The 288,358-nt window shown below is 40.9% G+C and overlaps 6 protein-coding genes, 2 long non-coding RNA genes, 1 other non-coding gene and 1 pseudogene across 12 annotated transcripts; 5 read left to right on the forward strand and 5 right to left on the reverse strand.

The window, feature by feature from the left end:
* Positions 1 to 10,792: 10,792 nt before the first annotated feature.
* LOC100772092 (zinc finger protein 345) lies at positions 10,793 to 23,574 on the reverse strand. The gene is made up of 4 exons (XM_027391985.2): positions 23,426 to 23,574; positions 15,594 to 15,720; positions 15,016 to 15,111; positions 10,793 to 14,223 (listed from the first exon to the last, which is right to left on the reverse strand). The coding sequence occupies exons 1-4, from the start codon at positions 23,426 to 23,428 to the stop codon at positions 12,041 to 12,043; spliced, it is 2,409 nt and encodes an 802-aa protein (XP_027247786.2). The 5' UTR covers positions 23,429 to 23,574; the 3' UTR covers positions 10,793 to 12,040.
* A 13,757-nt stretch (positions 23,575 to 37,331) lies between these two features.
* On the reverse strand, positions 37,332 to 62,355 carry Acad9 (acyl-CoA dehydrogenase family member 9). The gene is made up of 18 exons (XM_027391986.2): positions 62,138 to 62,355; positions 59,002 to 59,095; positions 57,013 to 57,114; positions 55,135 to 55,241; positions 54,254 to 54,354; positions 53,384 to 53,462; positions 52,323 to 52,497; positions 50,635 to 50,708; positions 48,374 to 48,449; positions 46,711 to 46,781; positions 46,370 to 46,489; positions 42,584 to 42,712; positions 41,123 to 41,202; positions 40,284 to 40,410; positions 39,979 to 40,056; positions 39,439 to 39,567; positions 38,730 to 38,802; positions 37,332 to 38,021 (listed from the first exon to the last, which is right to left on the reverse strand). The coding sequence occupies exons 1-18, from the start codon at positions 62,306 to 62,308 to the stop codon at positions 37,921 to 37,923; spliced, it is 1,887 nt and encodes a 628-aa protein (XP_027247787.1). The 5' UTR covers positions 62,309 to 62,355; the 3' UTR covers positions 37,332 to 37,920.
* Positions 62,344 to 65,822, forward strand: LOC107978289. The gene is made up of 2 exons (XR_003480444.2): positions 62,344 to 62,547; positions 64,210 to 65,822. It is a non-coding gene; the product is annotated as an uncharacterized LOC107978289 (long non-coding RNA).
* Positions 65,823 to 86,725: 20,903 nt separating this feature from the next.
* On the forward strand, positions 86,726 to 157,670 carry LOC100772381 (ankyrin repeat domain-containing protein 26-like). The gene is made up of 11 exons (XM_027391883.1): positions 86,726 to 86,843; positions 89,282 to 89,474; positions 103,018 to 103,201; positions 105,427 to 105,564; positions 110,246 to 110,319; positions 110,793 to 110,886; positions 118,774 to 119,064; positions 119,967 to 120,181; positions 120,839 to 121,067; positions 149,956 to 150,098; positions 157,505 to 157,670. The coding sequence occupies exons 1-11, from the start codon at positions 86,726 to 86,728 to the stop codon at positions 157,668 to 157,670; spliced, it is 1,845 nt and encodes a 614-aa protein (XP_027247684.1).
* A 29-nt stretch (positions 157,671 to 157,699) lies between these two features.
* On the forward strand, positions 157,700 to 212,356 carry Mccc1 (methylcrotonoyl-CoA carboxylase 1). 2 transcript variants are annotated; one of them, XM_027391989.2, is made up of 19 exons: positions 157,700 to 157,878; positions 160,508 to 160,554; positions 162,048 to 162,184; positions 165,556 to 165,651; positions 167,735 to 167,856; positions 168,351 to 168,498; positions 168,591 to 168,712; positions 174,280 to 174,391; positions 175,714 to 175,795; positions 181,372 to 181,499; positions 184,544 to 184,727; positions 185,716 to 185,825; positions 187,108 to 187,324; positions 188,873 to 188,959; positions 193,920 to 193,969; positions 205,669 to 205,806; positions 207,053 to 207,160; positions 210,516 to 210,587; positions 211,326 to 212,356. In XM_027391989.2, exons 1-19 carry the CDS (start codon positions 157,802 to 157,804, stop codon positions 211,440 to 211,442), a joined length of 2,154 nt encoding a protein of 717 aa, XP_027247790.1. In that variant the 5' UTR covers positions 157,700 to 157,801; the 3' UTR covers positions 211,443 to 212,356. The 2 variants fall into 2 exon arrangements, with proteins under 2 accessions (XP_027247790.1, XP_035307842.1); XM_035451951.1 differs by lacking the exons at positions 210,516 to 210,587; positions 211,326 to 212,356 and adding an exon at positions 209,041 to 209,152.
* On the forward strand, positions 194,599 to 195,470 carry LOC103164291 (annotated as a pseudogene).
* LOC118239586 lies at positions 208,851 to 209,618 on the reverse strand. Its single transcript, XR_004772147.1, has 2 exons — positions 209,550 to 209,618; positions 208,851 to 209,431 (listed from the first exon to the last, which is right to left on the reverse strand). It is a non-coding gene; the product is annotated as an uncharacterized LOC118239586 (long non-coding RNA).
* A 21,812-nt stretch (positions 212,357 to 234,168) lies between the features above and the next one.
* Positions 234,169 to 239,603, reverse strand: LOC113832952 (skin secretory protein xP2-like). 2 transcript variants are annotated; one of them, XR_004772146.1, is made up of 2 exons: positions 238,170 to 239,603; positions 234,169 to 236,923 (listed from the first exon to the last, which is right to left on the reverse strand). XR_004772146.1 is itself a non-coding variant. In XM_035451953.1 (2 exons), the coding sequence occupies exons 1-2, from the start codon at positions 239,416 to 239,418 to the stop codon at positions 236,847 to 236,849; spliced, it is 684 nt and encodes a 227-aa protein (XP_035307844.1). In that variant the 5' UTR covers positions 239,419 to 239,603; the 3' UTR covers positions 234,169 to 236,846. The 2 variants fall into 2 exon arrangements, 1 of the variants encoding a protein (XP_035307844.1); XM_035451953.1 differs by having other exon boundaries at positions 238,812 to 239,603.
* Dcun1d1 (defective in cullin neddylation 1 domain containing 1) lies at positions 239,081 to 273,311 on the forward strand. Of its 2 annotated transcripts, XM_027391990.2 has the most exons (7): positions 239,081 to 239,213; positions 251,124 to 251,340; positions 252,787 to 252,955; positions 255,582 to 255,712; positions 268,163 to 268,245; positions 268,483 to 268,579; positions 269,774 to 273,311. In XM_027391990.2, the coding sequence occupies exons 1-7, from the start codon at positions 239,211 to 239,213 to the stop codon at positions 269,851 to 269,853; spliced, it is 780 nt and encodes a 259-aa protein (XP_027247791.1). In that variant the 5' UTR covers positions 239,081 to 239,210; the 3' UTR covers positions 269,854 to 273,311. The 2 variants fall into 2 exon arrangements, with proteins under 2 accessions (XP_027247791.1, XP_035307843.1); XM_035451952.1 differs by lacking the exon at positions 268,483 to 268,579.
* Positions 243,642 to 243,745, reverse strand: LOC113833036. Its single transcript, XR_003480581.1, has one exon. It is a non-coding gene; the product is annotated as a U6 spliceosomal RNA (small nuclear RNA).
* Positions 273,312 to 288,358: the final 15,047 nt, after the last annotated feature.

Genomic DNA, 288,358 nt, shown 5'->3' on the forward strand with positions numbered 1-288,358 from the left:
CCCCTCATATCAAGGCTAAAGGCAACCCTTAGAAGGAAAGGGTCCCAAAATAAAACAAAGAGTCAGAGACAGCCCCTGCTCCCACTGTTAGGAGTCCCACAAGAACACCAAACTACACAACCATAACATATATACAGAGAGAGAGAGAAAGAGGGGGGGACACCTAGGTCAGACCTGTACAGTCTCTGTGAGACCTTATGAGCCCTGGTTAGTTGATTCTGTGTTCTGTATTCTTATAGTGGTCCTTGACCCTTTGGCTCCAACAACAATCCTCTTTCCCTCTTCTGCAGGATTCCCTGAGCCCCCCCTAATGTCTGGCTGTGGGTCTCTGCATCTGCTCCCATCAATTGCTGAATGAAGCCTCTCTGATAACAATTATTCTACACTCCAGTCTATAAGTATAGCAGAATATTATTAGGAATCTCACAGCTGATTCTTCAGCCTCAGCTGGCCAACATCAATTGTCCCAGCAAAGCAAAGGATTTGCTTTAGTGGTTCTGTTTTTGTTTGTTTGTTTGTTTGTTTTTTGTTTTTTGGTTTTTTTTTTGTTTTCCGGGACAGGGTTTCTCTGTGGCTTTGGAGCCTGTCTTGGAACTAGCTCTTGTAGTGTATTTGTTGGTTTTTGATACAGGGTTTCACTGTGCAACCCTGGCTGTCCTAGAACTCACTATGTAGACGAGGCTGGCCTCAAACTCACAGATCCTTCTGCCTCTGCCTCCTGAGTGCTGGGATTAAAGGCATGTGCCACCACCACCCTGCAACTTAAGTGGTTCTTAATTCAAAATATCACATGAATGGCCCTGAAAGTCTTTGCTTCCCTCAAAAACTTCACAAGCCAGGCCTTCATCATCTTCACTGTTCTCAACATTCTTACCTCCCCAAAGACACGTGGTTAGGTCTGTCACAACAATACCTCACAACCTGGTACAAATTTCTGAATTGCTATTATAAACAACATGAACAAAAGACACTTGTTTAGGGGACAGTATTTGGCTTACACTTAGATGGTTAAATTCATCATGGAAACAAGTCAGGGACAGGAATTTGTTAGCCAACTGGAGGCAGGAAAAGTAGAGACCAGCTGTTTACTGGCTTGCCTCTACTGGCTTGCTCAGCTTGTTTTCTTAAAGCACCAAGGCCAACCCAGGGTGGTACCACCCAAAGTGAGCTGGGTCCTTCCACATCAAGAACATGCCCCAGAAGTTTGCTCACAGGCCAATATGGAAGAGCCATTTTCTTAGTTGAAGTTCCCTCTTTCAAATGCTCTGGCTTGTGTCAAATTTAAAACAAACAAAAAACTAGCCAGTACACTTTTTGTTAACTTATAGTTTCATTCTTCTGTGATCAGAAGATATCAAGAATTAAGGTTCATTCATTTGTAAATTCTTGTTAACAATGTATGACATGATGTATTATTGCCTCACTAATTGTCTGTTGCTAGGGTTTTGAAACTTCTATTACTAAATTTGAGCCTATCTTTTGAGGCTGATCATGTATTTTATGAAGTTGGATACTTCACTATTGAGTGCATGGAGATACTGTTTTGATACAGGATGTTGCTATGTAGCTCAAGCTGGCCACAAATTCTTGGTTCTGCTTCAGTTTCCCAAATGCTGGAAATGTGCCACTAGGCTAGGCTGTAAATGCATATAGATTTACAACCACTGTAGATTCTTGATTGATTCCCTAGGTCATAATATGGTGACCTTTTAAAGAAATCACATTTTGAGGCACCAAAACATTTGGAAGATTTGTAGTTTAATGTGTGAATCTAAATAAATTCTCTATAGAATTATTTTCTTTTGTAAATTCCAAAGCAATGGGGACACCTGTCAATCCCAACTATGGGTTTATTTAATAAAGCAGAGGCAGCACGGGGAGGTGGTGGCACATGCTTTTAATCCCAGCACTCAGGAGGCAGAGGCAGGTGAATCTCTGCGAGTTCGAGAGCAGCCTGGTCTACGAGAGCTAGTTCACAGCCTCCAAAGCCACAGAGGAACTCTGTCTCAAAAACCCCAAAAATAAAAATAAAGCAGAGTCAAGGAAGAAATTGACATAAGGTACTTTGATACAAATCTTATTGTTCATGGAGACCTTAAGTAATAAGTAGCCTCACTTTGTTCAAGATGGTGCTGGGCAAGTATTCTCTCTAGTACAGCCGTTCTCAACCTGTGGGTCATTGCCCTTTGGCAAGCCTCTACCTCCAAAAATATTTATAATACGATTCCTAACAGTAGTAAAATTACAGTTATGAAGTTGCAACAAAAATAAGTTTATAGTTGGGGGTCACCACAGGAACTGTATTAAAAGGTCACAACTCTGGGCAGGTGGAAAACCACTGCTCTAAGAGTCTCACCTAAGCTGTAGACTTAACAAACTCCAAAGACAAACTTTGTAGGAAAATCTGCACATCCCTTGGAGATGTGTAAAGCCTGGGCTGCATGCAAAAGCAATCTCACTTGAGTCTTTAGAACATCTACAAGACAGAATTTACCTCAGATAGAGAATGTGGGACTTGCCCTTCCTAACTCTCCAACCCTAATTTTGTATGCATCCGAAAAGCACAATTTCATCTTGCTATCAGCATGACAGATAACTCAGTTATTGGACTCCAGCTGCACGGACTTGTTAGCTCTCTGATGAAAGGACAGTGGAGTCCCTCCACATACTTGGTTGCTTAGTGCTCTTTACCAAGGTTATTGAGAACAATGGAAAATTTTCACTTACTCACAATGGGTTTTGTTTTTGCTGCTGTTGCTCGGTTTTTAGATAAGGCAAATTTCACTAGAAGTTTAACTGGTTTAACTCTCAGGATACAATGTGGTTTATTGTTTTCTTTTCTTTTTTCTTTAATCTCACTTCTCTGAGGAAAGATTTAGCATAATTAAAAAGTGAGCAGCAGGTTTCCCTTAGCCAATGGGACTTGAGCTATTTCTCTACACTGGAAACCCGTAGAAGCAGGAGGCCAAGGCAACTGGGACATAAGCTTCCTTTGCCTCAGTGAGAAGTTTCGTGTTGGCCAAGTCTAGCTCTGCAAACTGGAGCAGCTCTCTGACGTGAGGATATTTGTGGATACATCCTCTGCTCTCCTCACCCTGAGCACCAAGCCCAGGGCCTGCTGTTGCCATTACCATGGTAACTTGGCTGCCTACAAAATGGGGTCAGTGGGCAGAGTGAAGGACTGTTGTATAGTGTTCAGCAGTAGTCACTGCTGGGATAAGGTCTGGTCTGGCAGCAGTACTTGGGAATTCTACAATGTGCCCCTGGCCCTTGCCACAGTCCACTTGGAGATACCTCAGGATGGCTCTCTCATCTGACAGAGATCTCTAGATGTGTGTGACACCAAATTTAGCAGGCTTAGCTTTCCCATGATGTCATCTTGCCTTGAGATCTTATTTGTCCAGGTCAGGAACAACCAGTTCAAGACTTCTCTGGAGAATTAATGCATCACTCCACTGAAGCATTGCACTGCTTCTGGCTCTCTTGCCTGTCTTTTCATGGGCAAGATGGTCCGAGGTCCAATGATCTCCAGGCTCAAGAGATCAGGTCCACTTGGAAGTCCCTCAATTCAAGCTACCACCATCCAGATTGGAATGGATTGCAATCAGATTAAATCTAGAAATTTCAGGCCTTGTCACTATAATGGAAACACAGTATTAACAATGTGTATTCCAGAGGATGGTGAGTAGACAGGAAGCTACCACTCAGCAGGGCTACACCAAGACATAAGTCTAACAGTTTTGAAAACACACAGTTTGGCAGCTTGCAGGGTCTGAAACAGTTCTACGATCCCTGAGCATGCCGATGCTGAACAGTCTCCTACCCTTCCTAGCTTAGTCACTAGTGATATAACAGGGAGCTGGCAGCCACCCCAGGGAAATAAGTGTTACTTAAAATTCTTACCACAATTCTACATGGTAAGAGTACGGCTCTTAGGTTCTTCCTATTTAAAGCAGTGGTCCAATGTCCAAAGGGAGTGAAACTGGCTGGGTGCACATCTACATGAGGTTGAGATGGAGAAGTATGGCCAGGGCTAGGTGATCATTTGGCATCTGAGACCTGCTGCTTCTAGCAGATTAATTTGGTTTGGTCACCCTCTCCATGCTCAGAGATACATAGGGGGTATGTTCCCACTGTCTTAATATGTCCCATGCTCAGAGCCACAGTGATTCTGGTGCCTAATGACACCCACCCACACGATCAGGAGACAGGTGCCTTGCATAAATAGCAGTGTTGCAGTAGTCCTTATCAGCACACACTGGTATACACAGAACCCTAAGGTAGACACTCTTAGTTAATTCTGGCTGGCATACAAGGATTCGCCTCTATACTGCCAGTCACTTTATCTACCCAGAGGAGAAAGAAGACAACTTACTGTTCCCACTTCCCACATGTGGCTACCTTGTGAAACACAGCCCTGGGAAAGTGCTGTGTCCATATCTTCCGTAAGGGAGAGTTTTGACTTTTCATTTTGATTGTGTGTTGCTTCCCCCTCACTTTTTCTCAAATCTAATCTGGCAGTTTTCTATTTTCTTTTTCCCTTCCACCATTCACTTTCAACTATTAGCTTTTCGTTTCTTTATCCTATCTTATTGTTTGCACCCCTTTTTTCTGTTGTTATTGTGAATGTAGTGTGTGTTGTTGTTCATGCTATATTTAAATATTTGCTTTGGTTTTGTACTGTCATATCTCAGGTTTTCTCCCTAATAGGTTGCCCCATGGATTGAGCCCTTATGAAAAGGCTGACTGCTAAGACTCTCATGTAACAGTGCAAAGGTATCTGTCTCAAAAAGTAAACACAAAAACACAACATGAAAAAACAAGAGAAATAACTCCACCCAAAGCCAATAATCCTTAAATATTAAATGTTAAGATAATTATGCAGATGAAATGCTTGACAAAAAATTCTAAAACCTATGGTAAGAAATGATCAATAACTTTAAAAGAAAATGAATAAAAAAGCAAATAACTTTTAAAAATTAGTCAGGACTTGGATGAGAAATTAAGCAAAGAGAAGAAATAAGATGTCCTGGGATAGTTGCAGAGAGGGAGAAATGAAGATCAAAGGGGTTGGGACCAGGCTGGTGAACTCCTCAGGAATTGCTGGCCTGAACAAGGGGGAGCACATGGACCCCAGACTGCTGTCTGAGAGGCCAGCATGGGACTGACCCAGACCCCCTGAATGTGGGTGTCAACGAGGAGGCCTTGGCACTCTATGGGGCCCCTGGTAGTGGATCAGTATTTTTCCCTGGTGTAAAAAGGGATTTTGAGAGCCCATTTTTGGCTCTCAAAGTGAAGGGATGCTCTCTTGGTCTGGACACATGAGGGAGGGCCTAGACCCAGCCCAGGATGATGCTGTGGATTTTGGAGAGCCCCATGGAGGGCCCTACCCTCTATGAGGAGCAAAAGGAGAATGGAGTGGGAGGCTGGGGGGTTGTGAGGAGGGGAGGGGAGGGAGAGGGAGAAGGGATTGACATGTGAAACAAGCTTGTTCCTAATATAAACTAATAATAATTAAAAAAAAAAGATGTCCTGGGAAAAGATCTTAGAAAGCTTAAAAGAAAATGAACTCCACAGGAAGCTTCACCAATAGACTAGAGAAAGGCAAAGAAGGACTATGAGGGACTGAGCACAAGGCTGATGAATTCTTACATTCAGAGAGTAATAAAAATGAGAGATCATGATCATACTACTCCAGACTTGTGGGACATAATTAAGACACAAAATCTATGAATCTTTTATATAGAAGAGGGAGCTGAAGACAGCCTAAAGACACAGAAAACCTATTTTATAAAGTAGCTGAAAATACCTTAAACCTAAGGAACTATATGGATATCTACTTCTCTGTGTAAATTCTAGTGAAATCCCACGAATACCAAACAGAATACTAAAAGGAGTACCAAACAGAATATTGAAAGCTCCAAGAAAGAAGCATCTAGTTACTTATGAAGGAAAACTGGTCAGAATAACAGTAGAATTCTCAGCAAAATCTCTTAAGGCCAAGGTAACAGGGAATGATGTTATTTCAAACCCTGAAAGAAAATAGCTACCAACCCACAGTAAAGCTTAAAGGGAAACTATACTTTAAAATCAGTGGAGAAATAAAACCTTCCAAGGTAACTGTAAACTAAAATAATTATATACCATTAAGCCAGTATTTCAAATAATATGTAAAGGAATCCTATACGAAGAAAATAATATATACAATACTAAGAGCTTAAGAAGGAATAAATCTTACTAAACAAATAATCAAATGATAATTAGAATAGAAACAGGATCACAATAAAGCAGCAATGTGCTATGATTAATTTGGAAGAAAATGATAAGAGTATCCCAAACAACCAAAAAAAATAGAAATTAGTATGTATCTTTCAATAACAAACCTAAATGTAAATAGTGTTAGCTCTCCAATTACAACAGAGACTGGCTTCTTGAATTAAAAAGGATCCAATTTTTGCTACCTGTATGAAATAAATTTCACTAGCAAAGACACACAGCCTGGAAAGATGGAAAATGGACCCAGAAAACAAGCTATTTGGAGTAACTATCCTAATATCTGAATAGATTTCAAAGCAAAATTAGTTGAAACTAGAAATGATTAAATACTTATAAGGGAAACAATTTATCAAGGAGATAAAACAATTGTGTACAAACACACACAGTGAATACTGGCAGGACAATTTCATAAAACAAATACTATTGGACATAAAGATCAGATAAATCCAGATACAATAGTAGATAATTTCAACACCCCACTCTCATCAATACACAAAGCACCTAGACAAAATATTAATAAAAGCTTTAAAATGTACCAAAGGTCAAAGAGCCTAGACCTAGACACACTCACACAAAGAATATTCCAATAGATGCAGAATACATATTGAATTCAGCAACCCATAAAATGTTCTCCAAAATAGTTTACAACAGACCCTAAAGCAAATCTTAACAAATAAAAAATACTGAATAACTTCTTATACTCCATCAGATCATAGTGGTATAAACCAGAAATCAACAGAAAGAGAAAATAAACCTAATATATGAAACTTAAACAATGTGCTACTGAATGATCAGTGTTTCACTGAAGAAATGGGAGGATTAAAACTTGGTAGAATAAGTTCTAAGAAAGAAACTTATAATCATGAGTATTGACATTGAAGAGACATCAAGTAAATAGTCCAATGATGCTAGCTCTAGGTTGCAGAAAACAGAACAAGCCAAACCTAACATCTACAGAAAGAAATACTAAGTTCTGATCTCAAATGAATGAAATGGGAAAAAAGAAAATCATGAAGGATCAAAATGGAAGGCTACCTGCTTGAAAAGATAAAATGGGAAAACAGCATTAGTGACACAAGTAAGAGAGAAAACTGGAAATGAATAAAATTAGAATATCAAATAAAACTGATACTACTGAAATCCAAGTTTCTATGATACTTCAAGATACTATGAAATACACAGACAATTAACAAATATATTTCAGTAGACTGAAAAATATAGCATGTTCTTCTAGACACACAGTCATTATGTGGGTAAAAGAAACTAAAGAAATCTATCATTGATAAAATGATGGAAGTAGTAGTAGCTGCCCAACAAAGAAAACCAAGGCTTCACTGCTGCATTCCACCAGAAATTTGAAGAACACGAATACCAATGTCCCTCAAAATATTCTATAAAAATAAAAATGAGAGTACTTTCAAACTCATTCCCCTGCTAAGAAAAAACTGGACAAGGAGGAAGGAAAAAGAGAACTGCAAACCAATTTCCTTCATGACAAAGCTACATGCAAAAATCCCCCCAAAATGCTTGCAAACTCAATACAAGAACACAGCAAAAAGATGATATGCCATCAACTTGGTTTCACATTAAAATGAAAAATGGTTCAGTATACACAAATCAATAGAGAAATGAGGACAAAGCTCACATGGTCATTTCAATCGATATTGGAAATTACCTCTGACACAATTCAGCACTTCTGAATGACAGAAGTCTTGAAGAAACTAGTCCTAAAGAGAAGGATCATATTTCAACACAAGAAAACTATTGCCAATATTACATTGAATAGGGAGAAACTGAAGGCACCTCCTTTAAAACCAGGAAGGAGATACATGTCCATTCTAACCACTTTTGATAAAAATAATTCCTGAAATCCTGGCCACAGCAGTAAGGGAAATGAAAGGGGTACAACCAAAGGAAATTAAATAACTGGTTGATAGAAAATATACTATCCTTAAAACACCTAAAAGACCCAGACACTTCTTACATCTGGTAATTTCTGCAAAGAAGCAAGATGCAAATCCAACACACAAAAATCACTTTCTCCACACACCACCAAACTTCATGAACTAGGAGTTAGGAAAATACCATCCATGGTATCTTCAGGAATGTGCCTAGGTGTCGGGGGGAGCTGGCAGTTAGCCAAATGCTGGGTGTGAAAGCATGAAGATCTGGATTCAAGCCCCCAGAAGCCATGTAAGAAAGTACATACGTGTAGTGTGTGCCTGAATCTCAGTAGACAGCACTTCTCTGGGGTTGCTGACAACCAACCTAGTCCCACCTGCTGAATCCCACACCAGGGGGACAAGGTGGACAGCACCGGAGGACTAACACCTAAGGTTTACATCTGGCCTCCACATGCTCACACGTATATGGACACAAACACCTAGGCTTTATAAACTTAACCAAACATGTTAAATACCTCTACAACAAAAGTGCACAAGTCAGTAAAGACAGGAAGACCTCCCATGCTCACTGTTGTGCTGAATTCATAGCAGCAAACGTGATATGCAGGTTCCATGCAATTTTCATCAAAATTCTTATGACATTCTTTATAGAAATATTTTTAAATCCTAAAACTTATATGAAAACAAAAAACAATGCTCCCAAACATAATCTTTAGTAGGAAAGGTAATGCTGGAAATAGCATTATCAAACTATACTATAGCATATCAAGCTATACTATAGCATATATCATATCAAACTATACTATAGCATATCAAGCTATACTATAGCATATCAAACTGTACTATAGCCTATCAAACTATACTATACACTCCTAATGGCAATGGAGTGGGATTGGGGAAGACGTGGGAGTAAAAACATGATCAAAACACATTTATGAAATTCTCAAAGAAAATTAAAAAGAACAGCATGGCACAAAAACAAACACACAGACTACCTTGTGGACTCATGCTAGTGACTTTGCAGGTGAAGGAAGAAAAGTCATGTGGTATCATAAGACCCCAATTTAAGGAACGGTGATTCTGTGAATTGGAAGGAACTAGAGGGGAGCACTCGTGAACTGGCATCACAAGGAAGTTCCTTGTTGGTGTTTACATCCGCCATCTGTAGCACTACACTAGACAAAAAGCGCAGCACAAAGCTCATGCAAATTATCTGTTCTCCGAACACATAATTAGTTCTCAGTGAATATTACAAATCTTACATCATTCTTTGCTTCTTTAAAATTTTCTGTAGTCACCTGCCCATAAGTGACCATTTGTAGACAGTCACTTAAAAATGTCTATTTAAGTAGGTGTTAAGTGTTCACAGCACATTGTGAGATCGTGAGCTGGAGACTTCATATTATTCGCATTACTTAACGTAAGACCTAGAATTTCGGTACTGTTTCATCATACAGGATGAAACATACAGAATTAACTGTTGCTTTTGTTTCCATACCACTCTTATTTTTAATGCAGAAAATTCAGAACTAAACACCATAATTGGGACAAAGGAAAATTCCTAAAGAAGTTCAGAGGAAATTTTACTGAGTTTGTACTTTACTTGGAGCAGCTACTAGACCTTCAGGAATCAAAAAGCAAAGTATCTGAGAGAACATTTCTGGACACAGGCTTAATGAGAAATCAAGGTGCCATCACATCAAACAGACTTCTTTTATACCTGGGAAAAGTTTGAGGCCAGGGCCTCCACCAAATGTGCTAACCCATTGTTTCTTCTTCTGAGGGGAGACTGCTGGTTGGCCTCAACTTGAGCAGGGCCTCAGAATACCTTCTGAGCACAGGATGCAGGCTTCTGGTTACTGTATTGCTACAGTGGCTACTCTTCTGTCCTTTCATTTTACTATCCTTGGGTTGGTTTTATTGTCAACTTGACACACCAAGATTCAAACAGAAAGGGTGAGTCTCAATTGATTTTGATTGTTGACTGATGTGGGAGGACCTAGTTTACTGTGGACAGTACCACCCAAGGGCAAGTAGTCCTGGCATGTTTAGGAAAGCTGGTTGAGCGGGGACCAAGGGGAGCAAGCCAGTGAGCATCTCTCTTCCACAGTTCCATCCCTGCTCCTGCTTAGCTCCTATCCTGACATCCCTTTGACAGACTGCTACCTGGAAAAGGAAGCTAAAAAATGAACCATTTCCTCCCAAGCTGCTTTTGGTTATGGTTATCTAGCACAGCAACAGAAAGCAAACTACAATTATTTTCCCTCGGAATATCACACAACAGCCAAGTTAATGTAACTTTAAATTTCTCTAAGATAATTCTATTAGAGTCTACATCTTTCAACAAGGTAAAAGCAACACAAATAAAAATAACAACTCTTCTAGAAAATACCCTTGTGGAAATGCATCAGATGTATAATACAATAAATTAATCTTTTCCAAACAAATTCAAATTTGTCAATCACCCCTTTCCTTCTTTGTACTTATCATCACATAGGAAGTTCAATTATTTATCCACTTGCTTTACACTGAAGTTTTCTAAGTTCCCAGCCATGACAGCTTTGTGTGTGTCCATGTGTGCTGTTGTTATTGTCTTGCAAAGAAGAGCTATGTGAAGAAATTTATTTATTGAGTATATTTTGCCTGTAGGTGGTCACAGGTTTCCCCGTTTGAGTACCAGAAAACTGAAATGATTTCTACAGAACCAAAAACTTCTGTGAAGGAATTCTGATTCATTCCTTTCTGACATATTGTTATCCGAAACCAAATGTGCAATCTGAACCTCTAAAACTCTGGCAGATCCTAAGTGCAGTGAGACAGTTTTCAGTGATCCTGGACTTATGTACAGAGAATGATCCAGGTCAGTGGTCATGTCTTCAAATCACAGGGAGATTATATGCACTGGGCTGAAATTGTAGGTGGTCTGCCTAACTTTCTAATTACAACAGGTGGAAAACAGTGGGGTTCTATGCCACAGAGGCTATTCTAGTCACACCAGAAAAGTCCTAGACCCTAAAGTCCAGTCACTGAAGAGATGACTCAGATAAAGACACTTGTAGAAGCCTGATGAGCCAAGCTGAGTTCCATTTCCAAAAACAAAACAAAAAAAACTATCAGGTACCTACTGACTCTCACATACATGCTGTGGAACACAACAGCCCTCCCCCAATGTAATTTAATTTTATAATAAAAGTGTGGATTCAGCATGCACCAGCTATATATTTGCAGTCGTTTTAGCAGTAGACTCAAAAGTCAAGATCCTTAGACCAATTCAATATATACTTGAAGTTTTTTCTTTTCGCTGTCTGGGCTCTATGGTTTCTCAGTTTCATGGCTGAAGAAAATAGTATACATGCGGGGTTAAAGTTGCTTATTGTAATTATCTTCATGGAAAATGACATCTTAACTGTGCTGTAGAAGAGATGGTAAACAAACTAGAGGAGACAGCTAAGCTCTATGCTACACAACTTAGAGATGGGACTGTAAGTCATAGAGAGACTCTGAATGGTACCTGCCAAAAACTACTCTAGTGTGAAGACTGATGTACAGTTTTATGAATACATTGGACAATGTATGGTTGTTTTTTTTTTTTGAGACAGGGTTTCTGTGTGTAACATATGTTTTATGTATACATTCTGGACAGTGTTTGAGAAATACACTTGAGAATGTAATTATTAACACAAAACCAGTTGACAAAATGACAAGAAAGAAAAATATTACTCAATTAAACCAGAATGTGATTCTGGGAATCCAGTAAGGTATTGCAACAGAAAGAAATATCTTTTATATAATCAAGCACATTACATGTTTTAAAAATAAATCCATCTGTGTTTGCTAACTGGCTTTGACAGAACAATAACTCACATAAATTGGAGAAACTTTGTGTCTTGGAAGCAGCTGCCTAATGAAGTGCACTGGTGTTCAGCAAGGTGGGAACTGCAGTTAAAGGTGCTGTCACATTCTTTACATTTGTACAACTTCTCTCCAGTGTGGATTCTCTGGTGTCGGTTAAAGCTTGATCTCTGAGTAAAAGCTTTGCCACAGTCTTTACAACAAAAGGGTTTGTCCCCAGTATGAACTCTCTGGTGTTGAGTAAGGCTTGATCTCTGATTAAATGCTCTGCCACAATCTTGACAATGGTAAGGTTTCTCTCCTGTGTGAATTCTCTGGTGTTGAATGAGAAGTAAGTTACGGCTGAAAGCTTTGTCACAATCTTGACATTTGTAGGGCTTCTCTCCAGTATGGATTCTCTGGTGGCGAGTAAAGCTAGACCTTTGAGTAAAAGCTTTGCCACAGTGCTTACAAAGATAGGGCTTATCTCCAGTATGAACTCTCTGGTGTTGAGTAAGGCTTGATCTCTGTTTAAAAGCTTTGCCACAATCTTTACAGTGGTAAGCCTTCTCTCCAGTATGAATTTTCTGGTGTTGAGTAAGGAAAAAAACACGATTAAAGGCTTTGCCACATTCATTACATTTATTGGGTTTCTCTCCGGTGTGACCTCTCTGGTGTAGGCTGAGGCTTGATCTTTGATTAAAAGCTTTGCCACAATCTTTGCAAGAATAGGGTTTCTCTCCAGTATGAATTCTCTGGTGTTGAGTAAGACTTGATTTTTTATTAAAAGCTTTGCCACAATCTTTACAATGGTAGGGCTTTTCACCAGTATGAATTCTCTGGTGTTGAGTAAGGAGTGAATTACGGTTGAAGGCTTTGCCACATTCTTTGCATTTGTAGGGCTTCTCTCCGGTATGAACTCTCTGGTGTAGGCTAAGGCTTGATCTTTGATGAAAAGCTTTGCCACAGTCTTTACAGTGGTAGGGCCTCTCTCCAGTATGAATCCTCTGGTGCTGAGTAACAGTTGACCTTTGATTGAAAGCTTTACCACAAAATTTACAGCAATAAGGCTTCTTCCCAGCATGAATGCTCTGGTGTTGAGTAAGGAGTGATTTATGGTAAAAGGCTTTGCCACATTCTTTACATTTGTGATGCTTGACTCCAGAATGAATTCTATGATGTTGTCTAAGGCTTGAACAATAGGTAAAGGCTTTGCCGCATTCCTTACATTTGTAGGGTTTTTCTCCAGTATGACTTCTAGTAAGGCTTGAACTTTTATTGAAAGCTGGGTTACAATCCATACCCTTGGAAATTTGATCTTGAATATGGATATACTGGTGGATGATAAGTTCTGAGTATTGATGAAAGACTGTGTCACATTTGTAACACTTATAAAAGTTCTTTGGAAAATGAGCAGACTGATGATTAGCAGGATTTGACTCATGGGTTAAGTCACTATCATTTTCATTACATTGATATACTGTCTCTCCAATATAAGTGCCCTCATGATTACTTAAGGTAGACTCCTCAGTAAAGGCCTTCCTATTTTCTTTACATATATACTGGATTTCTAAAATATCTGTATTTGAATTTTGATTAGGTAATACTGGATGTGTAAAGAACCTGCCATATTTATGGAAATTCTGTGTTTTGGCACATGAAAGACCTATTTGTTGATCATATACTAATGAATTTTTTACAATGGAGTTCTCAAATTGATCACATTTAGAAATTTTTTCTTCATTTTTAAGTTCCCCATCTACAAAAATGTTTGAATGAAAGCTTAGCCCAAAGCTACATTTGAAGTTGTTGAAGTCATTAACTGAGGAATGGATTAGGTCCCTTTGTAAATTTCCCAGATTATCTTTGAAAGAAGAGGTACATTTAAAAAGATGATTCTGATGTTTACTGACAGAAGTACATGGCTGTTCACAAGTAACTGACATTGTGTGACAGTTTTCTTGAGCCATTTCATGGTCTTGCTCTCTACTGGGGGTAAAGCTTCTCCTATTACAAGCTATCACAAACTGGTTATGGTTATGTCCATTATCATAGGTCTTCTGAACTTCACACCCCTCTATACTTTCCCGTTCTTCTCCAAAGTACACATTGTCAAGGCCACAATTCCTATGGCTTCCATTGATCAGTTCCTGGAATGAATATTTTATATTCTGCTCTGCTGAAAAGTCTTGGTCATAATGAGGAAACATAGCTGAAAAAAATCAAGACAAAACAAAAAATTATTTCACTCACTAGACTGATGTACACAACTTACAAATCTACCATCAAAAATCATGCTGAATTTAGCAAACATCAAACAGGAGAATGGAAAATCTATGTCCTTCAATACTGAACACAATGACTCTGGAAGAAAATAAGCACTCCTAGCTGGGCAGTGGTGCCACACACCTTTAATCCCAGCACTCAGGAGACAGAGGCAGGCGTATCTCTGTGAGTTCAAGATCAGCCTGGTCTACATGAGCTAGTTCCAGGACAGGCTCCAAAGTTACACAGGGAAACCTGTCAATCATTAGCAGTCAGTGTTTGGTAGAAAATTCACAGAAAACCCATTAAAATGTTTACAAAAAGCTCCAAGACAGAAACAAAACAAAATAATATATAAATGATGTCAATAGGAAACTTCTTTAGCACATAATACAGTATACTGACCAGTAGGTCCTGAGAAATGTCTCCAGATTTTCTGAGACCCCCCAAACATTATGAAAGAACTGTCACATTACACAGCTCCCCACCGGTGAAGGGGAAGGTTTCTGCTACCACTGTTAATGTACAGGAGATCCCTGCAGAAGGACTAGGCTTAGAGAACTTAAAAGGATGGTAAGCACAGTTAGGAAGTGCCTTTCAATGACAATGAGAGGACAAACAGAACTGTACTTTTGAAAAACCAATGCCACTGAACAGAGCTTTATAATACATCTTTTAGGCCTGGCTTCCTCAAGTCCCGATCTCATCTTTGTGCTCTGCTTCAGTCATTCCTACTGACCTGGGAACAAGACCATTGTCTTTTGCCTCTTTACATTCCAGGGCTCTTTCCTTTGCTCCAGACAGGTAACCAGGTATGGCTTAGACACAGCAAGACCTGGTTATTGAAAAACAGAACATGACACTTAACTTGATTTTCCTTAACACTACTAACATAATCTGGCCTAGAATTATGTTTAACATAAAAGAAGAAAAACAATAGATAAATAACAATATTCTAGAACATTATTTTTCCAAAATTACTTCCCTACAGATATATAGTAATATATTTGCAATTTACAGATTCTGAGCTCCACTTTTGTCTACTACCAAATCACAGATAAGAGGGAATAATTGTACTTTAAGATGTTTATGCTGCTTGGCTGCTATAATTACCACTAATTTTAATTTGGAATATATATTACCTGAAGAGAGAGGTGAGGATAAAGGTAAAAAAAAAACAGGAATATTTATTATCTATTTCAATAGTACTTCCCCCATTTCTCTCCTGAAAACAGAGGTTCCCAAGATATATGTAGCAGTGAAAGGAATCTGAATGTTAACGCTGAGTTAATAATTCTGTAGGGAAGTTATCCTCACCCAAGAAGATCAGGTTCCTGTAGTTTTCTAGCATCACATCCTTATACAAATTCTGCTGTTCAGAGTTCAGGCATTCCCACTCCTCTCCAGAAAAATCAATGGCCACATCCTTGAAGGTCAGCGGTTCCTGAAATAAAAATAAGTAGCACAATGATCATGTGGCCATTGATTCAGTTCTTAATTGGACCTGGGATGAGATGAGTTAGGGAGAACTACTTTTCATACAGGTGGATGATTTCAACTATTTGCTAAGACATCTTAACATAGTGGTATTTCTAATGTATATCTAACTCTCGAGTAAAGATGACATAAAACCCACAGGGTAGATACTGTACTTTTATGAAAAACTAAATATAAAGGCATCAACACAAGCATTTATATGTTAAAGTTCTATTTAATGTAAGATATTGTATGCCTACTTTTCAAGTGAAAAAGATATGCTAAGAAAGGTACTTATGATTTTTTGAAACATTGCTACCTGTTTTTTGTTTTTTTTTTTTTGGAGGGGGGGGAGTAGGGAGGCTCAGACCTGGGGCTTTACACAAGCTAGGAAACTGATCTATAACTAAGCTTCATCCCTAGCCCTAAAATCAGAGGTTCTAATTCAGTAGTTCTAAACTGGAGTAGGTTTCTGACAGTGCAGCAAACTCAGTAGAAATGTCAATATTTGTGGTCCCAAATAGAAAAAAACAAACAAAAACCCAGCAATAAGGTAGATACCAAGAGAATTCATTAATGGATTTGAACTGAAAGAGTTTTAAGGAATTTACTTTTTATTGTAATAGCAGCATGGCAACTATCCTTTCTGATCATTTAAAATACACTAAATATCACTCAACTTTTCAAACACTAATGCATACCTCCCCAACTAATCTACTAAGACCAGAAATGTTTTCCTCATTTATGATATTTTGTCAAACATCCATAAATGTTTACATGTAACTCCACCCAACACCAACTCAGTAATATATCAGGTGCATTTGTCTAAGACCTTTATTCCAGGCCTGGGATCATGGAGCAGTACACACGTGGCAATGGACATACAAGAGAATATCAGACTCACACAGGAAGAAATAAAGGTCACCAAGACCAGCTTAAACCAGTGTAACAAGCAGGTGTATATTATAATTAAAATGTAAACAAGGAGTAACTTGAAGATATTTTAAAGGTAAAATGAATAACAATATGTGTTTTCCAGAAAGTTGCTTTTATATTAGCCCATGATAAGAAATATATTTTAGGTTGGGCAGTGGTGGTGCATACCTTTAAACCCAACACTCCAGAGGCAGAGGCAGGTTTGAATCTCAGTGAGTTCCAGAACAGTCAAGGCTACACAAAGAAAGTCTGTCTTGAAAATCCAAGAAAAAAAAAGTGTTTTAATATAACATGCCAAGTATACATCTATACACCCTTGAAAACAGAAGTAAAAATTAAACAAAACTGCCTTTACAAAATATGATACTATGTTGTAATATTTTAACCATATTCTATAAGTAAATTAATCAGAATTGATTTTTGCCTCCCATTTCAAAAATATTGATGACCAACAAGATGGCTCAAGTGGGTAAAGATGTCTGCTACCAATCCTGCCAATCTGAGTTCAATACGAAGGACACACAGGAGAGAAGACTGACTCCTCTGACCATCATATATGTGTCATGGTGCATACATGCTCCACATACATACACACATGTAATTATATGTAATGCAAACTTTTAATAAAAAGCTGAGTTAGAAAAACAATACAATGGTTAGGCATTGCTTCTTCCACTTCTACTTGCTACAGTACTTAAGAATAAACACTTCTTTAATCCCAGCACTCGGGAGGCAGAGGCAGTCTGATCTCTGTGAGTTCGAGGCCAGCCTGGTCTCCAGAGCGAGTACCAGGATAGGCCACACAGCTACACAGAGAAACCCTGTCTCGAAAACAAAAACAAAAATAAATAAATAAATAAATAAAAACAAAAAAAAAAACAAAAAACAAAACAAACAAACAAACAAAAGAATAAACACTTCTCTCAAGCATTTTGGAATGGACAATGTGACAATTTCCTCTGAGACACTTTCCCATTTGAATAGCTCATGCTTACCTTCCCACACAGATCCCTGGAGTCCTATTGCAGAATTTAATCCTGCTGGCCCAGCAATTGTTTCTGCTCTTTACCACAAAACTGTCTTTAATCTGTTTAAAAACTGCATTCTAGCTGGGTGGTAGTGGCGCACGCTTGTAGTCCCAGCACTCAGGAGGCAGAGGCAAGAAGATCTCTGTGAGTTCAAGACCAGCCTGGTCTACAAGAAAAGTTCCAGGACAGCCTCCCAAGCCACAGAGAAACCCTGTCTTGGAAAAAACAAACAAACAAACAAAAAACAAAACAAACAAACAAAACTGCATTCTGAAGCCAGTAGTTCTGTAAGTTACATTCTCATGATTCATTTTTTTTGTTAATAAAATATTGATATAGTTGTTGAAGATATCTCTCCAGCATTTATTTGGTGTCTTTACTCCACCTTTTGTGTAATATTTACTCATGAAATGGTGACCATTACAATTGAGGAAAGATTCTCAATGGTGTAAATTTATCTAAATATCTGTGATCACATCCACTGCCTTTTTTAAAAAATCAGCAATTAATGTTCTGCAGCAAATTTGGGTCTTGGAATATCCTTATTTCTAAACTTAAATGCACGGTTTACAAAGTTGTAAAGATAGAGTAAAATGTGTAAATACTGTCAGGTCCAAAGCTTCCCTTCCTCCAAAATGGCAGTGCTGGTGACACTCTCCTAAGCAGGACTTTGGCCAGGTAAACATAAGGATTGTTATAGGGTAACAATCCTAGAGGTTTCTGTTCACTAGAAAGGCAGATCTCGTGTGGTTTTGTTTACCAAGAGTCTACTGCAAAAGTGCACCGGTTTGTCAGGAAGCTTCCCTACACCCTTTTGGGTGTATACCATCATGTGGAGGAAGGACACCCTTCCACTGATCCTGGGCATCTCTGACAAGTCTCTAGGTCCACTTGGGGATGCCCCAAATTGAAATTCTTGTCACCTGGACTCTTACTCCCCTAAATCTCTGCCATTCCCTCACTCTGCTCCTGGCTGCCTCCCCTCCTGCTGTTTTCTCTCAGCTCCCTCCTGGAGCTCACTCTTGAACCAAGGCTAACCTCTCTTCCCCCTCCACCAGGAATTGCTTGCTGTCTCTCTGTCCCACTCACTGGATCCTTCTGATTTGCCCAGCTTCTGGAGCCTACTCTACAGAAATCTAGCAGGTACACCAGGCAGCTAGCTTCTCTAGGCCTTCCTGAGATAATGGAACCTCCCTCTGGTGGAGTTGCTATTTGCAACACTTTTCCCTAAGCCTCTCCCACCTCCTCTTCAATCTGCTTCTGAAAGATGTGTCCTTTCTTACTGGCTCAATCTCTCATCTCTCAGCAAGGATCTTCCCACTCAGCATTAGACTCCTCACCTGCCACCTCTAGTCTCTTGCCTCCTTAGACTCAGGGATTCCATTAAAGCCTTGCTGTCTTACTGCAAATAGTTTGGCCTCAGTACAGACTAGATAATCAGCCTCAGTGGCCAGAAAATGGCCAAATTTTCAGACTGTGACAACTGCCACCACAGAAGCAAATGATCTAAAAATCCCCTTTTCTCTAAGCTTTCTCTACTCCTCTCAAAACCCTCATCCTCTAAGATTTCCCTGTCTAAGCTGCCTACTCCCTCCCTCTGATCAGTCTTAGAAAGACGCAAATGCCTCTGGGGTATAAGTATTAAAAATGTCTTTTATACTATTCTTCTTAAAAAAAAAAAAAGGTGGCTCTGGAGTTGAGTTATGGCCTCTCTCCAGACCCAAGCATGCTTATTTAAAAGCTTCCTCAAAGTCTCTGTGTCCTGGGTCAGGCCAGCCACCTGACTGTGACAGGGAGAAGGAAAGCAAACAGAATAGCCCAGGAAAAGCCACCATGTGCTTTAAAACAGCCAAAGAGTGAACTTTTCCCAATAAGGATTACTGCTGCTCATCTCACACTCCTTTTCTTGGTTTTATTTAACTTTCTGAATACTCCCTTCTCTTATATCTCTAAAACTTTTGCTGAAGTGCAAACTTTCTATATCTCTGGATTTGTAAGTTTTCTGGGTGTAGTTTTTAAAAGAATAAAGTAAATAAAAAGTAAGCTGAAAACTTGTAACAGAAACTGTTGATAGGAAAAAAATCTATATATACATATATACATACATACATATACATCTTGGATTCAACTCTTGTTTAGGAAAATAGATGTTTATAAAAAAGGAAAAAAAAGTGTGTGCCTGATGGTTCACTTTGGAATAAATAGCCACCAAATGACTGCCAGCCAATGAGACTTCATCACCATTGGTTGAGGTGACCATATAGTATAAATCAAGTAAGGCAGCATCCACAAAAATTCTTAGTCTTACTGAGCCCTCCGATTATCATTGTATCTCCTATTTTAGATTAAGGAGGCAACACCAGACCTCCAAGATATTTTGGATTAGGACAGATTTTTGCATGGTGATTTTTGTCCTGAGAATAAGAAAATAACAAATAAGAGCAAAACCATGAAAAGGCTTCTGGAATAAGACTTTAAAATATGTTTGATGATTAACGTTTATGAATTCCTAAGGTTACAAGGTCTACTCAGGTTAACAGAAAATGACTTAGGGATGAATGTCTAACTACTTATGTCCTTGCAAACTGTGTTCAACACCAGGCTTCTAAAAACTTTCTAGATAAGTAACATGTTTGATGAATTAGGTTTATGAATCCCTAAGTTCCATTCAGGCTATCAAAAACTAACCTGATGATGTATGTTTATCCTCTTTGTCTTTGCTAATATTTTAAAGCTTTAGCTTAAATCGTGATATTCTATAAAGGTACACTAATAAAAGACCAGGAAAGCAAGGTTCCCAGTTTCTCTGTGACTTATATTTATAGTTTAAAGTTTTATTTTGATGCTAAAGGATCTTCAATTAAATCTCCAATTCCAATTTTTCAGGTTGAAATTTAAAAGGAATAAAACTGTAAAATCCTAATCTTATAAAAATAATTAGGACATGCAGGTTATATATGGTCAGTTACCTCATAAATGATTGGTCTTTAATGAGCTCAGGGCATAACTTGCAGTTATAAGAAGTACAAATGTGATTCATTTACAGGGACACACTTTAGCCTCCTGAACATGTTGTCAAGGTTAAGCCTAAAACAATTAAGTTTGTGTAAAATCAGGTATGCTTAGAGAATCCAATGATAGCCCTCAAATCCCTCAGACAGATCTGCTGAAAAATGGCATTTGAGGTATTTACTGAAAAAAGCTTCCTCTAACAGCCAGAAATGCCAGCTCCTGGCCACAGCCCTAATGTCTTCTTTGAGAAGGCGGGGCAGTGAACTTCACCTGGAATATGGTTCCAATATGGCTGCCACAGTCACTGGGCAAAGAATTGTCCTTCAGCTCACCAGCCATGACAGCCCTGCCCAAACTATGGGGAAGTAGGACCCTGGAAAATCTACTGCCTCTCCTGGCCTTGCCAAAGTAGGTCAGTTCCCCAAGTACCTCCTCTTTAGCAAAGTTTCTTTGATCTTTCTGGGCGTGGTGGTCAAAGACTGATGCTGCCATGGGAGCTCTGCCCCCAACAAAGCCATCAAGATTACCACCAAGGAGTCCAGGCAGCCCATCCAGATAGCGGTAAGTCTTCGTCATTCTTAACTGATACAGAGGCCATTTGGTCTTTACTTCCTACGCAGATTTATCCTTGTCAGATATCTATGATGATGTTGGTGGTGGACCCTAGCTTTACCAGACAGTTTAGCTGACCTTAGCCAGCCCCTTCCACTAGGCTACAGGTGCCAGATCAGTCCATTCATAGCTAGAAAGTCGGTTTAACCTCACCAACTTGGCTTTACAATTACTTGGGGTACAAAAGTTATAAGTGTTACTTGCAGGTGGTACAAGTTAAAAAAAAAATAAACTTTAAAAGGTTTAAATTATCTGAGTCTCATACATAAAAAAGGTTTTCAGGCTGAGGCCAGGATTAACTACCAGCCTGAAATGGTTTCATGTGTAAAAATCAGGCCTGGCTTGTCTTAGGGCTATCAGGTCCCCTGCTGAGAAAGGCAGGCTACAGGCAGGTTTTTCCTTGCTGACAGGCTTCATGCTGAGTAAGGTAAACTCACAAAACAGGTTTCTGTGTGTAAAAAAAAAAAAAAATGCCTTTTACAATTCCTTTATTTAAAGAACTTCCTTTTCAATGACTGCTCTCAGTAGTCAACTCCCTCAGCGGGCAAAGGCACTTGCTGCCACACTGACAACTTAAATTTGATCCCTTGAATTCACATTATGGAAGGACAGAATCAATCCCTGCAAGTTGTCCTCTGACCTCACAGGCATGCACCTCTCCCACCCAGAAGATAAATAAATGATAAAGAAGCAATAATAAAAGAACAATGAAGCAAGAAAAACTAGTGGTTTTAAACAAGGTACAAACATGTCCATGAGCCCTACCACATCCCATCCCAGAAGCAAATGCAGAAGGATCAGAAAGCAGACACCTTCATTTCTGGAACGGGTTTACAGTACACACTTCCCACCATTACTTGGCAGCCTAGATTAATTCTAGCAAACTTGCACCAAAGATTTAAATAAGCAAGCAGAAGACTCCCCACATCCTAAGCACGGAATATTATCAAACAGCTTAAGGGCCTTTCAGATGAGGGTACACCAAGAGAATTTTCCTAGGCCCAAGACATCTAACGTCTCCCCTTATGGTCGACCCTCACGCCACAGGCTGCTAAGACAAACTGGGCCCAGAAAAACATACATTGGATGCTCCTAGACACCAGAGACATGGTAGCTGGTGTTAGGCATCTCTGAAACCGGGGCAAGGAAAGGGATGGAGAGTGAGATGAAGACAGACCATCACTATGTAAAACCTCCCCTTTGGAGGTTTTACCCCAAAGCATTCTGATTGGGTTCCTATGTCTAAGGAAGACAAAAGGAGAGGCATTAAGATTGTTAAAATAAAGCATCCATTTATCTTATGTGAAATATCCACAGAGGAAATCCTTTAAAAGGTGTCACCCAGTATGTGGAGGATAAAATCAAAACCAACCAAGCAAAACCTACTTGAAATGCGGCGTGGGAAACAGGCGTTAATTTTTCTTTTCTTTCTTTTTTTTTTTTTTTTTTTTTTTTTTTTAAGTTAGTGTTTGGGAATGCAGTCGGGAGACAGGAATCTTCCACCACCCAGCGGAGAAGCGAGGCTAGGGAAAGACCAGACTCCTGGATGAGGTTCTGCTTCGCGTGTATTTGGAACGCTCGGGAGGAAGGGCCGGCCACCTCACAGAACACAGCTCCTACCACTGCGGGAAACGCACACTGAGGCTGGCACACCCGCTGGCGATCCTGGTCATCGCCACACAATCCGGACTGTTGGACCGGAGCGCTGACGACTCCAGCCGGGGAGCAAGCCGCTGTCTAGCGATCTTCCGGACAGGGTGGCCTTCGCCCGGCCCGCAGTCAGGAGAGCCCACCGCCCAGCAACTCGGGGACGCGGCAGGACACCGGGGTCTCCAGCACCCGGCACAGCGGGGCCTCAACCCAGCCGACCCCAGAGCCGGCCGAGGAAGGCGGGGCCGCCATAGCCTCCCTGCAGGCGCCCGCTCCCCTCAGATCTGCACAGCCCCCGGCCTCGCCGCGCCACGCACACACTCTGCAGCTGGCTCGGCCGTACCCTCCGTCCTCCCTCACCGACCGCCAGCCACAGACGGTTCCCACCGGCTCCGCGCAGCCTCCCTCCAGTGTCTTGGCACCATGCACACTCACCATTGTGGCTCCGCGTCTGCAGCGTCTGTGTCCTCCCGTGGATGGCCCGGCACCCACCAGACCACAGGGCAAACGGATGCGGCGGGGCCGAGCCAGCGTCCACACCGGAAGAGACCCAGCCTGCGGAGGATTCCAAGATCCTGGACTTCAGAAACAAAACGAGAAAGCCCGCCCCCTCCACCCTTTCTACACGGCTGATTGGAAGGTGTCACTATCGGGCTGCTGATTGGATGACTTTCAGATCCCGCCCCATCAGGACCCAACACTGCCCTAGGAAGCTGGAATGACAGGTTCTCAGTACAGTTGTAGTAAAGATGACACTAAAGGGGACATTTGCATTTAATCTCGTATATAAGGTCGTAGTGATGTATGAGTCGTGTGTATGTACATTATTCGCAATAGAAAAGAATTTCGTGACAATTTTTCCCCTGAGCTCTGTTCCCGAATTCTAAATTTTAAAATGGGAAGCAATCCCCTGAATCAGCAATATCCAATATAAAAGGGGGGAGAAACACACAAGTGTAATATTGAATTTTCTAGTATTTATATTAAAATTAAAACAGGGAATAATGATTGTAATAAAACCCAGTATACCCAAAATATTATCATTATGTGGAATTGTTATTGTTACTGATATATATGTATACATAAATATACTGATATATACATACACACATACATTTCGGTTACTTACTAAATCATCAAAATTCATTGGGTCATCAGCAGATTTCATTTCAGGGCTGTCACATTCTTTCTCTTCAGGCTATGACCTTCCTGACCTCAATAAAGTGAGGGGCCTGAGAATCTCTTCCATTTACGTCATAGGTGAAGAAATACAATTCCCTGCCAATGTTTCTCTTAGGTCCCAGTGAATAGGGATAATAGTGTCCTAAAAGAGACTCCAACCAGGAGGGGTCCACAGGTGTGCACGGGAGGGAAGCCTGTGTCTCCTGATCCTTCCACAGACTTACTCTCTGTAGTTTAAATAGATTAAAGGCAAAATTCTTTTTTTTTCCAATTTGGCCTTGGACCTAATTGTCAGGCTGTGGACATCTGTTTTCTCCTGTGACGTGGAGTACTGTGTAAATTTAAAAACCCAACCATATGCACACATGTCTGCAAATTTTCCTGTATAATTCAACACCATCCAGCAAGAGATAAAACTTTAATTAGTGGGAAGGGAAATTAATACATACATAGCAGCTACCATTTGCTGGGTAAATTACAATTTAAATATCATCAAGTCATGCCATCATGCCTGTAAGTGTACATTAATTTTCTACCCCTGGATAACAAGCCACTCCAAAATGTATCAGTTGGTGATTGGGTTGCTCCACAATAGAGGTTCAGCTGGGCCGCTTCTGGTGCATCTGGTAAGTGATGGTTGTCAAGATGGCCCCAGAAAGGTGAGCTGGCTATCAGCCGAGGCGTCTTTACCAACCCCCTCATGATATCTCGTGTTTCCAGCAGGCTACTCTGAACTTGTTCTGATAGAAATGGAGGTGTCCTGAAAGAAAGATGAAAAGCATTCAAGACCTTTTCAGCCCGGGTATCAGACTAATATGCTTTAATAGACACAAGGTTATGTGAGCCAAAAGAGGCCAACTCAATTGCAAAGTATAGATGCAGATATCACCTTCCGATGGGAGCTACAGAAAAAACATGTTGCCTAGGTTGTGGATGCAGGGAAGAGCATCAGTATCATTGTGCCTTTTCTTATTAATGAGGTTCAACTGTTCCAAGTCAAGTAATTTGCCCAAACAAGGATGAAATTCCACAAGTCTTCCTGTCTTCTAAAGCCCAAATGCTTACTCTAGAACATGTGATCCACCCCACCTATATGGTCCTCTTAAGGCTTGAACAGTGACCTTAATCAAAAGATCAGGCTTTGTGCCCATGAACTATTCTTCATTTTGAGGGATGATCTTTTTGACAGGGTAATTCTACAGCTTCTGCAGAGGACCTAAAATAATTTGGGGGAATGTTTTTTCTTAAAAAAATGTGAGGAAAAATTTAGGAAATCAAGAACCAGCCACACATTTTTGTTTCTCATCACAAGAGAAATTTGAAGACACATATAATGTGCCCACAGGCATGAAGATTCTTTTCACTTTTTGGGGGGTCAAGCAGGTAGCCGAAGGGGCATTGGGGCCAATTTGGAAAGGACCCTACTTGATGATTATCTCCACTCCGATAGCCATCAAAGTAGCTGGCATTGTACCATGGGTCTACCACACCAAGGTCAAGAAAGCAGAAGCCACAGAAGATCATGCCAAATGGACTGTCTCAAAGACTATGGACCCATTAAAATTAAGGGTTTATTGGTCCCCAGTGCCTCCATTCCCTGCCTCTCTATCTCTGCCTGAGTCTTTTGTTTTACTCTATGGGTATGGGTATGGGTATGAGTATGGGATCAGGGTCCAACTCATACTGTCCTCAGGCCTGGACATGGGAACCAAGGAAGATACATAAAGAGGTGTTAGCTCTCGTGACTACAGACCAGCAACCCATAGCCCACTTTGACCTGCTCACTGATGCACACTTTGTCCACTTGAACTGAAGGAAAAAAATGTGTGAGCTTATCTTTTGGGATCAGAATACAGAGTTTACAATTCTGTCAAACCCTGTGACTGGAACCCCTCATTGCCAAGAACAAGGGAGTTTCCATTGCAAAGAATGAGGTTATGAAAGAGAGGCTCCCTGGAAACACAAAAATAAATACATATAAAAATATATACATAGAGAAATAAACCCCTCCCAATAAATATACAATAGGAAAACATAATTCAATGGTCATAAAATTACAGGTCTGGAAAATTCTTAAGAAAGATTCTATCCTACGGGAAAGAGAGAGAACCTGGGGAATCAGACTCTGTGCCACAGGAAGGGACCCTGTGGATAGGTTTACTATCCAGAAGAAAATGTTCCCCTCAGGTCCCCAGACTTTAGAGCCCTAACAAATATCTACCCATGCCAAAGCCCTGACCAACTCTCTCCAAAGAAACTACCTTACTCAACACATCTGGGGCCAGTTCCCTGCCTCCCAGTGACCAGGAAGCTGAGAGATCCCCATTCCTATTTTCCACTCTTGACAAAGTCCACCATGTAGTTAATCATTCCTGGCCAGAAACTGGCCAGGATTACTGGTTGTGTTTAAGCCCCCAACCCTTGTACTACACAGGGATAGGAACTAACCAGACAGTCAATCTGTAGACTGACAAAACTCACTGTGCTGGGGGCAGCCCAAATTAATGTTAGAGGACTTACAAAGGGCTGAAACTTGTCTAATATCTTAAACTTTAACTTAGGCACTCCCCTTGCTGATGCCTGCTAGTCCACCTTGTGGGATGACTTATCTTGTTTTGGTATATTTGACCACACTGTGTGAAGATGTCTCTCTGTTTAACCTCACCTGTCTAAAGCACCTTTTAATTGGTTTAATAAAGAGCTGAACAGCCAAATAGCTAGGCAGGAGAGGATAGGCAGGACTTCCAGGCAGAGATAGGAACTCTGGGAAGAATCTGGCAAGACAGATTCACCAGCAAGGTGTGGAGGAAGTCAGATGTACAGTACTGAGGAGAGGTAATGAGCCATGTGGCAGAATGCAGATTAATATAAATGGGTTAATTTAAGTTTTAAGAGCAAGTTGGGAACAAGCCTACATTAAGGCCAAGCTTTGATAATTAATAAGAAGTCTCCATGTCATTATTTGGGAGCTGATGGTCTAAATAAGACCTTTACATCACCTAGACAATAGCAATATTACTGAGCTCCTGAGACTATTTGGTGGGCATGTACTAATGATTTGACTAAATGTGCTTCTTCTGATGTTTTGCAACCTGAGAAACCCCTTTTATTCTGCCCCAGGTAGACCTATTTAATGGAAAAAGTGGAGAATATATTTTAATATGGACCCTGGACTACAGAGGGAAAAAAAGCATTGCCTGTCTTCAGCCCACTCCTGGACAGAGCAGGCATAGGTAGCTCAACAGCCATAGGCATATCAGCCTTTATCATGAGAGATGGAAACTTTAAGAAACTAAATAGACAAGGTTGGTCAGGACCCAGAGACTTAGATCAGTGGTTCTCAACCTTCCTAATACTACCACCCTTTAACACAGTTCCTCAAGTTGTGGTGACCCCAACCATAAAATTTTTTTCATTGCTACTTCGTAACTGTAATTTTGCTACTGTTATTAATACATGCTGAACACATAATATCTGTGTTTTCCAATGGTCTAAGGTGACCCCGTGAAAGGGTCATTCAATGCCAAAAGAGGTCATGACCCAGAGGTTGAGAACCACTGTTTTAGAGGATTCCATTTCTGAGTTAAAACAACTGTTAGATTCCCTTGCAGAAGTGGCCCTACAAAACAGGAGAGACTTAGACTTACTTCTCATGAAACAGGGGGATTATGTATATCTTTGGGAGAAACCTGTTGTTTCTATGCTAACAGATCAGGAGTGATTAGTGAAAATCTTGCCATAACTGGATAAGACCTCAGAAAAGATTTTATTAATTTTAACATTTTTCTTAGAAGGTTAAATTTTCATGACAAAAGTAGCTAAAGTTCTGTCAATTTTCTTTTTTATTTTTATTTAAATTAGAAACTATCTTATTTTATATATCAATCCCAGTTCCCTCTCCCCCACCATTCACCCATGCTCCCCACAAACCCCCATCCATCCCTCTTCTGCTCCATAGAAAGAGTGAGGCCTTCAATGGAGATCATTAAAAGTCTGTCACATCATTTGGGGCAGGGCATAGCCAACCCCCCTCCCCCCATGTGTCTAGGCTGAGAGAGTATCCCTAAATGGGGAATGGGCTCCCAATGTCCAGTCATGCACTGGGTATAAATGCTCTTCCATTACCAGGGGTCCCATAGACTGCCCAGGCCTCCTAACTGACACCCACATACAGGGGGCCTGGTTCTGTCCTACAATGGATACCAAGCTGTCAGTCTGAGTACATGAGCTCCCCCTTGTTCAAATCAGTTGTTTCTGTGTGTTTCCCCAGCATGGCCTTGACCCCTTTGCTCATCACTCCCCACTCTCTACAACTGGGTTCCAAGAATTTCGGTTAGTGCTTAGCTACAGGTCTCTGCTTCTGTTTCCATCAAATACTGGATGAAGGCTCTATGGTGGCATATAAGGTAACCATCAGTCTCATTATAGGGGAAGGACATTAAGATAGCCTTTCTGCTACTGCTTAGATTCTTAGTTGTGGTCATCCTAGTATATCTCTGGACATTTCCCTAGTGCCAGGTTTCTCTTTAAACCTATAATGGCTCCCTCTATTTTTGGTATCTCTTTTCTTGCTCTTCTCAATTCTTCCCCTGACTCAATCTTCCTGATCCCTCATGTCCTCCTCTCCCCTTCTCTTCTCCCCTTCTCTTTCTCCTAACTCCTTCTCCCCTCCCCCATGCTCCCAATTAGCTCAGGAGATCTTGTCCCTTTCCCCTTCTCCGGGGAACCATGTATGTCTCTCTTATTGTCCTCCTCGTTTCCTAGCTTCTCTGGAGGTGTAGATTGTAGGCTGGTAATCCTTTGTTCTATGTCTAATATCCATATATGAGTGAGTACACAGCATGTTTGTCTTTTTGTGACTGGGTTACCTCACTCAGGATGGTTTCTTCTAGTTCCATCCATTTGCCTGTGAATTTCAAGATTCCATTGTTTTTTTTCTCCCAATGAGTAATACTCCATTGTGTAAATGTACCACATTTTCTGTATCCATTCTTCAGTTGAGGGGCATGTAGGTTGCTTCCAGGTTCTGGCTATTACAAATAATACTGCTATGAACATAATTAAACAGATGTCCTTGTTTTATGAATGTGCATCCTTCGGGCATATGTCTAAGAGTGGAATTGCTGGATCTTGAGGTAGAATGATTCCCATTTTCCTGAGGAACCACCATACTGGTTTCAAAGTGGCTGTACAAGTTTGCACTCCCACCAGCAGTGGAGGAGTGTTCCCCTTTCTCCACATCCTCTCCAGCATAAGCTGTCCTTAGTGGTTTTTTATTTTTGACATTCTGACAGAAGATGGTATCTCAGAGTTGTTTTGATTTGCATTTCCCTGATGGGTAAGGATGTTGAGCACTTTCTTAAGTTGCTTTCAGCCATTTTAGATTCCTCTGTCTTTTTAATTGGATTATTTGGTGTTTTGGTGACTAGCTTCTTGAGTTTTTTGTATATTTTGGAAATCAGCCCTCTGTCACATGTGGGGTTGGTGAAGATCTTTTCCCATTCTGTGGGCTGCCATTTTGTCTTGTTGACTGTGTCCTTTGCCTTACAGAAGCTTCTCAGTTTCAGGAGGTCCCATTTATTGGTTGTCAATCTCTGTGTCTGTGCTTCTGGTATTATGTTCAGGAAGTGGTCTCCTGAATCAATTTGTTCAAAGGTACCTCCCACTTTCTCTTCTAAGAGGTTCAGTGTGGCTGGATTTATGTTGAGGGCTTTGATCCATTTGGACTTAAGTTTTGTGCATGACAATAGATGTGGATCTATCTCCTATGTTCTACATGCCAGCATTCAGTTATGCCAGCACCATTTGTTGAAGATGCTTTCTTTTTTCCATTGTATAACTTTAGCTTCTTTGTCAAAAATCAGGTATTCTTATGTATGTGGGTTAATATCAGGGTTTTCAATTTGATTCCATTGATCTACCTGTCTGTTTGTGCCAATACCAACCTGTTTGAGGTTTTATGTTTGGTTTGAGTTTTAGTAATGTTTCTTTTATGAATGTGGATGCCTTTGTATCTGGAGCATAGATATTCAGAATCAAAACTTCATCTTGATGGATTTTTCCTGTGATGAAGAGATGAACTTCTTCATCTCTTTTGATTGATTTTAGTTTGAAGTCTAATTTGTTAGATATTAGAATTGCTCTACCAGTTTGTTTCTTGGGTTCATTTGATTGGAAAATCTTTTCCCAACCCTTAATTCTGAGGTAACATCTGTCTTTGAAGCTTAGGTGTGCTTCTTATATGTAGCAGAAGAATGGATTCTGTCTTCGTATCCATTCTGCTTCGTATCAGTGTCTTTTTATAGGCGTGTTAAGACCATTAATATTAAGGGATATTAATGCCCATTGATTGTTAATTCTTGCTTATTTTGGATTTGTTGTTGATGGTGGTATTGTGTGTGGACCCCTCCCCTTTTTTTAGCTTTTGGTAAAGTAGGATTATCTATTGCGTATGTTTATGTAGGTGTAGTTAACTTACTTGGGTTGGAATTTTCTGTAGGGCTGGATTAGTGGATATGTATTGTTTAAATCTGATTTTGTTATGGAACATCTTGTCTCCATCTATAGTGATTGAAAGCTTTGCTGGTTATAGCTGTCTGGGCTGGCATCCATGGTCTCTTAGTGTTTGTAGAACATCTATCCAGGACCTTCTGGTTTTCAGAATTTCCATTGAGAAGTCGGGTGTAATTCTGATAGGTTTGCCTTTATATGTTACTTGGCCTTTGGGGAGGAAAGATTTTATTGAGCTTTCATTTCCATACTGTAGTCCATCATTGAAGGGATCCAGGACTGAAATTCACACAGGGCTGGAACCTGGGTAGTAGCTGCTTAGTGCCTTGCTTCACATGGCTTGCTCACCCTGCTTTCTTGTAGAATCCAGGACCACCAGCCCAGGGATGGCCCCACCCACAATGGGCTGGGCCCTTCCCCATCAATCACTAATTAAGAAAATGCTCTACAGGTTGGCCCACAGCTCAATCTTATGAAGGCATTTTCTCAATGAAGGTGTCCTCCTCTCTGATGGCCATATTTTGTGTCAAGTTGAAATAAATCTAGCCAGCATACCCTCACATTTCAGAATCAATCATGTTTGTCTCAAAATGTTCTCTAAGACCTCATCTCCAGGAATGTGTTGGGCCTGACACTGTGGCAAGAAGGGGGAACAGTGAAGTAACAACACTGTGTGCCTTTGAAAACTGAAGGAGGAAAAACTGAATAAAAAAATTACTGTGCCCTTGAGAATAGCTGGAAACTAAATTGTTCTCAGGACTGTATGGCATCTTCCCCCAACTTACTACTGTTAATCCCATAATATAAAAAGGCCTGCTGGAACAGCTGTTTGGAAGTCTGACCAGAGGGAAAAGTGTTTTGCCTGGGACCCTCTTCATCTATCAGGGGCTCCATCATCCAGGGGCTGGATAGTATTGGTCAAGAGGGAACCAGGTCTTTGGGTTAATAAAACTACAAGTTCTGTATGTCTCAGTGTCTGACCTGAGACCACTGCATTCTGTTATCTTAACTCCTATTCCCACGTATCCTGTTATCTCAGTGACCAGAGGTCCCCTCTTAAGGATTTATTTAGGGCAGTTTCTTTGCTTGCAGCAGCTCCCTCCGCACTTTAATGCTCTTCCACCGCTATCCAATTGGCCCCCATAATCTCATCGGGAGTGGCACTATTAGGAATTGTGGCTTTGTTGGAGTGGTATGGCCTTGTAGGAGTGTGTCACTGTGGGGATGGGCTTTGAGGTTTCTTATGCTCAAGATACCACCCAGTGTCTCAGTCGACTTCCTGTCTCACTCAAGATGTATGACTCTCAGCTACTTCCCCATACCATGTCTGCCTGCGTGCTGCCATGTTCCCTGCCATGATGATAATGGACTGAACCTCTGTAACTGTAAGCAAGCCACTTGCAGTGGTCATGGGTATCTCTTTACAGCAATAAAAAGCCTAAGATACCACCCAATTTAAATCATCCTATAAAAACTCAAATTCCCTTATGGTGGCACTGTTCTCCCTTTTCTGAGACAGCACAGCAGTTCCTGCCCCAGTAAAGCTTTTTGTCTCACTGGTCTCACTCGCCTGTAAACAGATATAAGTGGCTGGATCTCAGGATCTGTGGGTGTTTTTTGTTTGTATTTTTGTTTTTAACTTTTGGTTTCTATATCCTTAATGAACTCAATAAAAACTGAAGGCATGTCTATTGTGATTGTTCTTCACATAGAATACCATCTCATATTATAAAATAAATTCATTGCATGTCACTCTCAGAGTCCCTGGCTTGTTCTCCTAAACCATTTGCCCTTGTTAGGTGAGTGAACACCCAAGCTATGTAAAGCCTTCCTCTATCATCTCCAAATTCTCTATGAATGTTGCTCCCCCTACAGAACTCCAAATGTTGCTTCAGCCTTCTCTGCCATTCCTGAAAAATGTATCTGCAACTTTTAAGAAATGTTTGACATAGTGCTTTCCAGGCACACACAAGGCTCTGGGCATGATCTACAGCACCACTTGAAGAATCAAAACAGCAAGAGAAAAGCCAAAACCAAGGTGGGTGTGTGTGTGTGTGTCACCCGGCAGTGACTGGACTGTCTATGCTTACAGCTGCAACCAAGGGCTTTTCCAGCACTTTGGTTAGTTTGAGGGCTGTTTTGGTAGGATGCAAAACCATCCATGGAGCTTTCAGAGGACCATGGAGGGGAGGGCTGAAGGGCAGTTTTGCAAGAGACTATTCTGAATCCTTGAAAGCGTTTCTACAAACTGATTTACCCAGAATCTTTCTGAGACTATAGGATTCATTTCTGAGCTGTATGTTCTCACCTTGATTATGAAGTCCATGGGTTTTTAAGTAGCAGCAGGCCTATGTTTCCGCTAGAGTAGCAGTTCTCAACCTGTGGGTCTCCACCCCTTTAGGACCCCAAACGATCATTTCACACGGGGCCACATATCAGATAGCCTGAATATCAGATATTTACATTACAATTTGCTACATAACAGTAACAAAACTACAGTTACAAAGTAGCAATGAAAATGTTATGGATGGGGTCACTACAACACAAGGAACTGTATTAAAGGATACGCAGCACTAGGAAGGTTGAGAACCTGTGCGCTAGAGATACTAGGAAAGGGTCTTTGCTCTTGCATTTCTAAGGTTTGGTCCCTGGTGGCACAACAGCTGCAATGTCCATACATCATTTTCCCTTGTGTGCTTCTAGACTCTGAATCATCATCTTTGTAAGAACACAATGCTATGTAGATTGTTTACTACAATTTGGTACATGGGAATTCTACCTTAAGGCCTTTTTAGGAATGCTGCTTGTGTCTTTTATCCATTTGGATTCTTATGGATTGCTTTTTCCATAGTTGCCCTGTGGCCATTTGTGGAACAGACTGTGTGTGTGCTTGCATAGTAAGTGCTCTTACCCAATGAGCCATTTCCCTAGCCCCAATTTTTTTCTTTTGTTGAGAAAGAAAATGAAATCAGCAATGTGATTGTAATGACACACGGCACCATGTGCTGCACATGCAGTTATTACATCCTTTCTCAGTGATATCAGGCTCTGACATTATACCATAAAATGGATTGAGGATAATTCTTCCTCCCTCTCTACACCCTAACCATTATAAATAAAATATTAATTTTTGAAGGACTCAGATGGTACCATTAAGGAATGATCAACCATCGTTTCCAAGGAATAATCTAGGGAAAGCCAAAAGTCAGAAAAGCAACAGACATGATGGCTCAGAGGGTAAAGTTAGCTTCACAGGGTGAGGCCAAAAGCCACAACTGGAGATCAGATGGAATAAAGGAAATAAAAGACTGCACATAGGAAAGGAAAAAGTTAAAAGTATCCTTACTTGCAGTATGATTCTAGATATAAGACTATAAAGACTCCTCCCAAAACCTTGCAAGAACTGATATGCACTTTCACCAAAGTGACAAGATAGGAAATTAACATACAAACTTCAGTAGCCTTTATATACAACACTGAAAAACATACTGAGAAAGCAATCAGGGAAACAATCCTACTCATAAAAGACAGACGGAAAAAAGAAAGGAGGGAGGAAAAGAGGGAGGGAGGGTAACAGGAAGGAAGGGAAGGAGGAAGGAAGGAAGGGAAGAAGGAAGGGAGGAGGGAGGGAGGGACTACTGTTCTACTAGTAGTTAGCCAAATAAAGTTGCTCCTAAGAGCAGTAGAAACTGCAAGGTTTGTTTGTGTCTTGGGGTTTTATTGCTGGGAAGAGACACCATGACCACAGCATCTCTTATAAGAAAAACACTTAATTGTGGCTGGCTTACAGTTCAGAGGTTTAGTCCATTATCATCATGGAGGGAAGCATAGTGGTACATAGGCAGACATGTGCTGGAGAAGGAGCTGAGAGTTCTACATCTGGATTGGTAGGGAAGAAGAGATAGATACTGGGCCTAGCTTGAGCTTTTGAAACCCCAAAGCCTGCCCCCAATGATACATGTCCTCCAACAAGGCCACACCTCCTAATAGTGCCACTCCCTGGTGACCCAGCATGCAAACACATGAGTCTGTGAGGCCATTCTTACTCAACTCACTACAGCCCTCACATATGTTGGGCTTCCAGGACCAGACCACAGTGAACTGCAAAGATGTATCTGGAAAAGACTTAAAACCTCCCCTCCCTCACATCCTAGAACTCTGAGAACACTGAGACCAAAGAAACCAACACTTCCCAGTCTCTCCTCAATGCCACATTACTACACAGACCCGCCTGGAGCAAGAGCAAACTGCACCTTTCAATTCAGTGCAGCTATGCCAGCCATTCATTTCATAAGTATTCTTTTTATTTCTTTTCTGTTTTTTTCTTTATTTTTATTTTTTGAGACAGGGTTCCTCATTATAGACTGGGCTGGCCTCAAATTCACAGACATCTACCTGCCTTTGCCTCCCAAGTGTTGGGATTAAAGGTGTGTGCTACCGTACTTGAGGGCCATAAATTGTGTGTATACATGTGTGGCTGTGCACATGGGTGCAGATGCTGTGAAGGACAGAGCTATTGGATTCCCTGGAGGTACAGACAGTTACTTGGCATGAGTGCTGGGAACTGAACTTGGGTCCTCTGCAAGTATAGTGCATGCTCCCAATCACTGAGCTATCTCTCCAGTCCCACTTATTATAACCATCCACAGCCTTAACAATCGATATAATCTGTGGGCCCTAACAGAATTCCAACCTTTCCCTCCTAATTACTTCATTTTTTTTCTTTTCAAAGTGGATTTAATATTTAATCTTTATTCTTTACCTTTTATTTTGAACTATGTGAATATGTGCAAAAGAATGCAGGGGTCCAAGGAAGCTAGAGAATGTTTCCTGGATCTGGAGTTATAGATTGTTGTGATCCACCCGACATGGGTGCTGGAAATTGAATTCTGGTCCTCTCCAAGAGCAATACACACCCTTAACCACTGAATTATCTTCCCAGCCCTTAACTATTGTTTTACTCCACTCAGTTATTTACCATTCCTAATCCTACTAAAGTCTGCCATACTATCCTTGCTTGTTTATTCTCCAACAACTACTGAAGTTAAAGGGCCACTGCTATTGGATAGCATGACAATAGCACAGTGGTAACATCAAACTGCTGTGGTTGGTTTTGCAGTTAATATTCTACTCAGAGAATAAGATAGAGCATATACCAGACACTTTGAGCTCAAGATTTGTAGTATTTTCTAAACTACACAATGCAATCTCATTTGTATACTGCAAATACTTCAATTGAAAGAACATATCGGGCTGAAGAGATGGCTCAGAGGTTAAGAGCACTGACTGCTCTTCCAGAGGTCCTGAGTTCAAATCCCAGCAACCACATGGTGGCTCACAACCATGTTATGAGATCTGGTGCCCTCTTCTGGTGTGCAGATATACATGGAAGCAGCATGTTGTATACATAATAAATAAAATTTAAAAAAAGAAAGAACATATCTAATAAAGATGTAAATCAACAAAGAAGAATGTAAAAATCCCAAACAGTAACATACGAAACATGAAAACCAAGAAAATATAACTCCTCCAAAAATTATTAACCCAGCAACAGTGGCATCTAGTAAGAATAAGTCACATGAAAGCCCTGATGAGAGAGAGGGGAGTGGTGGGGGGTACTAAAGAACTTATATGAAGTGCTGGAAATGAAAGAGTAAGTCAAATAAAATTTCCTATGGAAAGTCAGCAACAGAGTTATAGGCATGGAAGGAGAAGAATTTGATTCTAAAGGCACAGAAAACATTTTTAAAGGAATCATATCATAAAATTCCCCAGAATTAGAAAGATATACCAATCTAGACACAGGAGGCATTTCAGACACCAAACAAACAAGACCAGGAAAGATGTCGCATTAAGACAAAACACTAAATGTTTTTTTAGTATGTTCAAATTGGCAAGAAACACCAAGACATATATAAAGGCGGTTCCACCAGATTAACCAACAGAAATTTTAAGAGCCAGATGATCTTGGAATGATGTTATTTTAAATACTTAAAAATAACAACTGCCAACCCAGTATTCTATATGTAGCAAAACTATGTCACAATTCAAGGAAATTTTTTAAAAATCCTTGATAAAAATAGATTGAAGGATTTTATGATCACAGTCTAGCTCTACAGAGATACTTGAAAGAATATTTCAGACTGAAGAGAAAAAGAAAATCTATGAGACCTCAGGAAAAAATAATACTAAGCAAGAGAGAATGAGGAAAAAAAGAAAAAGCCTCCAAAGTCAACCCAATGTTGAGTAACACTGATTTTTAGATTTGAGTGTTGCATGTGGAGAACCTGTGGAGCTCAGGCAGCTAGAAAGAGGAACTGCTGGGTCCTCAGCTCTCAACAGGACATCCATATCAACCCCCTCCTGAGGTCCAGAGAGAGCTGCTAAAGACAGGATGGAAACAATCTATGCACAAGAGCAAGCCTGCAAGTCAATATTCCCATGCATAACTAATTAGACTCAGTGGGTTGGGAGAAAAAAAATAAGTAGGGAGGTGAGCATGTTGGGGGTGCCAGAGGAATAAAAAGGGGGAGGTGGGAGATATGACACGAATGAAATTATCAAAGAATAAACAGCATTCTATTAAAATAAAACTAACCAACCTCTTGGAAAAATCCTAACAAAGGAAGCAAAATATCTCTACAATACAAACTTTAGAACATCCAAGACATTTTATTGTTAAGACCTCTCATGGTCATGTATTGGAAGGACATGAAGTCTAGATAGGACATGAACTGAGTGTGACATTTTACATTCTTTTCTGTAAGATGGATCCTTAGACTATAAGCCGTTTCAGTAGGTGGTATGGACTCAGCTTCCTTCTCAATGTATGGTTTAAATTTAGGAATGGCTACCCACACCTCAGTTCCGTGTGAGCCTTGTGCCACAGAGGTGAGCCGTTTCCACTGAGATCACTGATAATTGTGGCCACACATAAGAACCACCAGCAATCTGATTCTATCTTTATTTCACTCTTTCTTCAACAATTTGATCCTTCCTTCCTCCTTCCTTCCTTTTTCCCTCCTTGCCCTTCAGAAGATGGGATCTCTTTAGATGCAGGGCCTACAGGTCAAAACCTAGCTACTGCTCTTCCCTAGAGCAATAGTTGTTTACACTATTGCTTTAGTGCATACAAATGACATATAGTCCACAAGGATGACTCCAAGGTTTTAGTCTTCTGCAGATGCTGAATTATGTTAACTTGGACTAGGTGGTAGGTAAAGGGCACTGTCCCAGCCTCAGGATGTCCTGTTCAGAGGGTGGGCACAGATGTAGGCTCGCTTCTCAAGGATCTGCTGAGACACTTTCTTAATCTGATCATCCATGTTTTCTGGAGCAACTGTGAGAGGAGAAAGGCATAGGTAATCCTTTTGCAACATGGTAATACAAACACGTCCAAGGAGTATGTTTTTACCTTAGTTAGTTCCCCAATGGGACTGTACCCAAGTATAACCTTTAGACCCCCCAAGTCTTATGTGGGAAGGCCCTATTTGGTAACTGGCTCCTGGTTGTCTCACTACCTTCCACAGTATATCACAGTCTTGAAAGTCATTTTAGGGCTCCTGGGCTGGGTTCTACAGCTGCAGGCTATACATCTTCAGTAAGGGAACAGGGCTAGACTACCATGTCAAAGAAAACCTGGTTATATTTCAAAACATGGACAGGCAGTTACAAAAGAGAAAAAAAAAAAAAAAAAAAAAAACATTTCAGATAGAGAAGCTGGCCTAAAGTAACATGTTTTCCAGGGCCAAGGCATTTGGAGAAGCCATTTCACCACCTCTACAGCATTCTGCAGTTCCATAAGCCATTTTGGCTAGAGTTTATGGCTAAAGGGACAGGCATAATGACTGTCTTCTTCTTTCGGGACCTCTCCTAAACAGACACTAGCATACCATACCCTCTTAGGGATGTACTTGATCTGGCAAGGCCTCTGCTGTGAGCCCAAAGCACTTTCCTGGCAGCAAGGTTGGGAGGAAATAAAGCATCAATAGCTATCGACGATGGCTGGACCTGGGGTGCTTGCTTTCCCATAGGCCATCTCACTCACACTTGTCCAGCTGAGACAGGCTGAAGAGATTCTGGAAATAAGCTTCCACGCAGAACATGTTGGCCAACAGAACCTAGAGAACCACGGTCAGAAAGGACAGCAACTAAGAGCTCTGAAGCTGATCTTTGAACTCAAAAACACCCAGCCTACTGCCACACGAGGCATGATGACATCTGAAGCAAAAAAGCATGGCTCAGAAGTTACATATCACTCTGACCAAATGCAGGTTGACCAGGAGCAAGCTCCTCAGGATCTCTGAGACAGCTTCTGTCTCTGTGAAGTGCGCACCCATGGGCTATTCTAGAATGGCATGTGTCAAGATCCAGGTAAACAGGATTTGCTAGTGACTAACCCTGCTTCCCCCTGAGGGTGAAGAAAGTATAGTGCAGGTAATGAATGAGGGTGGGCTTGTCACTCACCTATCTGTCTCCTGTACAAAACTAAAGGCTAGGATGAGGAGCAGCACTGACATGGCCAACCATAGCACAGAAAACTCATCCATCCATCTCTGCCACTACCACTTGGGGTTGGAGACTCAGTCTCTCTTGTACAGGACTCTCCAACAGGCCACACTACCCAATGTCTCCCTTCTTCAGCTCAGGTTTCATTAAAGCACAGTGGAAAAAGGGCCTATCCCAGTAGCCACAATCCTATCAAACTCATTATGGCTTCTTTGTAATATTTCCTGTGTAGGCTGTGCAACACTTACCTCATGATCATGATTTGGGAGCCCAATCCGGATGGAGCGGCTGGCCCGTGACAACACAGCTGTCATGCCATACAGGTTGATGAGGATGTTGGCTACCCGCTTCAATACCAGCTGTTCCTCTACAATGGTCTGCAGACAGAGTGGTGACCAATGATGTTTTTCCCTTCTCTATACTTGGTCACATGTCAACGTTTAAACAGGTCTCAGAAACTTGTCTGGTGCTTAGTGTGCTCAATGTCACCTTCAGCAAGACTTCCCACAGATTAGCTCCTTGTGTTCAGCCCCAGGTAGGTGGCTCCTCCAGGTATTCCAGAGTCACCCTCTGATTGGAAGGTGTTTAGAACACTATGAATAATTCACCAAGAAGGGCCCTTCCAGGGTCAGTGCTGGCTAGCAGTTCCAGCCCCATGGAGATCAAGATTTCTGTTCTAGGCCTGGACTCACAGGTGGGCAATGGGCCCAAAGTAGTTCCATGGCTGCTGACCACGCAGTAGCATAAGTAGTGGAGGCAGTAACCCATACCCGGCAGGACCCACTTACCTTTCCAAAACGGAGTAGCAGGGTCTCAACAGTCCGACCAAAATAATACACATTTTCCTCCAGCTTGTTGGCACTGTCCTATTAGTGAAGAAGACAGACTTAGTATCTCTTCCATGATGTACACTTGATCCACCTAATAGGCGCAGTCTGGAGCTCCAGGGAGACAGGGAAGGGATAGAGTGGAGCATCTGAGTGCTCCCCACTTTCCTGGAGGATCCCAGATACTAGTCACATCCTCCTGGATTGGGAATACCTTGCAGGAAGAGGACCCAAATGTGGGAAGTACAGGTGCTGGGCATACTTACTCCAAGACTAGGGTGTACAACGCCAAGATTGCCGGTCAGTCCCAGGTCCACAGTTCGGCCCAGTGAATCCCGAAGCTTCCGACCAATTGACTCCATGACTACAGTCACATTGCCTCTTTTAAGCTCTCTGCAGGAAGTTCACAGTCTTGTGACTTAAGACCCTGCAGCTGGCTCCCACTGACCAACAGTATGACACCATGGAACTCTGTGCTTTTCTATAGCTGAGCATGTGGGTTCCATGCAGGATGGCTTTCTCCTCCTAGCAGGGAGAAGTCTGTTGTATGGCCAGCTTCCAAACAGTTAAGGAGTCTGCAAAATACTATTAGCATCCTGTGCATGGGCTCCAGCAGGGATCTGACTGCTCTGCCCTGGAATGAGGGCAGCAGAGATAGAGGGGCAGAGAAGAGAAACTAGTCTCAAACTCACCACCTATTAGTGGCACACCACTCAATTCCTTAGCTTCTGGATGTCTCAGCAATCCAGTCAACATAATAAACACTTCCAAACACCAGGGACCCTCCAGTGTGGGAAATGAGCATTAGCAAGGGAGGTGGACAATAGCATTGAATGTGCCTAGAGGACAATGTGACTCTAAAAGGCAATGAGGCCAACTTGGGCAGGTTGCCCTTCCTGCTGATTTTGGTGAGGGGCAAGCTAGAGGTGTGGGTTCCAGACCCTGTCACCACTGTGCAAATGATACTGTATTTGCATGGACCAGCTTTGCAGTAAGCCTGTGTGCAGGCTGCAGGCCCCACCCACTGTTCCAAAATTGGGCAGCCTTTTTCTCTGGCCGCTGCTGACAGGTAGGGACCAAGAACAGATGGGAAAATAGCACATACTTGATCCTTGAGGTCAGGATGCGTCCGGCGTGCTGTAGGCCTGTCAGGGCAATGAACAACCGAAGAATCTCATTGGTTCCCTGCAGCCAGAAGTGTGAAGGTCAAAGCAGCCCAGCAGTGCAGTCTGTGACTGGACAAATCCAGCCACTACTCACTGTCCACATGATAGAGGCTGCCACTGAAGCAGCTTGGGAACAAGGCACAGAGGCAGGCTTTGGCCTGGTGTTAGCGAACACACTGGAAGGGTAATAAGGCTGACTAGATGGTATGGCCTCCCACTGGGACTTTTACCTCTCATAGCCTATCCTGCATAGTCCAGATCTTTCTGTAGGTCTCAGAAGCCTTATAAGACTGAAGCCAGATCTCTCTGGGTGGGATTTGATGACCAGGACACAGAAAGTATGGAACAGATAACCCATGGCTCTCATTTAGACCAGAATCCCCAGGGAAACTATAGACAGCTGAGCAGCAATAGCTCAGGGGAATACACACACACACACACACACACACACACACACACTCTCTCTCTCTCTCTCTCTCTCTCTCTCTCTCTCTCTCTCTCTCTCTCTCTCTCTGCAGTACCCAACAGGACTACTAGGCTTCTAATACAATTCTACTATAGAACAGGAAGCTGCAGGCTACTGACCCACGCTTCACAGCCAGCACCATCCTGTAGTTGGACTGACACCAAGGAGAGAGAAGTTTTCCTGGGAGGAAAAGCTGGGCATGGAGACTCTTGTGGTATTGCCCTTAGCTCTGAACAAAGTCTGCCTCACATCAAAATTTCCCCACCCTTCTATGAATTATGGCCTCAAGAGCAAACCCTGCTGGACTATACTACCTAGCCAGGATCTTTGAGAAATCCAGGCCTCTCCCTATAGGAAGGGCCAATAGAGAGGCAACCCCAAGACAAAATTCAGACATGCCTGGCTCTTTGGGCAGCCCAGCCTTCTGCTATTAGGCTGTGGCTGACTGAAAAGGCAGAGATGTTGACTGGGACCAAAAGACCAAGGAGACCTTCCATTGGAGCTCACAGGAGTCAGCTTAACTTCAATTTACTGAGAGTGAAATCATAGCCTAGGGAGTACAGAATGGAAGCAGAGTGGGATCTGGGACTGGAACCCCTACTCTCCTACAGATTTATCCAATCCTGCCCAGCCAGAAGTAACTTGGCAAAACTACAACTGGGAAGTTATGGGCCCAGTAGAAAGGGCTTTCAGGAGTGTGACCTGAGGGGGCTGTTCGGGCTCTCCCAGTCTAAATTCCCCTCTACAAAGCAAGGGAGGGTGGGAGCACTGGTGTATGGTTAAGAGGGTCCAACCAGAGGATACAGCCTGCCCTGTATCATTGTAGGCTATTTCTGGAGACTTAGCAGCCTCTCTCAGGGCTCGGAAGGCTGGAAGAGCAGAGGGACATCACTAAGGTGGTGTACGGGGAAGCACAGTCGGCAGGGACACTCACCTCAAAGATGAGGAGGATGCGGGAATCACGCAGAAAACGCTCATAGGGGTAGTCCTTCATGTAGCCGGAGCCCCCAAGGATCTGCAGAGCCTCGCTCACACACTGCCAGGCAGCCTCAGAGCTAAATACCTGTCACAGACCCAGACAAGGTTAGAGCCTGGTGGGAGTGTTCCACAAGACATTCCCTTCAGTCTTGTAAGAGCAAGACCTAAGCTACAGGGAGCTGCTGCCCAGGATGCAGTCAGAGAATGTGCAGAAAACCTGAGCTTGGAGACGAGTGGTTCCAGGAGGAACTTTCCAGGTAGGCACAGTCAAGTCCTTTTGCCTTCTTGGACCAGTGACCAGACTGTGTTCCATCCCCAACACTTGTGTCATGTCTCTTGTGCCAACTCCTATGCTTTGTAATTCACCCAGATTTTCCCTTTAGGAAGTGTGATTACTCTTGCCATCCCCACGGACTTCCATTTTGCTCTCATGAGCACTGTCTATGGAACATCCTATGGATAGAGACACTCAGCTCTAGGGTTAGCATGTGGAAGAGGGTCAGCTCTTGGACACCAGTCAGTAGTTGGTGTCCAAGGAAAACATGAGAATGAAATGAATCCCACCCAGCACACAGCTGCCCCTGTTCCTAAGCTTAAACAGGACCACTTCAGACTCTCCAATGTCCATTTCTCTAGGCTGTCACATCTTCCAGCATCTCTCTTAAGAATTCAAGTCCAGCTGAAAGTGGGGTTGTTACTTGTATCATAGCTTTAAAAAAAGACCCTTACTCAACCCTACCTTCTAGCCCATTCCTTTAAGTCATCTGCCAATTTCTACAAACACTTTCTACCTGGGACCCCCAGTGGCCACACAGGACCTGGACTCAGAAGCACTCAGTACCAGACAACCCACAGCCTAGAGATCCTTTCCTGAGATCCAGAGAGGGCAAAAGAAACTAAGAAACAGAACTCATACCCAACAAAGACAAGACCAGATGCCTACACCTAGAATTATCTTAAATATCATAACTATAAATGCCTAGACACCAGAACAAAAATGCAAACATGTCAAGACAATGTGTCCCCTCCAGAACCCAGTAACCTTACTACAGTGGACCCTGAGAAATTCTACATAGTTGAAGCATAAGACAAGGATGTTAAAAAGGATACCAATAAACCTCAATGAAATCTGTGAAAACACAAACAGTATAATCAAATAGTGAAAACAGCTCAAGACATGAAAGTAGAAACAGAACCACTAAAGAAAACCCAAACTGAAATAAAACTGGAAATGGAAAATTTAGGAAGTCAAACAAAAACCTCAGCGGTCAGCCTTGCTAAAAGAGTATGAGACACAGAGGACAGAATATCAGGCATTGAAGATAGAAGAAATGGTCAAAGAAAATGTTAAATCTAAAAAACTCAGGCACAAAACATCCAGGAAAAGACCAAATTTACATAAAAGGAATAGAAGAAGAAACCCAGGTCTAAGGCGCAGAAAATATTTAACAAAACAGAAGAAAACTTCCCCAACCTCAAAACAAAACAAAACAAAAAAACCCAAGCAAGAAATTGCTATCTAAACACATATATATTTTACTGTGTGTGTTTTCAATAGGAATTTTACTGTTTATCTTGACTACACCTTGATATTATAAAATTAACTAACCAATAATAGGTGACATGTTATGTTAGGTACTCTAAGCTGTTTATTAGCACCTTTAGCTTTCTCAATAATTTTATGTTGGTACTTTTACTATCTCCATTTCATAGATAATAATGGAGGCTCAGAGATATTAAGTGACTTGTTCTAGGTGACATGGTTAGGGAATAGCAAATCTAGGATTTGAGTCCAGGCTCCAAAGTTTATTTCTGCTGTTTAGCATGTAATGGCCAAGCTGTGCTTTTCTCAGGTCTTCCCTGACACCAACATTTAAGCATCCATATCCTTGGAAACTGCCGTTTTAGGCCACCCAAGATGACTGATCTCTTTGGCCTCTCAGATACAGCTTTCCATGGTCAACTATTTAGTAAATAAAGCCACAATTACCCCTTTACTCCTGTTCACTGATGGTTAATAAGAAAGGTTGTTGGACAACGTGAAGAGAGGGAGAGACTTCGAAGCACTCAGCCCTACTCTTAAGGCTCAGGAATGAATGCGGAAGAGGCGGTAGAAAGATTGTAAGAGCCAGAGGTAGTCGATGATTTCAAGGAAACAGTTTCCAGAGACAATAGGACCGATACACATATAAACTCACAGGGACTACAGCAGCATGTACAAGACCTGCACAAGTTCAAGCCAGACAAAACCCCAACATGGAGAAAGGGAAGTGGGCACAAATAAGACCTAGCCAAGAAGCAACTGATTGCAGCTGGGAGAGAGAAATCAGTTTTCTTTAATGGAACATCACTGGCATAGCACCCCAACTCCACCCAAGCCCCACGCTCAGTAGGTATACAACACAAACAAGGCTCCCGGGTTAGTTCTGGGAGAAGTGGGGGTTTAAAGGAGAGAAAGAACATGAAATTGAGTGTGTAGGAAGTGAAGGAGGATTTAAAGGGATTTGAAGAGGGGGAAGTACATGATCAAAAGAGATTATATGAAATTCTCAAAAAATAAAAAAAATATTTAAAAAATTAAAAAAAAAACCAAAGCTAGAGGGTTGTGAAAATCAACTTAGAGGCTCTTGCTATTACAGTAAGTATATCAGAAAACTCCGAGAAACCAAGGGAAATAGTCCCAACTGATAGTGATGACCCAAAGTTAATGGATCTGGCAGAAAAGTGGCTGAACAAAGGAGTAGAAACACCCAATGCCACAGAGGTAAAGAAGGTGATTGCTGTATGATGTTTGCCAGGTTCTGTCTATTCATGATCCTAGATTTACTTGCTTAACCCTTAAGTATTCAACTGAAGCAGTACCACTGTTACCCAACTCTGTTATTTGACAAAATTATGACCCAGAGGTAAAGCTAGGAGAATCCTTATTGCAGAAAAGGAAGCAGTTCCTTGAGAAGGGATGGTTTGAAGAAGCCCCAGAAACAGGCATATAAACTTGGGCCTGCTGTAAACTCCAAAGGTTGTTTTAGAGCAATGTTTCTAAGAAATAGCAACACTCAGGCAAACCAGGACATGACCCAATAGCCAACTTGGTCATTTTACACACCAAAAAAAAAAAAAAAAAAAAAAAAAAAAAAAATCAAATTCTTGATGGGTGGTGGTGATGCATGTCTTTAATCCCAGCACTCGGGATGCAGAGGCAGATGGATCTGTGAGTCCAAGGTCAGCCAGGTCTACAGAGTGAGTTCCAGTACAGCCAGAGCTACACAAAGAAACCCTGTCTTGAAAAAACCAAATAAATAAATAAAAATTAAAAAAAATTAAATTCTTGTAACCAGTGACCTCTTTTTAACCTCATTAAACATGTTATAAAACCAAGTTCCAATCAAGAAGAAAGGATGTCAACTATGAAAAAAATGGCATACCTTCCCAGGAGAGTCTAGCTAATGTACATGGCTATAAAGTTTTAACATCTGTGTCTTCTCCTGGTGCTATAGACTATGATCAATCAGTAAAAACGGGCACCATCCATAGTGGGAAGCAGTGAGCTTTCCTGCAGACTCACCCTAGGGTGAGCATCACTCTCTATCACTCCTCCCAGCTTCAACCTAGGGCCCTGCTAACCCAGAAAGCTGTGTGGGCACAAATCGTAAGTCAAGTCATTCTATCAACTAAAAAGAGGAAGACGGATCAGAAAGGCTGTATCTCCCCCAAGTGCTAGCTCTAGTTGAGTTGGGATTACCTTCACCATGGCAGCCTCGATCGAGCAGTCAGGGAATCCTGGTTGGTCTAGCATCCCCGCAGTGAGGTAGGTCATACTCTCCATTACATATGCCTTCTGAGCCATTAGTGCAAACTTTTCCTGAAATGTTCAGAAAAACAAAATCAATAAACAATCTGCATGTGCATAGGCTTCAGTCTCCTAACCTCTTCTCCCAAGAAGCAAATCACATCAGAAGCCTTGCTATCTGGGGGCAATAATGCCTATTACAGTTTTCTTCCTATGTCCCTGCCCACAGGCACAGTACAGAGAACCAGCAACTGAAAACCTCTTCTCATCCCGTGAATCAAAGTCTTCAGTACCTGAATCAAACCAAATTCACTGAGATTCCTATTGAACTGCTTCCTCGTGCAGGCATATTCAGCAGTCAGTTCTAAAGAAGAACAGAGTTGTCAAAACAAACAGAAAACAAACACAAAAGAGGTTTTTGAATACTGGAAAGTTATTTCCTAAGAGCAGCATGATGACCCTTCAACACCCAGAAGGAACTATGAGAGCCTTGTCTTTGAGATGAGAAGCCCAAAAGCCAGGGTTCCCACTTTCTGGCAGCTGGTTAAAGGTGGAATTCTTGCTCCTCATGGGGCTTATAAGCAGCAGGCAGAAGTTAAGAACATGGAATGCTGAGTCAGTTGTGAGGGTATGAAGGGAAGCACTCTACCTCTGTTAACACATCGCCCAAGTCACAGAAATGCTATGACAATACAAAGAGGAGAAAGGCTGGAGGCTCTAGCATAAGCCAGGTGCACCAGGCATCAGAGAAAGATGTGGAAGTGGGCCCACAGATACTTAACCACAACATGAAGGTACCTTCATGTCAGAGCTCTGGTGGGGGCCTCAAGGTGCCTGGCTGTTGATAGTGCCGGGTTCTAAGAGCCTCAGAGGGCACTAGTGACTCTGGCTCTGCCTGCAACTTGTTTCCCAAATATGTCCTTGGGTGTAATCCACTTGCAGCTGGTCTCTAATTGTTCCTATACTCACATGTTTCTTGACTGTGAGAACTCTCACTGATGAGAGCCACAGAGCATGTTGAAAGGAGCCTGAGCCTAACAAGCAGGTTTGCCTTTAGGTCATGATGCATGGGCTTGTGTAATCCACCACCCTCTCTGGGCCTCAGTTTCTCTACTAACCAAATAGAGGGAAGAGTCCAAATGTGGGCCTACATTGTTATAAACTCTAATAGTCACAAAACACACAAGGTTGTGTTTGTTTCCAGCACTTCACAGCCAACATCTATGCCCAAAGAGCCATGGGCTCTAGTGAGATCAGAGCCAATGTTTTCTTAGTGGCTGGCTGGTGGACTGAAGTTCACTAAATAGCCATGTTTGTGCTGGATAGAGCAGCAAAGCTTTATGCTTCTGACAGAATGCCTGACTAGTAATATGGAAATATATTAGCTCTGGGGAAGGAATACATTTGGTCTAAATTAAAGGCCAGATGCTAAACTTAAGCTGTCTGTCCAACTGGCCTAGCTCAGCCTTGCCCACCCAGCAGAAACTACAGACATTCCTGGTATTCAGTTGGTGCTGCAAAAGGCTCCTGCTCCTGACTTACCTTGACTCCTGACTCCTTACTATGGAGATTAATCTTTGGTGTTAACCTGATGGCCTTAGAACCACAAGACACCTCTGGGCACTGATTGTGACAGATTTCCAGAGATGTTTAACTGGGGAGGGAAGAGCCACCTGAATATGGGCAGTATCAGCCCATAAGCTGAGGATCCAGACTGAGTAAGCGAGGAGAAAGCCATGGGAGTTCCAGCATTCATTCTTCCTCTTCCCAGCTTCACACACAATGTGGCCGACTGTTTCACATTCCAGCAGCCACAGCTAGAGATTTTCATAGCCACACCTTCCTTGCCAAGATGGAGTAGGCATGCAAACTGTGAGCCAAAATTAACCCTCCCTTCCTAAAGCTGTTTATGTATTTTGTCACAGCAATGAGTTAAGTAACTATACACACACCTACCAATCAGTTTCTTGAGCATCCCGGCCACAACACTGCCCATGCTGAATCTCCCACTGTTAAGGATGTTCATGGCTACCTGCAGGGAGGGTAGAAAAGGTCCAGAGGTGTAGGGGAAGCTGTAGCCACGCCTTCTTAGGGGCTGGCTACAGGAGTACCTGGGCAGGCTTGTGAAGGCGTGGTCAGAGTGAGTAGGGGGTCTGCGTTTCGGTTTCGTTTTCTCTTTGCTTCTTGCTGTACAGACTGCCACCGGCTGGCTGGTTCGCTCTGTAAGTAAGGCTTTTCCCTATTAAATACCCTTATATTTCCACCTGACTCCGTATTGGTAATTTCCTACTATACAGAGGCATTGAAGGAGGCGGAAGGAGCCAGCTGTACCCACATGTTTTCATAAAAGCAAAGGCAAGTGTCTACAGTATTCCAAGCCAGCATCCAGGCCAAGTTAATCACCCTGCCTGTTTTCAGGCCAGAAGCAAGCAGTTCTTAACCCTCAAACTAGGTAGCTTAGTCACTGTTGTACCTTTCTATCAACATCACTGGCCTCGCTCTGACCACACAAAAAGTCATTGCTCATACTCTAAATGCACCTGTCAGTACTCCTCGTCTGTGGGAAGGGACAGAAACCTAGACTGCGAGCAGCAAGAACTGTCCACCTTTACAGATGAAACAGCTGTGGTTCAGAGCAGTGTTCTGAACTCAGGTGTTCTGTTCTCAGGACTGACAGGAAAGCCTATATACATAGATGACTCTAGTGACTGCAGCCAGCTGCCAAACAACAGGGGCTGATGGCTTAGCCAGCACCCTGCCTGCCTCATTCCTTGCTCTTTCTTCTGATCCAGTACAGTCAACACCTGGGAGCCAGGCAGGTACACAGCTCTGGTTGACATGCTATGAACCTCATCCAGAGTCCCAGGAGTCTCCTCACCAACCAGATTGCGCAAGTGAAGAAATGGAATGAAGCCAGCTTTAATTTGAAAATGGACACCACCACAAGTGCTGGCAAAGATGTGGAACCTCGTACACTACAGGCAGTGTGGAAAGCATTCTTCAAAGAAGTGCTGGTCTCCATACATCCAGCAACCCTATTTCTACATTTATACCCAAAGGGACTGAGAATATATTTTCCAAACAAAAACTTGAAGATGAAAGTTCGCAACAGTGCTATTGACCCTAGCGCCAAAGGAACAACTCAACCTGATGAACTGATAAGATGTGGTTTCCCCACACAGTAGAACATTATCCGCCCAGACAAAGGAATGAAATATGGACTCATGCTGTGACATGGATGATGGTTTGAGAATATGATGTGAAAGCAGCCAGTCACAAAATACACTGTATGAGTCCAGTCATATCATCCACAAACCCAAAGAAGAAAAAAAGAAAACAGCAGTTGCCAAAAGATGGGCGTAGAACTGGAAGCATGGCATTTCTGGAATTAAAAGCAGTGATTGCACAACAGACAATATATTAAAAATGATAGACATGTGCATTTTAAAATGGTAAATTAAATGTCACATTAAAACATTTCTCAATAAAATGTCAATCTGGAGCTGGAGAGATGGCTCAGCAGTTAAGACCATTTGCTGCTCTTGTAGAGTACTTGGGTTCATTTTCCAGCACCCACACAGTGGCTTACAACAGCCTGTGACTCCAGTTCCAGAGGATCAGATGCCTTCTGGCCTCTCCAGGTACCAGGCACATATGCAATTCACACACACAAATGCAGACACTCACATACATACATAAAGTAGAAATAAATAAATCCAGCTGAATAGGTGGCATATGTCTTTAATCTCAGGACTAGGGAGGCAGAGGTAGGTGGATCTCTGGCCAGTGTGGTCTACATAATGAGTTCCAGGCCAATCAGAACTTTGTGGTGAGACTATCTCAGGAAAATAAATCTTTCAAATATAAACATGACTATAAGTGGAAAAGCTTAGGGCCGGGAATGATCGGTGCTCGGTTCGTGGAACTTGAATTTCTCTGGAGCCCACTAGCCTGTTCTTCACTTACTAGGGAGGGGAACTCCATTCCTCACTCAGGAAAAAGGAGGTCTCCAAGGAGAATAAAGACTCCTCATCCTAAATGAGACTCCTCCTCTAGGAGCAAAGCCATTTCTCCAGACTCTATGGGGCTGATTTCTATGCCCAAAGCCATACGAAGTCACAGATAAAGAACAGGCTAGCCTGCTAGGAGAAAGAACAGGGCAGAACACAAGACTCACATGTGAAATGGCTCAGCACTTACATTGGTCTTCAACTTACCTTAAAGCCACCTCCAACTTCTCCAAGGACATTTTCCACAGGCACTCTGGTATTTTCAAAATGGACTTCACATGCTAAGACACAGGGAATTTAAAGATCGTGACTAACAAATGCAAACCATTCTGGTCTTGTCCCAGAGGCCAGTGACTGACTAAGTCACTCATTTAGCATCTTGAAGAACAAGTGAGAAAGGCTGCATTCAAGCCTTCACAGAGCTCATTCTTTGGCTAGGAAGACAAACCATAAATGCAAGGACATGGTAGCATGGTCAGTGCTGTGATGAAATAAACAGCACAGTACAGAGAGAGATGGGGCTGTAAGGGAGGCTGTCATTCTTTTGTAAGGCAACATTTAACAACTGTTGAAACTACCAAAATAGCCAAAGACAGAAAAGCATATGGAGAACACCAGAATTTCCTCAGACCTTAAGTCTTGTTTGCTATGTTAACACAGCCACACCCCTGTACTATGGGGTAGCATCTTCCCAGCTTGGGTGGGGTGTTAGCAGATAGAATGTAGCCAACCAGATGAGTGCAGACACACAACAACCTAAACCCAATTCACCAACAGGCTTCAGGCTGAAACATTCCATGAGAACCATAAGAAATAAAATCCTGCTGCTGTAACCTAAATTCTAAGGTGTCTGACAGACAGGGCTACTGTAGCCAGGGACCACAGCAATCCTGGAAGAAACACAGGCTCCATTGGTGAGTTTGAGTGAAACCATGAGAAACAAGTTTCACAGGACAAGGCAGGGGCTGGAACAGTGGCCTTGCACAATATTCCCTGAAGCACTGCCTGCACTTTCTGCTACATAGACAACGTACCTGCTGGCATGTTGAACCAGAGAGACTCAGGATAAGGAAGGTCTGGGCTCAAGGAAGAGTCAGGCCAAGTGCTGTAAGATGGACTCAATGCTTTTCATTCCACTGCTGCTCTGGCAAAGTGTGGGGGTGGAATGCCACCAAACTGACTTCTCTCTCTGCTGGTCATATTTAAGGGTTGGCTACATGAGCTAGAGGACCTGGCCATTCTTTCAAAGGCTACTCCACTGGGTATGGGGAAGACATGCCTTTCCTTTTGACCTCATGTTCCTGGACCCTCTTTTGGGGTCCTGCATGCTGCTGGGGCGTCAGCTTCCCAGCTGTCAACAGGTAACTGACGCCATTGAAATGCTCAGCTCCAAAGACATAGGGTATACAGATGTGGGCCTTGATGTGCCAGGAACTCAGTCCCCTGCAGGAAGGTAACTCTAAAACTACACCACGAGAATAGTATAAATGCCATGGCCATACTGGGTGAACAGAGGGCAACAAACAGGACGCCAGCCTCCACTGAAGCAACGGCTGACTAGGCAATGAAAGGCAATGAAAGGGACAGTAGGAAGAGAGATGGGGTGGCCTGCCACAGGATGTTTACCCAAGACGTGCCTTGGTTGTGTGATGTCCACTACTGCCCTACGAAGGCTGAGATTCCAACTGACCTCGCTCACCTAGAATCAACAACACTGAATGCACCAAGGAGCATAGGTTGCAACTGCATTCTTAATTTGACTTTACTACAATGAAACTAACTGAAACCACAAGTAATTAAATGCCATTTCCGTTATAGTTCTTATAGTGGTCAGTGAACCTGTCTCTCAAGTCTCTCTATCAGGCTCATGAATAAGCATCAGCCACACTACTTACTGTTGGAGCCTCGAATGCCTAATTTCTCTTCAGGTTTCCCATTAGTGACTCCGCCAAAGTCTCTTTCTACGATGAATGCAGTGATTTTGTCTTTTATGGAACCATCAGAATCAACCACCTCAGTTTTTGCAAACACAGTAAAAATACTGGCTAGTCCTCCATTGGTGATCCAAACCTGAGAAAAAAAAAGATTAGACACCTATCAGCTCTATCCACCTACTTAATTTCAGGCCAGACATGAAGCAGCTCCACAGCAGGCAAGACATGGAGAATGCTCCGTATAAGACAAGCCTGTGTGGAAGAGCACAGGAGCACACTCAACTTAAGTCTCCCTAGAGAAGGGATGGAGCTCAGCCAAGGACACTAAGATGGCCTCTGAGCTCCACTCATTCCCAGACCACTGGCAGACTTAAAATAAGAAGGAGCCTTTTCATCACTGCTGCAAAAATGCAAATGTACAAACTGAATATACTGTATTTACTTATCAACCGACCAAAGCGAAAATGGGATGAGGAAGAGCGTGCTCTCCAGTCTGCAACGGATGGGAATTATTTACTTTTGAATTCAAGGAAACAACTGATCAGGGGGAAAGAGTAAGAGATGAACAGGGAAATCTCAATGCTAACCAGGGAAGAGCCATTATTATCCTTGCCCCCATTTGCTAATGTTATTTCAGGGTTCTATCTTTCAGCAATCCTTGATGAAATCACAAAAATGCCATCCAGTGATGTCAACAGAGGAAGGACTACCAAACGTGAGTGTGTAACTCCTCTAGCTGGGTACCAGAGCCATGGAAGTGCACTGCACTATACTTTGCATCTTTGAAATTTTGCAGAACCAGAATTGAAAATAAGCACACAAGAGTAGTTTTAAGGACAGAATCAAGGAAATTGTGGAGCTAGACTGCCTTGCTACAGTCCTGGCTCTGCCAGCCACTCAGCTATGCCTCCAATTGTTCTGATAAAGCAGTGGCGTACATCCAGTGCGATGAGTAGAAGATAGACACACAGAGGCAGTAAAGACTGACTAACCCAGACAGAGCAATGACATCATGGTCATACCTTGGATCCATTGAGGATGAAGTACTTCTTATCTTCACTTAATGTAGCTCTGGTCTGAATGGAGGCAGCATCACTCCCACTGCAAAGGCAGAGATGTGTGACTAAGGGAGAGTAATACTAGGAATAAGATTAGAATAATTTTGAGGGCTTAGAAATAAGACAGGCCTTTAAAATACTGAGTCAGACAAAAAAAAAAAAAAAAAGAGACATCAACTGTTCAACTTCAACTCTGATGCTTGAACAAGGAAGGTGGTCAGAGTCTGGGAGCTAAAGAGAACATTCCAGTAAAACTTATACTAATAAGATTTGTGTGGCTAACAAGCAAAAAAGTGGTAGTGGAAAGAGACTGGGCCGAAGTTTCCACACGTGAATGTAGGCTCCAAAGGGCTTATTAGTTTCTGTATGTGTTCGGGTCACAACAGGAGGAACCCTGTTCAGGATTTCAAATGAAGAGAAGCAAGAATAAACAAGGCCCCAGCCAGACTTGCATCAGAACCTGAGTCTTGCCCAGGCCTGCTTCATCCTCGCTGTGTAACTTTAGACTGGGTACAACTTCTCTGAACTTTAGCTCCTAATTTAGAAATGTGGACTCCCCGTGAGACCACCCCATGTGCTCAGAGACTCACAGAAGTTTGAATGCATCCCTGCATGTCAAGAGGCCTGTGAGCCACAAACACTGACGTAGTAGATGCTGTGGGAATGTCATCTAAGTTTTAATTGGCAGGAGATAAGATAATTATCCTATCAATAGTTGCAGATTTTCTGAAGGCTCCTGAGAAGGTAATACAAACCAGCTACTCCAAACAAGTTCCATGTCCCAGGGAGCTTGGATGGTGCCAAGTATACAGGTGACATTTTGAAGAGACACACCTGGCTGGCTCTGTTAGGCAGAAGGCTGCAATGTGTTCCCCAGATGCCAGTTTGGGCAAATACTTGGCCTTCTGTTCCTCATTGCCGACCAATATGATCCCCTAAATGAACACACAGGCCAAGTGAAGATGAGAGTGAGGTGCACTGAAGGGCAGCCCCTCTGTTGACAATATCTATTTCACTCAAGAGAAAACAGAGTGAGTTCAGAACTGGCAGCCTCAGACACTGCTTAGAAGGCCAACCCGCTGAGGAAAGGCCAAATACTTATGCACAAGGGGCAGCCACAGTGGTAGCTTTGGAATCAGCATCCAGGATTTTTATGCCTGCCTATCCCAGTGCATGCCTGGGTGACCCTGGGTCAGATACGGATCTTCTCTAAGTCTCCACATCATGATTTGCAAGCTGAGGGCCTCTCCTTTATAGGCAGGATGGTTTGGATGCTAGCATGAATATACGGGGATGCTAGAACTATACCCAGGATGGGAGTGTACAGTTTCAAAGCTGTGCTCCCCAAGTCCAACCCTATTGCTAAATAACTTCAGTCTGGACACCTAATCCTGGGCTGCAAAGCTGGATGCTGAGTTCATTTAACTGTCTTTCACCTGTATACAGCAGAACTAACCAGCTAATATGAAACCCTTGAGGACTGTGCACCTTTGAAGCTGCCCCCACCCCAACATGCTTTCAGTTCAGGGGGCAGGAAAGGTATATGTGCAGACAGGACAGCTCAGGGAAGGATCCATTTCCAAAGACAGCACTGACCTGTCTCAGGTGCAAGTGCAGCTAGGCTATCTATCAATCAAGCCCATTTATGGCATAGCAGCAGTCCCCTGTCTCCTACTTCTTCCAGAAAGCCCCAAATAGGACCTCAGACAACTGACCTTGAGGCCAATAGCCTGATGTGCTGCCAGGGTCACTGTGATAGACCCGTCCATGCTGATGATCTCCCCAAGCCGAGCATACATGGTGTTGGAGAGGCCTAGGCCACCTAAGAAAGACAGACCAGTCTAGCTGACTCTCCAAATGGGGAAAGAGATTCATTTTATTTTTCTAATTTTAATGTAATAGCAGAAACCACACACACACACAAAAATTAAAAACACAAAATGGTACAAGGAAACTATCATCTATAATCTTATCCAGAATATTTCTGTATACATATTCAGATTTCTCTGAGGCAAGGAAACATGTATGAAGTTGAGTTGTTAATATGGACGTCTACACAAACAGTAAGTCACTGAGTATGTTGCAAATCCCTTCTACCAGAAAGACATCTACGATCCAGGTGGCATGTGGTCAAGGCTCTCCTGCTATGGCAGGACAACACTTGGGATACTGTTCATTTTCTGTTGTGTAAGCCACCTTGTGCACTGCACCATGCTAAGCAACTTTCCTCCTCCACCCACAAGATATCATCGCCAATCTCCCTATGCCCACATTTCCACAGCCTTGCAAACGTTTGCCAAACATTGCCAATGTTTCTTGAAGGAAGTGTAAAACTGGTCCTCACTGGGAGTGACCACTCTAGCAATAAAAGACAAAAGGACTGAACACAACAATGAACTTACATACTTTACATTTACTCTTCAAATTCCAGAGGTGTCTATGTCCACTTTACAGAAGTGAGGCCGAAAGTTTTCAGGACAGCAACTAGCAAAGCTGTCTCGTGAGGTTAAGTATGCACAGTCCACTTGAGGGAGTAGCATTCCTACACACCCAGGGAAGTTACCACTGCAGGTGTATAAATACCTTGATGATGTCAGGCCTACATGCATTTCCATTTCCTGACCCTCCATTCCCTTACCACCCCACTCTTGCCCATCATTGTTTTGACCAAAACACTTGTTTTCTTTTTTAATTAAGTGAGGGGGCTGCTATAGTCTCATCTTCTTTCTACTCTATTATTTGGTGTGGCTGCACGTGTCGGTGACATCTGTCCCTTGGGAACTACAACCTTCATTCCCAGTATAGCCAGACGAGTTGCCTCTCTAACAGCTTCATGTAGAGGCCAAGTGAGCCACTTCTGTGAAGAAATAAAGATTGCTGATGACACAAATGTATGGGCTGGCAGCACTGGGCATTACTTTAGACATCTGCAGACAGTAAGGTTTTCATATACTTGGTAATGTGGTTGAGAAATGATAGGGTTTCAAGGAAGACACATTAGTTAACAGTTTTAAACCCTTCACTCAACCAGGTTAATATACCACGGAAGGCAATTAAGCACCGTCATTACTTCCCTTGGATTTTTCACCTGTGTCTCAGCTTGGACCAGTCCCAGACTTGGCACTACTATGTACTTACTGAGTATATTTGAGAGCCCACCTTCTGCTGTAGAAGGGAGTTTACACTTCGGTATCTGGAGACTCAACAGGTAAGGGAGTAGAAGACCAAGAATAGCTCCCATTTGCTACAGCTTGCAGTGTGAAACCTCAGTAATGGCATTACTGGTTGAGGCTGGGAAATGTGCAAAATAGCACATCTCCAAATGAGCAGCTCACAGCCAAGAAAGCTGTCCAACATAGAGAAGGGTTATCAACTGTACTCCCCACCCCCTGCCATCTCAAGAACCTTTCAGCTGCCAAACCTGGAGGCTACCCTGGCAAATGTCCACAGCAGAGGCAGGTGAAAGCCGCAGAACCACAGCTTTCTGTATCATGTGGCACTTAAGACTGTGGCAGAGTGCACTTAAAGGCCAGCATGAGAAGCACTTTCTGAAGAGCCAGATAAACAGGTGAGCAGCCATTGTTCTAACTTACCATATTCTTCTGGAACCTGTATCCCAAAAAGTCCCAGGCTCTTCAATTTCTCTAAGGTGTCAACTGGAATTTTTCCCTCCTGGTCAATTTTTCGAGAGTCCACTGAGAAAAACAAATATCTTAATTAAACAAGAAAAAAAGTAAAAAAGCTATGTTCATATAAATAGAAGTATACAGAATGGTTTCTTATAGATACCAATACCAGTGGCAGGAAATGTCAAAAATCTGAAGCTGTCTAGCCAGGACCTCTCAGCATGCGGTTGACTTTCTGCCATTAAGCACTTAAGAACTGTATTTTTAAGTCGCTGGTGCCAAGTGAGTCTTTCTGAGTTGGTGCTAGCACCAGGGTCATGTAAAACAGCAGTGTGTCATGTACTTCTATGGCACAAACTCCTGGAGGCATACTATGATGGTCATCTTATTTGTCAACCTAACTGAATTTGGAATGATTTAGGAATCAAACCTCCGGGTGTGCCTCTGAGGGAGTGTCCAAAGATGTTTAACTCAGGTGGGAAGAGCCTCGCCCATGGGCAGCATCACCCCATGGGCAGCAGTCCTGCATTATAGTAAAAGAGGAGATGAGAAGGCGAGCTGGGCAGCTCAGACCCACCTGTTCTCCTGGTTCGGGTTAGGTGTGAGAAGCAAGCAGTCACAGCAAAGATCTGCTTCTGTCACCAGACTGTCACCTCCATGAACTACAGCCTTAAAACATGAGCCAAACAACCCTTCCTCCCTAAGGTGCTTCTTATAGGCAATTCTGCTACAGGGATAAGAGAAGCAAGTAATACACACACTCAACTGGACCTTTAATTTAATTGCTGTACCTTCTCAAACATTAGGGAGTAAATACATAGCTCAGAGCAGTAATGGAAGATCAGGATAGACAGCACTGTGCAGATGGTGTCTGGGTCTAGTTCCACCCAGTATTCAGAGCCTCGATGTCTACACTATAGTCCATAGGTTCTAGGAACAACTTATTCCGTGTAACACTAACTTAGCCACTGACTCAAAATTCATACTAGGCCTTGTGAGTTGTCTCAGTGGATAAAGTGCTTTCTGTCAAGCCTTACAACATGAGTTTGATACCTGGGACTTACATGGTAGGAGAGACCCAACTTTCACAAGGTATATTCTAACCTCCACAGACATGCCATGGCATACAATGCGCACATGAATATACACACAAACACACACTAAATAAAAGAAATGCAAAACCCCATGCAAGAGTAGAAGTGAGCAATCACCAGCTCTATGTCTATAATTGTACTGTCTGTATGCATCAAGTTAATTAAAGTATACTTTGGCTATGAAATCCAACACTATCACTATTGTAAAGTGTTAAAAACATCATAATCTATACTTATGTATACACAAGTCAATAAAGAGAACTGAAGGTTCCCTAAATGTAATCTGGTCTCTCAAAAATCTCAGTCCTTCTGCTTTGCCTCTCAAGACCTAAGGATAACAGGTGGGTGCTACTATGTCCCTAAAATAAGGAAGACGACAAGGAAGCCTGGCCTTGCCACCTGGTCAACATCATAATGAAAGTCTGGCCAGTGCAGAAGGTCAGAGACAAGAACTCCAGGCTGGACATGAAGAAAACTGCTCATCAGCAACACAGTCGTCTACAGAAACTCCACAAAAGCCACCAAAAGAAGCTTCTAAAACTACATAGCTTTTGCCACAGTATGTGAACTACCTGACCTCAGCTATTTTCATCTTTTCTAGTTACTCACTTTAATTATGTTATATACAAGTTTTAGCCTGCTGCAGTGTAGAAACATTTCAAAGAGGTTCCTTACCACAGAGACTAGAGGAGTATTGAATTAGTGTCTTTTAACTAAACTGAGTGATCCCTGAAGGTCCTATTATGAGTAGAAACTATTGTAATTTAATAACCACACTAAGAGCTTCCTCTCTCTATAGGGCTTCTTATGTAAGCAATCCAATTGACCCTGGGAAGACAATGACAAAGAAAACCATACACACCTTCTTCGGTAAAGAATCTTTCCACTGGTCCAACAAACTGATTGATTTCACTAAGTTCATCTTGACTAATCTCTGGAAATGGGAAAACTCCTTTCTAAAAAGTAAAAAACAAGTATGACAAATTCAATTTCCAGGAACTTCTCATTATAGTGTTTATCAAAAGGGAAGGGGAGGGAAGGGAAGGGAAATGAGTTAGGTTACACATCTGGTCCCAGGAGGGAGGCAGAGAGAGACATGACTTCACAAGATCCTTCAGGGATGGGCTTACGTCTAAGGCTCTATTGTTATCTATTTTCTTGTACATGCAGGAGAGTTAAATCTTAATTTTCACCCTTGTTATCACTAATAAGGGTGCAGAGTGTCCTATAAACAAGTAGCTGGGGACTTCCATTTAGATGCCCTGCTATTTATTTACTAGTTTTGAGGTCAGATTCCAGCAGTACTTCCATTTTCTCACCAACAATGTGCAGGCCACGTTTCCCCAAGATTCCTTTGAGACTTGTGTGAGACAATGGCTATGAGGACTCTTCATTAAAACAGACATCAATCATTCTTTGTGTGAGCTCAAATGTTCCCAACAGTAAGAACATATTCCAATCACCATGCATGTCTTCCCTTGAGCAACTGTTTCTTAGGACATGGCTACTGGCTTCCTGTGTTGAACATTAGAGGTTCAGGATCCCAGGACAAGAATTCAACCTGACTTAGCCACACTTTACCTGTGTGACTGGATTTAACCAACTTTCATGTCCTCTGTTAGTGTGGACTCCTGTGAGTTCAAGGCTAGCCTGTTCTACATAGTGAATCTTGGGCCTGCCAGGGCTACACATCAAGCTCCCATTTCAACAACAACAAAAACACCAAACAAATACAATTGCCCCCCAAACAAAACAAAACAAACAACAAAACCAAAGCAAACAACATAAAACTTCATGAGGAGATTCTGGGGGCCAGGAGGAAAATACCCTCTAGTAATGAGAGGCAGAACTGAATGAGGCACACCATGGGACTGGAGCTTGATTTCAATCAGCATCTTCCAAGCTGGTAAAGCAACAGAACCTGTTATTCAAGTAATTCAACTGCAGAAGTCAATTATAAAAGCCAAGTGGCGAATGCCTTTAGTTCTAGCACTCAGGAGGCAGAGGCAAGCAGACCTCTGTGAGTTAGAGACCAGCCTGATCTACAAGAGCTAGTTCCAGGGCAGCCTCCAAAGCCACAGAGACACCCTGTCTCGAAAAGAACAAAAAACAAACAAACAAACAAACAAACAAACAGAAAGCCAACTGGCTGTAGGTCAGTCTGCTAATGTCACACAAACCTCACCCATTCAATCTCCCACTTGTCCCTGTGGCAGCCACTGGCATGGGTAACTGAGACACTCCCTCCCACAAGACTCTAAAGTATCACTGCCACTGTCCTGATCAAGGTCTAGAAATGCTTTGAGAACTGTGTTCCACTGATCCAGGAAGTAGCTAAAAGTGGTCAGATTCTAAATGTAACTTGAAGACAAAGAAAGATTTACTTACTATAGGATGCAATGTGGGCTATGAGAATAAGAAGAATCAAGATGTCACGGGAGAATGTGCTGAATCAGAGTTTCCATTATCTGTGGTAAACAAGCTGCTGGGAAAGGCAACAGTGGGTGGGATCCAGGGGAGACTTTTTATATACGCTTATCAAAGATGCTTATTAGACATTTTCGGGGAGATTTTGAGCAGAAAGGAAGATATAGGTCTGGAATTAAGGGAAGAACTTTAAGGTGAAAAGTAAATCTGAGTCATAGGCATAGAGGCGATATTTAAAGCCAGGACACTGATTAGTTCATCAAGAGGCTTGCTGTAGATGAAAAGAGAGGGCTATAGACAATATGAGAATGAAGGGACCAGCTCCCCATTTCGGCAGCCATGACAGTAACATGTGCTTGCCATGACCTTGTCCTAGTCTCTAGAAGTCAGACGCCTGCCTCATGGCAAGGAACCAATCAGAAGTTAGCAGGTGGCACTATGTTTACGGCTCTGGGTATGCTTTACAGACAAGTGCTCAGCAATGACACACAGAGCATAGCAACCACCCTGGGAGGGCCTAAGGGCCATAACAACCAATTGGCCAATCAACACAGGGCAAGCCCTCCAAGCATGGAAGCACACCAATCCTGAGCCTGTGCGTACCCCTAGACACGCCCCTTACGCTGCCCTACAAGATCTCTATGCAGCTGGTTCCGAGGTGTCTTTGCTAGCCATCTGCCACGGTGGGTGGGTGAAAGACCCGAGCTAACAACAACAATAAAGCCTCATGAAGTTTGCAGCAAGTTTTCGAATCCACCTGGTGATTGGGTGACCACGGTTGTGGGCTAAGACCCTGGAAGCCTGAGTTTTCCAGGGGTCTAACAAGAAGACTGTCTAAAGACAACACAACTAAAAAGAATCGAACTCAAATTCATTGAAAAGCCTTCTCACTGGGCGTTGGTGGCGCACGCCTTTAATCCCAGCACTCGGGAGGCAGAGGCAGGTAAGATCTCTGTGAATTCGAGACCAGCCTGGTCTACAAGAGCTAGTTCCAGGATAGGCTCCAAAGCCACAGAGAAACCCTGTCTCGAAAAAAAAAAAAAAAAAAAAAAAAGAAAAGAAAAGAAAAGCCTTCTCACTCTCAACGTGATGGCCTGGAGGTTGCTACAAGCTGGGTTGTGGAGCTCTGAAAGGGGAAAGGAAACTTGGAGGAAGTCGCAGAGCTGAAGGTAAGCCAGAGAAGCTGCACGGAATGAGTTGTTTAGAAATCATATCTCCCAGCCTGGACAAGGAGATGATGTCTTCGTAATAACCACTTCAAGGATTTCCCAAGTTTCCCTGACAAGGAATAGTTGGAAAGGTAGGTGTGATGGCACACGCCTCTAAATCACTACTCTGGAGACTGAGGCAGGAGAGTCACGATTTAAAGGCATGCCTGGTATACGGAGTGAGTCCAGAGGCAGTTTGGGCTAATAATACTTAAGGAGATCCTGTCTCAAAACAAAAACCTCCGCGACCCTATTAAAGCCACATTTCCCCGAGCCCAGCCTCTCCGGCGTTTGTCTTTTAAGGACTCCGGCCAAGTACCAACGAAGGTGGAAATAGGACAAGGGAGCCAGGGCTTGCCTTACCTGCTCGATGTTGCCCAGGAAGAGCTCCTTGGCAAAAGAGCAGCTCTGCAGACTGGTGTGCAGCCGGCGGTGCGTCCCCGTGAAGATCCTAGGCACTCGGGAAGCTCGCACAGCAGTCGCCGCCGCGGCCAGAGCCGCCGCGCCACGAGACAAGAACCCGCAGCCAGACATGCTGTTCTTGACACCAGGCTTTAAGTCACCGGAAGGCTCCCCGGGCTCCTGATGACGCAAATCACCCGCGTCCGATAAGCCTTCCGCAGGCGGAGTAGCCAAAGTCTCTCCCTAAGTGAGCTCGCAACCGGAAGCTAGTCCGCGCTTCTTAATAATGCACGGGCTGCGCCGCCTCATGATGTTCCGCTCTGGAGGAAACCTTAATCAAGGCTGTCAAACGGGTCGATCCGGAATATGCTGTATGTAACTTCTGAATATGTAATTCAGAAATTGTAATTTTTTTCAACCATCCGAACAGGCTAGGAGTGTGTGTGTGTGTGTGTGTGTGTGTGTGTGTGTGTGTGTGTGTGTGTTTCTTGTTACAATTTTCCCAATAAGGCAAAAATGCTTAGAAGTCAAATTGCTAAAGGACTATCTGGGCTCCCGAAAACGGGATCCCTGGAGTCTATGTGCTTATTCTCACCAGGTCCCTTCAGTAGAAGACTAATTTAGGCATATAGACTTAGAATCACAACCTTGCTTTGTTCTCATCTCACTTGATATAGTACTTAGAATATTATCAAATGAGTATAAAAAACAACAAGAGCCCCATTTTACTAACCCACCTCTACCAAATCCTTTTCAGTATGTTAGTGGAGTGATATCTTTTGTAGGAGAGATAACATAAAGCGATAATGGCATGCTGTTTCATGCCTTCCTAAGTCTACCACTCCCTCTGTCATACACCAGTTAACCTGGCCCTTGATGGCCACAATCTTCAGACATTTGCTCTCTCCACCACTCCTTGGGCAAGTCACTTCCCTTATGTCAATGGCCTTCCCTGTGAAACTATAAACACCATGGTTTTTTATGAAATGTCATGTGTTAGAGGAAGTAAGATGAGGCAGGGTCCAGCTCTCACATCAGGGTTTATTCCTATGTCTGTGATGCCTTTGTTTCTGGGCTGGTCACATCCAGTGAACCAGTGTGGCATTCATTGTTGCAAGATAACTCCTCAGAAAACAGGTGGGCTCTTAAGACCAATAGAAAGTCTTTATTTGCCAGCTACACAGGGTACTTGCCCAACTTAGGTAGCCCAGAGCCTGACTGTTCTTTGCCTTTTATGCACAGAAAGCATGTTTGACACTCTATGGTTAGCAAGAACAGTTAGCAAGAATCAAAACTATGCAAGCAAAAAACAAGACTAGTACACTTAGGGACTTTTCCAGGTCCCTGAACTACAGACTAGGTCTAGCCCATTGTGGGTGGTCCTATAATCTCTGGGTAGTCCTGGCTCCTATAAGAAAGCAGGATGAACAAGCATTGAGGAACAAGTCAGTAAGTAGCACCCTCCATAGCCTCTGCCAGCTCTAGCTTCCAGGATCCTGCGCTGTTTGAGTTCCTGTCCTGACTTCCTTCAGTGATGAACAGTGCTGTGGAAGTATAAGCCAAATAAACCCTTTCCTCTGCAACTTGCTTTTGGTCATGGTTTTTCATCACAGCAATAGAAACCCTAACTAAAGCACTCAATTCACCTATTTATTTATTTATTTAGATATTTATGTGTGGGAGAGGGAGAGGGAGAGAGAGCACATGTGTAGAGGCAGAAGACAACTTCTCAGGGATTGAAGCTCGGTCTCTAGGCCTAGTCACAAGTGACTAATCCATCTTGATAGCCCACAGACTGCCCTCTTAAAGGTTGACATCGGTGCTGACCCTCTGCTCCACTGATTTAAGATCTCCAGGTGACCTAGGAGTCCCCACGACAGTGTAATCTGCTAGTGTTGTCCAAACTCATGTTCTAGACTGGATATAACCAGGAGTCCAGTTGTACTTAACCTATCTGTGTATTGTATGAGCAATTCAAACTCAGCATGTTTTAAAATACCTAATTAGGTCCTGGGTATGTTTTTGCTTTTCAGGCAATGGTATTTACTGCGGAGCCTAGCTGATTAAACCTTAATCCTATGTCATTCTTGAGTCCTCACTTCCCAACATTATGTATTCAATACTAAAGGTTAGGGTAGGCTTTGGGGTTAGATGAGGGTTAGGATTTAGATGAGGTGTAATGTGGGAAGTACGAAGATAATACTGAAAGCAGTGCAGATGATGGAGGCCTGGCTTCTGAAGTTCAGAGGGAGGTTTAAAGGGCCATTTGCTATTTTAGATAAAGACTCATTCTGGTCTGCTGGGGCTAAAGAGTGAGTTGTGACTAACAAGAGACCAGCAAGGTACAAAGGTTTCTCTTTGTTGTCCTGGGGCAACTGATGCTGGTCAGCTGGAGCTGAGAGCCTAGTGGTGATTAAGAAGACACCATCATCACCGAAGCAGAGTCTTCTGGGAAGTGTTTCCTTAGGATCAGACACACAAGCTGTCTTGTAGAGGCCATCAAGCTTGTACCTTGTTCTGGCAACCAAACTTGATCATGTGTAAAAAATCTCAGGTGGTATTGGTTTTGAAAGCATAAAGGGGTCCTGGAGAGCAGCTGTCACTGCAAGAGGCCAGAAAAGACCATTGGTGAAGGTACACCCCGAATACCAGTTGAAGTACAAAAACTGAAGGTGTAATGGAGAGGAGTTGAGGCTTGGCACCAAAAAGAAAGCCTAGCATAGGCTATTGGTTAAAGTGCAGCCCACTTACAGTAGAAGACCCCAGAATTTTGGAGATGCCAGAACTATGGGACAACGGCCAAAAACAGCTGCAGCCATGGAGTGGAGTCAGCCCAATCCTAGAAGATAAGCTATGCATGAGGCAGAGCTGGAGAAGTGACCTGTGCACTCTGGAGGAGCTCTGAAGATCAGAAGTGGACACTAGACATTGGATACCTGGGTTGTTTACACCATTGGAGTTTGATTTTGCTTTGTTAAGGTTGTTATGGTGCCCTGGTTCTTCTCTCATGAAGTAAGAAAGTATGTAACTTATTTTCCTATTTTACAGGAGCCCATAGTTGAGAGATTTTGACTTTTAAAGACATTTTGGGTTTTTTAAGAGACTGGATATTTTGAAGAGAGCTTTTAATGCATTTGAATTTGTAAAGACTGGGTCCTTAGAACTTATTTATGTTGTATTTTATAATATTGATATTAATGTGCTACCTTGGGGACAAATGAGAAAGGAAATGTTCTAATTGAACAGTGTGTGTTTGTGTCAAGTTAATAAGAAGTCAGTTGTCCTAGCCAGTTTTAAATCACCTTAACCAGGCTAAAGTCATTTGAGAGGAGGGAACCTCAAATGAGAAAATGTCTCTATAAGATCCGGCAATAGGGAAGCCTATGGGGCATTTTCTTAACTAGTGATTGATGGTTGGGGCAGTGCTTAGCCCATTGTGGGTGGGGCCACCCCTGGGCTGATGATCCTGGGTTCTATAAGAAAGCAGGCTGAGCAAAGCATGAGAAGCAAGCCAACGAGAAGCACCTCTCCATGACCCCTGGATCAGCTCCCACCTCCAAGTTCCTGCTTGAGTTACTGTCCTGACTTCATTTGATGATTGACTCAGATGTAGAAATGTAAACAAAGTAAATCCTCTCCTCTCCAATTTGCGTTTGTTGATGGTGTTTCATTACAGCAGTAGTCTCCCTATGAAAAATGTTAATGTTAGTTAGGAATTAGGGGTTCTCATTATGATGTTAGCATAGGTGATTAGGGGTTAGTCTTTAGAGCTGTGCTTATTGCTAGGGCTTATTTAAGAATCTGTCCCTATCAAGCTATATTGTTACAATTATACAATAGCTAGTTAAAATATTTTTATTTTAGCCTCCTCCCAAGCTCTGACCCCATGTCCAAAAGATCATAAAGTTCTCCAGCCTTCTTTCCCCTAAAGCATCCCATTATCCCAGCTTTCACCACCAGCAGGAATTCCCTGGGAACACATCAGCCGAGCAGACCAGGAAAACAGGTGAGTTAACTGAAGACTTTCAACACTACCTCATCTCCAAATCCAATTCCCAAGTCTCATCCCTACCTCTGCAACAGGACATCTGCTGAAGCCTTCCTCCACCTCCACCCACATCTTCTGTGGCTCCCAAAGACCTTCCCCTCCATCCCCTCCCTCCACTTGTTTTACCCCAGCCCCCAAACCCAGCAGGCACTCCCTGATAACCTACAAGCCACTCCTGCCAGGGAAGCAGGTAGGCTGACTGCATGTCTTCACCCTGCTCTTTTCCTCCAGATCCAACCCCAAAGTGTCATCCCCAGGTATATCGCAGATCTTAGGTGACTCTTGACTCTGCCCCCATTCCAAGGAGACTAAATAAGCAGATCCTGGTGGAACACTTTGCTCTCCTCCTTCTTGTGAACTCCCTCAGAGTCCTAGCCTATCCCCATTCCTAGGTGTCAGTTCCCAATGCCCAGAAAAATGTTTTACCTAGAATCCCTAGTGGCCACATGTATCAGTTCCACAGAAAAATTCCTAGCAGACAACACACAGCCACCACACTCTTCTAAAACCCAGAGATGAAACAGAAACCAAGAAACAAAACAACCACCCAACAAAGACAAAACCAGATATCAGCACCTAGAACTATAATCATCCCCAAACCCAGATGCCTAGACACCAGTGTGAAAACAAAACCAATAACATCAGGACAGTATGTCTCCACTAGAACCCAGCAACCCTACTACAGCAGGCCCTGACTATTCCCACATAGCTGAAGCACAAGAAAAATACCTTAAGACAATCTGTGTGAAGATGATAGAGGCCTTTAAAGAGGAAATGCATAAATCTTTTAAATTCAGGAAAACACAAACAGTGGAAGAAAATAAATAAAACTGTTCAAGACCTGAAATGGAAATAGAATCAATAAAGGAAACCCAAAGAGGGAATTCTGGAAATAAAAAATTTAGGAATTCAAACAAGAATTACAAAGGCAAATTTCACTAACAGAAAACAAGAGATGGAAGAGAGAATTTCAGGAATTGAAAATTCAACAAAGGAAATGGATTCATTTGTCAATGAAAATACTAAATCTATAATGCTCCTGACACAAAACATCCAGGAAATCTGGGACGTTATGAAAAGTCAAAATCTAAGAATAATAGGAATACAGGAAGGAGAATAAACCCAGAACCACTGGCCCAGGGATGGCACTTCCCACAATGGGCTGAACACTCCTCCATCAATCACTAATTAAGAAAATACCTTACCAGACTGCCTACAACCCAATCTTATGGAGGCATTTTCATAATTGAGGTTTTCTCCTCACAAATGGTTCCAGGTTATGTCAATTTGCCATAAAACTACCCAGCACACATATGCATCAATCACTAACTACCATGAACAACAACAATAAAATAACAGGTACCAACAATTACTGGTCATTGATATCTCTCAACAACAATTGCCTCAATCCACCGATTAAAAAAAAGACAGATAAGACAGGCTTTCTAGCCGCAGCCCTTAAGACTTCAGCAACACCTCCACTCCAAACAGGGCACTAATACGATCCCTTTCTGAAGAGGAAACATGGTCCTGCGCAATGCCATGACAGATAAGTGGGACAAGGAGATCCACACGTGGGCCTGGGGCACTTTGCCCTGGGCTCCAAGGAGAAAACACAGGCCCACCCAACACCTTATGGCACCAGGCAGACAGGCACTGCTATTGTGAGCAATTGTATGGTGTGGTTTGGGGGAGAGAGGAAGGAAGAGTGGAGAAGAGGGGGTTCATGTCTTGTGGATGAGGCATATCTGAAGAGGCAAAATAGGCGAGGAGCGGCTGAGGTGGGTGCTTCATTGCTACCAAGGGCCATGGTGATGTCTGGGCCTGGGCTGCTGCCAGGGCCAATTTCTGGGTTCATGGCTCTCACGCGGTCATGGTCTGTGTTGATGTCCGTGGCTCCTGACACCATCAAAGGCTGAGAAGATAGGGCTGTACAGAGTTGGCCCCACCCCCTCACTGGCTGCAACACTAGGGAGAACTGGTCCTACCCCTCACCGGCTAGAACACTCAGGAGAGCAAGTCCTACCCCTCATCTGGGCAGCACAATAGAGCAGACCCTGTTTGCAGGAGCGTGGGCTAGCCGGCCCTGAGGGCATAAGAATGGGAGAGCAGGTCGTCCCTGCCATGCGGTGGCGTGGGTGAGGTAAAGATGCCCTCCTTCCCTCCACCTCTTGCCACCTGCAGCACGTGGGAGATCTGACCCTAATACCTCAGCAGCTGCAGCATTCCTGAGAACAGGCTCTGCGCCTCACCTGGGCAGCACAGTAGAGTTAACAAGGGCACGGGTGAGCCATCCCTGAGGACTCTAGAGAACAGCTGGTACCGCCTCCCTCATCTTAGGTGTGTCGGTGGGAGTGAGGAAAAGATGTCCTTCTCGCCCCTACTGCCTTCAGCTGGCAAGGGAGCTGACCCTGTTGGTGAAGGTGGAGGTGAGCCAGCCCCAAAGCTGTGAGCTTGGGTGGTGGGATGTCCCCACTACTAGTCTGTCAAGCGGTGGTGTAGGCAGGGGAGAAATGCCCCTCCTTACCCTTCGCCCCCAGCGGCCTGCAACAAACTAGGGAGCCCACCCTCCCCCTTAGCAGATGCATCTCTCAGTTGCACTCAGAAAAGCGGCCCTGCCCCTTGCCTGGACAGCACAGTGCTGCATAGTGTAAACTAGCCATGGCAATGCAGGAGAGCACACCCTGGTGGTGAGGAAGGGGAAGAGCTGGTGGGCTGACCAACCCTGCAACTACCCAGGCCCAGAACCAGGGCTGAGTTGGCTCCTCCCAATATCCACCGCGTCTGTGATCTGCTTGAGCTCATGAAGGGACCAGTCCTGCAAACAAAAAGCTGCAGGATCTCCAACACAGGGTAACCAAGAGGAGTCCCAGTGAGGGCCCAGCATCCATACTGTAGCAGAAACCAGGGGAACCAGACCAGTGACTCTTTGCAATGGACATTCGCGAGTAAAGATATATGGATAAAAGGGTTTCTTGTGATTCCCTGTGTCACGCTACAGCTTCCATGACTAGATTTTTCCTTTCCTTTTTCTTAAATATTATTTTTTGAGCGGGGCGGTGGGAGGAGGTTGCAAGGACAGAGGGTGAATACAAAGAGACAAGGAAATGAATGGAATTGAGATGCATGATGTGAAAGAGACAAAAAATAAGTAAAAAAAAAAAAATTTAAAGGACGCAGACTAACAGAATAGGGCAAAACCCTGATCCATGTTTTTTTTGCTACACCCAAGAAATACCCCTATATCAAGTATAGAAACTACCACACAGTAAAGGATTGCAAAAAGATATTCCAAGCAAATTGATCTAAGAAGCAAGCTAGTGTAACTAACCATTTTAATATCTAACAAAATATATTTCAAACAAAAACTTATCAGAAGAGATAGGGAAGGACACTACATATTCCAAGGGAAAACTCACCAAGATGACATTTCAATTCTTAACATGTATGTGCCAAATACATATATGTTTGTAAAAGAAACACTACTACAGCCTAAATCACATATTGACCCTCACACACTGATGGGAGACTTCAATACCCCACTCTCATCAATAGACAGAGCATCCAGATGAAAACTAAGGAAATAAATTCTGGAGGTAACAGATATTGTAAACCAAATGGACCTAACTGGTATTTACAGAGCATTTCATCCAAGCACAAAAGATACAGCTTCTTCTCTACACCTCATGGAACTTCCTCCAAAATGGACCACAAGCTTGAACGCAAAAGACATCTCAAAAGACACAGAAAATTGAAATAATACCCTGCATCCTATCAGAACACCACAGATTAGAACTGGATAGCAACAACAGAAACAACAGAAAGCTTAAAAGCTCATAAGAATAGAATGAATGACTTTAGTGAATGAGAAGTGTGCCAAAACAGAACTTAAAAACTTTCTACAAGTAAACAAAAATGAATGTGAAAAAATACCCAAACACATGGAACACTATAACAGTAGTTCTAAGAGGCAAGTTCATAGCGCTAATTGCCTACATTAAAAAATGGACATAATACCACCAGAATAGAACACCTAAAATCTCTAGAACAAAAGAAAAAGGAAAAAAGGGAAAGGAAAGAAGGAAAGAATCACACACAAAAAGAGTTGATAACAAGAAATAATCACTCAAGTCAGAAATCAATATTATAGAAAAAATACAAAGAATCAATGAAACAAAGAGTTCACTCTTTGAGAAAAATCAACGTGATTGTCAAAACCTTACCTGAATTAACTAAAAGGCAGAGAAAGAATACCCAAATTAATAAAATCAGAAGTGAAAAGGGGGACATAACAACAGACATTGAGGAAATCCAGAAAATCATAAGAACATTCTTTAAAAACCTATACTCAACCATATTAGAAAATTCAAAAGAAATGCATAATTTTCTGGATAGGAACCACTTACCAAACTTAAATCATTGTTAGATAAGCAATTTAAACATATGTATAACCCATAGTGAAATAGAAGCAGTCATTAAAAAAATCTCCCAACCACCTGATACATGAGCTGGCTTTTTGGAGCCCATTCCCTATGGTGGGGGGCCTTGCTCAGCCTCGATGGCATGTGGGTAGAGGATTTGGTTCTGCCTCAACTTAATGTAGCAGGCTTTGTTGACTTTCCATGGGCAGTCTTACCCTTTCTGACAAATGGATGGGGGGAAGTGGAAAGAGTGGGAGAGAGGGAGGGAGAGAGGGGAAACTGTGGTTGGTATGTAAAATGAATTTTAAGAATTTAAATAAAAAAGTCTCCCAACCAAAAACCAAAACCAAACAAACAAACAAAAAATACAGAACCAGATGGCTTTAGCACAGAATTCTACTAGGCTTTCAGATAAATTAATGCCACTACTCTCCAAATCATTCTATAAACTAGAAACAGAAGGGACATTGCCCAATTCATTTTACAAGGCCACATAACCCCTGATACTGAAACTACATAAAGATCTAACAGAGAAAGAGAATTACAGACCCATTTCCCTCCTGAACATAGATGTAAAATTACTCAATAAAATTTTGCAAACTGAATCAAAGAATACATCAAAAAGATCATCCACTGTGATCATGTAGGCTTCATCCCAGAGACTCAGGGACAGTTTAACATATAAACAATAGCAAATGTAATCTACCATATAAACAAACCAAAAGAAAAAAAATACACACACTATCATCTCATTAGATGAAAAAAAGCCCTTTGACAAAATCCAACACCACTTCATGACAAAAGTCTTGGAGAGATTAGGGCCATAAGAGACTTACCAAAAAATAATAAAGGCATTATGCAGCAGGCCTGTAGCCAATATCAACTTAAATGGAGAGAAACTCAAAGCAATTTCACTAGAATCAGGATCAAGACAAGGCTGTTCATTCCATAGTGTAGCAACAACGTATAAAATAGAAAAAGATTTTTTATCAATTCCACATCCAACAGGGTTTTAGTATCCAAAATATATAAAGAACTCAAGAAACTATATATCAACAAACCAAATAATCCAATTAAAATGGAGTACAGATATAAACAGAATTTTCAATAGAAGAAACTTTGTTCAATATTGGAACACTTAAACAAATTTCCAACATCCTTAGGCATCAGGGAAATGCATATCAAAACTACTTTGAGATTCCATCTTACACCTGTCAGAATGGCTAAGAACAATAACACAAGTGACACCTTATGCTGGCAAGGATATCTAGCAAGGGGAGCATTCTTCCATGGCTAGTGAGAGTGCAAACTTGCTCAACTGCTATGGAAATCAATATGGCAATTCCTCAGATAATTGGAATTGATCTACCTCAAGACCCAGCTATACAAATCTTGAGAATATACCCCAAAGACTCTTCACCCTACCACAAGGGACACTTGCCTAATTATGTTCATTGCTGCTCTATTCACAATAGCCAGAAATTAGAAAAAACCTAGATGTCCCTCAACCAAAAGTGGATATAGAAATGTGGTACATTTATACATTGGAATATTACTCAGCTGTTTAAAAAGTGACATCAAAATTTGCAGGCAAATGGATGGAACTAGAAAAGATCATCCTGAGTGAGGTAAGCCAGACCCAGAAAGATAAATTAGATATATTGCTTATATTTGATCATAAACCATTAAATACCCGATAACCAAGCTATAATCCATAGACTCAGAGAGGTTAGATATAGAGGGAGGGACTAGGAAAAACACAATGGATTTCCCTAGGAGGGGGAAATAGAATAGATTTTTATGTGGACTGGAGATTGGGGGACTGCAATGGAAAAATATGGTGAGAATGGGGAGAGAATGAAGGGAGAAACAGCTAGAATTAAGGGGCACTTGAGGGGTGGTATGAAAACCTAGTGTGGTGGCTTGAATGAAAATAGTTCCCATAGGATTATAGGGAAAGGCACTAATTGAAGGATTAGGACTTGTGGCCTCATTGGAGGAAGTATGTCACTGAGGGATAGGTTTTGAGGTTTCAAAAGCCCAACACAGGATCAGAAGCTTTTGATCTTCCTACTGCATGTGGATCAGATGTAGAACTCTCAGCTTCTCCAGCACTATGTCTGCTTGCTTGCCACCATGCTTCTTGCAGTGCTAATAAAGGACTACACCTCTAAACTGTAAGCCAGCCCCAAGTAAATGCTTTCCATTATAAGAGTTACCATGGTCATGGTGTCTCTTCACAGCAATAGAACACTGACTAAGACACCTATTATAGTAGAAACTTCCTAAAATATATGAAGGTGATCCTAATGATATCTCAAGGTAATGGGGAGACAGAGTCGTAACTGGCCATCTCTTGTAACCAAACAAAACTTCCAGTACTTGGACTGGGTGGCATCCAATTGAGTTGTTGGCCAAAGAGGTCCCATGTAAATCCCCAAACAACCAAGGCTGTTGCCGAGACAATAGGTTGCTCTCTACAAACTGACAGCAAGCCCCCATTGGTGAAGACAACAACCACACAATTCATTGAACATGCAGAGGTCAAGCAGGTGCCTTCATAGAACCTTCACCCCCTATGTTCTAGTGTCTTTGATATAGGAAGGTACTCTGTGGAATACAAAAAGAGAAACATATATACCAATGCTTTATCTATAAAACCTTTATCTACAATGCTGTCCTGCCTGCAAAATATTTAGGGCAATGGTGGCACATACTTGTGGAAATAACAAACCAATGTCTGATTTGACTTAAGGTCCACTCCATGAGATAGAACCCATGCCCAACACTGCTTGGTTGGTCAAGAACAAGAGACTAGATAGCCCAGTGACTGAAGGCAAAATCAAATAATACTGGTTTTTTTCTTCTTCTATACTCATAGCTCAGTGACTTATTCAGCCATCATCAGAGATGCTTCCTCTGGAAGCAGATGGGAACAATTACAGAGACCCAGAGCCAGACATTATGCAGAGAGAGACAGAGAGACAGAGATAGAATCCATGGGAGACTCAGTACTAAATGAAATGACTCCATAAAGCACCCCCGCCCCAGCTTAGGGAACCCCACAGAAGAGAAGATAGAACGAGTTGTAATTATTGTCTTAGTTAGGGTTTCTATTGCTGGGAAAAGACGGCGTGACCACAGCAATTTATAAATGAAAACAATTAATAAAGGTGGCTCCCTTACTGTTCAGAGGTTCAGCCCATTATCATCATGGTGGGGAGCATGGTGGTGTGCAGGCAGACATGGTGCTGGAGAAGTAGCTGAGAGTCCTTCATCTTGCAGGCAACAGGACATTGACTGAGATGTTGGACAGTATCCTGAGCATAGCAAACCTCAAAGCCCACCCCACAGTGACACACTTCCTCCAACAAGGCCATATCCATTCCCGAAAACCATACCTCCTAATAATGCCACTTCCTAAGGGACTATGGGAACCAATTACATTCAAACTACCACAATTACCAAGATGATTAAAAAAAAAAAGAACACAATCCAAGTGATTGCACGTCCAGAGGATGATTCTTCTAAAATAAGCATGGCCAAGGCTTTCCTTGCTCTCATCCTTTCTGTGGTCACTGATTGACACTATAATGTTACTCTTGCTTAAACCTTGCATTTCAGACTTGTAAGATTTAAGAAGATCTAATGGTTTTCAAACTCTCTATGACAGGAACGTTAAGCTAACTCTATGACAGGAATTCCAGCCTCCTCTTCAATCAAAGGATGAAATAGGGAATTTTGTGGTTTCCTTAAGTAGAGATTCTGCCCACTATCAGTTGAGAAGTAGTAGTAAAAGATTAATTGATCATCACTGTGTTAGACTGTCTTTCTATTGCTAACAAAATACTGGTAAAGGGTTACTCAGGGAGGAATGTGTTTGTTGTATGTGTCCTAATCACTGTGCTTCACTGAATGAAGCCAAAGCAGGAACTTATGCAGGCCATCCATCATTAATCAAGAAAGATCCCCACAGATTTGCCTACAGGCCAATCTGATCAATCTGATGAAGGCATTTTCTCTGTTGAAGTTATGTCTTCCCAAGTGATCTTGGCTTGTGTCAAGTTGATAAACTAGCAGACATAATTGACTCCTTGTCAACTTGACACATTTCATTATCAAACCATAACTTCACCTCTTTTTTTCTCCAAGATCTTTTATTAGTTTTACGTCATTTAATGCATTAGAGATAATCTCTCTCTCTCTCTCTCTCTCTCTCTCTCTCTCTCTCTCTCTCTCTCTCTCTCTGTGTGTGTGTGTGTGTGTGTGTGTGTGTGTGTGAGAGAGAGAGAGAGAGAGAGAGAGAGAGAGAGAGAGAGATCTGATCTATCTCCATTGTCTGTGCCTGTTCTGTGTCTCTGTATATGTCTGAATGTGTGCCTGTCCCTGAAAAGAGTGCTTTGCTCTGCATTTCTTGAGCAATAAATAAACAGCATGGGGACAGAATGAAAGATTCTTCATTAGAATTTTCAACAGAGGTTTTGTTTTGTTTGCTTGCTTTTAGACAGTTCTCACTATGTAACCCCAGCTGGTCTGGAACTCACCCTGTAGACCAGGCTGGTTTCTGTCAGAGCAATCCACCCACTTTCCTCTGTTGCTGGATTATCTCTGTAAACAGCACTGTGGCACCAATGAGAACGGAAGAGAGATGTCACCAGCAGACTGAAGCCAGGACTGGAAGCTTCATTTGTGAGACTAGCTTGCATTTTCATTTTATACTCTAAAAACCACAAGGTAGGGCCTTCTGTCAGGGAAGTGGGATTTTCCAGACAGAAGCACACCTGCCAGTTAGGGTGTTACTTTGTAAAGGCATAAATTAGAGTTGACAGGTTTAAGATTTTGCCATCAGGCTCCTAAAGGCAATGACTACCTTGGGGCTAGGACTCTCCAATTCCCTTGGCTCGTGTACAGAATAAGAGTTAGAGTGTTAGGGTTAAGTTAGGGTTAGGGTTGAAGTTGTGGTTGGGGTAGGGGTTATGGTTAAGACTAAGTTAGGTTAAGGTTAGAGTTTGGGTTAGGGTTAGGGTTAGGGTTAGGGTTATGATTACATTAGGGTTGGGGGTAGAGTTAAGGTAGGTTAGAGTTAGAGATAGGGTTAGTGTTAGGGTTAGAAGGTTAGAGGGTTGGAGTTAGATGGTTAGTGGTTATGGGTTTGTGGTGATTTGAAAGAAGCTGGACCCCAAAGGGAATGTCACTATTAGGAGGTGTGGCCTTTTGGAGGCAGGGTGTCACTGTGGGGGTAGGCTTTGCGGTCTTTTTCTCAAGTTTCCCTTAGTTTGACAGACAGGTGACTTCCTGATTCCCTAAAGATGTAGCAATCTCAGTTCCAGCACTACATCTGCCTGCTTGCTGTCATGCTCTCCCCGTTATGATAGTGGACAGAACCTTTGAAACTGTAAGGGAGCCACCCAATTAAATGTTTCCCTTTATAAGAGTTGCTGTGACCTTGGTGTTTCTTTTTATCCAATTAAGACAGGGCCCTAACCCATAGGTTCTAGGGGGTCTGGGTTTTATAGTGTATGGTTAAGGGGTTAGGGTCAGATTAGTATCAGAGATAGGGTTAGGGTTTGGGTTAAACATGGGTTAGGGACCTGAACAAGGGGAGCTCATGGACCCCAGACTGATAGCTGGGAAACCAGCATAGGATTAATCCAGACCCCATGAACGTGGGTGTCAGGAGGCAATGTCCTAGACCCCACATCAGACAGAGGGAGGATCTCCAAAATATATAAAGAACTCAAGAACCTAGACACAAAAATACCAAATAATCCAATTTTAAAATGGGCTGTCCCCAGGTCTCTGGAGATTCAGTGGGTGGGACATGGTACAACCATGCTGGGAAACCCATAGAAACAGCTGACCTGATCATGTGGGAGCTCACAGACCCCAGTCTGACATCTGGGGAACCTGTGTAAGACCTAACCAGGCCCCCTGAATGTGGGTGTCAGTTGGGAGGCCTGGGCAGTCTATGGGGCCTCTGGCAGTGGAACCAGTATTTATCCCTAGTGCACTAATGGGTTTTGGGAGCCCATTCCCTATGGAGGGCTACTCTCTCAGCCTAGATACATGAGGGAAACCCACAGAAACAGCTGACCTGGGCAAGTGGGAACTCACAGATTCCAGACTGACAGCTGGGGAGCCAGCATAGGACAGAACCAGGCCCCAAGAACATGGGTGTCAGGTGGGTGTCAGGTGGGGCAGCTGGTAGTGGAACTAGTATTTATCCCTAGTGCATGAACTGGCTTTTTGAAACCCATTCCCCATGGAGGGTTACTCTCTCAGCCTAGATACATGGGGGAGGGCCTAGGTCCTGCCCCAAATAACAGATTTCGATGATCCCCCATAGGAGGCCTCACCCTCCCTGGGGAGTGGATGCGGGGTGCGATGGGGAGATGGTGGGGCAAGTGAGGGTACAGGAGGGAGAGAGTACTGGGCTGGTATGTAAAATAAGATTGTTTTAAATTTAAATTAAAAAATTTAAAAAGCTTAAAATCAACAGAAAACAGAGCTCTAGTGAGTACACAACACATGGGGATTAAACAGCCCATTATTGAATGATAAGTGGGTCAAACAAGAAATGAAAAAAGAACATTTGAAGTCCTGGAATTAAATGAAAATGAAAGCACAACCACAAAATAACAAAATCACAGGGAAATTGTAAAAGCAATCCTCGGAGGAAAATGTATAGGTTTAAGTGCTTACCTTAAAAAATCAGAAAGAACACAAAAATACTTAATAATACAACCTAGGAATTTGGAAGAACAATATTAATCCCCAAAAAACTAGGTAGAGGGCAAGAAATAATAAAATCTGAACAGATATTAATAGAATAGAAATATTGATGTTAGTGCTTCTTAGAAGGTCTGGTAGATTTCTGCACTGAATGCATCTGGCCTTGAGTTTCTTGTAGTTGGGAGTTTTTTGTTTGTTTGTTTGTTTGTTTTTTGATTTTTCGAGACAGGGTTTCTCTTTGTAGCTTTGGAGCTTCTCCTGGCACTTGCTCTGTAGGCCAGGCTGGCCTCACACTCACAGAAATCCACCTGCCTCTGCCTCCCAAGTGCTAGGATTAAAGGTGTGCACCACTACTGCCCACCTGTAGTAACAAGATTTTAAGTTACTGCTTCTATCTTCCTTGTTGTTATGACAATTTAAATTATTTAATCTTCATTTTAAAGATTTGTTTATTTCTATGTATGTGAGTGTTTTGCCTGCATGTTTGAATGTGAACCATGTGTATGCAGTACCTCCAGAGGTCAGAAGAGTGCGTCAGATTCCTGGGAACTGAAGCTACAGAAGGTTGAGAGCTGTCATGTGGGTGCTGGGAAGTGAACCGGGGCCCTGCAGTGGGGATCTAGTAGATTCATTGTATCTAGGGTAAACAGTAGAATAGAACAGTTTCTCACTCTATCTAGTAACAGTAGAAAGCATTAGTGTTTGTTGAAGGTACTGAGAACTTGAAGAAATCATAGTAGAGAACAATGACTGTTTTCTGTGATTTATAGAGTTGTTTTTCTGAGGAAGTTTTCCACCCATTGCATGACTTTGGTCCCAAGACTATCTGGGCACAGTTGGAGGTCTTGAATTACTGGGCACTGCAGATGGCACACAATTAGGACTAAGGTTGCAGGGGTGTGATGATTTCCTTCAGAGAATAAATAGAATACATCAAAGGGGTGTGGTATGAGGAACTTGTTGTACCCTAAACACTGTGTACAATCTATAAGTATGAACTTCTGAATGGAGGTTTGAGGTTCAGTTCATAGAAAATGTTCCCTGCTACTGCCAAAGAGCCTAAAATTACACTCTGGGGTGACTCCTTCCTTGAAGAAGAACCTGCACAACACAGAACACCCAATAGAGTCCTTTGTGAGTATGCTCAACTGCTGAACCACTATTCTAGGCCCCACTTCATCTTGACTTAACTTTGGTAGGCTGTTTATATCTAGAAATGCATCCACTTCTTTTATGATTTTCCAGTTTGATGGAATATATATTTTTATTTTTACATGTATCCTTATGATTATCTGATTTTCCTTAGTGACTGTTGTAATGTCTCTCTTTTCATTTCTAATTTTGTTAATTCATGTCATACCTTCTTTTTGAAGAAAAGAAGTGAAATACTTGTATAGTGAAACTCTAAAACACTAAAAAAGAAATTGAAGATATCACAAGATGGAAATGCTCATGGATTGGTAAGATATTGTTAAAATAGTCATCTTACCAAAACAATCTACAGGCTCAACCAGTGTTTGATTGGATTTAAGACCTACTCCATTATATGGAACCTATATCTGACACTGGGATTGAGGCCAAGAATGTGAGCCTAGATGGATCACAAACCTACTACTGTTATATAGCTAAATGACATAGCAATAAAACTACTCAATGACATATTGCTATATGCATAGATCAGTGGATCTCCTCATCATGGAAGCGTCTTACAGAGATAATTAACAAAGAAATGCACCACTGGACAACATGCAAACAGTGAGAGGCTTTGGAGCCCTCAGCTCTAAATGGGATGTCCTTATCAAACCCTTTCTGTCTCGGTTCAGGGATCTATGTGTAAAAGATAGTGGAAAGACTGTAAGAGCCAGAGGTGGTGGACAACTCCAAGGACCAAAGCATATATGAATGCACATAAATTGTGACAGCATACATAAGGCCTGCTCAGGCTTAAGCCAGACAAAATCTCAGCACAAAGATAAGGAAGTGGGCACAAAGAGGTTATCTGCACTGATAGCTGCCGTTAGAGGGAAAATCAGTTTTCTTCATTGATGACGGTATGTCATTCACACTCCAGGACAGACCCATGTTCAAGAGTAGACAGCTAACACAAACAAGACCCTATTGGTATTGTGGGCTATTTGGGGGTTTGGTGTTTTTTAAAAGAGAGAAATAACATGAAATTGGGTATATAGGGTGGTAGGAGGTTCTGGGAGAAGTTGGAAGAGGGGAAATAATGTGATCAAATTATATTGCATGAAATTTTCAATAAATAGACTTTTCAAAAGAAAATCTTCACTGGTTTCTTATATTAGTTTTGTATCCTGCTTCTTTGCTGAAAGTGCTTAGCAGACTTAAAGTTTTTCTGTTAGACTCCTGGGGATCTTTTACCTACAGGATCATAGACTGCATGTAGACGTAATTTCACTTCCTTTTCTATTTGTCTCCTTTTAATATCATTCTCTTGCCTCACTGCTCTTTCTAAAACTTCAACATTGTATTGAATAAGAATTAAAAGAATGCACCCCTGACTTGTTCCTGATTTTAGAGAAAATAATTTAGTATTTTCTCATCTAACACATTTGCAACATATTTGCTGTATATAGTATTTATTATGATGAATCATGTTTCTTCTGTTGATATTTTCCTTAAAAGATATTGATATTTTTCAAAGTCCTTTTCTATAGCTATTCAGATGATTGTACGATTTTTATACTTGAGTGTAATTATATATTTCATTTGTTGATTTGTATATTTTGAACTATCCTTTTATCTCTGGAATGAAAGCATCTTGTTCATGGTACATGAATTTTTTTAGTGTGTTGTTGAATTTAGTTTCTGAATATTTTGTTTAATTTTTGTCATACTTTTATTTTTATCTTTGACAATTTCGTACATGTATATAGAAATACATTTCTATAATTTACCCTCAATTACCCTCTCTTACCCCACTCTCCCTGACCCTTTCTTTTTCCTGTCTGTTCTGCCTTCTACTTACAGGTCTCTTATGGGTTTGTATGCCTCACTAAGTATGAATGGGGTTGCTTACACATAAACTTACCAGTGGCTACATCACTGAGAAAAAGTGTTGCCCCTTCCCTGGGCAACCATTAACTCCAAAAGTTCCTCAGAGAGGGATGGGGCCTCATGATAGATCACTGAAAGGCCTAATTTTGTGAATCCCTTTCTTGTATAGACAGCCACGACTGCTTTGTATTCATGATTACAACAGCCGCATCATACCCAGAAAATGGTCTCTCATAGCATGTTCTCCATCCTTCAGCTCCTACAATCTTTCCACCTCAGGTGCCATGACACTGTCTGGACCTCGAGAGAAATTATTGAAAATTTTGTATTTCTTGTCATTAGGAATAATGATGTATAGTTTTCTTTTTTATTGATCTCTTTCTTATCTGATTTTAGTATCAGGGTAAAACTGGCTTTACAAAATGTATTTGGTAGTATTTCTTCCTGTTATGACTAGGTGTTGTGGGATATGTGTACACTGTATGAAGATGTATTGCTGTGATTGGTGTAATAGAAAGCTAAATAGCCAATAGCTAGGCAGGAAGGAGAGTATAGGCAGCATTTCCAGGAAGAGAGAGAACTCTGGGAGGAAGAAAGGCAAAATCTCCAGCCAGATGCAGAGGACGCAGGATAGGCAGTATGAAGATGAGGTAAACAAGCCTCATGGAAGAATGAAGACTAAAAAATAGGGGTTAATTTAAGCTATAAGAACTAGTTAGGAACAAGCCTAAGCTAGGGCCAAGTTTTCATAATTAATAAGCCATGCCATTATTTGCAGGCTAGTGGTCCTGACAAGAAAGTACTACTACAATTAATAGTAGTTTTGCTTTTTATTAGTTTATTTTTTGTTTGACACAGGCTAGAGTTACCTGAGAAGAGGAGCCTCAATTCAGAAATTGAGAAAATGCCTCCATCAGATTGTCTGCAGCCATACAAGGCCCACATAGATTCAAGCCAGATGGAGTCCCAGCACTGAGAGGGGGAAGCAGACACAGGCTCCCACTTCTAACCAAGAAGCTATCTGTAACTGACACCCACTTGTAAAGGAAAAATAACTTTTATCCAATAAAGTCTCAAGGGGTATATTAATCACATTTCATGGTGTGTCCTGTGTCCAGAAGTAGTTGGCCAACACAAAATGAACTAGATGGTGTTTTTGTCAACTTTTTGTCTCATATAACTTTGCTTGGGCTTCTTTTTTTTTGTCTTATTCATCTTTTGCTTGTTTATTTTGATTTCTGTATTTGTGGGCTTCTTTGCATGTGTGTTTCTTGTTTGTTTTAAATACAGAGAAAAAGAATATAGGGTAGGGATTGACAGCTGGGGAACCTGCATGGGATCAGACTAGACCCTCTGAATGTGGGTGGCAGTTATGTGACTTGATCTGTTGTGCTGGGGGTGGGGGTAGGGGGGTGGCAATGGCAGCAGGACCTATCCCAGGGACATGAACTAGCTTTTTGGAGCCCATTCCCTTGCTCCGCCATAACATAGCGGGGGGTGCTTGTTCCTGCCTCAACTTGGTAGGCCAGACTTGGTTGACTCCCCAAGGAAGGTCTCACCCCCTCTGAGGAGTGGATGGGAGGTGGGAAGGGGGGATGCAGGGAGTGGGAGAAGGGGCAGGAGGGGGAACATCATTTTTTAAATAAAAAAATTGGGTGGATAGGAAGATATGGATCTTGAAGAAATTGGAGGAGGGAAAACATGATCAAAATATATGAAAAAATATTTCAATTAAATTGAACCAAAAGAAACAAACATTTAGTAATAAATTTAATGAAGGAAACATTTTACTACATATCACTAATAAATTTTTGTACCACAAAAAAGAGAGACTTTGGGTTTTTAGACATATTCTGTATATTATAGAGATTAAATGTTTCAGTTAGGGTTTCTATTGCTATGATAAAACTCCATGACCAAAAAAGGGTTTATTCCAACTTACTCCTTACAGTAGCCCATCTCCCAGGAAAGTCAGGACAGGAAGTTAAGGCAGGAACCTCTAGGCAGGAGCTGAAGCAGAGGCCATGGAGGATGCTGCTCACTAGCTTGCTCAACCCTCATTCTATCCAGGGCCACCTGCCCTTGGAGGGCACAACCTCCTATGAGCTGGGACCACCCACATCAACAATCCAGAAAATGCCTCACAGGCTTAAATACAAACCTATCTTAGGAAGGCATTTTCTCAATTGTAGTTCCCTCTTCTCAAATAATTCTAACTTGTGTCAAGTAGAAAACAACAACTCTGGATTTCACTAGTATCTCTCCGGGTGTTACCCTCTTCATATCTAATTTTACTAATGGATCTTTTCCTCTGTTGGTTAGTTTGATAAAGGGTTTCTCGGTCTTGTTTATATCCTCAAAGAACCAAATCTACATTTTGCTTGACCCTTTGATATTGTTCTTTTCATTTCCATTACATTAACTTCTGCCCTGACCTTTACTATTTTCTTTCTGCTAGTTTCAGTTTTTCCTTATGTTTCTTTTGATGTTTGTTTGTTTGTTTGTTTTCTTGTTGTTTTTGATACAGCCTCTCACATAGCTCAGCTTGGCTTCAAAATCACTATGTAATCAAGGAAAAGATAGGGTTGAACACTTGGTTCTCTTGTTTATATCTTGCAAGTGTTCTCTTGTGTTTGTAAGATCTGGAACAGTGGCTGTCTCCTAATGCTGAGACCTCTAACATTCCCTCATGTTGTAGAGACCCCCAATCATAAAATTATTTTCATTGGTACTTCAAAACTGTAATTTTGCTATTATTATGAGTTGTAATATAAATATCTGCATTTTCCGATGGTCTTAGGTGACCCCTATGAAAGGGTCATCAACCACAGGTTGAAAACCACTGACCTGGAGGAACCTGGAGATTCTTTGATTTTTTTCTCAATATGGGCAATCACAGCTATGAGCTTTTCACTTAGAACTGGCTTTTCTGTATCAGCTTCTATTTTCATTATATTTAACTAATAGAATTTTAAAAGTTTCTTCCCTACTTTCTTGAAGACCTACTATTTATTCTGAATATTTATTGTTCCAGTTCGTGTTTTCAAGTTTCTGTAGATAGTCTTGTTGCTAATTTCTAGATTTATTCCATTACAATCTGCCAATAATTGGAATTATTTCAATTGGTTTGTATTTGTTAAAAATCACATTAAGAAACTAGCAAAGAACACTCATACCACTTGGCGCTAAAAAGTTAATAATCTAACAAATTCACACACAAAGCTCAAGTAAATACAGAAACAATAGTCCCAAGCAGAGAATATTTGTATTAACAAGGAAGTATTGAAGAATTTTTACAAACTTCCTATATTTAATCTCCTTGCAACACAGGATGCAGCAACTACCAAGGACCACTGGACAAAGCTTGCCTGAGACTCGCAGAAGCCTCTGCAACCAACCACATCCCCCACCTCTCAAGTCCCCCTCCCCCAGCCATCACGGGACCGTTGAACCCTCCTGGCAGGTGAACAAGGCTAGAAGCCGCTGTCAGCTCTTGTGTTTCCGGTGAGGAGATGAGAAGTATGAGCTACTATATGGTTTTGAAATGAATTCAAAGTTGTGATTTTGTAAGTGACTCTAAAATTCAGATGTATCCGTTTAACCATTGTTCAGACTCCAGGGAAAAGGGGCAGAGGGTTGTTTATGTGTAACAAAAAGTAAAGTTCGGTCAACCATAAGATCCAAAGGACCAACGGTGTCCCTAACTTGGATTGTAGGATGAGTGTTTATAGGTGTGTGAGTAAACAGCTAAAAACATCCTCATCTAGGAATTTCTTTGGGGTGAGAGGGAAAGTGAGCTTCCACAAATTGCCTATGTTTATTGTTACTTTATTTTTAAAATATTTTCAAGATTCTGTGATGAGGATACTACTCAGTGAGTAAAGTGTTTGCTTGTCAAATATAAAGACCCGAGTTTGGGTCCCCAGAACTTGTAAAGAAACGCCAGGCATGGTGACGCTGTTGTCTTCCCAGCTCTAGAAGGCTTGGACAGAAGGATCTTAGACTCAGAGGGTATTAAGTCTAGCCATGGTGCACTCCAGGTTCAAGAGACAGTGCCCTTAAAAATACAGTAGAAGGTTCAGCAGGGATCAGCGGTTCGGAGCACTTGGTGCTGTTGCCTCAGAGACCTGGGTTTGGTTCCCAGCATCCGCTTGTCGGTTCACAGCTGCCTGTAACTCCAGTTTCAGTGGAGTTACAGTTCCAGCGCTCTCTTACCATCTCCCGGCCACTAAGCATGCACGTGGTACAAAGACCCACATCCAGGCATTCACACTACGTGTAAAATTAAAAAATAGAGAGCTGGAGAGATGGTGTGGTAGTTAACAGCTCTTGTTGCTCTTCCAGGAGACAAACGTTGGGTTCTCAGCACTGATATACATGGTGGCTCACAAACATCCTTAACTCCAGTTCCAGAGAATTTGACACCTTCTGTCTCTGCAGGCACCAGGCACACATGTGATGACTACACTACATACAGATGAAACACGCATACACATACACAAAATAAATATTTTTAAGTAATTTAGGTAGGGAACAATATATAAAAACATCAGGCTGACCTCTGGCCTTCACATGTGCTCATGTATGTGTATACACCACTTACAAATGTACACGCACACACAAATATTTGCAAGATTCAGAAATTATCAGTTTTAAGGCCTGGCATTGGTGGCACATGCCTTTAATCCCAGCACTCGGGAGGCAGAGGCAGGCGGATCTCTGTGAGTTCGAGGCCAGCCTGGTCTCCAGAGCGAGTGCCAGGATAGGCTCCAAAGCTACACAGAAAAACCCTGTCTCGAAAAACCAAAAAAATAAAAATAAAAAAAGAAAGAAAAGAAATTATCAATTTTAACAAGAAATGGAGTGATCATATAGATTCATCTGCTGTTATATGACTTAGACACAGCTGGAGCTACTACATCCACAGCATATCATGAAACATATGCTGTGGAGTCAGAATGCCTGGGTTGAAATTCTCATTTAGCCACTGATCTGCAGAATGACTTGGGTAAGTGATCTGGGATTTCTCTTTTTAATTTTTTTATTGCACTGATTGATGGGAATGGGGGGGGGGCATGAGCTTGCTGCACACCACATGTGCAAAGGTCCTGGGGATTAAATTCAGGTCTTCAGGTTTGGCAGCAAGTGAGTGCATTTACCTGCCAAGCCACCTTGGTAGCCCAGGACCCCAGGAATTTTTCTAATTTATTGCTTCATGATGTAACTAATGTTATCTACCTCACAATTCTTTGAGGAGTGAAATGAATTCAACACATGCCCAATGCTTAGAATAATACATAATAATTGCACAGCCGATCCTGAAAAAGCCAACTATCAGTTTTAAAAGGTTTCCCTCACATAACACTTAAGTAATATTTTCCAAATTGAGTTTAATCCTCATAAAAGCTTATTTTATGGAAAATGACAATAACAACAAAATACCTGATTTATGTCTATTTAATAGTGAAAGTAACATTGTTTTCTTCCTGCTTAGACTGAAAGCTTGATTTAATTAGTTATATTATTAGTAATACTAGCCTTTGTCCCTTAATGTTGCTCTTTCCATTACAGGCATTTCTCCCTTGCATTGTCTTTCAATAGTTTGTAAATATTATCAATGGGGCAAATAAAGAAATCACCCATTTATGGAGTTACTTTTAAATGGTTTGTAAGCTTTATGAACAAGATAAATAACAAATGCAATTTCATGTAAAGTGATACAGGTACAGACACGATTGTGTGTTTTACAGGGTTACTATTTGTCTTAAAATGAATTTACACTTTGGGAATCCAAAAGGACAACATTGAAGGCAACAGTGTAAGCTGCTGCAACAATAAACAAAGAAATGTTTCATTAAAATATTTTATAAAGTATGAAGTCATGTGGTTTTTTTTTTTCAAATAAAGGGAAGCTTCCAGGGATGTGGAAGGGAAAGAAGAAAAGGTAGAATAAAAGACTAGAGAGTATATGAATATGATCAATATATATGTATATACATACATTATAGAAATGTCATGATTAACCCCTTCATTTTGTACTGCTAATATACACTAATATAGCAATATTAAAAGATAAATTATAAAAGATAAAGTGAAAAGAGAGAATTTTGCTATGTGAAGTCATTTAACTTTTAAAATGAGATTAAGAAACATTGTCTCATGGGTAGTTTCCTTCTGTCAAAACATCAATTCTTTTCAGAAACCCCTGTGATTCTAATTATACAAAAGGATGGACATTTGCCTCTTCTGTACTAATACGATAGGGTAAAAAGATTGTATTGAATTGGTATGACTTATTTTAAAGGTCAAATGGAAAACCCAGCTGCTATGGAAGATTTTGATGACTTAACTCAGTCATCTGAAATATCCTCATTTGGCAAGTTTCCTTGCCCTAATTATGAAGCTGTATTAAAGCTAATTGAACATCTTAGCCTGGAATGCAAAGGTAAGCCCACTGTGTGCAGAAGAGCAGTAGCTGTACACACTGCTTAGCACTGCACCCCAGAGCACTGCTGTGTCTTAATGCATGGCAGAGGCATGCTATATAATTTAAGGAGGATGGGAATCATACATAGTTAGCCAGACATTTTATTATTTCTACTGTGTTTTCCTCAGTGTGATTGGTATGCTGCGTTTTTAATGTCACGCTCCCTTGAATGTTTCCTATGATTGGATCAGGTTATCTTTGTCTCCATTTGGGAAACCTTATAATGCTTTGGAATTGTTTCTCTGCTAAACTCACCCATTCTTGAGACCATGATCTACTTCACAACCCTAATCATAGATTGTTAACGATTAAGATGCAATCATGTCAACTCTTTGCTTAAGACCCAGCAATTGCTCTAATTTCATTATACTGCTTGTCTGTCTGTCCATCCTGTGTCTTAGATGTTCTTGTAATGGAGCTCTTTGTTTCCTATATATTTAGTGACTTAGTGCAAAGTATATCATTGGAAAAGTTTTGACACATTGCTAAACGTGTTAACATATGTTAAACACATGTTTAATCACCATATCAAGATAGTAACAAATCCACCACTTAAGAACATTTTTCCCACGCTTCCTTTATAATCACTTTAAAGATCACAAAACTGTTTCCATGTTTGTACCATCTTCCATTCCCTCCCTTTACAAGTATAGATATTGTTAGCTGTTTTTAATTTTTGCCATGGATTTTAATGCATACAACACAAATTACATAGAACACAAATCAATAACAATGCTCAACATTTCTCCATGTGTTTGTTTTCATTTGTATGTTTTCTTTGGGAACATCCCCAGTCCTTTGTTAAGTAAAAATCCAGATTGCTTGTTTGTTTGATTATAGGTTTGTTGCATATGTTCTTGATATCATTCCTTCATCAGCTGTGCTTTTTGGTAGACCTGTCCCCACTCGAGTTTTTGGATTGTCTATGTATTCTATTTATAGTGTCTTTCTTAGTGCTGTTTTTTTTCTTTTGTACTGGAGAATGAGCTCAGGGCCCCTCACATTCCAGGCAAGCATTCCAACATTGAACTACATCCTTAAACTTTGTAAGATATTTTGAAAGAGCAAGAATTAAAATTTTTATAAAATCCAGTTTGTGTTTTGTTCAGTTATGGATTTTGATTTGGGGTCATATCTAATAAATCATAGAGGCTAGTCTTTGTCTAGAAGTTTGAGGTCCATTTGGAGTTTATTTTAATACCAAGTTCATTTTGTGGCTGTGTATATCATATATATATATATATATATATATATATATATATCCTGTTGTTCTTGATCAACATATTGGAAAGTCTATTCTTTCTCCCCAGGGCTCTCAATGAGTCCTTCCAAAGTCATTTGTTTTTCCTTTTAAGTGTTTAATCTGTTCCTGTAGGTTCTGTTGCTCTTCACTGTTTTATTTGGCTTTCTTTATATTAGTGTTTTGATCACTATATGTTTGTTATATTTTAAATGAACCCTGTTCTTGCTGTTTTTTTCAGGGTAATATTTATAGTCTAGATCTTTTGCATTTCCATGTAGTTTTTCGGTTGGCTGATTTTATTTGCATTTGCTTTTGTATAGTGGTAAGGATTAAATATAAGTCTTTGAAAATATTCCTTAGATCCTCAGCTATTGATGTTCATGTGAATTTTAGAATCATCTTGTTGATTAAAAATAATTGACAATTTTAATTAAAAATAAAAAAACCCACTTTGTGGTCCTGCTGATCATTAGACTGCCAAACATTAACATCTTAACAGATCTTCAAACTACTAAGCAACAGATTGCATTTATTTTCTTGAGTAACATTTTATATTTCCATGTTATTAAAATTTCCATGTCTTTGTGCAATGTGTGTGTGTGTGTAGTCCATCTAGCTTTCTATCTATCTATCTATCTATCTATCTATCTATCTATCTATCTGTCATCACTATATCTATATATGTGTGTTCATGTGTGTGGATACTTCTATATTTTATCAGTTTTGTCTGTATTTCAGATATCATGATAAAATAATATTCTCCTTGTAAAATGGCATTTTATTTTAACTAACACATAGCAAAGTATCTTTATTTATATTTATGGAGCTCAGTATAGCATTTTAATATACATGCACAATGTATAATTATCAAAACACTGCTTTTATATATCTATAACCTCAAGAATTAGTGACTTCTTTGCTGTCAGAACACTGAAAATTCTCCCTACTGGCTATTTTGAAATAGTTAATGTTAGGCATAGTTATCCTATTGTGCTATGTGGGCACAAAAGTGTCTCTTCTCATTCAACTGCTTCATGCCTCTTTATATGCTTTATATTTGTTCAGCGTAAAAATGAGTGCATGTGACAACATACGGTCTTTGATATGCAAAACATACTCATCTATATTTCCATATTGGTTTCCCCCCATTCAGATTCTGATAGTCTATTGAAAATCCAAGATACAATTCATTCATATAAAAGGCTAATACAATTTAAAAGTAGTCACTGCAAAGCACTTGAAGGAAAACTCGGAATTATGGAAAATGAAGTGACTGGACTACATAAAAAGCTCTCAGAAGCAGAACATGAAAAAATAAAGCAAGAACAAGAGCTCTACAATCTAAGGTATGACATCTCAGTGTTAAAAATGTCTGAGGGCACCCAGCCTACAATCCACAACTCCAGAAAAGCTAGGACCCTCTCCCCAAAACAGATGGAAGCAGATGCAGAAATCCATAATTTACCATTGGGCCAAGCTCCTGGAGTACAATCGAAAGTGAGGAAGGAGCGATAATGAACAAAGCAGTCAAGAGCATGATGGGGAAACCCACAGAATCAGCTGACCTGAGCTAGTGAGAGAGATCACTGACTCAGGTCTGACAAATGGGGAACCTGCATAAGACAGAACTAGACTCCCTTTATATAGGTGACAATGGTGTGACTGGGACAATATATGAGTCCACTGGCAGTGGGTCCAAGATCTAACTCTAACGCACAAACTGAATTAGTGTAGCACATTCTACATGGAGAGATACCTTGCTCAGCCTAGACACAAGGGTATGGGGGGTGGAGAGGTGCCTTGGTCCTGCCTCAACAAGTTGATGGGACAGACTTAGTAGACTTCCTAGGAGAGGTCTTACCCTCCGCAAGGAGCAGATGGGAGGAGGGAGGCAATTGGGGGAGCAGGAGGAGAGGAGGGAGGTGGAACTGGGATTGGAATGCAAAAAACAAATTAGAAGAAGTCTGAGTGTTAGGGAATAAAGCTTAGTGGTAGAGTACTTTGCTTAGCATATGTAAGGTCCTAGTTTTTATCACCATGGCTACAGCAGGGGGGACTACAGCAGGGGGGAATCAAATTTTGAGCTGGTTGTAGTAGGGTGTATAATCCCAGCACTTGGGGAGCAGAGGAAAGTCAATCTCAAATTCAAGGCCAAAGGGAAACACAGTTGAAGAAGTTGAGGAAGAGAAGAAAGACAGGAGGGAGAGGAGGAGGAAAAAAGCAAGGAGGGAGAGAGGCGGAAGAAGAAAGAAGCACCAGAGGCTCTCTTAGTCTTGTGAAATATGAAATTTTGGCATTGACACAAAAGTGAGCAATTACCTTAAAGGGAATAATAGTTTATTCTGGAGCAAAATGTAAGTAGCCATGGCCTAAAATACCAACATGGTCACAATTTTGTGGACTTTTTATAGTAAAAGAAAAGAGAACATCATAAATTAAGGTATTTTTATTTATTCTCTTCTCGTGCAACCCATCCTGACTGCAGCCTTCCTCCCTCCCCTCCTCCAGGTTCTCCCCCTCAATCTCTCCTCTCTTCCAGATCCACTGCTTCCCTGTTTCCCTTCAGAAAAGAACAGGCCTAGGCACAATAAGACTAGGCAAAACTCTCATATTAAGGATGGACAAGACAACTCACTAGGAGGAAAAGGGTCCTAAGAGCAGGAAAAAGAGTCAGGGACACCCCCACCCAATTGATATCTGCTATAGACCAAGATGCTATCTGCTAACATACTTAGCCTTTGGGTTGAAGTCTACTGTTACCTTTCAAAAAGGATCTCATCTAATAGTCAGGGATGTTCACCCAAACAGATGAACAATTTATGACTGATAAGAAAGCAGAATATATCCCATGGTGTGCAACCTCCAAGCTCTCCACAATTGCAGATTTATAAGTCAGTCAGATGTGTTTTGGGAGGGAGATTTCAGGCCATAGCTCATCTTTTGGGCAAGAATCACATTTTGTGTTAAAAGACACAAATACTGTTTTATGTTCCACTGTACTAGGAAGGCTCATTTCTAGGATCTTTTATAGATCTTTTATAGATAAGGCTAAATTAAGAGAAAGGGAATGAGAGAGAGAGAGAGAGAGAGAGAGAGAGAGAGAGACAGACAGACAGACAGAGAGAGAGAGAGAGAGAGAGAGAGAGAGAGAGGGAGGGAGGGAGAGAGGTGAGAGAAGGAGAGAGAGACAGGGAGAGAGAGAGAGAGTTAAGGCATTAAGGAAGAAATCCCTGAGTTATACCACATAATGTAGCCATGGTGATTCTGATTATTTCTTCTCTTCTTTGTTTTCATTCTTCTGTATCTAACATAGCATGTACATGTGACATAATAATACTCAAAGTTAAAACCAAGAACACAGTATGGCCCCACAAAGTAAAGACAGAAGAGAGAAACAAGAATTTTTTTGACAAGACACAGAAAACTAATTTTATGCCATCTTGACTCAATTACAACAGTGAATAATTGAGTCCATCTAAAATTTCATGTTATATTCATGACATACTTCCTAGATAAAATAGTTCATTTTCATACTCTCTTATACACTTGGCAAACAAAGAAAGGATATTTGATTTAAGAACAAAGAAAATAAAAATGCAAATTCTAATGGGGGAGACTGCATTTCAAACATATCTTCAAGTAATAAAGACAATGACTGATGTAAATATTTCTACCAGTAAACAAAAGATCTCTTTAAAATAAAAATATAGCTACAATTTATATTTCTTGGTGAACACAAAAATATTTCCCAAATTATGTTAAGAAATTAATACAAATATGAGCAAAGTACAATCACATGCATATGCATATATATTAAAATGTCAAGATGATGTAACTTTTTTTTTTTTTTTTTGGTTTTTCGAGACAGGTTTTCTCTGTGTAGCTTTGGAGCTTGCTTCAACTGAATTTTTTAAAAAAACAAAATTGTCACACCCATGTGAGGAGTAAAAACAAACACTATTATCAGAGAAAACATTAAAGATTCCTGCTTGACTCTTTTTAGAAAGATATAGAAAGTAGTTGAGTTTGTAGAGCCCATTGAAACAGTTTGTAGAGAAACAGGAATTTAAACTAACCAAAGTTACATTTTATTTAGATCAATCATATCTTTCCCCTGTATATACAGTTAATTGTACTCTATAAAATATTTTATTTGATGTTTAGTGTATTTGAAACGATTTTTAATCTTTTTCCCAAGAAATTATTTTTTATTAGTTCAAATTGGAAACAAACCTGCTTCACATGTCAATCCCTTCTCCCTCTCCCTTCCCTCCTCCCCCACATCCCCACCATCTCCACACCCCATCCACCCTCTGCTCCACAGGGAAGGTAAGGCCCTCCATGAGGGATCCCGAAAGTCTGTAATATCATCCTGGGCAGGGCCTAGGCCCTCCCCCATGTGTCCAGTCTGAGAGAGCATCCCTCCATGTGGGATGGGCTCCCAAAGTCCCTTCTTAGCCAGGGATAGATACTGATCTACTACCAGAGGCCCCATAGAGTGCTGAGGCCTCCTCATTGACATGCACGTTCAGGGTTCAATCCGGTGCTGGCCTCCCTGACATCAGTCTGGGACCCATGTGCTCCCCCTTGTTCAGGTCAGCAGTTACTGTGGGTTTCACCAGCCCGGTCTTGTCCTCTTTGCTCTTCACTCCTCTCTCTCTGCAATTGAGTTCCAGAGTTCACTTCAGTATTTAGCTGTGGGTGTCTGCCTCTGCTTCCATCAGCCACTGGATGAAGGCTCTAGGATAGCATATAAGGCAGTCATCAGTCTCATTATAGGGGAAGGGCATTTAGGGTAGCCTCTTCACTATTGTTTAGATTGTCAGTTGTTGTCATCTTTGTAGATCTCTGGAAATCTCCCTAGTTCCAGATCTCTCCTCGAACCTATAATGGCTCCCTCTGTTATGGTGTCTCTCATCCTGCTCTCTTCTGTTCTTCCCCCAGTTTGATTTTGTAGTTAAAATTTCATGAGTAGTGGCTATTTTTACTTTTAGAAAAAAACTGAACTTTGATATATAAACTATTATAATTTGAGCTGTCCAATTATTTGGTTGAAGTAGATTTCAGTTTGTGGATGTAAGTGGAAAGTTCAATCCCCAGAACTCCCATGAGGGGAGAAGAGAACTGAGCAATGTGAATTCCTCTGAATTCCACACACATGGTATAGCACATGAGCCCACATATACACAAAATAAGTAAAAATGTTTGACTTATTTAAAAGGTGCAAAAAGTAATAGTTAGTAGAAAGGTTGTTAGGGAGGTTCTGAGTTTAGCCATTTGGGGTAGTCTGTTGTGAATGTAATTGAAGATAAGACACGTAGCTTTGCTGAAGTGCTGGTGCACACATCTTTAGAAGTTGACAAGTTTGAGGTGGGAAATTAAGAGTTCATCTCTTCAAGGTGTGCAGCAAAGAGGTGGTTAGAGCAACCCTGAGCTGAACAGAACGGAGTTTTCGTGTGATGTCCCCCCCCCCAGTTGATGAAATCATCTGGTTTTAGTTCTTATTTCTCTGGTTTTCCATCCCCTAGGAGCTCACTGTGGAAACTTGGTAACCAATTCTGAAACTTTTAGTTAACATGTTTATAAAAATGTATACTGTCTCTCTTAGCAGATGGCTCATATACTAATCCATTTCATTTATTATTATTGTGGGGTACATGTGAGTATGTTTGTGTGTGCACACAGGTTTGCATGCCCCTCCCCCGTGTGTGTAGGCATGCGTTGCAACAGCTGTGGTGATCCCAGGACACCTTCAAGTAAATGTTCTCTCCTCTCATTGTAAGTTCTGTGAAACAAATTCAGTCATCAAATTTACTTGGCAAAACTTACTACCTAGTTATTCAGCTATTTTTTTTTCAATTCTAGCATAAACCATAAGTAAGTTTTATTGGCTCATCATATTCTGGGATTCACCATAATAAGATATTACAATTTCCAGGTTTAAAATTATTTTACTTTTTTTTTTTACCTAAATAGCAGGCATTTATTAGTTGAGTTTAATCTTCTTTTTCATTTTTATATACAACCCAATTGGATTAAAAATCTATGAAACCAAATGCTAGCAAAGCCACCACTCTGATATTGTGGCCTTTCTAATTTGGAAGTGTTCCTTCTTTGGGAGTAAGAAATCAACTTATAAACAAAGATGCTTCATCGTGATCTCATTTGGGAGTGTTCCAAGTTCCCATCTGTGCATTCTGTTATGGACATTAGGTTTTCTTTTGAATGGTCTGAGGAATCAGTCCCAGGACTCTAGTCTGCTCCTTGGAAAGGCTCCCTGGATGACCAAAGCTGGCTATGGTCCACTCCTTTACAGCTCCACGTGTGTGAGAAACCCTCTGTTATCTTGCTCTGGCAGAACTCTGTGCCCCCAAGCTGATTTTAAATTTTCAAAAAGTGTTTACTTTTAAAAGATAAAGTTATCTGAGATGCTCCTGAACTTTTTTCTCCCTGACTCACCACATTTCTTTTGACTTGTTCACTGGGGCTCAGCAATCTAAAACTGGTTGGTACAGCGCCTAAACATGATATTCCTTCAAATTAATATAGTATAGTATAATTGGGTGATGGTGGTGCACACCTTTAGTCCTAGCACTTGGGAGGCAGAGACAGGAGGATCTCTGAGTTCAAGACCAGCCTGGTCTACAGAGCAAGTTAACAGCCTGTCTCAAAAAAATTAATATAGTACAAAGGTAAACAATATTTCACTCAGGGCTCTAAGTCTTCGACTTTTTAGCCTCTGACAGACAGTTTCTCATCTCTATAGCTTTTAAATATGATACAACTATAGACACTTTGTGAAACTATAAAATATAACAGCAGTTTTTCTTAGTTTTTGAAAATTTCATATATGGACACAGTATTTTCTTCCTCCCTCTCCTCCCTCCAAATCCCCCCATGCCCCCACTTCTCAAATACATAGCCTCTATTCTTTATTATTGTTACACACACACACACACACACACACACACATATATATATATGTATATATATTGTTGCACACATAAACTTGCTGGGTTCCTTTATATGTGTATTTAGGGTGGACTGCTTGAGATTGGATAGTCTACCAGAGGTATCATCCCTGAAGAAAACTAATTTCCCTCCCTTAGCATCAATTAACTACTTGTAGTTCCTTATGTAAGGGTGAGGCCTGTGAGACTTCCCCTATCCATGGTATCAAGCCAACCGGTGATATTATTATGTGTGTCTTGTTTAGGCAACCCTATTATTGAGACTTCATGGGTGCAGTCTCCCTGTCATATAAAGAATATGTTATCTCACAGCAGACTTTCTGGTCCAAACATTTTTATGCCCCCTTTTCTATCATGTTCCCAGTATCTTCGTTGTAGGAGTTGTGTTGAAGATGTATCAGTTGGGGCTAGGCACCCCCACAGTTTTCTGCATTTTGACCAGTGGTGGATTTTTGTGATGGCCTCATCTGCTACAAAAAGAAGCTTTTTAAATGAAAGTTATACTTATCTGTGGATAAAAGGATAAGTATTTATAATGAAGATAGAAGTTATATTGTTTTGGAGAACATCCTGGCTAGTCTTATGTAACCTTGGTAAAAGAGAAGAGGGACCCTCAATTGAGACAATAGCTCCATAAGATCAGGCTGTAGGCATTGACTCCTCATGGGAGCCCTTACCTGTGAGGAGCAATGGACTGGAGGTGGGCTGGATGGGGATAGGTGAGAGGGTATGGGAGGAGGGGTGGAAGGGAGAACTGTGATTGGAATGTAAAATAAAATTCAAAAGAACAAATAAATAATAGACAAACAAATAAATAAATAGATCAGGCTGTAGGCAAGCCTGTGGGGGCATTTTCTTAATTAGTGATTGATGTGAGAGGGCTCGTCCCATTGTGGGAGTACACAATATCCTGCACTTGACATTGGATAAAACCCCCAATCTGCCTTCTGCCTGGCTCATCTCCACCTGAGGATGGTGTGGTATCCTCCATCATGACCCACAGAGTACTTCCCACTCCCACTGTGAAACCACCCCTGCTTTCCAAGGACCACCTGCAGAAGTGAAGAATTTCCCACAAACCTGTGAAAATCTAACCTAAAGAAAGTTTACTCTTAAGTCCAGAAGTTCTGTGTTTACCTAGCTGGTATGGAAAAACTTCTGACATTCCATTTGCACATCAGCACAGAGTAGCCTCAATACTGAACTGCAAGCATCATTCAGATGGTCAGCAACAGGAAAAGTTGTGGTAATTGCAGATAAAGATCCAAACACTCACTCAACAAAGGCAAGGCCAGGTACCCACACCAAGAAACACTAACAATGGTCTAACTCCAGAAATCTAATTCTCAACCCCCCCAAAAGAATATGAACAACAAAGACAGTATGTGTGTGTCCTCTAGAAATTAGAACTCCATTGCACTCCAATGATTTCAAAACTGCAATTACAAATATGCCCAATGCAAATTCAGTGTGTTTGTGTGTCCACAATCTCCATCTCTGTGTATTTGTTGTTGATTTATAGAAAAGCTATCAATTTGTGCGAAGTGATTCTGTATCCTGTCACATTGCTGAATTTATTTATTGTTTCTAGAAAATTTCTGGTAGAATCATTCTGATCTCTAGCATATAGTATCATATCATCTGCAATTAAGGATACTTTGGCTTCTTTCTCTGTTTTGTAACCCTTTAATTTCCTTCTCTTGCCTTATTGTTCCAGCTAGAACTTCAAGAACATTGAAAAAGAGTGGGATAGTGCACATTCCTGTCTCATTCCTGATTGCAGTTGAATTGCTTTAAACTTTTCTCCATTTAGGATGATGCTGAGTGTGTTTTTCTCATATGTAGATTTTATTATGTATGCTCCATCTAGCCCTACACTATCTAAGACTTTTATGATTAAGGGATGCTGGATGTTGTCAAAGGCTTTTTCTGCATCTCTTGAGATGGTCATGTGATTTTTGTAAAAGTCCATTTACATGGGGTTCATTATATTTATTGACCTGTGTATGTTAAAACATATTCTACTGTTCCCATGGAAGTGATCTTCCTTTTGTTCACTCTCTCTCTCTCTCTCTCTCTCTCTCTCTCTCTCTCTCTCTCTCTCTCTCTCTTTTCTTTTATTTTGTTTTTTTGAGGGTTTCTCTGTGTAGCTTTGGAGCCTATCCTGGCACTCGCGCTGGAGACCAGGCTGGTCTCAAACTCACAGAGATCCTCCTGCCTCTGCCTCCCGAATGCTGGGATTAAAGGCGTGTGCCACCAACGTCTGGCCTGAAATTTTCTTAGGTGGAAGGCTTTTTATAACTATTTCAGTCTCTTCATTTGTTCAGGACCTGTTTAGGTTGTTGACTTCTTTTTTATTTAATTTTGGTGGTTTTGATGAATGTAGAAAATAATTTCTTATAATTTTCTAGCTTCACGGAATACAGGTTTTTAAAATATTCACATATAAAATATTCTGAATTTCTTTGGTGTCTATTGTAATGTTTCCATGTTAGTTTCTGAGTGTCAATTGGGGTCTTCTCTTCCTTTTTTGGTTAGTTGGGCCAAGAGTCTGTCAGTTTTGTTTATCTTCTCAAAGAACCAGCTCTTAGATTTGTTGGTTGTTTTGTATTGCTTTTTTTCATTAATTTCAGGTCTGGTTCTTATTATTTCTTGCAATGCACTAGGTTTGGACTTTGTTTGTTCTTGTTTTTCCATCTCTTTTTGTTACACCATTAAGGTATTTATTTGTGCTCTCCCTGATTTTTCTAATGTAGGCACTTAGAGCTATAAATTTCCCTTGTATGGCTGCTTTTAAGATGTCCCCAAGGTTTACATTCCAGAAAAGACTTTGATTTCTTTTTTTAGTTTTTTCTTTGGCACATTCATTGTTTCATAATGAATGTTTTAATATACATGGGGTTGTGTATTTACTAGAGGTGTTTTGTTTTGGTTTTGTTTCCATTTTTGTTGTCAACTTTAAGATTATTGCACTGTGGAAAGATAGGACACAAGTAGTGATTTCAGTCTTTTTGAATGTGTAAATATTTGTTTTGTGTCCCAGTTTGTAGTCTGTAGTCTGTTTGATAAAAGCTTCCATGTACTGCTGGGGAGAGTGAGAATTCTTTGGTGTTTGGATAGAATATGCTGTAGATATCTGTTAAGTCCTTCTGATGTATGAAGCCAATTAATTTTGATGTTTTTCTGGGGTTTTTTTTTCTTTTTTTTTTTTGTCCAGGTAACATGTGTATTGGAGAAAGTAGGACATTGAAATCATCTACTATTAATGGATTGATGTTAATCCTCGTCTTTAATTCCAGTTGTAGATTTTTTTTTTTTTCTGAGAATGGGCACTTCATGAGTTTGGTGCATATATGTTTAGAATAGTAATGTCTTCTTGCTTATCTATTCCATTGATTTGGATAAACTTTCTGTACTCTTCAACTCTTCTTATTGGTTTCATTTGAAGTCTATTTTGTCAGGTATTAGGATAGTGATGCCTGCTTGTTTCCCAGTCCCATTTGATTGGAATACTTTGGTTCAGTCCTTTACCCCATCTTTAAAGGCAATGGCTGTCTTTAAAACTAAGATATGTTTCTTATAGGCAGCAGATAGGTGAGTTTTGTTTCTTCATCCATTCAGTCAGTCTGTGTCTTTTGATTGGAGAATTGAGGTCATTGACATTTCAAGTTATTATTGAAATGTGTGTGTATTAGTTGTGATCATGTTGATTTTTGATGGTGGTGTTTGTTTGTATTCGCAGCAGTATTTTTTGTTTTAGCAATTATGGCTTTGTATTCCTTTCCACATTGTCTCTCATATGTTCATCCTCTTCAGCCTGAAATAATGCTTCCTGTGTTTTCTTCTGGTTTGACTTGTTGGATATACATTTGTAGGGAGACACCCTAGCCCAGCCCCAGGCAACCCGGACAGGTGTGCCAGGTGTACCAGGACACGCCCGTGAGGGCGGGGTGAAGGGAAGTTGGGGGTGATGTAAAAGAAGGTTCTTAAGGGCTGCACGTGGAGACCCTGGCCCTTCTCTCTTCTGCTCCCCCAGCTACGGGCAGGCGCTGGTTTCAGCTCCCTCCCTCTCGCTTGGTGAATCTCAATAAAGAAAACCTTAACACTATTGGCTGCGGGCTGCTCACTCATCATACATTTTTATAGGCTGTTTATATTATGGAAAGTTTTCCTTTCTCTTTTATTCATGGCAGATAGTTTTGATAATATATTAGCCTCGGATTGTTGTCTTTGGTTTTTAGGACTTGGTATGCATTGCTCTAGACTCTTTTGGCTTTCGAGGTTTTCATAAAGAAATTGGCTGTATTCTGATGGATTTCATTTATGTGTGACTTGCATTTTTTTCTCTTGTAGCTTTCAATACACTTTATTTGTTCTTTAATGCTTTAACAATGGCATGCTGTGGGGATTTTCTTTCTGGTCTTGTCTATTCTGTGCTCTGAGAACTTCTTATATTCATGTGGGTGTGCCTTTTCTTAGTTTGGGGACATTTTCTTCTACAAGCTTGTTGAAGATATGGTCTATTCCATTGACTTGGGATTTTTGTCCCTCAGTTGTGCCTATTATTCAAAGGGGTTTTTTTTATGGTGCCCCATATTTCCTGTTGTGTTCCTTTTCTGTGTTTTTTTTTATTTTTTTCCTGTTTGTTTTCTATTTGATTTCAATCCTCTATTTTATCTTCCAGACTTGATATCTGTCTTCTGCTTGATTCATCCTATTTGTAGGCTTTCCTTTGAGTCTTCTAGTTTTCAATCCCATTTTCATTTCAGCTTGAGTTCTCTCCAGTGTTTCTACATCTTTACTTAATTCCATTTTCAGGTCCTGGATTGCCCTGTCATTTCTACAAGCCTTTTTATTTATTTATTTTTCTTGGGCACCATTCAGATGTTTATTCTCCTGAAACTCTTTCTTTCTCCCTGATTTCATTGAACTAATTCTTTGTGTTTTCTTTAAAATTCTTGAATTCTCTGAGGAGGTTTATAATTTTTCTTTTGATTTCTGTGTCCTGGAGTTCATCTAGGTAATTCTCATGGGCAATCATTTCTACAGAACTGGTAGATTTTGGAAAGAGGATACCAGCTTGATCTTTCATACTGTTGGTATTCCTTAAGTGAGATCTGGGAACATAGACTTCCTTTCTTAGTTTTAAGTTTGCTATAGATGGAATGGTGTTGTGGATAGAGAAGATGTTGGGGTAGGTTGGGTCTGGAGATTGGAAATGGCAGCCAGGTGGGCAGAGGAGACTGACCTGGTACACAGGATGTACTTCTTGTTCCAAGCTGGAAGTATGGAGGTAGATAGGTCTGAGTGGGAAGCTTGGGCATGACTTGGGAGAGTCCTGTTGTATGGCAGATAGGTATAGAGGATATTGGAACAAGCCTAGAGCTCCTCTGCAGTGAAAGCAGGCAAGGCCTGACTAGGCTGGTGCACTTGTTCTGAAAGCAAGGCTCAATCCAGTAGAGTGTAGAAAAGGTGTGAGTGAAGAGGTGAGGGGTACTCACCAGGATAGACTTTGGAGGAGGCTATGGGTAGTCTGAATGTGGAATGGGGTTATGAAGGCTGCATCAAGGGTATAGTAGGTAGATGATGATAGAGGGGGTCTTGGTGGAAGCCTGTATGTCAGCTGCAGTACAGAAGGAGGTGGAGGAACTAGGTCAGGTAATGGAATTGGGGACCCTGTGGAAACCCAGAGATCTCTACTACCAGGCATGGGCCATCAGATTTGGATAGGGCAATGGCTATAGGACCCAGGCTATATCTGAGAGGATGTGGAAAACAAGTATTGGGTGGTACTCATCAGGCTAGACCCTGGAAGAGAATGTGGGAAGTCTAAATATGGGGTGGGATGGTATAGGCAGCACAAATGGTTCTTGGAGTAGATCTCAATAGTCTTTTTTCTTTTTTATCTATCCTGTTGTTTTACTTCTTAAGTAATTAGTGTTTCTACTTGCTATTTATTTGTATCAGTCACTCTGTTGCTGTGACATAGAGCATCCCATAAGGGATTTCTAGTATTTATTATGGAGCTTAGCTACTTTCTTTCATTGGCATTTTTTTTTTCCGATGACAGTAATCTCTATTGGGAATGGTTTACTCCTTATCTCTTCTTGAGGACACAGGGCCTTTACCCCTGGGCTGCTTTGCTGCTCATCTTTTCTTTGTCGCAGTGCCGGGGGGGGGGGGGGGACCTGACCCAGGATAGGGATTAGTAAGACAGACTGAGACATGTGTCTGAGTGGAAAGCCAGTTCATTCCAGAGCTGGCTTCTTGGCAAGCTTTAACATTTATGTAGGCAGTGTTTTCCCATATCAGCAGCTGCTTCCAAATAACCATGCTGATGCTTATATTAATTGTAAATGCCAATTGATGGGGCGACATCCTTCTGGGTTTATGTCTCTTTTATTGGTTAATGAATAAAACACTTTTGGCCAATAGGGAACAAGATAGTCAGGACTAGGAGAGAAGGAGGAATCTAGGAAATGTAGTAGGGTTGCCATGTGATCCCGGGGGGAGAGGACACATGAGTCTGGCATTCTCGGTAAGATAGCACCTTGTAGAAATACATATATTAGTAGTTAGGGGCTAATACTTAAGATAGAGCTAGCCAATAAGAAGCCCTAAACATTGGCCAACAGCATTGTAACTCATAGAGTCTCTCTGTGTTATTTGGGGGCTTAAAAGGTGATGGGACCCAGGCAGGAATCCCATAACAGCCAATAGCTCAGGCTTGTTACTAACTAGCTCTTACATTTTAAATTAACCCATATGTCTTAGTTATGCTCTGCCACATGACAGTTCCTTTATTAATATGGCACATTCATCTCCTGCTCCCTCTGCATCTGCTGGCAACTCCTCTACTCCATGCTTCCTCAATCCCATCATTCTTACTTTGGCTTTCTTGCCTAACTGTATCTTGTTCAGCTGTTGGCCAAACAGTTTGTTTATTAAATCAATCACAATGACATATATTCACACAGTGTAAAGGAATATTCCACAGCATTCCCCCTTTTGTCTAAATAAAAAGGAAGGTTTTAACTTTAACATAGTAAGATTATATACAACAAAAACAGTTATCAAGTAAGAATTATAGTTACAATACCTAGTCTATTTGTATTTGGTAAAATTAGATTCTATTTTGTGATTCTAAAGTTTTACATCTAATTTACCTTTTATCCTAATTAAGGAAAACAATAATTATACCTATCTAGTCTTCAACTCCTTCAAAGAACCCAGAAGAGTGAAATGTTACCTAATGACAAGAACATCAGGCTGCCTGGATATGTGTGTGTGTGTGTGTGTGTGTGTGTGTGTGTGTGTGTGTGTGTGTGTGTGTGATTTGTTTTTGTGTAGAACTATACTCAGTGATTTACATTGGACAGGAAGCTTGCTGTAGAGGACAACTAACTGGGTCCAAAGCACCTCTTCCTTATGACCTACATAAAGTTGTTCAAATGAGTCATGTATTATGAGTTTTGCATTGCAAAAAGGATACCAAGACACAAATCATCTCCCCACTTTTGATGTTCTATAAGAGATAGAACACCTGATTTAGGTTCCTCTCTGATTTCTTTAAATATTGTAAGGTGGCAAGTGTGTTTCAGTCTGTAGTCAAGGTAAGTAAGTCAACTTGACCAAGGTGACAACACTGTCTGCCTTTGCTGATGTCTAACTTGATATTCTCCTTGACTAGCCTTGGGATGACCAACTGCTTGAAAAGCTGTACTCAGTTTGTGTATGTTTGAAAGTAGAGGGTGACATCAGAAGGGGCAACAATAAGTAAGAGTGCTTCAGAGGAGGGTTAAAAATCCTCTATAACAAAGACATGTCAGGATTAAAAAACATCAACATTCGACGAGCCCAGCAAAACAAACATTTTCTAACAAAATGCATTGCAAACATAAGCATTCTTAAACTGCAGATTTGCTTTAAAACAAGAAGAGGAGAAGAGAAAAAATGCTGACTGGGTTTACGAAAAAATTAAGGAGCAGCTAAGAGAAAAAGAAGCGCAATACAATAAAGAAGTTAAAGTGAAACAAAAACTTGAAATCCGTGTTAGGGAACTGGATTTGGAATTGAAGACTGTGATAAATAATCTCAATAAAGTAAGTTAATCATACATTTAAATTATGTTTTGCTTTTATTTTTATCAATTTTGCTTATCCCTTTGAATATATTGAATATGAACATACACGATCCCATGTTACTTACATATGGGGACATAATCTGAGAAATATGCTTGGCATATTGATCTGCAATCATCAAAAATGTGCACTCACACCAGTGTAGCACATCTAACTCATCATAAGGCAATGCAATCTTATCCTTATGGCATCTTTGAGTAGAATGGAAACTTTCTTGGCTCTCTTTTTATGGGTACTAGGTAGGCTTGGGTCATGCTAACTCAGTTGTGTCCAAAGCCACCCTGAGCCTATAGCTTCTAGGTTCATTGTTTCATGTCCATAAAGAATAAGGAAATGTGAACACAGCAAAATAAGGAAAATACAGGTTCACTGAGGAAAATTGAGAATGAATTCACAAGAATATGAACGGGCTCCAAAAGAGAAATACTCTTGTGTTTCTCTGACCATTTGTGTTGCCCCTTATTTGATGGGTTTTATAGAGAGATTCAATGGAGCCTGATGTATGCTCTACAGGGATTGGTCATTTTTGTGCACATAATGGGTCTGGCTAGTGAGAAGTCTATATGCCCTGTATATGATGTCTTGGCTCTACCAAAGAGCTTTTCATTCATTCAAGGAAGGTGGTCACATGTGGTACATGACTAGCTGGTGATCCACTGTGGGTCCTGCCCACACTATCAAAGGGTAGCTAGCTCCTGTCTTATTATGGGACCACTGTGTGTTCTTATGCGGTCCATGAATAACTGTATTATTTAGGCTTTAAATAAAAATAGTGTGGTAGTCATCTAGGGGAGTGGCAAGTTCATTCCCTGTAATGAACAAAGAATTGAGTGAGCATCTAGGAGAAAACAAAAGGCCAGAAAATAGAGAAAGCAAGAAAGCCAAAGCAACCCCTTGGGATGGGAGAGGCCCTAAGGCTGGGTGTGTATTAAATAGGCTCTGGATTGGATATTCTATAGGGCCTCTAAGTCCTCCCTGTCCCTTTATTGGTTATACAAAGTCCAAGTAGAAGGTGTAGTAAGGCTAACAAAATAATGTCACTCATCTAGGACATTAAATGGCTATTTTATGAAGTACTCACACCCTGAGGATCTCTGTTGGGTTAATGCAGAGCTAAGTTTACACCTTTCTTGCTTCAATATCATCTTGAAGTATCTTACTTGAGCCTGACATTCTTTTTATTTTTGGGGGAGCTTTTCTTTTTTAATTTAAATTTTTAAATTATCACTCATTTATATATCTATCCCCCCATTCCCATGTTCCCCACCAAACCCCCCAACCCATCCCCCAACTCTTCCCCAGGGACCGTGGGGCCCTCCACCAGGGACCTTCAAAGTCTGTCATATAGTTTGGGGGAGGGCCCAGGCCCTCCTTGCTGTATCTGGGCTGCAACAGTATCCCTCCATAGGGAATGGGCTTTGGGGAGGTTTTCAAGGCAGGGTTTCTCTGTGGCTTTGGAAGCTGTCCTGGAACTATCTCTTGTAGACCAGGCTGGTCTCGAACTCATAGAGATCCGCCTGCCTCTCCTCTGCCTCCTGAGAGCTGGGATTAAAGGTGTGTGCCTTTAATCCACTGCCCATCGAGACTGGCATTCTTTTTTTGTTGTTATTTATTTATTTATTTATTCATGCATTTATTTATTTATTTATTTAGAGACTGGCATTCTTGAATTCACCATGTAGCCTAAAATGACCTTGAACTCCTAATCCCTCTGCCTCTCCCCGCTGAGTTCTTGTAACACCAGCATGTGCCATAATTTCCAACTTTACAATGCATTCTGGATGGAACCCAGGGCCTCATGAAAGCACTCTACCAACTGAGCTCTAGCACAAAGTTTTTGTTTTTACTGTTGAAAAAGCTATCAGCCTGGCGTTGGTGCACGCCTTTAATCCCAGCACTCAGGAGGCAGAGGCAGGCAGATCTCTGTGAGTTCGAGGCTAGCCTGGTCTCCAGAGTGAGTGCCAGGATAGGCTCGAAGCTACACATACAAACGCTGTCTCGAAAAAACAACAACAACAAAAAAGCTATCATGCAATTAAATGTGTATTTCATGTGTGAGGCAGGCTCTTGTGGGTTTTATCTACTCTTTGAACATTTTTTTGAAGTTTGTCTCTTAATATGGTTTTAGACTTCCCCCTTCTCTTCCCAAGTGGTATAAAAATAAAACCTTCTCTAAATGTGTCTAGGCTACAGAGGAACGAAATGGCATTGAGAGGCAGCTTTTGCAAGAACAGAATGTCAGAATCTTACAGGATGAGATTCTGGCAAATCAGCTTCACAAACAAAAGGAACTAAAAATGGCACAAGAGAAAATTAGCTCTCAGGTATTTTCTTTAGTCAGTTTCAAGTCTCTGTGTATTTATTTGTGTGTACATGATTTTTAAAAACAACTAGAGGGCTCATGAAGAGTATAGAACACTTTTCAAAATCCTATGTGGATACACTTACTATACATACTTTGATGTGGGAATGCCTTTTTTTTAAAGCAAATTGAATAAAGCAATGTTAATTCAAGTCCAGTTGTCTAAAACACAGTAATGACATTCACAGTGGCTTCATCCAAATATTCATTGAAGTCCAATTTTAGACAGCATGGAGTAATGTCTTTCACAATGGCCTCATCCGAAGAAAGGGTTTTAGTATTTCCCATAAGAATTAATTTTTATATGGTCACAAAAGCCTTGCTGGTAACAATGTATCATCTGCTTTGGGACTGTGACTTCTCCCTGTTGATGTGTCAATGGAGAAATTTTCTTATTTGTTCCAACATTTGGTAAAGAGGTAAAGCACAGCCAGCAGAGATCATAGTTCAGATGTTTCTTCCTTCTTTTCCAGAAGAGAGATAGTTCTCTCCAACTCTTTATTTTAGGACAAAGAGCTTTTGGCTGCAATGACACATTGTAATGTAGATAGAGAACCATGTTACCGCTGTTTCACCCATAACAAAGGCTTTTGTTTCTATTCTGTGATTTCTGTAATGTGGCAGTTGGAGTCAAGGTGTTTGCTGTACAGTTTCTCTCACAGTGAAGCATATCCCTAACCTCAGAACTGGACATATTTATTTCATATAAATATTTCAAGATGACTCTATAGAAAGGCTATTATATCCCAGCACTTAGGAGGCAGAGGCAGGTATCTCTGTGAGTTCAAAGATAGCCTAGTCTACAGAGTGAGTTCCAGGACAAGCTCCAAAAACTATACAGAAACCCTGTCTTGAAAAACCAAACCAAACAAACAAAAGGCCATTATACCTTTCTCAAAAAGTATTTAAAATATTTGAAGAATGAGGCATTTCTTTTTCATTTTAGGCATATTTTAAAGCACAGAAATAGTAGGAACAAGTATACTACTTATATTCAAAGTAAATCAATGAGAAAATTATATAGATATGTCATTGGAATGTTAAAAAGCAACTTTAGATATAACAAACACACTAAATAGTTTATACATTTAACATACAGAATTCACTGTTTCTTAATATACACATAGAGTTTCATAACTACTTCCAGCACCACAGGCAATTTTAAAATATTTTCATTACTTTGAAAAAAAAAACATACACTTTTCTCTAGGAAACCCCTAGTAACTAGTCCCTCCCTCTTCTCCTGTTCTAGAAACCCACCAATCTGTTCCTTGTCTTTTTAATTTCACATTTCTCAGAAAATAGAGTGCCAGGTATAGTCCTTTATGTGGCTCATTTCTCTTAAAATAATGTAACTTGTGTTAATTCAAGTGTCAGCCCTTTTTCCCTTCTGTTTACTATGTATCTGTACCACTTATCCACTCACCAGCTGATAGATGTCAAGGCTCCACTTGCTGACTGTCTTTGTTACTTCTCTTTTTCTGGGAAGAGACACTATGACTGAGGCAACTTACAGAAGGAAGACTTTATTGGGGCTTACAACTTCAGAGGCCGAGTCCATGACCATCCTGTTGGGGAGCATAGCTGCAGACATGGCGCTGAAGTAGTAGCTGAGAGCTTACATTGCTGTTCACAAGAAGAAGGCAGAGAGAGGGGGGAGGAGTGAGAGGGAGAGAAGACTAACTAAGAGTAGTGTTTTGCCTAACCTTCCCAAACAGTTCTGCCAACTGGGGACCAGGCATATGAGCCATTCTCACTCAAACCAGCACACTGGTTGTTACTGAAAATGATGCCATGAATTCTCACTTATGAAGTATAATATATACATCTGCTTACTGGATTTTATTCTCAGAATTTCCTAGACTGGTTTTACCATTTCACTTCTTTTGCTCTTGCTGACTAGCTATTCTTTTTTTTTTTTTTTTTTTTTTTTTGCTTGCTTGAGAGCATAAGGTCTCACGTTGCAGCCCAGATAGATCTGAAACTCAGTATATAGGCTGAGTAGGCCTGGAACTTGTGGTGATTCTCCTGCCCCATCCTCCCCAAATGCTTGGATTCCAGGCATAAGCCACCACACAAGGCTAAATGTCTCATTGTTAAATAAATTGTAAACATGCACACTTACCAGTTGTTAGGATAAGATTAACACTTCCAATCTAAATCAGCAGACTATGCAGATGTCTGCACAGCCATATTTATTGTGGCATCCTTAAGCAGTCAACTTAAGGAGCCAACTTAGATGTCCAGTGGATAAAGGGAAATGGCATGTTACACTCTGGAATTTTATTATAACATAAAAACAACAAAATTATATATATTCATGTGGTGCATATGAATGCCATGAAAGTGGTGGGAAGACTATTTGGGGGAAATGAAGGAGTTAGCCTAACCCACAGAGAAACAGAAAGTCAGAAAAGAATGGTGTTGCCTGGGCTTAAATATTGTCAAGACATATAGTATATACAGATGAAAATGTACTTTTGAAACGCACCAATATGCATAGAGAAAATATGCTAATAAATAAAAGATAAAGAAAAAATGACATTCTTCATACCATAGCAATAATTTATTTAAGACACTGGCATAATAAGGCTCTCATTTTAAATACGTTGTGGGATTAAATATAAAATTAATAACACTTCAACATAGAAGAATTGTTTGCATTTTTCTCACTGTGGATAAAGAATAAGAGTTGCCATCATTGTTCTTTATGCAGCTGGAGCTGGGATTTATAGCTGTATAGTAATTTACCAACTAAAATGTTCTGGACACAGCTTTTCTGATATGCCATCATTCCATCATTCCATATCTTCAGTATTCATCAGAGTACATGCTAAAGCATCCCAGCATGGACAGTAACTGGGAATGAATTGATTTCAGTCCAATATTTTTAGGCCATTGGCTCTAGCCTGCCTCTGATGATCCTGCCACTTGCATACTACTTAACCCAAGAGGAAGCATTTGCATTGTGTTTCATCATGATTGCCCACCAAGGAGTCCTGAAAACAAATGAATTGTAAATAATGATAAGTGGACAAAGGCACTATTGGTCAGTGATGTTAGTGACTTCATGGGGTATTAAAAATGCATCCGGGCCTAACGTCACATTTGTTGCACTCTCTAGATAGAAAGAATGATCCAGTCCATGTCACATAGATTAATTCTTTCCCCGGCATGGCACTTACCTAGAACATCAAAATACCAATGATGGTATAATTTATACTATCAATCTAGTTAAGTTCTTCATGTATACCCTACAATTTAACCTTCCCAATTGCCCAGCAAAGTGTGTACTATTATTGTCTTCATTTTACAGAGCAGAAACAGATATGGAAAGATAAGTTACTTGGGATCACATAGCTAATAATTGTTGAATCTTGGCTTTAGACTCAGAATTAGACTTCCGTATGGATGCTGAATGCATCATTTAAATTACTACCATCATTGGAACCACTACAGTCATTTATGTACGTATGGACATTTCAGATCACACTTGAGGTAGTCTTTGGAATACAACAATTTAAATTTTCACCACAGGGAATGTATTGCTTTCCTCTACTTTATCAGTTTTGTTGTTTTCATTGTTATTGTGGCTTGAATACAAAAATGTCTCCCACAGGCTCTTGTGTTTAAATACTTGGTTTGTTGTGGTAAGTGACCTTGAGGAAGTGAGGCCTCAATGAAGGATGTGGATTACAGGGAGGTAGGTCTTGTGACATATAGGCTAGCCCTGCTTCATTTCCAGTCTCTGCTTCCTGAGTTGTAGAAACATAGCAAGCTGTGCTGCAAGTCCTTGCCACCATGCACTGAGCCCAGCTGCCATGCCTCCTCCACCATAAAACTGAGAGCAAATAAAATTCTCTTCTCTTGAGTCACTTCTTGGCAGGTTTTATATCATTGCAAGGAGGAAAGAAACTAACACTGGAAAATGGAACCCAAAAGTGGGGCTATGGCTGTAATAAACCTGATCCTTGAACTTGTTTGCTTGAAGAATATGGCAGAATGTGTTGGTCAGGGCTAAAGAAGCCTTACAATGTTGTAAATAGAGTTTCTTTTTGCAGCAGATGATGACAATCAATCCAGAGACCCACAGCCAGTCAAATGCAGAGTGTAAGGGATTATAGGTGCTCAGCTATAAATAGGGCATCTATATCATACTCCCTCCTCAAAGGTTCAGAATTCACAGCAGAAAGGGAGACTGAAAAAGAGTAAGAGCTAAGGTAAAAAGCACCTGCAGCAAAAACAGTATTTGTCAGACATGATGGAATGTATTCCTCAAACACTGAGTGAGCCAGAATGAATCCTCATTATTTCTGTAAGGTACTCTGCTATAGTGACATATATATGACAATATATAAATAAAAAATGATATTTCTTCTCAGTCCTCGTACAGGTTCAACAAGTGTTTTAAAGGACTCCTAACATCATTTAGGCTCTGTGAACCATAAGATCCTTGCATTTTGTTGTGAGAAATTCTTTTGGATCTGTTTGTCAAACTTTGGATAATTTCTCAGTTGTAACAACTGTAGCAATACACAGTCTTCAGGTGAAGAACTACTGTGTCCATTGAAATTTTAGCACAAATCCCAGAAAGGGCATATTTACACCTGATGATTAGTAGAGGACATTTTCCTTTATTTTAGTTTCAAGAAGCACTGGACCAACACCAACAAGAGCCTGCAGAATGCATTAAGAAGATGCAAGACTACATACAGAAGTATACAGCAGCATGCAAAATGGCTTGAGTATTTACAGAGCAAATAAGTAGTGTGTTTTGAGATTTATACCAGTCATGATTAGTCATGAGGTTTATTCTCAATTTACTTAAAACGCACTTGGGGGGCAGTTCAGCACCACAATAATTTTTGTACATTTTGCCTAAATATTGCATATTATCTACAAAACATAGCTAGAAAATGATATATTAATTTTACTTTTTTGTTTTGTTTTGGTTTTGGTTTTGGTTTTGGTTTTTTGAGATAGGGTTTCTCTGTGTAACAGTCCTGGCTGTCCAGGAATGTAGACCAGGCTGGCCTCCAACTCATAGAGATTTGACTGCCTCTGCCTCCAGGTTCTTTTTAATTTTTAAAAATTTAAATAATTATTATTCAAGATATTTGTTGGGAAATTATGAGATGTTTTTAAATTTGGCGTTTGAGAGTAACTATTTTAAAATGTACATTATAATAGACTTGGACTTGAAAATTGTAAGTTAAAAGCTACAGCAAGAAAGCAAGCAGAGAAAATTGAACAGTTAAAGAAAAACCTAGTAAGTGAAATTTTGGTAAGTTATTCTCTTATTTCTTGTTACAATGAAAAGAAATTTTTTCTTTGTTTTCAGAATATTTTAGGTACTAGAGCATTTTCATTAATAAATACACCTATATTCATGCCAATACTTACAATTATATTAGTAGCAAAATAGTACTCCTTGTAGAAGTTTGATGACTTCATAAAATTAATTATCTAGATAGTAAACTTTAAATAAAAATGTTGTGTGAATCTAAAGTCAGTTCATATGCCTTAAATTTTTAGCCACTCACCCATGAAGGACATGTAATGTCTTCCATGTTTTGATTATGATGAATAATGCTGCTCTTACCAGATTGTTTTGTAAATAATGTGTAAAATTTAAGTATAAAGTACAATAGGAATACATTTCTTTTATTAGTGTAGCTATGACTATTATGATTTCTGTGACACATGGTTTGAACTTGGGACCTGACAGATGCAAAGCAAGCGTTCTGAGCAGTAAGCTACACACCAAGCCTAAACTATGCATTCTAAGTATGTGGTTGAATCTCTACTAGGCTTTTAGAACAACTTTTAAAATTATAATAAAGTAATTATTTGATATAGAATTTGGATATCTATTTTAATTTAAGCCTTTCCCATAAGATTTTGATAAAAAATTTCTTGTAACTTATGTATCTCATCAGGAATGAGTACTTGGTCATTATATAAACCACTACCAGGGGGCAGTGGTTTGACCTTTGGATTCTAGAAAAGAATTTTTTATATTTATCTTGTGATCATTAACCAAAGACTTAACTGTCTAATCTTTGAAAAAATGTGTTGTTCAGTATGTCAATATAATCATATTTATTAAAAACTCTATAAAAGTTTCCTAAGCAGATCAGAATTCTGTCATTCATGGTCTCTCCTGTAAAACTTTTAAGACTGTAAATTTGCAAATAGAACCACTGAATTGGAACAATGAAGTTGTTGCCCCAGTAGGTGGTTTTTTAAAAGTCACAACTACTAGATTTTTACAATTCCATTATAAAACTACAGTTATCACAGTGTTATGGTTTGGATATGTAGTCATTTTCCCTCCTCCCTGCTCGTGTACACATGGACTTATATGCTGAAGAACTGACCACCAGCTGATGGATCCCATCACTAGATGTTAGTGGATTATGATGGCACTAATGTCATTCATGGACGGATACACTCTTGATTCGTAGCTGAGTCTAGTTGAAGAAAGTAGGTCACTGGAGGCACATCTGTCCTTGGCCTCATCATTGTTTCTCTGCTCTGTGGCTGCCATGAAGTAAGAGTTCTCTGTAACACATTCAGGCACTGTGGTTTTCTGCCTCACTTCAGGCATAAAAAGATAGGGTTAGTATTTAAGGATCACAACCTTTGAAATCATGTTCCAAAATAAATCTATGTTCTTTTCCCAGGGGCAGGGAAAACTAACCAACAGAATATCAGTACCAAGAAGCAGAGTAATTGCTGTGTTGGAAATCTAACCATGCTGTTCTTAGGCCCTGGGAATCAGTTTGTGTGAAGAATTTGGAAATGTTTGAAAAGACAGCTTATAGAATCTTTAAGATAACTGTTTTCTGGAAGCTCAGAAGACTAGAATGTGGAGAGTATAAGCAGTGTTCATGAAATTTCAAATAGGAACAAGGACTCCATTGTGGGTTAGACCAGAGGCCATTCATGTATTTTCTTGCAGAGGTTCTCATTTTGTTCACTGTCTAAGACTATATGAAGCCAAGTTTAAAATCAACTGGTGGAAGAAGAGATTTCTAGGCAGCCTGACAGCCAAGCTGTGCATCACCATTGCCAGTTGGTTTTAGCCAGTGTTTACTAAAAACTAGGAGCAAAATATGATTGGACAATTTTTAAAATTTTGTACCTTGGCCAGTTATGCCTGTATAAAGCTGAGGTTAAGAAGATACGGTATCTGCAGAGATAAACACCACTTCAAAAGAAGCCAAGGAGCAGGGTACTTGGGTACACATCTCTAATCCCAGCACTCAGGAAGCAGAGGCAGGCAGATTTCTATGAGTTAAAGGCCAACCTGCTTTACTATATAGTGACCCAAGGTTACATAGTGAGACCATCTAAAAAATAAACCAAATCCAACCCCAAAACCAACAACAGTATCAGGTATTTTCCACTAGGAGAATCAGAAAGATTTCTTGAGGGCATTTCAGGTATCAGGAAGACAACACACCAGTAAATAGGTTACGGTTATTAAAGGGTAAATTCATTTTAAAAAGACTGGAGAAGTGAAAACAACTAGATACACTTCTGACACAAGACTGCCAAAGATGATGTTTCCCAGAATTCCTTACATGATGCTCGGCTCATAGCTAAGAATTTGCTGGCAACTCAGACTTGAACTATCCAACAAAAAATTGTTGGAACTCTTGAATGTACACAAAATGCATTTTGCATTATGACAAGCATAAGAGCCTTTAGGAGCCAGAGGGAGAATATTACAGTTTGGATAAGTGGTATCTCTCCAAAACCTCATATGTTGGAGGCTTATGCTCCAGCTGATGGGTCCAGTCATTTACCAATGATTTGCTCTTAGAGGTGCTAAATTCACCAATATAATAATTCATAGCTGACCATGGTATTAAGATGTATACCTACTTCAGAAAATAAGTCACTGGAAATGCACCTTTAGCAAATGGATCTATCCCTGAAAAGAATAACACTAATGACTGAAAAATATTTTTGAGACTTCATATAAATTAGTCTAATTTTCTTACCATAGTTTAATACATATAATTAGGCAATTTATTTATTTTTTTCAACTTTTTTATTTGAATTAGAAACAGGATTGATTTACAAGACAATCCCAGTTCCCTTCTCCCACCCATCCTCCCCTACCACCGCCCCCCCAACTAAACGCCTATCTATCACATATCCTTTCTGCTCCCCCTGGATGCTGAGGCCTTCCATAGGGTGTCATCAGTGTCTATTGTATCCTTTGGGATAGGGCCTAGGCCCACCCCCCATGTGTCTTGGCTCAGGGAGTATTCCTCTATATGGAATGGGATCCCAAAGTCCACACCTATGCTAGGGATAAGTACTGAACTTCTACAGGAGGTCCTGTAGATTTCCAAGGTTTCCTCACAGAAACCCATGTTCCTGGGGTCTGGGTCAGTCCCATGCTGGTATTCCAGCTATCAGTCTGGGGAGCAAGAGTTCCCTGATGTTCAGCTGTTTCTGTGGTCTTCACCAGCCTGGTCTGGACCCCTGTGTTTTTCACTCGTCCTTCTCTGAATCTGGGTTTCAGTTCAGTTCGGTGATTAGTTGTGGGTGTCTGCTTCTAATTCCACCAGCTGCTGGATTAAGGCTATAGGATGGCATATAAGTTAGTCATCAATCTCATTATCAGGGGAGAGCATTTAAGGTAGCCTCTCCTCTGTTGTTTAGATTGTTACCTGGTGTCATCTTTGGAGATCTTCAGACATTTCCGTAGTGCCTGATTTCTCTGTAAACCAAAATGTCTCCCTCTATTATGATATTTCCATTCTTGTTGTCATCTATTCTTCCCCTGACTCAACCTTTCTGCTCCCTGATGTCCTCTGCATCCTTCCTCTTCTCCCCTTCTCATTCTCCTACCTTCCTCCCCCCTCTTCCCATGCCCCCACTTTGCTCAGCAGATCTTGACCCTTTTCCCTTCTCCAGGGGATCATGTATGTCTCTCTTAGGGTCCTCCTTGTTTATTAGCTTCTTTGTCAGTGTGGATTGTAGGCTGGTAATCCTTTACTCTGTATCTAAAATCCACATATGAGTGAATACATACCATGTTTGTCTTTTTGCGATTGAGTTACCTTGCTCAGAATGGTTTCTTCTAGTTCCATCCATTTTCCTGCAAATTTCAAGATTCCATTGTTTTTTCCCCCCACTGAGTATTACTCCATTGTGTAAGTATACCACATTTTCTCTATCTGTTCTTTGGTTGAGGAGCATCTAGGCTGCTTCCAGTTTCTGGCTATTACAAATAGTGTTGCTATGAACATGGTTGAACAAAAGTCCTTGTTGTAGGAATGTGCTTTTTTTGGGTATATGCCTAAGAGTGGAATTGCTGGATCTTGTGGTACACTGATTCCCATTTTCTTGAGGAGTCGCCATACTGATTCCCAAAGTGGCTGTACAAGTTGGCACTCCCACTAGCAGTGGAGAAGTGTTCCCCTTTCTCCACATCCTCTCCAGCATTAATTGTAATTGGTGTTTTTGATTTTGGCCAATCTGACAGTAGTAGATGGTATCTCAGAATTGTTTTGATTTGCATTTCTCTGATGGCTAAGGATGTTGAACACTTTCTTATGTGTCTTTCAGCCATTTTAGATTCCTCTATTGAGAATTGTCTATTTAGTTCTGTACCCCACTTTTTAATTGGATTGTTTGGTTTTGGAGACTAGCTTCTTGAGTTCTTTGTATATTTTGGAGATCAGCACTCTATCAGATGTGGGGTTGGTGAATATCTTTTCCCAGTCTGTGGGCTGTCGTTTTGTCTTGCTGACGGTGTCCTTTGCCTTACAGAAGCTTCTCAGTTTCAGGAGGTCCCATTTATTAATTGAGGATCTCAGTGTCTGTGCTACTGGTGTAATGTTCAGGAACCTATCTCCTGTATCAATTAATTGAAGGGTATTTCCCACTTTGTTTTCTAATAGGTTCAATGTAGCTGGATTTATGTTGAGGTCTTTGATCCATTTTGACTTCAGTTTTGTGCAAGGCGATAGGCTTGGGTCTAACTGCAGTCTTCTACATGTCTGCAACCAGTTATGCCAGCACCATTTGTTGAATGTGTTCTCTTTGTTCCATTGTATAAATTTGGATTGTTAATCAAAAATCAGGTGTTCGTAGGTGTGTAGATTAATAACAAGGTTTTCAACTCTATTCCATTGGTCTACCTGTCTATTTTTGTGCCAATACAATCCTGTTTTCAGGACTATAGCTCTGTAATAGAGCTTAAAGTTAGGGATGGTGATGCCTCCAGAAGTTCCTGTATTGTACAGGGTTGTTTTGGCTATCCTGGGTCTTTTGTTTCTCCATATAAAGTTGAGAATTGTTCTTTCAAGGTCTGTGAAGAATTGTGTTGGGATTTTGATGGGGATTGCATTGAATCTGTAGATTGCTTTTGGCAAGATTGCCATTTTTACTTTGTTGATCCTACCTGTCCAACAGCATGGGAGATCTTTCCATTTTCTGGTATCTTCTTTAATTTCTTTCTTTAGAGATTCAAAATTCTTATGGTACAGGTATTTCACGTTTTTTGGTTAGTGTTACCCCAAGGTATTTTATGTTGTTTGTGGCAATTGTAAAGGGTGATGTTTCTCTGATTTCTTTCTCCACCAATGTGCATTGGTATATAGTAGGGCTACAGATTTTTTTGAGTTAATTTTGTATCCTGCCACTTTGCTGAAGGTGTTTACTATCAGCTGTAGGAGTTCCCTGGAAGAGTTTTTCGTGTCACTAATGTAGACTATCATATCGTCTGCAAATAGTGAAAGTTTGACTTCTTCCTTTCCGATTTGTATTCCCTTGATCTCTTTTTGTTGTCTTATTGCTCTAATCTAGAACTTCAAGGACAATATTGAAGAGGTATGGAGAGAGTGGACAGCCTTGTTTTGTTCCTGATTTTAGAGGAATTGCATTGCGTTTCTCTCCATTTAATTTGATGTTGGCTGTTGGCTTGCTGTATATAGCTTTTATCATGTTGAGGTATGTTCCTGTTATCCCTGATTTCTCCAAGACCTTTATCATGAAGGGGTGTTGGATTTTGTCAAAGGCTTTTGGGGCATCTAGTGAGATGATCATGTGGGTTTTTTTCCTCACTCTGCTTATATGGTGGATTACATTGATGGATTTTTGTATGTTGAACCATCCTTGCATCCCTGGGATGAAGCCTACTTAATGACGGTGGATGATTTCTCTGATGTGTTCTTGGATTTGATTTGCCTGTATTCTATTGAGAATTTTTGCATCAATGTTCATGAGGGATATTGGTCTGTAGTTCTCTTTCTTGGTTGTGTCTTTGTGTGGCTTAGGTATCAAGGTTATTGTAGCCTGGTAAAAAGAGTTTGGCAATGTTCCTTCTCTTTCTATTGTGTAGAACAATTTGAGGAGCATTGGTATTAGCTCTTATTTGAACTTCTGGTAGAATTCTGCAGTGAATCCATCTGGTCCCAGGCTTTTTTTTGGTTGGGAGACTTTTGATGACTGCTTCTATTTCCTTAGAGTTTACAGGTCTGTTTAAGTTGCTTATCTGTTCTTGATTCAATTTTGGTAAGTGATAACTTTCCAGAAAGTTGTCCACTTCCTTTCAATTTTCAAATTTTGTGGAGTACAGGTTTTCCACAAAATATGATCTGAAGAAACCTACCAACTCATGGAAATTGAACAACATGCAATTACACCATTCCTGGGTCAAGGAAGAAAGAAATTAAAGACTTCCTAGAATTCAATGAAATTGTAGACACAACATACCCAAACTTATGGGATACTTTGAAAGCAGTACTAAGAGGAAAGTTCATAGCTCTAAGTGCTCACATGAAGAAACTAGAGAATAGCCACACCAGAGAGTTGACATCATAGCTGAAAGCTCTAGAAAAAATGGAAGCAAATTCATCCCGGAGGAGCAGACTTCAATAAAGTAGAAACAAAGAAAACAATTCAAAGAATCAGTATAACAAAAGAGTTGGTTCTTCGAGAAAATCAACAAGATAGACAAACTGTTATCCAAACTAACCAAAAGGCAGAGAGAGAACATGAAATTAACAAAATCAGAAATGAAAAGGGGGACATAACAGTCACTGAGGAAATCCAGAGAATCTTTAGGCAATTTATTAATAACGAGTTAGCTAAGAATGAGAGCAATAAGACATCCTTGTACATCAGTATCATACAGAAATCTATTAATGGATCAAAAAGTGAGAGACGGTAATAGTACCCCAAGCCTATTAGGTTTATTCAAAATAATGAAGGTTTTTCTATATACTTTAAAAGTACTGGGAATATTAACTAAAATCATTAGTACTTTGAACTGCCCACATATCTAAGGCATCCCAAGTTCCTTAAATGACAACACATCATATTCAGTAACATTTCTGTGTCATTTTGTGTCAAAAATCACCTCAAAATTCAATGTCTCAAAGCCAACATTTATTTTTTTATAATCTACATTTAGTTAGTGTAGCTAGTGCACTTAGCACTAACTTCAATGACTTGAAACTAGGCACCAAAATAATCTAAAATCTTGTTTATCCACATGTTTGGTAGAATCCGAATTTTGACAAGGTCTTTGGTTGGGTTCTCTACATTAGGATTCATTCTGTGCCTTGAGCTCCCTCACAAATACAATTTCAATCCACTGAATTAAATCACTCTTATGAACAAAATAATATGGATCATGTCTCTCGACCTTTTTAATCGCTCCTCTCTGAGAATCATTGCATCTTGGAATGTAATTCAAATATCAGCAAAGATTTGCAGGTTAGAAAAAGAATTATTGACCTTAGAATCCTTATTTATAAGATTCATTAACTAGAATACTATTTTACATGTATTATTTTCCTCCTTTTGGGAGCCAATTATTTAACACCATATGATATCCTTATGTCTTCTTTAAAAGTGAATATAGATGACACAAAGGTTTTCTTCTGAGGGGTAACTTCATGTTAATAAAAAGTGCAGAAAAATAGCATTTTTTAAAACAAAGATAGTGAATATGAAGACAATGGTTTTGTGACTTTGGTGAATTTTTCCTCCTTGACTTTCTGAGTAGCAAGCATGTTTTAAGAATCAATTAGAAATAATACTTTGTTGCAATTAAAATTGTGTCAGATTTTACTTTTTCTGTTATACCATTCTCAGCAGGCTTTTCTCAGCACCAAAGCATATGATTTTGTACCTACAGAATGATGACCTTACTGCAAAACTGGAAACTGCATCTTCCAAGTGTCTACATCTACATAAAGAAAACCAGCTGCTTCAACAGGAGTTACTATCTATGAAAACCATACAAAAGAAATGTGAAAAATTAAAGAAGCATAAAAGGAAGTTAGAGCAAGAAATAGTTAACCTCAAAGTTTATATGGAAAAGAATATGATAGAATGTGGTCAAATGGAACAGTATAAATGGGAAATTGAAGAGAAAACAAAGCAGGCCTTAGCGGAAAAATTAAAACAAGTCAACCTATTTTTGCAGGTTAATTATATACAATATGTCTTAATTGTTTTCACTGCAAACTATATTTTGGGCATTTATGCTGTATGTGTTCCTTCTTCTTTTTCTGGCAATCCTTTTTAAAGAAAAATTTAAGAAATAGTAAGAAAGGCCAGAGGTTAGGGAGGACCAGATTGAAACAGTGTCTTCTGGACACAATGAGACAACTGAACACACAAACTCACAGCAGATGTGATAGCCTGCAGAAGACCTGGACAAGATGGAGCCAGTCATCATTTAGCAAGAAGTGGGATGGGGATCATGATCTCCTCTCCTAAGGAACTGTGGACAGTCAATGGCTTCTAGGGAAGAGAGAGTAAATTTTCAGAGGGTATACCCTCTAGTAAGTCAACCATGCTTCAGTAGATAACCCCACACCCAGGGGTATAAGAACATCATAAAGTGGTACATTATTATTTTTAAGAAAAAAATCAAGAAATTAGATGTAGCAGGACTTGAAATGAGGAGAGGGGATGAACATGATAAAAATATGTTAAAATATATTCTGTGAAACTTTCAAAGAATACACATTATCCTAGAAAATTTGGAAGGCAGATGTTTTCCCTTGAAATAGTTTCATCGGTATAATTGAACTGTTTTTCTTAGAGAATCATTTGGTATTTAAAAGTAGCTGGCATAGAACACAGAAACTATAATGGTAACAAATAAATGAATGATTTCATTTTTAATTTCAATGTTTTTGTAATTTTTTATAATTTCAAGTTTAATGGAATTCATATTAATGAAAAATAATTGTAATTTAGCATCATTTTACATATTTAAAGTACATCTGTGAAATAATTTGTCAAAACTAAAGGAAACAGATGCATAACAACTGTTTGAGCTACAGTATTTTTAAATCGTTTCCTACCCATTTGCCGTAGACACAAGCAGCGTACGAAGACAAGCTAGAGAAGTTAAGGCATGAACAGAACGCTTCAGTACGAACTGAGATGGAGCTCAGAATAAGGGACCTGGAATCTGAATTCTGTAAAATGAAAAGTCAAGTAGATTGTAATCAAATAGAAATGGAAAACTATAAGCAGCTCTACCTAGAAGAGGTCAAAATTAGAAAATCATTATCAAATAAACTAAGCATGTAAGTCAGAACATCGCAGAAGATAAATTAAGCTCACTAACTTGTCGGTAGGACGGGAAAAGTAACTCTAGGAAGTAAATTTGGAGGCTGGTGCTGCTGCCCAATCAGAGTGCTGTTCTAGCACATGCAGTTCCCCTCCCCTACAAAAGTTACAAAAGAAAAGAGAATATCACCTTATAAAATAAAATCAACAAAATAAGTTATCCTCAAGGGTCCAGAGAGCTGGCTCAGTGTCTAAGAAGGCATACTGCTATTACACAGCAACCTTCTCACAAAGCAGGTTGGCGATTAAAGCCAGGCAAATTGATGTACTCATCATTTAACGGTTACCCTTTCGTGTATTTTAGTGACACCAGGAATCATATGCATAGGGCTTTTCCAGACATCTGTAGTGTTACTTGTTGAGCCATGTGTCATAGCAGACATCTCTCTCTTCTACACTGTTTGAATTGCTTGCTAGTTAGAAATTCCCCTAGAAATACATTTCTTTAGAGCAGATTAAACCCTGTGTTTAGATACAATGCATATGCTCTGACACAATTTGAGTACTAAGATGCTGCTTAATGAGGAATTTCATTAACCGTTTTGAAATGTAGATTATTTAGCATCCACTCAGGAAAATGAGGCGTGAGTAATTTGTCTTTGCACTCTTCGTAGAACAGATGAAAGGCTGGCAAAGGTGAAGACCAAACTTCTCCAGGAGAGAAAACAGAACAGAACTTCACAATACAGCACCATTGACACAAGATCTGTCCTGGAGTCCACTTGTCAGAGAGACCTTAGTAATAGATTTTTCATTCCAAGAAGTTTCTCTGGAGAAAACGTAATGGTTCCTACCTCAAACCTCTGGCACTCAATTGAGACCACAGAAAACTGCAAAACCAAGGTTGTTTTATCTTTACTTTCCTTTAGATTCCATTTCTGGTGTAGTTCTTTTTCATTTCAGATAATACTAAGTTATTTAGTTGGCTTGTGCATATTGAGTGAACATTACGATATAAGCTCATGAAAAAAGAAAACAGAAATTAGATCATTTCCAGAAGTTCAGAAGCTCTTGTTCACAAGCAGCACTCACTTGTTAACTTGAGTTTTCAGATGTAACTAAGTGGTAGATTTTGCAGCTTCTTTAAAAGATTACTAGATTACTACTTAAGAAAATGAATGTGACCGCCAAAAACTAATGGTTTGTTTTGAAATGCTTCTTTGTAAATGATTTTACTTTGTGCCTCTATATTAGTTTCAGTTTTTATCTAGTTAAGTGAAAAATACCATTTAAATTGTAATGGAATTGCATTGGCTCATAGTTTGCTTTCTATAACATGGACAAATTCACAATATTATTTTCTGATAAGCAATGTGACATCTTTTCATCTCCTATTGTCTCCATTAGTTGCTTTCTTTGCTATTTTAAATGTTTCACTATAAACATTCCACTGTCATCTTCCTTACCAGCTGAACTTTGTTTGCCCCCTTTATTCATCTCTCAAGTCCAATTTTAATGCCCATGTATTCATGAATGTGTAGTGTAGTGAATCTATCAGTGGCAAAAACTTTATGATGATACTTCTTCTGACTTCAGAGTGCACCGGGCTTGTGTATGCTGGCATGACCACTGTCATTTCATATGTGTAGCTGGCTGCTCTGTCCTTGTATTCATTCAACCCCTCTTGCTTTTACAGTCTTCATACCCCTCTGTCATGATCCCTTAGCCTTGAGAGGAGAGGGTGCAGTATAAATGTGCCATTTAGAGCTTCGCATTCTACAGGTTCTTATTCCATGAACATTGACTTGTTGTGGTTGATATGTTAATCACCATCTACAGCAAATAGAAAACTTTTCCACGAGGGTTGAGGAGATGCATTTTAATCTATGGATATAATGGTAAGTCATTAGAAGTCAGTTTAACATGTGTCCACTTACCAGAAAAAATAATAGTAGTTTCTCTCCTAGGACCCAGGACCTGTCTATCCACAAGTTCTTGGACCAATAATGGTGGTAGATATGGGTTTTATCTTGTTGAACATTACTTAAATCTAATCAGAAAGTGGTTGGTTACTCCCATAATGTTTGTGCCATGATTGCACCAATGCATAATATTTTGTCAGGCCAATTACAATTGTACATCAAAGGGTTTTACAATCAGGTAAGATGATGATTACCTTGCTCTTCTAGTAGCATACAGAGCACATACCAGCACTATGAAAGCTAGCCAGTATGAGAAAAGTTTCTAGCTCAGTACCAGCCTGATTTCTCCATGTTCTATGACTGAAGTATGTGGTTATCTTCAGCAATAGGGTCTACCATCAAGCTCTGGGGATAACCAAAATCATTATCAAAACCCATAATATTAGGTTCTTTGGAAACTTAATGACCAACAACTCATAGAGAAGTAACCCATTCCTGCGACTGGGTCTTTATTTGTTAGACTGTGGTGTCGAGTAGGGCATTATTGCCATGGTACAGAATAACTCCCCATTTTGACTCTTTTCTGTACATGTAAAGATATACTTTAGTATCTGCATTAGTAGGCTTCCATATGACTTCATTGAACCCTTTAATGTTATTTACCCTTCCCAATTTCTTTTATCCTACTCTCTGTTTCTTCACCCAAAACTAACCCCTTCTTGTTCCACAATTCCCTTTTAACCTTTTATAAACCTGCATTATATATCCCCTCTGTTGAAAGCTACTCCATGGGCCCTTAGTAATTTCCACACCTTGATGGGTATTCCAAATGAAACACATATATTGAAAGATTCAAGTTGGCATCCATAAATAAGGGGAAAAAACACATGGTGTTTGTCTTTCTGGGCCTGGGTTACCTCACTCCAGATGACTGTTCCTTTTCCATTCACTTATCTATGAATTTCATTTGAAAAAAAGTTGCCAATAAGCAAAGTCACACATTTATTTTTCTTAATAGCTGATTAATATTAATTATATAAATATACTACATTTTCATTATCCATTCATCACCCAGGCTGTTTTCATATCTTGGCTATTGTGAATAGAGTGGCAGTGAACATGGACACATGAATATCTCTGTAGTAGGATATAGAGTCCAGAGAATATATGTCCAAGAGAGGTCTAGCTGGGCTGTGTGGTAGTTCTATTTTCAGTTTTTTGAACAACCTCCACCTTAATTTCTATACCAATTGCATCAGTTTGCACTCTCCACAACAGTGAATAATTTTTCCCATTTCACTACACCCATTCCACCATTTGTTAACATTTGAGTTTGGGGTCTTAGCCATTCAATGTAATTTTAATTTGTATATCCCTTATGGCTAAGGATATTGACTATTTAAAAAGTATTCCTTGGCCATTTGTGTTTTATCTTTTAAAAAGTTAGCCTATGATTTTCTCTTTTATCTAGTCTTTGGTTTTGATGCAAGTATTATGCTTCCTTCATTGAAAAATGGATTTTTTCATTTACTCTTTTGTGAAATAATTTGAGCAATGTTGGTATTAATACCTCTCTGAAAGCACAGGGATACAGCAGGTGTGATAACATGCATGATGGCTGGAGCCATAAGCTGTGAGCTCACATCCTAAATTGTAATCAGGAAGCAGAGAGAATGAACTAGGAATGGTTAAGAGTCTTTGAAACTTCAAAGCCCACTCCCAGTGACAGGGCCACACCTCCTAAGCTTCACCAAACAATGTCATCAAATTGGGTCCAGGCATACATATGCCCAAGACTATGCGGATATTTCATTCAACCCATCGCAAGGTATAATAGTAGCACTGATATCCTGGGAGCAACATCAGTGGTCCTCTCATTGGACTTTAAGGTCCACAAAATAAGAGAGAATCCATGCCTGATAATGGAAACCTAGCCCACAACTCATGGATGATGAACTATAGTTCCTAACTACATTTTAAAACTTTATACCTTCAGATACACATAGCTCTCACTTCTTTATCAGAGAAGATTCTGTTTCCATCAGAGACCATTATAGAAACTCACAACTGTAAAATGTAGAGAACAACTGACCTCCAGCACAAATCTCAGGGATCATCACAGAGGAGACAGCAAAGATTGTAAGAGCCAGGGAAACAAGGGCATCTGTTGTGAGGCCATCTTCTCCATGAAATCTCAACAGTATGGTTGCCAAAACAAGTCCTGAAAAATGATGCCAGTTAGCATGCCAATGTGGCTACAGAAAATCTCACAAGGCCTTACCTCTAGTTGAAGAGCTATAGGTAATTAATGGCTGAGGAGAGGAAGGATCAGTGTTCTCCAGGGACAAGCCCCCTGGTAAGTAAGCCAAATCTAAGTGGTCAGCTCTAAACACACACACACACACACACACACACACACACACACACACACACACACACACACACGTGAGCGACACTAGAGGAATTTAGCAGATTTTATTTATAAATTTATGTGTAAATATATATGTAAAATAATAAAGAATAGCAGGCCATGAATTCAAGAGAAAAAGTTGGAGTGAGGAGAAAGATGGGGAAAATACATAATTTTTTTAAAATGTGTGTGGCATTCTTGGCACTTTTGAATAAATTTTGGCTTGAAGTCTACTTTATCGGCTATAATTATAGATGCTCCTATTGGTTTGGGGTTTACAGTTCTTTGGTTTACATTTTTACATATTTAGTCTTATCCTTTACTCTCAGACCGTCTTTGCCAGAAAGGTATTTTTCTTGTACACAACAGAGTTTTTGAACCAATAATACTTCGTATATAAGTTGTGGGTTAAGACCATTTACACTCAGGATTATTATTGAAAGAGGCTTTTCTGATCCCTGTAATATTATGCTTTCATAAGTTGTTTGATGGTTCAGGGTTTGGTGGTGGTGGTCAGTCCCATATTGCTATCAAGAGTTTTCTGGCTTAATATATGTGGTAATTTGAGTAAGAATGTCCCCCATAGGCTCATATATTTGAATGCTTAGTCACTAGGGAGTAGTACAATTTGAAAGGATTAGGAGATGTAACCTTGTTAGTGAAAGTGTGTCACTGGGGTTGGCATTTGAGGCTTCCAAAAGTATACACTGTACCCAGTCTCTGTCTCTGTCTCTCAGTCTCTCTCTCTCTCCCCACCCCCATGGATTAGGGTGTAGCTCTCAGATACTGCTGTAGCACCTACCTGCAAGGCACCAAGTTCCCCATGATGATAATGGACTAAACCTCTGAAACTGTAAACAAGCCCCCAATTAAGTGCTTTCTGTTATAAGATTTGCCTTGGTCATAGTGTCTCTTCACAGCAATAAGCATTAATCTATTCTTCTCATGAAATTTATCCTTTCCTGTGCTCTCAGGATCAAGACAGTCTTTTTCTCCTCTGTGTCTAAAATCCCTTTAAATATATTCTGCAGTACTGGCTTGGTAATCATGAATCGCCTTAATTTGTGTTTGTCTTTAAGTATCTTTTTTTCTGTGAATTTCCTATTCTGCTGGCTATATCGACCTTAATTAGCAATTATTTACTTGTTTATTTTATGATTAATTTAATTTGTCATTTACATAATTTTTGAAAATACATTTCATTGATGAATTTTTCAACTATGTTATTGTCTTTTCTACTTTGTTATTTTCTTTTCTACATCTTGATTTCCTTACTTCATCCCATTGCTTGCATGTTTCCTCATAGAAGTCACTAGTCATTTCTAGATGTACACTTGGAACATTAGAGACCTCTAAAACTTAAGTCTTCCAAACTTGGGGTGTGTAGAGGACTTGAAACTGAAGATTCTTATATTTTCTCACAATTAGGCTTATGTTGACCTAAAAATATCAAGTGTCAGACATCTGTCAGACCGACCTTTCTTTTATGAGCTTCTGTGCTTTCCAAAAGCCTCTGCTGACTACTCATCACTTTGGGGGTTGAGTAGGGTCTTTCATACTCTTGAGATTCCTTGATTCATATTTGCTAGGATGGTTAGTGTAGTAGCTGGTGGGAGGCAGTCGTGTCCGAGGTTGTCTCAGGATCACTAGGAGTGGGAGCATCAAGCAAAACGCTGAGATCTGTACCAAAATGCTAGTCTCGATGCTTTCAAACTCCACTCATTAAATACTGCTGTTGAGATCAGACTATTGGCTCCTTGTATAACCTCCAGGGACTTGACCTGACTAGGAGTAATTATGAAATGAAGAAAAGACAGACAAATGAATGCCCAGACAGATAGAATAGCTGGGATGGGGTGGACTTGGTTCTCTGGTGGAGAAATTTCAGCACCCTGGAAACTCAGTGTGTTTATTACATAAAGTTTCACAGAAAGGCAGAGTTATTTCAAACAGCTAAACATGAAGACATAGTTATTGCATACTTATAAACAAAGAGGCAGGGTTTATGGTATATGACTGGGTCAAGGGGATACGCTTAGGGAGTAACAGTAGGAACCATCTCTGTAGGAGAACAGTCTTCTGGCCATAATTAGCCAGGAGGAGACAACTATGGTGGACATTTTCTGCATACACTGGCAACACTCATACTAAGTCCTCCAAGGAAGGCTTTCATCCCTCTAAGCCTGTGGGTATGGAGACCTTGACATGTTAATAGCATACATTCACTCAGGACTCCCCCCATTCCCCACACAAGACAGCAGAGCTTTGATTTCACTGAAACTTCAGAGTTTTTAGTTGGACCACCCATGAACCTCAAGTTATAGGTGGCTTCAGAGGATGGGAGATCTGATGACCGCAGGCTTGACTAATGAGACTCTGTAGATACCTTCAAATGATAGGCTTGCCTCCCAACCTCAGAGGGCATGTCAGAGTGCTGCCCAGCTTCTCTCCATGACTGTCTTCTGCAACTGTATCTTACATTTTGGCTGTGATAGTTTGGCTCTGTGATTCTGTACATGTCATTGTACCCTGGTACAAGGACCCCAGGAAATTTCAGTCTTAAAAAAATTAGATTCTCCCTCAAAATGATCGCCTGCCCCAGCTCTCTGAGACCCAGTTGGGAATCACAAATCGACGTCTTCTTGACTGTTGAACAAACACATGAAAAATGATTGTCTCTTCCAAACTCAAAACTTGCAGGAAGCATGAATTTGTCATGTGCATTGGACAGCTTGTCTCTTTTCTCCAGGGCCACATAGTCTACCTTTTGAAAGAAAATTGACCTTGCACTCCCTCAAAATTGGGAGGTATGTGATCATTATTCCTTTGTCCCAGTCACCCTTTTGTTTCTCTATACTTTTCAAGTATCTTCTTTGTGATTTCCAATGCTTTGACACTCTTGTTATGTTTCTGGAATAGTCCATCCCTTGCTATTCTGAATCTTTATATTCCCTGCATCATATGGAGGTAGCTTCTAATTCATCATTTTACCTAAGTAGACTCAGTTTTTAATTTTCTAATGGCAGGAAATATAAAGTTCTAAATATAAAGTTCTTAAGGGCAAATACACCAAAGTGGAAAAAAACAGAATAAACATATACTCTTTTTATAAAGAGTAGCATTTTGGTAAGAATCACAAACTAATGTAATCAGCCTGAAAAGTGAGTTGATTTGTTTAACCTTTGTATTAAAAACACAACTTTTGAACCAGGTGGTGGTGGTGGCAGTGGCAGCAGCAGCACATGCCTTTAATTCCAATATTTGAGATATGTTAGTTGGAGGCCAGCCTGGTCTACAGAGCAAGTGCCAGGACAGGCTCCAAAGCAACACAGAGAAACCCTGTCTCTCAAAAAACTAAAGGGAAAAAAGAAACCCCCCTCCAAAACGAACAAAAACACAATTTTTCTGAAACATGGATATAAGCTAGATGAAGAGTTAAAGCTTGAATCTAATTAATCTTAATCAATAAAAAAATCTTCCTCCATCCAAAAGCTGAGATCCTGTCTCCACCCTACCTTATCACGTCCTGTCCCCACCTGGGATTCGAGGTGTGTGCCACCACTACCCAGTTTCTATGGTTAACTAGTGGCCAGCTCTGCCCTCTGATCTCCAGGCAAGCTTTACAGTCAGGACACAAACAAAATATCACACAACAAAGAGTAATGATTATACAGTAGTTATGCATGTAGTCCCTATTAATTTGGAGCACAGGGGAATTTACTTCTAGCAATGTATACCCCTAAAAGTCTTAATTAAATATAATGTTTCCCTTTTGTTTTTATAAAGATTTTAAAATTAATGAGTGAGTAGATGCATATTGTATTTACTTTTATTTAAAGACAGAGTGTCACTATGTAATCCAGTTGACCTTTGTATTACTATGAATCCCAGGTTTCATGGATTTCTCTTACATTAGCTCCCTGCAAGTAGGGATTGCAGACATCTGTTACCACAATGCTTAAAGGCCACATGTCAATGGTATATAATCTCCATCATAATTTCTCTTATTCAATTTAAATACTATAAATAATATTTGACTGATTTCAGGTGCTGCAGGAGTGGGAACAAAGTATAACTAGAGAATTAAGACAAGGTAGGTGTCAAATTTTATTCATTAAATATGGGTTAATTAACTGATTGCTGAAATAAAGTATAAATAGCTAATCCTATCTCTTTCATTGGTAGTTTCTACTTTGCTATTTGTTCTTACAAAATCAAGGGTAAGGTGTGCAAAATGCCAGCATTCTTAGTGAGAAGTATGTTTATCCATCATATATTCCTTTCCTATCACTTTAAATTCTTCAAAGCCTCTGTAACTCATTACCTGGCTCCCACTCTCTTCACTTCTTCTGTCATGTGAAACTCTCCTTAAAAACAATGGCATAACTCCAAAGCCCCTTGTGGTTACAGGCAGCTAAGGAATTCTGAGAGCAGGATAGTATTCTGCCCCAGGAAAGCACACCAATTGGTTATTCAATACCAAATGGTCAGCCCCTAGGACATAAATACAAGTAATATCATATAGGCAGAGTAGGGTGTGTGTGTGTGTGTGTGTGTGTGTGTGTGTGTGTGTGTGTGTAACAACACTTAAGGAAAAAAGTGGCCATGAATTTGAAAAGGAGTGATTAGGGGTGCGTGGGGTTGGTTTGGAGAGAGGAAAGGGAAGGGGAAAAATTATAAAATTATGTTATAATCTCAAAAACAAAAAATAATTTAGAAATAAAACTGCAATGGCATGGTGATCATCTTAATTTATGACCAAGAAACCAAGGTTTATTTACTAAAATTTAGCCAATTTTAGTAAATACAACAACAAAGAACCCACACTTCATAAAATGTCACTTGACAAGTGCCATTTCAAATCTCTCAGAATTTTCTTCCTTATTTGTTTACCTTTTATCCTCAGGGAAAGCATACATTTCCTTAACATGAACTGAAAATACCCAAGTCTACTTTATTCTCGACAGAACTTCAGACTTGTCTCTGCACAGGGGTCTGGCTCTGCCCATTTGCTCTCATGTCTAGCCAAACCAGCCTGCTCAGAATTCTACTTCCTCATCTGTTTTCACAGACTCCTCTCATTCTGCAGTACTCACTTTCTTCTTATCCTTCAGATCTCAACTCTTTCACCTTCACCAAAAAAAACAAACAGACAAAAAAAGGGCCTGTGAATCCCCTCTGTTTGTTCTAGAAGTATTCTGTTTCGTACCTGTCAGTGCATCTATGACTACGTGGAAGTTGTGAACTCACCTGTTCTTTTTTTTTTTTAAGCATTATATTGTGGAGGAATAAACTATATAACCCTCACCTGCCTTACCCGTACTTGCCACAACACCTTACTAAATGGCTCTTGAAAAACACATGAGGCCTGGGGAAAACAGATGTACTGATATTTAATCACACTGACAATTAATTGAGCATGTTACTACTGTCAAATTCTATTTAATAGTTTTTACTGTAATATTTTAATTTTCCTTTATTCTTGAGGATTTCATACAGATACACAAGAAATATAATATATACACTTCATTTCCTCCTCCATCTCCCCTAATATCTCCTCCAATATGTCCCCCTCCCATCTTCATTCTTTGTTTTACAATTCACCAACTCCTGATGGCACTGCCCATATGCGCATGAATGTGGAGCAACCCACTGGAGCTGAAGAATCCTCCTAGTGACTACATTCTCCCAAAGAATGATTCTTCCCCTTCAGCAGCCATCAACTGCTAATAGGGGTGGAGCCTAGAAACCATCAGCCCTATGTGTGCCAGATGTTGGTCTTGTGTAGGTCTTAGCTCCACCTGTGCCAGATGTTGATCTTGTGTAGATCTTGTGCAGGTGACCAATATGCTGTGAGCTCATGAGTATGATAGGCATTTCATGTTCAGAAGACAGCATTCCTCTCCATCTCTTGTTTTTATAAACTTCTTTCCACCTCCTTTTCTGTGCTATTCCCTGAGTCTTGGCTGGGGGTAACTGTCCTGTTTAGAGTTGAGCACCCACTCTTACTCTCAGCATCTCTCCATTGACTCCTGCCCATTGCAGAAAGAAGCTTCTCTGATGAATGCTTTGGCCAGCCCAGGTCTGTGGGTATAAACATAACTATTTAGAAGGTGATAGATATCATGAGCATTAGCAAAACAACAATAGTAGGTTCTGTCCTCCACCCTAAGACCTCATTAGCTGTGATACAAGGTATAGTCATCAGAGAGGAGGGAGCATCAATTGAGAAAATGACTCTATAAGACCTGGCTGTATGCAAGCCTATAGGGAATTTTCTTAATTATTGATTGATGAGGGAGGGCTCAACCCATTGTGGGTGGTGTCAATACCAGGGTGGTGGTCTGGGTTCTATAAAAAGGTGGGGGGAACAAAACGTGGGGAGCAAGCCAGTAATTACCACTCCTCCCTGGCCTCTGCATCAGTTCCTGCCTCTGGGTTTCTGCCCTGTTTGAGTTCCTTCCTTGTCTTCCTTCAATGATAAACAGTGATGTGGAAGCATAAGAAAAATAAATCCATTACTCCCCAAGTTTCTTTGGTCATGGTGTTTCATCATAGCAAAAGTAAGCCTAACTAAGACACTAACCAAAGGCTTTTGATCAGAATTACAATACCAGACAAATTTCCTCCTCTGGACAGACCTCAAATCCAATCAGAAAGCTGTTAGTTACTCCATAGCACTTATGCCAATATCACACCAGTGGGGCATAATAGATTTATCTTCATTAACACTTGTGAATTCTTCTTAATTTTGAAAAACTAATTCATTGTTGATTCAAAGTCTTTGACATTGAGATTTCTTTTTTCTTTGCAGCTACTGCTGAATCTGGACTTCAAAAAACTTCTTCTCTAGAATTTACTCATATGTGAAGTCAGAGTCTTTCTAAAGGACCTATCAGAAGAGTGTGTAGAGATTTTAATATGTGTGTGTGTGACTATTTGAAACATAACATATAATTTGATATATATATATATATATATACATATATATATAATTGGAAATGTAACATTTTACCTTTAATATATTATTTGGCTGTTCTTATGACACTTGTACTATTTTCCAATATGTGTAAAACATTAAAGAATATTTTGTATCAGAGATTAGTAGTAAAAATTAAATATTTTAAACTAATTTTTAAATAAACATTGCAAGTTAACTCATGTATCATGGAGTTTTATGCACTCAGATATCTTCAATGTTAGCTGTTACAGTGGCACACAAAGAGCCACCCTAGTGATGCTTATTTGCCAATTTTTATCAATCCATGGATATACTAATGTTTAATATCACCTTGATAAACTGGTATCATAGCCATTGCCAACACATTTTAATCCAACTGAGCAAAATTAAGGATAAAAAGACAGACATTACAGCAAACACTGTGAAAATTCAGACAGTCATAATGACATGCTTTTAAAATGCTTTTGGTGGGATAAATATGCCACCAATCCAGAGCATCTAAAAGAAATGGGGCCCCTGGGGTCTGCAGGCAGACTGAATCCATCCCTGAAGACCCAGGGACCCTGACTCTGCTGAGATCGCTGGGCTATTATGGCCCCACTGAGTGCAGAGGTGAGCTGCTTTGGTCCCTACCTTGGGCCCAACTTCTGCCTGCCCACTCTGGGAATTCCTGCCCAGGGGAATGCAGGCAGGTCGACTCGGTCCCTGAGGACCAGGCAACCCAGAGTCTGCTGGCAACTCTGCGCTAGTCCTGCTCTCGCTCACCTGGAAATTGAGTGTCTCAGACCTGCCTGTACCCACCTTGAGACCCATCAGAGTATCAAAGCCAATTGCACCCACCTGAAGAGAACCCCCTGACCCATACACACCAGGAAAGAAGGTGAAACCACCTGCACCCACTGGAAGAAGAGATGGGAAGACCACAATATAAGAACACATCCAACAATAGGAAAACCAATATGACACCACCAGAGTCTAGGAACCCTACACCAGCAAGGCATGAACATCCCAACACAGAAGAAGCAGAAGAGAGAAACATTAAAAACAATTCATGCAGATGATAGAGACCCTAAGAGAGGAAATCAGAAAATCCTTCAGAGAAATGGAAGAAAAGATGAACCAAAAGATGCAAGAAATCAAGGAAAGCCCAGAAAATACAATTAAACAGCTGAAGAAAACAGTTCAGAACCTGAAAACTGAAATAGAGACAATAAAGAAAACACAAACTGAGGGAATGCTGGGAGTGGAAAAACTGAGTAAACAATCAGGAACCACAGATACAAGCATAACCAGCAGAATACAAGAGATGGAAGACAGAATCTCAGATGCTGAAGATAAACTAGAGGAAATAAATTCATCAAGCAAAGAAAATCTTACATCCAACAAATCCTTATCACAAAATATCCAGGAAATATGGGACACCATGAAAAGACCAAACCTAAGGATAATAGGTATAGAAAAAGGTGAAGAAACCCACCTCAAAGGTGCAGAAAACAAAATCATAGAAGAAAACTTTCCCAACCTAAAGAAAGACATGCCAGTGAAAGTACAAGAAGCCTACAGTATGCCAAATAGAGTGGACCACAGAAGAAACTCCCCTTGTCACATAATAATTAAAACACCAAATGTACAGAATAAAGAAAGAATATTAACAGCAGCAAAGGAAAAAGACCAAGTAACATATAAAGGCAAACCTATCAGAATTACACCAGACTTCTCCATGAAAACTCTGAAAGCCAGAAGGACCTGGATGCATATTCTACCAACACTGAGAGAACATGGATGCCAGCTCAGACTACTATACCCAGCAAAGCTTTTGATCACTATTAATGGAGATAACAAGATATTGCACGACAAAACCACATGTAAACAATATTTAAAAACTACTCCAGCCCTACAGAAAGTACTGGAAAGAAAACTCCAACCTAAGGAAATTAACTACATTCACAAAAACATAGGCAACAGATAATCCCACTTTACCAAAACCCAAAATAAAAAGCAAGGTAAATCCACATACAGTACTACTACCAACAACAAATCAAAAACAAACAAGAATAAACACTCAATAGACCTTAATTTCCCTCAATATTAATGGTCTTAACTCACCTATAAAAAGACACAGGCTAACAGATTGGATATGAAGACAGAATCCATCCTTCTGCTGCATACAAGAAACACACCTCGAATTCAAAGACAGACATTACCTCAGAGTAAAGGGTTGGGATAAGAGATTCCAATCAAATGGACCCAAGAAATGAGCTGGGGTAGATATCCTAGTATCTAACAAGTTAGACTTCAAACTAAAATCAATCAAAAGAGATGAAGAAGGTCATTTCATATTCATCATAGGAAAAATCCATCAGGAAGAAGTCTCAATTCTAAACATCTATGCCCCAAATACAAAGACACCAACATTTATAAAAGAAACATTAAAACTCAAATTACAAATAAGACCTCACACAGTTATAGTGGGAGACTTCAACATGCCACTCTCACCACAGGACAGGACCACCAGACAGAAATTTAACAAAGAGATAAAGGAACTAACAGAAGTTTTGACCCAATTGGGATTAACAGACATCTATAGAACTTTTCATCCAAACACAAAAGAATATACCTTCTTTTCAGCATCACATGGAACCTTCTCAAAAATCAACCACATACTTGGTAACATAGAAAACCTCAACAGGTACAAAAAATTGGAATAATCCCCTGTGTCTTATCAGACTACCATGCTTTAAAGTTAGAATTCAAAAACAAAACAAATTACAAAAAACCTACCAATTCATGGAAATTGAACAACAAACAATTGCACCATTCCTGGGTCCAGGAAGAAATAAAGAAATTAAAGACTTCCTACAATTCAATGATGAAGACACAACATACCCAAACTTATGGGATTCTTTGAAAGCAGTCCTAAGAGGAAAGTTCATAGCTCTAAGTGCTCACATGAAGAAACTAGAGAATACTCACACCAGAGAGTTGGCATCACAGCTGAAAGCTCTACAACAAATGGAAGCAAATTCACCCCAGAGACGCTGAGGGCAGAAATCAATAAAGTAGAAACAAAGAAAACAATTCAAAGAATCAATGTAACAAAGAGTGAGAAAATCAGCAAGATAGACAAACCTTTATCGAAACTAACCAAAAGGCAGAGAGAGAACATGCAAATTAAAATCAGAAATGAAAAGGGGGACATAACAATAGACACTGAAGAAATCCAGAGAATCTTCAGGTCATACTTTGAAAACCTGTACTCCACAAAATTTGAATAGTAAAAGGAAATGGATAATTTTCTGGACAGATATCGCTTACCAAAATTGAATCAAGAACAGATAAGCAATTTAAACAGACCTATAACCTCTATGGAAATAAAAGCAATCATCAAAAGTTTCCCAACCAAAAACAGTCCAGGGCCAGATGGCTTCAGTGCAGAATTCTACCAGAAATTCAAAGAAGAGCTAATCCAATATTCCTCAAAGTGTTTCACACAGTAGAAGCAGAAGGTTCATTGCCAAATTCTTTTTTACCAGGCTACAATTACCTTGGTACCCAAGCCACACAAAGACACAACTAAGAAAGAGAACTACAGACCAATATCCCTCATGAACATAGATGCAAAAATACTGAATAAAATATTGGCAAACCGAATCCAAGAACATATCAGAAAAACCATCCACCATGATCAAGTATGCTTCACTCCTGGGATGCAGGGTTGGTTCAACATTCGAAAATCTGTCAATGTAATCCACCATATAAACCAACTGAAGAAGAAAAACCACATGATCATCTCACTAGATGCTGAAAAAGCCTTTGACAAAATCCAACATCTCTTCATGATAAAGGGTTCTGGAGACATCAGGAATAACAGGAACATACATACCTAAACATGGTAAAAACCATAAACAGTAAGCCAACAGCCAACATCAAACTAAATGGAGAGAAACTCAAAGCTATTCCTCTAAAATCAGGAACAAGACAAGGCTGTCCACTCTCTCCATATCTCTTTAATATTGTCCTTGAAGTTCTAGCTAGAGAAATAAGATAACAAAAGGAGATCAAGGGGATACAAATTGGAAAGGAAGAAGTCAAACTTTCACTGTTTGCAAATGATCTGATAGTCTACATAAGTGACCAGAAAAACTCTACCAGGGAACTCCTACAGCTGATAAACACTTTCAGCAATGTGGCAGGATACAAGATTAATTTAAAAAAATCTGTAGCCCTACTGTATATGGATGATAAATGTGCTGAGAAAGAAATCAGAGAAACATCACCCTTTACCCACAAACAACATAAAATACCTCAGGGTAACGCTAACCAAAAAAGTGAAGACCTGTATCATAAGAGTTTTGAGTCTTTAAAGAAAGAAATTAAAGAAGATACCAGAAAATGGAAAGATCTCCAATGTTCTTGGATAGGTAGGATCAACATAGTAAAAATGACAGTCTTGCCAAAAGGCAATCTACAGATTCAATGCAATCCCCATCAAAATCCCAACACAATTCTTCACAGAACTTGGAAAACCTATTCTCAACTTTCTATGGAAAAACATAAGACCCAGGATAGCCAAAACAACCCTGTAGAATAAATGAACTTCCAGAGGCATCACCATCCCTGATTTCAATCTCTATTTAGAGCTATAATCCTGAAAACAGCTTAGTATTGGCACAAAAATAGACAGGTTGACCAATGGAATTGAGTTGAAAACCCTGATATTAACCTGCACACCTATGAAAGCCTAATTATTGACAAAGAAGTCAAAGCTATACAATGGAAAAAAGAAAGCATCTTCAACAAATGGTGCTGGTATAACTGGATGCTGGCATGTAGAAGATTGCAGATAGATCCATGTCTATCGCCATGCACAGAACATAAGTTCAAATGGATCAAAGACCTCAACATAAACCCAGCCACACTGAACTGATTAGAAGAGAAAGTAGGAAATACCCTTGAATGAATTGGTACAGGGGACTGCTTCCTGAACATAACACCAGTAGCACAGACACTGAGATCCACATTTAATAAATGGGGCCTCCTGAAACTGAGAAGCTTTTGTAAGGCAAAGAACACAGTCAGCAAGACAAAACTGCAGCCCACATACTGGGAAAAGATATTCACCAACCCCATATCTGACAGAGGGCGGATCTCCATAATTCACGAAGAACTCAAGAAGCTAGTCTCCAAAACACCAAACAATCCAATTAAAAAAGTGGGGTACAGAACTAAATAGACAGTTCTCAATAGAGAAATTTAAAATGGCTGAAAGACACATAAGAAAGTGTTCATCATCTTTAGTCATCAGAGAAATGCAAATCACAACAACTCTGAGATACCATCTTACTCCTGTCAGAATGGCTAAAATAAAAAACACCAATGACAGTTTATGCTAGAGAGGTTGTGGAGAAAGGGGAACACTCCTCCACTGTTGGTGGGAGTGCCAACTTGTACAGCCACTTTGGAAATCAGTATGGTGATTCCTCAGGAATGTGGGAATCAGTGTACCACAAGATCCAGCAATTCCACTCTTAGGCATATACCCAAAAGAAGCACATTCCTACAACAAGGACATCTGTTCAACTATGTTCATAGCAGCATTATTTGTAATAGCCAGAATCTGCAAACAACCTAGATGTCCCTCAACTGAAGAATGGATAGAAAAAATGTGGTACATTTACACAATGGAATACTACTCAGCGGGAAAAAAAAAAGGTAATGGAATCTTGAAATTCACAGGCAAATGGATGGAACTAGAAGAAACCATTCTGAATGAGGTAACCCAGTCACAAAAAGACAGGCATTGTATGTATTCACTCATATGTGGATTTTAGACATAGAGTAGAAGATTGCCATTCTGCAGCCCAGGCTGCTGGAGAGGCTGGTAAACAAGGAGGACCCTAAGAGAGACATGCATGGTCCCCTGGAGAAGGGGAAAGGGACAAGACCTCCTGAGCAAATTGGGAGCATGGGGGGAGGGGAGAGGGAACTAGGATAATGACAAGGGGAGAAGAGTTGAGGTGAGGAGGACATGATGGTGCAGGGAGAGTGAGTTGGGTGAAGAACAGAAGAGAGAAAGATAAGAGATAATATAATAGAGGGAGACAGTAGAAGTTCAAAGAGAAATCAAGCACTAGGGAAATGTCTGGAGAGCTACAAAGATGACACCAACTAACAATCTAAGCAACAGAGGAGAGGCTACCTTAAATGTCTTCTCCTGATAACGAGATTGATGATTAATTCATATGCCATTGTATAGCCTTCATCCAGCAGCTGGTGGAAGTAGAAGCAGACACCCACAGCTAAACCTTGAACTGAACTGAAATCCTGATGCAGAGAAGGAGGGCTGATGAGCAAAGGGGTCCATACCTGGCTGGTGAAACCCACAGAAACAGCTGACCTGAACAAGGGAAAACTCTCGGTCCTCAGACTGATAGCTGGGAAACCAGCACGGGACTGATCCAGACCCCATTAATGTGGGTGTCAGTGAGGAGATTTTGGAAATCTATGGGGCCTCTTGTAGTTCATCAGTACTTATTGCTACCATAGGAATGTACTTTAGGAGCCCATCCCACATGGAGGGACACTCCCTGAGCCTAGACACAAGGAGGTTGGCCTAGGCCCTATCCCAAAGAATATGACAGACTTTGAAGAACCCCCTATGGAAGGCCTCACCCTCTCTGGGGAGCAGAAAGGGTATGGGATGGGTGGTGTTAGTTGTGGGGGGGCGGCAGGGGAGGAGGAGAGGGACTGGGATTGATATGTTAGATAATTTTCTTTCTAGTAAAAAAGGGGGGAAAGAAATGGGTCAATTTCTAGAGATATATGGGATACCAAAGTTAAATCAAGTTGAAAAGCAATAATTTAAATAGACACATAACACCCAATGGATTATCTTCCAACCAAAAAATGCCCAGGGCCTGATGGATTCAGCACAAAATTATACCACATATTCAAAATAGAATTAACAGTAGCACTCCTTAAGATATTCCATAAAGCAGAAAATTAAGAGCATTTCCAAATTCTTTTTTTATCATTTGGTATTATTCTAATACCAAACCAACCAAACACCCTATGAAACAAGAAAATTATGGACTAATATCTCCAATGAACATGGATGCAAGAGTTTTCAATAAGATTTGAGTCACCCTAGTCCCAAACCTACTAGTTAGAGACCACAAATTCCTCTCAATAGTCAGTCTTCCTGCCTTTCATATTCACCCCATCCCAGTCTGCTTGCTGCTAGGGACCATCTAGTTATCACAATTAGTAAATACCCAGTTAGGGTACCTATGCACTGTTTCTCCAGCTGCCTCCTTTCCAGTCACCTGAGTACTGTGACTGCTTGCCAGGTACCATGACCTCCTTTGGGTACTTCCCCTCTGGGATCAGCCTGATGCCAGCCCATCCACTACCAGGGACACTCGTTTCCATACTTGGCATGGACCCAGCCTACCTGTCACAGCTCCCCTCTAAGAGGTGGGACAGCCACCTCCTGTGTCTTAGCCCACACTCTACTAGACTCATCAGATACAAATCCACTCCCCACCCTGAAGCCACCACATGTGAAAAAGAGACTCAAAGCTCTGACTGCTGTCTTAACTGGGACCCTTTAATTGCAAACCCATGGCCAGTTCACATTGGCAGGAAAAAAAAATAAACTGTTTTAGGCTACTTGACCAAAGTGCACAAGGCACCAGCCTGTAACAGAGAACAGAAGACAAAAGATATAGGCTGTTACTCCAAATACCATGATAAACACAGCAAACTGATATAAACAGAGAAATCTGGTATAAATTAGACCCCTTCTGAGCACCACTGCTAGAAGAAGAACATGACTTGAACAAAACTAAAGTTATGCAAACCCCAAAACAAAAATAAAAACAAGAAAAATATATCACTTCTAAAAACACAGGTTCCATATGAAAAAGCATATCACATCTAAAAATATAGGCCCTAAAGTAATCGATAGAATGAAAATGACTTGAATGAACTTCAAGACAAAGAATTCAAAAGAATAATTATAACCATGGTCAAACAATTCAAACAAAGAGCAAAATGAAGTAAGTCAATCCAATACATGAAAATAAAGTTTGAATTTTTAATGACAATTAAAACCCGTTGGAAATCTAATACTCAATAAACCAATTAAAGACCTCAGTGGAAAGCATTACCAAGAAAATTGCTCGTATCATAAACAGAGAGTTAGCAGTAGAATTGAGGAATTGGCTCATTCTGTAAATGTCAATGTGAAACTTTTAAAACCATATGATTGGAACATGGGAGGGTCTGTAAACACCAGGAAAAGGCCAGAGACTCTCAGCCCTGCCAACTGCCTGGGTTACTGGCACAGAAAAATGGTAAGAAAAGTACCATGAAGGCATACCCAGAGAAAGAGATGCCCATCCACATGCAGGAAGCCTACAGAAAACCAATCAGACTCTACCAGAAAGAAACTCTCACAGCATGCTATATTTAAAATATTAAAACACAGGACAATGAAAAAGGAGAAAGGGAGAAAGGTCTAGTCACTTTTAATGTCAGGACTATTTAGAATAACACCTGGTTATTTGGCAGAAAACTTTCAAGCCAGAGGGGTCAGGAAGAATTCATTCCAAGTTGTGAAAGGCCTCACTATTAGTCACCCCAGACTACTTTACTCAGCAAAACTATCTCTGAAAATTGAAGGAGAAATAAAAAGTTAAGAACAGACAAGGAATTTTACACTACTAAGCCAGATCTACAGAAGGTACCAGAAGGAATACTCAGTCTGAAGAGAAGGTAAATACCCATGAGGTCACAGAAATGAAACAAACAATGCAGGAACAGGGAATCAAAGAGATATGAGAACGCACCACAAAATTACAGAAATTGACTTTTATTTTTCAACGACTATGAATGTTAATTAATGGTCTCAATTCCCTAATAAAAAGACAGATTCAAAGATCAGGTTAGAAAGCAGGATCCATTTTTTTTCTGCCTCTAAGAAACATACCCCACATCAAAGCAGATATTACCTCAGAGTAAAAGATGTAAACAAGTATCCAAAAACAAATGTAACTAAAACCAAACATACTCCAATAGCTGACAAAACAGACTTCAAACAAAATTAATCAAAAGAGATAAGTAGGGATACTTCATTCTTGTTAAAGAAAAAGAAAATCTACCAATAGGATACTATGAGGGGCAAGACCAACGCCATTTTGGGCTGGACATCATCGGGAGAAGCTGCTGTCTGGATCCTAAATTGTTAAACCCCCGGAAAACTCAGGCCTCCAGGGTCTCAGCCCAGGACCCCGGTCGCCCCAATCACCAGGCAGATTTGAAAGCTTGCTGCATGAGGCCCCCACATCCTGCTGAATCGGCCTGCCACTGAGGAAACAGATGTCTTATCATGGTCACCAGATGTCCCAATGGTCACCAGATGCTCTAACAGAAATTTCCAAATGCTTATTTAACCTCCAGGGCCAATCCACCCAGGAAGCACGCCCCCTGAACCACTCAGAAAACGCCAAGGCTTGTACTCCCCTATCTTATGGTTTTTCCTTGTATAAACCCATTCCCCTTCCGGTTCAGGATTGCTCTTCTCAGTCACTGCTGCATCGGAGTGTTGCTGGACAGTCCAAACTCAAGTTCGTTTTCTAATAAACCCCTGTGTGTTTGCATCAGTACTTAGCTCTGTGGTGGTCATGTTCCGGGGGGTCCCATGCACTGGGCATAATCCTAAACCCATACACACACAACACAAAGGCATCCCACTTCATAAAAGAAAGACTAGGAGTAGATCTAAAACCACAGAGTGATCTCAGCACAGTGCAAGTAGGTGGGTGATTTCAACACCCCATTCTCACCAGAAAACACTCCTGAGTGTTGGTGGCACTTGCCCTTAATCCCAGCACTAGGGAGGCAGAGGCAGGAGGATCTCTGTTAGTTCAAGACCAGCCTGGTATACAGAGTGAGTTCCAGGCCAACCTCCAAATCAATACAGAGAAGCCCTGTCTCAAAAAACAAAAAAAAAAAAACAAAAAACAAAAAATTCCCTATAGTCTTCAGTATTTTTTTCCCCAGTTGCTGGCACTGTTTGGGGGGAGGTTCAGTAGGGGTCAAGAGTTTCATGTCTCTCCCACATTTGTAGGATTTTTCTCAGGCATACTCTGTTTATTTGCTGTGGCCTGGGTTGGGAAGGGTTTCCAGTCTTTCTCTGCCAGCTGACTTTCTGTCATGTTATTCTCTATGCTTCTGTCTCCGGTACCTACCCCCTTGTCATATTGTTTCAGTCTTCCTCGATGACTTGAATTTCTGCTTAGGCATTAGTGGGGCTCAACCCTCTCTTATAGAATTCCAGCCTGCAGCACAGGGCACTGGCTCAGAATGGTTTCCTTATGGCCAGCTACTGTCTTCTCTGTGTGCTGAACGTCAAGAAATAATTTGGTAGGTTAAATTATAAATAGACAATTTTTATAAATAGTGTTACCAGGCAATGGCAGCACATGCCCTTAATCCCAGCCTTGTTTACAGAGTGAGTTCCAGGACGCTACACACAGAAATTCTGTCTAAATAGCCCCCTCAAAAAAAAAAAAAAAAACAAGGAAGAAAAAAAAAACAAAACCAACAACATCGACAACAAAAACATCCTACAGTGTCAAAATACAGAGAACTCCTGTAAAGAAGCTGTGTCTGCAGAGACTGTGAAGAGTGGAGTGTTAGGGCCCTGAGGCTAATGACCTTATTTTGGGCTAGCTTTAGCTCAGAGATCAGCCATTCCTAGTCCACTTCTATGTGAGAACTAACACATAGTGACTAACACAAGGGTTTTTGGAATCTATTGGTTTAGCAGAGGCACTGGCTCCCACCAACCCAAACACAAGAATGTCATCACAGAACATTTTAGGACTATATCAAAGCCTCCCCTCTGTTGTAACTCTCTCTGATGTACCCAGCAGTTCATTTCAAACTGTCTGGGTTTATGACTTTTTTTGTACTCTAAAACTATAAAACTGCTTCTATGTTAGAACATGGCACTGGAGGTAGTCTTAAATCTTTGTCCCAGGCCATGCTCACTCAACTGGCTCAAGAATAAATTGTCTCTTATCCTCTTTGAGATGAGAGCTCTGTTTTTTTTTTTTTTTTTCCATTCACAGTACTCCATGGTGACCATGCCATTTTTACTTGAATCAGGAAAGTGTAGTGGTTACATGACTCGTCAGTAGTTTTACTGTGTTAAATAAACCCCTTTCCCATATTTGTTAATCTGAGGTGCAGAATGGTATCTGAACTGTGGTTTAAACTGTACTTCTCTCAGTTGGTGTAAAATTGACTGTTTTTCATATGTATTTACTGTGAGTTCACTGAAAAGACAGACAAGGAAATGAGTCACTGTGACAGCACAGGTTTAATTTGGAGGTGGGGGACACCTGTGAAAGGGACATCTTTAGTTAAAAAAAAAAACAGAGATCTTGATGTCTGCTTATAGGCTTGGGTAATTATAGGGGAAAATGTCAGAAGGTGGACAGGAGTTGAAATGCTACCTCTTTTGTCACTAGGTTGGCCAGTGCTAGGAGTCATGAGGTAATGGGCAAATTAAAGAATGGTGGGTGATTCATAAACATTTCTAATCTGTGCTCTTCATATTTCACCATTTTTTTCTTGCATTATAGGTTTTTTTCTCCTTAGCTCATCTGAGGTTCTTTATATATTAAGGACATTATATAATTGTATTCCTTCTTTTTTCATTGCTGTGTTAAAATGCCGTGACCAAGGTAGTTTATAGAGGAAAGTGGTTACTTGGGGCTCATGGTTCCACAGGGATTAGAGTCCATCAAGGTAGAAAACCATGGCAGCAGGTGGCTGAGAGCTGAGGGTTCATAACAAGCAGGAAGCAGAGAAAGCTAAAAAAAAAATCCCCAAACCCACCCCAGTGACATACTTGTTTCAGAAAGGCCACACTTACCTCAACCTTACCTCCTCAAACTGCACTAGCTTTTGGAACCTTGTGTTCAAGGGACTGAGACTTACAGGTGACATCTCTGCCACACAACCACAATAATCATATAACTGTGAGAAAACCTAAAACATCATTCAGAGTTTGCTTTTAATTTTTCTCTACTTATTTATTTTGATGTACGAATTTTAAAACTTTTGAAACTACATCCTCACTATGTTTGCTGCCGAGCCTCCCACCGCAACTTCCTGGATAGCCAAGTGTACAGCACATGCCATCACACTGAAGGACTTAAAAATTAACAGAGAAATAAAATAAGAAGGCTTAAAAAAAAAAAAAAACTCCCACACTAAAAGCAGGATGGCCTGACTTAAAAATCTAACCAAGGCCATAATGACTCGAGTCCCAGGAATTTCCTAGCTGGCCGCAATAACTCCCTTACAAGGCCAAAAGATAGCCTAACTAAATACCAAGAACTTCCAAAGGGCCACCCTCCCATGGGGTCGTGAAGATAAGAGCAGACTATGCCACCAGTTAATGTAACAACAATTGACAAAAGAGAGCCCCTGAGAAACCAAAAGGATAGCTGCAGTTACCGGTTCATTCCATGGGATGTTGACCCAACTGGTGAGGCAGGAGACCATCTGGCCCCAAAGATAAGAGACCTTCAAAGGACTTGTGACTCCGGTTATGTACCCAAACCCCCTCTTCTCCCCAAAACCTTGTGATTTCTTCCTATAAAAGAGACCTGCCTTTGAGGAACGGGGCTTCTTTGGCCTGTCGGACTGGGAGGCCCATTTGGGCAAACATACCACAATAAACTTACCTCTTGTTTTTACATCAACTGGACTGGACATTGAGTTTTTGGGGGAAACCGTCCGATGTGTAGAGGCTCCTCAATCTGAGAATCTTTCAACACCAGCTCTCAGCATCTTTATATAGTTTAAGTTAGCTCTCTCCTTTTGTTCTGTTATGGTTCAACAATATACACCATAAAGACACAGATGACCACACTGATTAAGCCAATGAAAAAGATGAGACGTTTATTGTCCTGATCTGCAGGATGTCAACCTGGGGCAAGAGAGATATGGAAGGGGGACAAGAGATGCAGAAAGAACAGCCACAAGACAGGCTTCTGATCAAGTGGCAAACTTTATTTTTCTCAGGCTAGCTTATATAGTCAGTAGAGCAGCATATGTGGAGGGGTAGAATGGGTTTTTTGTGCAACAGGTGTTAGTGTAGGCAGGATATTAGGAAGACAAAAAGAGGATGTGTGGCACTGTAAAGAGTTCATGAGTAACAGGTCCAGGAAGGGTTGCCTAGGTGACTGGGCCTGTGGGTGGAGGACTGGTCAAGTTGTTTCTTTTCTTGAGCTGAGGTTCTAAGGAGCTGCTATGTAAAGGTTAATATACAACTGTGTGGCCAGCCAAGAATGGCCTAAGATCTCATGCCAAGCCCTGAAATTTGGCTCCCAACACTATTATCTGGCAACCAAAAGCTTACATCTCGGATTCTTTTTTTTTTTAATTTAATCTTTTCTATTTTACATACCAATCCCAGTTCCCACCCTCTCCCCTTCTCCCACTCCCTACCTTCCCTCACCACACCCCATCCACTCCTCAGGGAGGGTAAGGCTTTTCAAGGGGAGTCAACTAACGTCTGGCACAACTCTTTAAGGCAGGACCACCTCCCCCCCTCCCCCGCCCCATATCTAGGCTGAGCAAGCTATCTCTCCAAAGAGAATGGACTCCAAAAAGCCAATTCATGCACTAGGGATAAATCCTGGTCCCACTGTCAGTGGCCTCACAGACTGCCCAAGCCACACAACTATCACTCACATTCCCAGGGCCCAGTTCAGTCCCATGCAGGTTACCCAGCTGTCAGTCAGAAGTTGTGGGGGACCGAATATTTCTGTTATGGAATATTTTGGGGCCCAGTCTCTAGCTCCTGTAAACAGGGGCACCAGAAAGCTCTGGCCCACTATTGTATTGTTATTGCCAGTAAGGCTACTATTGTTTACCATGGCCTCAGGGTAGTATGCCTCTTATTTGCATCTCTATGCACCTAAGCATCTGAATAGGCCCTCACCTCGGCAGGGAGGGCAGAGGTGTGCGTGTAACTTGTGAGGACAGAAGGTTAGGAGTTAGGGGCAAGCGACCAGAGCAGAGAGAAAAAAGAGAGGTTTCCTCATGGTCATGGCAGGACGGTTAAGAAACACCAGAAAAGATGGCTAATAAAGAAGTGACTCTGGTTCTACAACATGGAACTGAGAGCTCTCTGAAGATGACAAGATGCCTGTGTTTGGTCCTTATCATCACTGGGTTGCTAGGAGCTGCCAGGTCCACACACCCCCACTCAGGTAGAACCTCATGGCTGTAGTGGGTTAAAGCTGAGACATGCTGGGTCATGACAAGAAGTCAGTGATCTCTCACTTGCTCAGGTCAGCTGTTGTGGGTATCCCCAAAATGGTCTTGACTCCTTTTCTCATATTATCCCTCCTCCCTCTCTTCGGCTGATTCTAACGGTGCTGAAGCTCAGGGGCACAGCAGTTCTTGCCTTTAAAGATCATAATTTGCATCAACTTTAGAGGGCAGTCAAATTAACCTTGAAATGCTCATTCCTGGCATTTGTTCCTGACACAACATGGTAATTATTTTTGACTTCCCTTTCTGTTGTTTTAGTTTATACTAATTATTTTGGGTAGAAATCTCAAACTCATTGCATAGAGAAGGGACCAGCCAGCACCTCCCCCCTGCCCCCGTCAGCTTTAGCAGCCATGATAGGCTGCAGAAAAGACATTTAGGCCTTTGACTCAGCACATATCTGACCTTGCTGTGTCTGCCTTAGTCTCTAGGAGGTCAGATAATGGTTGTCAACTTGGCAGCATGAGACAGTCAGATCCAATATAGACTATAGTCAGCATGTTAGCTGATAAAATAATGACTATCTACTGTTCAGGCACAAGCTCAAGGTTTTTAGGTTTATTTTGGTTGTCATCTAAGTACAAACTTAAAGGGCTTTTCATCAGGCCAACAGCACCTCTGTCCAATCCACACCTGGCTCTCTGGACAGAAGAAAAATGTACATGCTTATAGACCAAATATGTAGTTTTTGCTAGGACTCAAAGTTATAAATATGTCCCTGCTGTATGGTCCCTGGCCATATCCAGATATTTGCTTTTTCTGCACTGTGGGCTTCAGTAAATAAGTTTTAACCTCTGTTCCTAGTTTAAACATGTATTAAACAGGTTTCTGCTTCTGGCAGACATCTGAGTGTCAGTTGCTGACTACAGGCTGTTCTAAGTAGACTGCGAGCCCTAGACTTGCTGTGGATGTGAACCAGTCCAGCTGATGTGGACACCCCCTATCTCTGCAACAGAGTCTGCTAACCAGAAGCTCCTGATGGATTCCCCATTGCCTAAATTCCTTTTTTGCTTTTGACTAGCATTTCAACCTTCTGGGGTCCCTAACTTCGTCCAAAGTCAGCAGGAAGTAGTTTGGGAAAGAATTTGCCACCCATTTTCCCTGGTTAAAATGCTAAGTCAGGAGGGACTCCTTTGCATGGGGATGCCAATATCTCTCACTCCCTGATTGGAGTGTTAGAGAGACAGCAATTCCATGATTGGAATTTCCAAAAAAGAAAATGGGGGAATGAAGGGACCAGCTCCCCTTTCGGCAGTCATAACGGCCGAACACATGCTCCATGACCTTGTCCTAGACACTAGAAAGTCAGATGCCTGCCTCGTGACAAGGAACCAATCAGAAGTTAGCTGGTGGCGCTATGCTTTACGACCCTGGGTGTGCTTTACGGACAAGTGCACAGCAATGACACACAAAGCATAGCAACCACCCTGGGAGGGCCTATGGGCCATAACAACCAGTTGGCCAATCAACACAGGACAAGCCCTCCAAGCCTGGAGGCACACCAATCATGAGCCTGTGCGTACCCCTAGACACTCCCTGTACGCTGTCCTATAAGATCTCTCGGGAGGCCCTAGGAGCTGTCTTTTGCTAGCCATCCGCCATGGCGGGTGGGTGAAAGACCCATGCTAACATAGGGTTAGCTCGTTAAATTACAATAAAGCCTCGTGCAGTTTGAAGCAAGCTCTCAGATCCGCCTGGTGATTGGGATGACCTTGGTCGTGGCCTGGGACCCTGGATACCTGAGTTTTCCGGGGATCTAACATAACCTTTGTGAGGTGTGCAGCTTTCCTGGTATTGCTGACACCCGAATGTGCATTGGCTCAATAAACTCTCTTGCTTTTGCAGCTCTTGGTCTGGTTTCTGAGTCACGGGGGCTCCTGGGGACCCTGTGCCCCTTAGGGGTCTGGGGTCTTTCACAATGACATGCAGAGCATAGCAACCTCCCTGGGAGGGCCTATGGGCCATAACAACCAGTTGGCCAATCAACACAGGGCAAGCCCTCCAAGCCTGGAGGCACACCAATTGTGAGCCTGTGCGTACCCCCTAGACACTCCCCCTATGCTGCCCAAGATCTCTATCCTGTGGCTTTTTGGCATCTTTTCCAGCCATCCACCATGGTGGATGGATGAAAGGCCCGAGCTAACATGGGGTTAGTTTGTTAAACATCTGCAATAAAGCCTCATGCTGTTTGCATCAAGTTTTCGCCTCTGCCTGCTGATTGGGTCTGAGCCTGAAGTCCTGAGCTGAAATCCTGGGGGCCTGAGCCTCTGGGGTCTTTCAACATAAGAAAAAAAAATCTATTTTCAATAAAAGGAAAAAAAGGAACATTCCATGTTCTGGTGTTTTTATTTTGTTGTAGAAATATAGGTTAAAGGAAAAAGAAAATATAGAAATAGGAATGTAGAAATGTAGAAATAATAGGAAGAATTAACAAAGCAATTTACAAGATATTTTTCCTTGATTTTTGTAGTGTTCTTGAAATCAAGTGCAATTTTTCTAACCTTTCCAATAGAAATTTATGTCAAGGGCATGAGTGGATTGCCAGTCTTTCAGCATCTATGATATTGAGCTGTTCTTTGAGAGCACTGTGCCTCCTCAACTATGGCACACAGGCTCATGCAACCAGAAAGATCTATCCAGGAAGGGGAAAATATAATGAAGAACCCTGCCATATTTTTAGAAGTCACCCAAGTAGCAGAGCTGAAGAAAAATAGCTTTAATATATTCAAATCAGACTTAAAATGTTAGACAAGTAACTGTTAATTCTACTGGTGAGAATATGACCACTACCAAAAATTTTTCAGCCAAATTAGAAGCAAGCTTTATTAGATACCTGCAGAATGATGAACACTGGCCAGGTCCATGCCTGGGATTCCCAGAGATTGGCTGTGAATTACATTAATCTAGTGCTGATTGAGGCAAAATCCATAAGCCTATGTACTTCCCACCTTCATCCAATCTGGAGCAAGCATACATCCCTTGCACCTCTCACCTGTGTGTGATCAAGCACACCCTGTTTAGTTGGGGCAACCAATCTTGTTTACAAAAGTGAAAGCATGTGGTTTGCTGTTATCTTACATGAACAACAGTCCCCAGCATTCCAGGAAGTTATTGTCCTTGGGCAAGTGGGGTTTATAGGCTAGAGGTGCTTTTGTTTTACAGATCTCTTAAACACAGTTATTTAAACTTAAAACGTAGCTTTAGCTCTCACATAACAGAAAAAGGAAATCTATTTCATCTTTTGAGAGAGACTCATGTAGCCCAGGCAGGCCACAAACTCCCTTTGTGGCTTTTGCTCTGACGGGTTTCTCTGTTGAAGTTAACTCTTTCCATCATCTTCCTATGAAAAGATCCATTCATTTGTCTTCTGTGATGTATCTGGCTGACTATGCATAGCCTGAGTATTCCCCTTGAAAGGCCCGCTGCCTCTCTGTCTCCCCCCCGCCTATGCTGATGCTGGATGTTCTCTCTGGAGCAGCCGGGAGGGGCTGGAGAGTGCAGCGCGGGCGAGCTGCCGCAGAGCCGCCCTGCCCCCGCCGGCCTCCACTTCCCCCGGCTGCCGTTTTCCCTCCCAAGCCGGTTCACCCAGGCGGGGCTGCCCTGGCACCGCGCCGGGGCTGGGGCCGAGCACCCCTCGCCCCCACGCCCCCCCCCGTTGAGAAACACTCCGTCCCAAGGTCTCCGCCCCCAAGGTCAGCCACCTGGGCGCGGAGGGAGGAATCAAGTCTGTTGTACCAGACACCAGACCTTGAGAATATGCTGATCTGGAATGGCTCTGTGCCTCATTTGAACCATCAAATAGAATCCCTGCTCCTAGCTTGCGCCTTTTTCCCTATATAAGGACCCCTTTCCCTTGGCTCGGGGCGCTTGGCCTCAGAAAAGCTAAGTCGCCCCGGGTACCCGCGTCTCCAATAAAGCCTCTTGTTTTTACATCCAGTTCGTGGCCTCGCTGATTCCTGGGTGTGGGGTCTCCCTCTACGAAAGTGCCTCTTCGGGGTCTTTCATTTGGGGGCTCGTCCGGGATCGAGACCCGCCCAGGGACCACCGACCCACGTCTGGGAGGTAAGTGTTGTGCGGATCCGCTGTTTTGTCTTGTCTGGTCTGAGTCTGTCTTGTGAATTGCGCTTGCGTTTGTAGTATACAGCTGTGTACATTTGTAGGCGGATCCGAGGAGGGACTGACGGGTTCGAACTCCCGACCGCGGCTCCAGGAGACGTCCTGGTAGCGTTTGAAGCCCTCTGTGTGAGGGATTTGTATTTTGAACTTGGGAAGCCCTCAGCGTGAGGGATTTGTACTTTGAACTTAGATCTATGACTGGACATTTTCCCAGTCTCTTTGGAGAAGGCCCTCGACTTGAGGGATGTGCAATCTTTACTGGGGACGAAGAAGGAGGGCCCCCTTCTTCGACCCGCCCCCCCAATTCTTTCGACTCTCTGTTGAAACTGCGCTGCGAAAACCTGTTCTGTGTTCTGTGTTGTTTGGCCTTTGTTTTATAATTGATGTGCACAAACGCAAATGAATTACTCTTTGTTCCTCAGCTCGAGCGTATAAACTTATCTGGCCTGATCCGGACATCTAAACGGCCTTAAAGTTATTAAGAACTGTAAAAAGACTTTGATAAAATTTTGATGTTAACTGAGAAATGAAAAAAAAATATAGGAGACTTAAATAATAGAGAGGGAAAGGAAAAAGGAAACTTGTCTAAGAATGTCTAAGAGAGTCAGAGAAATGAACTAGTAGGTTATAGAGGATTAAAGCAAGTTATAGCAGAAAAGATTGTTATAAAAGGTTATAGAGGGTTAAAGCAAGTTGTTGGAGGTCACAGAAAGTTACAGAGGGTTAAAGCAAGTTGCAAAAGGTCAGAGAAAAGTTATTAAAAGTCAGAAAAAAGGTTATTATAAGTCACAGAAAAATATAAACTGTGCTATGGTTTCTCATGTCTAAAATTTTAACCATATTAAGCTAATTCTGTTTTATATATATTTGTTTTAAAATGTTCATATGACTTGACTGGTCGCCATTTTGCTAAAATTAAAAAAGGAATACTTAAACCGCCATCTTGACTAAAGATGACCGCATGGAAATTAGAGGTACCATCTTAGAAACAAGTTTTTCAATTGAGATTTACAATGTTAATGCTTCTATATATTACAGAAAGACCTTAAGGGAATTTAAATTTCTTTTTAAAACCAGTTTTTTTTAATGTTTGTTTTTATTAATATTTATACTTAAAGAGCTTCAATTTAAAATTATTTTTGAGCAAAGCCTGACAATGTAAAGTTTTTGTTTTATGAAAGATGCTGATCTATTATAAGATATTACAGTTTATATTTTAGAAATAAGTTTAGGATGTTGATAACACACACCTTTAAGCTCAGGATGTTGGTAGCACACACCTTAAGTTTAGAACATTGGTGACACATGCCTTTAATCCCACCACTCGGGAATAAGAGGCAGATAGATCTTTATGAGTTCAAGGCCTGTCTGGTCCGGCAGATCGAATTCCAGGACAGGCTCCAAAGTCACAGAAAAACCCTGCCTAAGAAAGAAGTTAAGCTACTGTTTAAGGAATATAAGGTAGCTCTATGCAGTTTTAAGTTCAGCTGTGCTGTTTCAAACATCTTACTAAGTTAAAACCAGTTACAGTCAGACTAAAAATTATTTACAGAAATAAGACCTTACCTAGCCACCTGTATACTTAATGTATGCTTAAGGCAAGTAATTAAAACAGACAAACAGACCTCTAATGCTTCAGAGATCTTCAGAATATGGCATTTAAATTGTTATCTCTAAAGTTTATAATGTCAGACAGACTGCCAGATCCTGACAATGACCCGAAGATTACAGGCACCTCAGTTCCTGCACCTGGACCAATGAGCAGATGCTCAGATATGAAACCTGCCGCCTGCCAGAACCTGGCCGAGACTGTGGACAAAGCTGCTGGACGCTGGAAAATTGATTGTACCCCTTTGCCTAGACAAAACAAGGTCAGTCTTTTCCATGTCCCTCTTCCACAGAGAGAAAATAAAACCTCTCACAATATAGGCCTGGCGAAGATTGCTGTTCTTTGAGACAGCTGCCTCCAACGGTAATGGAGAAACTTGGATTTGGCTAACTGTATATGGACCTACTTCTAACTGGCTTCTGTCACTTTTTAGTAGATTCGGATAAAATATACCCTTCTCAGATCTCTGAAATATTACTGGTTGTCAGCTTGACAGCATCAGACAGTCAGATCCACTATAGACTAGTCAGTATGTTAGCTGATAAAATAATGACTATCTACTGTTCAGGCACAAGCTCAAGGTTTTTAAGTTTATTTTGGTTGTCATCTAAGTACAAACTTAAAGGGCTTTTCATCAGGCCAAAGGCACCCCTGTCCAATCCATACCTAGCTCTCTGGACAGAAGAAAAATGTACATGCTTATAGCCCAAATCTGTAGTTTTTGCTAGGACTCAAAGTTATAAATATGTTCTTGCTGTTTGAACAGATATCCAGATATCTGCTTTTTCTGCACTGTGGGCTTCTATAAATAAGTTTTAACCTCTGTTCCTAGTTTAAATATGTCTTAAACAGGTTTCTGCTTCTGACAGACATCTGAGTACCAGTTGCTGACTTCAGACTGTTCTAAGTAGACTGCGAACCCTAGACTTGCTATGGATGTGAACTAGTCTGCTGATATGGACACCCCCTATCTCTGCAACAGTGTCTGCTAACCAGAAGCCCCTGATGGATTCCCCGTTGCCTAAATTCCTTTTTGCTTTTGACTAGCATTTCAACCTTCTGGGGTCCCTAACTTCGTCCCAAAGTCAGCAGGAAGCAGTTTGGAAAAGAATTTCGCCGTCCATTCTCCCTGGTTGAAATGCTAAGTCAAAGGGAACTTCCTTGCGTGGGGATGCCAGTACCTATCACTCCCTGATGGGGACTGGGCCCTCCTACTCCCCCTAGCATACCCCTAGGCCATATGGGCTCACACCTTTTTAAAAAAACTTATAAAGACCAGAGGGACCATCCTACCATTCCCCATTCCTACCAGATCGGGGACACTGTCTGGGTCCGGCGTCACCAGACCTCAGCGCCTACCAGTTGTGAAACTGCCATGCAGCACAAGCTCACATTGTCTGAGGTCTCAGGAAAGGGGCTATGCATAGGCAGTACTGGTTTGACCCCCTGCGTCTCTACTACCGTTCTCAATGCCACTATTGACTTTTGTATATTGACAGAACTTTGGCCCAGGGTCACATATCACCAACCTGAATATATTTATAGGGTACTAGAGAAGTCAACCCGACATAAGAGGGAGCCAATATCCTTTACCGTGGCCCTATTATTAGGAGGGATAACAGTGGGGGGCATAGCAGCCGGCATAGGGACCGGAACCATTGCCTTACAGGGAATTAATCATTTTAAGCTTCTACAACAAGCCATGCACACGGATATCCAGGTCCTAGAAGAGTCAGTCAGTGCACTCGAAAAATCCTTAACATCACTCTCTGAGGTGGTCCTGCAGAACAGACGAGGGTTAGATTTATCATTTTTACAGACCATACAGGAATAGTTAGAGACAGCATGGCCAAGCTTAGAGAAAGACCTAACCAGAGACCTTTGAATGAAAGATTTCATTCAGTCACAAGAGAAATGGGGGAATGAAAGGCCCGCTGCCTCTCTGTCTCCCCCCGCCTATGCTGATGCTGGATGTTCTCTCTGGAGCAGCCGGGAGGGGCTGGAGAGTGCAGCGCGGGCGAGCTGCCGCAGAGCCGCCCTGCCCCCGCCGGCCTCCACTTCCCCCGGCTGCCGTTTTCCCTCCCAAGCCGGTTCACCCAGGCGGGGCTGCCCTGGCACCGCGCCGGGGCTGGGGCCGAGCACCCCTCGCCCCCACGCCCCCCCCCGTTGAGAAACACTCCGTCCCAAGGTCTCCGCCCCCAAGGTCAGCCACCTGGGCGCGGAGGGAGGAATCAAGTCTGTTGTACCAGACACCAGACCTTGAGAATATGCTGATCTGGAATGGCTCTGTGCCTCATTTGAACCATCAAATAGAATCCCTGCTCCTAGCTTGCGCCTTTTTCCCTATATAAGGACCCCTTTCCCTTGGCTCGGGGCGCTTGGCCTCAGAAAAGCTAAGTCGCCCCGGGTACCCGCGTCTCCAATAAAGCCTCTTGTTTTTACATCCAGTTCGTGGCCTCGCTGATTCCTGGGTGTGGGGTCTCCCTCTACGAAAGTGCCTCTTCGGGGTCTTTCACCCTCACCCTGGTCTCCATAATTTTATCTATCAGTGCCTGATGTGTTGTGTGTCTCCAGGAATATCTTTCTTTGTTGTTGTTGTTTTGTGGTTTTTGTTTGTTTGTTTGTTTGAGACAGGGTTTATCTGTAGCTTTGGAGCCTGTCCTAGAACTCACCCTGTAGACCAGGCTGGTTTCAAACTCACAGAGATCTGCCAGCCTTTACCTCCTGAGTGCTGGGATTAAAGGCATGCACCACCACCTCCTGGTTTCTTTAGGTACATCTTTTTAAAGAAGAGTGTACATTTATCCAAAATCTCTAAGAATCTGACACTTTCAACCAAAATTTCAATTGTGTACTGTGATTTTAATTTTTTGTACTATATTGAATTTCAGAAGCACTTTGGGACTCAAAAGCCAGGATTTCTAAGTATGTGCATTCCACATTATATGCTAACTAGAGTTTTCACTTCTGTGCTGTAACTTATATGTATTCTGTGGTATTGAGATTATAGATAGTGTAGAGTACCAAACGTGTTTAATGTCTATTTTAATTAAATTATGTCAGTTAAAATATTTGGAGGCAAGGGTAAAAAAATTATACATGTATGTTCATGTGTGTGTATTTGCACACACATGAATGTGTTTTTATCTATTTAAAGCTTATTTGATGTTGACTTTGAAAAGTGAATGAGGATCCACCATTATTTCCCAGAGATCCTAACCCTATCTCTTGAATTACTGAGTTACAATGAAGAACAATGGCTAGATTTTTGTCAAACACTGATCAAGTAACTATGAACAGAATATTTTCTCTTCTTTCAAATATTAATGTGATTAACTGAATTAGTAACTTCTCAGTTACTTCTCAGTAAGCCAATATTACATTTCTACAATAAAATTTGCCTTTTTATATGTCACCGTGTGCTTTAGTAATATGTATATAGGGGTTTTCCCATTAATACACATAAGTGACATTGGGCTATCATTATGTAGATGTGGATGTGTGAAGTACATGCTATTTTTATTGATTTTGGCATCATCACCTTTATAAAAACAACTTCAATTTTTTTCCAATCCTTTTGTGTTCTAGAAAAAATTAATAGCTTTGCAATAAACTATTGTTTACCATTTATATGGAATTTTTTGCAGGAGAATGTGGGCTTTAACAGCATTTAGGTATAGAGGTGAAAATGGAGGCAGAATGGCAGGAAGAATTGCTCTTTGATCATATGGTCTAGTTCCCCTGCACTAATGGTTTGCTTAGATTTTGTCTCTTTTCCAGCATCTGTTTTAGTAAACAGCATTTTTCATAACATCTATTTGTTTAAAGTTGAGCAAAATTAGCTTCTTTGTAATCCATTGTTTTCTATATATGTGATTTTTCTACTTTTAATTAAAACATCATGTTAAGGCTGGGTGTGGTAACATACATATTCAGTCCTAGCTCTTAGGAGACTGAGGCAGGTGGATCTCTGTAAGTTCAAATCCAGCATGGTCTACAGAGTGAGTTCCAGGACAGCCAGGATATAATGAGAGACCCTGTGAAGTCAAAAAGAAAAAAAAAAAGTCAAGGGAGATTTTTCCCTCTATTCTTGCTTATTTGAGGGCCATGCTCACTTTTTGGTTTTGTTTTTTAATATATCTTACATTAATTGTAAGTACAAGATAGAACCAGTTTCTCCCCAAGCCCAGAAAACAGTGTGTGATTTATTTAAAAATTATGGGACTCTACATGACCAAAACAAAACCTGAGGAGCTATGAGCAACAAGAACTCAATAAATAGAGGGCTTTTTGTTGTTTCGTTTTATTTATTTATTTATTTATTTATTTTTTGAGACAAGGTTTCTCTGTGTAGCTTTGGCTGTCCTGGAGCTTGATGTGTAGAACGGACTGACCTCTAACTCACAGACAGCCACCTACCTCTGCCTCCCAAGTGCTGGGATTAAAGATGTGTGCCACTACTGCCAGTCCATAAATAGAGTTTTTATTACTCTGTAGGAAAAAAATGGTTACAGCCACACACAATAGCAATTGCACGGTATTCCCAGTGAAGTTTTGGAACCATTTGATGACTTTACTGATAAAGGTTTAAACTTATTTAACAAAAGATGCCCTTGTGGAGAGACACCGTAGCCATGCCTCCTAAGGTCTGGCTACAGGTGTGCCTGACCACTCCTGTTAGGGCATGGTCAAGGTGAGGTCAGGATGACGCATGATAGGTTTTTAAGGAGCTGCAAGGCACATGGGAGCCTTCTCTCTGGCCTGCCTGCCTTGCGGTCCCTGGCACGCTCTGGCTTGCATGTGGCTGGTGTTTATCTGAATAAAGATATCTTAACCTTATGGACTACGGATCATTTTGCTATATGCCCTTCCACTCATAATCATGTATCTGAATAAGGAATTCATTATGATGAATTGGAATGTGTTCTCTTGTGCTGGCCAATGGGCCTGATCTCTAGGAACCTTCTTGAAAACCTAGGCAAGCCAGTTTGTATCCTGAGCTTCTAAAAGTTCAAAACTTTCAAGACAGTATCTTACGTTTTAAAGCAGGTTCTGGCATAGTCCAGGCTGGCCTCAGACTTGCTGTGTAGGTGAGGATGACCTTGAACTCCTGATCCTCCTGCCTCCACTGGGCCCCCTTTATTTCTGATTGACTGGTTTCTTACGTGTTTTCTGAGTTCCTGATGTTACTTCCATCAGCCAAGAAGAAGACCACTACCACAGTTTAAAGTCAAATTTGAAGGGAGGACGGACTCTCTGGCCAGTTCCATCTCTGGTTTCCCAGAAAAAATGCCCAGGGCCTTGGTTTGCTGGGGAGTAAGTATTTCCATCAGATCCAATCATTCATCCTGACGTATTTCCTGACTGTGAGCCTTCTGTGATCAAACACAGAAGTGTAAGATCAAACAAACACCAGTTTCCATCATTTCAGGAACTATCTGTCCTTGGGCAAGGGGCTTGCAAGATCAGACACATTTTTGTTTCATGGATCTCTTAGGCATAGTAATTGAAACTCAAAATGTAACTAACTCTCACATTGGATTTATTACTTCAAAAGGTATTAATTCTCTGAATCCATTAATTTGTCTTTACCTTTGTTTTTCCCGCTGAATTTATGTTTACTTTTTATATTTATTTTGTTTTTTGAGGGAGGACCTCATTGTATTGCTTAGGCTGGCCTGGATCTCACTGTCTAGTCAATCCTCCGATTCACCACAATCCTTCTGCTTCTGCTTCTTCAGTTCCGGGTTTGCAAACATTTGCCACTATGCCGGGTTTCTTTTTGAAATTGTAACCCTTCATTCAATTGGCTGTTTTACTATGATTCCCCCGCCATGAACCCTGCCCCAGCTGTCTCCAATAATCATCCACAGATATTTTTACTGTGTCTAGATGTTTTGCCACTCGGTTTCGACTTCCCCTTTTTCCTGATGTTCAGTGAGAATGCTTGCTCTTTGATAGAAAGCCTCGGTGTCCTCCGCTCTCCCAGGTGGACAAGAAAGGTAGGCGAGCTGCCTCCGCCTCCAGCGCAGGGCTGATGGAACTCCGCCCCTCACAATCCACCGCCAGCAGCCCGGCACTGAGTCCAGTCAGCCAATCGGTGACTTTGACATACCCGGCTCTGTGATTGGCTATTGCGGAGACGCCCTCCAGTTCTTTGGTGCCACGGTGGCCGACAGAGGACAGGAGGCTGCAAGGCGAGGGACGCTTTCACTAGTACGCGGGGCAGCTTTTGGTGTCCGACCCGGCTGTGCGAAGATGGCTGCGGCGGCGCTGCTGGCTGTGGTAGATAGGAACCAGTTGCGGCGGGTCCCTATCCTGCTGCTGCAGCCGAGGTGACGGTGGGGGTGGCGGGTCGGTGCACGGGCGGCTTGCGGGGCGCTGGGTCACGTGAGCGGCCCTTTAAGAATCTGTGTAGTTCTGGTGGGCGCTGTTCCACTTCAGCCTGTTGGCTCTCCCCCTGGTGCCTGTGTCACTGGCTGGTTTCTGCTCTAAGGATGGGAGGGAGGGTGGCCCTCTGAGCTTGCCTGGTTTGGCGCCCAGCAAGCTACTCCTACCGAAGAGTGCACAGCTAGAGGCGTGGGCCAGGACCCCCTTCCCAAACAAAGTTCCTTTCAGCTCAGCTTCCCCATGTTGAGTGCAGTTCACAGAAGCATTCCCATTGCTGGAAAGAATTAATGAGAGCGACTTTGCAGAGGGCTGAGGAGTTTTGTCGGAAGCTGTTCACAAGTTTGAACACAGCTGTCAGATGACTGACTTGTGCCCCAGATCCTTTGGGCGATGAAGCTCCACGCTTTGGGGACAGTAACTTCTGCAGTATAGATCCCCGAGTCGTGTAGGTAGATTGCTTCACCGTTACCATCACCTTCCTCCCAGATTCTGGAAAGGCAGCCGCTTAGTACCCGCCTGAGGGCAAGACTGCCCTGGGGGCAGAAGGGTGGGCTCCCTCTTAGCGCCTCACTGCATGGTTGACTTTGGCCAAGTTACCCAATATCTTTGCTTCAGTTTCTTCTAGGAGGAGGTGATGGTGCTCATATGTAGCAGAGATAATATTAATACGATACCAGTCCTCTTTTTTTTGTTCAAATTAACTACTGTATAAAAAATTTAACCAGATAAGGTCCATATGATTTAATCAATAAACATTTTGAAGAATGGACACTTTTATCTTCAACAAACAGTGGTAGATACCTGAACTGTCAGTGACTTCTTAGACTCACCCCTATATTTTAAATAAGAAAGATGGTGAAGCTAGTGTTAATGCTGTTTTCTTTCCTTAGGTTTCCAAATATGACCATACTCATTCTCCTCTCTCCTCTCTCAAAGTCTGCTTATTGTCTCTAGAAAAATCTACGGTAGCTGTTGATCGTTTCTATAATTAAAAATCTTACCAGCATGGGATTTTTTTTTCCAGCCATGATTCCTCCAAAAAAGAATCCTTAGTATTAAGATTCTAGGCATGATTGTAGAAGCTTTCTTAATCAGTGTAATTATTCTCATGGCAGCAACTTGCTTATCTTGTTTAAATGTTTTAAGATGTAGCAAAAATAACTGTAAAAAATAGGATACAGCAATCATAACTTTGTCAAGATAGAGGATTACAGATAAAGGGTATGTCCTTCTGTCTGTATCAGTCTTTACTAGTTGAAAGGAAAATGCTTTGGGCTGTCAGTGGCCCCATTAGGAAGTTGCCATTTCATAGGCACAACTGCCTGGAAAGGCTTTAACCCTTAACTGACCCGAAGAGGTCAAAGGGAAGTCAGTGCTCCAAGCTGGAAAATGTCTCATAAAGATCGGGAAAGATGTCTTCCTCCTTGAAGATCAAGAAAGTGAGGTGGGCTAAATTGGAAAGATTTAAGACAGCACCAGTCTCCTGGGGAAGCCATCTGCAGAGCTTTCAGGCCAGAGATGTAGGTCTTCCCAATATGCTTCAAGACTGACAACATCTGATTAAGTGTGGCTCCCAGGATAGTAAGTGTCTAGTGTACCTCAAGAGACCCTTGGGAAATACCAGTTCTGATGGTTGCATAGTTATGTGCAAAGGGTATATGCATATTGTTGCAGTTGTATAATAACTAATGTATAGTGTGATCTTTGTGTTTTATGAGGGAAATAAGCTCATCAGTCTATACACAGCTATGATTTTGCTTGGAAAAATTGTATTCTTTAAAACTGAGAAGTATCTTCAAGATTGCATTTTGCAGAATGGGAGCTATAGGTTAAGCACTTGACTAGCATATTTGTAACTCTCTAAAACTCAAATTCATCTATTCATCTAAAATGTATTCCTTCCTATGTGAAGTTTTCTCATTGGGAGGGTATTAATGAAAAAAAGATTGAGAAACTCCAGTGTAGAGTGATCTGACTGTGGGCAAGCAAAGCAGTATTGAAGAGTAAGTAGCAGGTGGGGACTAAGCCATAGCCAACATTTCTTGTTTCCATTATCCTTGTTCCGCTTCCTTCCTTTAGTTTCTTTGGCTTATTGTCAAAACTGTCTTATCAGAGGTTTGCATTCAATTTGTATTTTCAAACTGTAGCTTGATTAACATATTTGATTTAATAAAGTAGAACAGATAACATCAAAATACAGAATGAGTAATCTTCCTTGACAATTCTAACAGTGTGTATACTGGGTGGTTGTTAACTTTTACTTACAGTCCAACAGAAGGCTTTTAAAAAGCTGAGGTATATGATTTTAAAGCACCTTTGCCTTTAATTGTCTCTCTGGACAAATGCCAGCTTCAGATATTAAACAGGGTAGGTGACTCATTCAAAGACCTCAACACAAAGGGAAACTGGCCAGAACTCAGCCTCCCAGGTTTTCTTTCCATGGAGAGTCTTATTAAATCACCTTACTAATGGGCTTAAAGTTAACCTTTTACTGCATCTGACTTGTTTTGAAAGAGCAGTAGCTGATCTGGTATATTCTGATTAATCATAATTGCATTTGGACTTATTTTATAGGGAATGGGCTTGGAAACAGAGAACCATGAAGTATGGAACAACCCCAGGTACTGGCAGACTTTGTTTAGCATTGCTTTAGGGTATGAGCCAAGAAATAGAAATTTTAATCTTTAATTTGTATACAATAGAATTAGCTCTCATAAACCTTCATACTTTTGCATTTTCATGATAACTTTCTTATTAATTACTAAGTCACCAATTTTGCTAATATGCAATCCTTTTGCTGTTGAGTGTGAATTTGGATGTGTAATGATGGAGAACATTTTAAGTTTTTTGTTTGTTTAAGACAGGGTCTCCATACATAGCCCTGGCTATCTGAAAACTCACTCTGTAGATCAAGCTGGCCTTGAACTCACAGAGATCCTCCTGCCTCTGCCTCCTGGAGTGCTGGATTAAAGGCATGCACCTCCACCTCTTGGCCAAAAAAACAAAACAAAACAAAAAAACCTTATGTTCTTAAAGAAAAACCTTATTTTAAACTATCAGCATTTATCTTATGTCTGATGATGGCACTGTTTATCATACTCTTTTTCTAGATCAGACAATTTTATTACCATGGTTGAAACACAAGGAAATAGTGAATCTCTTAGGCACTCAGGATGAAATATAATTCATCAGTTGACAGTGCAGGCAATAGTGTAGGAATCATTGCCCACTATACTGTATCATTTCTTTATAAAATATGATTACATAAGTGCTTATCTTATGTATGATCATACATGTGTGAACAGGGCACCATCAATATAAATGACTTTTTATGAAATACGTTTGGAAGAACTATGCCGATTGAAAAGAAGTGGACCATGTTGTTGGACATGTTTGAAACACCTGCATTGATTAGGTTTAGATTAATAAAGGTGGATTCTAGCAATCGGAAAAGAATGAAAAAACAGCAACATTTCAAGAAATAGTGCAGGAAAACTTTGAGAAGCCTCGTGGGTGACAACAGACCTCCAGGGAAAATTCAGTGATACTCTTAACTTTCCAGGAGTTTGGGAACTGAGAAAAGAGTGCTTGTGGAAAGATCTGAGAGACAGCACAATAAGCCATATTTTAGATGCTCTGATGTTAAGCTGACAAGGAGATGATCAAGTAGAAATTGACTGTACAGAACTAGAAACATTAATGGACTGGAGCCGCTGACAGTGCAGATGTCAACAATGTAGAAGGAGTGGCATTTGAACATAACAATAGGATGTTTCCACGACATAGTAAGAAGAGAAACTGAGAACCAAGTCATGTCTTCTTCACACTGCATTTCTTGGTTTAAATGTCCTAAGCTCTTCCATATAAAGATCCTACAATATGTTTTTTTTTAAAGCTTTCTGTATCTTTTACTGAATAACTTGAGTTTGCATTAATAGAGATATTATGAACTCTAGTGAATAGAAAAGAAATCCACTGTCTAATATTAAAATGGTGATTTTAGGCTAACATATGCCAGTTTTATCAAAGCAAGCCCTTAAGAGCTGACTAATAACATATTTTAATTTCTCATTTCCTAATAACACTTGTGTCTTACTTCATGGTGTCTTAACAGGAAGAGGCATTGCCAAGGTCCTCATTGCAAACAGAGGAGAAATTGCTTGCAGGGTGATACGAACAGCCAAAAGAATGGGCATACAGTCTGTGGCTGTTTACAGTGAGGCTGACAGGAACGCCATGCATGTAGATATGGTATGTTGATGTTAAAAGCTGGAAACAAAATCTTGTTAGCAATTGCATGTATTTGCTTTGTGTCCAGTTTAGTTTTTTTTTTTTTTTTTTTTTTTTTTTTTTTGTTCATTAGTGTTTTGCCATAGGAAGTTTTGGGTCTCTGTAACTGGAGTTACAAACAGTTGTGAACTGCCATGTGGTTGCTGGGAGTTGATCGTGGGTCCTCTGGAAGAGCAGCCAGTGCTCTTAACCATTGAGCCATCTCTTCAGCTCTCAGTTTAGTTCTTTATGATGACAGTTGATGCTTGCAAGTGTTAACAAGGTTTGTGTAAGTAGTAGGTTCCCACTACTCACTGAGTACATCTTGGAGACACTATTAATGTGTAACAGTGGTTAAACCAGTGTGCTTGGTCACATGCTTATTTACAGGCAAGGTACTTGATCTCATCAAAGATTGCTTAATTCCAAATCCCTGATATGCAAGGACAAAAAGATCAAGACAACTGTTGTTAGCAGTTGTCACCTTAGACAAGTCACTTGATGTTTCTGAACTTTAATTCATTAGTAAGAGCCAAGCTAAAAACACCCAACTTCTTTGAAGTTTGTGTTTTCTTTGTTGTTGTTTTTGGTTTTTCCAGACAGGGTTTCTCTGTGTAACAGCTCAGGCTGTAGATCAGGCTGGCCTTGAACTCACAGAGATCCACCTGCTTCTGCCTCCTGAGTGCTAGGATTAAAGATGTGCACCACTGCTGCCTGGCTGAAGTTTGTGTTTCAGTTATAACTAGTTCTCTCTCTTTTTTTTATAACTAGTTCTTGTCTGCTAGACATAATCCTGGCATAGATGAGGTTGGCTGTTGACTCTCTTTAGCCCCTAGAAAGACTGTATGCATTAGTTTGAGTTCCTGGACCAGCCTCAATGGCCTTTCTTTAAAACCATAGTAATCTACTCCCTCTTGTTAGAAATAAATATCCTCCTACCTTTCAGGTCTCTGAACCTTCTCTCCTTTCTCAATATCCTTTCTAGACCCCACTTACCTGTATGAATTCAACCATTAATGTTGAAGTTCTGATGTCAAGACTTGGTCTTGACCTTCCTCCTTTCTCACTACATTCTTTTATTCCAAACCATCAGACCTACCCCGTTGACTTCATGGAAAACTCCCAAATTTCTATCTGTAGCTCAGCCTTCCTTTTGAACATGTGTGTCCAGAGACACCCACTTGCCCATTTGTCAGATACCAAGCCAGTATGTCCTGACACTGAACTCTTAACTATTTCATTAATACTCTGCTTGATGTTCTTAGACACTTCCCTTCCCAGTTGACAATACCTTTGCTGATAAAAATAATGATGCAGAGAACTGGGTATGTTTAAATGACTGCCTCCCCACCCCCCCCCCACACTTTATACATGATATCCTTCCCTCATTTAGAGAGCACTAAGGGCTGCTACTTCCACTTCCCAGGCATCCCCCTCACTTCCTCTTGCCCTCTTGTACCTGCACCGTAAGTCAGGCCACTGTCTTGTCTTGGCTGGAGGGTGCCATTGCCTTCTGAGCTTTCTTCCTGTTCCCTCTTAGGATCTCTTTCTTGCATTTCTGCCAGACCAAGTTCTGAACCAAAGTTTGTTCATATAGTTTAATTGCTTTATGATCCATCAAGTTAAGAGACAGACAGCTAATATTTGGTATTGATGAAGATGGGTTGATGTGTTGATGGAGATATTTGTTAGTGAAATCCAGGTGGTGATGAACCAGGAACTTTTAATGTACACATTTGTAACCCTGTCCTGCAAACATTCTGCTAGGTCTGTGGCCCCAATATAGGGGGACACATTCACTTATAAATGCACACAGAGGGATATAAAGAGTGTTTCATCCTTTCCTTTGTCTAGCACTATGCCACTATTACCCAAATTCAAGAGAAGAGACTTGTGATTAAATTAGCTGTGATAACTCCATTCTGTATAACTGTTCTACACAGCTGCACATGTATATGCTAGCAAAGAAGCACCCCAAAAATAATTCCAGAAGACAGAATAATTCCAAATTCTATTTGTATAGAACTAAGACTATGTGGGCTTATATTTATATGAACAAATAAAAATATAGGTATGAAAAGTGTTCTGAATTGGTTTTAGTGGAAAGTGTGTCTGGAGAGGACTATAATAAAGGGTGATACCCAAGACCAATTTACCATTGTTTTATTGTCCGTGTGTAAGGATTCAGGCATTATGCTGGCCTGAACCTGTCACCTGGTAGAATGCATTCAGACAGTACCCTGGTCAGCCCAGATGCAAAGGACTCCTTTAAAAGAAAGACTTCCACCCACTTCTGCTTTCTTTCCTGCTGTCTTTTCCCACTCTCTTTCCTGCTGTTCTCCTGGGGCAGACAGGAGTTTTCCTGTCTCTCCTCTCCTCTCCTGCCCTCTCCTCTCCTCCCCTCTTCTTTTCTCCCCTCCCCCTCTCCCTTCTTCTGTCCTCTGTGTCTCTTTACCTCTTTTCTATTTCCTTCCCCCCCTCCCCTTTCTATTAAAACTTCTCACTTAAGCTGTCTGCCTGGTGTGTTTGCCCCTCTGCCTCAGTCACCTTTGTCTGCCATGGAATCTGCCAAGGTTCCGCACATGCTTTATAACACCATGTTTTTCAGAATGAATATGGACTTGGACTTGTGTTTTGTGGAGTTAAAATATAATTTTGGCTTTTTTGTTTGTTATGAGTTCAAATAGGAAAAAAAAATCCAAATATCTTTTACTTCCCAGAAGTCTCATGAAATCTGTGTTTTCACTGGTTTCTTGACCATTCACTTACTGTAACCCTACCATGTGAGCTACCCTTGGTTGCTTACACAGACAGATTCCTGTCCACCTCTGGACCTTCACGTATATGTGTTCTCTCCACGGAAGCTCTCCAATTTATTTCCTAAGCCCACTTTCTCCATCCATGCCCAGACCAAGTCCTTACCAAATCCAAGCAGCCTGCCCTAACTGCTCCTGCTAGGTCACCCTGGCCACCCTCAGACCAGGGTCAGTCTCTCTGCTACTGTTATGTCCCTGCCTTCTCCTTTAGGGCCTTCATCACAGCTTCCATTTGTGTGTGAATGCTTAATGGCTGTCTTCCCTCTGTAAGGGACACTTCCCAACTGTAAGCTGGACACACAGGCTTTTTATTAGACCAATCAAATGCCTTAGGCAGGCACAATGAAACAAATGTAACACATCTTTACATTGTTAACAAAGGCAGCAGAAACAAATGTAACACACCTTCACATAGTTAAGCTCCAAACTAAATAAATGTAACACATTTTTTCTAGTTAAGCAAATATCCCACAACTAGTAACTGAGGCTGATGTGGTCCTATATACAAGTGCAAACTAGACATTCCATCTTTAACAGGCAGATGAAGCATATTCCATCGGCCCTGCTCCATCTCAGCAGAGCTACCTGGCAATGGAGAAAATCATTCAAGTGGCCAAGAGCTCTGCAGCACAGGTAAGAACTGTGAAAAACTTTACAATGCAAAGCAAATAAATTTTGTAGTTTATGCAAAATTACTTCTTTGCAGACATTTCTCTTTTTAGCCAGTTTTTACATGTGATTATTGAGTTATCTTTGTAAACTATATACATTCCTTTTCTCCTTCTTTAGCATTTTTAATGGGTGCTCTGCACTTGAAATCTTTTGGTATGTAGGTGGAGGGAGAATCTAAACTATAAATTAGAACTAAGAGAATTGAGCTCTTCTACCTCAAAATTCAAGTGCTTGGAACATGAAATGTTTAAGATTAGGCCAGTGTTGCACAGAAACAATAAACAAATCCTTCTTCCCAGGCTATAGTTCTTTGCTGTCCCTAGTAGGGATGGTATTCTAAAGTGTGGGTGGTTCTAGTGTGGGTGACATGACTCATCAGGTAAAGGCACTTGCTGCTAAGTCTGTCAACCTGAGTTCAGTGTAAGGACAGAACTGATTCTTCTACATTGTTCTCTGACCTCCACATGCATGCCCCACAACACACACACACACACACACGCACGCACGCACGCACGCACGCACGCACGCACGCACGCACTCACGCACACTGTAACAGATGTAATAACAACTGTTTAATAACTATTGTTCTCTTTTAACCTAAAATATGTCTTTAAAAAATAAAATGTCTTAATATGCTTTTAAATTTAATTTATACCAAGCATTTTTAAAAATTCAATTAAAAATTTTAAAAAGTTCATGTAAAGGTAAAATTTTTTTTTAATATAAAGATGGATTGTTCTAGAGAGACCATAAAGTTTGTTAATTCCACTTTAAAATTTTATTTATGTGTATGTGTGTGTGCATGTGTGTGTGAGTTTATATGTGTATATGTGTGTTTGTATGTGTGTATGTTTATAAATGCGTGTGTATGTCTGTTTGAAATTTGTGTGTGTGTATGAGTTTATATGTGTATATGCGTATGTTTATAAATGTGTGTGTATGTCTGTTTGAAATTTGTGTGTGTGTGTGTGTGTATGAGTTTATATGTGTATATGCGTATGTTTATAAACGTGTGTGTATGTCTGTTTGAAATTTGCGCGCGTGTGTGTGTGTGTGTGTGTGTGTGTGTGTGTGTGTGTGTATGATGTAGGGGTTGGGAGATCATGAATGTAGAGATCAGAGAACAACTTTGTGAAGTCAGTTTTCTCCTTCCACCTTTTCATGGCTTCCAGAATCAAATTCAAGTTGTCTGGCTTTCTGCAGATACTTTACCTACTGAAAAATCTCACTACCCTATTTATTGTACTTCTAGGTATATATCAAAGAATTTATACCAGGAGCTCATACTTGTAGACCAAGAGCTTATGCTTATACACTAGGGTTCACAGTCACATTATTTATAGATGATAAAAAAGTTGAGACAACTCACATATCTGTGAACAGATGAGTGAATGAACGAATGTGGAATGTACATATAGTGAAAAATGAGCCTTGAAAATGAATGAAATTCTGGTATAAGTTGCCATATGGTTGAATTTGAAAACATGCTAAGTTAAATATAAGCCATAGACAGACAAGTATTATATAATTCCATGGATAGGGAGACATCTAGATGGGTAAATTCAGAGAAATGGAAAGAAAAATAGTGGCTACTTGGTCTTAGGGATTATGTCTAGGATGGTGATAACATTTTGGAGGTAGGTGTTGATGACAATAAGATAGTATCATTGGTACAAATCATGCTTAAATTGCTTGAACTGGTGCCTTGTAGGTTTTGTATATATTACTACAATAAAAGATGCAAAGTCAAGAGCATATCTCTGTGGTAGACAACTTGCCTAGCATATGTCATGTGTGAGGCAGCATCAAGTGGAAAAAACAAAAAACAAAAAGAAATAAAGAAATAGATTTTTCTGGTGTAAAACAGGCTTCAAAATTTCAATATGAATGTTCTAGATATCTCTTTAGGAGCATGTTCTGACAAAGACCTTGATGTCTTGTCAGCCATATCTGGAGAGGTCTCCATGGACGAGGGCACATCCCAGCACTAAAGGTTGCCAGCTGAGAGCTAGCAGTAAGTTATTGTGTGTTCTCTCCTTTATAGGCCATCCATCCAGGATATGGTTTTCTTTCAGAAAACATGGAATTTGCTGAACTTTGTAAGCAAGAAGGAATTATTTTTATAGGCCCTCCTTCATCTGCAATTAGAGATATGGGTATAAAGAGGTAAGCATTGTAAGACTAACTCAAGTAGTTTATTTTTTTACGACAGGTATTTTTAAAATTACTGTGTGTGTGTGTGTGTGTGTGTGTGTGTGTGTGTGTGTACATACATGCACACATGCAAGCATTCCCCCTTTACATGGGTTCTGAAGACCAAACTCAAGGCTTTCAGAGCAAGCACTTTACCAGCTCCATTAAAAGGTGTTCTAAATTATACTCTTTTGTTGTTACTCTTCTGGCATGTAGGAAAATTCCACTGAATTATGGAAATTATACATGTAATTAGTTTTTCTAAGGTATATATTAGCTGACTGTGATTAGAAGATGGTGGGATTAGCTACCACATGAAATAAGGGAAGTGTTTAACAATAGTTTACTGTGTGCAATGATGATATTGGTCCCAGACTGAAGTCATTCCTTTAATTGTGTAATGACTCTAAACAGTTGTCATTTATCGATATCACAGAATTGGGCATCTTGGTGTTTTTACTTTAAAGCACATCCAAGTCCATCATGGCTGCTGCTGGAGTTCCTGTTGTGGAAGGTTACCATGGAGAGGACCAGTCTGACCAGTGCCTGAAAGAACATGCTGGGAAAATTGGGTACCCTGTTATGATCAAAGCCGTGCGTGGTGGAGGAGGAAAAGTAAGATTGTGGGTACCTGTCCTTGCCATTTCTGGGTAGAGGTCTGTGTTTATGTTGTGTTCACACAATTCTTTTTTTTTTTTTTTCCTTAGGGCATGAGGATCATTAGATCAGAAAAAGAATTCCAAGAGCAGTTAGAATCAGCTCGCAGGGAAGCTAAGAAATCTTTCAATGATGATGCTATGCTGATCGAGAAGTTTGTGGACACACCAAGGTTGACTCCTGGTTTGGGTTTTTGGCTTTGTGTGTGTGTGTGTGTGTGTGTGTGTGTGTGTGTGTGTGTGTGTGTGTGATCATGTGCTAGATTCTGTGTTTTTATAGTCTGGGTAATCTTACTGTCCTAATTTTAACATCCCCATCCCCCCAGGTGTGTACTCCTACCTTCAGTTGTGCATCAAGGCACCAAGCAGTAGAATGACTGTTGCTGCCTGTGGTCGCCCAACTACTAAGTTGTAAATTTGAGTGCAGGCAATTTGACTCCAGAGTTTACATTCTAAACCACTGGACTAGGGTGCATGTTTATATACCACCATAGAGGATTCCTAGCTTTTCCTGTTTAAAAAAATAAGATAGTGATTATAAAATTTCCTGTGTCCTAGATATATGTGTGTGTGTAAATATGTATATATATATATATATATATATATATATATATATATATGTGTGTGTGTGTGTGTGTGTGTGTGTGTGTGTGTGTGTGTGTATACAACCTTTAAGTCACATTGAAAGAAAAATTCATTTGTGAAACATGCATCGAAAGGCTTTACCTTGCAAGCAAACAACTTGAAGCACTAAATTCTTCTCTTAAAAGAGAGTCCAGGAGGGACTCTCTTCAATATATCTTCTCTTTATAGAGGGCTCTGAGTTGTTTTTTGATTTTGTTTTACACCTTATAAAAGGTGGATCTGGAGGGCTGGAGGGAAATGTCTCAGCAGTCAGCAGGTAGGAGCACACTGGCTGCTCTTACAGAAGACTTAGGTTTAATTCCCAGCACCCACACGGCAGCTCACAACCATGTGTAACTCCAGTTACAGAGAATCCATGACCTCTTCTGGCTTCTGTGTGCCAGACACCAGGCATGTGTGTGGTGCATAGGCATACATACAGGCAAAACAAAAGTAAGTAAATCTTGAAAAAAATTAGTGGAAATATACCTGAGCATAACATAATAAATGAAATTTAATTGCAGTTTGGTAGTTAAAAAATAAAAAAACTCAAAACAGGTCAACAATTAGGAGAGCACAGCACATGATTCCTGTCAGTGGGAAGTAAGACAGAAGTGAAGAAGGGTCTAAGGATTTCCTTCTGTAATATCTTTCAAAAGAAAACAGAAGAATCAAAGTCAGCATCCTCTTATGTGAGAACTGCAGGAGCACTTGCTGGATACGGGAAACATTGATCATTTGTGACATGGCCTCACCGTGCAGCCCTGCTCTCATGCTGACCTGGAATGCACTATGCAGAGCCCTTGAACTCCTGATCCTCCCACCTCTGCCTCCCCAGTGCCGGGATTGCAGGTAGGCACTACTGCATCCAGGTTCATAAGTCAGTATTAGCATTTCTATTCTGTAATTTCTAGTAAAAATAATACTTGAATGCTTTAGTCATCAGTGTGTTTTTATAACCTGCTGAAAAGAGTGGTGGTACTTGCAAAGTTGATCAGAATTACTGTTTATCTGAGAGGCTGCGATAGGAAACATTTCCACAGTGTATTATTTTAGAGAGGAAAAACCAGATTCTGCCTTCATTTCTAGATGGCTTATAAACATACATAGGAAAATAACATTTTTTGGTGCTCTTGGACAATATCCTGACATTCCTGTAGTGTGCATTTCTTTCTTTTTCTAACCAGACTGCACATTGGTTGAATTGGAGCCACCAGTCAGATGCATCTCTACACTGGCTCTAGAACCTCTACATTAGCACAAGGGAAGGTCACTGAGAAGAAGATGAGAGTGACCCAGTGACTACAGAAACCACAACAGAGCCTGAGTTTTAGTGAGCTTCCCTTATACAAGTACCAAAAGAAAGGTATTTCCCTCTTCTGGGACTCAGAGAAGAGCTACATGTTCCCTCATAACCCAGAGTCCCTGCTAGAGTGTCTCCTTCCACAGAGCAATGGAAACATGAGAGTCAATGGACATGACAAACACATTCCATCTTCGTTGTGCAAATAGGTTGGATATGCAGGAAAGCAGGAGAAAACAAAAACAAAAACTGAACAACATGAAAGATAGTGACATTTAGACTCATGGAAGAATTGAAGCCACAGAGCTGACTGCCCTGAAATCTGAACAGGCCTGTGAGCACAAGTTGCAGCTGAGACCTCTATACTTGTAGCTGCTGAAGCCCCGAGACTTCGTAGGAATTTCCAGAAGGGTCTGGCGACTTAAGTATCAATCAGCTTGAAAGAGAAGCTCCCCTTGGAGTATATGAAACCAACTTCCATGGAAAATCCAAATCTACCTCATAATTTGGAGGAATGGGAGGGAAAAGTATTTTATAATAGGCCTAGAATATTCTATTCTTTTTAACAAACAAATCTTCCCAGGGAACCATGCTCAAGTCTTATATGGTGAGAGGGGCACCAGCTAGTCTGCTGTTTCACCTAAGGGGAAAAAAAGAACAAAGGAGACACTCATGAAGGTCACAGTGGAATCAAGGGCTTCGGAATAACCAATTCAATTTTAATGTTATAGTAACTTCCTGTCATGTAGCCATAATCCAAATGTATCTGTGAAAGCTAAACAGCCAGAATGACCATGAAATCTTGGTTGCAGCTCAGTGGTAAAGCATTTAGCTGCCATTTGCAAGGCTTTGGATTCAATCCCCAGGACTAAGAAAGCATTTTAAAGAGATTGGGGCCTTGTGGGTGTGCTAGGTCATGAGGGTTTTGTCCTGAGTGGAATTAGTGCCCGTCTAGAAGGGCTTCAGGGAACCAGTCTCCTTATCTCTCCACCACATGAAAACAGCAGTAAGACACCATCTATGAGGAGCAGGCTCTCTGAATCTGAAGTTGTGTCCAACTTTACTTCTCACTATGTGAGAAATAGATTTCTGCTGTCTATAAGTTTCTCAGCATAAACTATTTTGCAATAATAGCCAGAAAAGACTAGGCCATGTCTCCAGCCTCAGTGTAATGGCAGGGCATTACCTCGGAGGGGCTGAGATACAGGTGTGCTAGGGTACTTCAGTTGAAGTACTTGGGACACCCAAGGATAGTCAGGGGAGAACAACAAAAGGGAAATGAGGATATGAGAGAAAACGGAAGCCGTGGTGCCTGTGACTCCATCGTTCCTGAGTTGATCTAAGACTCAGCGAAGTTCTTCTTAACTCAGATCTATAACCTGATGCATCATGTTCAATTTCTCACAAAAAAAAAAAAAAGATTACGAGGCCAACAGAAAGCTTGCCCTGAAGAAAGAAAGTGGCTCAACCAAACAGCCAAGTCTCAGTGTAAGCACTACCAAATAGGGAATTTAAAGTAACTTATTAATTCTTTGCAGGCTTTGATCTGACAAACAGAAAATGTGGCAGAACAAATAAGAATGAGAAGCAAAGAAATATGGAAAAAGAGAGTAAGAAGAAAATGCTAAGGAGAAAGCACTGCAATAGAAGTGAGCACATTAGATGGGTTTTCAACACCTGGAAATGGGCAGCAAAGGAAAGAATTACTGATCTGAACATATGCTAGAGGATACTCCCCAGGCACAAATGTTACAAGAAAACAATTTAAAAATAAAACCCACAAGAGAAATATTTTCAAGGTTTTCTATGATACATGAATAGAGAAATGGAAGAAAAGGAAGGAGAAATAATTTGGAGTAGTTATTGTTAAAGATTTTCCAAAATTAGTGACAGTCAACAATCCACAGCAGTAGGACAAATAACCAACCACCTGGATCCATAATAAGTATCTACTCCTGTGCTTGTGAAATTTAACATGAGAGACACATAGAAGCCATGGGGGTGGAAAGCTGCTAGAGTTCCTATCTGAAATAACCCCCCAAAACCTGTGTGTGAAGGCTTAGTCTCCAGCTTGATATTCCTTGGAGAAAGAGAAGGCTGGTCTGAGACATTTCGATCCTGGAGCATGTACCCTTGGAAGAGACAATGGAACCTACCCCTTACTTCCTTTTCTTAGCTTTGAGATGTACTTGGCTCCACCATGCCTTCCACCTTGGTGAGCTTTCAAAGGCCCAGGGCAGCAGGGCCAATTAGTTATGGATTAAACCCCAGCAATCTTGATACACAAACAATGACAATACTAGCTCTCTCTTTTTAGTGTTTATTTCTTTTTTATTTAGTATTTATTTAGTATTTATCTTTAATTTTTGATATTATAACATTCCTCCATTCCCATTCCTCTCTAAACCCTCCTGTATACCCCTCATTCTCTTTCAAATTCACAGCCTTTTTCATTGTTATTGTGTGTATTTGTGTGTGTGTGTGTGTGTGTGTGTGTGTGTGTGCGCGCGCGCGCGCGCGCGCGTGTGTGTCCTGCTTGCTCTGTATAATGTTACTTGTATGTATGTTGTCAGAGCCAGCCATTAGGTATGGATAACCAATTGGTATGCTGTTCGCTGGGGAAGATTATTTCTTCCTCTCTGGGCATTCTTTTGTTGCCCATAGTTCTTTGTGTAAGCTTGGGGCCTTGTGTTCTTTCCACCATCCCTTTGGAATATTTGTTGTTCTTGTTCAGCTCATATTTAGGCAGTCATGTTGGTGAGACTTTATGGGTATAGCGTCTGACATTACTAAGAGATGCAATCTCACAGCAAACTCTTTGATCCTCTGCCCCTTACAATTGTCCCTCTCCCTCTTCTACAGTGTTCCCTGAATATTAGGTGCAGGGGTGATTTGTAGATGTGTCCATTTGGAATGGGCTCCACAAGTCTGTATTTTGGTTGGTTGTGGGTTTTTTTTTTTTTTTCATTTTTTTTTTTTTTGTAATGGTCTCCATCTGTTGTTTCAAAGAGAAGTTTACGTGATGAGAGGTGAAGACTACACTTACCTGTGGATAGATATGAAGGCAGATGTTCAGATTGTTGTTAGGGATTATGCTGGTTTAGTAAAGTGGTGCTTATAGGTTCTTCTCCAAGACCCATGACTTCACTAGCCCTGGGTAGTTAGCTAGAACCAAGTAATGTATCAGCCTCATTTGTATAGGCATTACATATGTTCACCCTCAGTATGACATGTCAGAATTTTGTGTTTTTTTCTTTAACTCAATATTAAAGTGCCTTTTGGTTTTTCATGATTTAATGTCAATACACTCTTGAAATACTAATGATCTACATTTATTTTTAATTATTTGACTTTTTAGCTACTTTATAGATGAGACACTTTGTTTTTAGTCTTCTGTTTATAAAATCTGACTGTAAAAGTAGAAGTTTTTTTTATTTTTTAAAGCTGATTATTATTGGCTTTTTACAAACTATAGTTTGTAATTAATTTTTATAAAGTATTTTATCAGTCTTTGACTTTTTTTGTGATTAATCCTTATTTTGGGTCACCTGTATTTTCACCCTTCTTACATAGCAGTCATTTCAGATACATAAATTTGTTTTCTCTAGTGTCTGTCATACAAGTAGAAACCTTCTTACTTGGACTTTGCAAGATTTTAGCTATGTTTCTAAATCTGTAACCTCAACATGGAGTCCAGAGTCATATCTTCCTCAAGAAAATGGAGGAATCTTGGTCAATAATTTGGGTTGATAAATGTGAAATCTCTGAACCCTTAATGAAGTATATTAACACATTGGTTTCTTTTTGAAATAGGCATGTGGAAGTTCAGGTGTTTGGTGATCACCATGGCAATGCAGTGTACTTGTTTGAAAGAGACTGTAGTGTGCAGAGGAGACATCAGAAGATCATTGAGGAGGCCCCAGCGGTAAGGAAACTGAAAGGACATTTCTGAGATTCTCTTGAGCATCTTATAATAAACCTTATTCAATCTTATTTTCACATCTGATCTGTAAAGCTAACATCTCCCATCCCTAGTATCTGACTCGTAATGCAATGATGAGACTTTGGTACAGAGCCGAGGACCCATGAGGGTTGGGGGATAATGTGTGTGTCAGGGTGGTTATTGTTCTGGGGCCAGACACAGGTGAGCCATGTTCCTTCTGGTGCAAGTATCTGACTAAGAGTTAGCAACTGAACAGTGATGTTAGAGCACTCAGTTTAAACTAATTAAGTAGACTAACTCCATGAATAAAGTGGAATGATCTGGTTAGTCGGACGTCTCTCTCATAGAGAAGACTTGTTTTAACCACTGTTTGAGCATGTTCCCAAACTGTATTAGTCACCTTCTTGCCCAATAGTTACCTTGTGGAGGAAATGCAGTTACTATTTGACAACTTCCCCTTAATACTGTTTCCATTCCTTAGTTTGCTCAGGTTGCTAAGAGGGTCAAAGCCAGGGCTTCCTATTTTGGGGTTTATATTTCTGTGGAGCTTACAACTGCCATTGGTGAGATATGTGTTGTGGTATTTCTGAAACATCAGGGGTCTGAGGTTTCTAGTTAACTAGTTTGTTTTTACACTATTCAAACTAGAATTTTGGTTGCAGAATGTATTATATATTTGAAGTACCTGTGGACAACTTCAGTAAAACTTAATTTTTAAGCAGTGATTAGATGTCTGATTGTAGAACATTGTTTTAAACTGCCTGTAGAAGCAAGTGGTATCAGATTCCCTAGGGTTTCCCTACAGGTTGTGATACAGGTTCTGGCAAGCAAACTCTAGCCCTCTGTTGACCCCCCTTTCCAGTTTCATAGTGATCAATTTTGTTTCATTTTGTTTTGTGTTTTTGAAACAGAGTTTCTCTGTGTAGCTTTGGAGCCTGTCCTGGAATTTGCTATGTAGACCAGGCTGGCATGGAACTCACAGAGATCCACCTGCCTCTGCCTCCCAAGTTCTGGGATTAAAGGAATGCACCACCACCGCCTGGTCAATACTGATCTTTTTTCATATATAGTTATGATGGTTGTTATGCAAATACAAGGGATAAAGATATGTAATTGTATTGAGTGATATCTGTGGTTTGGACATTACTAGCAGAAGCATTCAGCTTTGGTATATTGACAAATATTTGTTGTATTATCTTTAATATACACTATTATCTAATGTACATTTTAATTATTTTTGCATTCTGATGGAAATCTATAGAGATCAAGTACTAATGGAAATTATTTTTAATGTCTTCTTGTAGCCTGGTATTAATCCTGAAGTAAGAAGAAAGCTGGGGGAGGCCGCAGTCAGGGCTGCTCAGGCTGTCAAGTATGTGGGAGCTGGTATGTTAAAATTTTCTTGCAAAAATTATATTTGTTTCATGAGATAAGAGGGGCATAGATGTTTTTACTGTAACTACAGTAAGAAATACACTCTTAAGGAACAAGCATTTCCTAATCAGTACTTTGCCTAATCAGATATGTGGATGTTTGATACTCCTATTCTATTTCAAAATAAAATGAATAAATTGTTTTTCTCTTTTAAAATCACTAATTTATTTTTAGAGCATAGTTTTTGTTTTTGTTTGTTTACAGAGCTAAGAATTGAAGCCAGGGCCTCACATATGCCAGGAAATAGCTTACCCATGGAGATACATCCCGAAGTCTTTCAGAGCAGTTTTCAGATCACAGCAAAACTGAACAGAAAGCTGGAGTTAGCATCCCTGGACCAGAGTCATATCTTGTGTGAATCTGCAGGGCTCACATCATACCCTAATCTGTGTTATTTACTCTAGTCCATAGTTTAGAGCAGTGGTTCTCAACCTTTCCACTGCAGTGACCCTTTAGTACAGTTCCTCATGTCGTGGTGGCCCCAACCATAAAATTATTTTGTTGCTACTTCATAACTGTAATTTTACTCTTGTTCTAAACCATAATGTAAATATCTGATGTGTAGGATATCTGATATGTGACCTCTGTGAAAGGGCATTCCAACCCCAAAGGGGTCATGACCCACAGGTTGAGAACAGCTAGTTTCAGGCTTATCCTTAGTATTATATGTGCTATGAGTTTTGACAAATGTGTAATGATATGTACTCTTGCATTGATAGTATGATACACAATAGTTTCACTGACACAAACATCTTCTCTGTTCTTCCTCAGCCCTAAACACTGGCAGCCATCAATCTTTATACTGCCTTTGTGGTTTACCTGAGTAAGAATTTAAATAGTTGAAACATACAGTGTGAAACCTTTTCACTTAGTAGTCTATATTTAACTTTCCCCCATGTCATCTCACAGTTTGATATTCATTTCTTATTGTTCTAAATAGTACTCCATGTCTGTATAACTTATCCATTCATAAGCTTGGTTGCTTCCAACTTTTGGCAATTACAGATAAAGTTACTTTAAATATCCACACACAGAATTTGGTGTGGACATTACTTTTCATTTCATTTGTATAAACACAAAGAATTGTAATTGTTAGATCAAGTGGTATGAAGGTTTATTCTGAAAGAAACTGTCAAACTGTCTTCCAAAATGTACCATGTTTACATTCCCATCAACAATGAATAGTCCCTGCTCCAAATCCCCTGCAGCATTTTGTGTTGTCAGTTATACTGATCAGTTTTTGTTTTCATGTCACAAACTAGAGTCACCTGGAAAAAGGGAACCCCAGCAGAGGAATTGCCTCCATCAGATTGTCCTAAGCACATGTCTATGGGACATTTTCTTGATTAATGATTGACATAGGATTGCCCAGCCCCCTGGGTGATACCACCCCAGAGCAGGCCATCGTGGATTATTTAAAAAAGCAAGGAGGTCAGTTGGAAATCAGAAGTAAACATTTTCAGCCTTAGCTGAGCAAATCTTTAATGACCTCTGGAGAGAGCACAGCCCCTTTGTTACTTGTTCTTTTCTTGAGTTTTGCTCACCTGCCAATCAAAGGGTGTGTTTTGTGAGGAGATCCAGCTATTAATCACTCTGTGTTGCCCCACTGCTTTTGGTTTTCTATTCATTTTAAGGCAGAGCTGACACCTCTGGCACCTTCTTTGATGGTGTGGTGGTTTGAGTGAGAATGTCCCCCATAGGCTCAGATGTTTGGTTACTTGGTCCCCAGTTGGTGGTACTGTTTGGTTAGAAAATGTGGCCTTGCTGGAGGAAGTATGTCACTGAGGGCAGGCTTTCAAGTTTCAAAGCCTTGTGCCATTCCAAGTGCACGCTCTGTTTCACACTTGTGGTTCTGGATGTGACCCTTCATCTTCCTGATCCAGCCATCATACTTGCCATCTTCACCCTCTGGAACCATAAGCCCAGATAAGCCCTTTTTTTCTGTAAAGTGCCTTGGTCATGGTGTTTGTCACAGCAACAGAAAAGTACTTAGTACAGATGGAGTGGGGGAGAGCATGCTATGATGGTATTAAGTCAGTCACCCACTGACTAGATCTCACTAGAGCTCTTACCCCTCTGATATTCCAAAACGTAGCTCCCATTTTTATCCTGCAGCCACGTGCCCTCTTTCCCAACCTTTGTTCCTTACAATGCAGACCAGCTTTCCCCAGCACAGAGCCGTCAGATCCTTCCCTCTTCTCAAACTAGCTCTGAAGGCTCATGCCCAGCATGTGTGCATAACCTAAGCTGTGGGTTCCTTGATACAGAAAAATGTTAGGACCTTTGACCCTTAAGCCAATAAGCTCAGACAAGGTATTCTCAAGACAGCCCTAGTGATAGTGCATTGCGGAATTTCCTTTCTCAGGCTGTTCTAGGTCTCAAGTGTACATCGGCTGCCTTTCCTCCCAGTGCTGGGGCATGCTAACTGTGCCTTCTTGGCCAGTCCTTCATTTGTCACCTTTGCCATAGCCTCAGATGCATTGTGGCATGCGTATTTGCCTGAAGTGCCTTTCCTCAGCCTTTGCTCTCCGAAGCTTCTGGGTTTTGTCAACTGTTCACAACAAAACTTCAGTACCTTCCCAGAGTCACATCTCCAAGAAAACTGCTCCCTGGTTGTTTTGATTCTATTCCTTGAGAAGTGGGTGATTATGCACTTCTCATTTCTGTTTCTTAAGATTGTTAAGGAGTTATCTGTAGCCCAGAACATGGCCATTCTAAGTGACGAATCATTGCAAGCTTGAGAATGTATTCTATTGTTATAGTCCATAGATAACAATAACATCTAGTTGACTGATGGTGCAGTTGAGTTAAGTATATCCTTACTAATTATCTGCTTGCCTAATCTGATAAAATATTACCATTTTTCGACTATTGTGACAAATTCATCTATTTCTCCTTGTTCTCAGTTTTTGCCACATGTGTTTTGATATTGTTACATATTTTTGAAGAATTATCATATTTATATTTTTGTCTTTATATATGCATATATACATATATATGCATATATATGTATACATGATATATATATATATATATATATATATATATTATTATTATTTTGAGACATTTTGTAACAGTCCTGGCTGTACTGGAACTGGCTCTGTAGACCAGGCTGGCCTCAAACTCACAGAGATCTGCCTGCCTCTGCCTCCTGAGTGCTGGGATTAAAGGCATGCACCATCACTGTCTGGCTCGCCTTTATATTATTATTCATCCATGATAACATTCTTTCCTCTAGAGTGTGTGTGATCTGTCTGAAGTAGCCAATCCTTTTTTCTTTATTATTTGTATGAAGTTTCTTTCTTTTATACTTTTCCTTTAAATCAGTTAAATCTTCACATTAAAAAGGAGTTTCTTATAGACAATATAACGTTGGGCCTTTTATTTTTTATCTTTTACAGACTTTCTTTTATTTGGTATGAAACTATTGACATTTAAATGTCTTCCATGCTGGCCATTGTTTTCCATTTAATCCCTTTGTCCAATCTTACTTTTGTCTTTTACTCATTTTCTTCCATTCATGTTTTTTTCCCCTGCTCAGTTCTATTACTTTCATGGTTTTAATTGAGCATTTTATGATTCCCATTTTTTTCCTTAACATCACTTAGTAGCCCTAAGATTCATAATAATATGCATTCAAATAATCCTAGCCTACTATCAAGTGACAGTCTTGGGATAGTGAGATGCACTTGTCATCCAGGGCTGACCATCTGAGCTCAATCCCCAGAATCCATAGTGGAAGGAGAGAACTGACTCCCAGAAGTTGTCCTCTGATCGCCACATGTGTGCCATGTATGTATCATAGACACACACAGTGATAGACACACTATAAATAAAGTTTTCAAACTTTTAAAAAGTGTTATTTCATGTCATAAACATGGCCACTTATAATAACAATTAGATATCTCTAATATCTCCTTTTTGTCCCTTCTTTATTGCTGCCATGCTCTTCGTTTCTATGTAAGCACATAGAAGACATACATAATCATGTTTACTGTTTCTGTTATTTAAACTGTTTGTTAAATCAACTATCACGCAATTAAAACAAATTAATTAGGACTTCATTCTATTTTAGCCTATTTATTTTCTGATGGTATTCCTTTATATTTCTTACAAGTCTGGTACATGATTGTATTCATTTGACAAATATCAGCTCACCTATACTTAAAATAATTAAAGTATTATATAAAATTAAATCTAATAAAACTGAACAATGTTTGCCATATCCAGTACTACTAAAAAATATACTAGAGGAAGTATTTCAGATCTTAATAGACTACCAATAGACTTGGATTGGCATGCAGCTTAGATACTAAACAGCTGAAAAGTCTTTCAGTGTGTCCCTATCAAGGACTTTCGTAACACACAAAAATAAAAGATCCAGAGACAGATATTAGAGTTCAAGCTCTAAGCTGAAGATCAGAGAAGCAAAGCAGCCAAGCCAGTAGATCTCATCTCTACCCAGGTGAAATGGCAATCCTATCTCCACAAATCCTCAGATGCAAAAGGCTCTCAGATCTTGTCTTCTCCTCCTTATATTCCTTTCTGTGCCCTGCCATATCCTCCTGTCTCCACCTTCCTGGTTCTGGGATTAAAGGCGTGTGATCCTAGGTGCTGAGATCACTTTTGTGTGAGCTGTTTCTTTTAGGACTGGATCAATTTTGTGTACTCAGTGTGACCTTGAACTAACAGAGATTCGTCTACCTCTTAATCCTGAGTCTTGGGATTAAAGGTGTGTAGCACCACTGTTTAGCTTCAGTAGTGTGGCTGCTTTGCTCTTTTGATCTCCAGTGGCTTTAGTAAATCATAAACAATATATTACCACAGACTTTTCTTATTTGGAGTGGGGAACAATACTTAGGGCCCAGTGTATCTGAGGTAAAAGATCTACCATGCAGCCCATCCTCACAAGGACTTTAAGAGGGTGCCACAGGGATCGGGGGAAGAGTCAGTCTTTGTCCAGAGCTCAGGTTAAGTGGGACTTCATGGTATGAGGTTCTAGGCTAGGGAAGCTGGGACAGTAGCTCAGAGTTCAAACATTTTCTTATTTTCTATAGCAGATAAGACTGGTACATAATTTGGGCTCAACATTTGCTCAGAATTCCAAAGATATGTTCCATTACTACATTTCATACAGTTCTCTATTTTAAACTGAGACTCATTTGCTGTGCAAAATAGGGCCTTTTCTTCACGAAATACAAATCATATACCATAAATGAGATATGCAGTGGTAAAACTCAATGTGCTACATCATAGAAAATCTTTTTAATGAATTTTTTAAAATTATATTTTTACTTTTCTATGTGCATGGGTGTTTTGCCTGTGTACATCCTGTGTACCATTCCTGTGGAGGTCAGAAGCGTGCATCAGATGTCTGTTAGTCACCATGTGGGTGCTGGGAACCGAACCTGTAGAGGAGGAGGTCTAGTGCTCAGCTGCTGAGACATCTCCAGCTCCCACCGTAGGAAATTTTGATTTACTGCTGATTATATACCATTGAAGTGTGACAACTGTGTTTTACCTCCTAGGAACTGTGGAATTCATTATGGACTCAAAGCACAATTTTTATTTCATGGAGATGAATACAAGACTACAAGTGGAACATCCTGTCACTGAAATGATCACTGGAACTGACTTGGTGGAATGGCAGTTCAGGGTGAGGATGTTTTTCCTACTAAAGATCAGTCTTGGACTATGGATGTAGCTTAGTGGTAGAGTGCTTGCCTAGCACAAGTGATGCTTGGGTTCAGTTCCCAGCCCTACCAGAAATCAGATCAGTGTTGAGAATACATTACATTGTAGACTCCTTTTATGCTACTTTGGGTATGACTCACTTTTGTGGTTGGGATAGGACAGGAAACTGGAATATTGAAAAAACAAAAACAAAAAAATGGCTGGGCAGTGGTGGTACATGCCTTCATCTCGGCACTTGGGGAGTTGGGAATGAAGGGCGAGGGGCATGGTCTTCTGGCAATAGAGTGATCCATTGAAAGTACATTTGCAGACTGCTGTCAACCCATGAGTAAGTTCATCTGTAGTAACCATTCACATCCAGTGTTCAGAAGGTGTAGTTTTTGACACTGTTGATGTTTCTACTACTACTATTACTACTACTACTACTACTACTACTACTACTACTACTACTACTACTACTAAACACACACACACACACACACACACACACACACACACCTGTAACTGTTCTAATAATATGAAAGTATTTAGTATGAAGATTCTTATTTCCATAGAATTCTTGGCTTATTTTATGTATGGAGTCCATGTTATTTTTCCCATATTTCATGATGAACTCATGACATATGGATAACTTTGTCTTTTCAAAGCTTCTTTGGGAAATATTGTCATGTTTCTTTGGTGAATGATTGGTGGATCAAATTGAACCAAAGGATTCTTAGGGATCTATCTGTAGCATTGGAAAGTGGAGAAAACCAGGCACAATGAGCTACTAAACATTAATAGTGTCAGAGAAAACTACCAAGAGTATTTGTTTCTAAATTTAAGAATAGGGGTGCTCCTCCAAGTAGTAACCACGTGATCCCTTGAGCTGCTTGCAGCTGAAGGCACTTATGAATGTGGCCCAACAAGAAATTGTAGTTACAACTTCATTTCAAAGTTCTCAAGCATGAACTTTGTAGACGCTATCATGTTGCATTGTCAGAATGTTGGACACCCAATAGGACTTTAAAATCATGGAGGAATTATGTTCCTGAGCATTTAGAAATAAGAAGGAAAAACAGAGATATTTTTTTCTGGATCTCGGGAAGTTGCAGGAGCTTCAGAAAAGGAAATGCGTTTTATCATCCAAGGCCATATTCCAGAAATGCAGGGACTGGGGCTGACGTAGAGTCATGCCAATGCAACCTGGACAGATGATGAGTCAAGATTGTGAGCTCCAGGCCTGCCTCTAGATTCAAAGACTTCCTAAAAAGAGGGTTCAGGCTCTTGGCTCTCCTTTTTGTCTTCCTCTCTCTTGCCTTTCTCATGGCCGGTCTAGTCTGCTAGCCATGCTTAGTCTACTCCTTTCTCTCTCTGGATTCTTCCAGATGCCACTGGCTGAACTCTCCCTCATATCTACAATAAAACCTTTCCCTCAACCATAAAAAAGAGGGGTCAGTGGTTCAAACAGCTGAGTTCAGGTTACAGTACAGATGGCCAGTAGGGCCCAGGATACTAGGGGAATCTTTAAGGCTTTCAGATGCTTAGTGTCTATCTGAAAGTGGAAGTGGCACAGAATTCCTAACCTGAAGGTGTAGTTAGAGGACCAGTCTCTCTTGGGCTCAGATGGGCAGCCAGTGTCAGGAAAAAAAAAAAAAAAAAAAAAAAAAAAAAAGGCCAGGAAAGATAAGCTGGTTTGAAAATGGTCTGTATAATAAGAAATATGATTATATCCTGGAACATGACCAATACTTTCTTCTTTTGCATGTGAAGACAATTAGAACTCTACTTGTACATCAAGAAGAGTTTCCTTTTGAAAGGATATCAGTAAAGATTTCTGTGGTGCTTACTGTAGGCAGGCACTGAATACAAAAGCTTGAGAAATATCCCTCAATTGTGGGATATTGGAACCCAGGAGTTATAGGTGCAGAGACTACTTTGGAACACTATAAACACATTTAATTTAGGTATTTCTACTTTAGTTGTGTGCTGGTTCCTGGCCCTTCTGTTTGCAGGTTTGGAAGGATGTCCTCATCTCTGTTGTGTGCTTACCTTTTCAATTTACTCATACTAAGTTAGTCTTTTCTCCTGTGTCTATATTGCTTTTGTGAGTTGTTATTATTATTTTATTTTTTATTTTTTTATTTATTTACTTTTTTTGGTTTTTCGAGACAGGGTTTCTCTGTGGCTTTGGAGGCTGTCCTGGAACTAGCTCTTGTAGACCAGGCTGGTCTCGAACTCATAGAGATCCTCCTGCCTCTGCCTCCCAAGTGCTGGGATTAAAGGCGTGCGCCACCAACACCCTATTATTTTAATCCTGGGGAAAAACTTGAAGAGAGGAAGTGTCCACATATCATCTATTACAGCATTTTTCTACCTGTGGGTCACCACAACATAAGGAACTGTGTTAAAGGGTTGTAGGGTTAGGAAGGTTGAGAACCACTGCACTATTAGCTTTTTCCAATTCATACTAATTGGAGAGTAAAGCTTATTAAGTTGGTATATAAGAGCCAAAATGATAAGTATGATGGTAACAATGACATAGGTCTGCAGCTTGTGATCTGGGTTACACGAACACCTTGTTCTTCTTTTTGCCTTACTCTATCACTCGCTTGCTGGTGACAATAGTGTAGACAGGCATTCACAGCTTTCTTCATTGGTATAATTCCAGACACCAAGTGAAAATATAAAGATGGTCAGGGAACTGAATATTATATTGCAAATGTAAACATTGTCTTACCAGCCAGAAAGTTAGGTTTTCGTGGTATTTAACACTGATTTTTATACTTAGAAATTAGGCTTCTCCACTTTAAAACTGATAATTAGCAGAGTCCATGATAATTAGCAGATTTTCCCCAAGCTGACTCTGTTTCTTGATGTATCACTCAAGGGGCTGGACAGCACCATTTTTATGTGACTGCTTTATGGGACCCAGATGTCCATTTTGACAGGGTAGCCGGACCACCGACCTGAGTCTGTTAGGAACTCTAATGTGCATTTTCATGAGAGGCACTGTTTTGTTACCAGATTGCAGCAGGAGAGAAGATTCCCTTGAGCCAGGAAGAAATCCCTCTGCAGGGCCATGCCTTTGAGGCGAGAATATATGCAGAGGACCCTGACAATAACTTCATGCCAGGGGCCGGACCATTGGTTCACCTCTCTACCCCTCAGGCAGATGTGTCCACAAGGATTGAAACTGGAGTACGGCAAGGTAACATTAAATGAAATTAGAGCTGTCGCTGTACTTAAACTCTCAGTTAGTCTGTCTTCTCTAAGATGAGGCCATACTGTGTTGCTCAGACTGAACTTAAACTCCTGGGCTCAAGTGAGTGTCCTGCCTTTACCTGCCAATGAGCTAGAACTATGGATTTCACCACCATACCCAGATTTAACTGCATTATCGAGTGTGTGTGTGTGTGTGTGTGTGTGTGTGTGTGTGTGTGTGTGTGTGTGTGTGTGGTACATTTTATTTAATGAATTACTTTGTGGGGTTTGGTGGATTGGTATATGTGTGCCAAGGTGTGCATATGTAGGCCCCAGGACAACATACAGGAATGGTCTCTCTCTTACCTTATGGGCCCGGAAGATTGAAGGTTTGGAAGCTAAGAGTAGAAATAAGTTTAATGTGAGAGGGTAGGGCTTTGCCTTGACCTTCAAAGAGAGAAAGGAAAAGAAGACAGGCTGAAGAAAGCCACCCCATGTGTCACTGAATCACATGATAAAGCGTGGTACTGAGGAGATCGATCCTCAGTCCATAAGGCTAAGGTTTCTTTATTCAGATAAACACCAGCCAAGCGCAAGCCAAAGTGTGCCAGGGGCAGCAAGGCAGCCAGGCCAGAGAGAAGGAAGAAGGGGCTCTCCATGTGTGCGCAGTCCCTTAAGAGCCGTTCCCGAATCACCTTAGACTTCCCCTCACCACGCCCTCACGGGCGTGTCCCAGCACACCTGTCCAGGCTACTAGGAGGCAGGGCTACAGTGTCTCCCTACATGGTACTCTCCGTGTCTAATCCTTTTAGATTTTGGACAAGTATTTAGATCCATCTGAGCCTTGGTTTCCTGAAAAATAAAATTGTGCTAAGGGCACCTGCCATGCAGGAGTTGGTGAGTGTGAGCATGACATGACAGGGAGAATGTCTTTCTCTGCCCTGCTTCATCCCTCAGTTGTGACATTGACCGGTTACCATGTTTCTCAATTCCAGGAGATGAAGTCTCAGTGCATTATGACCCCATGATTGCAAAGCTTGTTGTATGGGCCGCAGATCGCCCGTCAGCCCTGTCGAAACTGAGGTACAGCCTTCATCAGTACAATGTGAGTGAGCTGAGGCCAGTGCTGAGGCCCGTTGTCAGCAGAGTCAACCTTTGTCTTCATCAGAGGCTGGTGCTGTCACCTATTCCCGAATTCCGATATGTCAGGCACAAAACAGTTCTTCACAGGGAAAGTCCCAAAGGGCGAGGTTAGGCTTTGAGTGCATCCTTGTTTCAGTTGGGAAGAAAAGAATTGTAGAAATAAAACTGTTAATGTCAGTACTACATTCTAGTGAAATCGTAGTCATCTATAAATAAGGCCAACTATAGGAGTGAATGTAGTCCATTTTCTTAAAAAAAAAATGCAATCTTCATTTTCATCTGACTATTTTTCTGTATCACATCAATTTTCTTCTTGTAAAAGTCCCAACTGCATTAATTTCACTTCATAGTAGGATTTTAAAATTATTGTGTGTTATTAATCTGCATCAATTTCTGTGACTCTCAACATTGATTCTACTTGCTGTCCCTTCAGTGCCCCAGCATGGAGAAGTGCTCTTGCCTCCCCTGTAGAGTGTCTTTACCTTGTGCTGTCTGCTGACTGTCCTCTGTCCTGCTCACTACCTCAGACTCCATCTCCAGTTGTTCCATGTAGAGCAGGACACTTGGATGTTTGTTCTCTGTCACCTTGGCCTGCCTTAGTCTCTGTCACAGCCTTTGGAAGGCAGGGCTGCATCTGTTTTGTCTCTCACTGTCCCCAGAGCCTGTGTCAGATCCTGGTACCTAAAAATGCTCAGGGAATGAAATAATTTTAGTCCTTTGATTATTTTTTTGAGGGGAGGTTAATTAGGATTGATGTTAACTTCTTTTTTTAAATTTTTATATTCATGTATAAACTTTGGATTTTAGTGTTGGAAGGGAGTTCCTTTCAAGCTGTTTATTCTTGTTCCCTCTCCAATATCACAATCCTGCCTTCATTTGCAGTCATCCTATTTTGTGGAATGTTCTAAATAACAATTTTCAATCTCTTGAAAATAAATTTCATGTCTGTTTTTTTTTTTTAACATTCATCGCTTTCCTAACCTGAGCCAATTAAATGTTTAACCTGAGCCAATTAAATATTCAACCTGAGCCAATTAAATATCCCTGCTGTACCACGTCCTTTATCCTGTTTCTCTTGTTAATCTGGATTTTGAAGCCTAAGTCTAGATATGCAGTGATAAGTCTGGTGACAGTAAGTGTGACCCCCTCTCCACATGACACCTTAGTAGGTCATAGAGCAGATGCTTTTCTGAATATGTTGTTTTCCATACTCAGCAGGACCCCGGGATTTCTTCTCTTCCTAGATTGTTGGCTTACGAACCAATGTGGACTTCCTGCTCCGGCTGTCTGGCCACCCAGAGTTCGAAGCTGGGAATGTGCACACTGACTTTATTCCTCAGCACCACGAGGAACTTCTGCCCACCCACAGCGTCATAGCCAAGGAGGCTGTGTGCCAGGCAGCTCTGGGGCTCATCCTCAAAGAGAGAGACATGACCAGCGCTTTCAGACTTCACACACAAGGTACAGAGCACACTCTTCTTCCCTCACAATGTCCTCTGAATCAGCAAGAAACAGTCTTCTCTTTGTGTGTGTCATTCTTGCCTTTCCTGCTTCCAGTGACTGGTCCCATTATCTGCAGATGTTTTCCAGTGTGGAATACACATATATCACAAATGCATATGTGAGCACTATTGAACTCAGTAAATGTAGTCAACTAATGACCTAACATAATAGAAACTGGTCTCTTTCTAGCCAAACACTATTTCTTTCTGTATCTTGTGCTGGTCCTTGTTGACTTTGTGCATTTGTGGTTTGCTTCATTGTACCCACTGTACCTACAACAATGCCCTCGGTTGCCCAGAGTCTAAAGACAGAGCACAGGAGATTCAGATTCCATTGAGCTAGCCATGCTTCCTTGTTGAGTTTCTTCTTCCTCTCTTTTTCTGTCCTGTAATTAAATTTCTGTCTGAATAGAGAGGTCAGTCCTTCAGGGTGTCAGAAGATACACTCGGAAGGCTCTGTCCTGGTTTCTACACGTGCTTTCTTCCTCCAGCATGCTCTAGATGGTTGCCCAACCTCTTCCTGACAACTGGTTACCTCATAGGAGAGGGTATGATAGCTTCATTCAGCTCTGCATTGAAGGGTCTCTGTCTCTCTCTCTCTCTCTCTCCCCTCCCCCGAAACTAACACAAAATCTGTACTCTCAAACTTGTCCCCCCAATATTTACTCAGGATAGTGCTGAACATTGCATTATCTTTTATTATTAGAATTACTATATTAAATGTTTTAGTTTGGGTTTATTTTTATTTATGTGTATGGGTGTTTTGCTTCCATCTGGGACTGTGCTCCATATGCATGCAGTGCCCATCAAGGCCAGAAGAGGGCAGAAGAAACCCTAGGACTGGAGATGGTTATAAATTTCCATCTATCTGGGAATCCAGTATGGTCTCTCTGGAAGAGCACTTGCTGCTGCTTCTAGCCACTAAGCCATCCCGTTAGCTGCAGGATCTTATATGTTCCTACCTCCTATAGGATTCTGTTGTTAGCATCTTTGATTTTAGATTTTTTTCAAGATCATTATAATGAAACCTTAAAGAATACAACTATGTTTTTTAGATTTGTTTGCTCTGTTCTCACCCTGTTCCTTTACTAGTTTGTAAGTTTATACGGATCCCAGTTACAGGATCCACACTAGATGGCTTCAGTTTAGTTACAGCCTCTGGGCTGTATCTAGCAGAGTATGTACACCTCAGCAAATAGAGCTGGGCCAGTAACACAGACACCCAGGGAAAGGAAGACAGTGGATAGTAGAGACTGGGGCAGCAGAGTGGGGATCTCTGTGCCACCAGAAGACAAGAGCTACTTACAAATGCTTTAGATCTTTCCAGAGCAACTGGGACCTCTCATAGGAAAGTCTCAGATAGAAGTCATAGTGTCTACCTGGAATCTAAAATACTAAGACCTGAGCTGCCAATCAAGGACCCATGCTTATGTTCAATTTTGTAAAGTACACAGTTTTGGGGGCTTGATACTTGTAATTTTGTTGTTGCATTTTAAATTTTTTCTAGATCAATTCTCTCCGTTTTCATTCAGCAGTGGGAGAAGACTGAATATCTCTTACACCAGGAACATGACTCTGAGAAGTGGTAAAAGTGGTGAGTAATATTTCATTACAAGAGAAATATAGAGTGTAGAAACACAGCACATTAAACCAAAAAACTTCCAGCTCCGTCATGCTCAGTCAGCCATGAGTTTTTAAATGGAAAGTTGGGAGTTGATTGGCTTGGTGTCATGGTTAGTGGTGTACATTTTTTCCTCATTTTTATGCTTTTAAGTATTCTGAAAATATGCCATAAGACATACCTAGCAAACAACTGAAGTGAAATATGACAAAGTGTTAGTAAGGTGAGGTGTGATCTGAGGTGAGGCCTGTCTCCAGGGTGTGATCTGAGGTGAGGCCTGTCTCCAGGGTGTGATCTGAGGTAAGGTCTGTCTCCAGGGTGTGATCTGAGGTGAGGTCTGTCTCCAGGGTATGTTCTGAGGTGAGGCCTGTCTTCAGAGTGTGATCTGAGGTGAGGTCTGTCTCCAGAGTGTGATCTGAGGTGAGGTCTGTCTCCAGGGTGTGATCTGAGGTGAGGTCTGTCTCCAGGATGTGATCTGAGGTGAGGTCTGTCTCCAGAGTGTGATCTGAGGTGAGGTCTGTCTCCAGGGTGTGATCTGAGGTGAGGTCTGTCTCCAGGGTGTGATCTGAAGTGAGGCCTGTCTCCAGGGAGTGATCTGAGGTGAGGTCTGTCTCCAGGGTGTGATCTGAAGTGAGGCCTGTCTCCAGAGTGTGATCTGAGGTGAGGTCTGTCTCCAGAGTGTGATCTGAGGTGAGGTCTGTCTCCAGGGAGTGATCTGAGGTGAGGTCTATTTCCAGGGTGTGATCTGAGGTGAGGTCTGTCTCCAGGGTGTGATCTGAGGTGAGTCCTGTCTTCAGAGTGTGATCTGAGGTGAGGTCTATCTCCAGGGTGTGATCTGAGGTGAGGCCTGTCTCCAGAGTGTGATCTGAAGTGAAGCCTGTCTCCAGAGTGTTATCTGAGGTGAGACCTGTTTCCTCAGCTCTTTGTACTTTTATTGTTTTGCAGTTTTTCTGCTCTAAAAACATTGTTTTTAGATAAAAAAAAAAAAAAAAAAAACTATTCAAGACTGTTGGGGACAGAGGGTCACTCACTGTCCCTTGAGATTAATGTGGAATGGGTCACCAAAGAGCTGTCATTTAGTGTAAGTCTCATCATATGACTGTTTATCTTCACAACAACTTAATGAGGGGATCTAGGGAGTCACTGCTCATATGTGGATGCTGAACCCCAGAAAGTAGGGCGATTGGAGGCAGTCAGGGCAGAGCACCATGGATGTTCACTCCTTCTGATATGACTTTGTGCTTTTCCTAACACTTTTCCGTTGGGTAGTTCTGGTTTTTTTTGTTTTTGTTTTTGTTTTTGTTTTTGTTTTTGTTTGTGTTTTGTTTTGTTTTTAACTATGTACTACTTTGAGAAGGCTCAAAGTAAAGACTAACTTACTTTAACTAAAGTTAGAAGACAGTGGCACCTAAGCCAGAATTAACAAATCCTGACCAGGCAGGATACAGATGATCACAATCCCATGATAACCAGGCACCATCCCTTCTGCTACAGGACAGTCTATATGAGAAGCCAGAGTAGGTGAAGTATGTTGGACACGAGCATGTGAGGTGTCTCTGAGCTATGGCAGCTCTCATGAAAAGCAGGTTGCTAGCTAGAGTAGCTCCCTTCCAGTAGACCGGTCCCCTCTTCTCTGAGTAGAGAAGGACCCTTTTACTCTAGATATCATAGACATCAGTACTGTGTAGCCAATACTTCCTTCACAAAGTGATTGCATTGTGACCATTATGTCACTCATAGCCTGGATGGACATTGCTACAAATGTCCATCCAGGACATTTGGGTGCTCTCCAAGCCTTCACAAAGAAAGTTTGCAAACATCCCTGCTCTCTGTAGCATAACTGGTTACCTCCGAATTTGGGGCTGGAATGTTTATTTATATCATCCTATAAAGCGGCCTCCAAAATCTGAGGATGCCTTTTTTAGCAACTCCTGCATGCTGAATGCACAGAGTAATCAGGAACATTGCAGTGGCCTTTCAACCTAAATTAAGCAGACAAACCACATATTCCACTGTGATTCAGATGAGACAACTGTGCTGTTTGGCATACTTCCACTACATATTGAATTGTGCTGAATTTTACTAGAATTAAAAATGTTTTAATTTAAAAAATGAATAAGTATGTAATTGAAAAGCCAACATTGATTGTTGTTCACTATATACTTTTAGTGTATAGTATAACTCACTGGAATGTTCTAAGGCATCTTTGAAAACTGCTAATGAGTAGTGACCAGGAGAGTATCCCAGACAGGAAGTTCCAATATGTGTCTGAGTCTAACGTAGAACCAATTGTCAGTCTTAATGAAAATGATCAAGTTCATGATTTGATTTATGACTTGAATTTTTATATATTATTTTGTTATTGTTGGCCATGTTTCACAGAACCCTGTGTTGGCTCTCAATAATAATAATAGTAAGCTTGAATGTTTTCAGATACAGTGTTAAACATTTTCCAGAGATTACCTCATTTGCATTTTTCAGAACAGGTCAATATGACTCATGGTCTTATTCATGTCACCTTTATTATCAACAATTAATCTTTCTCAGCCAAGGACAAAGTTCAGATGTCAGTAATTTTCCAAAGGTCATACAAAAATAATTCAAGCCAGAGTTCGACCCCACATTCTGAAGAATGTATGCTTATATAACACTACTCCCTGCTAAATTGCCATGCCTAATTAAATATATAACAGACTGTTTAAGATCTGTGGTAGGAAGCAAAATAAACTGGGGAAGGGAACAACAATTTCACTTTGTGAATACAGAATCAAACCTTTACTATAATTCTACTTGTATCAATGACACTTAAACACTTAATGTTTTGTAATGGAAAGAAAATTGATCTAATGTAATTGGAGGCATTTTCTCCTAAAAAAAATTTAAAGCTTGTTCATAATATGTAGGGTGGAGAATGTTCACCCATCCAGTGTAAAGCTTTTGAAAAGTTATGCTGATGTTGAGAAGACAGTTTCTGTGTGCGTGCGTGCGCGTGTGTGTCTAGGATTCTGCCACTAGGAAGAATGGTTGGAATGTGGGTGCTGTAGTATTTGAAGGTGCAGGGTTAATGGACTTTATTTGTGAACAATTTCAGCCTTGCAGTTTTTCTTTTTTGTTTTCAAAGAAAAGTTTCTCACAGATTGGGATAAAGAGAGAATCATAACTGTTTTATAAATAGAAGTCTATTATTGTTCAAATAGTGAGTTCAAAGACCCAGGCAGACACTCCCCAAGAACCTCAAACCTGGTGTAAATAAGTTTACACCACTGTGCTGTGAGGAGTATGGGGAAGGAGCAGCCATGAGCAGAGGCATATGGGAATGCAACTAGTCCCTTTCCATTTGCTTGGAGCCAAGCCACACAGGGGATAGGAAGAAAAAAAAGTTGAGAGTTTTGAGCCCTACATATTATGAACATGCTTTAAATATTTTTTAGGAGAAAATGTCTCCCATTACACTTTTATTCCCATTACAGAACATTAAGAGTATTTAAGTGACATGCAAGTAGAATTATAGTAAAGGTTTGATTCTAATTTCACAGAGTGAAATTGTTATTCCCTTCCCCGGTTTATTTTGTTTCCCATCACAGAATCTTAAACAGCTTGTTATACATTTAATAAGGCATGGGAATTTAGCAGGGTATAGTGCTATATAAGGCTACATTCCTCAGGGTGTGTGTGGGGTTGACCCTGACTTGAATTATTTTTGTAATTCAAAGTTCCTGGTAATTGCAAATTACCAGGACAGTAATGTGGATATGGAAATGAAAGGGTTGTGGTGGGGAACAAGGAGAGTCCAGAAGATGTCTTCGGAGCCAGTCAGCCTAGGTCAGGTAGAACATAAGGAAGGCAAGGAAGAGACTCAGTGGACAGGTTTGGGAAGGAAAGAACTAGGCAACCAGGTGCTGGCCACTGGACATAGAACAACATAGTAGAAGGCAATGTTGAAAGGCTTCAAATCAGATGACAGGAGATTAGCTGGAGTTCATGAGTCAGAAGGGGACAATGGTGGGCCTAAAATGTTCATTTCAAGGTGTCAGCAGCACTCAGTTGGGCATAGCTAATGAGGGTTCTGGAGAAGATTAAGATTGAAAATGTTGGGGGTTGGAGAGATGGTTCAGAGGTTAAGCTCAGTGACTGATCTTCCCGAGGTCCTGAGTTCAATTCCCAACAACCACATGGTGGCTCACAACCATCTATAATGAGATCTGGTGCCTTTTTCTGGCATGTAGGCAGAACACTGTATACATAGTAAATAAATAAATCTTTAAAAAAAAGATTGAAAGTGTCCAGGTTGGAAGCATCCGACAATGGCCATGACTTTTGGAGTCCATGAAACAGCGTTAACATGTACAGTTCTGGTCACAGAAATGTTTGTTGCTGGGATTGAACCCAGGCCTTGTAGACACTACACCAAAACACCTACACAAAACTGATTTCCAACTTGGAGAACAGTCTTCACTCAATTCCATATTCATGTGCAGCATGGATAATTTCTTACTCTTATGACCTGTTACAGTTTTAAAGCTCTTTCACATTTACCTAGCCATTGTTAACATTCCCATACCCATTTAATGGCTGGACAATGAAGGAGCATAGAAAGAGTGACTTAGCCAAGACCACAGAGGTAATTGGATGGAAAATTTGGGTCTCAAACCAGACCTTCTCTTTGCTAGTTGATTGCATTTCCTGCACTATTACTGTAGCTTTTGTGTGCAGGAGAAAATATGTAAAATATTAATTGTTCATTTTCAAAAGAGAAAGGCTTGCCAATCTACCTGTGCTAAGGAAAACATTGTTTCTCCTGGAGTTAAGATGTTGCCTTTTCTTGGGATAGCCAAATAAGGTAGAGTTTGAAAGGGAGAATTTCATCATCTCCATTGTTTACATAATGTTTTCTCTCTTTTTTTTCCTTCAATGTTTCCCTTGTTCCATAAAGATGTAGTCGTAGCTGTGACGTATAACCATGATGGGTCATATGACATGCAGGTAAGCCTTGTTGGTTCTGGTCTGTAGCTCAGAGCCAAATCCTGTCTTTCTTATACTAAGTAGGGTTGATTTTCCTTCTCAAGTTATCCTTAAGCCTTTGACCATTGTAACTGTAATGAGAATGCCATGTGCTTTTATTTCAGAGCAGGTTGAGGGACTCATCTCTGTATTGTTTCTAACTTGTTTACTCAGTTTGGCTATGGTCTCCTTAAGCATACAAACTTAGCAAAAAGAGGAATCAGTCCCTGAAGACTCAGGGATTCTGACTCTGCTGAGATCGCTGGACTATTCCAGCCCCCACTGAGTGCAGAGGTGAGCTGCTTTGGCCCCTGCCTTGGGCCCAACTTCTGCCTGCCCACTATGGGAACTCCTGCCCAGGGGTCTGCAGGCAGATCGACTTGGCCACTGAGGACCAAGCAACCCAGAGTCTGCTGACATCTCTGCGCCAGTCCTGCTCTTGCCCATCTGGAGAGCTAGTGCCTCAGATGTGCCTGCACCACCTTGAGACCCATCAGAGTATCAGAACCAATTGCACCCACCTGAAGAGAACCCCTGACCCATACACACCAGGAAAGGAAGTGAAACCACCTGCACCCACTGGAAGAAGAGATGGGAAGACCACAATATAAGAACACATCCGACGCAGCTGGGAGACTCTGCAGGATCCGCGCCCGGAGCATCTGCGCGGTGAACAATTCAAGTTTTCGATTTAAAAAAAAAAAATGGCCTCCAATAAAACTACATTGCAAAAACTGGGAAAGAAATAGAATGGAAAGAGTAAAAAAGTTGAAGAGGCAGAGCCTGAAGAATTTGTGGTAGAGAAAGTGCTGGACCGGCGTGTAGTGAATGGGAAGGTGGAGTATTTCCTCAAGTGGAAGGGGTTCACAGATGTTGATAATACTTGGGAACCAGAAGAAAATTTAGATTATCCAGAATTAATTGAAGCATTTCTTAATTCTCAAAAATCTGGTAAAGAAAAAGATGGTACAAAAAGGAAATCTTTATCTGACAGTGACTCTGATGATAGCAAATCGAAGAAGAAGAGAGATGCTGCTGACAAACCAAGGGGTTTTGCCAGAGGTCTTGATCCTGAACAAATAATTGGTGCCACAGACAGCAGTGGAGAATTAATGTTTCTCATGAAATGGAAGGACTCAGATGAGGCAGACTTGGTGCTGGCAAAGGAGGCAAATATGAAGTGTCCTCAGATTGTCATTGCCTTTTATGAGGAGAGGCTGACTTGGCATTCTTGTCCAGAAGATGAAGCCCAATAATTGTTTGCATTTTTTATATATATTTATATATATATAAAATCTGAATCTTGGGTTTTGAATTACTAGTATAGAAAAAATAGCGTTCTAATGAAAATCGAGTTTGATATGCTGGTTTTGAAAGTATTGATAGTAGTTGGGATATTTTTGGTTTTTGTTTTGCATCAAAAGGCACTAACTGATTCCTTTGGGCAAATAAAAGCTTTCTGTAGTTGCTTCCTTTCACAATAGAATGTTTGATACCATGTTGTATTTCCTCGGCTTTGAAGAACAGCTTTTTTTAAACGCTGAGGAGATCTTACAGTCATTAGTCAACCAAAACTTATTTTTGACTGAGACACAGAAAGGACCATTCTAGGTTTTTTTGTTTGTATTCGTGTGTTGCATAAGACACGTAACTTTTTCATTTTGTCTTGTTTTCTAAAACTCAAAACCATAGATGAAAATGTGTTGATGAGGTTCCATCATTGTGAACATTTTCCTGAAACCATAACCTTACAAGTAGGTGATTCTATAATTTATCGGATAGTTTTACAGCAAGCACATCAGAATTTATTAAACAATGGTTTATTTACAAAATTTTGTCGTTACAAACTCCCCCCTTCAGAGATTGGATTTAGACAGTTTTAATAACAATACTTAAGCTGGGTGTGGTTGTTTGTGCCTTTAATCCCAGCACTCTGAAGGCAGAGGGAACTCTGACTAGGTCAACCTGGACTACATAGAGAAATCCCTAGCTCTAAAAACCAAACAAAAAGAATTAAGTGGGCATGTAAAGGTTCCTGTAGTGAACCATTCCTTTGTAGAAAGTTGAAATCTCCTAAAAGGTTATGATTCATGGACTATCTGTTTGCTGTGGAAATGGAATACAGTTAAAGAAGATGTTGGCAATTTCAGACCCATTGACATAAATGAACAAAATTTGGTAATATAAATTAATGACTTGCATGCTTTTTCTTTACCCTGACTCATTCCTTACTCGTAGGATCCATCTTTTCAGTATTTGGTTCTGGTTCAATGAGCCAGAAAAGTGACTTTGTAGTATCAGAATGTCATCCAACTGTATATTTACTTTATTGTAAATAATGGTGAACAGTGGTCAATAAATAGTTTTATATTCCTTAAAAAAAAAAGAACACATCCAACAACAGGAAAACCAATATGTCACCACCAGAGTCTAGGGACACTACACCTGCAAGACGTGAACATTCCAACACAGAAGAAGCAGAAGAGAGCAACTTTAAAAACAACTTCATGCAGATGATAGAGACCCTAAGAGAGGAGATCAGAAAATCCTTCAGAGAAATGGAAGAAAAGACAAACCAAAAGATGCAAGAAATCAAGGAAAGCCAAGAAAATACAATTAAACAGCTGAAGGAAACAGTTAAGTATCTGAAAACTGAAAAAGAGACAATAAAGGAAAACACAAACTGGGAATGCTGGAAGTGGAAAAGCTGAGTAAACAATCAGGAACCACAGATTCAAGCATAATCAACATAATAGAAGACATGGAAGACAGAATCTCAGATGCTGAAGATAGACTAGAGGAAATAAATTCATCAAGCAAAGAAAATCTTAAGTCCAACAAATCCTTAACACAAAATATCCAGGAAATATGGGACACCATAAAAAGACCAAACCTAAGGATAATAGGTATAGAAGAAACCCACCTCAAAGGTGCAGAAAACATATTCGACAAAATCATAGAAGAAAACTTTCCCAACCTAAAGAAAGACATGCCAGTGAAAGTACAAGAAGCCTACAGAACACCAAATAGAGTGGACCACAAAAGAAAGTCCCCTTGTCACATAATAATTAAAACACCAAATGTACAGAATAAAGAAGGAATATTAACAGCAGCAAAGGAAAAAGGCCAAGTAACATATAAAGGCAAACCTATCAGAATTACACCGGACTTCTCCATGGAAACTCTGAAAGCCAGAAGGACCTGGATAGATATTCTACCAACTCTGAGAGAACATGGATGCCAGCCCAGACTACTATACCCAGCAAAGCTGTCAATAACCATAAATGGAGAAAAAAAGATATTCCATGACAAAACCAGATTTAAACAATATGTAACTACTAATCCAGCCCTACAGAAAGTACTGGAAGGAAAACTCCAACCTACGGAAATTAACTACACTCACAAAAACATAGGCAATAGATAATCCCACTTTACAAAAACACAAAAGAAAAAGCAGGGTAAATTCACATACAATACCACTACCAACAACAAACAAGAATAGACTCTAAGTGGACCTTAATTTCTCTCAATATTAATGGTCTTAACTTGCCTATAAAAAGGCACAGGCTAACAGATTGGAAACGAAGACAGAATCCATCCTGCTGCATACAAGAAACACATCTTGAATTCAAAGACAGACATTACCTCAGAGTAAAGGGTTGGGATAAGAGATTCCAATCAAATGGACCCAAGAAATGAGCTGGGGTAGATATCCTAATATCTAACAAGTTAGACTTCAAACTAAAATCAATCAAAAGAGATGAAGAAGGTCATTTCATATTCATCACAGGAAAAATCCATCAGGAAGAAGTCTCAATTCTAAACATCTATGCCCCAAATTCAAAGATACCAACATTTGTAAAAAGAAACATTATTAAAACTCAAATCATAAATAAGACCTCACACACTTATAGTGGGAGACTACAACATCCCACTCTCACCACTGGACAGGACCACCAGACAGCAATTTAACAAAGAGATAAAGGAACTAACAGAAGTTATGACCCTATTGGGATTAACAGACATCTATAGAACTTTTCATCCAAACACAAAAGAATACACCTTCTTTTCAGCATCACATGGAACCTTCTCAAAAATCGACCACATGCTCAGCAACATAGCAAACCTCAAAGGTACAAAAAATTGGAATAATCCCCCGTGTCTTATCATCCTTTAAAGTTAGAATTCAAAAACAATACAAATTGCAGAAAACTTAGCAACTCATGGAAATTGAACAATATGCAATTGCACCATTCCTGGGTCAAGGAAGAAATAAAGAAATTAAAGACTTCTAGAATTCAATGAAAATGAAGACACAACATACCCAAACTTATGGGATACTTTGAAAGCAGTCCTAAGAGGAAAGTTCATAGCTCTAAGTGCTTATATGAAGAAACTAGAGAATAGTCACACCAGAGAGTTGACGTCACACCTGAAAGCTTAGAACAAATGGAAGCAAATTCACCCCTGAGGAGTAGATGCTAGGAAATAATCAAACTGAGGGCAGAAATCAATAAAGTCGAAACAAAGAAAAAAATTCAAAGAATCAATGTAACAAAGAGTCGGTTCTTCAAGAAAATCAACAAGATAGACAAACCTTTATACAAACTAAAAGGCAGAGAGAGAACATGCAAATTAACAAAATCAGAAATGAAAAGGGGGACATAACAAAGGACACTGAGCAAATCCAGAGAATCTTCAGGTCATACTTTGAAAACCTGTACTCCACAAAATTTGAAAATTTAAAGGAAATGGACAATTATCTGGACAGATATCACTTACCAAAATTGAATCAAGAACAGATAAGCAGCTTAAACAGATCTATAACCGCTAAGGACTTAGAAGCAGTCATCAAAAAAGTCTCCCAACCAAAATCAGCCCAGGGCCAGAAGGCTTCAGTGCAGAATTCTACCAGAAATTCAAAGAAGAGCTAGTACTAATACTCCTCAAATTGTTACACACAATAGAAGCAGAAGGTTCATTGCCAAACTTTTTATGAGGCTACAATTACCTTGATATCCAAGCCACACAAAGACACAACTAAGAAAGAGAACTGCAGACCAATATCCCTCATGAACGTAGATGCAAAAATACTCCATAAAATACTGGCAAACTGAATCCAAGAACATTTCAGAAAAACCATCCATCATGATCAAGTAGGCTTCATTCCTGGGATGCAGGGTTGGTTCAACATTTGAAAATCTGTCAATGTAATCCACCATATAAACCAACTGAAGAAGAGAAACCACATGATCATCTCACTAGATGCCCCAAAAGCCTTTGACAAAATCCAACACCCCTTCATGATAAAGGTCTTGGAGAAATCAGGGATAACAGGAACATACCTCAACATAATAAAATATACAGTAAGCCAACATCCAACATCAAATTAAATGGAAAGAAACTCAATGCAATTCCTCTAAAATCAGGAACAAGACAAGGCTGTCCACTCTGTCATTATCTCTTCAATATTGTCTTTGAAGCTCTAGCTAGAGCAAAAAGACAACAAAAGGAGATCAAGGGGATACAAATTGGAAAGAAAGAAGCCAGACTTTCACTATTTGCAGATGATATGATAGTCTACATAAGTGACCCAAAAAACCCTACCAGAGAACTCGTACAGCTGATAAACACCTTTAGCAAAGTGCAGGATACAAGATTAATTAAAAAAAAAATCAGTAGCCCTACTATATATGGATGATAAATGTGCTGAGAAAGAAATCAGAGAAACATCACTCTTTACAATTGCCACAAACAACATAAAATACTTGGGGTAACGCTAACCAAAAAAGTGAAAGACCTGTATCATAAGAATTTTGAGTCTTTAAAGAAAGAAATTAAAGAAGATACCAGAAAATGGAAAGATCTCCCATGTTCTTGGATAGATAGGATCAACATAGTAAATATGGCAATCTTGCCAAAAGGCAATCTACAGATTCAATGCAATCCCCATCAAAATCTCAGCACAATTCTTCACAGAACTTGAAAAAACATTTCTCAACTTTCTATGGAAAAACAAAAGGCCCAGGATAGCCAAAACAACCCTGTAGAATAAAAGAACTTCCAGAGGCATCTCCATCCCTGATTTCAAGCTCTATTATAGAGCTATAGTCCGGAAAACAGCTTGGTGTTGGCACAAAAATAGACAGGTTCACCAGTAGAATTGAGTTGAAAACCTGATATTAAGGCACACACCTATGGATGCCTTATTTTTTTCAAAGAAGCCAAAGCTATACAATGGAATAAAGAAAGCATCTTCAACAAATGGTGCTGGCATAACTGGACGCTGGCATGTTGAAGACTGCAGATAGATCCATGTCTGTCACCATGCACAAAACTTAAGTTGAAATGGATCAAAGACCTCCACATAAACCCAGCCACACTGAACTTATTTGAAGAGAAAGTAGGAAATATCCTTGAACAAATTGGTACAGGAGACTGCTTCCTGAACATAACACCAGTAGCACAGACTCTGAGATCCACAATTAATAAATGGTACCTCCTGAAACTGAGAAGCTTCTGTAAGGCAAAGGACACAGTCAACAAGACAAAATAACAGCCCACGGATTGGGAAAAGATATTCACCAACCCCACATCCAACAGAGGGCTGATCTCCAAAATATACAAAGAACTCAAGAAGCTAGTCTCCAAAACACCAAATAATCCAATTAAAAATTAGGGGTACAGAACTAAATAGACAATTCTCAATAGTGGAATCCAAAATGGCTGAAAGACACATAAGAAAATTTTCAACATCCTTAGCCATCAGTGAAATGCAAATCAAAACAACTCTGAGATACCATCTTAACACCTGTCAGAATGGCTAAAATCAAAAACAACAAAGACAGTTTATGCTGGAGAGGTTGTGGAGAAAGGGGAACACTCCTCCACTGCTGGTGGGAGTGCCAACTTGTACAGCCACTTTGGAAATCTATATGGCGATTCTTCAGGAAAATGGGAATCAGTCTACCATAAGATCCAGCAATTCCACTCTTAGGCATATACCCCAAAGAAGCACATTCCTACAACAAGGACATCTGTTCAACTATGTTCATAGCAGCATTATTTGTAATAGCCAGAAACTAGAAACAACCTAGATGCCCCTCAACTGAAGAATGGATAGAAAAAAAATGTGGTACATTTACACAATGGAATACTACTCAGTGGGGGAAAAAAAGGCAATGGAATCTTGAAATTCACAGGCAAATGGATGGAACTAGAAGAAACTATTCTGAGCGAGGTAACCCTGTCACAAAAAGACGGGCATTATATGTACTCACTCATATGTGGATTTTAGGCATAGAGTAATGGATTGCCAGCCTGCAGCCCAGGCTGCCGGAGAGGTTGGTAAACAAGGAGGACCCTAAGAGTGACATACATAGTCCCCTGGAGAAGGGAAAAGGGACAAGATCTCCTGAGCAAATTGGGAGCATGTGGAGAAGGGGAGGGAACTAGGAGAATGAGAAGGGGAGAAGAGGAGGGGTGAGGAAGACATGATGGGACAGGGAGGATGAGTTTGGGGAAGAACAGAAAAGAGAAAGATAAGAGATAATATAATAGAGGGAGACATTATAAGTTCAAAGAGAAATCAGGCACTAGGAAAATGTCTGGAGAGCCACAAAGATGACACCAATCTAAGCAACAGAGGAGAGGATACCTTAAATGCCCTCCCCTGATAATGAGATTGATGACTAATTCACAAGCCATCGCATAGCCCTCATCCAGCAGCTGGTGGAAGTAGACACCCACAGTTAAACCTTGAACTGAATCCAGATGCAGAGAAGGAGGACTTATGAGCAAAGGGGTCCAGACCCCCTGAATGTGGGTGTCAGTCAGGATACCTTGGAAATCTATGGGGCATCTTGTAGTGGATCAGTACTACCACTGGAATCGCTACCATAGGAATGGACCTTAGGAGCCCATCCCACATGGAGGGATACTCCCTGAGCCTAGACAGAAGGGGGTTGGCCTAGGCCCTATCCCAAAGAATATGACAGACTTTGAAGACCCCCCCCATGGAAGGCCGCACTCTTTCTGGGGAGCAGAAAGGGTATGTATGGGATGGGTAGGGCGTTAGTTGGGGGGGGGCAGAGGAGGAGAGAGGGACCTGGGATTGACATGTAGAATAATTTTCTTGCTAATAAAAAAAAAAAAAACTTAGCAAAAAGAATAGCCATGAATTAAACAGCTAATAAGCATTTCACCAAAACAGCAGCTGTCAAAGTTTTGGGCTTATGAACCCTATACACTTTAAAAATTATTGGGAGATCAGATGTCTAGAGCTATTAGAAAACTTAAGAGAACCAGATGTACAACTTAGTGGCACAGATACATTCACATTGTTGTGTAACCATTGCCACTACCCATCAACAGATAAAACAAAAACAAAAACTTCCCAATCTTTTTCCTCTGTTTTTTGACAATCTCCATCATAAATACAATGTATGGTGAACTCCTCTTGCATTGCCTTCTCTTTTTCGGCCCCTATCCCCAACACTTTTTTTTTTTCCCAACTAGTCCTCTCCAATTATTATGACTTTGTTTTAATCCACGTTGTTAGTTAGGGTTGCTTGTGTAAGCATGGATAGGGAGCTTTTTGACAGAGCATAGGCAACTCACTTCTGCTTACACCATTTAAGAAAATGATGTGTCTTAGTTAGGGTCTACCATTGCTATCAGGAGGGCACCATGACTACAGCAACTCTTATAAAAGAAACATTTAATTGAGGGAGCTCACTTACAATTCAGAGGCTCAGCCCATCTACATCTTGCAGGCAACAGGAAGTCAACTGTCTTTCACAAGGAGTGAAGCTTGAGAAGCCCTCAAAACCTGCCCCACAGTGACACACTTCCAACAGAAGGTGTGGCCAAGATACATTCAAAATAATACAATATCCCTTCCCCAGCTGCTGTGGAATATTCCTGTACGGTGTGGAAATTATGCTCTGATTAGTTTAATAAAGAAACTAACTGACCAATAGCCAGCCAGGATTAGTTTAGGCAGAAAAAGGAAAGAAGGCAGAGTCAGGGGAGATCCATCAGACCATCCCTCCTCCAGGAAACAAGATGTGCTAGAAAACAGCTAAAGCCATGAACCACCTGAATAAACATAGATGAATAGAAATGGGTTAACTTAAATGTAGTTAGTAATAAGCCTGAACTATTAGCTGAATATTTATAAATAACAATAAGTCCCTGGGTAATAATTGGAAATAGATGCCAGGACAGAAAGCAGGCAGTCAGGAGAGGAAAACCTATATCCAGCAACCTTTAACTGCCAATTGCCCCTCTCCCTCCTCCTCTTCTTCCTTCTCTTCCTCCTCTTCCTTCCCACCCCCTGATAAAATGTTGAAGAGCCCAGTCTTGTGCAGGCCTCGTGCAGGTACGGCTACTGTAAAAATGCTGCTAGGAACACAGGTAATTCTTCAAAGCCATTTAATGGTTTGTGTATGTGTCCAAAAGTAGAATTGCTACCTCATGCAGTAATTCTGTCTTTCATTTTTGAGGAACTTCCATACTGTTTCCTGTAGCAGCTGCAGCATTTTGCATTCTCACTAGTAGTACCCAGGACTTTTTCTGCACCCTGGCCATAGTTCTTGTGGGGTTTTCTCCTCTTGTTGTTTAATAGCAACCTTCCTAATGGGTATAAGTGGTCAGGCATTGAAGCTCTGGTAAGTGATTTAAGAATGGTGGCTTTTTTTCTTTTTTCTTTTTCTTTTTCTTTCTTTCTTTTTTTTTTTTTTTTTGGTGTACTTACTAGCTATAGGTGTGTCTTCTTGGGAGAAATTGCTCTCTGTGACCTTTGCCTATCTATATTTGAATTTTGTTGTTGCTGTTGGGTTGTAGGAAGACTAGAAAAATCATAAAAACTAATGTCACACAAGTACCCATTACATTAGCCATCATTAAGTGTGACATTCTCACAGGTCCAAGGGCTTCTGGAGACTTCTACTCCATACTCATGAGGGGAGAATGTTTTAAAAGGCAGATAGCATCTTGGTCCTATATGAAAACAGTTTGATTTTTCAGTTTCTCTAAATAGCTGTTGGAAAACTCAAGGAATCTAAGTCATTGTCGCTCCAGTCGCTCCAGGGTAAAGCTTAGGCTAGCCCTTAATTAAAAGAAGTCTATTGGCAAAATGAAATGCAAAGAAGGTTCTTTTGTTATTTATTCATTTGTGGGGGTCTCACTCATGGGTCTACAGCCTGGGTGGAAGTCAGAGCATAATTCACAGGGGGGTTCTCTTTCCTGTGAGTCCTGGGGATCAAACATGACATGAAGGCCATCAGGTTTGGCAGCAGGCACCATTGACTGGCCCATCTTGCCTGGCTCCATAAAGGGGTATTAAAATGTAGGCACTCTACAAGTTCAGTAAATGTATCACGTGTAATACGAACTCAAAGATTTCATGTTCTGAGGATTTACCAGTTCCATGTGTTAGATTTCCCAGCATTTGGAGACCCTGTTTTCTCTTCTACCCTTCAGATCAGCATGGGAAGCCACCCACTTTGGACATGTGCACTGTGCTTCCTTCATATTGGTGCCTCTTGTTTGGGGATCCTTTCTTGTTCCTTGATGACTAGTAAATTGACAGTTGTCCTGGTTGGCTCATGGGAATAAATGTGCTTTTGTGAATTTTTAGACAAAACATTTATACCCTGGGATTTCACAGATATTCAGATAGCTGTTTTAGTATCTTACAGGGTGGAGTAAATGCCATGTTTAACTTGGGAGATGAGAACAAATACAAATTCTGCCATGAAACCTACTTCACTTTAGCCCAAACAGCATGACACAGACTCTATATTAATATGATTGAAACTGAAAAGAAAAACATAGATTTAAATGGATTTCCTAAGTGTGAGGGAAATTTTCTCTTGTGTGTTTATTAAAAAAAAAAAACTCTTTAAAAAAAGGAAAATGTATCCTTTTGCTAATTCACTTGAGATGGAAGTTGTCTTCTGACACAGCCTCTGAGAGCAAGACAACTATGACTAGTTCCCACCACATCTGTCTTTCAAATTACAACCAAAGCCTATGGAGTCAGCCCTGTGTGTTGATGACCTAAAAGAAGTGCCCTCTATGTGGGTCCAGCTTCGTTTTGTGTCCTTGCTGACCTTGGCACAGAAAAACTGCATTTAACTTAAGAAATCAGAAATGAGTACCAGCATGTAATAGAGCAGGGGAAGTGAATATTTTGTTTTCTGTTTATTTACTTATATTTTGAATTATGTGCATGTAGAGGGTGGGGTATGTGCAACTGGGTGAAGTTACATAAAGAGAACAACAGAGAGCAAGGGCATCAGATACCCTGGAGCTGGAGTTACAGGCAATTGTGAACTGCTTGACATGGGTGTGTGAACTGAACTCAGGTCCTGTAAGAGCAACATGCCCTCATCCCTGCTGAGCCATCTCTCTGGCCCTTTGATGTGTACCCTTTGACATTTTTATGCTCTTCTTTCCATTTTTCAATGGGCTTTCATGTGTAGCATTATGCTAGTGTGAATAATTTAATTATCTTACTGCTCTTTGTCTCTAAATTATTCTGGTTAGGAATCTGGGGGTTGGGGTTCTGCATGGTTCCTTGAAAAATATACCTTTGAAACTGCTAATGATGAAGACGTTTTGATTTTATTAACTCTACATGGTCATTTATTTTAAAGACATTTTTTGCCCCCCAGATTGGAAATGAGACCTTCCGAGTCCTTGGTGATCTTTGCAGTGAGGGAGGCTGTACCTACCTGAAGTCTTCTGTTAATGGAGTAGCCAGTAAATCCAAGTTCATCATTCTGGACAACACCATCTACCTGTTTTCCATGGTAATGTCCCACTCTTGTCTTGTTTTGATGAAGTTTCAATCTGCAGCTCAAGCTGGGCTAGAACTCATGGCAATTCTCCTTCCGTAGCTTCCTGAGTGCTAGGATGGGATGTAGGCTACCATGTCTGGGTTTGATGATAGCCCTCTTGGAGTTTGGGATGGAATTGATTAACCAGAAGCATTTCACTGAATGGCCCACTTCCTCCAACCACTGAGATCATGTTTCCCCCAGTTTCCCCCTCCATATTTCTTTGCCACATTCCCACCTTTCTAGTTCTCTTTTATCTGTTTCATTCCCATGGTTCTCGTTTTTTAGACATGACAGTTTTCTCCTTTGAATTCAGAAATGAAAGTGCTGCCATTCTCTCATACTAAATTTACCCAGACTCATCCCATTGACACTTGGAATCCTGGGGTTGTGGAGGAGGTGACCACTGGGAAAGCAGTCTGGACCAGATGCTTCTGGCAATGGGGAAGTGAATGGGAGTTAGTGGTAATGACTTGGCGCTCAGGAGAGAGCCAGGGCAAGCTTGGCTTGGCTTTAGTTTAGAGCCTGCTGACCAGTGAGCCCTCAGCTTCTGGGCAATGGAGAAAGACTGTCCATCATAGAGGTGGGGCCATATCAAGACCATATTTTTTATGGCGAAATGGCATTCGTGATTGAATTGTGCCTAATGTCAAGGACAATGCAGCTCCCCCAGCTGCTCCCTTCTGTAACAAACAATGCTGTAATGGTACCAGGCTGAGAGGCAGGCCATAGAAGGGCAAACAGCTCTGGAAGGTAAAGCTGTCCTAGGTCAAACCCTGCCACTCAGCAGCTATGTGACCTTGTACAGTTAAACTTTCCAGGCTTTGGTTCTTCCATCTATAACCTTGACAATTATAAGTATACCTCCTTCATAGAATTGAGACAATTAATGGCATAGTATGTATATAAGTGTGAAGTTCTTACTGTAGACTATGTTCTTCTTAGTAAAGATGTTAAAAACTCACTTCCAGAAAGCAGCTGCCATGTCACCTACAGTCCTGCCTTTTGATTCTTAATCCCTGGCTATACCATTATCTCTGTGTCATGGGAGATGAGACTGAGCAAGGTTTAGTAGCCTGTTAAGATCACTAAGCTTCATCAGAACCCAGTGTTAATGGCCACTAATGGTTACTAATAGCTTGAAAATTATCAATCCCTTGGGTGTACTAATGGGAATAAAGGGATGAGATCTTGATTCTATGCACACTGTTTTGTATAGGAAGGCAGTACTGAAATTGGCATTCCAGTACCCAAGTACTTATCTTCAGTGAGCTCAGAAGGAACCCAGGGAGGTACTATCGCACCTATGACTGGAACCATTGAAAAGGTAATCAGGGGACATCTGTAAAATGATACCAGCAATGGCTAGAAATGTCTTTTTGAGTATCCTTTCCCTCCTAAATTTTTGCTCATTGGAAAGCACTCACTTCAAGAAAATAAGAAGACTTAAGTATAGTGGTTCAATTGTCAATGTACATAACTACATATTTTGGTGTGTGTGTGTGTGTGTGTGTGTGTGTGTGTGTGTGTGTGTGTGTGTTTCAGGAGTGAGCCAGAGTTCAAACCCAGAGCTATAATGATAAATCTTCCCGCCGGCCACTTGAGTTCTGCCCGGTGCCACGTTAGGGCCCCAAGTAACACATAGAGACTTATATTAGTTACAATGCTGCTGGCCAATGATTAGGATTTCTTATATGCTTGCTCTGTCTTAAGTATCAACCATAGCCATTAATCTATATATTTATAAAGACTTATCTTATGGAGGATGTTGGCGGCATGCATCTTCTTCCCAGGATCACATGGCAGCATAGAAAAGAGAGGAAGAGGAAGAGAGCAATTTCCTGCTTGTCCCTGCTTATATTCTGAGTCTGCCTGCTATGTCACTTCCTCCTGGATCACAAGACTTCTCTTTACTACATTTCCCAGAATCCTCCTCAACTCCTACTCCCACCTATCTTGCTTCCCAATTGGCCAACAGTGCTTTATTCAACAACCAATAAGATAAACATATACACAGAAGGACTTCTCCCATCATCTCCTCTTTTCTGTCTGAATAAAAATTTTTGCTCATTGGAAAGCACTCACTTCAAGAAAATAAGAAGACTTAAGTATAGTGGTTTGATCGTCAATGTACATAACTACCTATTTTGGTGTGTGTGTGTGTGTGTGTGTGTGTGTGTGTGTGTGTGTGTGTATGTGTGCGCGAGCGTGCATGCGTGCGCACGCGCTTCATGTGTGAGCCAGAGTTCAAACCCAGAGCCTCATACATGTTGAGAAGTTCACATCTGAGCTCCACCCCAAGGCTTCTGAGGGAGGGTTGTTTGTTTTTTAATTTTAATTTTATTTATGTGTGTGAGTGTTTTGCCTGCATGCTTGTTTGTGTACCACATGTGTGCAGTGCCCACAGAAACCAGAAGATGGTATTGGAGTCCCTGGAACTGGAGTTAAGAGACTATTGTAAGCTGCCATGTGGATGCTGGGAATCAAACTGGTTCCTCTGGAAGAGCAGCCAGTGTTCTAATCACTGAGCCAGCTCTGCAGCCCCAAGACTGCTATTTGAATGGGAGTGTTTACTTCATGGTACAGTGTGTCCTGTCTGGTTCCTGAGCCTGTGATCTCAGAAACTTGGCAGATTGAGGCATGAGGGTCACCTGAATTTGAGGCCAGCCTGAGCACCAAGCATAGCAAGACTGTCACAACAAAAAAAAAGTACAACTAGCGCTGATTTAGGAGCATAGCTCAATGGCAGAGCATGTGCTTAGCCTTCTCAGGGACTTAGCTTCAATCCCCAGTGCCAAAGAAAAGAGAGAGAGAATGAGCCGGGAGGGTGAATTAAAGTACAAATACAGATAAGTACATTTTTTCTTTTAACAGTGTCATGTTTCCCAGGCTTTTAAAAGTGTCATGTTTCCCACGTTTCCTGAGCCAAAGTGATCCTCCTCCCTCAGCTTCTCAGGTGCCACCACACCCAGCTCAGAATGTACTTGTAAGAATGAAAATGGAGTGTTCACCAAACGTTATCTAAAAATTGTTTTAATGTGAAATTTAACAACATACAATGTTGCCATAAAATAATGATAATCACCTACTTGTTAAAATGAGCTTGGAAGGCTGGTACTGGGGCTGGTACTGGGGCTCAGGGTGGGGTGCAGGTTGGAGAGGAAGTTGTTTATTTTTGTGGTTTTGAGACAGGGTTTCATTATGTAGCCCAACTGACCTCAGACTCAGAGCACTTGTCTTACCCCGACCTTCAAGTTTGGAAATTACAAGCACACACCTCTACACCCAGCAAGCCACATCGTCTCATATAGTCTAAGGTATAGTGTGGGGCATTCACTCTTTTAGTCCACTTGGCTGCTAGCACAGACTTTCATAAGCTGAGGACTTGAAACTACATAAGTTTATTCTTTGTGATTCTGGAGGTTAGGGAAATCTTGGATCATGTGGCTGGTGAGAAGTTTGCTTCTTGGTGTCACAGTGGACCAATCATCTCCTCCCAGTGTCTCTATATGGTTGAAGGGCACAGGACCTCTCTTGGGCTTTCTCTGTGAGGTGATCTAATTAATCACTTTCAAGGAACCCTAGCTCCAAACGTCACCTTGGGTTTAATATTTCAACATGAATTTCAGGAGGATACAGACATTCAAATGGTAGCAGAAAACAATCTAATTTCTGTGGGGATAGATATCTGGTCTCCCCAGTACATTAGGCCATACCAATTCCATTGTGGCTGTGATAGGAAACCTTCCTCACATAGGGTGAAGTCCTGGGTTCATTCACCAACATTGCAAAAAATAAAAAGAGAGAGAGAGAGAGAGATAGAGATAGAGAGAGAGAGAGAGAGAGAGAGAGAGAGAGAGAGAGAGAGAAATAATTATTTGTTTTCTACTGCTCTCCACCGTGTATGCTGACAAACTTAGCTTGGTCAATCTCAGTTCCCACCAGCCTCCCACAGAGAGGGATGCCTGCAGAGAATATTCATCTTACATCTGAAGATGGGCACACAGTGGCCATCTTTCTGAGGCTGTCCCAAAGAAGCATCACCAAGGACTGGGTGATCTTTGGAGCACCCACAGATGCCTGTTGCTTATGAGAGCTAACTCACCTGGGGAAGCCTTTACAGACTGTTTGGTAACTTAACTAAGGAGACGCTTGGCCTATACCAGCTCATCAGTCTTGTAGAACCTGAGAGAGGGACATCCCTTTGGTGTTACTAATTGTTTAGTTTTCACGTGAGGACTGTTTACACACTTGTAGCACAGACTCAACCGATTTTGTAAGGCCATCGTAAGCAACTGCCAAACTAGGAAACTAGTCAAGTGCCTCATCCCCCACCTTCTATGAGACATTTGCCAGTATCAGCCCTTCCTGTGTCATTTATATGTCTACATTTACCTGTATCAGACATCCAGATCTGTCCTGAGTATATTCATGAAAGAGATAACAGTACCAAGTTATATAAAATCCATTCATCTGAATCAAGGCAAAGCTAGCTGGTAACCTAAAGAGATTAAGCACATACACACTCAACAGTGCTAGCAGTGCTGGGTGGACAGGACCTGCAGTCTCCAGGTTACTTAGCACATCTGTCCTCAGCAAATAATACAGACATGTAGGCATGTGCTTCTGTTCTGTTTGTTCATGTACCAACTCTGTGTTTTAATGCATCCCTTGATCTCTAGGTGTTTGTGAAAGCTGGAGACAGAGTAAAAACCGGAGACTCTCTGATGGTTATGATCGCCATGAAGATGGAGGTATGTGAAATCCCAAGGTCAGGTGCCAAGTAAGCCTTGGGAACAACCCAGCTTAGTTGTTCTTTGCTTTATTTGAGGAGTTAACAACATTTTAAATACTAAGAGTCATTAACTGGCTAAGTATTAATTGCAAGAAGCTAAAACAAGCATCCTTCTGTTAAATACATTTTTGTCTTGTGAAGCCATACCTGCCATTCTGTACTTACTGAAATTATCAACAGCAATATCCCAGCTGAACAGTCACTGTCAATATTTCCTAAAGCTGAATAAAGGATGACAAGTGTTGAACTGCAGGTCAGTAGCTCCCGGCCCTAGGCAAATACTGCATTCGCTTTGGGAGCTTTGTAGACCTTCCAGAGACAAGTTGAACTGGGGCCTCCAACAGGAAGGCCCAGTTGTGATGCTGGGATTGATCCCAGGGCTCTGTGCAGCTAGTGGGGTACACTCAATGGCACCCCGAGTCCTAGCACTTCATGTAAGCTCCCCTTATTAAAGTGTGATGTAAAACCTGGTTGAGATTGCTCTTAGACAAGAGCCTCTCAGTCACATCATAGTGCTCAGTGTTGACTCTTCTGCAAGTGTTTCCATTTTCTCTGTGGATGAGATGTGTGTGAACAGACTGAGAAACAACAGGGCATTGAAGGTGTTAGCTGTTTTTTCATTTTTGTCTGCCTCTCATGGCTTGGTGTGTGCCTGGCCCTCACTGGCATGACTACATTGTTGTTTATGTCCCTGCAGCATACCATAAAAGCTCCAAAGGACGGCAAGATTAAAAAGGTGCTCTTCAGAGAAGGGGCCCAGGCCAACAGACATGCGCCTTTAGTGGAGTTCGAGGAGGAGGAGGAATCTGACTAATGCAAGTCATAATGAACTGTGCCCATCAAAGAAGGCTGACAGCACAACATCTTACCTGCCCAATACAGCAAGTGCCTCCTGAATCTCTAGATCCCAGAAAGAGGAGCTTTATTCAAAAAAAAAAAAAAATGATGATGTGATGGTACTTAAAACCCTTTGATACTTACAAATTATCTCAAAAGATTTCATAGAAATAAAACTGAGTTTTTTGTTTTGGGTTTTTTTTTTTTTTGGAAACTAATGTCTGCCTTAAATCTTATATGTTTACTCTTTTAGGAATAGGATAGAGGACAGCTCGATCAAATGAGAGATTAAAAGGAAAAGTCATATAAATAAATGGCTTTCCATTTACCTCTAATGACAATATAGTAACTTCAGAGGCAGATGTCACAGAGCTGAACTCAAGTAAGGGTAACTTAATTGAGTAGTTTAAGACATGAGTGTTACTTGTTTCTAGTCCTTGTGTCTGAAAAGTTTCTATTTAGATTCTTCTGCCTTTAGTGTACTTGCCAGGAGCCTGGAAAGCCCCAGGTGACTGAATGTGTGCTGTTGACCTGGGCACGGCCATGTCAACAACCTTTGCCTTAGACCCAAGGAATATGGCAAAGCCCTGCCTCCCCCCCCCCCCCCCGTGCCCAATATTCCCCTTTGGGAATGAGGCCCAGAGGAATTTTGAACAAGGCCTTCCACTGTTGCATGTGCAGGTATTGATGTTGTGTGCAAACGTTGTCCATCATAGCCATCTACCCCTGGGATGTTTACAGCCTGCTCTCCTGCAGAGATCACTCCTACCAAGATTAGCTAATCTGTGGCCTCCATTCAGCTATATACCATAAACCCTCTCCTTGTTTATATGTATGCCATAATCTCACATGCTTATTCAGTTCTGTGTAATAAACATCCTGCACATCCAAGGTGCTGTGATTTCTCCTTCAGAGTCTGGTCCATCTGATCCCAGTCTTGTCTTCGTTCCCTTGTCACCCCAGTCAAGTCTGTCCCTGGAGCTGTGCTGGACATGGCACTACTGCACTTGATAAGTGTGTATTTTAAAGAATGTATCATACTAGAAGGTTATTTATCTTTAATTTGGATAAATTAAAAAGAAATAATTTTGTACAAAAAGGGGAAAAGGACAGAGAAGATGGCAGAAATGACTAACATAAAAGCAAGAGGACTAGAATTTTGATTCCTAGCATCCATGAAAATGCCAGGTAAGCATGCCAACTTGCCTGCAATTCCACACTCAGAAGGCGGAGACCAGATCAATGGTATGAACCAGCTAGCAAGACTAGTCATATCTGTGAGCTCTGAGTTTGGTTGAGAGACCCTACCTCACAATAAGGTGGGAGCAGAATAGAAGAGTATCCCAGATATCAACTTCAGGCCTCTCCACATATGGCTGACACAAAGGAATAGGGCTGGGCTAGAAAGGAGGGCTGAGAAGGGGCCAGGGGAAGGAGGAAGGCTGGAGTGCAGCAAGCCTCTACGGAATCCCTAGGGAATGGAATTAGGAGGGAGGGGAGGCACCTGCAAGCAGCTGCTGCAGGACTGGGGTGAACCTGGAAAGAGTGTAATGGAGGGCAGGAGGGTGAGGATTGCCTGGGCAATAACTTAATCACAGGTGGGCATAGTCATGTCAAAATTTCCAAACTGTATCCCTGCATGTCAGGGAAACCATTCTAAAGGCAGTCATGACAATTGTATGTGGTCTTATTGTGGCGATATATTGTTTATTATTTATTAAAGCCACTGGAGATCAAAATAGCAAAGCAGCCACACTAGTTACCTATAAAAGTTAGGTGGTGGTGACATAAACCTTTAATCCCAGAACTCAGGATTAAGAGGTAGACGGATCTCTGTTAGTTCAAGGCCACACTCAGTACACAAAATCCAGTCCTAAAAGAAACAGCTCACACAAAGGTAATCTCAGCACCTGGGATCACACACCTTTAATCTCCCCTATAAGACAGGAGCAGGGTCTCAGAGCTGGATTCAGTCTGAGAGTTAGTCTCCAGCCATGTTGAGGAGAGCATAACAGTCTGAATGAATCTGAGGAGCAGTGAAGTCGGGAGCAGTCTGAGGATGGCCCCTTTGGTCTGAGCTGAGGTAGAGGTAGGAGCTAGTGGCTGGATGCTTTGCTTTTCTGATCTTCAGCTTGAAGCTTGAACCCCAATATCAGTCTCTGGGTCTTTTATTTATCATGTTACAATATTTTGTTTATGATCTAACAAATAAAGCTTGACTCAGAGCTAGGCACATTAGCTAACTATAGTGGTCAGGCAGTGGTGGCACACACCTTTAATCCCAGCACTCCAGAGACAGAGGCGGACAGATATTGGTGAGTTCAAAGCCACCCTGAGCTACATGAGACTGTCTAAAAGAGAAACAGAGCTCACAGAAAGGTGATCTCAGCACTTGGGATCACATGCCTTTGATCCCAGCACTAGGGAGATGGAGACAGCAGTGATATGGCTGGGAGGAGAAAGGAATATAAGGCAGGAGGATACAAGAGAGAGATGCAGTCTAGGCAGTCATTCTGATGATGCTTTCAGTCTGAGGATTCCTAGAGGCAGGATTGCCCTTTTGTCTGAGGATTCAACAGAGGTAAGAACTAGTAGCTGGCTGTTTTGCTTCTCTGATCTTTCAACTCCCCCAACCCCCCAAATATCTGACTCCGGGTTTTTTTATTATTAATACCAATTAGAATTTATGCTACAATCGTGCCAAAGAGTCAGGAGTGTGGGTCTCCCACAGTCTGATTATATGTCCTAGTTAGGATGCCCATTTATTCATCAAGGTAACATCTGGATGTAACTGAAGGTGAACCGTGACTGGTGTGGCAATAGGTGTTTCAGTCAAAGTTTTGTGGGCAGATGTGACCAGGGTCAGATTCATTAAGGAAAATCCAGGGATGGAGGAGTTAGACTAAGACGTGGGGCAGTGGCAGAGCCTAACTGGCCAGTGAGCCAGTGGTGCCCTGTTCCTGAGCAGATGTGCACAACTGGAGGAGAGATGCCAAGCTGGCCAGGCTACATGAGATAGGTGTGCAGTGGAGGCTGAAGAAACGCCCTGCCACGAAGTGGAAAATGGGTGAGGAGCAAGGGGTGCTTATATAGAATTATTTTTTTAGCAAGGAATTGAGGAACCTGCCTGACTCCATTTTGAAGGCTGGAGACATTATGCTGTATTTTTTAAAAAGTAAGTTCTTATTTACTGTGGGCGTTGAGTTGCTGTTTCCTGGAACCTGGCCTTCCCCAACCCATGACCTTGATTTGTTTTTTAGAATGTCCTTACCCTCCCTGATCAATCCCTGACCCCTTCCTAATCTACATGATGGGTGACCACATGATGTTTTTAAAAGATTTCTTTGTATTTCCTTATGCCTCTTTGTTTCCCTCTGTAAAAGTACTCATGATTATACTCCTTCAAAGGGGGCCCAAGAGATGGATTCAGGGCTGTTCTCTTTAACTGACTTAGGCAGTCACTGGCCATCTCTTCGGTGCACCCCAATTGCTTCAAATTGTGGTAGTGGTTTTATTCTCACCATTGGGATTAACAGAACATAGTGATATCTGAGGGGGAAAATCTGACATTTAGAGCCCCTTTGAAAAAGAGACGACAGTATTCACAAGATTAAATATTTCCATTCTCTGTGATCTAACATTCTACTTCTAGAAAACTACAGGTACACATACACTAGGCATACTCATAGTAAATTGAAATTCATTGGTACAACACTTGCCTAGTATGTGCAAGGTCAACACACACACACACACACACACACACACACACACACACACACACATATATACACACACAAATTCATAGCCACACAAAAAACAATCAACTGACAAGAAAAGGGAGACTGGTTTAGGCATGCATTGGACACTACATAGCAACACACTAAGCAAGCAGAGTCATTGCTTCGAGAAATAAGTCTATCTGTGGTAACATACAGTGTTACCGTCTAAAGTCAGCAACCTGACAATACAGTGTTTAGCTCATCTAGAGAAGTAATAAAGTTGTATTCTTTCAGATGTAATAAAAACTTCACAGCTGCAGACAGTGGTTAGCTCTGGGTCCCAAACACACACAGCCTGGGCTGGCTGAAGTACATAAGACTGTATATGGTCCAGTTTGACTGGGTGGTTGTTTTGTTACTTTTGTTACAAAACTATACTTCATAAAGAGTGGCATTTAATCCTTTTATAAATCAAATGTTACATTAAGATATACTTAAGAAGAGGTATTCTACAGCAGCATGGAGCTGGGAAGAAGGAAAGACTGACAAGAGAGTAGAGCCAGTTAGAGCATGAGGTGATAGCCTTCCAGACCTTCTAAACCATGACTTTTCAAACTATAGCCCCATCAGCAGATACTTTTCCACTCCAAGAAAACTTTTCCATTTATTTGTTTATTTTGAGGCTGGTGAGAAAGTCCGGGACCTTGCACCTGCAGACAAGGGCTCTGCACTGGGCTCTGCCTCCAGGCCCCGAATGTCCCTTCTCTGGAAGAAGGAACTTCAAAGTTTCTCTGTTGGAAATTTCTAGTTGCTATCTTCCCCCTTTCAAATAATACTATTTAGATTGTTTAGTGTAGCAAAGGGAGCTCTTTAAGTGAATGTGTTTAAAATATGTGCATAGAAAAAAATTTGAAGCCCAGCAGTCCATTGCCACTGTGGTGGTTTGGATAAGAATGGCCCCCATAGACACACATATTTGATTGTTTGGTCATCAGGGAGTGGCATTAGTTGAGAAGGATTAGGAGGTGTGGCCTTGTTGGAAGAAGTGTGTCAGTGGCAATAGGCTTTGGAGTTTCAAAAGCCTCAGCCAGTCCCAGTGTCTGTCTCTTTGCTGACTGTGGATCCGGATGTATAACTCCCCTTCTCCAGCACTATGTCTGCCTGTGTGTTGCCATGCTTCCCAGCATGATGATAATAGACTAAACCTCTGAAACTGTAAGCCAGCCCTAGTTAAATGCTTTCCTTTAAAAGTGTTGCAATGGTCATGGTGTCTTTTCAAGCAATAGAACATTTAGTAAGCACCAGCATATTGGAATTTATTCTTAGAATGATCACCAGTTGTGACTACATCAAGGCAGGCAGTGAGACTAGATCTCCTGCAAACAACTGACATAACTTTCCCTGACTTGTCCTACATAAGAAAAGTATTTTTTTCTTTGTTAGTACAAGTTTGACAAGACGCAAAAGGGACACGGAGAAGATACTCCTCCATGTTCTGTCAGGACTTGGATAGCGGTGAACTAGTCAGTGATGGGGAGGTTGGTGTGGTGGCACATGGCTGTCATCCCAGCATTTTGAAGCTGGAGGATCATGATTTGCAGGCTCAGCTAGGCTACACAGTGAGACCTTATGGCTTTTATGTTAAGGTGAAAGCCCAAGGATGTAATCTTTGTTCTTGCGGAACAGAAAAGTTCTTCATGGTTAGGCAGTGAAGACTGGGTATGTAACCCTGGCATGTTGTAAGATAGCCCTCCAGTGTGGAAATGCCCTCTGCCCATGCAAACCATTCCTAACCCAGCCTTCCAGCAAGATGGGCTTGGGGCAGGAGTCACTTATTCTCAACAGGCCCATGTGAGGGGAGCAGCCAGACTTGATCTGGTAGCAAGCCAAGTTCATGCCTGCATTCATGCGTGTCAGTTCTACAGACATTTGATGTTTGCTTCTGTCCCTTGAAACAAAGATGGGAAGAATTGCTTGTACCCTGGCTCTAATGCAAGTGATGCAGCCATGCAGGAAAAAGGTAATAAATTTTAGTAAGTAGTACCTGGACACTAGATGCTATGGGAACCAAAAGAGTAGAAATCATCCTGGAGATCAGACAGTGAGAGAGGGAGTGACATTTTAGCTGAGCTTTAGAGGACAGCCATTTGCCACACTGAGAGAGAGATGACAGGTAGTATCAGGACACTTCAGGCATGGGCACTAGCAGAGGCTAATAAGGCAGGAAAACCATAGTGTATTGGGGCAGAGTACTCCATCATGGACTGGACAACAGTCAGGGAAGTGGCTGCCCAAAAAGGCAAAGTCTTTTTGTGCTTCAGTCTGTACCTGGAGCCTGGGGGCTGTTGAAGACTTCCTAACAGCTTACATTTTTCAAGTTGTATTATGTGCACAATCTTGAGTACACCTTGGAGAATGTGGAGACTGTCCAAAGGAGACTGAATGCAGGGCCTAAGGTTGGGAGCTGAGAAGGGAAGACAAACCTTGGTATATATACATTGTAACTTCTTTTTATTTTTTTTCTCTGAGACAGGGCCTTGCTGTGTAGTACTAGCTAGCCTAGAACTCACTGTGTAAACTGTTGGGTGACACATTTTTTTTTTCCTGGGGAGATGCAACTCACACATCTACTCAGATAGGGATCCCAGTACAGACCAAAAGACAGATATCATCAAAGCCCAACTTGGTTAACCCATGAGTTTATTTGGGGTTACTTATAGGAATATGGGTGAGGGGTCACTTACAGGAGCAGAAATGACTCAAAGACAGCTGCATCACCAAGGCCTCCCCAGCATGTGTGACAGCTCACAAAGTTGAGAACCTGGAGGACAGTGCACAGCCTGCAGGTGTCCTTTCCAAGTGACTCTGGTCTAAACTTTTCCCTGGCTGGTTTCTGTTTTTTTTCCAAACAGCTGCTTTGATCTCAGAGTTTTCTTTGCAGATTAGTCAGTCTGAGTAACTCTCAGTTTTTATTGCTTATTCTGGCGGGAAGGCCTAGTGAATCTTGTCAGTTTCAGAAACTTCCTGAAGCCACTTTGAGTCATTCAACCTTCCTGTTTAAAGAGCTTCCCTGCAGGTTGGAATGTTTCAGTCTGGAAGGGAACCATTACATAACACAGACCAAGTGTCCTTGAAATTGCAGCAATCCCCTGCTTCTGCACTCAAGTACCAAGATTACAGGTATGAGTTACCATTCTTGTATTTGTTTTTAGACAGGATCTCTCTGTAGCCCAGGCTGGCCTTGAACTCATAGCAGTCCTCCTACCTCAGTCTCCCAAATGCCAGGATTACAGGCTTGAAACATTACACTCAGCTGTATGTCCTTAATTTTAAAGTAGTTTTTCCAGGTTAGAGGTGTTGTTCGTGGGTACAGTGCCAGTCCAACATGCACTAGGCTCTGGGTCCCATATAGAAAGAAAAGGAGGATCAGGGTTGGAAAAGAGAGCTAAGTTCAGTCTAGCTGGTTATTGTTGCAAACAGTAACCTTGGGAGATGACAAGCCTTGGTTAGACATATATCACCAGTTCTTTCTTGTTCCTCCTTTGTCTCTAGTTTATCCCAGTGATGCCAGGACACCTGCCAACAACAAGCAGAGTATATGGCTCTCTAGGGAAGCCCCTAGTATTTGCCAGGCTGGCATGTCGCTGGAGTCTGTTGAGTTAAAGTGTATCAGAGATGAGGGAGAGCACCTCATCTCTGGCATGAAGATTGGGCCTGGATTTGATCTATCTGTCTGTTAGCTGTAACACACCCATAGCTGTCACTGTAGGGAAGCTTTGTGTCTGGCTTCAGTGTGGGTGGACATCACTACTTTCCCTGCACAGCACAGTAGGGATGGCTTGTAGCTGAACTCATTATCTTGGTTAACCCTCAAAACAAAACCGTCAGGTGTGTCAGAAGTGGAAATAACTCCCTGACCTGCACTTCTGTTGTGGGTAAAATGTTTTCAATGTTGACAGCAACACTTTGCACTTTTGTTGTACCTTTCATCAAAGGATCTCAAGAAACACTCCTAGATATTCATACAGTGCTTAAAATTTCAGGAAGACCAAAAAACTGGTTTGAACTTTGTGTGAGAGAAGAGATGGAAGTCTCCAAATGCTTTGCTTTGTGCCTGTATTAGATACTTCTCTATGGCTGTAATAAAACGCCATGACCAAGACAACTTAAAAACAAAAGGTAATATGAGTCTTACAGTTTCAGAGGGATAGAGGCCATGACCATGCTGGGAAGCATGGCAGCAGGCAGACAGGCAGGCATGGTTACAGGTGCAGTACCTGAGAGAGAGCCCATATTTTGATTAGCAAGCAAGAGGCAGAGAATGTGTACTGGAATATTGGGGGTCTTTTGAAACCTTAAAGCCCAACCCCAGCAACACACCTGTCTAGCAAGGACACACCTTCTAATCCTTCCCAAACAGTTCCACGAAGTGGGAATCAAGTATTCAAATAAACGAGCCTATGGAGGCACCGTTCTCATTGCTCTACCACAGTCCCCAATGCAGCTTTGGTCATGGCTCTTCACCTGCTTAACACACTTTTGCTCACACTTTCTCAGGTTATAGCCATGTTAGCAGACTTTTAAGTCCTACTGGGCTCCCTGGCAGCCCTGCTCAGAACTCTCAATCCATAAGCTGAGTGGAAGCATCTTGCTCTTTCCCTGGGACCCTGCAATGTCTCCGAGAGCACTATTCCTCTGGGATATGGGATTCCCAGACTATCCTCATCACTAGGTATTGCCTCTCAGCTTCTGAAATTAGAATGCCTTAGTCCCACAATTTCCTGTGGTGAGTTTCCAAGATATGCACTCTCCTTTCAAATGCTGTAAATTCCTCCTTTCCCTTATACCCCAAGTAATGGCTAGTGCAATTATTCATACATACCAACCCTCATTGTTGCATTATTAAGCCTTTAGGTTAGAAATATTTTTCAAGGAGTTAGATAGTGTAGCTCAGTAGGAGAGAATGTGTGAGGATGAGGAGGAAGAGGAGGTGATTAATAAAGTTGAGAAGGGGTCTAGGGAGACTTCAAATGGGAAGAGGGGTGGATATGATCAAAATACATTGTATACATCTACAAAATTCTCCAGGAATGAAAATATCCTTTGAAATTAAATAAATGCAGGGAATAATCTGCCGCCCACCCAGTTCTACCTCCACCAACAGTTAAGCACTATTGTTTCTTGTGAATCCTGACATTTTACAACACTCACAAAACAATTAGCAATGCAGTCTTATTCCACCCCCACCCCACACCCCGTTCACAGACAAAGTAATGTTCTAGACAGCCCTTTGGATGAGTATGCAATGGAGTCTTACTGGGATTTTATTCTGCATTTTTTTGGTGACTAATGATGAACTGTTTTTCATATGTCTAATGGCCTTTCAGATACCTTTCTTGGTGAAAGGTCTATTCCATTCTTGTCCATTTAAATACTGAGTCTGCCCTTTTGCCTGCAAGAATTCTTCACCCATCTTCGGCATCCTTTATCTAATAAAAATGGCAGGTGCTTCCTGTGGTCTGTGACTCATCTGGCCATTGTGTTACTGCTGTCTTTGGAAGTGTGATTTTTTTTTTAATTTTGGTAAGTCATTTTCTTTGATAAATTTTGTTTCTGTATCATTTCTAAGAATTCACCAAACCATAAACATGTTCTTCTGTTTTCTCCTGATGTTTTATAGATTTAGCTTTTACCTTCAGCCTGCGAACAATATTTTGCTTAATAGTTTTAGCACAGCACAAAGAAAAATCAAATTTATTCTTTGAAATTCCAGGAGATAGTTGTGTAGCATGGTCTATCAGAGGAGCCCCTGGCAGTAGGACTAGGATCTATCCCTGGTGCTTGAGCTAGCTCGTGAGAGCCCATTCCCTATGGTGGGATGCCATGCTCAACCTTAAAGTGTGGGAGGGGCTTGGTCCTGCCTCAACATAATGTGCCAGGCTTTGTTGACTCCCCATGAGTGCCCTTACCCTTTGGGAGGAGTGGATGGAGGTGGACTGTGGGGTAGGCAAGGGGTGGTGAGAGAAGGGATGGTAGGGAGAACTGTGATTGGAATGTAAAATGAAATTAAACTTAAAAAAATTTCCAGTTGTCCCACCAACAGATTTTAGTGTTACTTCTCCCACCGAGTTGCCTGGATCCTTTTATTGAAAATCAATTAAACATGAATGTAAAGGTTTATTTGGGAGTTCTTAATTATGGTCAACTGATTCATGTCTGTCTTTATGCTATTACTATAATGTTTGGGTTCTACAGCTTTTTTAGTTAAGGTCCACAATGGGAAAATGTAAGTCACTGCACTTGGTTATATTTTTCCCAAGTTGTGTTGCTATTCTAGGTCCTTTGAATTTTCATATAAATCTTCCATAGATTCAGTTTATCAGTTTCTATAAATCCTACTAACATCTTGGTAGAGACTGCACTAAGACAGAAAATTAATTTTTAGGGGATGTGTTGTGCCAGAAACATTGTATGTTCATGAATGTGGGATAACATTGACTTACATCACCCTTAACTTCTAGCAATGTTTTCTTTATTGTCAAATGTATAAATCTTGCACTTCATTTGTTAAATTTCTTCCTAAGTACTTTATAGAGTTGTTCTATAGTTATTTTTCTCTAGAGAATCTTAATACACTAGCCTTAACTACACCATTACAGCAATAATACAAATGGTGATACTAGACATACTTGTCTTCTTGCCATTTTAGGGAGAAGCATTCAGGTTTTTGGTTTTGTTTTGCTTTATTCATCAGTAAGTATGATGTTGGTGCTAGGGTTTTTCTTCATGCCCTTTGTGAGGTGTGGGATTTCCTTTTAGCACCAGTTTACTGAGAAAAGTAACTGTGATGGTTAATCTTGGTTGTCAAGTTGAATACATTTGGAATCAGCCAAAAACACAAGCACCTGGCACACTGTGAAGGGTTTTCTTGATTGAATCATTTCAATCAAGAAGACCCACCCCACTTCTGGTACCACAATCAATATGAGTCAGGGTTCTCTGAAGGAATAGAACTAACTGAATACACACAAATGGGGGAGCATGAGAATGGTTCACAGGCTGTAGCCAGCTAGTTCAACAATGGCTGACTCCCAAAGGAGAAGCCAATAATCAGTTTACAAGGTTGGATGTCTTTTTTTTTTTTTAAGGTTGGATGTCTTAGTTGCTCTTCAGTCTATGTTTTGAAAACCCAATGAAGTAGGTTCTAATGCCCCACAGTAATGTCTCAGCAGCAAGATAGATGAACTTTCCAGTGAGAGAGAGGGCAAGCAGATAAACCCAAAAGCTTCCTTCTTCCATGTTCTATGTGACCCAGATTTAGGGTGGTTCCTCTTACCCCAAGTGATCCAATAAAGAAAATTCCTCAGATACATGCCGGGCTGCTTGTGTTTCACTTGACTTTAGAATGAAGTCGACAACCAAGATTAGCCATCACATATAGATCCACTGTGTGGAGATTCTAGATTCTAGATTTAATATGGAAGCTTGACTGGTTTTTTTAAAGGTGTCAAAGGTTTGAGTTATTGGTTGCTTGAAGCATTTGTCAAAAGATGGCCTACTGATTAGGGGTTGGAGTTGCCTGATATCCCTTGGCTTAGTGTTGATGAAGATTTGAAAGCTCTAGGAAACTACAGTGTCAAAGCAGATATGATGAGTGAAACCTAACCCTCCACAATGAGAAGCCCCAAAGACATGCACTTCACTCATCTTATAACTCCCAAAATGGTGAGAGGGACACCAGCATAGCTGAAGAGATTTTGTGGCTCTTTTCCTTGTGCCAGACCTTAGGGTTGGAGATCCTGATGCTTGACTGGATGAATTAAATAGGCATGATGAGTTGATTGGGCCCCCAGAGTAGCAGGGACCTGGTGGCAACATTGAATTGTTAAGGACCAGATGACTGTAGCTATCATAATAGGCAGGACAAAGTGGTATTTATGGTGGCACAATTCGTATGAACCTTTGGTATTGGCTAATCAGTCAAAGTGTTTCCAGGAAATGAAACAGATAAGTCTACTACATATTTATTTATTTATTTATTTATTTATTTATTTATTTATTGAGACAGGGTTTCTCTGTGTAGCTTTTGGAGCCTATCGTGGCACTCACTCTGGAGACAGGCTGGCCTCGAACTCACAGAGATCCGCCTGCCTCTGTCTCCCGAGTGCTGGGATTAAAGGCGTGCGCCACCAATGCCCGGCTCTTATTTAATTTCCATAAGCAGAAAAATTCTGGAACAAACGAAAAAGGCTATACTGGATCATAGTAAGAGGGAATCTGAACTGTAAACCTATTTCCAGACTTGAGCAAGTCTGTAGACCCAAAACTCCTTAAATGAAGGGATGGCCAGGTGTACCCAAGAAAGGACCTTGCTAAAATGCCTAAGAGTTTTATCATTAGCCAGACAGTGGTGGCGTGTGCCTTTAATCCCAGAATTTGGGAGGTAGAGTCAGGTGGATCTCTGTGAGTTTGAGGCCAGCCTGGTCTATAGAGTGAGTTCCAGGACAGTCAGCAATATATAGAGAAACCCTGTCTTGAAAGCTCCCCCTGCTCCCCCAATAGAGTTTTATTGTTAGCCTTCCTCCCATCCTTCCCCATAGGGACCTAAGACGTTTACAAGGAAAGCTGTGCATTTGGGGAAAGGAAACAGTCATTTTTCCAGGATCTACTCTATACTGGTTTAAAACTGCACTGGTTCTGGAAAATCTCAAGGAGCACTGTGATCCTCCAGTTCGAGTGGGGCTTAAGGAGGTCTGGTTGTTAGTGGAGTTTTGGTTGAGTCCAACTCACAGTGGGTCCAGTGGGTCTTCAAACTAAGTCTTGGTTATTTCCCCAGACCCAGAATATATAACTAGGATGGATATACTTAGAAGTTGGCAGAATTCCCGCATGGTTCCCTGGCCTGTGGAGTGAAGTGAGGGCTATTATGGTTAGAAAGGCCGAATGGAAGCCATCTGAGTTTCCTCCACTAGGGGATATAAGGTTAACCTGATCCTGGAGAAACTGTAGAAATAAGTACCACATCAAGGACTTGAAAGATGCAGGGATGCAGGGTTCCCACTGCGTCTCCCTTCTACTCTCCTATCTGGCCTGTGCAGGATACAAATGGATCATAGAGAATGACAGCTGATCGCCACAAACTTGGTCAAGCAGTTAACTCTAACTGCAGCTGCTGTACCAGATGTGGTGTTCTTTCTTGAGCAAATTAACACATCTCCAGGTACACAGTGTTGTGGAATATTATTTTAAGATGCATTACATTTGTTTATGCTATGGATCATTTATTTTAATGATACAAAGATATGCATTCTTTTATGTTGCATTTGTTTAACTCTGTGAAGCTGTGATTCTTTGCCTGTCTAAAACACCTGCTGGTCTAATAAAGAGCTGAATGGCCAACAGTGAGGCAGGAGAGAGGATAGGTGGGCTGGCAGGCAGAGAGAACAAATAGGGGGAGAAATCTGGGAAGAGAAGAGGAAGGTGCAAGAGAGAACAAGAAGAGAGATACAGGATAAAGAAAAGAAGGGGCCAGCCCCACAGCCAGCCATGGAGTAAGAGTGAAAGTAGGATTATATAAGTAAGAAAAAGAAAAAGCCAGAGACAAAAGATAGATGGTATAATGTAAGATAAGAAAAGAGGGCTAGACAGAACCTGGAAGCAACCTAGATGCCCCTCAACTGAAGAGTGGATAGAGAAAATGTGGTACACTAACACAATGGAGTACTACTCAGCGGGGGTGGGGGGAACAATGGAATCTTGAAATTTGCAGGAAAATGGATGGAACTAGAAGAAACCATTCTGAGCGAGGTAACCCAGTCACAAAAAGACAAACAGGGTATGTACTCACTCATATGGATTTTAGACATAGAGCAAAAGATTACCAGCCTACATTCCACACTGCCAGAGAAGCTAGGAAACAAGGATGACCCTAAGAGGGACATACATGGTCCCCCCTCCCCCAGAAGGGGAAAATGACAAGGTCTCCTGAGCAAATTGGGAGCATGGGGGGAGGGTAGAGGGAGCTAGGAGAATGAGAAGGGGAGAAGAGGAGGGGTGAAGAGTACATGAGGGAGCAGGAAGGTTGAGTCATGGGAAGAATACAGGAGAGCAAGATAAGAGATACCATAATAGAGGGAGCCATTATAAGTTTAAAGAGAAATCAGGCACTAGGGAAATGTCTGGAGATCTGCAAGGATGAGACCAACTAACAATCTAAGCAACAGAGGAGAGGCTACCTTAAATGTTTAATGCCCTCCCCTGATAATGAGATTGATGACTAACTTATATGCCATCCTAGAGCCTTCATCCAGCAGCTGATGGAAGGAGAAACAGACACCCACAGCTAAACACTGAACTGAACTGGAATCCAGTTGCAGAGAGCGAGGAGTGATGAGCAAAGGGGTCAAGACCAGGCTGGTGAAACCCTCAGAAGCAGCTGACCTGAACAAGGGGGAGCTCATGGTCCCCAGACTGATAGCTAGGAAATCAGCATAGGACTGATCTGGACCCCATGAATGTGGGTGTCTGTGAGGAGGCCTCAGAAATCTATGGGGTCTCTTGTAGTAAATCAGTACTTATCTCTACCATAGGAATGGACTTTGGGAGCCCATTCCACATAGAGGAATACTGTCTCAGTCTAGACACATGGGGGAGGGCCTAGACCCTATCCCAAAGGATGTGACAGACTCTGAAGATTCCCTCCATGGAAGGCCTCGCCCTCCCTGGGAATCAGAAAGGGTATGAGATAGATTGGGTGTTAGTGGGGGACAGGGGAGGAGGGGAGAGAGAAGGAACTGGGATTGACATGTAAAACAATCTTGTTTCTAATTTAAATAAATAATAGAGGGAAAAAAAGAAAAAGAAAAGCTGGTTAGAAACAAGGCAACAAAGGCCGGGCATTTATAATTAATAATAAGACTGTGTGACTTATTGGGAACTGGATGGTGGGTCCCCAAAGAAAGCCAAAAGAGAAAACAAGCAAAAATAACATGAGATACAACTATTGATCTAGCAAATGCCTGTTTCTCAATACCTACAGACCAGCAGAAGCAATTTGCTACTGTTACAGTTTACTTCAAAGGTATATTAACTCTCCAGCCCTGTGTCATAATGTAGCTTGAAGGGATAGTTATGGTCTCTGTCTCTTCCACAAATATCACACTGATGAACTATACTGATGACACTGTGCTGATTGGACCAAATGAGCAGGAGGTAGCAGCCACTTGGACTTGTTGGTGATGCATATGAGAATCTGAGGTTGGGAAATAAATACAACCAAAATTCAGGATCCTTCAATCTCAGTGAAATTCTTAGTGCAGTGGTGTGGGGGCATGCAGAGATATTACTTCTAAGGTGAAGGGTAAGCTATTGATGCACTTGGTCCCTCCCACTACCAAGTAAGACACACAACATTTAGGCCTATTTGGATCTGGAGATAGAACATTCCACACTTGCGTGTGTGTTACTTTGGCCCATAAACCAAGTGACTAGGAAAGTTTCTAGCTTTGTGTGGGGCCTAGGAACAAGAGAAGGCTCTTCAATAGCCTTCGTGCAGGCTCTTCTACCACTTGGATAATGTGGTCCAGCAGATGTAATGATATTGGAGGTGTCCAGGGCAGATAAAGTTGCTGTTTGGAGCCTTTGGCAGCCTCCTATAGATGAATTACAGAAGAAACATTTGGGATTTTGGAACAAGGCTCTATCATCATCTTGAGACAACTATTCCCCCTCTGAGAGACAGCTCTTGGTTTGCTTTTAGGTCTTAGTGGAAACTGAATATTTGCCAATGGGTCACCAAGATATTCTACAACCTGAGCTGGGTATTATCTGACCCAAATCATAAAATAGGGTATGCACTGCAGCAATCCATTATTAAATTGAAGTGGTATATATATGATCCTGAGGGCACAAGAAAGCTACATAAATCTATTGTCCAAATGCCTATTGGTGACACTCTAGAGTTGGTGGGACCTGAGAGAATGGAGCTGAGAAATGAGGCAGACTAAAGTCTCATGCAAGAGCCAACTTGATTCAGAACATCAGCTAATTTACTCCTAAAGGTAAAAGGAATCACATGAGTAAAATGTACAATCACAATGGCAAGCAGCACGTGGTGGATAAGCCACCTGCATGGAAAATGAGGTTTTCCATAGAGGCACGTAAACAAATAATAATAGCCAGTTGTAATGAATAATCTAAAGTAAACTTACTCCTATCTGCTATACCTGGGAGGGGCATGAAAGCATAATACAAGAACAATTCCATGTTCTTAAAGAAATTGAGGTCGCAGGACTCGTTTTCTTAGTTTTCTCACAAGCACTCAGAAGTCTCCGATGACTCCATCCGTGGACTGTGTTCAACACCTATGGGTTCTACTCCTGTTACAATGTCTTCTGCTCCCATGTATGCACCTAAAGCTTCAGGGGATTTGGCCTATACTCAGTTGACTGAGTGGGTCTGCTTTCCTGATGGTTCTGCAAGGCTATGCCGGCACCGTTCAGAAGTGGACAGCTGCAGTACCTCAACCATTTCTAGGACGACCCAGAAAGACACCAGTGGAGGAAAAACTTCACAGTGGGCAGAACTTCAGGCAGTATACAGGTCATACATTTCTCTTGGAAGGGGAAATAGCCAGATGTGTGATTGTTTACTGATTCATGGGTTGTAGTAAATGGACTAGCTGAGTGGATATGGCCACAAACTTGGAAAGAGCATGCATGGAAAACTGATGAGAAAGACATCTGGGGAAGCAGTATGTATGTAGATAGGTCTCTCTGAATGGGCAAGGGATGTGAAGATACTTGTGTTACATTTAAATGCTCATCAAAAGATGACTTCAGCTGAGAAGGATTTCAATAATCAAGTGGATAGGATAACCCCTTCTGTGGACAGTCAGGCTCTTTCCCCAGCTATCTCTGTCATTGCCACAGCCCATAAACAGAGCAGCCATGGTGGCAGAGATGGGGTCATTCATGCATAGGCTCAACAACATGGGCTTCCATTCACCAAGGCTGACCGGCTACAGCTGCTGCAGAGTGCCAGATCTGCCAACAGCAGAGACCAACACTGAGACACAGATATGGCATCATTCACCCAGGTGACCAGCCAGTAGACTGGTTACAGGTTGACTACATTGGACCACTTCCTCTGTGAAAATGACAGTGCTTTGTCCTTACTGGAGTAGGTACTGATTCTTGTTGTGGATTTGCTTTTACTGTATGTCATGCTTCTGCCAAAGCCACCATCTGTGGATTTACAGAATGCTTTATCCACCATCATGGTATTCCACACAGTATTGCTTCTGACCAAGGAACTCATTTCACAGCCAGAGAAGTGCAACAGTGAGTCTCTACGCATGGATTCTACTACTTTCCCCTCCATATTGAAGCAGGTGTCTTGATGCAGCAGTGGAATGACCTTTTGAAAACACAGTTACAGCATCGTTTAGATGGCAGTAGCTTGGGGGCTGTGGCAGACAGGGTTCTCAAGAAGGCTGTCTATGCTTTGAATCAACACCCACTATCCTATAGTTTGCCTTCTAGTCAGGATTCTCAGGACCAGGAATCCAGGGGTGGAAATGAGTATCATTCCACTCACTATCACCCCCAGTGACCCATTAGGAAAATTTTTGCTTCTTGTTTCCATGACCTTAGGTTTGGAAGGCCTGGAAGTTTTGGTTCTAGATGGGTGCACACTCCTGCCAGGAGGCACAATAAACATTCCATTGAACTGGAAGCTCAGACTTCCTCTGGTCACTTTGGGCTTCTGATGCCCTTAAATCAACAGGCTGAAAAAGGAATATCAGTGTCAGGATGGAGTGACTGGTCCAGACTACCATGGGGAAACTGGATTACTTCTCCACAAATGAAGTAAGGAAGATTACATCTATAAGGAAGAAGGTCGATTAGGGAGTCTCTTTTGGTGTCACAATATCCTGTGATTAAAGTAAGTGAGAAACTGCAACCATGCAATCCAAGCTAGCTGACAAAGAACTCAGACCCTAAAGGAATGAAGGTATGGGTCACTCCTCTAAGATCCAAGACCTGTTGAGGGATATTACACACGTACACACACACACACACACACACACACACACACACACACACACACCATATATTTTTTTGTTTTTTCTTTCCTCTATTTCTTTATCATGTTATGGAACATCAATTGAAGCTGGAAAGATGGCTCAGAGGTTAAGAGCACTGACTGCCTTCCAGAGGTCCTGAGTTCAATTCCCAGCAACCACATGGTGGCTCACAGTCATCTATAACGAGATCTGGTGCCATCTTCAGGCATTCAGGCAGAACACTGTATACATAATAAATAAGTCCTTTTTAAAAATTGAATTAGGTAACATCATCAATTGATATCCATTGTGAGACACTTAAAGAATGTACCTCATGGGACATTGCCACCTGTTCTAAAATATGTAATTCATTTGCACATGTACACGGGATACTTTGTGGCTGTTCGTGGGAGAGTTACATCATGTTAGGTATAATTATGACCTGATTATTGTTTCCATTTGTAAATTAAGTATGACATAATGAAATGTGACAAATTGACAAGGGGCAGACTTGTGATGACTAATTTTGACTGTCAGCTTGACTTCATCTGCAGTCAACTAAAACACAAGCAGCTGGGCATGCTCCTGAAGAAAATTCTTGGTTAGATAATTCGAGGTGAGAAGCTCTACCACACCTTCTGGAGGCAGACTAAACAAAGGGGCACGAAAGAAGGAAGCTTTTGCTCTTTGCCTGCTTGCCCTCACTCTTATTGGCAAGTTCATCTTTTATACAGCCATGACATTACTTTCCTGTCATTAAAACACACTTACTTGGTCAGGATTTCAACATAGACTGAGCTGAGACATCCAATCTCATGAACTTACCAACCACTAGATTCTTGACCTTTCTGTCAGGAGACAGCCAGACTAGCTGAACCACAGCCTATATGCCACCCTAATAAATCTCTTTTTTTATTATATTCACATATATTTATATAGATCCTTCCATCACTTCTGTTCCTCTAGAGAACTCTGACAAATACAGATACAATGAATGGGTATTGGATTTCATTAAATGCTGTTTCTGTATGATTATGAGGTTTTGTCTTTGATTCTGTAAAACTCATACATAACTTTGATTTTTAAAGAAAAAAAAGCTAACTTTGAATTTCTGGGTACTTGGTCATATTTTGTAAATATCCTTGTATAGTATTTGATTAATATGGCAAGTTTTTGTGTGTGCTGGGTATTCAGTCCAGGGCCTCAATAAATACAAAGTCTACTGCCAGTAGCTACACACCACACTGCTTGCTAGTATTTTTGAGACAGGATCATATTATATCACTTGGTTTTTTTTTTGTTGTTGTTGGTGGTGATGGTGGTGGTGGTGGTGGTTTTTCAAGACAGGGTTTCTCTGTGTAGCTTTGGAGCCTATTCTGGAACTCGCTCTGTAGACCAGGCTGGCCTCGAACTCACAGAGATCCACCTGTCTCTGCCTCCCAAGTGCTGGGATTAAAGGCATGTGCCACCAACGCCTGGCATTTTTGAAGTATTTTTGCATGTGTAGTTAAAAGGGATGTTAGTCTTTAGTTTTATTTCCTGATTTGTCTCTTCTTTTTGTTTTGGAGTCAGGTTCTTGGCTCATAGAATGGCAGCATGTGTCCACAGACATGTAAATGGAATTTTCATTGTTACAATTTATAAATTGTAATGTTTCACTTTCTGTGAGTCAAATTATCATCATCATTTTCTGGTGCTTGGATTGGACCTAGTATGCTAGAGTACCCTGTATGACTGAACCATAGTCTTAGGCAACTCCCAAGTTAGCATTAAGGAATAAGCAAGGTCTCATTCACTAGTTTGGCCACCTTCTAATTGGTGCAAGACATCTGGAGTCTTGTACTGTGTCTTGTTGCAGACAAGATGAGAGACAGATGATATGTCAGGGCCTATAAACCTCAGTGTCAGCTCCACTGACTAGAGAGGAGAGGAGTGTGTCGCCCCCTACTTTTCTTCTGTATCATGGAGTGGTTACAAAATACTCCCTGAGTCATTACTGGCCATCTTCATCACAGCTTATCTTGAGGCCACATTCTCTTGAGATTTGGGGGAGATTTGTGGTAATGGTACACAGATATTTATGAACAACAAACCTGACTCTGCTGTTTAGTGTCTCCAGATGCCAAGAGCCAATCAGCTATCAGAAGAATCTATGTGTCAACTTGGTGTTTCAAGAAGTCAGACTGTCCTGTCACTGTTGCCTTTGCTATGCATCTACAATATTGTTATGATCATGACTGATCTGGGTTATTGTTTAGTTTGTGAAGTTCAATGTTATACAAGTATAATGTAATTGAAAGGAACTGCTTCTTTCCAAATTAATTGATCTAGGTACATAATTCATTAAGTTACTTTCAGTTTTTGAAAACAAAACAAAATCATCTCAGTTTGATATTCACTGCTGTCCATTTTTCAAACCTCAATTCACATGTCACCTCTTCTAGAATGAGCAGCCACTACTTGTCACTTTATCCTATGTGTACTGTCTCCTTTACCCTTCACACAAGGTTATGAGGTAGGCCTTATACAGATGAAAAGCCTGGGGGCCCAGAGAAGTTAGGAAATAGGCCATTATCACCTCTACAGTAAAATGACCACTTTGATTTAAGCACAAATTCAGTTAACTCAAGCTGGCCTCTCCTGTTGCTGAGCTAGCCCTCTGCTTGCTGTGTAGGCCCTGCTCCAGCACTTGCACAGTTTTCTCAGAGACCTTACCTCTCACAGATTCCATATGGCTTGACACAGAACTCTTGGTTGAGTAGCTTGGGAAGGCCTTCCAGAACTATGTGGTTGGTTCTATTTTGTATTTCTAGCATTCTAAAGTGTAGTGATACACGGGTGTTCTGTATGTTCAAACAGGCGACTTACTAAAACAACTATACTTCTAGGAACTTTGACATAGAAGGAAACAAAGTACTTATTTAATATAAACTTTTGCTACCAGTCAGGGGAATTGAGGCTCACAGAAGGAAGGTGACATTTACCCAGTCATACAGTGATAAAGTAGACCATGTTTTCTGTCCATGACTATTTCATGTAAACCCTCAGGCTTTGGTTTAGAAGTTGCAAAGCTGATGTCATATGCCAGTTTGTAAGTTTAAAAAAAAAAAAAGAAAAAAAAAAAAGAAAAGACCAAAAACCTAAGAGATCTTAACTTGAGGTATCAGAGGTGTTGTGGAAAATTCCAAGCAATGACTTCATACCTATCAAAGCTGTTTATTAGTTCTGAAGATCACTTCCCACCTGAAATAAACTAAGGCCTCCCTCAGGCCCCAAATCAGCCAACTTAACCCCTAGTAAATTAAGAACCTGAGATGTGAGCCATAGAATTTACCCAAGGTATTCTGCCCAGCACAGCTGCCCAGACAAGCATAGTGTTCTACTTCACTGCTGTACTCTTACTCAACAGGCTGAGTCCTATGGATAGAGAATAAATACAATCTCCCTCTCTCAATCCCTCCCAATGGCTGCTCCTTCCAGCTAGGCCTGACCTGCTAGTTGTTCTGTCATTCCCCCCACACCCCAGAGCTCACCAGGCCTGCCCAGCCACAGGCCTCAGGCTTCCTTCCTCCTGACTCAACACCCACCCCAAACCATCCCTTCCATAGTCAGGGTTATCAAGAAAACCATTGAGACCCTCTTTTCAGTAGTGCAGAGAACAAAAGCAAAGGCAATATCCAAACATCAATTTCTCTAACATTGATGGTTTGGGTCCCCCTAGTAAGCTGTGGTCACAGCCTTTACTCATCTCCCTGCAGATAATTAAGTTGCAGCACCCTTTCACCTGTGAGGAATTCAGCCAGTCATTTCCTTGCTCAACTGTCCTAAAAGCTTCTCCCTAGTCTTTTACACATTAAGCCAGTTGGACTTTGCATTTTGATTTCTCCACTGGTATTCCATCTTTCTGTATAGATGTATCCTCAAAATCGTCATCTTATATATGAGCATTTTGCTATTCTTATTATTCTCATTCATTTAGGCTAACCTGACCCTGATAATTTATATTTTCTCAGTTTTCTAATATTTGCAAAGAGAATTGTTCTCAAAGCTCCTCTTATTCATCCTAAATAATTTCTTTGAAATTATTACCCACTGTGATGGGGCCAATTAGGGGTTAATTCAAGGTCAGGCTCAGTAGCATAGGGAGGCTTGCTCAAAATTAAAATGTATTCTTCTTCTGTTTCAGACCAGCTACTGTCTGGGCCTGAGCTGACCTAAGTTGGGGCTGCTCCCAGCAACTGGGCTGAAAATGTAGCTATTCTGAATTAGGGTGCACTGACGGTGTGAGTATTCATCTAATATAAATCCTATCTGGAAAACAGAATATAAAACATCTCAGTAGTACTTTACATTGAATATATATTTAGATTAAATGATATGTTAAATAATAAATAATGTCTTTAAAGAAAAAAACTTTAAATGTTGCGGGGTAGTAGTGGTGCATGTCTTTAATCCCAGCATTGGGAGGCAGAGGCAGGAGGATTGAGGCTAGCCTGATCTACAAAAAGAGTTCCAGGACAGCCAGAGCTGCAGCACAGAGAAACCCTGTCTCGAAAAACCCAAACCCAAACCAAACCAAACCAAACCACACCAAACAACAACAAAACCCAACCAAGCAACCAAAAAACTCTTTAAATGTCACTATGAGGAAATTTTAGTTTCCAATTTGCCTACACTGTGGCATTAGTCAGCAGAGTGACCTGTAAATGTCACACTCTCAAGAGAGAAAGGTGAAAATTATTATATTTCCTTGAATTTTTTTTCTGTTTTGTGAGATGGGGGTCTGAACTTCGTGGCTCATGCTGGCCTGGAACTCAAGATTGGTCTGCCTCAGTCTCCCCATTCTGGGATTATAGGAGTACAAACCTGGCTATTTCCATGATTTGGGGGACCGTTAACTAACAATGAAACAAACAGGATTTTTGTGAAATTTTATTAAAAATTCACACAGTGTTTTCATTTGTAATTGAGACTACCAAGCCCTGGAAAGGCACTTTTATGTCTTACATATTATCCATTTAATAAAGACAGGCCAGCAGTGATAACTGAATGGCAATTGTCTTCTGCTGTCATTGGTAGAGGGAGCCTTAGGAAGGTTTCTAAAGAACCAGGGACCATCAGCAGTGTTCTGTGGCCTCCTGTCCACAGGAGGCTGCATTCTCTCCAGTGAATTCACTCATTGCCACTGGAGTTGTTCAGGACGAATCTCTGAGCAGAGTGGGTCACATGTAGGAAGGACTGAGCCTACTTGGGAAGAGAGGTGGGTTCATTCTGGGACAGTAGGACATTGTGACATCAGCAGTGATGGTCTCTGAGTTTCCTATTGCTGACCCTCCCAGTCCACACTGTTACCTGCTCCAAGCCCATTCCTCTACCATGAGTGTGAAACAGCTAAAATCAGCAGATCCGAATGGACCTTGAGGTGACAGGCTGGCTCTGGTGAATATTGCTATTTTCTCTTTAGAAGGTGACCCACCACAGTATTACGTGTTTTTGATGAAGTGGATAATGATGCCTGATTCCCTGAGGTTTTTCCCTTTGTCCTGATTAAGGATTCCTCTTCGAATGGTTCCGAATGTGGAGGAAAGAGTCCCAGGCAGTCATTCCTTCAGCTTCACTGGTAACGTTTACTGGGGCAGGGGACAGCAAAGGCTTGTTTTTCTAAGCCCACTCTCGTTACTCTGGTGTGAACTGGGGCCTGTGGCCCCATAGATTTCCTGTGGGCCATAAGGCCTAAATCTTACAAAAGGGTTCTCCTTTAAAACTTCTACTTTGGAGGCTGAGGGTAAAGTACAGAAAAAAACGGTGTGCTCAGCATGTACGAGACCTTGGGTTCAATTTCTAGCATACACAGACACAAACATGCTATAACTCTGCATCAATAAGCTCTACATGTTATTTTATTCAGGCTAAAATACTTTGCAAAATATGGGCCCAATAAACACATTTTATGTAAACACAGGACTAAACGGCATCCACCCAAGTTATGAGAGGCTGGTGGCCACATCTCTCAGACTCATGCTTTCAAACTGAAGTTGGGCATACAGAGCTAGCCTGCAGGCTTCATTTTAGCTAAATGAACCACCAGAAATGCTAGCAATCTGTCTTTTCAGAGTTCTCTTGCTGCCAAACACAGATTGTAGAATTATAGTCTCTTTGATTTTCCATGTTTCTCTAAACAGAGTTGCAATGATTCTTATCAGTGAATATTTACCTTAACATAAAAAATTTAAGCTTTTGCAGCAACATTTTCCAAATGGGTTTACCTTGGAATGTCACCTGTCTGCAAATACTATGCCATTATAGCTATGGGTGTACAAAGAATGTGTGTATGCATGTATGCAATATTGGATTTCAGCTAGATGTTTCATCTTAATTTCTTTTGACTGAGCCAAAATTACTGCTATAAAAGTAGTTTTTAAATTTGTGTATTTGAGGGGCTGGAGAGAGAGAGTTCAGTAGGTAAGAGAGCCTGTTGCTTAAAGACAGGGACCTGAGTTCAGATTTCAGCACCCACATACTAAGCGAGGCATGCCAGCCTATAACCCCAGTGCTAGGGTGGGGGTGGAGCTGAGGCAGGAGGATCAGTGGAGGTTCCTGAAAGCTAGCCTGACTCTAGGTTCAGTAAGAGACCCTACCTCAAAAGTGTGAGGAACAGAGTGATATAGCAGGATATCTGATCTCCTCACTGGCTCCATATGTGTGCAAAGGTATGTGCACACCTGCAAATATACATCACACACACACACACACACACACAAATTTCTGTATTTGAAAAAAAACTAAAGCATTTGAAACATCATATTAATGAATACCTTCTGTTAATTAAATATTGTAACTTATGCATTATCTTCAAGAATCTGCAAATAAAAAAAATAACCAGGGCAATTTTCATAAATGTGCTTATCTCACACAATAATAATGATTCATATTCTCCATTTCACATTCAGTTTTGTGGCCTGGAAATGTAGTGATAGGTACTACTGCTATTACATTTACCCTATGACCATGTGTATAATATGCATCTTCCAAGGAGCATGAACACCTTACTACAATAGCAAACATTGTTATTATAACTTCTTTTGAGACAGGCTCTCACTGTGTAGCCCTGGCTGAGCTGGAACTTATTATGCATACTAGGCTGGCCTCCCCTTGCATCTGCCTAACAAGTACTGGAATTAAAAGCATGTGCCACCACATCTAGTCCAGTTATTACTATAAGTAGTTTTGGCTGTTTTTGAAGAGCAGGGCAAACATTCTACCTCTGAACTGTATACCCACAATCCTATGCAGTCTTAAGACCCATGGAGAGCTATCAGATTATTTTCCTCTAATTTATCTAACTGCTACTCCCCTCCCACCCTGTGTGTGTGTGTGTGAGAAAGACAGAGACAGAGAGAGACACACAGAGACAGAGACAGAGGGATCAGTTTCTCACCCAACACTAAAAACTCGGTAGGTAAAACACTTGCCTCATAGGCATGCAGACTTGATTTCAAATTCCCAGAAGGTATGGAAAAGTAGGACACATAGAGTCCTACACTTAGAGGGTCAGCCAGTCTGGCATATGAGGTGGAAAAACAACAGGAACCCCACATTAAGCAAGGTTGAAGGCATGACACCTGCGGTTGTCCTCTGACCTCCATATAAATGCCAGGGCATCACTGACTCCACCTACAAATAAAACAAACAAAATTACCTCAAAGATGCATGTGATCAGGTCTTTGCCCTGGCCATAGAGGCAAATGATTATCAGGTGATGTCTTAATCTAACAGAATACTCTAGGGGTCATAGAAATGTAAAATGAGATGCCCCAATTGCATAAGTCCAGAGTAAGAAATAAACTGTGGTAGTTAAGAGAACATATTATAAGCAGATAGTCTAAGTCCTAGCTCTATTACTTGCTGTGCAACCTTGGGCATATTACTTACCCACTCTGTGCTTCGATGCTCCCTACCAAATGGGCATACCTCAGACCTTAACTGAGTCTCATGGGCTTAGACAGTATGATACACGGGAAGCCCTCACTCATGTTAGCTAGAGTGCCAGAGACAAAACAGGACCATACACATGAAGTATATCCTGCTTAGCAGGCAAACACTAAAATACGAGCTGCATTTGTGTGGAGGGACATGAAAAGGGCAATGGAAAGATGAGGAGAAAAAACCTCCATGACTCCAGAGAGGCTCGTGTTAGGACAGTTCTTAGAGGCTGTGAGGAAGAGATTTCTAGTATGCATAGCAGACAGACAATTCTGGTTCAGAAGGTAAAGTATACAGAAGAAGGGATTGGGGGGGGGGGAGACACGACACATGCCTGTAATCCTGGGAGCTCAAACAGAGCTGTTGACAGTTAGCCTGGGCTACATGGTCAGGCCCCACATCTCAAAAGGGATGGAGGGAAGAGATTACTGACAAGAGATAATGGACTGTTGGCTATGGGACAGAGGTGGAATGCAGGTTTGTTCAGGTGATAACATTGGCAAGCTCAGACTAAGGGAAATGAGGTTGAGCCATTGTGGATGGTTCTGATATTTAGCTTGCATGATGAAAAAAGCAGGGGATAAGGAGGCTTGCTTTGAGGCCAGTGGAATGAACAGAATTGGTGTTTAGGACATACCACTGCCGAGCTTTGGCCAAGATTTTGGACTCACTGGGGATATGGACAGGAGTCAAGGAAGTAGAATATATGAAGAGATTTGGGGGTTGGTTCTGGAAAGCCCATCATTGAAAAACCAAAGAGTTTAGTTAGCAAAGAAAAATGGTCAGAGGAGGGGAGACTAGACGTAAATCATGTCACGGAAAATGGTGGGAATTCCAGGAGGAAAGGTTTAAATGCAGAAGAGAAAGAGGTCACATGGAACTAAGAATCACCGCTTGGAGTTGGCACTTAGGGAAAAAGAGCTTTAGGAAAACCTACAAGCTATTGCTGCAATAAAGTCTAACGGAGTGCAGCAAGAGTCAGTCTAATTCGTTAATATTTTAGGTTGCTAGGTTGAGTTCCTAGAGAATATCCACAGGTGTGATCCAGTTTCAGCTTGCTAACGTGTTATTTTCTAAGGGCCTTGCAAGAAGCTAGCCACATCAGTGTACACAGGCTGCTGATGGCAAGAATGAATGAGTGACATGTCCGTGGCGCCAAAGATCTGCCTCCACAGGGCTCTGGGAACTCTCAACACGTGGTTAGGTCTAAGCAGTAGTAGGAGGCCTTGAGGAGTTACAAAAGTTGTTTTAGTAGAAACTTGGGAGGCTGTTAACTTCTAGGGCTTATCTGGTGTTGTTTGCCCGTGTTGAAGGGAGACAGACTCATGTTGGTGATGAAGACGCGGATGGTACTGTCGGGTGACATACACAAACCTGGGCAACCGTGGACGGCTTTTTAAATAGCCATACTTGCTGTTTTATTTCCTTCCTCTGCAGGGAGCACTGTGTTTCCTTCTCCTTGCAGCACACGCGCGTCCTCTGGACCGCAGCTCAGAAGCCAGGCTAGGTCGAGCTTGGACAGCCCACCATGACAGTGACTCTAGGTGCAATAGTCTCCCGGATTCTTCCCAAAACTTACCCGGGAACTCTGACGTGGAGCTATTAGGAGCGCACGGCGGACAGGACTCAGCCGTGGCCGGGGCGCCCTGAGTGGGGGCGCACACTGGGCCCCGCCGCCTCGGGTGCCGACGCGCCGGCCAGCGCCCCGCTCGCGCCCGCTGGACCGCCGCGCGGGTCTCGGCGCATGGCCTCAGCCCCGGCGACCGGGTCGCCCAGCCGCTCGCGCCACGGATGCCGGCAGGCCAGGCCGCCCACCCGGGGCCCGCGCCCTCCGCCTCCCGCGGCCCGGCCGCTCCGCGGGCCGCCGCACTGCGCATGAGCGGGAGCCCGGCGAGCCCGTGAGAGGCGCCACCGCCGCCGCCGCCGTCCATTCGCTGCGGAGCCGGAGGAGGAGGGGAGAGGTCCGGAGGACACCAACATGGTGAGGCACCGCGGCGCCGTGCTGCCCGGCCCGGGCCCCCGACCCGGACGCGTTCCGCTACCACTGCGGCCGGCGCCCGACTCGGCCGGTCCCTTCCCGGCGCCGCCGCTACGCGAGGGCCGGGCAGCGGAGCGCGGCGGGGCCTAGTCGCCGGAGCGGGGCCGGGCGCCGGGCGCGGAGGCGTTGGGGGACGGCCCGCGCCCATTGTGCGGCCGGGCGGCGCCTGGGCAGCGGGCCCGGCGCTGCCTGGTCCCAGCCGGGCCCCTCGGTGCTGGCGGCCCGGGCGAGCCGGTGTCGGCCTTCCCAGTCCGGACGCGCTGGCGCCCGGCACCCGGGAGTTGGGGCGGCTCGGCAGAGGCTAGGTCCCAGCGAGAGGACTGGGAGGCTCCGGGCTGCGGACGGAAGTGCAGCCGGGGGACCCGAGACCTGCTGCCTTCCGAGCGCCTGCTCTGTTTGCTTGGGGTGGGAGGAGTAATTGCTTTATTATAGCAGTTAGGGACCATTTGTGATTCTTAAAAAACAGTTTGTCAAGTTGCTCCTCTCCTAGTTTTTATTTTGGGGGTGAGAAAAAGTCACGGAAGCTGGAAGACGCTGTAGTGAGCTGACTCCTTTGTCATTAAGTACCTGGCGCTGCTGGACACTGTTTTTCAGTTTGGAAGGATACAGTCACACCTTGTTGGAGTTCCAGGCAGGGTGCTGGGTGAATAGTAAAAGTGATAGGGACCTTTTGCTCCGGAGAGCAGAAGGGACTCTTTGGGGAGGTTAGTGTGTGCTTCAGTCTTCAGTTGTGGGGGGTTGTTTTCGCTCAGTGACACTTAAGTGGCCCCAGCCTCCAAGCTGCTTTGGTCTCATGTGTGGATTGTGTGGTTTGGTCCCACAGATTCAAGATTTCTCTTGTGTGCTAAGTTCGTAAAACTTGATATTTGTAACAAGGCGTCCCTGTAAAGTACAGGATTGAGATTAAGTTCAAAGACCCAACTGAGAGTCTGCAGTTTCTTCTTGGATGGGCCTTGGACATCCCTCACGAACCTCTAAAGAGTTTCCACTCTGTTACTGAGGTGTTTGTAGCAGGCTGACATACTGAAGTGTGGGTCTCCAATGATCACTTACCATCGCAGTGCACGTGTGCCGCTTAAACAGCCCACATCAGATTCCCCTCGAATCCAGTGCCTGTCAGTGCTCTGGGCATGTAGAATTCATGCTGTTTAGATGGGAGCTCACTTTGGGTTTGGGCTTGGAGCCTTCTGTCCCTTTGGTTAATATTAAATTAGCTCATTTTGGAATGTAGCCATAAGTCATGCAATCGTACTGTTGAGACAAGATGCCCTGAACTTAAAGCACTGTCTATGCCTTAACTCATTTCATGTCACTCGTACTGTCTTGGTTTAGAAAGTCAATATGGGCCCATAAGGATCTTACCGTAAATTTATTTCATTATAAATTTATATTTTTTTTCTTACTACAGGGTTAGGCTGTTAGGAGTTTTTTGTTTTGTTTTTGGTAGGTGCACCACAGCTAATTTCTACAGCATGAATTATTGTCAGTTTTAGGAAAGACATAAATGAGGGACTATCTGAAATATTTCTATAAGGAAAAAAATTCAGTTACCTGTCTTTCACACTCACAGAGAGACCAAAAATAACCCCGGGCTGGGGATCAAACCTAGTCAGGACTTCGTGCCTGATAGGCAAGTGTATTTTAAGAAGTATTCAAACATCTGAGTTTTCTCCTTATAAGATCGGGCAGGACTGGGTTTGTTAACTTCTCAAGTTCTGCTGAGCGTAATAATTTTATGATTCTAATGAGTGTTTTAAATGTGTATATGTAGATTGTGTAACCTAGTTGATTTGTATAAATCACCAGAAGGTTTTATACTTGTGGTGTCTTAAGAGACCATCTGACTTGTCCACCCCCTTTACAAAAGTAGAAATAGAGGCTCTAGAAGGTTTTGACGTTCAGGTTTGTAAGATGGTTACAAAAATGTAACTATTTTCTCTCAGCCTGTCATTTCCTGGTATTTGTGGTACATGTAAATAAGTTTTTTAAATCAAGCCAAAAATGGTTGAAAATTGCATTTGAGATTAACTTAAATAGGAAAATAAGTATTACAATAAATATGTTAAGTAGCAAAATTAAAATTAATGGGTAGTTAATGTTTGTTAATAACTGTTCTTAATGGCTTTAAAATATATGGACTTTGAAATGAATATATATTTTCTGCAAATAGCAGGCCCTAAAAATGCAATATGTAAATGTGTTTTGGGTTGTTTAGGATTTGTTGCCCATCTTCTGTATATCTGGAAGTAAAAGAGGGCCTTGACTGCTTTGGGCATTCATTAGTTATCTGCTATCTGCTATGTTCCTCACACTGTTCTAAGCCTTGAGATATATCTGTATCTGTCAAACAGAAACCTGGAAAGTTAGACATAAGTCTAGGGAAAGTCAAGAAGTAAACATTGTATGTATTTTCCTGCTACTGTTTAGATGGTGTTAAGTGTTATGGGGAAAAGACACTATTAAGAGCAGAGGACGATTAGAGGCGGACCCGTCCATGCTGGAAGTGGGGATACAAAATAGCAAGATAGTGTCTGCACCACTGAGGAGAGAAAATGATCCAACTGGGAGTTGAGAGAATAAGCCTTGCAGAAGCAGGGTGGAGAAGAGCTTGCTAGACTGGTGGCTGGAGAGCAGTGTAAGTGTATGGAAGAGGCACTAGAGTGGGAGGGAGTGAAAGCCCAGGCTTTGCCTTAGTGAACATTGTAAAGATACCAGACTTACACTTACACTTCTGAGAGAGATGGGAAGCCCTGCTAAACTCTGTGTGCTGTGGCAGTGTGCCTTTGGACTCAGGTATCCTGTTACAATAAGTTATTTTCAGACAGTCCTTTACATACTAAACTCTCATTAACTTTTTTTCCCCTTTTCTTTCATTTATTTATTTATTTGGGTTTTTCTAGACACAGTGTCTCTGTGTAGCTCTGGAATGCATTCTGTAAACCAGGCTAGCCTCAAACTCACAGAGATCCACCTGCCTCTGTCTCCCTGAGTGCTGGGATTAAAGGCATCTGCCACTACCCCCCCCAAAGTTTTTTCTTATGTAGCTTATGTGTACAGAGTTTTAATTCTATTTCACTACATAATGTTTAATACATTTCCCTCTAGCTGTTCTAGGATTTTTAAAAATGTTTTTCTTAAGTTGTTGGATGTTTTGGTGATTTGTATGTTCATCAATATGCTGATAACTGGGCCTTTGAGCAGAGAAGAAATTGAGATTTATTGAGAATGTAGTGCAAGCTCGTCTGACAGCTTATATCTATGTATTCCTGCTCCCACTTGGAGTAGGCAGTTTTACCACCATCTGTCATCTTAGCTGGCAAATGTCTTGGTGGTTCTTGGTGAGTTGAGCCAGGTGAAGAGAAAGTATGGGAAAGAGTAGGGATGATTCCTCCTCCAGCTCTCAGTTTTCCAGAAAAAGAGAGAGAGAGAGAGAGAAAGAGAGAGAGAGAGAGAGAGAGAGAGAGAGAGAGAGAGGGAGGAGAGAGAGGAAAGAGAGAAAGCGAATTAAGCAATATTTCATTTCATTTCTGGTATGGAATCTCTTGTTAGTTTAACTCTAATTTTTTCTATTGAATGCAACCATGTTGCTTCTATATTAAATCAAATGGTCTGGTGTAAACATTAAATATGTAATTGAAAATTAAAACTCTTTGGTATATAGTGAAGAACATTGGAAATAAGATTGACTGAGTGTGAGTTTTGTTTTTCTTAAGTTGTAAAAGAACAGGACTCATTTGAGACAAGTGCCTTTTTATTCCAGGTTGGTACGTGCATAGAGAAAATCTGAGGTAGCCCCTTTCACACGCCCTGAGGTGCTGAGCACTAGCTCAGGGGCTTGTTCATGGTAAACAAGTACTCTCCCATTGTGCTACATCCCCCGCCAAGAAAGTCTCCTTGAAGTACAGGATGTAAGGTTCTGGGTAAGGTGGTGCCTATAATCCCAGCATGCGGGGGGCTAAGGCAGGAGGATCACAAGTGGGAGTTAATGCTAGCCTGGGCAACAGAATGAGTTCAGAGACAACCAGGGTTATAAAGTAAGACCCTACCTCAAAGCAAGTAAACAACAGTAAAAACAGAAATAGCACTATGTGGTATTCAGGCCATGGTGGAGTCAGCCATGACAGTTGATAAAGACAAATAATTCCAAATAAGATTCAATTGCTGTGTGGACAGAAACAAGTTATTGAATAGGTAAATGGTTGATCTACCTTACTACTTAGGTTTGTATCCCTTGGCCAAGAAAAAGCACCTCTAAAGCCATCTTTTATTACTTTAGGATTAAATTTTTTTAATGATTTATTTTTATTTTATATGCATTGGTGTTTTGCCTAGATGTATGTCTGCAGTAGGTCTGCCTTGTAAAAATTTTTTAAAAATATGGAATGATTCATGAATTTGCACATCATCCTTGCTCAGGGGCCATGCTAATCTCTGTATCATTCCAACTTTAGTATATTTTAAGGGATTTACTCAAATAATAAATTTTTAAAGAATTATATTGAATTATACATTTGAATCCCTCACCACTGAGCACAGTGATCAGTTGCTGAAGTATATATAACCTATCCCCTTGTTAGGTTGGTGTATCTTAATTTTAATAAACACTTGGGGGCTGGAGTGTTGGTAGAAAGCTTGAATTAAGCTCTGGGTTTTATCCTACCACCCTATAAACTGGCCATGGTGGTTTTGCCTATTACCCCAGCACCTTAGGGGCCTGGACTACAGGGTCAGAAGTTCAAGGTCATCCTTAGCTATGTATGGGGTCATGAGCAGTCCCTGTCTCACATTTAGAGTATTTACTACATTATTAGAGTATTGCTTAAGATTGGAGTAGGTAAGAAATCTTAAAATTAGATTCCACTTTTTAAGGATCTTTATGAAACAAATATTGTATTGACTGTCGAATGCTACCATTGTAGTTATCTATGAAACTTTAAAAATATAGTTCTTTGGGTTCTTGTTGGTTTTGGTTTCTTTCTTTTTCTTATTTTTTTTTTTTTTGGAGAAAAGTGTTTATGGAAAGGGTAAAGCAATTTTCTTTTTATTCATTCATTCATTCATTCATTCATTCATTCATTCTTGAGGTGAGATTGCTCAGGCTGGTCTCCAACTCCTGGGCTCAATTGATCTTTCTGCTTCAGTCTCTCAGGTGGCCGAGGCAATGATTGCACTCAGCTTGAAGAGCCAAGTTACCTGCTAGGACTGCTTGTTAGATGGTCCAGTGATGAAGAAGCTCAACCTGCTAGGACTGCTTATTAGATGGTCAAGCCATAAGCTAGGGAAGATCAGCTGAAAAGTGGCCAACAAAAGTAAAATAGAAGGAACTTGTTTCTGTCCTCTTACCATATTTAACTCAAAATTAGCAAAACTAACTTTTAAGTGGTCAAACACTTTCTGTAGGAATTCAACAACAGCCATCTTTTGACTAGCATAACAATTTTGAGGAGTAACAAAGAGAAAATTGTTTAAATATCTGTGAGTAGAACACTTGTTATGAATCTGTGAGAGGTTATGAACCTGTAAGGCTCGGGTGTGACTGTTCATGCCTGTGATGCTGGCAGTGGGGAGGGTGGGACATGATTACTGTTGAGTTCAAGACTACCAAGGCTACATGCCAAGGTCTAGGCAGCCTGCACTACAGTATGAGTAAGACCCTGCTCAAACAACCTGTCAGGAATACTCTCTGTAACCATTTTGAATCATATAGATGTACTTTCTGATTATGTCATTGTACATAGTAACTACACAGCATTCTTAACTTTGTGCTCAGTAGCAGAGTACTGCCTACCTCTTAGATGATTTAAACTATTATTCATGGTGCAGAAAACTAAAGAATGAAGGATAAGCTGCACTGGCCCAATAACTTATTAGCAATTATTCTACATTGTAGATTAAACTGTAAAAGAATATTCTGAGAATTCTGTTTCTTTTAGCTTTGTATTGGAAATTGTACCCAGTCCCTTAAGTTCTGGATATATTTTCTGTGTCGAGCCTTTTCCTTGGAAAAGGAAACCATGACTTCCAGTAGCTGTAGGTCTTTCTAGCTCTTCATTCAAAGCTATAGGTTGTCATCTGTTTAAAAAACAGTCTGTCATGGAACCATAAATATACTTTTCAACTTGTTTTATTACTTGTCTTAAAAAATAACCTATCCCCTTGCTCCCCCAGCAAAGCCCTGTGTTAGCCTGGGGACTAGATGGGGAGCCAGTGTTTGTAGTTAGAAGCTGATATTTGCCTATGAGAAGGGAAAAGTTGGTTCTGTTAGAGTAGGTGAAGAATGCTCCCCCCCCCCCCCCCCCCCCCCCGCACTTTCTGCTGAATCAGTGGCTGTAATTTTGTAACCTTTGTTTTCATTTCCCCATGAAGATGTGTGCAGAGTAATGAAAGGGCAGCATTCTTTGAAGGCAGGCACCATGCTTTGGGTACTGTAGATCTATTTGGTGAGTGTAGTAGATCCTACCCTGAGATGAAGATGGGCCCAGTGAGACACTTTTCAGAGTTGTTATATGTAAATCAAGATGAGCTGTTGCCTCTGAATCCAGCTTGGGCAGCTGAGGGAGACCTATCTCTCAAGTTTCAGGCTAGCCTGTGGCCACAGAGGGAGAACCTGTCTCTTCCCCATGGTGCCTACCTACCCATTCCCCCCACTCCCCCAAAAAAGAAAGAAAAGTTGGCCGGCTTAAGATCTGACACACGGTAGTAGCTCAAATAAATACAAGTTTTATTATTATTATTATTATTATTATTATTATTATTATTGTTATTATTATTATTATTGTCATTATTTTTCATTTACCATTTAAATAATTTTGTTTTGTCATCCTCCCCCATTATTCATGCTCAATTTATGGACCTATAAGACTCCTTACTACATACAAGTTAAGGTTAATTAAGTTAAATGCCTAGAACTGTAAAACTTTGTTTACTGAAGCAGAGATTAGTTTTGTAGGAGTGGAATGGAAACCTGCCTGGTAGGCCTGAGAGGAGACTTCAGTTTCAACAAGCCAAGTGATAGTGTGCCTTTGCAGCCAAAGGAAAGATAGGGACAATTTGCTCTTACCTTAGCCTGACTTCCCTGGAGTAGAACTTTGTCCCTAGGTAAAAGTGTTCTGTTGCAGCAGGTCACCCCATCAAATTGACTTTTCCTGCACTTTTGACCTGTGATCTGTGGGAAGGCCAGTTGAGTGGTTGAGTATGGGTAACGGTAGACTCAGTCTTACATAAGAAAACATAGCTTGCTAGACTAAAGCTAGCTCTTATAAATCTCATAGGAATTTGAAAATGTTAATCACATGCTAATCACATTAGCCACACAGAGCTTTTTAAAAAATGTATTACATTTATGTATTTATGTGTGGGACTTCATTTGTGCCAAAGTGCGTGCATATTTGGAAGTTGGGACAACTTGTCAGAGTTAGTTCTCTTTCTACCCACCTGGGTCTTGGGTCATCAGGCTTAATAGCAAATGCCTCTACAGGCTGTTCTCAGTGGCACCTGCTGTACACAGAGCATTTGATGAAAGTGACACAGGATTGTTAAGGTTACTTTGTTTTTATTTTGAGTCAGAATTTAAGTAGCCCTGGCTAGCCTGGATGACCTGAACTCATAGATCTGCCTCCTTTCCACTATGCCTGACCTCATTAAGGTATTCGGATATTCTGAAGCATTGACTTTTGTGAACTAGATATCAGCTAACTAGAATTGCATTCCAAAAAGTAATTTCAGAGCTGAGAGATGGCTCAGGATGTAAGAGACAGTGCTCTTACAGAGGACCCAGGTTAGGTATCCCTGTGGCAGCTCACAATCTTCTGTGACTCCAGTTCCAGAGGATCTGATGGCCTCCCTCCCTCCCTCCCTCCCTCCCTCCCTCCCTCCCTCCCCTCCCTCCCTCCCTCATCCATCGATTGCATGCACTTGATGTGCACGAATGCCTGCAGGTGAAACACTCATGTTCACTTTAGAAATGTACAGAACTGTGGGCCTGAGTGTCTTTCTGCAGTTGAGATTGAAGTTGAAGCTTAGGGGTAAGCTAAGAAGATAAATATTCTGGGTGAAAAATAAGTGAATGATTTTTTTTTTTTTTACAAGTGCCATTTCCTTAGTAAAGTTATTTCTGTTTTGGAAATTTGAAGTGTTAGTTGGACAGGAGGTCATTTTCCATGTAAATGATTTGTCTTGAGGAACATAATAGGAAGACTTTCCTGTCATTATTATGTTTTGTTATACAGTAACCTGTTAACCTAGTCTTTGTTTTGTGAGTTCAGCAGTAAAATATGCTGAACTCCAAAACATCGTATTTGAGGTTTTTCAGATAAACTACTCATTTTGGTACTGGAGATTAAAGTTCAGTAGCTACTCTACCACTGAACCACACCATCTTCTTGGAATGGTTATTTTTTTTTTAAATGTGATTCTTAAAATTTATCGAGTTTAAAAAAAAAGGAGGGAAGATTTAAATCCTCCCTCACAAAGTGGTGTGTGTTCACATTCTAGGCAGTTTTTTTTTTTTTTTTTTTTATTTTGTAAAGCAAAGAGATGAGTTTTATTGTTGAGATTATGGAATTTTTTCAGGTTTTCTTTCCCATCCCTCTTTTTCCCTTTTCCTCCTCCTCCTCCTCCTCCTCCTCCTCTCTCTCTCTCTCTCTCTCTCTCTCTCTCTCTCTATCTCTCTCTCTCTCTCTCTCTCTCTCTCTCTCTCTATCTCTCTATCTCTCTTATCTAGAATAGAACTAGGAATTTTAATACAGCCTGAGTGTTATGTCCTTGACTGCTTACCACTCTTGACTGCTCTTGAAAACTTGGTAGTGAATGTCCAAGTTACTTTAGCATGTGAAGACTGAAGGTTGTACTGCATATTCCCATTTACCAGCTGCTCTGTTTAGTCCTCTTCCATGTATAGTAAAGGATATCTAGCATACACATTTACTGCTAAGTCTTTGAGGCTGTCTCATGGAAAAAGGACTCCACTAGCTTTTTAATAGAAATAGAGAAAACCTACAGCCAGGTGTTGTGGCCCATGCCTTTAATCCCAGCACTCAGGAGGCAGAGGCAGGTGGATCTCTGAGTTTGAGAAGAGCCAAGGCTACACAGAGAAACCTGTGTCAAAAAAAAAACAAATTTAAGAAAGAAAAATCTGCTTTTTCTTCCTCTGTAGGTTTTGTTTTGTTTTTTTTCTTTTCTTTTTTAAAACCCCTCCTCTTATCTCCGGCTTCTCAGTAATGCTCTGCTTAATCTAGTGACCCTTCTGAAGCTGGCCAACTTTGATGCCATTCTCCAGTGGAATTGGAACATCTTGCCCAATACCACCTGTGTGGCCTGGGAAAAGGGGATGAGTGAGTGAGGTTCTAACCAGCTTGAGCAGAGGGCAGATGTAGTTTACCCAGGAGAGCCCTGTGGTCTGCAGAAAGTACATCACCGGAGGAAAATGGGCACTAAAACTTTCTCTGGGTGCAGAGCTGAGAGGAATGTGACAGGCAGCCAGCCCATCATGAGAAGTGGAGGTGCTTATCAGACACTGCAGGGGCAGGCTGAAAGCAGCCTTCACTGCCCTTTCCCTCTCTCCACCCCTCTACTATCAGTTCTTTGCCAGGTGCTGCCCAGTTGTTTATGAGGTTGCTTTTGAAGACTGTGTTTATTTCCCCACAGACCAGAAGTTTAGACTTGGAGCAGGCAGAATAGTTACTGTATTAAAAACTAAGTGGTATGGCATGAAATTAAGTAGTTAGTACAATGTTGTTAGACAAGAGCCTTTTATCTTTTCCTCACTCTCTTCTAATAGCTACTTCTGTAAGGAAGTCACCAATGCAATGAACAGCTCTTAGCTTGTAGAAATAGTTTAAACTCTGCTTTTTAGTTCCTGTCTTCAGCAGGGAGCGGCATACTGGGCTCAATACTGTTTGATTAAAATCTCAGCTTACCTGTATTGCCGCCTGTAACTTTGGAAGATGGGGGGAGAGTATGTAAGAAGTTATTATATCAGGGTTAATTCAAAAGTAGTTTCCAAAAGTAGTGATCACAGTGACACTCAGCCACTTTAAAGGGATATAAACATGTCAGATACCCTGTGGTTCTAGGGAGAAGGTATGCTGTGTTTCAGAATAATTTCCAAGGTTAAAAATGGGTTTCTTGTTTGCTTTCACTTAATTAACTTTTGGGAATTTAAATTATTTCCTTTTGGTTATTTCCTTGAGATTGTCATTGAATTGTCATTGTCATTTCAAGGATAAGAATAATCCTGGGTGTTTGAGGGAAGTACCTCATGTGACAGGCTAGAGCTGTTGAGAACCAGTGGGCTATAACTTAGGTGGTATCGAGAGGGGGTAGGGTTATCAGGCTAGTATGTTTTACAATTTCTGTTTCAGTGGAGGATAGTGGTTGAAGTTGTAATCTGAACTTCATACATTAACATTTGCCAAGAGAGGAGAGAGTTACAGATGAGGCTCATGGGCATAAATGTTTTTCATGTTCTGAGAGAAAGGCTTTGTTTTTATACTTGATTTTACAGTCTTATTTCCACTCTGTAATAGTGGTAATGCTTATTTTTCTTTGATAGTCTCTCTGAGATTCTCAAAAGCTTTTAAATAGCCATCAAGCAGGGAGGCTCCTAGAAAAATTACCAGACTTGAATTTGTAAGGTTATTTTGTTCTTCCCTCATTTCTCCTGCACAAGTTGGGTGAGTTTTGTGAACTGAGAACTCAGCCTTTTGGGTCTGTTTTCCCCAAGTTCAGTCAGAGACTGGAATTTGGGATTCATCAGTTTGGACCAGGTCAGAGCTTGGGGGGGGGGAATGGGTTGAGGGTGGGGTCTTAGCTGTGTTGCTTAAAAGACAGAATACTGTATCTTTAATGTGATTGGCCCTCCGTTCACTTTGTAGCATTAAAATAGGCCAAGTATTTTGCTGAGGAAACTGAATTGGGTCTTGAAGGAGGAAGAGTGCCCTGTATGCCTTGCCCAGGATCCCAGCTTAGAGGGAGGAAGAGAGCACACACATTCTTTGACAGCAGGAAAGAGTGGAGAGCCTGATGGCCCTGTCTCATTTTGCTTTGGGCTTAAGTCAGAGAAGTGAAAACTTGACACCTTTTAGGCACAAGCAAAGAAAAAGATGATTCCTTCTAGAGAAAGAGAAGGGACTCTTAGTGAGAAGTATGTCAGGGACCAGCCAGATGGCACAGCTTGCAAAGGTGCCCACCTGCCGCCAAGTCTGATAGCCTAAATTCTATCCCTAGGATCTCTATGGGAGAAGGGAGGACTGATTCCTACAGATTGTCCTCTGCCATCCACTTTGGCATCTTGATATGCCTGTGCCCATAAGTTTGTGCACATGTGTGCACACACACATGCTGTCTAAATAAATGTGTAATTAAAAGAACCTTTTTAAAGGAAGTATCTAAGTAGGTAGATGGTTCTTACATGAGGAAATTCTTGTAAGAATTATATGCTTCCTAAACACCCATCTAGGAGAAAGGTAGGCTGTTCATATTGCATTACCTGCCTGCATTTGGTGAGAATGGCACAGACTCAGGCAGGTAGTACTAGACTGGGCATTCGGATGGCAGCAATACCTGTTTAGTTCTCCTCCCCATGGCGGTTTGACCCAGACAGCATGGTATCTTTGACAAGGAGGCTGCCTAGTCTTGTTCTGTCTACACTGGCTTTCTTTTCCAGAACTGTGCCATATGTTGTGCTTTGGATACTTTTAAATTGTCTTACTGGTTAATGATAGACCACAGATAAGTCCTAGGAAAAAATGCTTCCATGTTTTGTGAAGAAAACCATTCCTAATGGTGATGACTTTGAGATGTGTGGTGATGTATGGTTTTCCCCAGTTTCAGTTTGTTTTCTGGTTCTCATAGAACAAGTTGAAATCATCGCAGAAGGATAAAGTTCGTCAGTTTATGATCTTCACACAGTCTAGTGAGAAAACTGCAGTGAGTTGTCTTTCTCAAAATGACTGGAAGCTAGATGTTGCAACAGATAATTTTTTTCAAAATCCAGAACTTTATATACGGGAGAGTGTAAAAGGATCGTTGGACAGGAAGAAGCTAGAACAACTTTACAATAGATACAAAGGTAAGTGCCACATGACTTAAATGCTTTGAGTGAAGTTTTCCCAAGTGAAGGGCTTGTCTGAGACACAGCTCCACAGTAGGCCCTGGGACTAGAAAGGTCTTAGAAGTGGCTCTCCTTTGTACTTAATCCCTTCTTGCCCCATCCCCCATCTCATAGTTTGAGAATGGAAGATTAGAGGCAATTTTTCCTAAGCTTATGTTTGTAAAACTTACTGAGCCAGGTTTTAAGGAAGTCTGTATAATAACTTTTTGTAACGTAACACACACTTTTAAAAACTTGAATAGCTGGGCATAAAGGTACAAGCCTATATCTCAGAGGCAGAGGCAGTCAGACTGAGAGTCCAGGTTTAGCCTGGCCTAAATTCTAAGACCATCACTGAAAAGGGAGAAAAAGCAAAAAAAAAAAAAAAAAAAAAAATCCCAAAAGGTTCACAATTCAGCTGTTCCTTATTCTCCTGAGGGTAACCTATATTTAATAGTCCAGCATGAATACATGCATGTCTTTTGTTTACATAGACATATATAGACGTATTTTCAAAATTTCCCCCAAATGGTACTGTAGTATATGCATAATTTATGTTCCAAAGATTTGCTTTATTTTTTGTATATTTTAAGTAATGCTGGGATTAAATCCTGGGCTTTGCCATCGTGCAGGCCAGGCAAGTGCTCTACCATTGAACTGCATATTCAGCCTGATGTGTGTCATCGTAACTGCTAGAGTCACTACCAGATACTTTAGATTTTTAGCAAGTCATATTTGGTAGCAGTATAGGGGACTCCCTTTCTTTGTATATATCTTTCTATTTTTTAAAACTTTACAGTTTTCCTGTTTTAAACATCAGATACTTAGACTGTTGAGATTAAGGTTGAATTGTATATTCGTTTTACTAGAATTTAAGTGATTGTGGTAAAATGAATTTTGTTTTAAGAATAAAAGTTTTCTCATTTAATATTGTTAATTTTGAATGCTTGACTAAATAAAATATGGGTGTGTTGACCTAAAATCCCTTGATTTTTGTATACGCATGTCTGATTTTATTTGTGTGTGTAACATTTTCACATGAATAAGTGAGGTGGGGTTTTTTGTTAAGACCTAATTATGTAACTTTGGGTATTTTGGAACTCACTATGTAGACCAGTCTAGCCTTGAACTCACAGAAACCCACCTGCTTCTGCCTCCCTAGTACTGGGAGTGTGGCACCAAGCCTGTGGCTCCATAAGTGGGATTTTAAAAAATTAAATGTCTGACTACTTTTACACTTTCTTGTACACTTTAAAAGTGACTTTTGTTTTAATATGGGGAAACATCAATAAAAACAATACTGCTTCATGTCTTTGGTATATTGTGGTTTATTTTAAAATGGAAAATAAAACTATCTTTTTGTTATGAACAAAACATTATAAGTAAGTATGGCACTAATTTTGTATTTTATTGCTATCTTTAAAGATCCTCAAGATGAAAATAAAATTGGAATAGATGGTATACAGCAGTTCTGTGATGACCTGGCCCTCGATCCTGCCAGCATCAGTGTGCTGATCATTGCATGGAAGTTCAGGGCAGCCACACAGTGTGAGTTCTCCAAACAGGAGTTCATGGACGGCATGACAGAGTTAGGGTGAGTACATAACTTCCATAGGAGATGAGGCACTAGCTATGACAATGATGGAGCTCATTTTTTTCTTCTGTTTTTAAATGGAAATTTGTTTTTACTAGCCCACAAACAGTATTGAGTCAGTATGTTGTTTCTCTGGTATTTTCTGGGTTTGCCAAATACCTGTATAATTTTGTACCCTCCTCTAACTGCATTGCCCTTTAATCATTTGTTCCTAGGAGAGAGCCACTAATATTCAAATTATCTGACATTAATATTTATGAGCAAGTAAATAATTTCTTAATTTGAGGCCATGTACTCTAAATTAGTAAAATGTAGAATTTAAAAACTAGAGGGTATTAAGTGTTTTTCGCTCTACTTAGTGCCTTGCTGGCTGGTTTAGCTGAATGTGTTTGAATAGGTAGGTTGAAAAGTCATAGGTCCAAGTTTTGCTGACAATCTGTTTGGTGGGACTGCAGAAATAGCCTGAAAGCTGGGCCAAGTGGGAAGCCCAAGGATCCCCCAGCTTTTGGCAAGCAGATCCAAGAGGGTCAGGAGTTCAGGTCATCCTCAGCCACATAGGAACTCAAGGCCAGCTTGGGCTGCAATGTGAGACCCTGTCTCCAAAATATAACAAAACAGAATAGGCTCACATTAACAGAGCATGGCTTCATCCCAGTAACTGCTTTTCCTACCTCTTCATAACCACTTCTGTGAGGGAAGTACTGTTTATGACCCAAAACAGATCATAAAAACAGGTGATATTCCACTCAGGACTAAAAGCAGGACTCCGCTTACTAAGTGTGAGGGACATTGGAAAACTGGGCCCAGTCAGGATACAGCCTCACCAGTAATTTGACCACAGAACGTGTAAAGAAGTACTATACTGTGTAAAAGAAAACCCTAAGGTGTAAAGAGGTGGTAACTCCTGCATAAATTCAGTCCCTGGGGGAAGAGGCAGGGCTGCAGGGAGTGGGGTGCCTGCTCAAAAACTGCTTCGATGCAGGAAAAAATTGCTTAGAGGTCAGTGGGTGGGTTGCTATAAGAGTTGTCACCACTGGTAGACACTGCTGGGACCTTTCATACACTAAAGCCATTTTCCTCTACTTACAACAACCTGGGTAAAAATTTCCATTCCTCTCCTGGCCTTGTAGACCTTGACATCAGGTTAGCTGGCAAGAAAAGCAATGTTCAATGGTTTGTGGCTTATCACTGCAAAGCAAGGTAGAGAAGGGTGGTCGTAACACAAAGAGGCAATAAATTGATAATGTGCCCAGACCCTGTCTTATAGCCAAACCAGCCCAGCTAGAGCCTGCTGGACTTCTGTGACAGACAGATGTCACTAGAACTTATGGAAAAGCAATGTCACTGTTTCTGGAGAATGTAATATAAAATATGACCTGAAATGTTATAGAGAATATAGGAGGAAGATAAAAAGCAGAAATGTTTATAGGACAGAGCAGGTTGATTTGCTTGTAGAATCTTTAAGAAATGGGACATTTTCATCATAAGGCCATTGTTATGAGGAAACTAATGTGGTACATAGACCTTTGCTCTTTGAAAGTTTTGTAAACAGAAAACATCTGATTCCTTCTTTAAATAATTCAGTTGAAGGCAGTACAGGTTTTAGCTAATATTATTAAAAGCAAGTGTTCAAGAAGAATGCTTCCTTAGCAAGAGACCTTGTAGTTGTTTGGAAGCTAGACCTATGACTAACTGGTGCTAGCAGCACCCACCACTGTGAGAGCAGTGGCTGGGGGCTGATTGTGTACGTTCTTAGCTATTCACTGAGGCAGAAGTGGAGTTTGTTAGTCAGTGTGTGAGTTTGGTGAATTAATAGATATAAAAAGACCAGCCAGTTTGTTTTAGAAGTAGTAATTCTAACACTTCATCATTCCATTGTCTTTGTTAATCTAACTCTAGACAAGAGTCACCCTTTATCTGCAGCTTTTTTGAAATTTTAGTAACTCAGAGTTGACTATGTTTCCAAATTATTAGTTGAAAGTTTCCAGAAAAAAAAAAATCCCTAAGTTTTAAGTTGGGCATTGTTCTGAGTAGATTTTTAAACCATCCTGCTGTCCTGCCTGAAGTATAAGCTTTCCCTTTGTCCAGCATATCCTCACTGTACCCTGACTGTCTGGTAGTCACTTAGTGGTTTTCTCAGTTACCAGATTGCTATCCCAGTCCTTGTGTTCAGGTCGCCCTGCTTTATTTCCCAATGGTCCAACAGTGTAGGAGTAGTGATGCTGACAATTAAGATGTGCCCGAGAAGCTTTTCCTTTTAAGTAGATAGAGAATACATATCATTTTCATTACTGCATCATTATTTTCTTATTAGTTCCAATTAATGTCCTGCTTTGTCTCATTTATAAATTACACTTTGTGTCATAGCTATATATGTGCAAGAAGAAGCCGCATTATCTGAGGCATGGTGCTTACCAAAGTCTCAGGGACCAGTGAGGGACTTACATCCCCTGTGACTAAGGAAGACTGCCTTCTTACTATGTGTAAAAAGATGAAATCCCATAGATCTGATTTTTAAAAAGTAATTTCTAGGAAACAAATGCTAGCCCTCATAGGAATAATTAAGTTAAGTTTTTTAATTTATAGTAAAAAGTTAACCGTTTACAAACTTAATTTTATAATGTAGATGTGACAGCATAGAAAAACTAAAGGCCCAAATACCCAAGATGGAACAAGAATTGAAAGAACCAGGACGATTTAAGGATTTTTACCAGTTTACTTTTAATTTTGCAAAGAATCCAGGACAAAAAGGATTAGGTAAGAATATTTTAAAATTATATTTGGTGTTTTACATATATTTAAATACATTGATAGTATAACTTTTGCAATAGAAGTCATGTGCGTTGAACATAACGTTATGAAAATGCCAGTTATTGGAAAACACTGAGCAGTAAACATTAATTAGGGGACACTGGGCACAGTGCAGCAGAGGGTCACTCTGATGTCTTATGTGAACACGGAATTATTAAAACACAAAAGCTATAGATACAGAAAATAAGTAACCCTTAACATTTCACTGACATCTGTTTATGCATTCTTTTGTTCATATACGCTCAAGAACGCTTTTAGGGTCTTAGGATCTGTAAAAACAGTTTTAAGATTGCTGAGTCATAGAATGCCTGCTAACTATAAGAAAGGGTGAAAAGAAGATGATCATCACTCCTAACAGTGTAGAGCACCTTTACCTACCTGTGCCACCACATTGTGTTAACAGTTTAGATCACCCACTTTGTACTAAATGCACTCTGCATCCATTTGTTTTGGGGCCAGTTAGGGGTATGAAAGTAAAAGGTGAAATGGAATCTATAAAGTTTGTCAAAAGCTTAGACAGCAGTAGATAATACAAAGTAAATAAAGACAGGGTTCCAGGAAGAAGAAGGGTGACTGAAGCCAGAGAGATTGGAAAGGGCTTTCTGGGCTTTTTGAGGTAAGAGTGCAAAGCTAATTGTTATTGGGCTGGGCAAAGAAAGGTAGTAATGAAGTGTGGGGCTCCCAAAGCATAGACATAAGCTGAGACTCTGCAAGAGAAGGCATTGGAGACACAATAAGGCTAATTAATAACCACAGACTTCTTTTGAAAATGCAACAAAAATGTTTTGAATTGTGATGAGAAATAGGACACACTGAAAGTTTGGGCAGTGACAATAATCTTATTTAATGTGAGCTTTTAGTGTGCCTGCTAATGTGCTAAGTCTTTCACATACACTGCTCCAGCAATGATGAAGAATTTTATTATTCTTTCATTCAATAAATTACTACCTGATGGGTACCACATACACAGTTAGAAAATGTAGAGTTTTTTGTTCTTAATTTGCAAATGAGGAAACTTAGGCACAGAAAGCTAAAGAATAAGTGAGGCTGTGTTGTTTTTCATTTTTGTGTTACTGCAGATTGAACCAGAGCCTCATACATGCTAGGCAAGTGCTCTACCTACTGAGTCATGGCCCCTGCTCCCTTCTCAGTCTTCAATTTGATGGTTTCGATAAGCTGCTTGGGCTGGCCTGAAATTCACTTTGTCCAGCCCAACTTTGAACTTTGAATCCTCCTGCATCAGACTCCCAAGCAGGCTCAGTTCTGCTGTTTTTGCATTGGTAGGGATTGAGCCTCGTCCTCCACTGGGGAGTGCTCCATCACTGTACTCACCCCAGTCAATGGTTTACCTTTGAAGGAGGCTCATGAGGTCTCTGGTATCTTGCCTTGTACATTAGAATGAACATTAAGAAACAAATCAGTTTTATGGCTAGGAATTAGACCAAGGAAGCAACTGAAAGCTAGAGAAGACAGGATATTTGTGTGTGTGATGGAGAGTTAACCTAAAAAAAGATGAAACAGGACTGAGTTGATTAAAGATGTTCAAAATATTTGTAAAATGAAATTATAATGAACCGATCGTTCAATGCAAGGTGGATCTTACTCCTTTCTTTAAATGCATTTGAAATGAATACATAATTATATAATTAGTAGGGTACAGTGTGATGTCAGTGCACTTCTACAGTACAAAATGATCAGACTGGATGGATTTCATTATACAGAAGCCTTCCTTTTCAGGATGAAGCAGAAAAGCTACAATGCATGCAATTAGACGCCAGTTAGCTAGGCACTTCTTCTTCTAGTTTTCTCTTTCCTTCCCTCAAGTAAAATTTTGGTAAAGCATTTCAGTTTGAATATTAATTTGAGGTATTTAGTAATATAACAGTATTTTGATAAGATCACACAGTACTGTGAATGTCAAATTGATTTAGAGGAATCAGTTTCTTAATTACATTCCTGCCCCTTATAAGATATATATAAAATAAATACCATTTTGAGTAAATATATAGTTTGATATTAAAATGAAAAGTCAACATTTTATGGTTATTTGGTATAGTAATATGATAAATTAGAATTTTTAGATTAGAAAAATGAGAAAATTATGTGAAGCCATCTTGAAAAATAGTTATTTTCTAATATTATGCTTAGGAAAAAAATACATTGCTCAATAGTTATAGAGTTTGTTTTGTAAGCTGGAGAGATTGCTCAGGAGTTAAGAGTTTGTTTTGTAAAAGGAGTATTCAGGAGATTGCTTAATCATGAGCGCATCCCACATTTTACTTATAGGTAGAGGGAAATTCCATGCCGTGTAAATGCATCCACAGATTTATGAAACTCCCCAGACCATAGCATTTACAGTGAAATGAGCCCTAACATGGAATGTGGGATTTGTTAACAACAGTGTATCTGTGTGGATGTATCAGTTGTTCTGATACATTTATTAGTAGGAACTGATGGGTGAAGAAGGAACTCAGTGGGAGGGACATGGGCTGGGAGAGGGAGGAAGAGCAGGCAGAGGGGAGGAAGGAAGGTGCTTTCCAGTGACTTGTGTCACTAAAGAGCTTAATTAACAGTTTTTCTGACAGCTTTTCTAATGGTTCCCAAGTGTGACGTTTATGGGAGGACATCTAAGTCCAAAAGATGGGCATGAGTGACAGTAGCAGCACTGAGCTGTGCTGGTGCAGTGAGAGCGGGGCTTCCTTATTTCTTTTTCTGCTTCCTGCGCTCCTCTGTCCCATCTCTACCATCTGCTCCAGTCACCTGCAGGTTCAGATTAGTCTGTGAGTCTTAAATAGGAAAGAGACTTTTGTAAGCCCTGCCTGAAGTCTAATCGACCTAAAGCACTAGCCCTGCTTAGGACACACTTAGCTTTCACTTTTGCATCTGTGGAAACAAGGCGAGACATGTGCTGTTTTAGGAAGTTGCCATACTGTCCCAGAGTGAGTTTACTGTTTATTATATAGTTCTTTCTTACTAAGCTGAGTTTGCCCTCATCTGTCCTCCTGTTTAAAACAGAGGAAGTATAGCCATTTCAAGATGACACTGCTCAGTCCTTATTCTTTCCAGCTCATTTGACTGTCCTCCATCTGAGATGTCTGTTTTCCTGGTGTGCTTCCCCAAGTACATTCCCAGGCTTTTGCTTTTTTTTTTTTTTTCATAATTGAGCATTAAAATCTGGACCCGGTCTTCAGAAGAAGGTGGTTAAACAGTGCACTTCTGGAGACTGCTGACTCTGCTCACTTGGTCAGGGTTTATGTATGCTCGGTGACAGTCCTGTCATTTTAAGGACCACATTGAACCTTTGCTAGAATAAAAGGCCAGTAAGATGGCTCAGTGGGTAGAGGCACTAAAGTGCAAACCTGATAACTGACGTTAGACCTCGATCTCCCACAAGGTGGCAGGAGAGAACCACTTTCAAGGTCCCCAGACTTGAGAATCTAAGAATTTTAAAATGTTTTTAGGTGAGTAAATAATAATAATGATTCATATATTGTTTGGCAGGCACTGTTATAAGGCCTTTGTGTGTATTAACACAGTCCTTATCACAGCCCAGGAAGGTCGATACTGTTGAGTCTTCTCTTATTCCATGCTCTTCTGCCTTCTGTGTCCTACGGATCCTCAGGCTTGATGGCAGACACCATCTCAGCAGCTTCTTGTTGGGACATTTTTTATTATTACATGCTGGGGAGAATGGGGGGGGAGAAGAACTTTAATTCATTGCTGGTGGGAGTGCAACACAGTAGAGTTGCTATGAGTTCAGTATGGAGGTTTCTCAAAAACTTCAAAGTACTGTCGTATGACCCAGCTGTCCCACTCCTGAGCATATACTCAGAGGAGGACTCATGTCCTGCAGCAGAGATGCGGCACATCCATGAGTCTTGCTGCTCTCATTCAGACCACCAGAGAGGTTAAAAGTAGCTGATGAGAAAGGATGAAGAGTGGGCAGAAGGACCTGTGAGACATGAAATAGGTAAAGAGACTGGAGTAACAGAGGTCATGCAGGGGAACTAGTGGTACCAGAAGATGGGTGGGGTAGAGAAGAGGAAAAGAAAACCTGCCCAAATATACTTTGTTTGAAAATGCTGTGATATCTAGTGCATTGTATGCTAAGTTAACAAGTAAAAAGCATGTGTTTATTAAGTGGTTATATTCTTTTGAATTACTCCCTTATTCAGTATGAATTGATCTGTTGTAATTGTGCTTTGAAGTCTATTGTGTTAGAGATTAGAACAATTATTATTGAAGGGTGTGTATTCATTCTCATGTTATTGGCCCTTCCCTTTTTCTCGTGTTCCTTATTTGCATATCTACTGTTCTGTCATGGTTTTTCTTTCCTATATCCTCATACATGTTTTTCTTCAGTGCATAGAACTTCAGGTATCTTCTGTAATACTGGCTTAGTTTTCATTGGTTGTATTAGTTTTTTTTTTTCCATATAAGGTTTGTCCTTTTCCATTAATCATGCCATATAATTTGCAGGATATAATAATCTTAGTTGGCAGTTACTTTCAGAGCATAGAATACATTTGTCCATATTCTCTTTGAATTTAGGTAGTTTATTTGTGTCCTGTAATTAAATGTTCTTGTAATTATTCCTTTAAAATCATTGGAGTTTATTCTAATTGAGCCCTATAGGAATTCATTATTGTGGAATATGCCACATTTTCTTTTCTGTTTGTCATTGCACCTACATTGATTCTGCACTACAATAAACATGGAAGTGCAGTTGTCTCATTAGTAGGTTTGTTTAATTTTCTTTGGATATACAGATGTTGCCCTAGAAGATAGATGGTTCATATGGCAGATATTTTTGTTTGTTTCTTTTCTTTTTTAAGACAGGATTTTAATGTCTTCAAACCCTTTGGGATTAGAGATGTGTGCCACCATGTCTGGCTCCTAGTTTTAATCTTTGAGCAGTTTTGTTGTGTTTCTGTAATGGCTGCAGTAATTTGCAGTCCCACAGTTCCCCTTTCTCCACATCTTTATTAATATTTGTTGATTTCTTTCATTTTTTAAATGAGTATGTGTATATGAATGTTTGCAATGTGTGTGCGGGTAACAACAGAGTCAGAGAGGGCATTGTAGTTAAAGGAGGTTGTGAGTGTACTAAGAGCCAAACTTGGGTCCTTGGAAGAACAAGAAATGCTTTTAACCACTGAGCCATCTTTTCAGCCTCAAGTATTTGCTGATGTGTCTTTCCTAAACTGTGGTTTTGATTTGCATTTATTAAGCATTTTTTTCATATATTTGTTGGCCATTTGTGTTTCTTCTTTTGAAAAATATCTATTCAGACCTTTTGCCCATTTTTATTTCTTGGAATGTTTTGTTGCTGTTGTTTTGAGTTCACTAGTTTGGTAATTAGTCTTTGGTCAGATGAACAGTTGACAAGCATTTTCTATAGACAGTCTCTTCACTCTAGTTATGTAATGATGCTGAAGCTTCCTGGTTTGGGGGGGGGGAAATCTGTTTTTCTTTTTGTGTTTTTGAGGTCTCATCTAGAAGATCAGTGCCTACACAGATGTCTTCAATGCATTTGTTTACTAGTTAATTGTGTGTATGCATGTGTGAGTACAGCTTCATGCATGCCTGCAATCAGAGGACAGCTTTGAAGAGCTGGTTCTCTGTGTTTGTGTTTACATGGGTTTAGGGCCTTGAACTCAGCTTGTCAGGCTTATACAGTGAATGCTTTACCTGGCCCAGATTGTAGTGGCTTTGGCTATTCTGATTTTGTTTTCATTGTTGCTTTTTCTTTTTGTTGTTTGTTTTGTGGTATGAGGGTTGAACCTGGTTCTTGTGCATGTTAGACAATGGTGTGCCAGTGAATTAGATCCTCAGCCCCTTGCTCAGGATTTTTCTACATGAATTTTGAGGTTCAATTTCCTAGTTATTTGAAGAATGTCATTGATTCTGTACATTGTATAGGTGTTTTGAGGGCATTTTTAGTGTAATGAATCCTTTTAATGCTTGAGCACAGAAGGTCTTTTCATCTTTTTGTTTCAATTTTATCATTGTCTATAAATCTTCATTTTAGAGGCCTTTCTCTTCTGTGATTAACTTTATTGATTTAATTTTATGGTACAATGAATAGGATTGTTTTCATGATTTCTTTCTCAACAACTTTATTATTATTTCAAAAATACTATTGGTCTTGCCAGGCGTTTGTGGCGCACGCCTTTAATCCCAGCCCTCGGGAGGCAGAGGTTGGAGGATCTCTTGTGAGTTCAAGACCAGCCTGGTCTACAAGAGCTAGTTCCAGGACAGCCTCCAAAGCCACAGAGAAACCCTGTCTTGAAAAAACCAAAAAAAAAAAAAAAAAAAAGAAAAGAAAAGAAAAGAAAAGAAAGAAAACACTGTTGGCCTCACAATTTCACTGAGTCTTTTTTCATGCATTTGAATAATCTTTAGTGAGTCTCTTAGAGGACTTCGGTTTGGATTAGAACAGAGGCAAGTGCAGTCTTAGTAGGTTACAGTGTTATGGTTCACATGGGTGCTGAAGAATTTACAGTTGATGGCAGAATGCAGTATCAAGCAGGACAATAAACCAGGTATCTAGAGACATCAGCGAGTTCATGGGATTTCAGTTAGAAGTGCAGTAGGTGATAGCAATGAGGATGAAGTGGTAGAGCTAGATGGTGGCATGTGTTCACAGATCACATGTTGTCTGCACCAAATTTCAAGTAATCTGGAAGTGGTTTTAGTGATTTAAGGGAGTAAGCCTGTTCTTGTGGGAAGGATAACTGACCATTCTCACTGGAAAATGACACCAGAAATTAGAGTCCTTTGGGAACAGCCAGAATTCACAGAGCACAAGAGAGTTGAGGCACATGTTCTCTGTCATATGTGGAACCCAGCCAATAAAACACAAACACACATGCACATGTGGATTCAGTATAGAAAAGAGGGAACGAAAAGCTAACTATAGGGCATGAGGAAGGAGTGAATGGAGGTAGGGACATGAGTTATGAAAGAGAATATAAAGCTAATCACTTTCTAGTTCTTACTCTCTCATGGACTTTTTATTTTTGGTGATAGCTAAGTGCATAAAGATATAGTCAGCAGTCAAATGTACAATCCAATGTGAAGCTTTACAGCTTCAGAATAGATAATTCTAACTGTATCGAAATTCACTGAGGTATGTAGACTGGGGCTGTTTAATTTTGGTGTGATATTTTTACTTTCAAGATTTTTTGTTATTAAATAATAAAACTATAAAAATATTCTTCAGCTGTAAAGAAAAATGAAATTTGCAGGTAAATGGATGGAACTAGAAAAGATTTTATTGGCTGGGCGGTGGTGGTGGCACATGCCTTTAATCCCAGCACTCAGGAGGCAAAGGCAGGTGTATCTCTGTGAGTTCAAGACCCCCTGGTCTACAGAGAGTTCTAGGACATGCTCCAAAGCTAAACAGAGATCCCTGTCCTAAGAAACAAAACAAAACAAAATAAAAAAAAAGAGAGAGAAAATTATACTTAGTGAAGTAACCCAGACCCAGAAAGACTAATGCATGCTCTCTTGTTTGTGGGTCCTAACTTCTAATCTTACACTATAACAAAGAATTGCAATCAACCTAGCTGTCCATCAGCAAATGAAAGAGTGCAAAAGAGATGGGGTGAGTGGGTGAGACTATTCAATCTAAAGAAAAATGTAAAAAAAAATTATATAAAACCAAAGAAAATTGTAATCATAAAATGTACAGAAAAATTATGGAGTTAGAATGAATAATATTAAGCAAAGTCACACAACCTGAGAAACAAAACCCTGCATGTTCTAAAAGACACAGACTTCCTGGTCTTCTTGCTCCTGTAATCTTCCCACCTCCTCTTCCACAATGCTCCCTAAGACTTATATCAGTTGGGGCACCCCACATCATTTGCTGTCTACATTTTGACCAGTTGTGACTATAATGGTCTCTCTGTCTGATACAAAATGAAGCTTATTTTGATTTTTTTTTTTTTTTTTTGTGTGTGTGTGTGTCTTTGGGTATAATGGTAAGTATTTAGAATGCAGTTAAGAATTATACAAATCAGCCGAGCATTGGTGGCGCACACCTTTAATCCCAGCATTCAGGAGGCAGAGGCAGGCAGATCTCTGTGAGTTCGAGGCCAGCCTGGTCTCCAGAGCGAGTGCCAGGATAGGCTCTAAAAGCTACACAGAGAAACCCTGTCTCGAAAAACAAAAAACAAACAAAAATTATACAAATCATAGAAGTGGAAGTAGTAGTTTCTCCTGTAGGCTCCATGACTTCACTAGCCACAGATGGTTGGCTAAGTTTACAGTACTAGCCATGATTTCCTCATGTTGGGTGAGCCATAAGTCCATTTAGACTGCTGTTGGTTACTCTCAAGATATGAATGCCATTATTGCATTGGTAGGGATATCATGCCAGGCTGGTCATTATGGTTCATAGACATCACATCTGGGTAGGAGGATTGATTGCTTTCCTCCTTATACAGAGTGCATATCATCTTCTGGTACTATGAAACTAGGCCTCAGGGGGAAGGCTTTCAGGTCAGATCCAGCTCAAATCTTCTAAGACTTTTACCAAAGTATTATTGTCCTCAGCAACTTTCCTTTAACCTTTTGGAGGCAACCAAAGGCAATTGTTTGGGAGTCTTGGATTCCCCTATCAACAACTCAAAAGGAAGTTTCTCAAGCCTGGCCTGGTGCTGTTTTCTTTTAAATCTTTAAGTTTTTAGTCTTTGCCTCTTGGAGATAGGCATTGGGACCCCAAGAAGCATAACTTCACTTAAACTATGTCTATATATGTCCAATAGACCTATCTACATTATATGCAATTTTAAGTAAATATAAAACAATATAACATCTTAAAATTACTATTCCAAATATCTTTAGTGTTGTTATCTTTCCTCCCTGTCTTTACTTTCTCACCCCCCCATTTCAACTTTCCCCATGTTTCTCCTTCATATGACTTGTATCCTGTTCTTCCCCTTTCTAATTCTTCTTTCTCACTCATGGTCCCCTTTTCCTTTCCTGGTTTATGCAGTTACTCCACATGACATTCTCCCATATGAAGATTTAGAGCTACAAACTACAAATTTGAGAGAACATGTAATGTTTGCCTTTCTGGGTCTGGATTACTTCATTCAATAATTTTTTTTTTGTTCCATCCATTTACTTGCAAATTTTTTAATTTAATTTTTCTTCACAACTTTTCATAGTGTATATGTAGCAATTTTCATTATTCATTCATCAGTCAAAGGACATTTACATTGTTTCCATTTCCTAGCTATTGTGAATAGAACAAGAGTGAACATAGCTGAGCAAGTATCTATGGAGTACATCTGCATCAGCTTTCTGTTTTCAATGGTTTCCTTCACTGGCTAAGCTTTTCTTTAGTTACTTTTCACAAGTTGGAACCTTAGCTGGGTAGGGTCTTGCCCTGAGGTTAGCACTCCCTTTATTCCATTTATGATCAGGCTTTCTTTAAACTCTCTCTCTCTTTGAGCCCTGGGCTTAGTTTAATTACACTTCTTGGTGCTCTTTTTTTCCTCAATCTGTATATTTTTTATTTTTCTTTGCTCAGCTTGCTCCTTTTCATTATAGATCTGCATAAATGTAATCACTAATAGCCACAGGACAGAGTCAATATTAGACTGCCTTGATATCTTCTCTGCAATGCCATTTAATCCAAAACTCTTCAGTTTAGCCTCAGGCAGACTTTCTGAAAAAACGGCAAAAAGCAGCCATATTCTTCAAGATATCACAAGAATGATCTCTAGGGTACTTATTAATAGTCTTCTCTAAAACTTGAGTTGGGTCATCATTATCTACATTGATCTCAGCGCCACTGTCTTCCCTGCTCTTATTAGTGTGGCCCGTTAGCTCCACTTAAAGCATTAAACTGCTTTCCTAATTCAAAGTCCCAGAGTCCACATTCTGCAAACAAGCAACATGGTCAGACCTGTCATGGCAGAACCCCATTCCTGGTACCAACTTCTTTCTTAGTCAATTGTTACCACTCTAGTTAGCAGCATGAATGTGGGAAAGCAGAGCTTAAAAAATGAGGTGGACTGAAGTCTCATGCAATAACTAACTTTATTAGAATATTAGACAGTTTCTATTCTGGCAGTATTCTGAGGGTTAAGCAAGGTCAAATGAGCAAAGTTCACTTGACTTCAAGCTGTGTTATACAGTCAAAAGGGCAAGACCACATGAGTTTAGGCTGTATACAGCTGTGAGGACAACCTGTGCTTGGAAACAGCATTCTGAATGGTAATAGTAGGTGACAGGTAATCTAAAGTAACCACTCCTATTTACTACACCTGGGAGAGGCACAAAAGTACATCTGAAGACCAATCATGTTTTGGAGAAACAGGCTAAAAGACTTTTTTCTTGTTTCCTTAGAGCTACTGCACAAGCTCTCAGAAGTCTCCTCCACAGCTTCATTCATGGACTTTATTCTGACAGTCAGTGTTCTATTGCTGTGAAGAGACACCATGACCACAGCAACTCTTATAAAGGAAAAATTGGGGCTGGCTTACAGTTTCAGAGGTTTAGTTCAGTATAGTTACGGCAGGAACCATGGCAGCATGCAGGCAGACATGGTGTTGAGGTAGTTGAGGGTTCTGCGTCTGGATCAGCAGGCAGCAGGGAGGGAGAGAGATGGGCCTGGCTTGAGCATTTGAAACCTTAAAGCCCACCACTAGGGACACACTTCCTCAACAAGGCCACACCTCCTAATCCTAGTCAAGTTAGCACCACTTTCTAATGATCAAGCATTCAAATCTATGAGCCTATGGAGACCATTCCTATTCAGATACCACATGTCCTTTGGGCGTATGCTGAGGAGTAGGTCATATGGTAGACTTACTTTTAGCTTTTTGAGAATTCTCTATGGTACAATCCTATAAACAGTGAATGAGGGTTCTCCTTTTCCCAAGTATTGTCAGCATTTGTTGCAGGTTATTTTCCTAGTCTTAGCTTTTCTGAGTTCAGCAAGTCAAAAATTTAAGTTGTTTTAATTTGTATTTCTCTAATTACTAAAGGACCCTGTCTTAGTTACTTTTCTAGTGCTGTAATGAAACACCATGACAAAGGTATCTTACAGAAGAAAGCATTTAACTTGGGCTTACAGTTTGAGAGGGTGATTCTATGACCACCATAGTGAGGAGCACGGCAGTTGCAGCAGGCAGGTGCTGGAGCAGTAGCTGAGAACTCACATCTGACCCACAAGCACAGGGCAGAGAGAGAGAGCTAACTGGGACTGGCATGGGCTAGCTACCTGAAGTGACACACCTCTATCCAAGGCTACACCTCCTAATCCTTCTCCACCAGCTGGGGAGCAAATATTCAAATATATGAGCCACGGCAGCCATTTTCATTCAAACCACTACCAATCCTTCCAGGTCTCTAGCATTTGTGATTTCCTACAAATCATCTGTGTTTTTTGTCAGTGAATAAGGATTGGATTTCTTTTTATTTTTAAAAATATGAGCAGCATTTGTCTATCTTAGTCTTTATTTGTCTTTGGGGCTCCCTCAGATTGTCTCATGGTTTTGACTTCACAGCTTGACAGGATTTTTAAGGCACCTGTAGTGTGATTTACCCGAGGCACGTCAGTCTTGAAAACTAGGCAGCTTCAACTACTTGAGTTCCCTGAAAAGATCCAACTTGACTGTCATAAAACAGGTCTAGAATTTGTCACAGTGGGTGTTGACAGGATTACTTTTTTAGCTTTCTCTGACCCATGTCTAACTGAAAACTTTTTAATGTCTTTGGCAAATTAAAAAAAAAATCTTAGATTTTTATCATCTAGTTTTTAAATTATTTTAATTTTCCATGGTTCTGGGGAATGAACCCTATGGTACATATAAATTTTATAAAACTGATGCACTGAGCCAAAAGAAAAGCACACAAACAAAATAACCCACATTATTTTCCCAGCCTCTTGTAGTTAGGACAAGCTAGACATCAACTGTTGGAGTGTAAGATTTTAGGATTGGGAATTGAGCAATCCTCTGCATTTCAACCAGTTGATGTGCATCTAGGATTCTTAACTGTGGCAAGTTTACCTGGGTATTGCTAAGTGGCCCGTGTTGCATACACAAGCCCCTATAGCAAATAGTTATTTGGCTCAGAATGTTGGAAGGTTCTGTGCTGAGCCTGAGGACCTCCATGCATTAGTACTTGGCAGTGGAAAAGTTCAGGACTACATCTGCTTTCAGTGTCAACTCCCTGTGAAGGTAAGTGGTGGTGTTCTTACCCCAAAGGCTGTGGGAGCTCATTGGAAAGAAGCAGGTTACAAATGTGGACTTGGGTCTTTAAGAAAAGTTTAATCTATGATATTCAATTGGCTTTCTTTGTTTCACTCACTGTTCTTTTGCAGGGACATATATTCAAAGCATTAAAGTCCACAACTTATTCTTAATATTACAGATCTAGAAATGGCCATTGCTTACTGGAACTTAGTGCTTAATGGAAGATTTAAATTCTTAGACTTATGGAATAAATTTTTGTTGGTAAGTTAACATTTTCTGTCTTCTCTTAAGACTTATGCTGTACTTAAATATTAATTTATTTCAAGGCATCATTAATTTCAGACTGTATCATGGATATAAAATGAGAAATTTGATTACCAGAATTTCAATATGCAAATGTTACACTTTCCTATGTTTAGCAATAGCTGAACTAATTTTTCCCAACTGTTTCCAAGGTGTAAAGGCTTGTTGGTTTTTTTTTTTTTGGTGTTTTAATAGGAGCATCATAAACGATCAATACCAAAAGACACATGGAATCTTCTGTTAGACTTCAGTTCAATGATTGCAGATGACATGTCCAATTATGATGAAGAAGGTAGCAAAAATAATTGCCATACCTGAACTTCCATCTACTGTTCCCATGGAAGTGATCTTCCTTTTGTTCATTCTCTCTCTCTCTTCTCTCTCTCCTCTCTCTCTCTCTCTCTCTCTCTCTCTCTCTCTCTCTCTCTCTCTCTCTCTGTGTGTGTGTGTGTGTGTGTGTGTTTGGATGTGCTGGAGACTGAACCTAGGCTTTATTGCTAAACACCTGCTGTAACACGGAAGTAGATCCAAGTTTCTAGTCTTTACCAACTGCCATGAAGGAGGGTGGGGTGAAATCATAGGTCAGTGCAGAACATTTGTGGAGCCTGTGCCCTCTCCATAGCACTGCACAATTAAAGAAAGGAAATCTTACCAGTATTTGTCCTTTAGAAAGGCATAAGAAATATTCACCCATATCTTACATGTTCAATTTACTTTAAGAGTTATGTTCTCTTAATGTATTTTATATTCATTTGAATCCAGAGGGGTTATTTTTTGTTTTTGTTAGTCTCATCTGTAAACTCATAAAGTATGCTAGATTTGTGTAATATGAAATGACTTCAACTGCCTGGTGGTCTTTGTTGAACTCAGCCACTATCCATTAAATGCTCTTTGCCATTTTTCCATCTGTGTGAACAGCATGCCCTCCCCAGCAGCATTTCCAGTTAGTTCTTCGAAGTTACATAGTCCCTCCTGAGAAGCAACTGTGCATTTTTGAGATTGTTGAATGTAGAATATTCTTTGGAGAATCTCCTGTGTTTTACCTCCTTACTTTGGAACCATTTGGCTTAGTCAGCCATAGTCTCTTTCTTCTTTGTGTTGTCATTGTCATCACTTCACTAAGAAGTGAGAAGTGTTCCTGAGGAGGTTGTAGGACTCCATGTCACATCATTAGATAGGCTGCCTGGCTTTAATAAAACCTTCTGAAAACCACATTACGTATTACTAACTTATTGCCCAGTAAAGGTGTTTTCTTTGATGAAGCAATAACTCCATTTTAGAATAATAGGTTAGAGAGAAGACAGGAATACTGTAGTAGTAGAAGACATAAATATGGAGTCTCTTGAAGATTGATCAATAGAAATAAATAAGAGTAACATTTTAATTCTTACGAGGAAGCTGTAAAAAGCCAGGATTCTATTGAAATACCAGTTTTTATCCTGCTTTTCTTTATTTCCTTTCCTCCCATATTTTTCTTTTTTTTCAGGAGCATGGCCTGTTCTTATTGATGACTTTGTGGAATTTGCACGCCCTCAAATTTCTGGGACAAAAAGTACAACAGTGTAGCACTAAAGGAACCTTCTAGAATGTACATAGTCTGTACAATAAATACAACGGAAAAATGCACAGTCAATTTCTGCTGGCTGGACCGAACTGAAGATCAATCCTCACAGTTCAAACTGAGGGTTGAGACAAAACTTTAAGGATACATCTTGGACCATATCGTACTCCATTCTTCTACTGGTGGTTTGGGCTTGTCTTCTAGTCTGGGCCACTCTAAACATTTATAATTCCAACATTGTGGATTTCATCTTATACCTGTGGACCATCTTAGTTTGTCTTCCCATAAGTCATAGAAGCTTGATGGTGATTATTTTGAGGTTTCCATTCTTGCATAAAGCACAATGCTGTCTTCGTCAGAAAACAGTTTGGCATAAGAATTAAACATAATAATGAACACCACAACAATTTATAAAAACTTCTTAAGTATATGCTTCGGGCTAGTTGCAAAGACTATGCTGGTAGCATCTCAAATGAGAGTGATTTATCTGAGTGGACCGGATCTGGAATGGTGTTTGGTTTGAGGGAATCTAACTTTCCTGCAAACCTCATGTACTGTTGACGTGAGTGGAATAGCTGATGAAAGAAATGTCAAAATAACCAACACATGAAAAAAATTAGGATAACTTGGTGACTACCTGAAATATGTTTTGTGTTTCAGACTCTCACAAAGGTTCTACAAAACAGTCTGTGGTTGTCTTACCCATGTTTATACACAGTGGTCCTGCAGGGAACTCTTATTTAAAAAATACTGTAATGGGACATAATGTTAGATTCCACTCTCGTCTGCATCACACACCACATAATTGGATTTCATTATGCTTTTGAAATGCTTCTATGCCTTTCGAATAAGTTAAACTATTTCATTTGTTTTTGAATGTTTTGGATTGCTATACAATACAATATTCTAAATTTAGGCATGAGGGTTTAGTTTTTTTTGTTGTTTTTTTTTAAATTTTTTGTCATCGCACTATGGAACACAATGCAGTTCACTTAATTTATAAGAAGATAGTAGGATTTACATTTTAGAAGTGGTTGTGATGAGCCATGAAGTTCAATATTTATCATATAGGCACTGCTCTTTCAGGCAATACTCCAGCCCTTACGACTTCTTATTGTGTTGAAATGGCTTTACTGCTAAATCACTGTGGTTGCCAAATCTTTACTCCAAGAGCAGAGATTTTTCAAACAAGCGAGTGCTGGTGCAGAATACCAATGGCTTCTGTTCTATAAATTATTTGGACTTTTGACTGTTTCTCTCTCACTGGCATTTGCTATTTCCACATCAAAGCAGTATGCTGTCTTGATTGTATTTTGTTTTTTCATGACAGGACCCATGAATTGCTCTCCTGCTGAAAATACGTGTTTCTCTGTTAACATACTGACATGTGTAAGGGTGTGTCCATAAATATTTCGAGGAGAAAGTTAAAAATGATGAACTTAGATGTTGGATGACTGGCCTTCTATAGGGACAGAGTTTGCTTCATGTGTCCAGGTCCTCTTTGGGGCACAAAGGAATGTGCTTTGGGAGACCAGAACATTTTATGCTGATATGGAAATGATTAAAACTGCTTTTTAGTCACATGATTTGGAAATTGCATAGAAAGCTTACCTTATAGATATATCACTATTCCAATCATAACTTTAATTTAGGAATACATTTCAAATACCAAAAGAAAGCTTAAATTTTTATCCACGTTACAGGAATTGGTTATTAAAAGAAAAAAGAATCTTGCTGTTTTCAGTATTTCTTGATTTCATTTTTGTAAATATGAAGAACTTCAATTATGAAAGATTAAAGATATATATACATATATGTATATCTTTAAAAGTTTTGCTGACATATATTGTTTATTCCCTACGTGGAACATTTTGAGTTTTGATATTGTTTTTTTTTAAGATTGATTGATTCAAGTATGATTTGTTTTCAAATGAAGGCCCATTAGCTTCTCTCCCCACCTCATAAATTTTTCTTTATAAAATCTTAATATTCATTTGTGGCCTAATGCTTTGAGTTTTACAGATTTTATTTTTAAATGCAAGACTTTTCAACTTTGTCATCAGTTTGGTACTAAACATTTACAATTACTGTGTAATTATAAGCAAAAATATATAAAGCTTTAATATAATTATGTAGCAAAAAAAGTTAAGGTTGTTCACTGTGGTGGCATCTTAGAATTAAACAAAACTATTCCTAGGGCTCAAAAGAGAAAACTGATTTATTGTGTTTATTGTGAGGACAAATGTTTGGTTAGAGGGAATGTTGTGTACTAACAATGCTTACACTGTTGGGGGAGGGTCGTCTGTGAGTCCAGAGAGAAAGGGCACACGCACACACACAGTCAGTGTAATTGCTTTGGTTCATGGGTTTCAGTCTTTGTTTGCGTCAGGTCTCCATGCTGAGTCTTTTTTTTTTTTTTTTCCAGAGACACCCATAGGGAGAGTTTACTTTTTGCCAAATGTCAGAACAGGTACATTCTTAAATGTAATGCTTTTTAAATAGTAAATGTATAAAATGAGAAGTACCCACATATAAAAATACTTGAGACCAAGGTTATCTTCAGTGAATATCATCTGCCTATCTCTGTAAGTTCAAGTGTGTCTTTTACAATCCCTGTCATATTACCAACAGAGGCAATAAAAGCTTCAGTGAAATTGCCATGACTAAATCTTTTCACATATTATTTCAGTGTTTTAGTTTTTTCACAAAACTAAAATATACTTGAAGACTTTTCAGGGAAGAGTAATTATCCATGGAAGAGCATTGTAATGGCACATTTGGGGGACAAGAAGACACGCCAAGTGTTTACTACATTAATGTTTACAACTGTACCCAGATGCTTTATTTATGAACTGTGCTCGCTGTATACTGTGGCATTGTGAGTGTGCATCCTTCATCATACACTTTAAAAGTTTTAGTGAGTGAAAGAAAGCTCACTCAGTGAAAACATCAGAAGCCTTTTATGTAATATCTTCCCTGAGCAATTCCTAAACAAGGTATACTATTATTTTCTCAAAGATCTAAGTGAAGAGTTATTTATTTTTTCTTTGATGATAAAAACATCTGAGTCATTTTGTGCTTACCCTGCTTAGGTATTTAGGTATGTTGCTGTTTGGGTTGTTGGAAGCCTGTAATTTTGACATACAAAAGGAGCAAGTTGACCTGATAGAATAACTTTGGAATTAAAAAAGGAAAATGGTGTTGGGAAAATTTATAATTGTTTACAAAGTCTGCCTTTGTAAAACTGAATCAGTTTTTAGTGAGAATTTATGTGGCTGTGAGGGTTAAATTGTGTATTTATTAGGAAACATTTACCTGACATCTCCAGGGGTTTTTTTTTTTGTTGTTGTTGTTATCTTAAAACTTTCAATAATATGATTTATATTGAATGCTGAGATGTTTTGATAAGAGTTTATCCAATTTGATAATGTAATGATAAATGTTTTTAAATGTGAACTATTTATCATATATCTTAATACCTGAATTGTGGTTTTTATATAACAGATGATGAACAGGGTCAAATTATGACTCACCATTTAATTGATTATAAACTTGAGTGTATTTCTCAACCCTTTATTGCTTCCATTTTTATAATAATAGCAATAATTTTTATTTCTTAGGAATTTAGTGAAGTTAATTTCTGGATTCCATTTATTTCATTTGGTTAACTTAATTTACTTTATTTGTACCACACTCTGGAGTCAGATACAGACAAGCTTAGAACTGTTACAAATGGTTTTCTCAGAACACTTTTGGCATATTTTCTGCATTACCTGTTTGGAAACTGTCATTTCCTGCCGACCAGCTCTTTGACAACTTTGCCCTGGGCTCAGTAATTGGTGCTAATGCAGTCTTTGACTTCTCTTTGGTTGAGTGTTTTTCTTAAGATTCTTCTTCACTTTTAATTATGTGACTATGTGGGGGACTGTACACATGAGTGCAGATGCTTGTTGAGGCCAAAAGAAGGCATCAAAACTTCAGGAGCTGGAGTTACAGGCATTTGGGAGCCGGCAAGTGTGGTTGCTGAGAACTGACAGAACTGGCAAGCATGCTTTAATCTCTCCAGCTCCAGGTTAATTAAAAAAAAAATCTTGTAAATAAGTAAATTATGGTGAAAAGAACACAGTCATATTATAATCACCTACAAGGTAATGGTTTTATCTATGGTGATTTAAAGAGAATTACTTTGTAGTCAATCACTTTTGCTTTCCTTGTTTTTGTTTTGAGATGGGGGCTCATGTATTCCAGGCTGTTCTCAAAATCACTATGTAGCCAAGGATGTCCTTGAACTGATCATCCGGCCACCATCTCCTGAGTGATGGAATTACATGTGTGTACCACCACACCTGGCTCATTTGGGGCTGGGGATCAAACCCTGGTATTGTGTGTCTTAGGCAATCCTTGGACCAACTATTGAGCTGCATCCCCTACTCTTTTATGCTGAGGTTTTTAAAAATATGTTTAAGTGTATACAAAGTTTCTCTTCATTCACAAGTGAGCCTGTCAGTTACTTTCAGTTTGATTTTTTTTCAGTGGTGCTGTTCCAAGATCAGCAAGTAGTTCATTCTTCACTTGCTTTGTATGCTATAATTTAAGGTGTTTGAGCCATCAGATAAAAATGTCTTAATTTAGAGCTTTACACTTAAACTTTCCTTTTTGTGGGTGGGTTGCTTTGTTGTTTGCTTGTTTTGTTAGCATGGGTTTTTGATTTGAGACAGGCTCTCCAGACTGTGTAGACCATGCTGGCCACGAATTCAGAGAGACCCACCTGCCTCAGCCTCCTGCATGCTGGGATTAAAGGTGTGCTCCACTACCTGCTACTGCTTTTCTCTTTTATAAATGCTTTGTATGAAATTTATTAGGACTGAATTTTTTAACTTTGTTTTGGTTTTGTGGTTTTTATTGAAAATGGGTCACTGCTATAGCTCAGTGTTGCTTCAGACTTTTAATTCTGCCTCTCAGTTTCCCAAATGCTGGGATTAAAAGCAGGTGGTAACATGCCCAGCTTGGGTTGTTTTTCTTCCCCCTCCTTTATTTTACATGTGTAGGTGTTTTGCCTTCATGTATGTCTGTGTTGTCTGCAAGGAGGCCAGAAGAGGGCGGTGGATCCCATGAGATTGCAGGGGGATGATTGTGAACCATCATGTGGCTTCCAGGACTAGAACTCAGGTCCTAGGAAAGAGCAACCAGTGCTCTTAACTTCCCAGCCATCCTTCCAGCTCCTTTGGTTGGTTTTTAATGTTTGTTTTTTTAAATGTTTTGTTTTTGCTTTTAAGGTGATCTCATGTAGCCAAGACTGGCATTGAACTCAGTATATAACTGAGGATAGTCTTGAACTCCCGTCCCTCCTGCTTCTCCTCCTGAGTGCTGGGATCACAGGCATGAACCCCCATGTCTGGTATATAGTGCTGGAGAGAAGGAGCCCAGGGCCTCCTGAAGCCTGACCAGCTGAGCTACACGCCCTGTCCCTAAGATGTGTTATCAGCTGGCTGAGAAGAAAGCATGACTTTACCTCTTGACAAAGCTGCCAGCCAAGGGAAAGACATGGAGACTAAAAGGAAAGCCAGCCCTTCCTGGAAGAAAGAATCCATCAAATTCAAGGAAATAGAAGAGTTTTGAACTGAAATAATGAAAACCAAGTTTGATTTGAAACAAGTGTTTGAAGTGTAAAAGAACAGAGATAGAAGACGAAAAAGAACCGCTGTTATACATCTAGAAACTATGTTTGCATTTAAAGGCATATTCAATATAAATACTAAATTTTTGTTTCGGGTTATTAAATTCTCAGAGAAAACTTTTTGTCTAATGAAAAAATTGGGTGATATGAAGCAAGAAATTTTCCAAAAGTAAATAACAATAGAGCCTGGGGATAGGTTTACAGTGAAACACCTCAGTAAATGCCTAAAACACTGTGTCATCATGAACAGCGTAGGGAGATCCTAGGCCACCTGTGGCTCAGCAGACAGTAACCATCACTGTGAACAGGATATAAAGATGCAAAGCAAATGTGAATTGTGTCCTATGGGATTAGAATTCACATTGAATCTCTAGATTGCCAGCCAGAACTTTAAGAGAATCTTCCTAGGCTTTTGTTTTCATTGCTATTCAAGAAGCTGAGTTTAGTGCTGCCAATATCAGAAATGGCTCCTTTAAAGTATAATCTATGTATTGTAAAACTGTCATTAGCAGGACAGTGTCTCAGCCAGACTCAAGTTTTAGGACATCCTCACCTGACTGGAAATGTCCCCTGAGCTGCTCCTGTCCCTTCTAGGCAACCCAGCTGATCTGCTGTCTGCAAGCATTTTCCCTTTTAGGGAGAGTCATGCAGTTTGTAGACTTTTACATTGTCCTTGTGGTGTGCTGTCTCTGTTCCATATATGTGCATAGCTCGTCAGACTGCTGCATGTTTCCACTGTGGAACAGACCAGCCTCCACCTTTTACTCATTTGTGGCAGACACTTAATGTGTCTACTTTTTAAAAAAGTGATGATGCTATGGATGTTCCTCTATTTGTCTTTGTGTGGATCCATTTTCATGTCTCTCACATTTTTAACATTGGATTTGTGGCTGTACCATTTAGAAATGTTCTACACCACACAAGGATGGCTGTTTTTCCTCATCCTTGTCAGTCCTTCAAACACATGCCTATACTGGGGGATATATTTTTCAGATTAACATTCTTACCTACAGGATATACCATCCAGGTGACTCTCATAACCTGGGAAATGGCTCTAGAATTGGTAAAAAGAAGTAAAATTAGTCTGGGCTGTGCTCCTCCATGAAGCTAGTGTTTTCTTTTTTGGAAGATGAACTCAGTGAGGGTTGGTGCTGGTGGCTGACCACTGGCTGACCAAGTAAGTGCCGTTAGTCTCTCACTGGTGAGGGTCATTAAAATGACACGGTGTACTGCAGTTATCATTTCAGTAAGTTTTTCAGCTCTTTTACTTTTGAGGTAACTGAGATTTTAGTTAAATTCTTAAAGATTTATTCTGTTTCAGTTGTCTCTGCAGCTACATGAGGTTGCTTCAGCCTAAAGTGGTCCCTGGTTACAGGTTAAAGGGCAGTGTAGCATGGGGGCAAAGCTTAGTCTTGCAGACAGTCCTTGTCTAGCATGTGAGGCCCTGAGTTCAGTCCCACTACTACAGAGAAAACACAACCAAGCTGCTTGTGCTGTTCTCTGCAGTTGTATTTTTTTAAAATTTTAATGAAATTTTTTCAGAAAAGAAAAATAATATAACAAGTTGATTTCAATATACTTGGTTCATAGGCCCTCTTATATGCATGCCACTTATGATTAGGACATCTGTTTACTTTGAAACAATTCCAAGAAAGCAAATTATTTAGCTGGTAATTCCATCAGTGTAAGGATTTTTAAATATCACCATCTTCTGTTTTTCCATGTAATTACCAGTAGTTTCTTAGTGTTAGTAACTAGGCAAACTACACTACCTTATACAACATTTCAAGTCAGTATTTAGACAGGATCCAGTCTCTTCACCTATACCTTAGAGTCATTTGAGAAAGCTACCATGGCTTTAATTTTTTTTATGTGCAGTTTCAGATTTATGGTGAAATTTCTATTTACTTAGTAAAAATATGTATCTGAACCTGAATACACTTTGAAAATTAATAAAATGTAGCATAAGAAGCTAGTGTAATATGTCAGCAAACTTTGAACAATGTCATAGATGCAGAGAATATAATAGATTCCTATATCTTTTTTAAAACTTATTGTATGTGTGCATGATGTATATGTGTGTGTAGGTATGCATGCCATGACATATATACATATACATACATACATACATACATACATACATACATACATACATAGAGGTCAGAGGACAACCTTGTAGAGTTAGTGTTATGCTTTCACATAACGTGAGTCCCGCTTTCACATTTTACGTGAGTCAGGCTTCTACAATAAGAGCCTTTACTCGACGAGCCCTCTCACTGGCCCAGGACTCTTAGATTTTAACATTTCTCTAAAGTCTCTTAGTCTCTAAATGTCCAATTAGCATAAGGAAAAACATTCAACGCCATTATAGAATAATGTAAATGAATCTGTAGTGAACCTACTTCCTTACCAGCACTTGTCAGAGTTGGACAGTAGCTGTTTGTAGCTCAGTAGCAGTCCTTGCTTCACACATGTGACACCTTGGGTTTGATTCTGCATTGAAAAGGAAGAGAGTAAGAAGAAGAATCAGAAGGAGAAGGAGGAGGACCATTGTTGCTCCGGCTGTGGAGAGGTGAACCCTTAGACATTGTGGGTGGGGTTGTAAGCTCTTGCACTGGCTGTAGGAAAAAGATAAGCTTTTCCTGAATACATTAAACACAGTTAGCATGTGATCTAAGAATTTTCCTAGCTATACACAAGAGAATGGAAAACAATTGTTTCTATAAAAAAGCAGAAGCAATACAAGTGTCACCTGATAGCAAGATATGTTCCTACCCAGTTCAACTGTATTTGTCAACAAAAAGGAATGAAATGTATAAGATACTAATAAATTTCAAAGTGTTCTTTAAAAACCATCCTTAGCCATCAGAGAGATGCAAAATAAAACTACTTTGAGATCTTCACTCTAGTTCAAAGGTCCGTCATAAAGAAAACAAACTTCAACAAGTGTTGGTGAGGTTGTAGGGAAATAAGAAATAACCCTTGTTCACCATTGGCAGGAGTGGAGAGTAAGACAGCCATTATGGAGATCTGTAGAGAGGGCCCTTTAAGAAGTAAAGACAAAACTGCCATGATAGGTGTGTGTACCCTGGACATATACCCAAAGGACTCTATCCTACGACAGGAACCACCAGTGTCTGTTGTTGCTCTATTTACAATAAGAAGCCAATGGAACCGGCCTAGAGACACTGGACACACCCACAGAGTGGATAGTGAAAATATGGTACACAGTTGAATTTTATTCAGCTGTAATTAAAAATGCATGTACAGGGAAAGGGTTGGCTTTAGAAAATATTGTGAGGTAACCCAGGCTCAGGAACTGTTCTCCTATGCAGGCCTTAGCCTGCATTAATTTCGTACACATGATATATGTGGGTCTGAGTGTAGCTACTAGCTATAAAACTGGAAAGGGGACCATGAGCGGAGGGGGTGGTTAACAGACCATACGACGTGAAAACAAGGAGCTACAGCAGGTGGGGCAGATGCTGTAATTACTGCTTTGTGTGCTAATTAAAACAATGAGATCAGACACTATGCCAGGGATGACCTTGAAAACATGATAGGTGAAAAGAACCAGTCTTAAAGTGGGCAGGGGAAGTATGACTCCCTATGTAAGACCTGTCTAAAGTAGGCAAAGCCATGGAGAAGAACTTTGTGCCTAGAGGGCCTGGTGGAGCACGAAGAGCATCTGCTAATGGGCGCCGGCTTGTTTGGAGGATGATGAGGATATTCTGAAAGTAGATAATTGTACACTGAGTGTTACGCCTTAGAACAGCATATAAATTGTATATTACTAGCTTTTTCCTGACAATGTGCAGGATTGGTGCACAAGGAGCCCCACTTTCCCCTCCAGAATGTTTCCTTTAAAAAAGACCTGTGTGTTTGTAATCTTTGAAGAAAGGAACTTGGTTGCCGCTTGCAGTGGGAACCAGCTGATAAGTTCAAGTGGACTGCACTGCTTGTGCTGTTCTCCGGTCTTTGGAAGAGGTTGGCCCGGCACAGGCTCTGCCTTGTTGCTCTCAATGGATCAGGAGGCTGCTCTGCTGAGGAGAGCTGCGGTCCAGACATTCGGCTCCATTTGATTTAGGGGGTCTCCCTGCTGTATTGCTATTGAGCAGCAAGGGAGAAGTAGTTGGTAATCCCTACTATTACCTGGGATGAATGAATGAATGACATTAACTGGATCGATACTCTTACAGGGTTTCCGAAAGAAGCAAGGAAATCTACATTGAGTGTTCTTTGAATTTCTCTTTCACCTTATGCTTTATCCTTAACTTCTCATAGCATTGTGATGTATGCACGGGAAGGTGCATTCTGTGTGCTTCCTGAACACAGCACGGCAAATTGAGTGATTCCCTTTTCTCAGAGTATACGCGTCTGCTTTAGGCGCGCTCCAGGATAGCTGGCTCCATGCCAGCAAACACGTGCATTGGAAAGCTGAGCATCTTAAGTCAAGTATCCCTTGAGCTCTAACTGCCGACTGACAGAATTTCAACACATTAGTTACATAATCTAATAGAGTTTTTTTTGAAATCTATGAATGGGTAGCATCTCACGTAACGGGAGCAGCATCCGGCCAGCAGAACAGCTGGGTTTGTCAGGAGGTGAGCAAGGAAGGAAGCAGTGGAGTAGGGGTGGGCAGTTGAGCCATGGGTTATCTCAGGCCAATCAGAGACTTACTACTCAAACGCAGGCTGAGGCCAGTCAGTCTGTCTGTCCTGATGGCTCAGAAGCTCATGGGAACATTGCAGCTTGGGTTTGGTCTGTGGGTTGGTTTGTCAGGACTGAGTGCAGAAGTTCAGAGCAGGAACTTCAGGTGCCTTACTTCTACAGGAAACAGTGCTTTACAGTCAAAAGATCTTGTCTCCCTCCAGAGGAATGAGGAAGTCACTGTAAAATCAGCGCTAAGGTTGGTGTATACATTTCACCTGATCCATTCAGAAAGCCTGACACACTTGCATTCACAGGCACAGCCAATTTCTCAGTCTTTGGTGATTTCTGGAGACTTCTCACTTCAGTTTCTCCATTGTCATGGTACACTTAACAATCGTTTGGTTCTGAATGACATCTCCACTTTGGTTAATATTTTCATAAAATAGCAATCCAACAATTCATCCCAATTTGGGTCCTTTAGGGGATGTTTCTGATGCTGAAACTGGTTGGCTCTGTATTTCCCACTGGCAGATATTTCACAGCTGTATCCTTCATTGTGACTTCTAAAGGATGTAGCGTATTGAAGGGCTTGGCGGGTAACGTCCAACTTTTTTGAGATAGGCTCTTGCTTTGTGGACTCAGGTGGACACTGAATTTTCCATCTTCTTGTTTCATTTCTTATTATTAAAATAGATTCCAGATGAAGTCCCTTATTCTAGGTATATTTTGTATTTTGTATATAAATTTGCATCTGATGTCTTTTTTGGGGTGTGTGCTGCTGGAATATCTACATATTCTCTCTTGCTACTCACTCACTCATTCCTTCCCTTCCCTTCCTCTCCCCGCTTTCCTGACCTTTCCCTAACAAAACAACAACAACAACAAAAAAGATATAGTTCAATTGATGTTTTCTGATGTATATTAAGAAATTTTGGCATAACTGAAGGTCACTAAGACTCCCTCCTACTTTTCTATGTAGTTTATAGTTTATACCATTTGTGTTTTATGGTTCAGTTTAAATTTGAATGTGATGTAAGGGTCTAGATTCCAGTTCCAGTTGATAAGGCTACCCCTCCATAGAATTACATTGATACCTCTGTCAATAGGCCAGTAGCCTACTATGTGGGCTTTATTTCCCAACTTTCATGTTTTTGTCAAGTTAAACAAGAATAGAAGTTGGGGCTGGAGAAATGGCTCAGTGATTAAGAGCACTAGCTCCTCTTCCAGAGGACCTGGGTTCAATTCCCAGTGCCCACATAGCAGCTGACAACTGTCTGTAACTCCAATTCCAGGGAATCCAACACCATCATACAGACATACAGGCAGGCAAAACACCAATGCACATAAAATAAAAAAATAAACCGTAAAATAATCACAGAAGTCTTTTCAGACACTTTTTACTACAATTGGAGTGTGTCAGAATGCCTAGCACCTAGTGGGGCAAGGGCAGGTGAACAGCACCATGTTTTACAAGGAAAGATCTGATGCCGCATATCAGTAATGCTGTTCCAGAACTCCTCCTGTAAATATATACATTAATATGAAAGACAACTGCCATTTTAGGAATAATGAAAATTTCATCTCAGAAGCATATATATTACTTGTTTAGATCTTTATATTTCCCTAGCAGCAGATTTTATGACTTGTCTTATAAGCATTGCACTATTTAAAAAATATCTTGATGTCATTGTGAATTTGTTTTAGCTTCATGAACAATATTTTTTGTTCATTTATCTTGAATCCTGTGATATTGCTAAAAACTTTCTAAATTCTAATCTTAATAAATCCTTTTCAATATGCTACATACATCATTGTGCCATTTGTGAATGAGGATAGCTTAATTATTTCTTTTTAATACATATGGAGTTATGTTTCATTGTCTTATTTACTGGCTAGCATGATGTTGAATAGAAATGGTAAAAGTGCCCTGCCTTTTACCCAATATTAAAGAGAAAACATCTATATTCATTATTAAGTATGAAGTGTTTCCTAGTTTTTGAAGGATTCTTTTCCTGAGTGAGTTTTTAATGGCTATTTAGATCATTATTTTGTCTGCTGATTTTTCATGTGTACCAAAATAGGCATTTTGGATATCAAAATACTTGCATTTCTGGAACAAACACACTTGGTTATGCTGTGTCTTTTTTGTATATTGTATCAGTTTGCAAACACTTTTATTATGACATAATTTAATAAGATTCAGCTGCTTAATGTGAAAAATTACAACAGCTTTCTATATTTTGTTGAGGCTGCACAGTGATCACCACTGTTAAATCTCTGAGCATTTACACTCAAGAAATGGTGCCTACCAGTTGTCACTCTGTTGCTTTTCCCTCAGTTGTCATTCTTTCCTTCCCCTCAGATGTCATTCTAACCTTCCCCTCAGCTGTCATTCTTCCTTTCCCTCAGCTGTCACTCTTCCTTTCCTTCAGCTGTCACTCTTTCCTTCCACTCAGCTGTCACTATTCCATCCCCCAAGCTGTCACTCGATCCTTCCACTCAACTGTCACTCTTCCTTTCCCTCAGCTGTCACTCTTCCTTTCCCTCAGCTGTCACACTTACTTTACCTCAGCTGTCACTCTCTCCTTCCCCTCAGCTGTCATTCGTTCCTTCCACTTAGCTGTCACTCTTCCTTCCCCTCAGCTGTCACTCTTTCCTTCCCCTCAGCTGTCACTCTTTCCTTCCCCTCAGCTGTCACTCTTTCCTTCCCTCAGCTGTCATTCTTTCCTTCCCCTCAGCTGTCACTCTTCCTTTCCCTCAGCTGTCACTCGTTCCTTTCCCTCAGCTGTCACTCTTCCTTTCCCTCAGCTGTCACTCTTTCCTTCCCTCAGCTGTCACTCTTCCTTCCACTCAGCTGTCACTCTTCCTTCCAATCAGCTGTCAGTCTTCCTTTCCCTCAGCTGTCACTCTTCCTTTCTCTCAGCTGTCACTCTTCCTTTCCCTCAGCTGTCACTCTTTACTTCTCCTCAGCTGTCATTATTTCCTTCCCCTCAGCTGTCATTATTTCCTTCCCCTCAGCTGTCATTCTTCCTTTCCCTCAGCTGTCACTCTTTCCTTCCCTCAGCTGTCACTCTTCCTTCCCCCTAGCTGTCACTCCTTCCTTCCACTCAGCTGTCACTCCTTCCTTACCCTCAGCTGTCACTCTTCCTTTCCCTCAGCTGTCACTCTTCCTTCCCCTCAGCTGTCATTCTTTTCTTCCCCTCAGCTGTCACTCTTTCCTTCCACTCAGCTGTCACTCTTCTTCCCTTCAGCTGTCACTCTCTCCTTCCCCTCAGCTGTCACTCGTTCCTTCCACTCAGCTGTCACTCGTTCCTTCCACTCAGCTGTCACTCTTTCCTTCCCCTCAGCTGTCACTCTTTCCTTCTCCTCAGCTGTCATTCTTTCCTTCTCCTCAGGTGTCACTCTCTCCTTCCCCTCAGCTGTCACTCTCTCCTTTCCCTCAGCTGTCACTCTTTCCTTCCCCTCAGCTGTCATTCTTTCCTTCCCCTCAGCTGTCATTCTTCCTTTCCCTCAGCTGCCACTCTTTCCTTCCCTCAGCTGTCATTCTTTCCTTCCCTCAGCTGTCACTCTTCCTTCCACTCAGCTGTCACTCTTCCTTCCCCTCAGCTGTCACTCTTCCTTTCCCTCAGCTGTCACTTGTTCCTTCCACTCAGCTGTCACTCTTCCTTTACCTCAGCTGTCACTCCTTACTTCCCCTCAGCTGTCATTCCTTCCTTACCCTCAGCTGTCACTCTTCCTTCACTTCAGCTGTCACTCTTTCCTTTCCCTCAGCTGTCACTCTTTCCTTCCCCTCAGCTGTCACTCTTTCCTTCTCCTCAGCTTTAATTCTTTCCTTCCCCTCAGCTGTCATTCTTCCTTTCCCTCAACTGTCACTCTTTCCTTCCCTCAGCTGTCATTCTTTCCTTCCCTCAGCTATCACTCTTCCTTCCACTCAGCTGTCACTCTTCCTTCCCCTCAGCTGTCACTCTTTCCTTTCCCTCAGCTGTCAGTCTTTCCTTCCCCTCAGCTGTCACTCTTTACTTCTCCTCAGCTGTCACTCTTCTTCCCTTCATCTGTCACTCTCTCCTTCCCCTCAGCTGTCACTCTTCCTTTCCCTCAGCTGTCACTCTTTCTTCCCCTCAGCTGTCATTCTTCCTTCCCCTCAGCTGTCACTCTTCCTTTCCCTCAGCTGTCACTCTTTCTTTCTCCTCAGCTGTCACTCTTCTTCCCTTCAGCTGTCACTCTCTCCTTCCCCTCAGCTGTCACTCGTTCCTTCTACTCAGCTGTCACTCGTTCCTTCCACTCAGCTGTCACTCCTTCCTTCCCCTCAGCTGTCACTCCTTCCTTCTCCTCAGCTGTCATTCCTTCCTTCCCCTCAGCTGTCACTCTTCCTTCCCCTCAGCTGTCATTCTTTCCTTTCCCTCAGCTGTCACTCTTTCCTTCCCCTCAGCTGTCACTCGTTCCTTCCCTCAGCTGTCATTCTTTACTTCCCCTCAGCTGTCACTCTTCCTTTCCCTCAGCTGTCACTCGTTCCTTTCCCTCAGCTGTCACTCTTCCTTCCCCTCAGCTGTCACTCTTTCCTTTCTCTCAGCTGTCACTCTTTCCTTCCCCTCAGCTGTCACTCTTTCCTTCTCCTCAGCTGTCACTGTTCTTCCCTTCATCTGTCACTCTCTCCTTCCCCTCAGCTGTCACCCTTCCTTTCCCTCAGCTGTCACTCTTTCCTTCCCTCAGCTGTCACTCTTCCTTCCACTCAGCTGTCACTCTTCCTTCCCCTCAGCTGTCACTCTTTCCTTTCCCTCAGCTGTCAGTCTTTCCTTCCCCTCAGCTGTCACTCTTTCCTTCTCCTCAGGTGTCACTCTCTCCTTTCCCTCAGCTGTCACTCTTTCCTTCCCTCAGCTGTCACTCTTCCTTATACTCAGATATCACTCTTCCTTCCACTCAGCTGTCACTCTTCCTTTCCCTCAGCTGTCATTCTTTCCTCCCTCAGCTGTCACTCTTCCTTCCCCTCAGCTGTCACCCTTCCTTATACTCAGATATCACTCTTCCTTCCACTCAGCTGTCACTCTTCCTTTCCCTCAGCTGTCATTCTTTCCTCCCTCAGCTGTCACTCTTCCTTCCCCTCAGCTGTCACCCTTCCTTTCCCTCAGCTGTCACTCTTTCCTTCCCTCAGCTGTCACTCTTCCTTCCACTCAGCTGTCACTCTTCTTTCCAATCAGCTGTCAGTCTTCCTTTCCCTCAGCTGTCACTCTTCCTTTCTCTCAGCTGTCACTCTTCCTTTCCCTCAGCTGTCACTCTTCCTTTCCCTCAGCTGTCACTCTTTCCTTCTCCTCAGCTGTCATTATTTCCTTCCCCTCAGCTGTCATTATTTCCTTCCCCTCAGCTGTCATTCTTCCTTTCCCTCAGCTGTCACTCTTTCCTTCCCTCAGCTGTCACTCTTCCTTCCCCCTAGCTGTCACTCCTTCCTTCCACTCAGCTGTCACTCCTTCCTTACCCTCAGCTGTCACTCTTCCTTTCCCTCAGCTGTCACTCTTCCTTCCCCTCAGCTGTCATTCTTTTCTTCCCCTCAGCTGTCACTCTTTCCTTCCACTCAGCTGTCACTCTTCTTCCCTTCAGCTGTCACTCTCTCCTTCCCCTCAGCTGTCACTCGTTCCTTCCACTCAGCTGTCACTCGTTCCTTCCACTCAGCTGTCACTCTTTCCTTCCCCTCAGCTGTCACTCTTTCCTTCTCCTCAGCTGTCATTCTTTCCTTCTCCTCAGGTGTCACTCTCTCCTTCCCCTCAGCTGTCACTCTCTCCTTTCCCTCAGCTGTCACTCTTTCCTTCCCCTCAGCTGTCATTCTTTCCTTCCCCTCAGCTGTCACTCTTTCCTTCTCCTCAGCTGTCACTCTTCTTCCCTTCAGCTGTCACTCTCTCCTTCCCCCCAGCTGTCACTCGTTCCTTCCACTCAGCTGTCACTCGTTCCTTCCACTCAGCTGTCACTCTTTCCTTCCCCTCAGCTGTCACTCTTTCCTTCTCCTCAGCTGTCATTCTTTCCTTCCCCTCAGCTGTCACTCTCTCCTTCCCCTCAGCTGTCACTCTCTCCTTTCCCTCAGCTGTCACTCCTTCCTTCCCCTCAGCTGTCACTCTTCCTTCCCCTCAGCTGTCACTCTTCCTTTCCCTCAGCTGTCACTCTTTCCTTCCCCTCAGCTGTCATTCTTTCCTTCCCCTCAGCGGTCACTCCTTCCTTTCCTTCAGCTTTCACTCTGTTGCCTTTCCCTCACTAGCTAACAATGACTAATACATTGTCTCTGCAGATCCATCATTCATGAATATTTCACTTAAATGAAATAATAGATACATAGTTGTTTGTGATTAGTTTATTTTGCTTATTATAATGATGCCATGACTTACTATGCACTATGGCAAATATCAATACTTAATTCCTTTTATGACTAAATTATATCTCATTATACAGATCTATGAATATGTCTGTCAGTTGATCAATAATCTAGGTTTTATTTTTGACAGTTGTGAGCTGCTATGTAGGTGCTAGGGATTGAACCTGGGTCCCCTGGAAGGGCAGCCAGTGCTCTTTTCCACTTAGCCAACTCTCCAGCCTCTGTCTTCAACTTTTACATGACAGATTGTTTGTGACACATGAGGAAGCATCTAGTTCAAGTGACTGCAGAAATGATTGTACAACAGCTGTTCATATGCAAGAGCCAGAGGCTGGAGATGGCATGGATTTTGTCCCAGTACTTGCTGTAGCTCTCTTGGAACTTACTGAAGAAGTCTTAATTCTGACCTATCAGTTTCCGAGGTCATAGGTTAGGAAGTGTCTTGCACAAGCCCTTGAAAGTCTTCCCTAACTAGGTCTGATTTTATGCAACACTCCTTTGGGATGTTGATGAAAACCATCTCTATTTCATACCTCCACAATGAGTGAAATTATGGTAATGAAGCTTTCTGGCCAAGTTTATTTTCTTGATTCTGACAATTTCAGTGTATATAAATTCACTTCAAGTAATTCTGGGCTCTGGCATCTATTGTTCTTGAGTATTTCATGGCATGTGTTTTAAGGAGGAATCTGAAGGGGAAGTGATCTGTCAGTGATACAGAAATAGCAGCCTATGCTTGTTCTTCTGATGGCATACAGCGACAAGGGACAGGGCTTGCAGAGACCACTGAAGAACTGATGGATCTTAGTGATGGAGAAGAAAATGTGGGCTCGCCACTGGTGCAGGTGTCAGATGGACAAGGGGAAAGTGGCAGACATGGCTCTTCATCAGGTGAACAGCACATCATGTTCAAGAGGCTGGACTTTGCGGCTCCTCTGACAGGTATTCACCCATCAGAGCTTTGATTCCTGGTGGGCCAATCATCTGATGTCAATTGCCACCTGCTGCTCCTCTGATGAGGCCACTAGCAGGACTCAAAACAAGATAACAGAAGACTTAAAACAGTTGGCACTACAGCTCTTCCTAGACTTGCCCCTCTCCCTGGATTGTGACAAGCTTAACTATCACAAATCGGAGACACAGAGGTGATGATTTTTAAGCATGAAAAAGAGGATGCCATTTTTGCTATAGTTCTTTGAGGTTCTAGAGATAATCTGATGGGTGATATAAAAAGTGCAGTAGATAGCGATACTTAAGATTTAAAAGGCATATTTTATAACTGCTGGAGGGCAGCAGAAACTAAATTGGCTGAACAGATCACATCATATGGAGATGTATGTTCTGGACTTCAACAATATGGTATAAGAATGTTGTTGAAGTGTTTGAAGCTATTCCATGGGCATTGGCAGAATATTCTTGAGTTTAGACCAGTGAAATAATCTTTATGTAGTGCACCAAGAATAAAAAAAGTACTGGATTAGATATTGAGAACAAAGTTTTTGCTGTAAAAGACATGCTGGAAGCTGGTGCTATAGATTTTTTCACCTAGAAAAATATGGGGCTACCAAACTGGCCACTATTGCTGCAGTCACTATACTGATGAGTCAGTATGATATTTGAATGATAATTCAAAACCAGACAGAGAGTCCAAACCTCCATGTGGGAAAAAAGACAGGAATGATGACCAAAAAGACTTAAAAGACTTTTTACTGTAGATGGAGGTTATGTTTGTAGGTAGCAATTGCCTGTGTTCTTATTCTCCTTAAACTGTGTTTTCTGCCTTGATTTTCTGCTGAATGATAAACACACTGTTTAAAACAATAAC

The sequence above is a fragment of the Cricetulus griseus genome (assembly GCF_003668045.3).
Source record: "Cricetulus griseus strain 17A/GY chromosome 1 unlocalized genomic scaffold, alternate assembly CriGri-PICRH-1.0 chr1_0, whole genome shotgun sequence".
Lineage (NCBI taxonomy): Eukaryota > Metazoa > Chordata > Mammalia > Rodentia > Cricetidae > Cricetulus > Cricetulus griseus.

Bases quoted from the DNA above. Each gene is read 5' to 3' on its own strand.
- LOC100772092 (XM_027391985.2), bottom strand. The intron at 15,112-15,593 runs GTGAGGATAACT...TTCAATAACCAG, and splicing joins CAGGAACCTGATCTTCTTGG to GTCTTGCTGTGTCTAAGCCA. The intron at 14,224-15,015 runs GTCAGTAGGAAT...GATTTTTTTCAG, and splicing joins GACAATGGTCTTGTTCCCAG to CTATGTTTCCTCATTATGAC.
- Acad9 (XM_027391986.2), bottom strand. From the start codon at position 62,308: ATGTCTGGCTGCGGGTTCTTGTCTCGTGGCGCGGCGGCTCTGGCCGCG. The intron at 55,242-57,012 runs GTAAGTTAGAAC...TGTCTTTCTTAG, and splicing joins ACAGGTTCCAGAAGAATATG to GTGGCCTAGGCCTCTCCAAC. The intron at 53,463-54,253 runs GTGTGTCTCTTC...CTGCCTTTGCAG, and splicing joins TGCCTAACAGAGCCAGCCAG to TGGGAGTGATGCTGCCTCCA.
- LOC100772381 (XM_027391883.1), top strand. From the start codon at position 86,726: ATGGAAGATTTTGATGACTTAACTCAGTCATCTGAAATATCCTCATTT. The intron at 89,475-103,017 runs GTATGACATCTC...CTTAAACTGCAG, and splicing joins CAAGAGCTCTACAATCTAAG to ATTTGCTTTAAAACAAGAAG. The intron at 110,320-110,792 runs GTATACAGCAGC...ACATTATAATAG, and splicing joins ATGCAAGACTACATACAGAA to ACTTGGACTTGAAAATTGTA.
- Mccc1 (XM_027391989.2), top strand. From the start codon at position 157,802: ATGGCTGCGGCGGCGCTGCTGGCTGTGGTAGATAGGAACCAGTTGCGG. The intron at 160,555-162,047 runs GTACTGGCAGAC...GTGTCTTAACAG, and splicing joins GAAGTATGGAACAACCCCAG to GAAGAGGCATTGCCAAGGTC. The intron at 162,185-165,555 runs GTATGTTGATGT...CATCTTTAACAG, and splicing joins ACGCCATGCATGTAGATATG to GCAGATGAAGCATATTCCAT.
- Dcun1d1 (XM_027391990.2), top strand. The intron at 255,713-268,162 runs GTAAGAATATTT...TTAATATTACAG, and splicing joins TCCAGGACAAAAAGGATTAG to ATCTAGAAATGGCCATTGCT. The intron at 268,580-269,773 runs GTAGCAAAAATA...CTTTTTTTTCAG, and splicing joins GTCCAATTATGATGAAGAAG to GAGCATGGCCTGTTCTTATT.
- LOC113832952 (XM_035451953.1), bottom strand. From the start codon at position 239,418: ATGGGCGCGGGCCGTCCCCCAACGCCTCCGCGCCCGGCGCCCGGCCCC. The intron at 236,924-238,811 runs GTAAGTTTTGGG...TTTTATTTGTAG, and splicing joins CTCCACGTCAGAGTTCCCGG to GTGGAGTCAGTGATGCCCTG.